This window comes from Amblyomma americanum, chromosome 4, assembly GCF_052857255.1.
Source record: "Amblyomma americanum isolate KBUSLIRL-KWMA chromosome 4, ASM5285725v1, whole genome shotgun sequence".
Classification (NCBI taxonomy): Eukaryota; Metazoa; Arthropoda; class Arachnida; order Ixodida; family Ixodidae; genus Amblyomma; species Amblyomma americanum.
In genome coordinates this window covers 156,256,316-156,544,062 of record NC_135500.1, presented here as the reverse complement: position 1 = coordinate 156,544,062, position 287,747 = coordinate 156,256,316, and the positions used below count along the sequence as shown (strand labels likewise).

The window sequence follows — 287,747 nt, the reverse complement described above, 5'->3', positions numbered from 1 at the left end:
GATGTCCAATGCCATAACCAATAAACCAGTGCTCCGGATGACAAGCTGTGTAGGAGAGAAGGTTTTAACTTGGATTAAGCAGTTTGATAGCCTTTTACGACCGAATCAGTAATAAGGAAAGAAAAGAAAAACGGTGAAACTTCATAAGCAATGCACGTGCAGAGTCCCCCTCTAACACTCCTGATTCCAGCAATTCACCGCCTGTGTCTTGGGCACTCCCGTGTAGTGGGTATGTGCCATTTTTATTTGAGGCTAACCAACCAACCAAGAACAACCACTGGCGGACACTCATGGAGGACGAGCTGATAAATTGTGCAAGTTTTCTCGTCTATTTGTGCCAGCGCAGCCCGCGGAAATAGATAGAATGTAATTTGATCGTCTTTTTGATCGGCGAATTGGCGTACTAAGTCCACCTAAAGAGAAGTTTTGAGGCGACGTTAAAAGTCAGAGCGTATACAAGCTTTGTATACTAAATGTGTGCCCTATTTTCAACCGCATGGTGTTAATTTAAAAGTGTAAATACCGCTTTTAAGCTTTAAGAAAGCAGTTTCTTCCTGGGGCGCTTCGTGTGAGAATAAATCGCCAGCCCTGGCTGAGCAGCCCTATCGATCCCCGTAAATACTTATTTTCAGAATGATGCGCTAATGGTTAACCTTCTGATGATGATGAGACCCTCTACTGAGCAGTTGCCCGAATTGCAGCTTACCATGAGCAGTTCGATTATGCAAAGCGCCCGTGGGTCAGCCCTATCGTTGGTCGTCTGGGTGATGCGATCTTTTCTGGTCACATTTACGTGTTGTGACTGCGAATTAGCCTGTGTTAAAACGACTGCAACGGAGGCAGTTTTCTAGACAGCCTTACAGTTATAATAAAATCTCACCTATCATATGCTGGGTATTCCGGGTCATCTTCGAGTAATACAAGCGGGCAAGTAGAAACAAATGAATATTTAGCACCTTGCTTTCAGATAGCATGACTTACATGCCGACCGTCTAATGATTATTTGTTCATCTCTGTCCACACATAGTTTGATAAGTGAGAGAATGTTCAGGGGCCAGAGGGAGTGCAGAAACGCCTAATTGGAAGCTAGAATATTTCCTAAGTCATTTGGCAGATTTTCGTGGTATGTGCGCAGATGCGTTGTGATATGCTGTATATACGTGTTCGTGGTTATTGGCTGGTCAGGCAGTAAATAAATGGTGAGAGTGCGCAGATTATGTGGGCAGCACTTTCAGCACAACAGGGCACACGTAGCTCATCAAGCGCTGAACTAGTAGCACCTGCGCACTATCTTCGCGACACACACTTATTGCACTAAGCGAATCGTGGCTCGAAAAAACATCATTCAATACACTCGTTTCTTTTAGTTCGTTGCTAGTATAAATGAATGAAGCGCTGCGCATAGGAAAAGAAGCGATGCTTGGGGGTTAAGCGGGATTACATTCCCAAATCACTTTACTGTCACTGCTTTGTGCTGGCTGAAAACAAATTTTCACGAGAGCGGAAGATGAAGTGAGAATAATTTGTACAAATTCAGTTACCAGAATTTTTATTTTCCAGCCGTATTCTGTAAATCTTCAACCGACCGGTAAGTCTCCGTCCTTATTACCAACGTTCGGCTGGTTGCGTGATAGTTTAGACGGCATCCTGAAAACAAATAATGAATGACTGATCCGGAGTTCCCGGGTTCGAACCCGACCGCGGCCGCTGCGTCTTTATGGAGGAAAAACGCTAAGGCGCCCGTGTGCTGTGCGGTGTCAGTGCACGTTAAAGATCCCCAGGTGGTCGAAATTATTCCGGAGCCCTCCACTACGGCACCCCTTTCTTCTTTCACTCCCTCCTTTATCCGCTCCCTTACGGCGCGGTTCAGGTGTCCAACGATATATAAGACAGATACTGCGCCATTTCCTTTCCCCCTCAAAAACCAATTATTTATTTATTTATGGCGAACGACTGAGATGGTGATTCTTGCATTACTACCTCGAAAGATAGATTATAACGCTTCTAAAACAAGTGTTCAAAACAAGAAAGCAATCTTTGTAAAGAAGATGATAATAAATCGATGTATACTAGCCTTGCTGTCTTTTGAATCGATGCTGCATTTTTTTCCCAATGAGTTCGCCTTTCATCTGATCTAGCGTAGAGAAAAAGTTTGGAACTTGATTTGCACTTGAAAGGTGCAGCGCTCTTTTTTCACGGTAATTCACGTAGAATGCAGTTGGAGTTCTAGCTGCTGCCTGTCATTATTTATGTGTGTATGTGTGTGTTTGAAGTTCCGCGCGTGGAGTCTGGAAGTTGAAGCTTGAGAAGAGCTTCAGATGCGCATAACTTAAGCAAGCGCTCAATGACAGCACAGCGTTGGTGACAGTCCGAAAAACGTGAAAGAATCATGACGCTCTTATTTATATCGCATAAAAAACTCTGCACCTCTGGTCCAGAATGTCAGAATAAGCGCAGCAGCCACCGTGTTAGCGTCACACGGTTGGAAGGACCTCCGCTTTGCAATGTAAAAGATGAGGCGGGGACCGCATTTGTCGTGTTCATAGCCCCTATCGTTGCAGCATTTGTGCGACGCCCCTTGGTCTCGATTGTCGCAAAGTTCGCTAAGAGACGAAAGCGGAAGTAACGAAGCGGAACACTACGATCTCTCAGAACAGCGTCGGTTTATTTACATCCTACCACCGAACATATAGAGGAGCTGTCATTTTGGCTGCCGAAAAAAAAATTTGTTTTTGTTCTGGCTAACGTTAAATTTTGTCATTAAGTCAAAAAGATAATTTTGTTTATTTCGAGTTTTGCTGTCTTGTTTTTCAACGTACAGTGAATGCGAGGCAGTTCTCAATGGCACCTTGAGGTTCCAACGGCTATCCGCGAACCTCCTATGAGTGACGTCCATCGAGCTCAATGGTCACTGAAAACTGCCGCGCGCCACAGGCCAATACCTGTTGAGTTCGATGTTCATTGACTCAACGGGCATTGAAAGTGCCTGCGTGGCAGGGGTATCAGACAGTGGCCACAGAAGTCTAAAGGTACTTCAGAGCACGAGAACCCCATGGCTGAGTGCTTTACTCGAGGTCACTGTGCCCTCCGGAGCGTTGCTAGAACGTTCCTCAGGCACAAAAGAGCTAACACGATGAATGGTGATGCAGACCACACAGACCACAGCGTTCGTCGTCCGCATTGCGTCCTTGCGCAAAGTTTGATTCCCAGGCGCGGCGGAGAACGGCGGGATCCCGTGGAATGTGCTGCGACATGAGCCACTCTCAGAGCCTGTTTGGTCAACTGCCTTCAGCTTTCTTTCTCATGTTCAGAGGGCCCGCGAGACAACAAAGGAAAAGTTTTTTCGTTGGATGAGGAATGTTCTCTCGTGTTCGGATAGCATCTCCGCACCGCAATTTTCGTCGCTGTTGATTGGGTAGTGCACAAGAATAGTTTCGTGTTTTGCCATATAGAGGCGCAGCAGTACTATTGCGGAGCTGCGCGAAAAGTGTCCTAATGACGCCATAAGTTTTTTTTGTGTTTTTTTTTTGAGGGGGGGGGGGGGGGAAGGGGGGAGGCTGGCAGTGGAGACGCCTAGAAATAGTCAAGTCCAACTTATTTTTCTAAAAGTAAAGCTTAATTTTCTAACAGTAAAGATAACAGTGATTTCGGTAACCCAGGAAGAATAAAAAAAGAGTGGCAGGGTTTTAACCATGTTAAATCTAGTAGACGAGCGAAAGCGTGCGTTTAGCCTGGATGGCTCATGGTTTTGCTTCTCGGGAATGTAATTCACGTTCTTGTGCTCCATCATTCGTTAGTGATGGTGCCGGTCCACCTGTGCAACATAGGTCTAGATTGAAAACTAAACATTTTGACAGATTTGCCTGTCTGGTTGGGTTTGAAGACTTATAATAAACTGTACATCTCCAAACAAAAATTTTAACTTTTGTGCGGTTGATGTTGTTCGGTGTGGTTTGGATGTGCCAGGATTCCAGAAGGAGCCTTTGGTGGCAATTTGTTTCGGTTCCGAGGATACGGGTTTCTTCGAAGTTGATTCTATAGTCGGAGTCCTCGGAATGTTAGGCTACTGGACTGCGCTCTCTTGCGAATTTGCGGACGTCGTTTTTATGTTGCCGAATTCTTTCTTTGACATTTTTGCTTTCGCAGATGTAGCTTGCGTTGCAGTCGGCGCATGGAATTTTGTAGACAATGTCTTGGGCTATTTCTCTCCGCGGCCGGTCTTTGGGAAAAGGTAGGCAAAGCGCAACCACATCCAAACCACCCCGCACATCCAAATCACCCCGAACAACATCAACCGCACAAAAGGAAACCTGCCGCCAGTATATGCCCATGGACTTCGCTCTTCATCTCAAAGAAAAAAAAGTCGCCATTCACCACCTCCCTGCAGTGCGCCAGCGTGACTAACAGCATAAAAGCATAAACCCCCCTCCCCCACGCCTTTCGCATCACAGCTGTCGTTCATTTGACCCCTCCTCCCTTCCATACTTAAAAGACGCTAGCTACTGCCCTCAATCACCCCTGATAAAGGAGCAGAGTCGGCTTCGAAACGTTGAGTTATAGTTAAATCCTTTGGTTGGAGACATACAGTTTATTATAAACATAGGGCTATGCCACGTTCATGCGAGTAAGCACTATCATGGCCGTGTTTGCTCCATGAAAAGCAATATGTGGTAATCCACGGCCTTCCTTAGAGGGAGCAGTGACCAATGATAAAGTTCAAATAATGCAAAAGTGAAATGCAATGTTACAGAAATGGCATGAATGTTTTTTTTTACTTTGTTTCATGGCTAAAAGCTTGAAAACAACTTTCACCTCACCGGTTAGCGTGTTAGCTAGTAAGAAAGTGTAGCAGGAAGAAAGAACATTCTTTGCTGCTCCACTGTTACGTTACGTGTACAGAAGGGCTGAATTTGTGGCGTGCCCTAAGTTTTGTCATGAAGGTAGTGAAGTTTACACATTTTTACCCACTGTCGTGGAGAACAACTAATTTAGGGTACAAGCACCATTGAGCTGTCATTTATTTCTAGATTGAATTGCACGCAGTAGCCATGCTAATTATATACGCAGCCTGATTCTGATGTCACGTAGGAATTCCCCGCCGCAAAAAATTCCTGCACGCGTTGCGGCTTTATCTTCCTGACCACTGTAGACGTGGCCAACAGCACCAGTGACAGTGCCGCCACTTCAGGGCTTAACGTTTCTGAAGAAATAAATCAGAAAAAAAGACAGTTGGATCCAGTTTAGTTTTAAAAGGCAGTAATGAGGCAGTAATAGTTATTAAAACAGGGCTGGAACGAAGGCCTATTTTTGGGAGGAGGCAGAGATCAGGATCATGGAGATCAAATTTCAGTGTCAATGTCTGCGTCGCGTGCAAATCCTCAGAAGGACACACCATCGGTGGTCTAGCCCCAAAACATCGTAACTCGGAGTAGTCGTTTTATGATATGGGAGTACATGTCTCTTGCGGTAACTTTTTTCTTAGTGGTAGCGAGTGCAGTCCCGCAACATGTCTTCTATGGTTGGGCAATAATACTGTTACATAGTCAGACACGCCAGCAGAGGCAGGCTGAGGAACGTAGGCACGCACGCACACACGCAGGTACACAAGCAGGCAAGCAGGAAGGCAGGCCAGGCCTTCCGGAGGTATTTATGAGTAGTGTAACTGTGCGGTTACACTACACTGCGTGTCGTCTGCTCGCTAGAAAGGACTATAAATCGACAATGTCTACGTACCATAAGCGTATGCAAGCTTCGGTACGCTAAACGCAAGCACTTTGCTGGATGTGACACCATTTGAATCGTTAGTATTTTTACTTCAGCGTATGCAAACGGAGACTCGACAATAATCTCAGCCCAGTGGCACCATCTGGTTGTTAGAACGGGAACCATGTCTGCCGACAAACCGATTCTCCTCTTAGGACAAGAAGCGGCAGAATCGTGACACTAAATAAAAAAAATAATTCTAATTTTTAACTGATATGTTTTGTTATAGACGAGATGAGACACAGCGAAAGCCCAGTGGGCCATTTACGGCCTGTGAACTTACTGCAAACGGCGGTAACAACGACGAATTCAGTCCGAGGCGAGGAGTCCTGCTTCGAAGCGGGCCGCCTTTCTGGAAACGATATTCGAACGCAGGAAAGATGCACGCTCACTCAACTCTGGAAACTACGTACGTAACGCGAAAGTACGTTAGGTGTCGATATCAAATAGGGTTTGGCGCATGCCCACTTTAAAGCCCGCTGCCCATACACCCATATGCCTATTTTATACTGGCACTACATTCTGCAGCGTCGGAACGTCGCTTGCGCACTCATCGCTGCTTTGATAGTGCTCCGAGGAACTACTAACGTGGAGTATACAATCTTTCTCCGTAAATTATCGAGATTGAGTCGATTAAAAAAATGCGTTTAACATTTAAATCGTTTGTGCAGCACCCTTTCGAAATAGTCTCCCTTCCAGTCTATACACAGCTTCCAACGCTAATCGAGGTCATGGAAACAGTTGGAAAACGCTTCTTTTGGCAGGGCTGTCAGCTCATTGGTCGTGGGGTCTTAAATGGCCTCCACGTTCCCCATCCAGTGACCTTTTGGGGCTCTCTTCACACGAGGAAACAGGAAAAAATCGCATGGAAAGAGGTCAGGCGAGTATGGCGGATGGTGAAGTAGAGTAATGCTGTACTTGGCGAGAAATTCTATCACGCTGAGAGCAGTGTGCGGCCTTGCGTTATCATGGAGAAGGCTCCACTGTCCAGATGCCCTTAAGTCAGGGCGGCGGCGTCGCAGTGCATCACGCATGTGTTGGAGCACGCGGATATGAAACTCCTGATTCACCTTCTGCCCTTGTGGGACGAACTCGTGGTGTGTGACACCTCTGGCATCGAAAAACTATCAGCATCTTCTTTGGTCTGGTCTTCTATCGCCGCACCTTTCTCGACGCCGGAGAGCTTGTGGACCGCCACTCGGCGCTCCGCCTCTTTGTTTGAGGATCGTATTGAAAACACCATGTTTCGTCTTAAGCAATGATGCTGTCGACGGATGCAGCATCCTTCTCTGCCTCGGAGAGCAAATCAGCGCTCACTGATGCCCGCGCGTCCTTCTGGTCCTGTGTGAGGGAGTGCAGCACGAGTCTGGCATTCAGCTTTCGTTTCCCCAAGTTCTCACGCAAAATTTGGTGGCATGTTGTCTTACTAATGTCGAGAGCATATGATAGCATGCGGACTGTAATGGTTCGGACTTGCTGTACGATTTCCCTGATCCGAGCCACGTTGTTTTCATTCCGTGAGGTCGAAGGGCGCCCCTGCCTTGTGTCGTCTTCCACCGACGTTCTCCCCGAAACTAACCTCTTGTGCCACTCGAAAATTCGCGCTCGCGATAATGTCTCGTTGCCGTAAGCGTCACGAAGGAGCTCATACGTTTGTGTGGCTGTCTTCCCAAACTTCACAGAAAATTTTATGTCTACACACTGTTCGAGGTGGACGTCCATCTCTCCATATTCACTCACAGTAGAATGCCCAGACGACTAGTGACAACGTTTTTTTCTACATGTAGGGCCACCTAGCAGCTGCCACAGCAATTAAAATAAATAGCTCAGATTAGCCCAAAAAGATGGCTCAACACATACGCACCAACATTTGTTTTGGGGAATTATTTGTAGAAAAGAAAATAAATCAGTCTCGAAACTTTACGGACAAAGGCTGTACATGCAACCTTGGTCGAAGTATGAGTTTTTCTCTCTAATTCTCCTCTCAACCAGGAAGATTTCTGGCGAAATGATGATATTCCAAGCAGCGTTTCAGTGCTGTAGATTGTCGAGAATAAAAATCGTAAGTTCACCCAATTTGCTTGTTTACTGGCAACATCAAGCGAAGCTCCTATTTTAGTAACTGGCTTTATCGCAATCATCTGGGTGCGAAGCACAAAAAAAAAACTTGGTCGAATTATGTCATAAATCTTCCAAACCGTAAGTCGGCACAAAGCGCAAATTTTTATAGAAATTAACTGGGAAAAAAAAGATCCATGTGCGGTCGGTGTAAGTGAACCACATAATTTAAAAAAGGCTACGTGAACGTAGGAAAGAAGTTGCAACACGTAAGCAGTTTTATTTCAACTTTCGTTACAGAGTGGACGAGCAGCACAAGGTAAGCTGTTGCGCTAGTCGGTGTTGCATCCTTTTCTTTTAGTAACGCGTAGCGAACGAGGGCGGAGCATAAAGACACGGCAATGTGTGTCGCCTTGTCTCAAGCGCTTGTGTGTTGTCATGTTTCTCCACGCTCCGTCCTCGTTTGCTACGTGAGGCTGAAAAAAATCAATAGCAAAACTATTTGCGACGAACTCGGCATGTGTATTCAGGCTAGATGCTGATGATGCTGATGATGCTGATGCTGCTGGCGTTACAGTCTCCTTCTGTGCTTGAGGTCTTTGGCAATCAAATACTGTTTTTAGTTCTCATGTTAAAACATTGGAAGAATAATCTCAGGGAAGTTACTTAATCTGAAAACTGCTTGCGTGCATTAGCGACATTTCGACGTGGGTTTTGTTCCTTTCTTCACTATTTTTTCTAGGACGCTTGAAGAATTCGGTCTGGTTTCATTCAACTCAGCAGTGTTCTCTGAGCACTTTGCTTGAGAATGGTAAAGGCGGCAATTAAGTGCTCATTAATCAACACTTAAGCAAAGACTGCAAACTTCTTCAAACTCCTGGGACAAACAAATTTTGTTTCCTTCAAGTAATCACGCCTTGCCCATTTTGGTTCAAGTTCCTTGTAAAGCGTTTTTCGAAAAAGAAATAATAAAATGGGCGATCTGCTCAGCGCCTTCATGATCATTTTTTGAATGCACCATGGTCACTTCCAGATGCTAGCAGATTCTTAATCTGCCGTAAATGAAAAAGGGCGCAGACTTGGAAACGGAGATGGAGCTAGTTCCAAACTAAAGCCATCTGCGTTTGTTTATTTTTTACTTGCTCGACCATCAGACGAAACCCCCACGTGATTTAGTCGGTGGCTCTCCTTCTCTGTGTGTGCCTTCCACACAGTCGATGCGAAGTTTTCTAACGAGCTTTGTTCGAACGAATTTTTTTGACAAACTTCCCACCACCCAACATGCCATGTGCATATGCTTCTGTGTAAGCTGTCAGCGTAAAGCTCGTTAGCGTCAAGGCAAAGCGCAGTTTTGTGCCAGAAATTTTACGAGTCGGGTTAATGCACGTTTTTTATTCCATTTTTTATGACTAGAGCGGCAGAGATATTTGAAAGTTGCACAGCACAACTATTCCGCAGGATGAATGCTATTTACCTGATGAATACTATTCACTGGGCGTCTTAGTGGCATAACATGCAGAATAAGGCAACTGATTGGGAGAGAACAAGATTGACTGGTAGTTTGCATGGTCTGAGAAATAATTTCAGAATATTGATAGAATACTCTAATAATTTATTATAAAGCGTCTAGTTGGATGAATTGTCGATTGATTAGCCAGCAGATGCAGAGCGTGAAGGGAAAGCAGCCCATGCAACAACTTCATTCCAAAGCTAATCTGAGAAACTTCTTGTGCTCGAGGTTTTCTCTTATATCGAGAACAAAGACAGTGACTTGAATACGGACACCTAAGGAAGGTCCTCAACAACCTATGACTTTTAGCTTACCGAAGTAAGGGTTAAGCGTTTCTGTGCGGTTTTATGTAGAAGCAGGATACGCCTTCTTAATTATTAAGGGATCTACAGGAAACTGTTTTTTAATCACTATTTCACTTAACATCCGCTGTCGAACTACGTGGTCTTATCTCTTGCTTCTCGCAGCTCTTTCGCTTTTGCAGCTTTCTCCTTTTCAGGGAATGTAATATTTTGTTTTATCATGTTCGCCGCATTCTGTTTAATCAATGGCAAAGGCACAATACACCACATTTTTTTTTAAATCTGCGTGTCACTGGAATCGCATTCCAAGGCATACAGTTCGGCCTGATCTCAGTGACCAGAACCGACAACGCAGTCCATCACTAGAACAGGATTTGGCCTCCCAGGTGTAGTACTTTGGCGCAACCTTATATATGAATAAATAATGCGTAGAATATAACTGGACCCTATATATAGCCTTCATAGATTACGAGAAAGCATTTGACTCTGTCGAAACATAGCAGTGATGCGAGCATTACGGAATCAGAGTGTAGAAGAGCCTTGTGTAAAAATACTGGAAGGTATCTATAACAAGCGATTGGTAAGAATAGACTAAAATTTGGCGAAAATAATTATATGCTAACGATCTTTGATTAATTACGTGCATTACAGTGCTTACGAGTAAGTTGGGAGCACATGGCTCGGCTATTTGGGACAAGAAGGCATAGCGCTCTAATAGGCGATGTCATTGTTCTGAATTAATACCGAAACATGCTGCACATGGTTACTTAAATTTATATCTAAAAAAGCTAGATGGAAGCAGAAATATCAGTGAAACTCAAGTGAGAGTATTGCAAGCATTTCTAGTTTGTTCTCCCCGCGAGCATCATAAAAGTCCCTGTAGTGCTAACTGTAATAAGTTACGCTTCAAGTTTTGTCATTTGGCCATTGTACAAGTGTTCCTTGCCGATTTCATTGATTTTGAATTCCCTCAAAGCGCGCGTCACTCGTATATTGCTCTGTTATCACGCCCATCGTTTTGGAACGCCAGATAGCCGTTTCTCTTTCATTGCTTCCAAAGTCTGTAGAAATAACACTGCTTCGCCCACGTGAGGCTGCCACAGTCCGCGAACAACAAGCGCGAGTTTACCGTGATGTACTTCACGCTGCCACGTTGGATCAATTGAGGCGCCCTGTATGAAGAACTTGCGCTGAAGTTTGTGGTGCCGATTGCAGCGCCATGACACACTGCCTAGCGAGAAGAGCAAGCAGTTTTGGGTAGTACTCTTAGTGCTTTTCCGCGCCACCTTCAGGCGCTTATTGGCGTGAGCCTCCGCGCTCTGTCGAAGGCATACGTGCTGTGCGTCAGCCAGCTGGGCTACGCCGAGAGAAGCTAGGCAATGAATGCTGTCAGCCAAACGTGGGTATCTAATCGCGCAGAATGTGATCTCGCGTTTGCAGCGGCCCAAGCGGCTGACAAAAGCAGTTTTGAGTCACCGAATGTAACAATTGCAGTGCCACCTTGGCAGCGCAACATTAGTGACACGTCCTCTGTCTGTGTTCCTACTCAATGATAGCGCTATCGAGTACGGAAGTTTCGCAGAAGCTTTTTACCACTGAACTTGTGTCAAAAACTTTGCGCGAATTGCAGAAAATCGCGCCTCGGTTAAGTCCATTTTATTTCTTCAGCCGTATATACTATAAGCATGACTTGATTAGCACGGCTATTGTCTATACGCCTTTCTTTCACATGTATTAGCATGATTAATAGTATGGGTCATTTGCTTTGCATTTCCGTGATGTTGTATTCCTATAATAACTACTTGTTTTTCTGGGCAGTAACAGTGGTATACTTTTTTTCTTAGATACATAGAATACGAACAGAGAAGCAACGATCACTAGAAAACGAAAATACTCGCACAAGCATGATTTTAAGAATGACAAATGTTTGTTTTGGTTTCAGGCACAAGCTAAATTACATTATTTAAACGGCAAATTCTCATCGCTGGTAAAGTTTTCCTTCGGGAATATTACGCGCTCCTTCAAAAATTTGCATTTTTTCAATTTCCTGCCCCAAATTATGTTTCCCAACGCTAGAGAACAGCCCATTTTCAGCCGCAAATAAACGCCTGCAGTTGCGTCTCAAAGAAGTTTCAAAAACACGATGCACTTTGCGAGCGAAGGGATCAATGTTACTTTTATAAGGACGCCAATTTTCCCGCGGCATCCTTGCGGCTTATGGCGCTCGCATTTTATATTTATGCCTCAAGCTACGCCTGCCATGTCGCGGAACTCAGGCGCTTCTGGGAAACTTGATGCGCTTTAGCGTGTCTCCCTTCTACATCCATCCATTTCTACTTCACATCTTACGAACCCGAATTCAGCCTGAACGTTATATGCCCACCTTGCAATTTCAAAGAGTACTTTCTGTTTGCCGTATCGACGCAGGTGCGCGCAATCATGGCGTGCGTTTCAAAACGAAGTCTCTGCCTGACTGTACTTTGAAGTTGTTTTCGAAAGGAGATGCCCAAGAAGTGGAATTAATGTACCATCCGTGGCATTTTTTTTTCTCCCAGCGCTCTTCAATAAGCGAGTTGCTACAACAAAGTACGTGCAGCCTTATTTCTCCACCGCCGAGAAGTCTGTCTTAGACACGGCGAGGTGCAAAAAGAGAAAAAAAACAGAACTGCTGCTGTCATGTGTACGTAATATTTTAATGCTGTGGTGACCCGCACCTTTCCGAAAGACTGCGACCCCCTTGAAATACATGGAGGCTTGTTAGGGCATTTTACAGATAGAAGGATTTCGAGCTGGAAGCCTAAACTGCACCTAACACATGTGGCTTGTTGGCAAAAAAAGAATGCTTGGGATGCTATATCGTGTTCCTGGCAGTTTTCAAGAAAGTTAGAAAGAATCGTTTGTAACTTTCCCTTGGATAAACGTCCACTAATACCTTCGTCTGCGTATTACATCGCAAAAGGCTTTCCTAGTCACGTTTAAGACTGCTTTTAGGCTATAAACCGGTTACGTTTTGGAACTTTCTCTCTTCTGATATTTTTTGAACTTCACCGATGAACTCTCAGACCAGAAGTTAGAGACTTTCATGAAAACACATGAAGATAATAGGGCACTTAAACAGTAAGAGCTTGTCTAGACTAGGGTTGCGGTGGTGATTAATATCGCGCGAAGATAAACATTCTTGCAAATTTGCCGAAGGAGAAAACAAAAAGGCTGCTGCATGGCTGGATATTATATGCGTGAAGGCTGGTCGCCAAAGAGCTTGTGATGTGACGAATAATATGTCTGCGAAGACGTGTCGTATTCGGCAAATGTATCGACAATTACTCGCCATGCCCAAAATATATTTGGGACGTTTTATTTATAATGGGGCTGCTTGGTGCCGACAACCCAATCGCAACAACTCCGTGCCTCGGTACCACTAGTGAGCCGTGCAGTGAATTCTAGTAGTGGTTGCTAGTGAGCTTGTCTCTCTTAGGAGTAACACTGAGAAATTGATGGTGGTGAACTAATATCACTGATGTCTCCAAACTACTTTCAGAAAAGGTAGCCCCTGAGAGATATTTTCTCAGGCTTTTTTTTGTTGTAATTGAGAAAATTATATTTATTTGGTCTAAAGCAATTTGCAAGTGTCGTTGTCGAGTTAGTTTGTTGCTTGTAACACAATGAAGATTTGTGAAAAAAAACTCAAAAGACAAAAAGACATTACTAAAGCATGAGCAAAGCAGCTGAGAACTGACAGTATTAGTTGTGCACGCCCAGTAATCCTTTTTTCTTTATGTCGAGGGTTTCTTCCACAAATCTTCATGGCCTTACAAAAAAAAACATTCCGTCCAGTGAAGAGTCAATTCTTTCCGTTGCCATAAAAAGTTCCAATTTAGAAAAAAATTCCTGTGCTGATGTATCAACCAGCTATCGCACTTGTATTTTGGTCGTTATATATTATTACAAATTTTAGAACGAAAACATAGACTGAATATGTGGGTACAACGGGATGCATCTAGTCAACAGATGATAACTTTTCGGACACATACCACGTACAAGCAACGGCCACGTGGTAAATCTACAGCAATCGTAAGCACAAATCTTGATTTGACGTTTAGCAGACTGATTATCAAAATTCCACTCACAGCGTCATATTCGATGTATCATCGGCGTGAAATGAAATGCTAACAGCGGAGCGCGTTGCCAAAGGGTCCAGTTTACAGCGTCTGCCTGTCGGCATCAGAGATAAGAGCACTCATCCGGTTCGCGATAGTTTCTTTGACGCTCGTTTTCTCGTTTTGCCACAGGAACGCCCCGTGCTGTCTTTCCTCCTATCGCAACTTGCGCAGTACGTTATCGCTGGCAGCCAAGGATGTAGATCGCGTGAGTGAATCGAGCGCGCTTAGCTTCCTAACCTGCAGCGCTTTGATTTTACCTCCATCTTCGGCGTGCTATCAGGTAGTTAAACAAGAGCTTTCTCACTTAATTAGGAGAGCTTGCCAAGATAGGTGGTCAGGTTTAAACGTGAGCTGTAAATCAAAAAATTGCGATGTGCTATGCTGAGCATATTCATGGTTGAAAAGCGAGAAGCCCCTGTTAAACGGTAAGTCCTTCCAATCGAATCTAGGAAAAAATCAGCATCATTACTGGATGCATGGGTATGGCAGAGAAGTAATCTTGCTGTCACAAGATGAGCGATAGTATCACCAGCGTTGCGCCGTGAACAAATAGAAGCCGACCGGTTGCGTGAATTAAAAAAAAAGAACGAATGCCTTTCCTCGCGTCGCAATATATGATTCCATTGCATTAAAGCAACCTTACCTCATATCTAGAAGGGTACACATGCACATATGGCAGGAAAGGCACACCTGGTGTTGTCGGCTCTCCACGGCGTTGACGCTGGTCCCAATGAGTTGAAAACGTTGACTTGTTAAAAAACGCCATGCAGCGCCAGTTCACCGTAGTTCATGATGCATGGTCTTGTGCAAACACCAGCGTTGCTATTTGCTACGGAGACCGCTGGCTTCTGCGACAGTACAATAGCTTCGCAGAACATCCTCGAGTAGACGGTGTCTAATGATTGACGTGCTGGCGCAATTAAAAAGTGTCCTTTACCTTACTAGCCGTAATGTTGGGTGTGTCTGCACCAGCGGCCACAATAAGTAGGTCTTCATACTTGCCGATAACCCTATTTCTGTACCGACGAGACATGTTTCCAAGCCGTCCCACACCAGGAATGTCTGTAAACTTCTGGTAATTGCAGACACTGGAAGACCTGTTTTGACGCGTTGCTGCGTGCCGTGACAGCAAAGAGAAACGATTCGCGCTCTTTTTTCGGGCCGTACGCTGCCGCGGGAATGTTCGATTGCAGTGTATTTGAGCTTTTCTGGTGGCGGTAAAACTACCGGAAACAAGCGACTCAGGAACTGTCGCGTTGGACACCAACCGCAACCCGTTCGTTTCTTTTTTTGTTTTTTTTTTTCACTGTTCACGTCGCAACCAGACTCTGATAACACGACGATGATGGAAGCAAAATCAAAGTACTGCAGGCCAGGGGGCTACGAAGGCTCGTTTCGCACACGCAGGCCACAGCCGGTACCGCCAAAGAAACCGCGGTGCGCAAGTTGCGATCGGTGTAAAGGGTTAATGTGGCGCTCCAGCGGCAAAGCGGGAAAACCAACGACTAAGAAAACACAAGGAACACTATCGCAAACCGAGTGCGCGCGGGTGAGCTCTGATGGAGACAGGCAGACGGCGTAAAATGGACCTTTGCCAGCTTGTTTCGCTGTTCGCATTTCATTTGACGCCAATAGTACCAAGACGCAAAACTAAACCTTTGTTTCCTTCAGCATGCCTTCATATGCGCAACTGTATTACCTAAGGCAAGCGACCCTCCTGGAACTTTTCTAGGGGCATCAACTTCCAGCTGCGTTTCACCGTCCAGGGCATACTCTCCCACGCGTTCACCGCATGTCGGAAACACGTATGATTAATAGGTCTGACAGGAGAGAGCATCTACGGAGACGTCAGGAACGCTGTGGGCATTGCATTGTTAAGGGTGCCATCACCCCGTAGCTCCAAAACACTCTTTCTTTTCGGGGTCATCATGTACGCATTCCTACCGCCAAAAGAACGAGTTCGCGGAGACAAGGCCCAGTATTTATACAGTGCCGATAGCATCGTCCTTTCCATTTATGAGAACTAGCTTTTGTGCGAAGCGAGTCAGCTATGGCTCCACTGCCCTGTCTACCTCCATTACCTCAGAATGTCTGCGAGTAGGTGTACTTTGCAGCTTCTGATGTCTTGAAGGCCAATGCCAGTGCAGCTGCGAAAATGATTGCACATTTTAAAATCGCCACCTTAGGAACTGCGGAGTGTGACCTCCACAAGATAGAACGCGCTGTTCGCTACCAATGTTTCACTTTCTGTTTCTGCGAAAATGTAACTAAAATGCTTTTCGCTCACACCAATCCTCGAAGCTCGTCTTATATTCTAGCCACGCGGCAGCAACATTTTGAGCCGGGACCAGTGGACCAGGACCTGGCAAAGCAGCGACCGAGGCCAACTAAGGGCCCACAACTTCTACCAGCCCCTTCTAACGGCTTAATTCATAAAGATAGTCTGCGCGGTAAATGTCCGCGTTCATTACCGAGCAGGTATTCGAAATATTGTGAACATTTGTTATTATTCTGTAAAAACTGAATCAACTGTTTCTTTTTCTTTAACAGCATCAGCAGAATGAGTGCCGTTTGGTCAAAATGACGGCGTTTGTCTCTGGGTGGCCCTCGAGTAAAGCTTCGGGCACCTGCAGCGAGCCTTGCGCGATAACCACCCTCTCAATTCCCTCCCCAGTCTGACCAAAGCCTGATGAAGCCGAGAGCGTGAACCATCCCCCGACAAGAGGAGGAGAGATAAAAATGCATCGGTGGATGCGGAAAGGCAGCGCAGCGTCACCTCCAAGAGAGCCTTGAGAGCGAAGAAAGGGAAAGTGGTGCCGAAAGCGAGCGCGTGCCATTGGCTGATCCAACGCGGCTCGCCAGGTAAAGCTGAATGTGTATGATGAAGAAATTTAAAACAAAAATATTATACATCGAACACAAAGCCAGCTGAAGTAAAGCGATGTGTAATGCAGAAAGTGCAAGGCAAAAATTCAACAAAAAGAGTGAAATTAAAAACATCAAATGGAGAAGGAGCATCGTACAAGCGCATTTTGCCAACGCACTTCATCGCATCAGACCATGTAAGCGTCTACCAATTTGTTACGTCATTACTACTTGGGAAAAGGCCACTTCGCTAAAACCATTAAAATAATAATAATAATAATTGGTTTTGGGGGAAAGGAAACGGCGCAGTATCTGTCTCATATATCTTTGGACACCTGAACCGCGCCGTAAGGAAAGGGATATAGGAGGGAGTTAAAGAAGAAAGGAAGAATAGGTGCCGTAGTGGAGGGCTCCGGAATAATTTCGACCACCTGGGGATCTTTAACGTGCACTGACATCGCACAGCACACGGGCGCCTTAGCGTTTTTCCTCCATAAAAACGCAGCCACCGCGGTCGGGTTCGAACCCGGGAACTCCGGATCAGCAGTCGAGCGCCGTAACCACTGAGCCACCGCGGCGGGGAACACGTGACAGTGGCTATTTAGAATTTGTGAGCATTCGCCGGCCCCGCCGCGGTGGCTCAGTGGTTAGGGCGCTCGACTGCTGATCCGGAGTTCCCGGATCCGGAGTTCCATTAAAAGCTAAAAATATTTTCTGGGCCTCTTTCCTCCTCTTTATGTACTTTTATTACGAGCTGACCCTATTCGTCCAATAAGTTCTGTGTAAAAACTATACTAAATTATCAAACACGTCATTTTGAACTCAAACGGCCATAGGTTCAATGCTGTTGTTGAGAAATAACGAAACTATAGCATGTACAATGCGTCGAACTCTTATACGGAGCTAGAACATTTAAGGGATGAACAGTGAGGTCAGACTCTACGTTTTAATTCATTACCCCTTCACGTTCTCAACAGAGCGTCTAGAACTCGCGCTATGCATAGCCAGCCGGCCATAGTGGTTTGATAATCCCCTAGCGGTGCCATGCGCCACTCGAAGTGCGCGCGAGGACTAGGGTGCATAACTCGAAGAAACAGCTTGCAATAATTCTTTAACAACGCGCAAAACGACTCGGACGAAGAAAGAATTGGAAATGCAGAAAACAGCAGGTCTCTCTTTCTAGTCTTAAACTGTCTCACGTTATTTTGAGCTGCCTTTAAATAAATGAAGCAAAGCCTGTGCGTAGCGAGGGCGAAAACGTTGCTTGAACGCGAATGTAAATTCCTCCAATGTCGCATCAATGCTCTGTATAAGGCCATGTATGAGTTTCTTCACTTAGGTTTGCACATATTAAGAAACCATTTAACTCGTTGATCTGCCAAGGAAATTTCTAAAACAAAAGTGGACGGAAAAAGGGCTGAAATCGAAGTTCCGGCAAATAAGATGTAGTGCAATGCAGATCATCATAAGATATATATAAAAAAGATTCCTTCAGCGCACATGAAATTAATAAGGCTCCTCTAAAGTAATTCAGTAAAGTGAAGCAATTTTTAAAAAAATAAATTCAGAAAAATAAAAATAACGCCTTAGACTATGAAGCTTCAGCTTGTGGCTAACTGTAGGTGCTTAGCTAAAATCTTTACGGAATGCGTGAATTATGGAAGGTAATTATCCCATTATGGCAGGTAATTATCCCATTATGGAAGGTAATTATCAATTTCAAGAAATTTGCTCACATGTGAGAAAATGATGAAAAATTAATAGCTCAGAGTTGAAAGAATTTGAAGTAAAGCTATAGTTTCTTTTAAGGGTGTATAATTTCCTAGAAATTTTTCATACTTCATGCTCCTTGCTCTGAAGAAAAGGCATACATAAAAATTGGTTGCAAAAATGATTGCAGCAAAAAATAACAATAGGAGGAAAGAAGAAAGCTGCTGTGGAGGCCAAATTCTGTATTTTCCACAAAATTTTCATTAATTAGTAACAATTGTCACAACATAGAAGAAAATGTGGGATGCCATGTTTCTTTCTTTGACGCGTTAGGATCATATGTGCGCAAATTATCTTAAAGAAGTTTAGTATAAATCTTGTTACCATGCTACACAGTCGTAAAATTGCCGCCTTTAATTTTGTATTCAATATGAGCATCAAAATTGTTAAGAACACTTAAACACCTCAATAAAGAAGTTTTCATTGGTCACAATAGCATTATTGCAAATCCTAAAAGGCTGCACAAAAAAAAATAGCTTTCTGTGCATCTGGGAATTTAGACTGGCGAAGACTACACTTACCGCTCTTACTTACTGTTCATCACTGTTGATCGTCATTGGCTTCAACCGTCTTCCACTGTCGTTTTCATCATCTTTCGTTAATTTGTTCTGGGCCACAAATGTGGCACAGGAATGTGGCACAGGCAAGTAAAAGTGCAATCGACCCCGACGTGTATAGTGCGTGCTGATTCCACCTCCTCTCCTTCAGAGGCTGGCACTGGATATCAAACAGGCTGGATATAACAAGTTAAAAGTGGCTGAAGACGAAGACCCCAAGACTGGAGTGCGGCTACCGCCATCTCTGAGCCTCTACTAAAATGGTCTATGCCTTTTTTTTTTTCAATGCATTTCATGCTTACATCTGCTCTCGACGAGAAGATAGAATGCGAATGTTTGTGGGCGAGATTGTTAGGAGGTGATTTTACTCTTTTTAAGGTGTTGTGGCTTCTCAAAACGGCGGTTCTGCATAACGATGGAAAACTAGAGACACTTAGCAGTAAGAAATGTCCGTAATGGTGCAAATAGTTGTAATGCACGACCAAGAGGGATATGAGTCTAGTGATGAGAATCTAACAACGGCGGACAGGTCGGTCTAGAACTTGGTCATACGTACAAAGAAATAATGTAGCAGCACGACTACATCTAACTGTTTCAGTCCTGAGAGCTGCACGTTAAAAGAGACATTGCGTAAAACTCAATGCCATAGGCTCTATAGCGCCTGTGGTGTGTGTATCTGCTCTTTGCCCGTCGTTGGCACCTTTGAAGTGAATGCCGGTGTAGCATGGCCTCTAATATCCGCGCTCAAAATTCCTTCACCCAGAAAATTTAGCTCTCTCCTTGTAAAATTCAGTGTCGACGCATGCATTTCATTTGCTTAAAAGGCCGATGATAGTGACACCTGTATTTTTCGTTCTGTGGTCTTTACTCGCTTACGAAGGCTCCATTTTCAGCGAGTGTGGTCTCTGGGATTACCACGCGGTACCCTATCCAGTCAACTCAGTTTCACTAAGCGACGTTTTAGCGGCATGTAGCTGAAGGGCAACGCTTTGTAAGCGATGCAAGTGCGCCCTCTCGCTTTCCAAGGCATCAGATGTGAAACCGAACTAATGTGAAACTGCAGCGTACAGAACAAGTTCGGACCGAAAGTGCATAAGCAATAAAGTGAGCGATGTTTTGCGGATAGTGAACAGAATTAAAATTGAAATAGAGCCTTCACACATATTACAAAAGAATGATATCAAAACATCACAGCAACGAGACCTCAAATAAATTTCTTTGGCCAAGACATGCAGCCAGTGCTTACTGGAAAATCGAAAATATCAGGTTGCCATTTTTAATCACCTTTGGGGCTCCGTTCAGTCATGTTCTGTTCTCTCTGCTCAGATTTTCATCTCTTCTAATGCCAAAACAAAGCATGCATTAGTACGGTATTCAATTTTAAACTCTCATCGAACCTGCCTGCGCTAGTTTAGGTAAAGTGCAATCTTTTCTTATTTGCGTTCACCTATCATTTGAGCTAACCTATTTTCACGGCGCCGTAACTCAAGAGGGTGAAATCAATGTAAAGCCTACGCTCAATATTTTAGGACGGAATGAAGTTCCAGCAAGTGGAGTAATGTTCGCCGGAAGGAAGAATCGATTAGTAAAAGACTGATGGCGGAAGTTTCGTGCTGTGCGATTAGACATCCTGCATGCAAATTTTTTTAAGGTTGTGGAAGTTTAAAGGCGGACAGTGGACTATACGCGTGCAATTAATGACTGCCTAAGCGTCACAAGATCGATTTGAAGCCGTGCTCCGGGTACTAACGTGCAAAAGTGCGGAACTCGGGATGAGCACAGATTAAAAGGGCGTGCATATGCACCGTGACCCTCTTTACTCGCTTCTGTGCATGCTTTGTTTAACGGAGAGATAAAACCGCTCATGAATCATGAAAGCGCAGGGTAATGAGTTGGGCAGTGGAGACTGGACAGAAATCAAAGCAGGATGTCAGCGTGGGATCTACGGGGCGATTTGATATTGTGGTGCAAAGTCAGTGACGCATTAGTCAGCCTTGAACGTCCCACCACCTTTCTTTATGTTATATTCGATTTGTGAGTAGTGTCTTTAGGGTATCACAAGACCAGCGATTAGGCTCCGCGCTCACTTGGTTAATTCTGTGAAGGCAGTAAAAGAAGAGTGACCCAATGGCAACCTGCGAGAAAAGCCAGGAGTTCCGCAGGCTACAGCTTCTGTGCAACAGTTTCCGTCGCCAGCACGCCCTCAGAGGATTGATAGTCCTGCTTATTATGAATGAATTTGGTCCAGTTTTTTTAATGAACGTTTCTCACTTTTGATGAGTTTTGGTAGCTGCTGCTTTTAAATGTCTCGACTATCCGGGTACCCAGTGTCCACAAGCTATGGTACCCTTGTCAATAAACAACTGCACAGTGCTTGCCTATTAAACCATGAAGACTGTTTTGCACTGCATCGTAATTTCAAGAGTTGACGAATACAAATGCGGAACGTTCATTCAAAGTCATTGGAGCATATCTTCGTTTATCATAACACCATTATGAGCACTGAAATGAGAAGGCTTCCGTTCAAATGTAAATCAGCAAAACAGAAACAAGCAGCGCAAACAGCAGCTTGTGCCCCATCCACAAAAAGGACTACGTCCTCAGCTTAAAACACATCTATAATCGACAATTTGAAATTAATGGAAAGATTTTCCTTCATTTAAAATCTGGATCGCCCACAAATGCACGAGAGCCGGCAGGTTGAGTTAGGCGTGAAGGATGTAAATATGTGCCTTATAAACGCTCAACAAACGAGTCCTCGGCCACTGACTTCTCATATTTTACTTGGGAGCAAATGCGGTCCAACAGTTCCTACTTTTCTCTACTCGGTAACGGTAATTACAAGCTTTAGCTGCATGCTTGGCTGCCCAAGAAGACACCTTTCAATATTCAGGCTGAGAGTTTTATTGCAGTTTTGATACTTTTGAGCCCCTTGCCAATAGGCCAGACCAAATGATTGCCCGTATCAACTTGCACGGCCTTGTGGAAAATATGCAACCCATTGAGTTCGCTTCCAGCCCAAGAAGTGCGGCTCGTTTTGCATCGTGGGTGCCCAAAATCTCTCGAGAATGAGTGGAACTCTCGCTCTCGTCGGCGGGTCGGCTTACGAACAAACCCGTTGGATTGTATACTGGGTGATTTTTTTTATCATTTACACTTTTTTACTTTGACACTTGCGAGAAATACGTCAGTACGATCTGTGCACGGGGATTGTATGTCCAGGGTGAGTTCATTTACTGATAGAGTCAAATATTTGGCCCAATAATAAATAAAAATGTATAATCAGCGTCTTTATCTTAATCTAAGGGTCGAGATTATATTGCGAAATTGCAGACTGTCGACACCGGTAGTAAGCACATTTTTAAGTTTTCATAAACCGCAAGGTGGTTCGAAATATCGAATGCCCTAAAAATGCTTTTGAAAGCTCACTGAGTTATTTTTCTGGAAAATGCATCTTTATCAAATGATGTTGTAGCGTGTAGTATTGTCACAGAAATGAACTTAACTTCTTCATTAGCAGATACACAAAAAGGACGTCAGTATTTGATGCTTAAGAAATGCGAGCGACGCGCTTCTATAAATGTGAAATCAAATCCGGAAAAATAACTCAATGTGCTTTCAAATGCGTATTTATGGCGTTCGATATTTGGGCCCACATTTTAAAAGCAAGGCTCACCTTCTATGCTGGCTGCTTTGCAGTTGCATAATCTTTCCTCAACAATTATATGTAAAATTTAATTTCATTTCATTATTCCTCTAAATATTGAGCTCTATCATGTACATGACGTCCTGCTTGCTGTAGCAGCCACCTGCACATACCACACCTACGTACGTCTCGCAGGTTTTTAAACTGAAAATCTGGAATCGTTAAGAAAATCAGCCTGTATTTTTTGCAAGGGCTGCAAGCGTAGTACAAGTTCTACGCCTTGTTTAGCTCGAAAAAAGAGCCACATTCGAAAAATGTTTTTGGCCAAGTTGCCCTTTTTTGCTGATTTTTTTTACAAGCGACATCATTCATGCGACCTTTTTTTTTCGAGGCACCTGGTAGCCTGTTGCCTAATCTACATCACAAATTCTTGAATTCAAAGTTAACATTTTAGCGTTTGCGTAAGCACTACAATATTAAACCTATTTTTTGGGGTGCTTTTACGCCAGTTGTGACGGTAGACGACAAGTTTCTCAATTCTAGGCTTCCATATAGGTGGGAACGCTACTAGCATCGGCCACCATGGAAGCAATGAAATCCTACACTGCCTTATCACCAAAGATCCGGAACAAATGCTTGCTTGTTTGTGCAAATAACCACAAAGTAGTATTTTTTTGAAGTTGTGGCAGCAAGGAAAACAGTGGCAAAATGTTCGAGCTCTTTATGCGGCTGGCCAGAACCCAACGTGGCCGACGGGACACCGAAGCAGCAAGCTCATCACAATTCTTTGCTCCAGAAATCGCACACATTGCATGGTATGAATCGCTGTGCTCTACTCACGGGATAACAGCAACGCATGCGTACTCTCCTGCATAAAACGTGAAAACTACGACAGCAGTGTCCCTCTGTTGCCATCTTTTCCTTTTGCTACAACCTGCGCTTTGCTTAAGCGAGGAACAGAGGGACAAGATCATTGGCATTCTGCCTCAGGCAAGGTCAAGAATAATATACGTTGGCGGTTAGATGTCCGACTACGTTTGAAAAAGTACGGACGCATAACTCTGCAGCTCGCCTCCTGCTGATGCTCCTGCTCTTGCGACTGTCGTGTCCGGTGGCAGCTGTGGAAGCTCAGTTTTCTGCAATCGTTCGTTTCCAGGTGTTTTTGCTTTCCATGGGTGCAGTTTGTCCACTGAAGTGCATGATGACCCGATATCCCTTTCGCCTGCCCTTAAATGATCTTCAGAGAGCTGACAAACTATTCCGCTGTATCGTTCTGGACATAATATATGTGCTTGTTTTCATCACTTAAAACACACTCTAAGCACAAATTGGCCTATATTGGAGTAAAAACAGAGTAATTTGTGCTCTAGCGCAATCTGTTTTATATGCGGTAGATTTCCATCACTAAAAATACAGAATAGTTACGTTTGGCACAGGAAACACATTCTTTTTTTATTATTGCGACAGTGTGCCTGCTGGCGTGAGGTATTTACAAGTATAGGTACACAGTGGGCCCTCGAAGGAAGTCCAGTACATTCTCTCTTCAAGATATTCGAAATTTTATCACATGCAAAGATTTTAACCGAGGGTTAGATTTCCCCTGTTTGTTAACCTCCTCCCATTGCTTATTGCAGCTAATTACTATGCTTTGCGTTAGGAGTACGCCTCCATTGCCAATAACAAGCATTCTGGCGGTTCAGTATTCGAAATCTTCCCTGGGATTTCAGCAGGCTACACTGCCCCTAAAAAGAAGTGGGCTAGAGGACACTTTACTTCATTTTTACTCCCATAGAGACTACTCTTTGTTTAGAGTGCAGGGCTTAAAACAGTGCTTCGTAAAACATGACAATTTACATGCCGCGCGGCCTAAATTCGAAGAAATTGAAGTTTCGTAATCATGCTTATTCTTTTAATGTGTACTTTTGGGTCCTGCAAGTCTCGGAATCAGTCGTGTTGCAGTGGGGGTCACCGCGATCATGGCAATCATAGGTGCAACTAGGCAAAAAGGAACAAAAATAAGTTTAGAGGAGTGTAGAAGACTTTTTTCTGCCTTTTTGGAGGGTAAATTTTAACGTGAAGTTTGTCTCCTTTTTTTATTAATCAATATTGCCAATAATATTAATAACAATAATAACGATATAATAATAATAGTAATAGTAATAATAATAATAATAATAATAATAATAATAATAATAATAATAATATTATTATTATTATTATTATTATTATTATTATTATTATTATTATTATTATTATTATTATTATTATTATTATTATTATTATTATTATTATTATTATTATTATTATTATTATTATTATTATTATTATTATTATTATTATTATTATTATTATTATTATTATTATTATTATTATTATTATTATTATTATTATTATTATTATTATTATTATTATTATTATTATTATTATTATTATTATTAATTGGTTTTTGTGAAAGGAAATGGCGCAGTATCTGTCTCATATATCGTTGGACACCTGAACCGCGCCGTAAGAAAAGGGATAAAGGAGGAAGTGAAAGAACAAAGGAAGAAAGAGGTGCCGTAGTGGAGGGCTCCGGAATAATTTCGACCACTTGGGGATCTTTAACGTGCACTGACATCACACAGCACACGGGCACCTCAGCGTTTTGTCTCCATAATTCTTCGACAGCAGAACAGGGATTCAAGGCGCGAGATTAACAACATGCTAAAGCATTATCATTATCTAAACATTATCATTTTTTCTTGCCAGCGATCCAGTTCTCAATCTTTTCTATATGCCTTTATTGCTAAGTTTATGCAATGAGCACGTGTTTTGATGTCTATTACACATTTAATATGACCGCATATTTCAATATCTGTTACTGAAAGTAATATGTACTGCGGCAATTCGCTCTCAAATTCGCAGTGTTTTGCTTTGATAAAGCGTCTAATTAATCACACACAATTGGAAGTCACACCAGCGCAGTCGTTGTCCGCCCATCCCGCTTATCAACAGCGCCACTGCGAAACTTTTTATTGATTTTGAGAGAACATCTTCGCCAAACAAACAATTTTTGTGAACTTCATCGACCGACCATTTGACTCTTGTCGTCAACTAAAAAATTCACACAGCTGAAAAGTAAAAAACTCCGAAGAGCATGTGCTGCTCCGCGTTCAACGTTGGTTGCTCTTTAACAGTGTCGTAAGTGGCCTGACTGATTTGCAGCATGAAATCAAAGAGAAAAAAATGACCCAGTTCAGTGTGAGTGTGATTCCGAGTTTAAAAACCTAGGAAAAACAAGAATAATTTATTAAAGTGCCATTCGATCTACTGCTAACAGCATTAGCCCTCTCTGCCGACTTGAGACGACTGAGAACAAAACCCCTGAGGACGCTTGCCGGAAACGCTCACAAGTTCAGGGCTGAACGGCGCTGTGATTCAGCCCAGTATACAATTGCAGGCTCTGCCTTTATCTCTGGCTAACGACAAAACACGATCCCTGCAGCGATATCCTTAAAGAATGTTGGACATTTCATTTTTCATTGAAAACTTTATTGAACCAATAAGGTTGCGTTGTCACCGCCGTGGATGCGGTGTTGGGTCCAGGCTTCAGAGACCAAAGGCAACTACATCCCAGATTCCTACGGGTACCTGCCCAATACACTTTAAGAATCATTCTAGGGAATACTGCAATCTAGAGAGCTTGTAAGCGCCCATCAGTCACGTCTGTAGAACAGCATAAATCTTCGCGCAAGCTGCAAGGGAAGCGACAGTCAGCCTCTGCGCGAGATAATCTACATTTCGCGCTAAAAACCGATAAAAAGTTTTCATGATCGTTATCACTTCAAAGAGCTTTACGTGCTACCCAGCTAGAAAAACGGAGCAGTTATTTTGAGGAGATGAAACAAGAAAAAATATATCAAACAGACATATACGAGCTCGTATTACAAAATTCCTGAAGTTCTGAACGAAATAAGCGATGACATTGACAGAACAATCAATGCGTTAAATGCGTCGAAGGTTGGTTATGGTTTGTGATACCACTGAACACCAACCTTTTATAGTAATTCCGCCAACAGCCGCAAACATGTTCTTAGGTTTAGCCTGTCCTACCGAGCCTCACTTTTATACCTAGCGGTTTGTTTTTGTGTGTGTTTTTTTCTGTCGGCTTTCGCCGAATTTGCGTTTTGCATGGTTTCACTACTTTCAACGGAGACAAAATAAATGCACCGTTCACACTGACTCGCTTTCAAGTCAATCGTGTCTACGGCCCAGTGAAGGTGGTTTGCCAGCGTCCAGAGAGGAAGCCTTTCGTGAAAACGTGTAAACAGCAGCTATGCGTGGAGGCTGACCTACCGTTTGCAGTGATTCATTGGTTGCGAAAGTTCCTTCGAAGCGTACCGCAGTTACGACAAAACCTGCAGAGTGTGCACTGCAACGATCGAGGGAATGGTCGCACAGAATACCATCCCTCAAAGCCAGCCCCGGAAAAGCGAAACACAGCCCCACCAAGCTGCTGTAAATCATCCGCTACCCAAAAAGTGAGTGCAGTGCTGCGGAACACTCGGACCGATAACAACGAGCGTGAGGCAGCAACATAACGACGTGCGCAAATTCTTGACGCCCGCTCCTGGATGGAAGCCGTGTCGCTGCAGCTAGGTCGTAACATATATCATCTCGCCTTTTTGTCGTTCCGAGTGCATTTTTATGATTTCATGACGGTGAAAAATGGCAAAGAAAATGCTACCGTTGCGATCAAGAACGTCTCACGCTCATCATTGGCAATTGTCTTACACACAGTTTTTTTTTTTTGCAAGGACTGACTGGAGAGGGCTACCTTCGCGGATATACGACGATTTAGTGCGATGTGAATGTTGATGCTATGCAATTTTGCAGTCGATAAGAGCAGAATACTGAAACAAATAATGCATAGTTCGTCAACTTCCTGCACTTCGTATGTTCGTCCTTCTTACACACTGCCGTCAAGCTTTCTTTTAACAAAACACGTTGTGGGGCTAGTTGGTGAAGCGTAGTTTCTCAAAGTTCTTTGTAGCGCTATAAAGAACTTCGAGAAACTAAGCTTTCTTTTCGCGCGTGCAAGAAAGATGTTAAAAGGTAGCACAAGGGGCGGTCAGTTAAGAATATACCAAAAAAATATTGATGTTTTTCTCTCTGTTACCCGCTGCGGTGGTGGTGGTGGTGGTGGTGGTGGTGGTGGTGGTGGTGGTGGTGGTGGTGGTGGTGGTGGTGGTAAAACTTTATTTCCCACAGTAGAGGGTCCTGAAGGACACTCGGCTAGGCGCCAGGTGTAAAGGACAGTTCCCACGCCGGCACAGAGAGCCCGAAGCAGGTAATTCAGTGGTTAGAGTGCTCGGCTACTGAACCAGAGGACATGGAGTCAAATGCGGCCTCGGCGGCCGCGTCCGGACGCGTTTCAATGGAGTCAAAACGGAAATGACGCCCGTGTGCTGTGCGATACCAGCTCACTTGAAGGAAACCCTGGTGGTCTAAATTAATCCGCCGCCGACAACTACCGCGTCCCTGATATCCCATGTTTGCCTTCGGGACTTTAAACCCCACAAATAGTACTCTTCTTTTTTCCTTTGACAACAACATTACTTGTCTCCTTCAGATGCCTCGACGATCAGGCAGCGCTCCATCTCATCGCCAGAAGGTCGGCAGAAGCCTCCGGAGCCCTGGACTGAGGGAGCACCCACATGCGCTCCACCCACCATGCTCTTCAACAAACGTTCACTCACTCACTCTTCTTCCTAACCATTCTACGGACTTGGTGTGACGTGTCGTGGAAGCCCTTTTATCGACTGTAATGAATTCCCGTCGCTGTGTTCTTAGTTCCTTCCTCGTAAACCATCATTTTCGAGATGTAGGAAAAGCGTACAAAATTTACCAGCTGAATGAAAGACGAGTATGCCCCTGGAACTGTCTCTGCATGGTAGGAATGTTCTACAGCCGCTGCGTTTGAAACCCGCTTATAAACAGACACCTGTAAATGGTCCATCCCCTGAGATCACGGTGATGTTGGCGTAGCCGCGAGGAAGCGCGGGAAGGGAACACGTGCAATTGTAAAGAGGTCGGCTAGAGACAAACGGCGACGAATTAAGGTGCCCATTGGCTGACGTGGTTCCTGGTTAAACTGAGGTTTCTAATGAGGTGAGACAGAAATAATTTAAATGAACGCACATTTCGTATTCGAATAGAGGGATAAACGAAACTGACGGAAATTCTGAGAAGCGGAGTTATTTGAAGTGAATGTAAAGAAACGAGAGCTAAAACAAGTAGCCAGAGAAAATATAAATATTGAAGCGGAACGAAGCAAAGTGTCGCTCTCGTAGCACGGACATTTCCTTCAACTTTTTCCCGTTAACCCCCCCCTCCCCCCTGAACAACCTCCAACTTGATCCAAATCGTGTGTGCTTTGTTCTGTGCCAGACGCAACGTGTTGCGACTCAAAAGCAGGCCAGTTTTCACGCTCTCAAAGAACTCGAAAGCAAAACGTCTCTTTACAATCCACACATATATTCCTTGCTTATTTTATGCCCATATATGAAACAACGTTGACTCAACGGGATTACCATGGAACCGAAATTCGCATGGTCTCGATTCGGAGATGCCGGAAGATCCACTTAGGCTCGTCGTTTTGACCTGCTGCGCCGACAGTCGTGTAATGGACCGGAGTTGTGCCGCCCAGAATGCCCTGAATGGAATTTTCGATGGGCAGGCTCTTCTAACACTGCCCATGTTTGTCATGCGCATCACGATGTCGCAAAAGAAAGAAAACAAGATGCAGTTGATAGTAAGGACGTTGTTCGGAACGTGTTTAATAGTTATGAACGTTTTTCAGTTACTGCTTCGATTCAAGAGAACAAACTGGAGACGAAAACATATTGGGCTGTACCTTTCGTGTCCGATGGCGCAATGCTGACAAACCCGCTCTGCAAAGTGATCACGCACCATTAACAGTTACTAGCGGCAGGCTCTTATTTTGTGCCACAAACTTATAAGTGTGCTACTAGAATGGTTGTTTCCTAAGAATTTGTCGGCTCTTTCGCCGCACTCGCCGGACATGTGACGTATCTACAATCGGAAATTGCCCATACAGTGAGCATTACGAGATCACTGTACTCACGAGCATTCGAAACACAGGACTTGTCACGACGCAAAGAGGCCAACTAGATTAGTTTTGCAAGAAAATAAACTTCCTCGCTTTGACATTTCCTTTTCTTTCTTTTCGCTAACTGTGCAACGCATATGCGCTGTGCTAACATCACCATTTGAAATCTTACCCGCCTTGAGTGACCCTAAGAGGTTGAATACAAAGTTTACTCTCTTCGTGTTAAAACCCTTGTACGCGCCTAGATTCTAATTCGTGAGTCTACTACTGTTGTTTAATTCAGTGAAAGCCTTCGTATTGCTACTTGTGTATTCAATCTACTGACCTTGCCAATGGTTGGTTGGCTGCATAAATTATGCTAAGTTAAGCGAATATTCGGCCTGAACTTGGCCGTACGCAGAAAAGGTAATGTTATGTAAAGCCCCTTATGTAATGCCTTCGGGCCTTTAAGGAAAAAATAAATGAAATGAAAAGCACTTCTCAGGAAATTTAAAGAATTATCAGGAGCATGGGAGAAATTGTTCCGGCTAAGGGTATGTTCGGCTAATGATAAAGATGAGGGCCGGCAAAGGCGCGAACCCGGTTACAGACTCGGAAATGAAACTAGAAAACGATGCAGTCAATTACAGCGTGGAAATCATTTCCTTATAACGACCTTGGAGCCTTCTCTTACCTTTAAGAGAGGGAAGCAAAGATTCCAATATTAAGGCGGTATGGCAATCAGCACTGAGCCCAACCGGGCCGGTAGCACCTTTGGGCTACAGTTCCCTCGTGGATCGCTACATTACTGCCGTTAGTGCGACAATATTCCAAACTACTCCTAAATTCAGGTGTCGACCTATACCGTAGATCAACAAATATGGCGATAAATACGGTAATAATATTTAGTTTGCATTACAGTGAGTTCTCAAAGTAACGCAAAGTACGAGTTGAGGCTGGCTTTTGCCAGGTTAATTCTTTTGCTTCGAAGGAGAAGAGTATTTTGAGTTGATGAATTTTGGATTCCAATTCATCGCCACTTTTCTTTTGAGGAATAAGCGGCGATGGCGGGCAACTTTTTTCACGGGTTTCCACTGCTTGAACTAAGTGGTGGAACGTGTGAAAAGAAATCACAAATGCGCAACAAGTATTACTACACTTATTCGTACACTTTTCTGTCTTCATTATTCCCGACAACCGGAAAGGGTTATTTGAAAAGATGTAAATTAACACAAGGAAAATTAATGAGATTTTACAGTTTACTTCAGGAAAGCGTGCTCAAACTAAGGTTTGCCGGCTCTAACTAAGGGCACTTTTTTTATGGCATTAAACATCCCTAAAATACATTACATGAAACCAGCCACATATGCTACACCCTTTCTTGATTTGGTTGCCGTTTCGCATTTGTGAATGCACTTCATAAGGACATGCGGCGAGGAGGTTCTCTTTCAAGTGCTGTCACTTAGACAATAAATTGCTTAGTTAAGTCGCTTTTCTATGCTGCGCTGGATATACAGTTTTGTCTAGCAGTATGTTACACTGGAAGAAAAAATTAATTTGCGAGAGTCATCGCTGTGAGAAAAACCTGCGCAATCATACAATTAAAAAGGTCGAAAAGGCTGTCGGCAGCTTCAGAAACTCCTGATTCCTTTACTGAAAGTGACGCAACTTCTGTTCTGGAGACGTCACTTCTCGCCAGCCAATGGAAATTTCCGGTCTGGTGATGCCACAACTCTCCAGCCAATGGCGGAGTTTTATGATGAGCAAGTATTTTCTTTTCCCGATGAGGCTTTTATTGCTCTCGCATTAGTACATCAAAGGAATATATATTGTAAATGGTACAAGTACAATCAAGTCATAGACAAAGCAAACGGGATATTAATTTGGTATACTGTAATGCGGCCACTTTATATTAATAGGGGCCGCATTTATTTGTTAATATGGAGAAATCTCTAAGTCGGCAATATGGAAGTGCTGTTCGCATATTTATTTACAAATAAAAGCAAAATATTCAAAATGATATTTTTTTTTTACTTCATTCGCCGAGAAAACGTGTGTCCTAGAGGTTCTTCGCTAAAAAAAAGCACTCGACCGAAATCGGAGTGTCGCCTCCGCTCCCAACTGAGCTATTGCCTCTCCTCCAAATCTCTTATGTCGTACTGACATTTCGATGCGCGTTATGTACACAAAATCTTACTGGGTCGAAAGCATCCTTCACGGCTTCAGCCGAAGCATTTTTCTCGACTTCGGCACATCAGTAAGTATTCACTTTGGCCTTTCTTTTATGCTGACAACTGTTGTGGCATTTCAAGTTGGAATTTATAACTTAGTATAAAGTTTATAGTCTTGGGTAATTGCAGAAAATGCCTAAGTTACACATACAGAGGCGTACTTCTTTAAGCCGAAGTAGCGGCGAATGAAAGGGATCCCATCCAAAGGAAACGGGTTTCTTTTTCATTGCATTACTGTTTTTTCACACTCTCTCTTACGAAAAGCTTTCGTAAGGTCACAAGAGCGGCTGAATACGGAAGTTGATAACATTAATAAGCAAAAGGTTCGAACGCAGAACAAAAAATCCTGCTATCTTTGTGCTCGGCTGCGATACTGGTTTAGGTATACTTGCAACTCCAGCAAATATCGTGTGTTCACTTAATGGTCTCATGAAAGGCTTCATGAAGCTCGAGTGCAACCTTCAATGTAGTTGGCACAGTAGATTATCTATTGACAGCCAATTTTTTGCACGCATGCATGTGCAGCAGCCTAAAGCATATAAGGGGATGCGGGGATATTGGGCAGTGCATTTCATTTAAATTACAGATGCGCTGGTAGCTAAGCTCTTAAAACTTCTAACAGCATAAAAATAGTAATCGCTTGTGCAGTTAAGACAAATATGTGAGAGGTGACGATAAAAATTACGTTAAACATTACTAACACAGCCCCTATATCGCCAATTGTTACAAAACTGAGACTTGAAGCGCGGAGATGGCACGCAATGCAACTAGAGCAGGATCATTGATCTAATTGCATCCCAATAAATTCCTGGCTTTTTTTTGCGTTTTCCTCTCTGTCATCTTTCTAACCCCTATCCCCCATCCCCAGTGTAGGGTAGCAAACCGGAGACTCACATCTGGTTAACCTCCCTGCGTTTCCTTTTCATTCTCTCTCTCTCTCTGGCTTCACAATTAAAGCCAAAATCTGTAAAAACTGAAACAACCTCGATACGATCCCGAGAATCAGACCAGAAACGCCACGTACATAATCATCTTCAAATATGAACCCTTAAAACATCGGAGAAGAGACGCCAGTGATAACATTCTAAGGCATGTGCCTTTGAGAACGAAGCTGCCCGTTGAGCTACACTGCCCATTGAGCGTTTCGGTGCCAATACAATGTTAGCCCGTTTCGTTTCCCGTCTTTCAATCGTGGCACACTGCAGTTTCGCCACTCCCCGTCACTCCGTGTCACTCCCCGTGCACGTACCACTGTTCAGCTCAGTTAAGTTCAGCCAGACGGGAGGCAGGCGAAAGACAATGGTTGCGTTCGGGCCTTTGAGTGTCACTTCAAAGCCAATCCTGTCGACTTTGCGAACACTGTCTACGAAAGGAGCACAAACACGCCTCGAATATTAGTGGTAGGTGTGCACTTAACCGGTGTAATGATCAGCAAGAGCACAGTGAGATGGCGTTAAGCAGCGAGCTAGTGCTCAAAATCTGGATGTCGTTAAATTAAATTAAACCGCTTGTAATGATACTCGCTTACACTGCCCTGTGCAATGGTAGCTTGTGTTTGTGTATGTTAACTAGTGCTGTTCTCTGTTAGAGAACTGCAGTAGCTGTAACTGACGAGAAAGTAGAAGTAAAGTTTAGCCTAGAACGCTAAGACGAGGCTAATTCTAGTGTATTTTTGTCCTACGAATCAAGGTACGTATTCGCGTGCCAGAAGCAAGCAAGAGTTGATTTGTAAACAGTTCTGTTGATAAATTAAACGAAAAACTTCGAACAAATCAAACCACTTCGAATGATTAGAGGCATCAGTCGGTGTTAGTGGCACAAAGACGACAGTGTGCGTGTTGAAAGCTTGCTTCTTGGTAGAGCCCTGCACGCTTTACTTCGCGTTTGACACCGTTGACTGGAAACAAAAATCGCACTCTGCGCATATTGCTCTGCCACAACATAAGATGAATGGCTAATCTTCTCAATTTATTTTTAAGAACTCACAGGACGGTTCGACTGTGTAACGCGAGGTGCAGCGATAGCTGTTTAGGCGTTTAGTTTTGAGAATGTTTTGCTGGCGCACTGACGTAGTGGTCCCGTGATGCACCCCGGCACTGGCAGCTGGCTGTTCCAAACAAAGCCACCCGTAGGCTTATGCGACCCAGGTTGGCCGGCGCAACCCGTTGGTGCTAGAGCACCCACCGGTTACGCCGAGGGCAACGACGGCAACGACGGCCACGACGGCAACGACAACGACGAGAAACCCGAGGATGGGCGCCTAACAGCTCTCGCTGTATAATTCATTCTATCTGCACGTAGGCCTTGCAGGAATGCAAAGGAATGGTGACATTTTGGCGCTTACCGATGCATGAAACCCTAGATCACCAACTTGCGTAAAAGCTCCAAATGAGGGCTTCTTCTCGGCCATCACTGCTATATCACTCCACGGCCACTTCTAGTTATTTAACAACATTGCTATCATTGCACTTCATAATAAAATTTTCTCAAACCTGTTGCGAAGCCATTATTGCGCTCTATGTGGAATAATGCACGCCTCCTCGCGCATCGAAGGTCGAGTGTTAGCCCAACAAAGAGTAGTTATTCTAACGGCAGCTGCTTTCCATCGCGTCAATACATGTCAAGGGTGCTGCGCAGTGGAAACCACGGGGTTGCTCAAAGTGAAGCGCTGCGTCATTAATTCCTGAGTGCAGGCCTGTGTTTTCCCTTGGCTCTTAGTGACACAAAGCAGTGAACCCGGAAGACCACTTCCAATAGCATTTAGGCCTGAAGCTGCCAGTGGAATTACGTTACGAAAAGCCCCACACAGTTACCAGCGCGGCCTCTGCGGCGCCACTATTAGATTACGGTGGCGCCGCGGAAACTCCGCGTATATGTTCGACCAATTTACATCTTTGCTGGCCTCGACTGTCAAGTCCAAGATGCGCCGAAATTAAACAGCGCGAAAAAGAACTCAAAAGAGGCGAGAACTGGCATGGTAAAAGGCCAAATTAGGCCCATGTCCTCAGCACAACACAAGCGCATTTCGGTTTTGGAAGCGGACGTTACACGAACAGACTTCCTCTCAAGTTTTCTGCGAGGCCTAACTAATGGTGCGCTATCTAATGCACCTGCTAACCACTCTCTTCGCAGGTCTTTTAGGCCGTTAATTGCACGCATGCCCAAATCCCGTATAGAAAATATACTTGTAATCACTTTCTTTCAAACCGCGCGGGTGTAACAAAATTGAGTTGCAAAATAGTGTTTGGAAAATGTAATGACATTACATTCTAATTACTTTCCAACCTTAATAGACCTACTTTTAAATTATTTTTATTCTTATGTATAAAAAGAGCCCATGGAGTCAATGTAAAAAATAACCCGAGATTCTGTCTCTAGATTTGAAGCACACATTATTTGGTCTTATTTTGGAGCTTTATTGAAGCCTTTCTCCGCCACTTGAAGCCTGCAAAACAGGTCATTTATTGCTTCGGTGGTCCCATGAGTGAACGCCGACAGCCTGCGATCGGGAATGTTCGCCAAATTTCACCCAGCCAGCTATTCCCCCATCATTCTGATTTCCTAAAGCGCGGACTATTACGAAGATGAGTCAACGCGAAACAAACAATAAAATCCGAAAGATGGCCAAACGCTCCTCGTCACTCTCAGGTGCGCTCCGGACAGAAACGAGTGGCAAACCCAACGCCTTTCTGTCAGGGCCTGTCTCCACCACTTGAAGCCTGCAAAGCAGGTCATATATTCCTTCGGCGGTCCCGGAAATTGACCCCGGCAGCCTGCGCTCCGGAATGTTCCCGCCATATGCATTACCGCCTGTACACAAGAACCCCCGGGCGACGAGCATACCTGGGCACAGCTGTGCCCTTGGCCGACGTAACTACGGGAGTGCCTCTGCACGCGAGCTGTCACTTGTTTCAAATGTTTTACAAGCACAGCCTTGATTAGGAGATGCTCGTCGCACGTGAACCCCTGACTATCTCTCTCATACACGCAGGCAGCGACCCAAAAACACAGGACACCGGCGGTGTAGGACATACTCTCTTTCTGAGCTCTTCTTTACCTTCTGCCCTCTTCAATGGTGCTGGCTTACTAAGCGTCGTTCCCGATTTCTTCGATGCACTTGTATGAGGCCGAGTTCGATTGTATCTGTAGACACGATAAGGCGGCGTGATCAATTTCGGCATCTGATTTGCACAAAGTCATGAATGTGAATGTGGCTGGCCGCTATAAATATACGCACTTCTGTGGTGTAAAACAGTTTGAAGTTGGCGCCTGTGCTTGTCGTCCTGTCTTTTTGTGTGTGTTAATGTAGCGCCTTGTCTCACAAGTTAACATGCAGAACCAACTGACCCAGCAATATACCTTACTGAGAGCGTGAGATTTCTTTTTTCTGTTTGATAGTGGACATTTACGAAAAGTTGAAAATATATGAAGATCACGTTACCATAAGTTGCAAATTTGCTTCAGCTCTTCATGCTTCAAGGGTTGAAGATTTTTAAGCACGAAATACTTTCAACTTCCACTATCGGCACCTTCAGGCTAGCAGCATCCAGAGACCTCAAGAGGAATATGCCGTGCCACCGAACAGATCGGGGAATTTAAAAAGTGTGTGTTAACAGTGTGTGTTCCGCCTATATTCTGGTAGATATGGCGGACAGTCTGCCTTGTGTATCAGTGTGCCGACAACCGTGTAGCTGAGGGGGTGCTTTGTTTTTTTTCTGTTTTATTTCGCAAGGGTATGATTTTATTATTTCGGCCCATTTATTTTCATCTGAAATGAAGGACTTTAACGAGCAAAAAATCTGCAATAAATTTTGTTCCAAATTTACAAAACTGCTGTAGACATCCATCGTAAGGTACAGAAATCTTTCAGAGCAAATTTCATGGTACTAAACAAGATTTTTTGCGGTTCAAACGCTTCTAAGATAGCCGAACGTCAGTCGGCAGCGATGAGCGTTCCGTACGGCCGCCAACGAAGAGAACACCGAAAGCAATAGCAGAAGTTTGCGGGGATATCTTTACAGATCGCAGACTACCTATCCACGATTTCTTTGGTATTGTATAGCACAGTAGTATGGCCAGTATCGAGACAATTTTCTAGACAACCGTCCAGAAAAGTGGCCGAAGAGGAACTGGCTGCTCTACCATGACTGTGCTTCCGCTTCCCACACCACTCGCTGTTAGACATGATGAGTGCTTCTTCCGCAGCTTCCCTATTCGTCTGACCTTTCCCACTGCGATGTTCTCTGGTTCCTGAAACTTAAATTGCTGCTGAAGGAGAGTCGGCTTAACACAAATGAAAAAATCCAGTCGGAATCACAGGAGCTCCTCACTACGCTCACACTTAGCAGCCTACATGGATGCGTGGAATAATAGGACAAGTGCTTTAATCAATGTTCACGGGATAGCGTTAATGGGTCCCTCCAGAGGCCTGGGATCCTCTTTACGTATCACTTCGCAGACACGGGCATTGTTCTTTCCTTCACTATCACATAACGCTTAACATACAGTTAAAAATACACGACAATAACATTGTAGGTCCCTCCCGCGCAAGTACTCCTTCTCTGTCGCCTAGGATCTACCTACATGCCCATACATGTGCAGTGTTCATTCTCAACTCAACATTCGTAGATTGCGGGCGGGGGGGGGGGGGGGGGTCAGTGTGTGTGTGTGTGGGGGGGGGGGGGGGGGGGGGCTTCAGGCCACTCCTGGCACAGTCGTGCAGCTTTTAAGCGATGCGCCACTGCCCCGGAAGGTGGATGTTTCAAACACAGTGGCAAATGGGGCTTGGGGGACCCAGGTTCCTCGTCCCGTACCAACCCTCGCGAACAATCAATGATTTAGCTGCCACCTACCACGGTGGGCAGTTCACTCAAAATCCAGTAGGCAGGTTGTGACGACGGCACAGTGTCACATGATCTACCTGACAGATGCGCCAACACTTATTCTCAAAACGTCGATGGCGGCGTTGCCTTGAACGGGACCATTAGCACATTAATAACAGGCTGATTGCGGCGACTTGACATCATCATCATCATCATCAGCTTGACTACGCCCACTGCAGGATAAACGCTTCTCCTATATCTCTCCATTTAACCCTATCCTGTGACAGCCGTGGCCACCCTATCCCAGCAAACTTCTTTATCTCTACCACACACCTAACTTTCTGCCGCCCTCTCCTACGCTTGCCTTCTCTCGGAATACAGATCATTACCCTTAACGATACTCAGTTATCCTGCCTTCGCATTACATGCCCTGGCCAAGTCCATTTCTTTTTCTTGGTTTCGACTAGGATGTCTTTAATTAACCAACATTTCTTGGTGACCCACTCAGCTCTCTTCCTGTCTCTTAACGTTACACCTATCATTTTTCTGTCCATAGCTCACTGCGTTCTCCTTAACTCAAACTGAACCCTTTTCGTTATTCCTCCACTTTTCTGCCCCGTAGGTGAGTACCGGTAAAACACATCTGTTATGGACTTTTCTACTCAGGGACATTGGTAAACTGCCATTCATGATCGAAGAGTACCTGCCAAATACACACCCCCCATTCTTATTCCTTATCTGTTTCACTCTCGTGGTCCGGATCTGTGGTCACTACCTGGTCCAAGTAGACCTACTCCATTATCACTTCCAGCGCCTCGTTACCAATCGTAAACTGCTGTTTCCTTCCGAGCCTGTTGATGACTACTTTAGTTTTCTGCACAGTAATTTTCAGATCCACCGTCCTTTCCCTGTCAAAGTCATTGATCACGATTTGCAAACTGATTCCTTAATTTGATGTTTTCAGTAAATCTTGTCCCAAAGTGTTCCCTATCCAGGCCTTTAATTTCCTCCTGCAAACAGGTGGTGAACAGTTCAGTAGAAATGGTGTCTCCTTGCCTGGCAGCCTTCCTTATTAGAACTTTATTGCTGTACTTACAGAAGTTTGAGGGGGGCGGCTTTAAGTGCTCCAAAAATGATGATAGACGGCCGCCGCGCTTCCCAGATAGAAGAAAAGCGCCTGGTGGCAGGTACATTTCAAGCATGAGGAGAAGCTAGGCAGCCCATGCGTGCTTCTCCACCCGAAGAATAGAAACGTGTGAAGGGGCGGCCCATCCTTGAGATAGAGGCGCTAGGCAGCGCTGGAGTGCGGCTACTACATTCATGAGCGGTTCGAGCATGTTCTGCGCTCTTTCTGCTATGCATTTCATGGTTAAACTGCTTAAAATGCGAGAGCATTACACGTTCTGAAGCGAGGTGGTGACGTGCGTCTGCTGAACATATGCACACGCGACGTTCTTCGCACGCTGTAGCTGAACCCATCTTGCGGACTGAGATGAGGTTTCTGCTCTGTGTAGAAACCATGGTTTGTTTTTTGCTTTGGTGAGAAGTGGACATGGTCACTGCAGAGCTCCAACGTAGAAGAATATGGCAAAATTGGCGCAATCCTCTAAATGAACCCGATGGCAAATCGCAGAGGCAGCAGAGAAGTTCGCCTGAATGGAGCCCGAATGGCTGCGCTGACTGGAGTGAGAGGAATAAAGAAACAAAAATACAGCAATTAGAGGGACCGTAGCACAAACAAAGTAGGCCCACCGGTGTGCTTTCGACAGAAGATTTGGGCTGAACTACCAATTTTTTTAGCTCCGACAATGTACCGGATGTCTCGTGTAACTTGAGCTAAGGTTTAAAAACGTGCAAACGTGCTTGTTCATGGAAAAATAATGGAACTAGAGCACGTTTCTCGTCACACTGTACATGAGGTTCGGCTATTCTTGACGTAATAAGTAACGCTCTGTCGTGTAATTAGCGCTGTCATTTCAGTTTTTCAGCAAAAGCGAGCAACGCCAATAATGAAATTTGCTTGTGAGTGCCTCTTTAGAAGAAGCTCTGACATCGTGGTGAAGAGCGAAAATTCGCCTACCTTCTTTTAAAACTCCGAACTAGCTACCTCTGCCGGCAAGACGCCTTTTGTGCAGCAGAGAGCGACGCCTTCTCCTAGAGCAGAGCTGTGGAGCCGCTGGGTAGTTTTGGCTGATTCCATGGCTTTTACTGCGTCTGAAAAACATAGCAGCCTCGCAGAACGCAGGGCAGGCGTCTGTGAATCATGAGCCCAGCCACACGCAAGACAGCTCAGTTTCGGTTCGATCACCCAGCGATGCCCAATTACGACAGTTGACGATAATATTGTTTAGATTACGGCCAGTCACAAACCATTTTTTATACTGCATTCAACTTCATGAATGCGGTTTCCATCAGCATCAGCTACCGCCCGCTCTACCTTATCAATACCGCACCGCCACCATAAGACAGACCGTGGCCATCGATTAGAAGGACAAAAATCTGGGCAAGTTGGTTGCGATCTATAATATAACAGGGCGGAATACGAGGACAAACGGAAAACCAGGTAACACGAGCGCTCGTGTTGTCTGGTTTTTCGTTTGTCCTCGTCTTCCGCGTTGTTTTGTTGTTGTTGTTGTTGTTGACCTCACACAAGCTACGGCAGTCGCTTTTTTCTTCTCCGCAGTTTTTAATTAACAATGCCTAGAGTACAGTAGCGCACAGCTATACGGTTGTCGTAAAAGCTAAAAGCTACAGGAGGTGGTGGAAGGGGGTGGGTTAAAATTAAAGGGCTTCCCAAAAATATTTAGACAACGTTTAACAATGTGTCCAGACCACAGCAAGAAGCCATTGAAACCATGGTCTTCTCCACTCTTTTTTTTATTCGAGATGTTTGCATTGGGCATAATGAGAGAGAGGGGGGGGGGGGGGATGTAGGAGAAAATTAGAAGGAGTGTAGACAAGCCTCGCTTAAAAAGTTACAAAAGCTCTCGATAAAACTGATATTCAGTGCCCACTTGCGAGTCGCCTTCAACGCCCACTCATTAGAGCAACTCAATATTTTTGTTTTATTTCGTCATTATCTAATTATCTCATGTCAATCACGCATGTTTCTAAGAGGTTGAAGATAGACTCAACTCGCACTTTGATTTCTGGAGCGTTTAATGCATTAAATCTCATCTTGTGACCTCTTATAGAAAACGTATTTCTTGTTATATAAAAAAAAAACAAGAATGCATATTATATGTTTTGAAATTTCTGCTTAAATTTAGCGGGCATGCTGTCTACAAGTCTACGTGCAACTACGAGCAAAGGAGTCAACAAGTATCCACCTCTCTCACCGCTCATCAACAAAGGAAACCCTATCTGCGGAAGCAAAGTTCCCTGTTTTGTCCTGCTGCTGGCTCACGCTTATCGGGTGGGCGCTCTTGGAGGTATTTCAGGAAATTAAGGCTCCCCGAGACAGCGTCGAGGTGTGAAGCCGAAGCTTCACTTCCTCTTCGCACGTCTTTGACAGCGTATCCGGGGTGGAGCCATTCTAGGACCTCGGACCGCACAATACTCACTGGTTGGATTTCTTTTGGCTGGGTTGTTTTGTATGTGCTAATTTCTTCTAGGTTTTCTGGCATATTTCTTTGTTTGTTTAGGTTTAAAATTCTGAAAAAGAAAGTAACTACGCACTAACAACGCTTCTGGAGATAACGCTTTTGCTATAGAATAAACTTTTTTCTTCCTTCTCGTTTTGAAAGAGAGAACTCTTGACGATTTTTGAAGATTACCACTCTCCTCTGCCGCGATTTGAGAGTTCTTTTCATAGCTACAGCAAAAAAAACCACATGATGGTTAAGTGTAAGTAAGTAACGTAAATGCTTTTCTGCGCTAGGCTGCGTGGAAGAAGGGAAGAATTTTAGGAAACGTTCTATAGATTGAAACGAGTTCTTTTTTTTAGCATGGCGATAATGGCCTCTTGATCGCTGTTGTTTTTGCTAGCATATTCAAAGTCCCTGAACAAAAACAATGGTTGTTTGCTAAATTAAACTGAGCGTCCGCTTGGTGCCTCTCTTGTTGAGTCTCTGGCCTGATAACCTCTCTCGGTATTGTTAGTAGCATTGCTTGCTGCTTGAAGCAACCATGCTAAGGGGACTTCACTGATATTTTTTTCTCTATAGTGCCAAATTTTGTTTTGTTTTTTCACAAATGCTTTCTTTCTCGGTTTGCCTTTGCGTCCAATCTTTTACTTGCCATTAAATGGGATGACCATAGTTAAGAAAGTGAAAATATCACACCGGACTTCATCGACTGGGACAGAACTTACTGCTATTCGTGTCGCCGTTGAACATATACGTGAAGAAACTCCCCAGCAATGGTCTGTTTTCACGGATTCAAAGGCAGCCCTCCAAGCCTTACAATCTGCTCTTCGTCATCGCTCTCATGAACAACTAGTCACGGAAATCCGAGAGCTCCACCACACCGCCATCAATCAAGGGCACAATATTGTTTACTAATGGCTGCCAGGACACAGCGGCATCTCAGGCAACCACCGCGCGGACGAGGCCGCGCGAACTGTCCACCATGAGGGGACTGTGTGCCCATCCCCATCTCGAGAGCCGACGCAGCGCGTAGGCTTCGATCACTGGCGCGGGACATCGCGTTTGCCGCATGGAATTCACGTCAATTTCCGAATTCGCGTTTGAAAACCTTGGACCTAGATCTTAAGCTCCGGCTTCCATCCGGCCGACCACGACATGAAGCAACTTTGCGGTGTCGCCTGTGCCTTGCTGTACCTTTCACCAAGCACTACTCCCCTTCTTAATAGGTATGGCTGACAGCCCTGCATGTGCCATATGCGTGTGTAATGAGACTAAAGCCCACATTCTGTGTGAATGTCCTGCCTACAGCACAGAAAGGCAGTCTCTCTGCCCTGCACTGGAGCGTCTAGATCCGAGCCCACTGACGGAAATGAATGTTCTCGGCCACTATCCGCGGCGGTCGTCGGCGTGAAGGCCTCCAAAGCATGCTCCGCTTCTTAAAGACTACTGGCCTCAACGATAGGCTGCGAGTGTACCGAACTCTGTGACTTCGCATAGTGACTTCAATTTTCTACTACTCTCTTTTTCCCCTTCATTTTTTTTATCCAATCGCCCCTTTCCCCCCGTGCAGGGTAGCAAACCGGTTAATCTTCTGGTTAACCTCCCTGCCTTTCCTCCTCCTCCTCCTCCTTCTCCTCCTCCTAAACGCGATGACCCTCTGATGTCAATTATTCTAAATCTTTCGCCTGCTATTTTTTGTAGTTCTTGGAGATGGGCATATAGTTGCTTGATCGTTTTTGAAGTACTGAATTTTAAATATTTTGCCTACCAGACATGAGTCGCCTCATTTTTCAACCCGTGATATAGGCACATGTAGTCAGACATCTGATCGAGGCTTTCGGGGTCGGCTATACACTGTCTTCAAACAGAGCCTCGTGACAGTGTGTCCACGAAAGGCAAAGATCAATTAATCTTTTTCTAGAGGTTTACGGGGCTGGCGAGTAGCAGTACCTTTAAGTACTGAAAACTGAGGCGAATACTGGTGTCGGTTGCGCAGCTGTTGAATTCTCCTAGGAGAAGCATGCGATCCAATTTTTAACGCCACAGCGTTAAGGGCCCCGTGTCGCAGGAAAGCCGGTGTCGTCGGCGTCGGTGGCGTTGGCCATGAGAGAAAAATCCCAGAAGCATTAATAACTAAAACCGAGTAGGAAATTGGTCGAGTTGGGGAATCGAACCTGGGCCTCCGGAGTGCGAGACGAGCACCACTCCGCAACCCGACCGCGGCGGCTGCGTTTTTATGAGGCTAAACGCTAAGGCGCCCGTGTGCTGTGCGATGTAAGTGCACGTTAAAGATCCCCAGGTAGTCGAAATTATTCCGGAGCCCTCCACTACGACACCTTCTTTCTTCATTTCTTCTTTCACTCCCTCCTTTATCCCTTCCCTTACGACGTGGTTCAGGTGTCCAACGATATATGAGACAGATGCTGCGCCATTTCCTTTCCCCAAAAACCAATTATTATTATTATTATTATTATTATTATTATTATTATTATTATTATTATTATTATTATTATTATTATTATTATTATTATTATTATTATTATTATTATTATTATTATTATTACCACTCCGCCATGCCATCTTGATGGTTTGGAATGACCAAATGCGCGTCTTAGATGGGTGCTTCTCCTTCACTTACGGCGCGGTTTCGGTGTCCCCCGAGATATGTGAGACAGGCGCCATTTCCTTTCCTTAAAAGCAATTTTATTTTCATTTCCTATGCCTTACGGCGCGGTTCTGGTGTCCACCAAGATATGTTTCCTTTCCTTAAATTGTCCGGGCAAGACGCCGCCCCGAACGGACGATGGCGTTCCGTGGATCCCTTGGCAACGCTGCAACACGCTGTCGCGCCCTGCTCTTAAAGAGGAAGCTTAAGCGTCCTCCAATTTTTTATGTTAGTAACGCATTGTTGAAGCACAGTTGACCTATGTAATGGTGGCGTTGGCTTTAAAGTAGGCTGCTGCGACGACAAGTCTGTTTAGTTACACTGAAAACACCACATCGACGTCATCGCAATCCTAAAACACGCCTAGCGGCAAGGAATATACGCCGTCACGAAGATACGAACGTCGGCTGCAATGTTTCTGGCCAGAACAAGAAGCATGCGGTTCTAAACTACGAGACTGGTTTATGTAAAGGAGCAACTTGTAGATGTTCTATCCTACCACATGTTACGCTCTAATGTTTTACTGGTTTTAAATCACAAGTAGATGTGTTAGCTGCGACGGAGGTATCCGTTCCTGAGCAGAGCCATGGCAATCGTGCAGTGAATCGTAATCTGTTACGGAAAAGTTTGACGGTGAAGCTCATTCGTGAGGACAAGCTAAACACATTGCAAGACTCAGCTGCAGTGTGTAACAGTGGCCAAAAGAATTCAGGCTCGGGTGAGACCCGCACAGAGATGAATCGTGTTCAGCGCGTCCACGGTGTGCTTCCACAAACGGACATCAAAGGACATTATCATGGCTGATCGCCAAGTCACACAGCAAGACACTGCAACCCGGCTCTTTATCTCTAAGGAACGTGTGCATGTGATTCTTCATGCGCACCTGAGCATGTGCAAGGCGGCTGCGCAACGGATTCATAGAAACATGACGAAGGATCCAAGACGCCCTAGAAAGCATAGTTCTGTGTAAGGCGAATTTGCGACGCCTTCATGCAGACCGTAAGCATTTCCTTAGCAGGCTTGCCGTCCCAAGAAGAAACATCGTCTAATAAGTTTTAACCTGAGAGAAAAGAACACTCTTAAGAGTGGAAGCGCAAGTGACCTGTCGACACTTTCCACGCCGACGGGACGCCTGTGGGGTAGCCTCCTGTCGCGCTCTCCCCTCATCGTCTACCTGGACAGCACACCCATACCTTCCGCATCCTTAGCCCATTTCTTCAGTCCAACGGCAAGCACACCACCCTCACCACTCGACTCACAAACACTGTACACCAGACCATCCGCCTCATACGCCGCATTGCCAACCGCCACCACGGCATGCGCGAGCACGACCTCCGCCGCATGGTGCAGTCCGTTCTTCTAATCCGCTTCATCTATTCTCTTCCGTATCTCTTCCTTTCTCGCACCGAGGAGGACAAAGTCAACAGCCTCATTCGCCAGGCGTATAAGTCGGCCGTATTCCTTCCCACGTCTACCTCGACGGCTCGGCTACTGTCCACAACTCCCTTACGGAGCTGACGGAGGCCCATCGCACGGTTCAGCTCCTCCGTCTCTCCCGCACCATCCCGGGTCGCGCACTTCTCTCCACCCTTAAGAATAAATGGCAGCGCTCACCGCTATGCGGTACCGCCGCTGCGCTGAGCAGCGCCTAAGCTAAACCGTGTCTAACCATGCTTAATCGAGGTTTGTGTGAAAAGGTCCTCGTGTTTCATCCGAAACCAGGCATTCTATGTACCAAGAACCGTGCTTTTTGCATACACCAGAGAAGTTGACTGAACTCAAAAATCATCATAAGTATGGGGCACCAAACGGGTTTCAATACATCACAGGTCGCTGAAAAATGGGTAAGTCAAGTGTTTTTCTAATGGTAGTATCCCTAGCTGCCAAGAAAGTTGTTCATTTATGTTCCACATATTAAAAAACAAGGCGCTCGTAAATAAGGCGTTTTTAGTGGCCTTTCCCCTATCCGTATTTTTCCAAGGGACGTCCCAGTGGAAATCAAGAGGAAGAAATGGGTTTCGGCGCGGAATGTAATGAGAAGTCAAGATAACCGCTGGTCCTTAAAGGTAACGGAGTGTATTCCGAGAGGAGGCAAGCGCAGCAAGGGGCAGCAGAAAATTAGGTGGGCGGATGAGATTAGGAAGTTTGCGGGGACAGGGTGGCCGCAGCTGATAAAGAACAGAGTTAATTGGAGAGACATAGGAGAGGCCTTTGCCCTGCATTGCGCGTAGTCAGGCTGATGATGATGACGATGATGTATTGAAAGCAGCGCATTCAAACAGCACATGCGCAGTATCCTCAGCATGCATCCGCAATTTATCCGGAGGTATGTGATTTTTTTCAGACTACTGTTTTAGCCTTGCCGCTGGTACCAATGTGTTGTCCGGCTGCACTCCCAATCGCTGTATGCATGACAGCGCTGCCTCCACTTGTCTGTATGCTCATCAGGTTATCCTGCCAGCGATTTGATGGAAATGTACAAGCAATCGCAAGAAGGGGAGAGTGCCCCTACATTTACTGGCACACCCGCACCTGCAGTGTTCGCACTGCGTCAGCCTGAATCTCTCATTTCCTCTTTGGTGTTCGCTCTGCGCACTCATATCGAAATCAACACATATTGTATAGGAGGACCAGGCAATTTCGAAACCGCCGTTTGTTTACGATCCAGCTCGTTCTTTATTCAGACCACAATACACGCGGCTGCACTCCGAATATTGGGGAACAAAACCCGAAATCCGTTCGCGCTCAAAGGCTTCGTTTCTTTATATGCTCTCAAAAACAAGGTTTTCCTTTCAATCTCAGCAACGCACTGGGCTCGCGTGCTTTGGCTTGTCGCAAACAATAAATACTGCCACCCAAAAAGGCTCGTTTCTGGATGCTGGACAGACTCTGCTTTGTTTTCGGTTTACCAAATTCCCCCTCGGAAGAAAGGGACATCGGTATTTTCTTTTTACCTTGAAAAGCGCAATATTTTAAACATTAAGCTAATGCGGTAGTTTGTAAGGCTAATGGTACTTCGCGGTGCTTCGTGGTGCTATTCTTGATACCATGTATTTTTATGAAGCAATTAGGGCACTACAGAGCAATCTTAACTAGTGTCATTGATTTCCCCTGACTCTACTGCCGGCCAAATCACTGCCTTCCAAACAGGTCTGTTTTAGCATAAAGACGCCGCTTAATAGAGACAACAACAAAGAAAACAGCAATTAAATGACGAGACTTTGCCGTGATCCGAGCGAAGATAATAAAAGAGCAGCATTTCTAGGCGCAGTAGACGTTTCCCAGCTCAGGAGTTATGCACTCTTTGTGTGTGTTACATCTGCGGCCATGTGACCAGGTGAAACTAAGGTTGTTCGCAACCTTCATTGGCGTAGAGGGCGGAGTGTTTACAATGGAGCTATGGTCACCATTTCGTTCCAAGGTAACGGAAGGTAACGGTTGAGAGTAAATGTGAGATATGTTTTTTTTTTTTTAAGTGGAGTATTATTAGGTTTACGAAGCGCGCTGTCAGCACCGACGTGCTTGTGGATGCCGTCCACGACATGCTGAAGGGCACATACGTATCTTTCGACGAAACCTACGCCTTTTGTAAACTTGTACTGATTCACTTTCAGTTTTTATCGCATTGCTACTGCCTCAGCCTTGTTTATTTTTGCTTTTTGGTTTAGTGTACACTTAATGCCACTACATTTGCATCAAGAGATTAATAACTGCCCATAAAAGTGCCCTCGAAATTTATGACAATTTCCTAAATGTATCCGTTTGTCTGCAAACTCAGAATACGTGGCGTGTAGTCATCGCACCTATGTGTCTATGCAGCAATTACTATTTGATGACTTGATCTCTCTGGCGAGCTTGGTGCAAGAAAAAGGACAGTCGTTGTCTACACAGGGTCGTCGTTTTTGAGTCCGACAAAGCAAACAATAGAACATGCCGCCGTCCTACAGTAACGGTAGGAGAGTGGAGGCAGCTCGGCTTTGGCGCTGTAGGCACTGCAACATGTCACCGAGCTGACGATGAATTTGCACTGAATTTCCTGTGCACCTGACGCGCCCGGTTTCGATTTTATACCAGGAAAAAAGCTCCAGATATCTTCGCACTGCCGGGGTTTAGATGAAAACTTTTATTTCCCTCCAAAACCTGATATGGCATCATCTTGTCTGCGGCGTTGTACTTGCACCTCCAACTAACCACCAGACTCTGCCGAATTAATGGAATTGGTATTATATATTCTTTAGTTATGTAGAGGATTAGCATTCTTTTTACATTTATTCAAATATTGTTTGTTAAAATATTTTCTTTATTTTAACCACCCTGCCTCTACGAGCTTTGTATAAAGTATATGCTGACACGCCGGGCATATCGCAAGGGTTTATGGCCGTTTTGCGCATGTCCGTCGGTTATTACTTATTTGGAATCATCCTGTAGACACAAAAACTTAACAGAACACAAAGTATACCTCGAAAGAAAATTAAAACGCTTTTGTAACGCGTGTTGTTCCTGAGCTGAAATACTTTTGGCCATCACTCGCCGAAGCAGACTTTTGGCCGAAGCAGACCGGTAGGGTTCGCGGCTGTATCGAAGCCAACTTTGTGTACTCGGGTAGGTAATCAATCAGAATGGCACCATGAGACAGAGGACACGGTCTAAACGCTGCTCCAGCGCAATTCCTCACTTTGCTGAACTGTGAATGAGAATAAAAAGAAAATAGTTATGTAGCATATGCGGTTTAATGCCCCGAAGCGACACTGCTTGAGAGGTACTCCGAACTGGTGGGCTTCGGGTTAATTTAAGCCAGTTAAGATTCCTTTGATGCCCTGACATCGCACAGCACAAGGGCATTTTTTTTTTAATTCGCCTCAAATAGAAATGCAGCCGCCGCAGCCCGGATCCCATCCGCTCCATCGGAATCAGCAGCTGAATGCCAAGTTGCACAGCCACCGTTATGGGTAATCATGTAAATACTAATCGTAAAATCCTCTTATCCACCCTTCCCCTTGTCACTAGGGTCATTTTAAAACCAATGAGAACTTCGTCATCTGCAATGAATGTACGCGGAAACACTGCAAAGGTTAGAGTTGCCACATTGTCCAGTTTCGCATCGCTGCTTCCCCACAGAACGTGCTTCCCCTAAACTCGATGTCTGCCTTTTACAGAAAGCGATGAGCTCAAGCGGAACCAAAATTTCAGTCGAGCTTCGCGGGCGGATCATTAATTTCTTGCGTGCATTGAGACTAATAGGAGTGTAAGAAACTTCCTACTTAAATAAGGGAAGTTTGACTATTATCCCGGGAGTCTGCCTTGCGGGCAGCGAAGAATATTTCTTGTGCTTTGCTGTGCAGCCATAATATGCACTGCCAACAAAACTGGTCCTGAAAGAAATGGAAACGCCTGATAATGAAACACCCGCTCCAACTTGCGTCTCACAACTACTGCTCTCATAATATTTTTACTAGCTGCAAAGACATGTTCTTCAATCAAAATTAACACCGTAGAGAGGTGCCAACTAGCATGGGAGAATGAGGACACTTGTTTGGGACAGTTGGTTCATTTCTTCAAAAGTACTTACTTGCGCAAGGAAGACAGGTACAAACAATGCAACACATGGCACATGTGCGGAGCGCAACTTTAAATTGTTTTATTTCTTTGAAATAACCTACATTTATACCATAGAGAGTGAGCACAGAAGGAGAAAAGCAAATCACATGTGCGATTCAAATCAACATGCAGACGCAAATGTGATATCAAAGCCAGGGATCCCCATATCTAAATTATGATACCTCAGTATTACATCTGATACCTCGATGATCAAAAAGGACTTGATTTCAAAGAAATAAAACAGTTGGAAGTTGCGCTCTCTATATGCATTACGTGTTACTGAGTTTGTCCCCGTGTTCCTTGCTCAAGTACGTATAGATTTGATACGTGGAAGAAGTGCAGGAACAATCTTTGCTGAACAACAAACACAACCCTAGCTTTTTAATAAGGAAGCGTTTATTCATTAGCATCGAGCCAAGCGCAGCTATACGGAACAAGTAAAAGCTATACAGCTTCCACATGAACCTCGTAGTTGAAGAAAACTTTGTCCCGGTTTGGGGTTTGAACCCTGGACCACCGCTTAACCAGAGCAGTCGCTCAACCGAGTGAGCTAACCGGGAGGCTAGCATATGGTAGGGCGAGAGCGAATTAATCTTTAACTCGAAGTGGAAAATGTTTGGTTCAATGTTTAGGGGAGTCCCTCACGGTGCAGTAAACTTGCCTCACTTTTTACTCGCATAATTTAACATAAACCACTTGCTGCCTGCATTGTTAGTCGGACGACGGAGACCGTAACGTTGGCCATTAAACAAATTAAAACACTTTCAAGCTGTCCGCAAACAGTTTCAAGGCAGATTTAACAGCTATAAGATTTTGAGAACCCCAGGGTCTGACACACGATTGATCATATGAGAGGCACTCATCAACTGTTTACTAAGGGCAATTCAACCGTTTCATCTAATTTGATGGCTGCCGACATCTTCACCACGGAAGCAGCCAATTACTAAAACTCAACGTTTCCCGCCTGAAGATAGACTGTCTCATTGGCTGCCCCCGTACGATGCCGTGGTGGATATGGTTTCGAGTGTCCACGGTTCTGAACTGCAACATTTTTGTGCAACTGATGACAGAACTCACATCGGCCACGTCCGCGGCCGTCCGAGGTCCCTCTGTATCCTTTGAATCTGCCGTCAAAGGTTGCATTTCCTGGAAGGTAACTGCAGAGCCCACATCTTTACCGCACTGCTTCTTTGACAGCAGAACAGGGATTCAAGGCGCGAGATTAACAACATGCTAAAGCATTGAAGCCGGAATTAGAAGTGATATTCGGCCAATAACGCTCAATAACACTGATTCAGTAAACAGCTACGTTCTCGGCCATTTCCACCTCCCTCACTCTCTTCTTCGCTATGGATAACACTTAGCTTTCGCTCGTAACATCCAGATAGAAAAATGCATGCACCGTAAAAATGCGTGCGTAAAAATATCGCTATCAAAACAAATTTTGGTTCCGTTAAGCACCGCCTTTAAGGGTATGACGGGACAGCGAAAAATGGGCCCCGTCAGCGGTACCTCGTGCCCACGCGGACCGGGGCACTGTTTGCTATTGACAATAACCATCACTATGTGAAATACCTCGTGACATAGATATAATGCCCCCTTTAAACAAGTCTTACGAACGTTCCTGCGGGGCCTAGGGGTACTGTGTCTCACTCGTGACCCAAGGATGTGAGGTTAGATTCCCTACTAATTACGCCAATTTTCTTTAAGTGCTATTCATTTACTTTATATATTTACATGCAAATAACGTTTGTGTCATGTTGCGACCTTTCAATCACCAGTTTTGTAATGTTTTATACAATTTTCAAATTCGCTGCTCTATGTGTGACGTAGCCACCTTTTCGTCCAATCCGGAGTTTGCGCTCATGCCGCCCCCAACGCAGGATTTTCTGCAGAACGGACCCATACGCTGTCCCGTAAAACTAATGCAGTGGAAATTTCTCAGCGACGACAGGAGCCGTCTCTGCATAGTCTCTAAAGTTTAAGTGAGGTTTCATTTTTGTTCGAAAATGACCCAATTTTTTAGACCTGTCTGCATTTGCTCGTCAAGCGCACTTTAGGTTTACACTAAAGGCTAACTGTTTTGGCAGAGTTCTTGTACCGCTCCGCAGATGCCTTAGCTCAGGTTCACCCAGATCCCCAAGTTAGTTACAGTGGATGCTTGTGGGTTCTGCCCTTCCTCGTTTACCGTTGGTTGCAACACTGCTTCCTAGTGATCTCTGAAGTCCGAACCTAATTTAGCTCTATAAATAGTCTGACCAAGGCGAGCTGCGTCAAATCTCCGTGTGTTTTCATGTCTGTGCTTCAGGGCTGGCGAAGCGCACGATACGAAAGACACAATAGGACGGTTTTGGTATTTTTGCAATCTCCTGTAGAATATGAGCTTCTTCAGATATCGCATCAACCTGGCCCCACAAGACGAGAGAAAAGAAAGGCAGTGACGCATGACAGTTTTCCTTTTATGTAGCCACCGTCATACTGAGTTACATTGAAGTTTTACTTTGGACGGAGGAAACCGCACTCTGGCGAGATTGCAAGGAAATGATGTCTTTTAGTTTATGTTTGAAGCCGCATGAGAAGACCAGATCCAGGTTCTATCCATCCGTGATATTTTACGTTGAAAACAAAAGGCTTTAGTTGATCTGTTGGATATCGCTCAGCACAAATTTTGAGGAGCAGCAAGGAATTTCCGTGAGAGAAATTTTATTGATGCAGAAAGCTCATTACAAATAGCTGTCACTTAATGCTTAGTAATTTTTCGGTGGATACACATTAGTAATAAGAATGTTCATGTGCGTGCTTGGTCTGAAAGTCGAATTTCAATCGTTTCAGCTCATGCTCAGAACTGGTGCAGTGCTCTCGTTTGGCAGTGTGTCCACACGCTACCCACGTATAGTGCGTCCTTCAAATGCCGCATAGAGGCAGTTTCTCACATCCGGATATAGCCGAAACCAACTTTTCAGTGCTAAACGAAATGATATCTCTAACTCGAGCGTGAGAGGACCTGTCTTTCGCCCAGGAGTAGTCGACGCAGATTGCAATATATGAGTGCATGTCGCAAGGCGCGTCGGCTTCGTTATTGTTGTTGCATGAACCTCCTGAAGCTCCCTAGTTGCTAGCTCTTACAGGGTGTAAGAAGAGGTCGTTAACACCGGACAGTTACTAATTTATGCGATTTCTGCCCACAGGTGCAAGTGCTTGTACTGAAATTTGCAACCCATGTTTTCCTGAACTTATAACCTGCGGTGTTTGGGATTTTCCTCGCATGAGCCCAAGAACTTGTGTCGTGACCAACGCTTCCACCGCAGTTTTACATTGCATCAAACTCTTTTATCCGCCTTTGGGAACCAGCGGCACAGGTGAGCTTGTGGTGCAGGTGTAGCAGCCACGATAATTTGAAGTATATACGGTGTACGAGAGTGGGAGTCTGACGGGAACTCACAGGAGCTGGGAGTTAATGCGCGTGAATGGACTGTATGCCTAATTTAGGGGGACCGAATTTCGTTAACCCGACTGGCGCTTGCGTAAGTGTCTTGAGCAGCTGCACTTGTCACCGGAAAAGTTTACGGACTCGCCCTAGAAACCACCGTCCACACTGACCGCGCATGAGGAACCCCAACGAGACGCGAAGCCTAGTACATTCCACGTCGTCTGTGTAGACGCGGTCAGCTTAAGAAGAGCTTCCTTTAGGGTTACTATTAAATTAGCGTCGCGCGAGAGTAGCAACTTTCGGTCGTAGTTTCCACGTTTTTCTTAACGAAAAGTACTCTAAAGCGGGCGCAGTTTTCCTCAGACCTTTTTTTTCATCATCATTATCATTTTATTTTATAAAACCAATACATCAAAGCTTGATTAAACCCATAGCCAGCTCGGCTAGTGAAAGGTCCAAATACATGATATTCACTAAAGAAATGGCAGACATTCAAAATACATGTACAAAAAGACGTGAGATGCTACAATAGCGGCATTGCAAATATGTTAAGCACATACATATTCTGAAAAACAACAAAAAATGGGTTTATAAATGTAAAAAGCCAAGCACAAACGTATTTAGTATCACTGTTCTGGACAGACAAGAGAAATGTTTTTCAATAAGGCCGAAAAATTGTGTTTCAGTTTGATGTCATCGGGGATCTCATTCCATATCTGAGCACCATTGTACTCTAATAGCCTTTGACCGTAGGTGTTATGACAAGGCGGTAGGTTCAACCTATCATTAGTGGCGGCTCTCGTTTGTCTCAGCGGCGATCTAAACAGTGTAAGAGGAATTGGATCATTAGTTCTTATTACTGTGTTTATTATTTGAGCTATCTTTAGTTTGTATGCAACTGATACCGGTAATATTCGCAGTTCTTGAAAGAGTGGTCAGCTAGGGCCGATTGTCTTCTTCACAGCCCTCAATAAAAAAAATACTAACAACATGGTTAAAGAAATGAACAATAAAAAGGAATACAGGAGCGATGACAGAAATGCAGGATTGTTAACTACTCTCATATTTGTTATCTTTGCATGCGCTAAATAATGGCGCAGAAAAAGGTGAAAAGAAAGAAAAACTTATGCAGTAATAGACGCGATTACAGACAAAAATCATACACAGGAGGTGGCACATTACGTATAAAAATCATGGGCTGACGGAGTTTGAAGCACCACGCTGCCTTCTCGTCCGCTCTTTGGACGGTAACGGTAATGTTGTCTGTGAAATATTTGTCACTGTTCAGAAATTTTTTGAAAACAGACAAGGGTTGTCTTTTTATTTATTCAGCAGCCTATGGCTAACTTAGCTCGACGCTAAAGACACGAAAAAAAAAAGAAAAAACAATCCGCGCCAGCGAATGCATTTTTCGGCTTGTGTTCTGGCGTTTTTAAATTTCAAGAAGCTTCTGTAGATGTCTATTGCAACTGGGGCGACATTTTTTTTTTAAGCGCGGGTAATCAGAAATAATTTACTATTTTGATCACAATTTATTAGTATGCTTTTATGATAAAAATCGCATGTAGCGCACTGAAAACAAATGTTTAATAAATACGATGGAGAGAAATAGCTAACACACATAAAAGATTACGAGGAAAAAAGTGCGAAAATCTTATCTTCGAATTTTCAAACGTACCATATGTCATGCTTCATCCAACCAAGCCTTAACGCGATTCTTTTTTTGGCTCAGTCCGATAGCTCAAAGAAGGAAACAAAGACTAGAGAGGGCACTTAAGCTCCACCTTAAGAGTATGGCATGATAGCATAATAAATTAATTCCCGTGTATGCAGAAGTTGGTCATTCTCAACGTAACATTCATAGATCTCTGGGAGTCCTCACATCGCTCCTGGCGCAGTGGTGCAGCGGTTAAGCCATGCGCCACTGCCCTGCGACGGCAGGTGCTGCCACCTGTTACCCCAGGTTGCTCTTTCCGAACGACCAGTCATTATCTTAACTCCCACCTGCCATGGTGGGCAGCTAGCTCACTATCCGGTGGGCAGGTTGTGGTCACATCGCAAGGTTACTTGACCTAGATGGCCCACCTACCTCCTAGGTTGCTTCTCTGGGGATTATTCATGGATTTCTCACTCACAATCAACGCCGTCGCCAACGAAGACGCCGGATTGTCTGCGGCATGAGCTCCTTAACTATATCACGTTAAAATGTCTACACTCCTAAATTTTGCTCCGATATTTTGTTCCGTTGAAAAGAATAATTGTGGGTATGTCACACTCTGCAAGCTAATCAAAAAATTTTCAGCATCAACCATTCATTTACCGTTTTCTTCTTTCAGTCTGAGCTTGCTACTCAATGCCTGTAACTGCATTTTCAAGCCTTATTAGATTTGAGAACTTTGGCGCTATGTGCATAGTCCTATTTTTATCGCAAGACACACTTTGCAAGCCAATTCCGCTAATAAATGTGCAGAAGTCAGCAACTAAGAAAAATGAGGCAAATTATACATGTAGCTTAACATAACGGAAACTTGGGCTAGTTGGTTTCGCATATATGCATAGTTGCGCAAAACATCACGGACGAAAGACTATAAGGCGGGGAGTAGTGCTACTATGTATATACTTGTAGACAGTTAGAATTGTGCGACTATCATATATGTAGAAGACTTGTTTACCAAATGTGCTAAAATTGAAGGCCGGTTTAAGCAAAAAAATTCAAACAGATTTAAAGCCACACAAGTCGAGGTTCACTAGTTTTGAGGGATAAGAAATACAACGGAAGGTATGATGGATGTGGTAAATATAGCAACAAATATAAAAATATCTATCTTCATCATGATTTCTCTCGAAACGACATTTTTACTGTGCGTTCTTCTTACGACGTGAGCTATTTAATCGCTGCCTGTCGAAAGGAGGGAAGCGTTAAACACCGGCTGAGTGTGAATGTTAAAGCTGCTGACTCTGTGTTAACCATATAAAACTGTTACACCTATTAGATGTCTCTTCTTGTGATCCTTGATTTACTCGTTAGGTATGTGAATATTTCTGACCTAGCCCTGTAAATGCCAAAACTACAAAGTAAATGCGACTCATGCCTAATATCTGCAAACGAAGAACAAATTATCCACCTCAAGACGCGTGTAGAAAATCCACAACTTGCCTGCAATTCACCCCTAAATAGCAGTGCTTCCCTGAACCCAAAATGTCCTGTGAAGGAGCATATAATCAATGAATAGAAGCCGGGGCTAGACGTACCGAAATAGACAAGACTTGTGACTGAACTGTGCCCAAACAAATTTGTTAAACTGGAAACAAATTTGTTTCACTGTGCAACCAACACGCGTATGAACTTTTAGTGGCAAGTACTGCTTTTTAAAAATCTAGTCGGCAGAAACACTTAGGGCTGCTCACGTGTGAGAAGGCGTAATCCCGACCACTCACTTTGTGAACGCGCTCTCCGCGCGCTGCGGCGTGATGTAACACGATGCATCGCAGCTGGCAATTCTACTTCGGCATGGCTGTACGTTCCCGCCGCCACGACGCCGCCGCACTCTGATCTGCGCGCCAACTTCGGGAAGGCAGTCGCCGCCCTACCGCGGCCCGCGCCACCCACCCCACCAGCTGTCACATCAGGCAGCATTCGGATGCGCCATTCTCTACGTCATTCTCAGCTTTACATTCATATATCCCTGGGAGTCCACATACTATTCCTGGTGCAGTGGTGCAGAGGTTAAGCAGTGCGTCACTGCCCTGTGATGGTAGGTGCTGCCACCGGTGGGGCTTTTGCGCGATCTAGGTTGCTCTTCCCGAGCAATCTCGGCTCTGAGCAGTGATCCCCGCAGAGGGAAGCAGAAGATAGAGCCACTCCCCACCTACACTGAAGAGCAATCTCGCACGACAAATCATCAATCGCACGACACACACACACACACACGCACACACACGCACACATGCACACGCAGACGCACGCACGCGCACGCACACGCACGAACGCATACGCACGCACGCACGCGCACACATATAGACGGGTTTTCGCTCAATGGGGTAAGTAAGGCTTACGGCTTAATAGGCGACTTCCCGAAGGATGTCTTCATTCCGGAAGCGAGTAGAGGAACTTGGAATTAGGAAGCCGGTGCATAGCCTCTATAGATGCAACGCACTTCAGACGAAACGGAACAGCCTGAGCTCGTGGTTTGCTGTGCTTCATCTTCGCAGAGCGCAGACAGGCGTCGATAACTGAGAATATATGGCGCCGACTCACGGTACGGGTTTCGGGAACTGCAAAGTTATGCCGCAACGGGATCCAAGGCCTGCCACTGCAAGATTGGTTTATTTGCGAGGATTAATGGTTTACCAGAACCTCGAGGTAAATAGGAAATCGCATCGCATGCTCAATCTACTCGTTCATTTTTCACCTAATGAGAAGCGCGCTACGCATAAATCATCCGGAGAGAAAACGCTTGCCAACCACGAGTTCGTTCACACTCTAAATGAGGCGCTTGCCAACTTTCCCTACTAAGCTGTAGTGCCCGAGAAACACTCGTGAAGCGCGTATGGGTATGCAGGCGCTACATTTTTAATCAGACATAGCTCATTATTCGAGAATTACCTGTTTTGAAACACTGCTCCAATGTTTTCAAAGACGTCCTAGCCGCAGCCTAAATGCGGCTCAGGCTGTTAAGCACCTCGTTAGGGCATACTTTTTGTAATTAGGCCTCTAACTCTAGGCGGTGTGGTTGACTGTCGATTCCAGATTGGCAAAGAATGTTTTACCTAACTTATTTGCCTGCACAAAGTTGGACATTAAACGAACAGTGATCTGTCGCTGAGTAAATATCTTGGTGTCTTCTTGCGACTTAGCCAGAAACCGCGCACGATCAAAAATCACGTTTTATTTTATTTATTTTTTTTGCAGAAACTACTCTCGTAAAACTTCACTGCGGTGATTGTACCAATAATAGTAAGTGAAATAAATTAAGTTATTCTCTTTTCGGAAAAAAAGAAGAAGAATGGACTCCGAAGTAAGCGATTTCTCGAGACGTCGCTCTCACACCTCAAAGATCTTGAACGGCTATCCAGGACGTCACCCTTTCTTAGGTCTAAGTTCATGCCCGTTGCCATTTCGTGCTTTGACTCGTAACCTGCTCCTTGAGCCCTTCAAACTATCGCCTCACCCCCCCCCCCCCTCATTTTTTCAAGACACCATCTATAATCACGCCGAATAGCCAGAGACATAAAAGAAAATCAGAAATGGGGGGGGGGGGGGGGGGGGGTAATTTGTTCCTCTTCGGGAGACAACGGCGTAACATTTCTTAGCTTCCCCGATTTCGCCGAGGTTATATACAGACGGTTGCAACACGGCAACTGAACACGACCCCAAGGAAGCGATATATGAAACCCGCCGGCACCGCTGTAATGCAGTGTTCTTGTTTCGCCATTTCGCCACTCATGCTTCTTCTGTAAGTCTCTCCGTGCGTGACTTTAGTCTTCGAATGAGCAGTTTGCACACTGGTTAGCCTATCATGTCGCAGAAATGATCTGTGTCTATGACACATGCTCACAGGACATCCCCTTCGCAACATCACCATGTCACTCATCAATCAAAAATTGGCTTTCAAACGTGCACAGGAGTGCGGCGCCGACGCCTACTGTTATTTCTTGCATTTATTCGAAAATGCTATGGTGAAAATACAAGTTCGCGTGCGCGGCAATGTTGGCAGTCATGCCGAACATTGTTGGCCAGCTTCAAGATGTCAGGTTGGGTGGTATCTTGTCTCAGATGAAATTTAAAGCGACTGCTACTTTCCTGTCCTTTAAAAGCAAAATCATTTTTGTGCGTATAGGCTCTGTATATGTGTAAAAGATGGCGGTCATTCATTCGCTGATGCCTATTGAAGCATTTGTCTTAATATAGGAGAGTTGTATCGGGGCTTATTATTCTTGAATTATACTCACGTAGGGACAGGAGCAAACTGAGCAGAGAGCAGAAATTAGAGAGAGCTGAGATTACCTTTTCTATTATTATTTTCCCCGTGATTTTATTAGTTAGCACCACTCCCTTTCTCACGGAACAGGTTCTTTGGATGTGAAAGCAGTCTGTACAATTTTTGAAAACCATCAACATCGGGCTGGTAAATGCCCAACAGTTCTGGACTAAAGTCTATCAGCGTAATTTTCTTCATATATTGTAAGATTTCGCTACAACAATCAATCTATCCGCTGATCTCCCGTCGGCAGGCTTAATTTTTTTTTTTTTTTGCTGTTGATGTTTTTTGGTGTCGTCAAAACAGTCCCCCCAATGGTTTTCTTTGGCCGTCTTAACTGCTCTACGTTAGGGATGGAAAACTTCAAGAGAAAGAATTTGCTACGCATCGAAAGAATGAATCATTACCTTCAATATTTTCATTATAATACCTTACAATATTCCAATATTTGAAATTTTTGTCCAAGAATGCTGGACATGTTCTGAGATGGAGCCCACACGGGGCCGACGACTGACGCAGGCTTCAAAACACTGTTGACCTCAAGTGAACAGTTTATTTTCAGCGAAGGTAACATTTTTTGCAGACTATCGGGATTTGATTAGGACCTTTCTCCGGCCTTGATTTCGGTTTGCAGTGAACAAATAGCATACATAGCGAGGAAATAGTTTTAAGATATATTGCAAGTAAAAAATTCCAAATTAACTACAATGTCGCAAGGTGTTGCGAGAGAATCTAGTGATGAATGTCATCTGGATCGTAGGAGCTAAGTGATGAATTAGACGCTATCTGCGCAAAACGTAACGCGTGCGTCTAATGTACACAAGTGGACGTTGGTAATAGCGGCTGCGCTTTGCTAGTAAGTGTTCTGCCATGTCTGTCACTGTTTTTTTTTTCGCAACCAAATGTAGCCTACTATCGAAATACAGCACTGCTTTAAAGCACAAAATATATAAGGCAGATAATAGGCCCATGAGAAGTGCACCTCTGCAGAGAAAATTCAGAAAAGAACTGCCCAAGTTGTTTCAATAGTTTTTTTTACATATGTATTGTGTCTATATATCGCGCCTAGTAATTTGCACGGGTTTCGTTGTGCCCTATGGTTTTGTATAATTTATCTTTCCTTCCATTTGTGGAAAGCTCAGCGCTCCCATCGTGTCTTACTTTCTTATCAAGTCATGGTCCGGCGCTTATGCAATAGCATCTCAAAGTTCTTACGTTTCGATCCTAGAAACAGGATTTCGTTTGCTTTCCCCGTCACCGTCCCCTGGGGGTCGTATACGACGATGAGTGGCCGACCGAAAAGGCAGCTCTTCGCACGTCTACTGCAGATATCTAAGAAACTGTGTGAACCAATGTCATCACTCACCCGACGTGGCGGAGAAGCGAGGGATTGCGTTCCACACATATCGCCAGGGACTGCAATCGATCCCGATGTTTCATCTAAATCTACTGCCTTTCTTTTTCTCCCATATTTGCCAATCAAAAAGTGTGAGCTTTCAAACTCATGGAGAATCTTTACAGCTTGTACGGCGGCAAAACACATATACATGAAAATGGGAGCAAAACGGCCAGAAGTAATTTCACGTTTGCGTAGAAATCCTCTCCGAGTGAAGTATGACTTTGTCGTAACTGCAGATTTTACGACATGGATGGGACGCCTCAGTCTGTTCAAAATAGCTGCGTTTAGGGGGACTGCTACCGGGGTTAGAATAGGGAGAATCGTGCCTGTTTCAAAATTTAACAATACACTCGCACTTCTCTCTCGATGGCGGCAACTTCATGTGAGCCAAAGAATTTCTATTGACGCTGTAAAAGAAAGGCAGACAGACAAGAAAAAATACTTTCTGGCATGAAAAAAATATGCCCTGTGGCTATTACTGCAGATCCAGACGCGAAATCAGAGCATGAGAAAAAAACTGGTATCTCGTTTATTTTTTTGTCGCCAAATAAAGAGGCTAATATAATGCTTTTACTTGACGAATGTTGACGGTGGGCTGTTTGGTATGGAATATTGGAGGAACCTGAAATGCACTGAACTTGCTTAGCCTCTAAAAAATTCAGTGCTCAGGGGGTCGTGGGTTTCACCTGCATCAAAGCACCACTGTCAGCGAGGTTGGCAGAGGGTCCTTGGACTTTCGGTCATAGGACATGAACCAACACCGGCGGGTTGAGAGAATAAATATTTGCTGCCTTTTGTGGAATTTCTTAGCGAGCTGACGTCCGCAACGCATTCGATGCAAGACTCGAGAGAGAACTTACAAAAAATGATGCCTCTGTGAGGTGGCAAAAAAATATATGCGTAAGGCCAAGGATTTAGGAACAGGTCCTTTATACAAGGCGTCTCTAAATGTACGAAGTGCTGACGCACAATGACGTGCAAAACAAAGGAAATAATTGAAGATCTAAGCAGGCCTGACCGTCCAAACTTTAGTCAGTAATGTTTAGCGCTTGCGCTTCCGATCTGCTGGGTCTCTCCGGCAAGAAAGAGCGCAGGTAATCTTCGTGTCTCTCTATTAGAACAAAAATCAGAACTGCCGTAGTGGAGGGCTCCGGAATAATTTCGACCACCTGGGGATCTTTAACGTGCGATGTCAGTGCACGTTAAAGATCCCCAGGTGCTCGAAATTATTCCGGAGCCCTCCCCTACTGCACCTCTTTCTTCCTTTCTTCTTTCACTCCCTCCCTATCCCTTCCCTTACGGCGCGGTTCAGGTGTCCAATGATATATGAGACAGATACTGCGCCATTTCCTTTCCCCAAAAAACCAATTATTATTATTATTATTAACTGCCGACGGAGATGGTCGGGTTGCGTGCGCTGTCACGGCCGGCTGCGCCTATGAAAAGCGATAATGACTACTCCTAGTGCCACGTTTTCCTGAAGCCCGGCGATTATCTCAGCAGTTGCGTAGAGTGCTGTTGAAGACGCGATTGTAGTTAGTCGAATCGAATCAGGCTGCGAAGATCACAGAGCTACGCAGCCGATTCGTTGCTTGGTGTAAATTTTCCCCATTCGCTGAAGTGTTGTCACCTATGCTTTACAGTACCACTGCTGCTTGGCTGCGGGAGTTTTGCTGCAAAGGAGCGCCTTAGTCGCACTGGCCAGAGGTGTGTTTTAGGTAAAGCTGTGAAAGTTTGAAGCTGTTTTTTCGCCCAAAAGGAGGATTGGTAACATAAAGCCTGCGTCGTCCGTAACACCGCGCATTTGGAAACAAATATGATCAACTGTTGCAGTTGTTGCGAAATTCATTTATGAGGGCCCTAAACGATTATGTGCTTAATTAATTATTTTCATTGATGATAAACAGCGTGCTGATAAGCCAGTAATGACAAGGAAGGCTCAAAGTACCAACGGATAACGACAGAGATTTTTGCACGACATGTTTAAAATATCACATTAACGGGTTCTAGCAAGAGCAAGGCGTTCGGCCAGTCGAGATCCAATCAAAAAGCCACGAGGCACAAAGAAAATCGCACTCACCCTAGGACACTGGAGTTTGGTCGGCCTTTTGAATTCATTAAAATAAATGAAGAAACTTGGGTTTAGTCTAGTTCATTCTGAAGGTGCGAATGTACGCGACAGTCTTGTTGGCGTCGAGCCTAATAATACTTGCCAGTGCTTGCAGATTTGTGCCACAGCTGTAGGTGTTTTGGAAATCGGTCTCTCAGGAGCTTTGACTACCAGCCACAAATTCCGAAACTAGAGAAGGCGCGAACAGGTGATGGGCTTAGTCACATTTCTTATGAGGTTGAAACAGGATAGTTCTCAAAAAATGCCGAAACTGCTTGGTGGACAAAGAAGGTGCTATATATGCGAGGGCCACTCATAAAGTTCCTATTATTATTTCAATAAATTTATAACAGGTGTTCACGGTATAAGCATCAACATGAGTGCACGTCTCTCTCATTTTCGCGAAATATAAAAATTTTGTCCTATAGTGTACCGCGAAACGCCCCTGCCGTATCAAAAGCATTCCTCGGGAAATTTGAAGCACGTGCAGTGATTTTCTTTCTGTACTGGAAGGAACATGACTACAAGAAGATGCATGCCAAGTTGGTGGCGATGTGCGGTGACAGTGCTGTAGCTTTATGCCCCTGTTGTGAAATGGCGCCAAGGATTTCATTGCGGTCAGAACAGCCTGGACGAAGAAGAACGTTGTTCCCGACCGTCGCTCGATGGTGAACCTCAAATTGCTGCTCGAGTGGAGGCTCTTGTAATAATAATTGGTTTTTTGGGGAAAGGAAATGGCGCAGTATCTGTCTCATATATCTTTGGACACCTGAACCGCGCCGTAAGGGAAGGGATAAAGGAGGGAGTGAAAGAAGAAAGGAATAATAAGTGCTGTAGTGGAGGGCTCCGGCAAAATTTCGACCACCTGGGGATCGTTAACGTGCACTGACATCGCACAGCACACGGGCGCCTTAGCGTTTTTCCTCCATAAAAACGCAGCCGCCGCGGTCGGGTTCGAACCCGGGAACTCCGGATCAGTAGTCGAGCGCCCTAACCACTGAGCCACCGCGGCGGGGCGGAGGCTCTTGTGCTCGGTGACTGTCCGAGAACTGTTGCAGAAATAGTAGAACGGGTTAACGTGAGTGCAGATTCAGTGCACACTACTACTCACAACAACCTGCACGTGACGAAGGTTGTTGTGCGCTGGGTTCCGCGGTTGCGGACGCCAGTGGAAAACACTTTCGGGAGAAACAAGTAGCCTCGCTATCGAAGCGAAACCATCGAGGAAGCTTCGACACCGAGGCTGCGTGATCGTTTTATCAGCACGCCATCCGTCGCGTTTACAAAGAAGGAACTTGACATGTTAAACTTTGATTCACGTCTATGATTACAATACTTCTTTTGTCACTTTAAGGTGCACGAGCGATATGGGTGTAACGCATGTGGTTTGGAGATGGTACAAGAAGCCGAGTTTCTTCGAAATATGCTGAGTTGCAAGCCGGCGCCTGTCTACTGTCCTGTCCCGTCGTTCTGCGCTGTTCTTTCCCAAAATGAGTAGCTCTTTCGGATTTCGCTTGCCTCGACACCTCCTTTTGTCGGTTGTGTGGCACGCACTGCGGGGTCTTGAGGCTGAAGTGGTCTCTCCTGAGTCCCGGGGCTACGTACCTCTGCGTTTTCTCACTGCGCCCTCTTTGCTGTGGTATTGGCGGCACGCAATGGTGGGTCGTGACGCCGACACTTACTGACCATGCATTCCGCTGCAGAAATCACGCGGCGCGGACAGGCATGTCGTTAGCTATGCAAGTTTTTAGCACGTCGTAATGCTTTCGTCGCAGCAGGGCCTGCTGTCGCCTGTTTTTCCGTCGCATAAGAAAGAGGAATGATGGCTATGGGCAACCGGCCTGTCGGCTGGCCATTTCTTGCCCTCTCCATGAAAGACGGGGGTGCGCAGTCTGTCTGATGTGCGTGTCTCCTCTCGTGTCTCCTCACATCTTCATCCCTCGAGCATGTCTATACCTCTGTCGTTATCGCTCTCACCCCTGCTGTTCCGATTGCCCGCTCCATATAGAAAGGTGGAGCACAACATTTTATCATGTCCGGAAGCCCTGCATTCCCTTCATTACGCTAACCCTCCTCTTCACTGGTGGACTCGGTTTACGTCAGAGGCATCTGCCGACCAGCTAGCGGTAGGACACCATAGGACTCCGTATAGACACCTACAGGCTTCAGTTTCACCTTCAATAAAACATTTCTTTCATTCTTTCTTTCTTTCCTTCCTTCTTCTATTTTTTTTCTCCTTTCTTTCTTTCCTTCATTCTTTCTTTCTTCCTCTCATTCTTTGTCTTCCTTTCATTTTTTTGCACTTCTTTTTTTATTTCTTTCCGGCTCTCTTCTTTTTTTTCTCTCCCGGAGTTTCAGGCACTAAGAGCTGTCACAGGAAAGGTAAGGTACCATAAAGCAGGAGAGAAACGCGTGCACAGCGGTGAGCCGTCTGCCGTTACACGACCTCCTAAGTTGTAAAGAAGTGCATGACTTGTTCTTTGACCTGTACGGCCCTCTTAAAGATGGAGAGAACCAATCATGGCGTAGTACTTGGCAAACACGCTCTACTTGGTATATATTCACACAATCCCTTAACTACCTCAGCGTAACACAAATTGTAGAAAGAACGCATAGGCGACTTTAGATTTGAATCCACCTCGGTAGTAAGGTAAGCATGAAGAATGCATAAAGTAGATCAACAGGCATATTTTTCGTGCACTCATGGTGTCTATAAAAGCACGCATATGCACATTCACCGTTTCTTTCCTACGCCCAGTTTCCAAATATATTGTTGTTTTTTTTCATTGCTTACTGACGCTCAAAGGCGTTATGGCATGTTTTCACCATATCGTTCCTGCCACACAGACTGAAAATTTACATTATATTGAAATCAAAGAGTCGTTACGGGCGGCAATTTCGAGGTACATCGCGTTACTTTTATTTTCCAGTAGCGCCTCATATTTTCTCATCCAACACATGAGGGGCGTCAGGCCTTGACACAAAGAAGACGAACTTACCCAGATTACAAAAGGACTGACGAAGCACATCTTCATCGTTCCTTCCACAACCACGCAGCTTGCGACTGAGCATATTATAATGGTTGAAACGGCAAATGGCCTCGCAAGCCAGCTCTGCGTCGACGAGCAATCCTTTGTGGAATGCGTTCCGACTTTCCCGTACTTCGTATGCGCTCTGTCTAAGCTGCGTTCAGTACAGGAGCAAACATGAGTCTAAAAACACTCGATGACGATCGTTAAGCTGTCTTGTTAAGTCTCAATGCGGCTCTAAACGCCATGCTGGAGATTACAGCTTTGTAGTCGGCTAAAGCCCAGATGCTGTCATTATCCTAATGGGGCTTTGCCGCTTAGTGCCAGGTTCAACGGCCTTCTTAGCACTTGACAAACAAGAAAATATTCATGCGAACCATAAAGAACACACACAATAGGCGCTGCGCGGCACATGTAAAACAAGACGCCAATAAAAACGGAATTTTTCTTCCAACCTTACGCCATCATTGTTGAGATGCAAGGAAAGCTTTTGTTGGCAGTGTCAGAATGAGCAACCATTACTATCAAACTGTGAATATCGCAATTGCAGAAGTAATTATTACAATATTATAGAGGGTAATATAGTAATATTTACGCATGCAATTGTATACCCTGTGGTAGCAATCATTGCTCCGCCTTACAATGTAATGAAAAGGTTGCACAACATCGAGGAATTCAGTATTGACGACATCGTCTTTACTATGCCTCCGAAAGGCGGGCTTCCATTCGTGTTCTCTATTTGTCTGGGTGCCTGTATGTCTAGTTTGCCTGCCTCTGCATGGATCTGAATGTGATGAACATTTGACACCTACTGAATGTGGAAGTTTGTGCAGAGCTGGGCGTGAGTGTGGACCAACTATATATATATATATATATATATATATATATATATATATATATATATATATATATATATATATATATATATATATATATATATATATATATATATATATATATATATATATGACTTGCGTTTAAGCTACTAGAAAGTAATCACAGACGGTTTTATTGCTCTTTTTAGGAGGAACGCTTTCAAATCCTTGAATCCCGAGAGAACCCTTGCTATTTGGGAAGAGCATAGCTTTCACCGGTAAATGAAAAGTAATACGGTGTATAAATTAGTACCACTACGTTGCCGCTGAACCAAATACGCATATATCGGGTCGCTTTTCATCGCTTCCAAAGCTTAGCATTAGCGTGATAACGTTAAGGTGCTCGTGGTGGGCAAAATACGGCGTCGCCGGCGGTGTCGTCGGCGTCGTTGACCGTGAACGAAAAATCTACACAAAAGCAACCTGGGAGACAGGTGGGCCACCTACAGGTCACTTAAACTTGTGGCGCCATCACAACCTGCCCATCGGATAGGTGGCAGGTAAATTAATTATTGGTAGCGAGAAGAGAGAGAAAGAGGGTTTATTGATAGGAAGGGCAGAGAGGTTGGCCTGAAAAATAAATATCTGGCCTGCTACTCTGTTCTGGGGGATGGGAAGAGGAGATAAAAGAATGTCACGATAGGAGACGATGATGATGGGAGGAGGCAGATTAAAAATAATACATAAAAAAAAACACTTTCTGACATCACAAACGCGAGACAAGGTCCGTGTCGCTCAAAAAGCGTGAGAGCGCTCGCGTTGCCTTTACAGTTCTAAAATTATCTGGCCAAGCGCCGAGGATCAAATCCTCAAAGAGGAGCGATGTGTCCATAGGCTTCAGAGCCGATGCGAGTATGAGTCTTTCACGTGCATACGCTGGACACGCCACTAAATCATGTTCTATAATCTCTAGCACGCCACATGTGGTACGTTCCGGGGAGTCCGCTTGTCCTATTAAGTGCAAGTATTTGCGCGTGAATGCCACGTTTAAACGTAGTCTAGGGATAACGCATGCAATAGGGCGAGGTATTCCGCGAGGAACTGAAAAGGTCATCGCCGGATCTAGCCGTTTAAGGCGGATGTGGCGGGTGTCTGGCAGGGCCCAGTACCTAGCCGTCGCCCTCCTCATCAATTCCGAAAGGAGACAAGTTGTGTCCACTATAGAGAACGGTACAGCTGTGCGCAGGCCACTGCTGAAGGCGCTCCTTGCTTCAACGTCGGCGGTCTCATTTCCATCGAGTCCGCAGTGTCCGGGGGTAGCGAGAAGTTGCCCAGGAGGAGCAACCTGGGCCGCACAAGCCCCGCCGGTGGCATCACCTGCCATCGCAGCTCAGTGGTGCATCGCTTTAACGACGCACCACTGTACCAGGAGGGGTATGACGACTCCCAAGGATCTATAAATTTTAAATATATTAGAATAGCCAATTCTGTATGCATGGGTATTAACCCACTAGGCTATCTCGCCATACCTTTAAGGTGGAGCTCAAGTATCCCCTCCGATATATCAGTTAAACTGCAGAGACTGAAAATACAAGGTATGAGATTTTCTCGACCACACCTTTAGTATAGAAAGTATGTCACTCACCTTGAAAATAACGTCAAGTAGGTGGAACATATTGAAATGCCTTCAGTACCCTGTGTTTTGTAGCTTTCAGTACGGCTATGACCCGTAATATTGTAATTATCTAGTGAACTTTTTTAGAGGTCTCCACGCATGTTCACCATAACTTTTTTTCCCACTGTGCCATAATCAAAAGTGCTATGTAAGGAGCGTGTAGTCCATGACAGTAAGTTTCCCGTCAGAAAGAGAACGAAGCCCACCCGCTGCCTTCATCCATCGGCTGATCCCTTTTGCCTATCACCCCATCTCTTCCTGTAACCAAGGAAATGCTAGCGATGGCTCCTACGTAATGAGTGGTCGTTGCAGGGCCTGCGATTGCTCTGTAATTGGCGTTTCTCAGTAACAAAAACCGATCACGAAGTTGAAATTGGCCAGTAAATGTGCAGAAGATGAGCAGCCGGGCAACAATTAATTATTGTTTTTGAGCGCTAGAATCCCACCCGGCCCTAATTTCCTCACACAATATAAGAAAAAATGCTTATTGCAAATGCGAAGCTTTATTCATAGCCTCGTTTTTCTTTACAGTCATCAGTTTATGCGGCAAAACTTATGGGAGACTGTTCCCCCCCAACAAAGACTATTATATCCTGCACTGTGTTGCACTGAAAACTTCGTGCCATTCTCAAGCCAGGGCCTTTTTATGAAGCCCCTTTCAGACCGCGTCCCGTTGTGAAGTTTAATATGTAAAGCTGAGCATCTTTCCTTCCCTTTTCTGCTTTGACAAAATCAGGCTGGTGCGCCACATTAGGCCTGCAGCAGAAGCCTTCATCCGAAGACTTGGTTGTGAGGGTTCTTCAGAATACTTAGCCTTGAGCCAAACTTAACCATTGTTCTCTCCGCTCGGACAGGATTGTAAAAAAAAGTTTAGTACTTCATTAGGAAGCTTGTAGGCATACTGGAGTTGACAGGGTGCTTTGTTATTGTGTTTTTGGCCCTTTTACTGACGTTAATTTACACCGAATTGTTTTCTCTTTAGGGCTTCACTCCCATTTGTGGCATTTTTCAGTCGTTTCCATCAACAGTAAAGTTCGTTTTAACCAATGATATATATTTGTGCATATGATGAGTGTTGATAACACGCGCTGTCTTATTATGAGCTCCAACAAAGCAGCTACAAACGACGAACGCGCATTTCTATTTTATATAACAATCATCGCACCATACAGTTGAAACTTCCTGCCCATGTCTTGATTCAAAGAGGTGTGTATAATTTCCCTCTGCAGTGGTTTGTCCAGGACTCAATGTTGTTATCACTCACATGCGTGGAATTGACTGGCTGTAGCCAGGGAGGGACCCATTGCAGCACTGCTGTTAGACCTTTTTTACTAGTGGTCTATGAATTTTTCTCTGATCTTTTGGGCCCAAATTAAGGCTGTCTGCCATAAAATATTGTAATGCAGAGATTTGCGGGTTCAGGAAGAGGATAAATCACAAAAAGGAGAAAACTCTGACTCCCGTCTTTACCTTATTCGTTTTTCTTTCTGGATTCTAGACGGAATCAGTGGGACCTGTGTGGTGTGAAAGGCGTAATCAGATGAGTCCAGTGAAAAAAATATATCGCCACAAAAACATTGGCACAATGCATGCCATTGCAAATATAGAGGAAGAGGGGTGGTGTGCAAAAGGCAGGGGGGCCACGTTTTTTTTTCCAATTTTAATCCCTTGAGGGGGGCCTTGGCAATTTGAGTTCGGAAACAGTATCAAAAAACAGTACCACACGACAGTCTCTGCCCCGCGGCCGAGCCTCCCTCTCCTCACCACGGGCGGGAAAGAGAGTGACGAAGACAATGGAATGGGGAAAACAACAACTGCTGAAGCCTTCACTTCGGCCACGAATAAATAAATAAATATTGCTGCCACTTGGATTTGAACCCTTCGGTAGCGCGAACACATCACCTTCGCTGGCCACTGCACGAAAGCACTAAGCTACCACCGCAGGATCACGCCTCGTGTTAAGCTGCAATACACTCTCACTGTTGTTGTTGTTGTTGTTGTTGTCGTCGTCGTCGTCGTCGTCGTCGTCGTCGTCGTCGTCGTCGTCGTCGTCGTCGTTGTTGTTGTTGTTGTTGTTGTTGTTGTTGTTGTTGTTGTTGTTGTTGTTGTTGTTGTTGTTGTTGTTGTTGTTGTTGTTGTTGTTGTTGTTGTTGTTGTTGTTGTTGTTGTTGTTGTTGTTGTTGTTGTTGTTGTTGTTGTTGTTGTTGTTGTTGTTGTTTGCCTCACAAAATGGCACAAACCCACAGAGGGGATTGGTCATTACCAGGCGGTGACTACTTGCATTGCAAACTGCATGCGGCAAACAAAGGATGACCTAAAAAATTGGGCAACTCAGTTTCCGTGACAGAGGTGGTTGCGGGTGGTTAGGGGGTCTAACAAGCTTAAATTTAGGCAAGGAAGGGAGCACAAGAAAAAAGGAGGGAGAAAAACATGTAGAAATAGCAAGAAGGAAGTACCCAAATAAGGTCTCAAATTCCATCTGCAGCGCGAGCAGATCAGATAACCGTAACCTCGATCAGAGCTTAACCTGATGCTAATATTGTCGTCGCATGCTTTCGCACGTACTCAGTTTACCTTAAAACGCTGCCATATTTGTTTCAATTAAAGCTTACATCTAAAGCACTTTTTTTATTCACGAGAGCGCAGGCTAAGTACGCAATTCCTTTAGGCTGCCATAACGTCTCGTTTTATAGCTCTCCTCGAGAGTAATCTAATAGAGGTTGGGACAACATTTTCTCAGAGCCATTCTTCGTCTTGCCCCTACGAGCACTTTGTAATGGGCGATGCGTGCAAGTGCTTACGAGACAATCCGCGAAGGCTTATACCAGACGAGGGGAGGCAGGCCCACACCAGCGCTACACGCTACGTGTATACCACTTACTCAACAGGCCGGTTGTCCGAGAACAGCTTTCTCCGTGCGTCTGGCAACACACGTCGACCTAGCGTTTGTACGAGGAGATCCCATTATTTAGCAGCCCCGATGTATAAATACACGTCCCTCTCAGACTGGACGTTGTGCGCTCTACCCGGTACTAAACGTTTTCCCAGAGGACGACAACACGTGTGACGCAGCGAGGCACGTTCTCAGGGAACGCAGCTCTTTCATGTTGTCTCGCAGCCATCACTGTTTTCCCAACGTGCGTGGCAGCCAAGGGACGAGCAATGCTTTATCATACCAGTAGGACGTATTAATTCCGGCGTGTTTACAATTTGGTCCGACAAGAGAAATAACTCCTTCCCTACGTTTGGCTCGGTACTGAACATCAGGCCTAGTTCGAGACTAACCTTCATCGCAGAGGACAGCTGTGAAGGCACTTCTCAACTTCTTGAAGGACTCAGGTCTGAGTTCAAGGTTATAAACTTTCAGTGTGTGCCCTGTGTACCCTGTTAGTATTGGCCTACGGACAAGTCAAAAAGTGATCTCTTTTTCCTCTCTCCCCTTTCTATCGCTCCCTCCGTTCCCCTTCAAACGCGTAGGGTAGCATACTGGGCGTCGCCTAGATAACCTCCCTGCCTTTTCGTTCGCCTCTGTCTCTCTCTCTCTCTCCAGTTCGAGATTTCCTTGTAATGTTCGAGTTTTTTTTTTGCTTAAGTTTTTCTTCGGGCACTATACTTCACCTAAGAGATTCACACTTCCTATTTTATTCAGTCTTCTCTAACAAACGTGCACTCTAAGATCACCTTTTACGCAAGGTATCCTTTCTTAGTAGGCTAGGTTTCATGTCGTAAATTTTTCGTTTTGTTTTCACCTTCGCTTTTACTGATTTCTGGAGCAATATTTATTCATCGCCATGTTTCTCCCATCTATTCCTAGCAACAGTTACGACACTGGCCGGCCCGGCCCTAAAATGGGAGTAAGTACATTTCAAAGTTTTAATACCAAAGTAGTTCTGGATGACGAGTGCTTAGCGGATCAATTGAAGCGCCCTATAGATCGTGGAAATCTTCGACAGTGAGCAGTATGGCGGTGGCATTTTTTATACCCTTTCACGCGCACACCTCATTACCTCGTTTCAAAACAAACATCTTTCCGCCTAAATTGTTTATCTAGCCGTCCAGAGAACCAATTGATTGGTTTTCTAGCACAAAATGCCATCGTTTTTTTTTCTCTCTCTTACTGGCAATTAGCACAAAATTTCGTACAAAGTCAGGGGTTTTGAGAATGCACACGACGCTAGAAATTCAGAAAAAAAAAATATTTTTGCTCGCAGGAAAATCTGTCTGCACTAAATCGGCGGAGGATGTGCTACCGAGCTTCCTCTTTTGTAAAATGTTGTTTACCGCCGTCTTTCGTTGGAATTAAAATCTACCCCGTTTGCGACATGAAGGACGCAAAACTGTTCTGAAACAAAGAAATAAATTATTACTACGTGTACCACACTCACAGAAAGCGCTGCGACTCTGGTTTGTGGAGAACTGTGTCCAAAGCTCTTTAAAGGCTCCAATATTGAAGGAAAAGCTCCGTCCGAGCGGCGGGAGAAGATCCCGGTTCCACTGTGGGTCGCTTTCTCTGATTAACCGAGAGCTCGGAGGATAACACGCCGAACCAGTGACGTCACACAACCTGTATTGCGTGGGACTTTAAATATAGCACGAATACGCGGTCCTTATTTATGATTTTCTCAGCAATGCATTAAGCTTCTCCTACAGAAAAAGAAAAAGAAAAGGATGTAAAATGAAACCTTGCCTCGCGCTGCATATGCTTCTTTCGGATACCACAGTACACCCGACAACAGCGACGACATCAATTCCCTGACACGAGAGCACTTACGAGGAAGAAATGGCCATAACCACGGTAGTGTTGTCGGTTTTCCCTCATGTCTCTCCCTTCTTATATTCCCTGCACTTCCTATCATTAAAAACTACGTTCTAAATATAACAATTCCATACCCGCATCAGCACCCAATTTTTTTTATCTTTCCTTTAGATGACTGTTAGTTCCCCTACTTTGCTAATTAAACGCTGTTGCGAAGCTAAACCCGCTTGCACGTTCCTCTAATTAGGAAATCATCCTTCGCTTCTTTTCGAAACTAAATGGGGCAGACAAGTCCTCGAATTATATCTTTCGTGCGCACTTTTTAGCGACGGCGGCTGAACATTTTCATTTTACAGTTTTAGTTGCGTTATCATGGCATATCTTTGGCCGACATTTGTTTGCATAGATGCGGATAATATCTTATGCAGCCGTGTATTAATATTTACGGATCTTCATTTTATTCACATCTGGCTTGACGAAGCGCAGTAATGAAGCTTAACCTGGAAAGTGCATAGGAAGAAATAGGAGGCCTTTCTGTGGTCCTGCATTGGGAAGCTCGCCGCCCCGCTTTCATTCGGCTCGACAAAGCGTAATATTGGCGCTAATTGCAATCCGACAGGCTCTTTTCTTAAATCCTACTTAATGGTTCAGTTTTTCTTTTTTGTGTAGTAAACGCTGCCTCCGTGCAATTCATTACGAGCTCACTGGAACTTGAAAAATTCCGGTATTTTTAAGTACACTAATTATTGCTGATCATGAGATCGTTTGGAGAATTTCTTCCAGTAATAAATGTCAGAGAATGACGGAGCGAAAAGTTATATAGTAATTAGTCATTACAGCAAGGCACTTATTCAGATTTCTCTACGACTGCTAAAAAGAAATGATGTCTTTCTATTGTCCTGCCTTGGCTGCTCAAGCGAAAAAAAAGTTGCCCTTTTTAAGTAAGACAAAGCCCATTGGATTGACTTGAAATATCTGTGAGAGATGTAAATCATTTTGATAATTAGCAAGAAAGAAGCAACACAGAAACCACTTTTCAATTTCTGCACAGAAAGATCACTAATCCATGTAACTGCAGTTGTGTCACAGTTTACTCAAATCCAAATTTGAACCAAGTTGTGACACAACTGAGCTGTACAAACACCAAGAACCAACTCTTCACAAGTTTTGAGTATAACAACTTCAGACCATTGAAATTAAGAGATCTTCAACACGGCGACCATTTTCAATCAATATTATTGTTCTAATATGGGAAATCATATTTTCCAGCCTGTTCACAAAAGACCATTCAAGACGCCAAACCTATACACTTAATGTCTACCTGCTGCTACAATTAAATAACGTAGAAGTATCATGAATTTGACACGTTGGTTAACGTTCATATTTGAAACAGCGCAAAGGACGGGATATACGAGGAAGAGAGAGAGAGAGAAAAAAAACTTTATCGTCCACCGAGGAAGGAGACACCAGCGCTCGTGGTGTGTCCCGTCCTTCGCGCTTTTTCCAAATATGAATAAAAAATTAAGTAAAGAGAGAAACCACTTCAGAAGCTTAATTTCATAAATTAAATTCACTGGACGATTACCGCCTCCAACGTGAATTTCAGCGACGGCAGACTGAGCAACTACAGTCGAGCCCGGATATTTCGGAGCATTGGCTATTTCCAACACACAGATCATACCCTTGAAAATCCTATGTGAAAATGTAGGAAAATCGTGCCGCATATCAAACTCCAATTTCGCCGGCTATTCGATATATGGCACACCGCGCCTGTGCAACGCACGCTTATCAGACGGAGATCGTCGATCACTTTTCGCCTGTTGGACAGCTGCTGGCAACGCTAACGCTGTGAAACCGCCTGACGAGCGGGTGTGCTTGAGGGCCGCCTTCAGTCTCCCGTACTCGTAGCATCCGCCTTGCATTCGGGAGGTGCAGTGTTCGATCCCCAGTGCACAACGGGTATCCACCGGTTTTCTGAGCATCCGCCTCACATGCGGGAGGTGCTGGGTTCGATCCCCAGTGCCACCGGGTACCCACCGGTTCTTTAATGGGTACAAGCATTCATCCGGCCTGGTGCTCGGCTATTCTAGGATGAATTCTTCGGAAAAGGGCCCTCGACCAAACTGCTGCTTTCAGTTCGATGATTCGTGCGCTGCTGGATACCTGAAATCCACCGGTTTTCTAATAGGTACCAGATTTCCCTCAGCTTGGTGCTCGGCTCTTTTGAGGTGAAATGCTTGGGAAAAGGGTCTTAGACCGAACCGTTGCGTTGACGGGTCAGTGATTCGTTCCGCCGTCAAACAACTTAGCTACTCTTCTTGCGGTGAAGCCCACTTGTTTTCTATAGCGCGCAAGGCATCACTGTCATGCGGCAAAGTCGACCTACCTGAAGCTATAGCAGCGGCCCTTCCCGGGCATGCTTTTCAGCCGTAGACATCACGGAAAACAACTGTACCTTAATTCTAATAAGCGATTATACTATTTATAGTGTACTGTTAACAAGATTACATGTCTTATAATAGGCAGCGGCTAGTTCCAAAGAACTGTACGCTGCGGCTTCGGTGTGTAGCAGGTTAGGGCCAACGCCAGCGCGCCAGCGGGTGTGACTTCACTGCAAGGACCGCGTCTCCATAGCATGTTTACAATCTATTCTCAGCCTGACTACGCCCACGCCTAGGCGAAGGCCTCTCCCATGTCTCTCCGATTAACCCTGTCCTGCGCCAGCTGCGGCCACCCTATCCCCAAACATAGTTTTATTATTATTAATTGGTTTTTGGGGAAAGGAAATGGCGCAGTATCTGTCTCATATATCGTTGGACACCTGAACAGCGCCGTAAGGGAAGGGATAAGGGAGGGAGTGAAAGAAGAAAGGAAGAATGAGGTGCCGTAGTGGAGGGCTCCGGAATAATTTCGACCACCTGGGGATCTTTAACGTGCACTGACATCGCACAGCACACGGGCGCCTTAGCGTTTTTCCTCCATAAAAACGCAGCCGCCGCGGTCGGGTTCGAACTCGGGAACTCCGGATCAGTAGTCGAGCGCCCTAACCACTGAGCCACCGCGGCGGGGCCCCAAACATAGATGTTGCAACTTTTTATACATCGAGCTACGTTGCCGTCTCCTTCGAGCTCGATAAATCCGGGTTCGACTGTACACGCAAAACAGGGGGGGAAATCCGACTGTGCGGCCTGCTCGTGGCCCCCCCCTGCCACCGGATACGGGCCGGTGTAGTTTCGGCTACTAGGCTTTGTTCCGGTGCAACGCACAGCGGTGGGGATGGGCTGGCCGGGGCCCGTCCTCTGGGGATGCAAAACCCCATGGGAGTGGCAGCGACTCCCAAGCGACTGAGTGGGCCAGTCGCGCACGTGAGGTCCGATGCCTGTGCGGAGGCAGGCCTGGTTTCACAATCAGGTTGGACTCACGGAATTGGGCTCAAAAAGCGCTCGGAAATCAAAAAGCCTCTGCACGCGGGGGCGTGCGTGGCTACCGGCTGGCGCGTCGGTTTCTGGCCACGGAGAGGCCAGGTCCGCGCGGGGGTTTCCAGCAGAAGGGCTCCTTGGGAGCGATGTCCTCGGGGAAGCAGCCAGGGATGGCTGACCGCGGGGCCGTGAGGCTAGAGCGCGGGACGCCGAGGTAAGGGGGACCTTAGTAGGACCGATGCAAAAACCGTCGATGTTGCGGAGTAGCGGTGGAGTAGGCCCGGGTTATCTCACCCTCGGCCAGGTTCTTGGTTTGTGGCCCGGTCAGCCCGGCCCTGAACACTCCCTCCTCAGTAGGTGTGGAGCAAGCCAGGGGAGGAAATAAGTGCAAGGTTGGTTGGTTGGAAGCACAGGTGGGTCCCCGGGAGTCTAATTCCATTGGCTGGATCCACCACACATACTTCCGGAGTCTGAAAAGCTGCGAAAAACACTCGACGGTTAGTAGCTGGGAGCGTAACGCAAGTCCGAACCGGACCCCTGAAAGTCGTGGAGGAGCCCGAGGCAGCTGCCCCGGGTTAGGATTCCCTGTCTCCGAGTCGGAGCTATTGCGTCGTTGGGTGGTCGGGCATCCCGTGAGTGGAGCCGCACCATTGGAGAACATCGACGCCCTCCCTGTCCTGGCCAGACAGGAGTCGAGTGATGATAAAATGAGGGTCAATATCTCGCTGTCCCCATTCCCATCACATTACCCATAACCCTTCCCTCAGTCCCATTCCCACAACCTATATCCCACCCCCTCCGCTACGTCCCAGGGGAGATCAGGGGAGTCTCCCCGGGCCCGCTCCCCCGGCTGTGGGTCGCTTAGTAGCATTACCCCATTTTTTTTATTTTCCCACCTTCGGGTGGCAAAAGCACAACCTTGCCTTCGGGCCTTTTCATTTATATTACGATTGGGTTAAGCCTGTGATACTTTAGTGGTACAGGCAGGAGCTCATTGGTTTACGTTTTTTTTTTATGGCAGCTCCACCATACTCTTTGTACACGCAAAACTGTTCTCCCAAAGATGCAAGACAAGGCCTTAGTTCCTCCTCCACCTTTTGCTCACCTTGGCCTCGGTCGCCGCGGCACATAATGTAGTATCTTAACGCTGAATCCAGGTTGACTGTCCTTCGGCAGAGCACACTGCTGGGTCTTGGTGTCCATGTGGTTTTGCCTCGATGCCGGGAACATGCATTTGGGCATTGTCCTCGAACTTCCTTCCGGCATCGCTTGCACGACTGGTTATTGTCATGGCGGACTCTGGCTGAGGAGCGCATGGTCATTTGTATGCACCTCCCACTGCTCGGGTGACGTGTCCAGCGTCTGTAAATGTCGGGGTTTAGCTTGAACCCTAACACAGCGCCACATCGTCTCATTGAATAATGCTAGGATTTAGTGGTAATGAGAAATGCGAAGAGGTAAATAGGAGCTAATTGAATTTAACTAGTTTTGATATTATGTAGAAACATTGCTTGCCTTTACGTTGCACTCTATGGTTTGTAAACGCTCTACGCGGCCATCAAAGGGGGCCTCAGTCAAGCTACTTACATGGCAGCTTTTAGTCCTTGTCCTCGCATTTTTTCTGCACTGGGAGAAATGCGAAATAAACTGAATGAGAATGTGAACTGCTTGCGCTCATACCAAGGCATTGAACAATTGTAAAACTCGTCTAAATCTATGGACATCCTAACCTCTTGTCACTGTACCCATCACACCAGTTCCTCCTGCCACCTTTTCTTCACCTGGCACTTCTTTGCCGCCACAAATTCGTAGAAAGATCCATAAACAGCGGTCGCTGCAATAATTTTCGGGTTAATATACTGCCAGCGAGAGTGCTTAAGCAGGTCTCTCTTACGGTTCAGTATGCCATTAAGTCAGGCAGAACAACAAATGAGGTGTGCCACGCTGCAGAAAATTGTATTCGCGTCAGCGACGGTTGGAGAAGAGGACAGCTCGAAGTGTGCACATTTTTCACGTACCATATGTCGCTACTGCAACACTTAGAAAACGCGCGTGAACTTACCTCATGCGCATTTGTATTTAGCGAATTGTAAGTAAATATCGATGTCCGTCTCACCATATCAAAAACGATGAGACTTTATCCAGGCCTCTTTTTATATAGCAGTAGATTCTTGCTACTAAGTTCTAATCCTGAAGCTGAAGTTCCGATTGAAAGGGTTTAAAAACACCTGAAGAAATTAGCTTTTAGGTTGCCGACGTCTTCATTCATCCAAGAGTGCGAAAAAGTGGCTATAAATCAGCGTCAAATATGAGCAGGGGGCTAAAGTTGGGCCTTAAACCTTCAATGGGGTTCTCACCCTGGTTTTGTTTTGTTTTTTTTTAGCTTCGTCTAACAAAAGGCTCCTTTCTTGAAAGGCACGTTAATAAAGAAGCGAACGGTGGCGCCAAAAGTCAGCTAAGTCTCTTTTTTTATTCGGCGTGTAACGAGGCAAATTACGAAAGCAGGCGAATTTCGGTCTGTACTGGGGCTTTAAAACATTTATGCGCTGTACATTACGTGAACATTGTTATTTGGGACAGTTTGAAGCAGGGGAGCGAAATGGCTGAGGAAGAATTTACGTTACGTCAATGAGTCTCGGGATCGCTCCTATAAAAGAAAATGTGTAATATACAAATGTACAAGAAAATAAACACCCGAGGATTGCAGCGAGGCAGTGCTGTCAACCACCACGCGGAAACAAAGAGAGAACGTCTCTAATGCACGACTCGGATTCAAGTGCAGGATTTTCTTGACGACCTGGACGAAGGGAAGCCTAGAGCGCCCCCTTCGTCCCCACAAGAATTAACCAGAGCTTGCAAAACTTCCTGGCTCTCTGTTGATAGTACAGCTGTGAGCTCCCAGGTTGTAACGCCTCCTTTCGAACGAAAGGCGAACAAGAAACTGCACTGAAGGCCACTGGATGGAAGCACTATACAGTGTTGTGCATCTTTATCCTGAAGACTTTCCCGCCTCAACAGCTGGCTCATTTACGATGAAACTGCGCACAGAGCTTGGGTATTGCGATAAGTTTTGCTCGTAGAAAGTTTGACAGTGGCACTCGCCTGGTTCGGTCGTGCATGATGCACGTTCGTAATCGTTTGCCCTGGGATAGGCGAACCAAAAGCCGCGAACGCCGTTTTCGCCGGATGGCTACTGTGGCGGCATCTCTTGCCTGCAGAGGTAAGCACAATGACGCGAAAGGCGCTACGGCGAGCGTTGCAAGGTGCGCGGCTCCTTTTATGTCGCCACCGCCGCCTTTCGGTGTCAACTCGACTATTACGCTTTTCAGATTTGGTTTGGTTTGGTTTATGGGCGTTTAACGTCCCAAAGCGACTCAGGCTATGAGGGACGCCGTAGTGAAGGTCTCCGGAAATCTCTACCACCTGGGGTTCTTAATGTGCGCTGACATCGCACAGTACACGGTCTAGAATTTCGCCTCCATCGAAATTCAACCGCTGCGACCGGGACCGAACCCGCGTCTTTCGGGTCAGCAGCCGAGCGACATAACCACTGAGCCACCACGGTGGCCTATTGCGGTTTCCAATTCGTCATCTCGGCGCAGATGATTATAAGATCATTACGAGTTTGTATCATTCGCGACTGTACCAAGTACAGTTGTCAAACTTGATACGAGATAACAGTACTGTACGCCAACAGTACAAGAGCTAAGTCAATTTATGGCCACATCCGCCGTGCGATAGTTCAGGTGTTCTCAGCTTCGAAAACCCTGAGGATTAAGTTCAGAACGCTCGCACATCGCTGACATCTTTCCACGCGACGATGCATTTCGTAGAACGAGCTGAAAACTGGCGCTGCCTCCCTAGACTATAAATATAAAAGTTCGCTGAGTACTACACACCCGGCAAATCCTCATGTTGGGTTTTCCAGGACATTTCATAAGACTGGTATTTACTGAGAAAAGTCCTACCGGGAGCATAAACCTGCACGCTGGTCGCAAGCAGCGCGCAAGTTTCGTCGTAGGGTTCAATTTTCCCCGCTGTCGTTGAAGTACAGTGTAGAATATTAAGTTGTCTATACCAAGAAATTTAAGGTGCACCTCGGTATCACTCACTCCTCACGTGCATTCTCAAAGCAAAGGGGAACTAGGCTATAGCGCATTAGAGAGGATAACTGGCCGTCCTATAGGCAGTAGTATCACACCAAGTATTCTGATAGACATTCTTCGCAGCCATTCTGACAGCCATGACCGTTATACAGATGAAGTTCCCGGCCAAAAGTGAGCTGTTCTCGTCGCGACTGCGCTGAGTATGTTGCCATACTTGCTGCCAATTTATTTGCCATGGCACAGCGAAGCTCGCAGCTAGTATCACATCTGAGTTTAATTACTGTCACTCTTTAGCTCAGACTAAGCGCAATAGTACACGGGAAATAATAGAGAGTATAAATGAGAAATCAATGCAAAATAAAAAAATATAAACACGTGCCTTCGTAATGTTCTGTCAGCGTCGCCGGATATGTGACTACTGCGCAATGTTAATTACGTGCCAGCAGAAAACATTTTCAATTGTTTCATCCGTCCGAGGACGATGACGACTGATCAAGCGATGGCGAACCGAAAGGCCACAACATCGATGCCTTTCTACGCGTTGATGTGCGGATATGGATGTTAATTTCACCATTTCGCATGACGATCACGTCGTCTTTTTCTAACTGGCTGCTGCTCAGCTCAGGTCCCGTGGTCCCTTTAAGTGCCACAGTGTTCCAGCTAACCTCTGGCACGTCCGTCATATGCAGAGATTGCACGGGTCGCGTGACAGGTTCCCTTCTGCTCTTGGCTGAGCACGAAGCTCGGGGCAACTCGTCGGCACTGTTCACGCTGCTTTGCTTCACCTCTACGACCGATCTGACTTCCCGCACTGCGCCGCGCTCAGCGCAGGGCAATTCTACATGGTCGTTCGCAACTGTCTGCGATGAGGAGGTGCTGCCCGGTGCCCTTCCTGGAACCACCACGTTCGAAAAACCTTTGTCACTATTGCCACTGAGCTCTGCGGCCGCAATACGTCCGTATCCTCTGGCGAATCCTTTCGGAAGCACGTCTGGCTCCTTACCAGAGCTCGTAGAAGAGCTTGCCACAAGTTGGCGCTTCGCTTCGCCTGAATTTCCTGAAGACCGGCGTCTCCACTTTTGAGTGCAGTCAAAGTCAACGTCCGAAACAGCAGCAGTATGCGGAAACCAAGCTCCATTGGCGTCTGTTGACTGCTGGAAGTCATCGAAATGCTCGGTGGTCAGCGTACTCTGCGACAACGCGGCCAGAGATGTGAAGTTCTCGGTCACGGCATTGATGGCTGCTAAGACAGCTGGCTCTTCAGCGGGATGAGTACTCCTGATGCAGGGCGGCCGATCCACGCAGGCGCCATGCGACGACTTCGAGAGGACGTCCTCACTCTCGTCGGTGAGCCATTGAAGGTCTTCGTAAAGACTTCGTCCCAATGGAGTCTTAGACGGGGTCTTCTCTGTGCTCAGACAGTCGAGGGGGCCGGCTGCGAGTGACTCGTCAACAACGGAAGTGTACGAAGTAGCTGGTAATTGCGCATCAACCGCCTTTTCTAGGCCATCAAGTTGGAACGTTTCACCTGGCGTCGACAAAGCGTAACAGTTTTCCTGCGAGGGGTCCCAGGAAGCCACTATTTCTCGAAGCTCGTCATCTTGGGCTGGCGTAGCACTGTCAGCGACTGATTCATCATTGGCCAAGTCACCCGTCAGCCACGAGGTCCACTGTTCGCTCGGAGTCCTGCGCTCGCACATCGTAGACGTACTTTCGACGGCTTCCAAGAGCGGAACTTGCACCATTCGCAAGTTCCCAATCCTATCGGACAAACCGGCTGACGAAGTGTGTCTGCTTGCTACAGAAAGGGCAGTCCTTGACCCTCGCTCCCGAGCCATGCCTCCGCACCTTATTCCACACGTTTCCCGGTCATGGCTGTCGCAAACTTCCTCGGTGTCTTTGCCTGCAGCATCCGAGGTTGCCTTAACCGCATCCAGACAGGCCAAATGCTCGCTCGTGTACTCACTACCGAATGTCTTCCATTTATCACTGTCGGCGTCGATCTCCTCGAGGTCGCTGAAAGAGCTGCGCTCGGCGCCTATCTTGACGCTGGCCATCCTCCTCTGGCGTGTGACGAGCTGGGAGTGAGACGGCTTTCGTGTTTTCGGAGAGCCTCTGTTTCGTGGGCTAGGTGCCCAGCTACTTCCTCCTGCCTTTCTCCAGCTTTGTCGATGCTGCAGGACTGCCGGTTTGTTGCTACTGGAAGCGGTAGTGTTCGTTGATTCTACCTGTCTGCTGTCTTCCAGCACCGTAGCTTCAGCCATGCCTTGCATTCCGGCGAAGAACGAAGAACCTTCACCGCTTCTTGCTTTCGGTGAGGGTGCGACCGCGGCCGGCAAAGCATTCCCTCGCGGACTACCGATGATGCTAGGCATGCGCAGGCGATTCTTAGCCCTTGCGAAACAAGACGGGCTACCTGCATCGTTGGCGACCGGCTCAGGTTGCTCGTCGTCATTCTCTGAACAGCTGGACTTGGTCGCCCCGTCCATGACGATTTCCTCTTCTTCTTCATTGTACTCTGCTACTTCTGCCTTGCTCCCACCCATAGTAGGTTTTCATGCCTCAGGATATGTGATGACCGCCAGTGCCACAAAAACGAAAATGAACAGATAATGAAAATGCAGACGTCGTCTTCGAGCATATAAGAACCAAAACTTAGCCCAAAAGTAGGAAAATGAAAATAAGTCAGAGTGAAGAAAGCATATTCCGCGAGCATCAAAAAAATTGACCTTCGCTCATCTCCTGATGCGGCGAATGTGAGCGATATACTAGTCGGCGAAACGATTGACCCAATTTATTGAATCGCCCTTTCAAGACCTCACCTTGGGGCCTTTACAAACCTCCCTTCCTTGCTTCCCGTCGCAAGCGCGAACTTTACTCCTTGCGAGCCTCGCGTTTCAGATCGGCACATCGTTCTAGACTTATGGCCGCCGCGATGGCTATGGCGCTCGGCTGATGACCCGGAAGACGCGGGTTCGATCCCGGCCGCGGCGGTCGAATTTCGATGGAGGCGAAATTCTAGAGGCCCGTGTACTGCGCGATGCCAGTGCACGTTAAAGAACCCCAGGTGACCTAATTTTCCGGAGCCCTTCACTACGGCGTCCCTCATAGCCTGAGTCAATTTGGGACGCTAAGCCCCCATAACAGACAGACAGAAAAACTTTGAGCAAGTGAGTTTTAGACCCAGCTGGGTCCCTGGGCCACTGCGCGGTCCCGCACTGCATCAAGTATGTCATGCCGGGACATGACGTCGGCAGCCCGAGTCACCGCAGCAAGCTGCGATGTCGGGTCTGCAGACATAAGCAGGACCTCCCAGTCCTCCCTGCTCGAGATGGCGTGCTGTCCCTGCGGGGGAGGGTCGGCAGGGCAGCCGAAAAGGATATGGGAGAGTGTGGCGTGGGGGTCACCGCATAGGGAGCATGCAGGGGATGTGCCGCAATAGTGGGATAAAAGCTGAGGGGATGACAGAGAGCGGGTCTGGAGACGTCTGAAGAGGATCTGTTGGCAGTGCGTAAGAGAGGTGTGGGGAGGAGGGTAAGTCCGACGGTCCAAACGGGGTATTTGCGTGAGCTCCGCCAAGGTGTGCGCCCGCTCCCTCGAGAATCCTGGATCGAGACTGTCCTGAGTCCGGCAAATCAGACCTCGGGCCAATTTATCGGCAGCCTCGTTTCCAGGGTTCCCAGAGTGAGCCGGCACCCACTGAAGCTCTACCCTGCGCGGTAAATTTTGGGTAGGGGTGTTCAACAATTGCCAGGCAGGGGCGTGAATCCTGCCCCTGGCAAAGTTGGACAGAGCCGTTTTGGAGTCGCTGAAGATGTATTGGGCGTCCGAATGTGCAAGGGCTAGGGCGATGGCGGTCTCCTCTGCCTCCTCAGGCGTGGAGCCTGAGGGAAGACGGTGAGTTAGGGGGTGAGGTAGGGTTGGATTGTAGGCAACTGCTACCGCTTCATGCGCTGTACATGCGGCGCCTACCCAAACGGCATCGTGGGCTTGCCCATAATACTTATGGAGGGCATTAGCGCAAGCTACGCGGCGAGGGATGTGATATTGGGGATGGACGTTTCGAGGAAGGGGTTTCACAACGAGAGTTGTATGGATGTGTCGAGGGATGGCTATAAGGGTTGACTGGTTAGCGGGTATGTTGATGCGAAGGAAGGAGAGTATATGGCGGCCAGTGGCGCTCGTAGCAAGTCTAAGGTACTGTGTCTGAAGGTGCGCGTCAACTAGTTCCTGAATGGTGTTATGCATGCCTAGTGCAAGTGTGGCTGTGCTAGTGCTGCGAGGTAGGTTTAGGGTTGCCTTAGTCGCAAGGCGGATCATTGCGTTCACGTGTTCGGTTTCCGTGCGGTTCAATTTGAGATATGGGGTTGCGTATAGAATGCGGCTAAGCGTAAATGCGTGCACTACTTTCATGTTGTCCGCTTCGTCTAAACCCTTGTTAAGGGAGGACACTCGGGGTAGAAGGTGTAACATGGATTGCGTGGAGGCCTTGAGTCTTTTAAGGGTGTGTTCATTTCGTCCAGAATCCTGCAAGTGGAGGCCAAGAATGCGGAGGGCGGGTGTGATGGGGATAGGGGGATCCTTTTAAATTGATTTGGATGGGCGAGTTAGCGACAGATTTTGGCCTAATTAGGAAGAGTGCGGACTTAGATGGGGAACATTCGAGCCCGATGGATGACGCGTGAGAGGAGATGGTGTCTGCTGCTAACTGAAGAGTTTCCTCAATTTCCCCGTCAGAGCCATGAGTGGTCCATGTGGTAATATCATCAGCGTACAGGGTATGCTTTAGGTCTGGGATTAGAGCCAGTTTGTGAGCTAGGGGGATGAGAGCAACGTTAAAGAAAAGGGGAGAAAGGACCGCCCCTTGAGGGGTTCCGAGCTCTCCGAGAGTATAAGGGGATATGGTAATCTGGTCTATGTGCAGGGAGGCAGTGCGGCCCGAGAGAAACCCGCGAGCGTAGTTGTAGGTTTTAGGGCCTACCTGTAGAGCCTGCAGTTCCCGTAAGATGGCATCGTGTCGAATTCTGTCAAATGCTTTGGTGAGGTCAACTGCCAGGATAGCTTTAGTGTGGTGGGGGATGGTATCATCAAGCACGTCATGCGTAATTTGAAGTAGGGAGTCCTGCGCAGATAGATGCGCACGAAAGCCGAGCATATGCTGGAATATGCTGCGGCAGTGTGGGATCCCTGGACCGAAAGTAACAAACTTAAAATAGAAAATGTCCAACGCAAAGCTGCTAGATTTATCTTTAATTGTTACAGTTGGAATATTTCCCCAACAGCCCTACTGCAAACCGCAGGACTTGAACACCTGGCCATGCGTCGTCATCGAGAAAAATTAAAGTTATTCTACTTGTATTATCACAATAAACTAACAATAGAGGAAGGAATTTTAGTTGAGCACACATCTCGACACCCTACACGCTCTTACCATACTAAGAAAGTTGCCCGCGTTTTCATGCAAAACTAATGTATTTAAGTATTCGTTCTTTCCCCATACTATCATTAAGTGGAATGGTTTACCTGCTGATGTTGTCAATTGCGAATCGGTGGATTTATTTTTACAAGCTCTGAAGGATGTATAGGGCTCTTATGTATCCTTGTTTTGGGCCAAGTCCGATGCCTTCGTTTGCTGCCAGGATCGATGTCATTATATGTTCTATGCCTTTGTAATCGATTTTATGTTGTATGTACTGGTTCTTGCTCTGTTCGCTATCTGCTTCTTTTGCAATGTACTTGTCATTTTTATCAATATGTTTGTACCCCACTCCTGCCTAAGGCCTGTAACTCAGGCCGGCAGTATTTGCTAAATAAATAAATAAATACTGTGGGGGAAAAGGTGGTTCTCTTCCATGTACGTTGTTAGCCGAGCAAGAATTATGTGCTCGAAGACCTTGCCTAGACAGGATGTAAGAGAAATGGGGCGGATGTTGTCTAGGGTGATAGGCTTGTGGGGTTTTAGAATAAAAATAATTTTTCCATGCTTCCACGAGGCAGGGAGAGTACGTGCCTCCCAACATTCGTTAAAGTAGTTGACTAGAGATGGAAGCATCGTCAAGATTTCTGATAGCTGCATTGGTAATTGATCATCTCCGGGAGCGGTATTCCGTAATTTCAATAGGGCCGCGCGAAATTCTGTTTCTGTAATAAGGGCGTCAAGCTCGGGCTGGGGTGGGCCTGCATAATCAGGATACTTGCAAGGGATACCGGGGGTTGTATAGGTGCATTTCACTTGGACGAGGAAGGCGTCGGTGTCCTGTCGATGGTTGTGAGCGAGGCGGCGAATGCTAAGGCGCGTCTGAGATTTGGATTGCGTGGGGTCTAGCATGTGCCGTAACAGATGCCAAGCGCGGGTTGTGGACAGATTGCCGCGGAGACCGTCACAAACCTGAGCCCAGTTAGCCTTGCAAAGAGTGGCACTACATTTTTCTATATGGGATTGAATCTGGGCAAGCTTGAGCTTTAGTCTCCTATTGTGCTTCTGAGTCTTCCACCTTTGCGTTATGTTGTCCTGTGCTTGGAGGAGGTGGGCGAGCTTGCTGTCAATAACAGGGGTGTCTGGCTTAGAGTCGAGCGTTTGAGTGTGTTGGCGAATGTCTTTTTGCAACTGAATAATCCAGGTGTCTAGGTCGAAAAGGGCCTGTGTTGGCTGCGCTTGCCTAAATTTGCGGAACGCGTCCCAATTAGTGTGCTTAACGGTAAATTTGCGCTGAGATCGGCGATAGGTTAGCGTTATTCGAATTAGATGATGATCGCTGCCTAGTGTGGAAAACATTCTTTCCCACTGCAGGTGGTCCAAGTTTCTACCAAGCGTGAGGTCTGGGCTAGTATCGGCAGTAACACTGTTACCAATCCGCGTAGGTAAGCTGAAATCATTAAAGATGGTCAGGTGGAGCGCCTGCATCTCATAGTATAAAACTGTGCCTCTGTGGTCTGTGCGCCGATAGCCCCAGTCCACGTGAGCGCAATTAAAATCTCCGGCAATAAGTAGGCGGTTTGATCCGGCCAACTGGGTTGCGGATTTGAGAAGTGAGGGGAGCAAGTTAATTGGCTGACGTGGGAGAAGCAGTTAAGAAAGAACAGGCTTGATTTTGCAGGGGTGGGCGTTAAGACTTCAATAAGGCTGTTAGCGATAGGGGAGGTAATTACGTGCTCCACGTAATGTAAGGATTTACTGACATATGTGACCACCCGAGGAAGATCAGTGGAGTCTGAGGGGATAAAAGCGTATCCTGGCAGCTGCATGCAAACATTGGCGTCCTGAATGGCGATAATGTCTGGTGGGGATGACGAACTTGCGATAATTTGCTGCAGAGGATCGCGCTTTCGCCGAAAGCCCCTGCAATTCCATTGATTAATCTGTAAAGAATTAAGGCCCGTCGGAGGAGCCATGTTGTTGGGTAGTGAGGGGAAGGAGGGGTGTGGAGAGTGGGACTGTGGGAAGATAGTCCGTTGAGAGTTCAGGAGTGAGGCGAGTTAAGCGCTCCTCTACCTTGGTCATGATGCTACATATGACACTATCCATTAGACGGGTAATGGTAGATTCAATCATAAGCTGGCACTGTGCAGTGAGCTGCGCAGTAATGCGCTCTGTGAGCCTGGCTTCCAAGTTTTGGGCGAAGGCCTGAAATTTGGCGTCTAGGTCTATTGGTTCGACTGGGCTCTCATCAGGCCTTCTTTTTTTAAGGGGAGGTCGGGCGGGTTGGGTGGGTGAAGGGTAGGGGGTTGGTGGATGGGGAGATACAGCAGAGGTGGCGGTAGAGAGGGCTGCCCTGAGCTGCTTTACCTCCTCTCGCAGAGCCTTCACGTCCGAGTCCTGGGAGGTCCTGGTGTTCGTCCCGGCAGCCTTGGAGGCCCATGTTGCAGTAGACGGGAGGGTCGTTTTCAGCGGAGGAAAGTCGTTCTTGTTAGTTTGCAGCGGAGGAAAGTTATCCTTGTTAGGGGGCATTGCCTTCTGGGGCGATGGGTTGCGTGGTTGGGTGGTGCGATTTCTAGCCATGCACGAGCCGGTGCCCGTGAAGTGCTGGCCTCCACAGAGAATGCAGGTCGGAATGCAGGAGGGCACATCTTGCGGTTCATGCTTGTCTCCGCACCGCGGGCAGAGTCCAGTCTTGGGGTGCGGGCAAACGTCATACCTATGGCCCGGCCGACGACAGTTCGTGCACGCGTCTGGACTTCCCTTGTACGGCGTGCATCTGTACACTACACTCATGTAGCGTATGGTATGCGGGACTGGTCCGCGCGCAAAGGTGATCAGTATGGAATGAGTCCTTCCCATTCTGCGGGCTGCAATGATATCAGCGTACGGGTTACGGGTCTGGAGGTCCCGTAGCATCTGCTCCGGCGTCTCCTCCCAGTAGGCTTGCGAGATGACTCCACGCACAGCAGCCGCCGGCGGTGCAATGTAGGCTGCGACAGGGTAAGCGGTCTCTTGGAGGACCACTTCCCTGAGCTGGACGAGGTGAAGGGCGGTTGCCTCGTGCGGGGTAGCGACCGTGAAGGTGTTATTCGTAGGGTGGATCATCAGGTGAATATTCCCGAGGTCACGGCCAGCAGCGCTGACTTGCAGGGCTTGCAGGAGTGGCTGCGCCATGGTGCCTTTCAAAGCGAGGCCTCCTCTTGGTCGGTAAACGACCCGTATAGTGCCGGGAGGGAGTGAAGCAAGTTGTTTGCTTCGGTGTGCGACTGCGTACGCTGCTCCCCCCATAAACCAAACCAAACAGGTGGCCATGCGTCAGTCAAAGACCTTCCGGGCCCACTGGACGCAATGCATAAACTATAGCCGACAGCGGTTGGCCAGTTTGCTGGAGACCCCTCTGGCTTCAAAACTAGACCAGACGAAATCTCCTTGCACGGCTTCATTTGCCACCACGAAGATATATTGATGCCTTTGCTGGAAGTGGCTAGTGGGGCTTGTGAGACCCACGTTGCTCTTCCCGAGCTTTTCCGGATGCACTACCCCCCACAGTGCAGAGTTAGAGACTTCACACAGACGAACCTGGTCTGGTGACGTGACTGCCCGCCAGCCAATCAGGTTTCTTTTTTTCTGGGCGGCGCCGGACGGAGCCGTGTTTTTGCTTTAGTGACGGTTCTATGTTATCACATAATAAGAGTAGCGAAGGCGAGACAGGAGGGCAAATCAAGATCAGTAAAGAGCATTACACGAACACAAGAAAGGCGAGAAAGAAGTAAAAGTATCAACTCTACACTTAGGCCTACAAAACATGCAAGGTGGCAGAAACCATTGTAGATGGACAGAGATCAAAGAATAGCTGTACAAAGAGGAAATAAGCATGTATACCCTTTTGCGGAAACGCATGTTTCGAGATATGGAAGAACTGCCAATTACAGATAATTACGCCTGGGAAGGGTGCAACAGGAACGCGCAGGATCAAGAAAAGGAAAGTAACCAGCGTACTTGTTCGACAAGGCGCAGACTGGCGACGGGTAAAACAAACATGTAAAGAACATTTACGGATCCATGGCACAGTTGAGGGAAAGAGCTCGTGGATATGTGTAGTTTATATGTGGACAGGTAGTGAGTGTAAACACAACTCTGAATAGTTCGTTAACTGTTTAAACCAGAACGTAGAAGAGTAAAAAAATAATGGAGAGATCATCCTGACAGGGTGTGAGGTGCACAAAAGGTCCTCGGAGGTTTTGTAAACGCATGGCGTCGACAGTGGTGCGCCGGACAGCGGAGCGCTGCACGTGCCAGCCTAGCGTTGCGCGTGCGCGCGTGCGAAGAGTGTGTGCGAGGCGACAGCGACAAAGAGCGTGGCTAGCACGAGGAGCGGAGAGCTGACGTGTCAGAAAACCGAGGTGTGAAGGGAGACAGCGCGGCGGATATCGTGTCATTCAAGCGTGGAGGTGGCAGCCGTCGGAAGTTGGGTCTGTGCTACCGTGACCTCCCTTGGATCGCTGAGTAAGCCTCCTGCGTCCCTTTCAAGCTTGGAGGTGGCAGCCGATGGATTGAGGGTCCGTGCTGCTTAAAGGCACCCTTGGATAGCCTGCTTAAAGCCTCTGGCGTTTCGGGCCGCCGCCGTCGATGGATCTGGCTACGATTCTCCGGCTGCTGCCAAGTTCTTCGGGCTCTTGACGGGAGACCACCGGCGTCTCCACGCGTGTTCTCCTCCGCTCATACCACCACCTAGCTCCCTTGCACCGCTTCCTTAGACGCAACGCCAGCGACGCATCGCAGCACAACCATCCGCGACCGCCTTGTCTGCAAGACATTCCCGCTTCACCTGGGACGCTGAGTACCTGGTGAACTTTTTCCTTTTATTCTGTAGTGTTGTACGCGTGTTGAGTGTGTGTTCTTGTTTGTTGTTGTGTGTTCAGGCGAATCTGAGAGGCAAAAAACTTAATGGAAAACTTAAGCTGCGCCTTAATGGTGTGACTCGATAGCGTTAATACGCCCCTTCAGTGACTTAGTCATCTTGGTGCATTATTTCGCAGACATGGACACTTTTTTTTTCACCATCACATAACGCTTAAACTACCCTTAAGAGTATAGAATGCGATAGCATCACAGATGCCTCTCGTGCAAGTACTCCTTCTCTGTCACCTAGGTTCTGCCTACATGCCCATATATGCGGAATTGGTCATTCTCCACTTTACGCTAACAAAACGCTGTGAGTACTCCCGACCCAATGGTGCAGCGATTAAGCAACGCGGCACTGCCCGGCAGGAAGCCGTTTCAAACACAGCCACCGGTGGGGCTGGTGAGACCAAGGTTGTGAGCAAACTGCCATTAGCAGGTTGTGATCGCGTCATACCGTCACGTGACCTAGGTGTCAGGTGGGCCACCGGATTTTCCGCTCGCAACTCCGACGACGACGACACTGATGGCGCCGGATTTTCAGCAGAACGTGAGCCTTAACGCTGTCCCGTTAATAACTTGGAGACGGAGAAACCGACAGGCGAGCGTTGACTACAGCATTCCAACCGATTATATTTATGAAAAGTTAAAGAATATTGAAATAAATGAAGCTGTTTTGTGCAGCTTGGGGAGTGGCCATAAACAGATTACCACATGCTGGGTCAACGCAGACATAACCATAGAGTCAGGCCAGGATGATGGCGGTACTTTTAAAGCGAAATTTTTACAGGCCGCAGGTAGAGAAGTTTCGCGTGATTCTTGGAGAGCCGTGCTGCGCATGAGCAAGGAGCAGTTACGACACACGGCGCATTTCTCTCTCTCGCTCCCTAGTCACGACTGCGCATACGCCACCAGTAGCACCGAGCCACAGTTGCTCCACCGCTGCGCAGCGCCGCGCCTTTCCTCAAAAAGCAACTTTCAATTTTCAGTTTTCTCTTTCTTCTTTTCCTCCCTCCTTCATCCCTTCCTTTACGGCCCGGTTCGTGTGTCCACCGAGATATGTGAGACGGTTACTGTGCTTTGCGCGCTCGCCGCGCCATCTGGCATGACGTCACACCGCGCGGCTCGCCGCCGTTTGGTATGACGTCACACCGCGTTTCTCATCGTTTCGCTCGCCTCCGCTCGCTTCGCCAGCTGCGTCGCATGCCTGATAACATTCCGGAGGATTGAAAAGGAGAGCTCGCGTGCTCCTTAATGCGACAGCATAGCTAGACAACCAGGCTAACCTGGACTTGCAATAAAGATTAAACAAGGCTAACCATGCTATGCCTTAGCTTTCGCTACGTATTTCCTGGCATAGCCGAGATAAGCCACTGCCAATTTTTTCTCTCGCTCCCCAGTCACTACTGCGCATGCGCCACTAGTAGCAACGAGCCATAGGTGTACCGCTGCGCAGCGACGCGCCTTTCCTCAAAATGCAACTTTCAATTTTCAGTTTTCTCCTTCCTCTTTCTCTCCCTGCTTTATCCCTTCCTTTACGGCGCGGTTCGGGTGTCCACCGAGATATGTGAAGCGGTTACTGAGCCATTTCCTTTCCTCAAGAACCAAACAAAACAAGTGAGCCGATGGCGTTCATAGAGTTCATTGGCGTTGACAACTTTGCAAGGACCGTTCATTTTCACGGAAGGAAAGGCGCACAACCGGCTCCGTGGGTAAGTGTAGACCACAATCTAGCTTTCGCTTTGTATATCCTGGGTTAGCTGGGCTAATCCACATGAACTTTTTTTGACCAGCAAACAGGTGGCGAACAGTGTGGAACGACTGGAGAAAGAAGTCGCACAATCCCCAACAAAAGACCGGCTATAACGAACTAATTGGCTTGATCAGGAAGGACATGGGAGACGTCGAACGAAAGACCTACTTGAAAAACAGAAGGAAAGCTCGAAGTTGGTGGAATGCAAAAATTAGATAGACCATTGAAATTAGGAGGCCAGCGTCGGATTAGCACATAGTGGCCATAAGGGCGGTGCTGGGACAGGAAGCGTTGAACAGGAACTGTATCATGTACCGACAATGCAAGTTACATGTCCACGAGCTCGGAGGCGCGAAATTCAACTATCTAAAGGGGAACGCGGCTTTGCATTACATTGATGCAGTAATTCGCGAGAAATGTAGAGTAAATGGAGGCATGTTTTCTAGACCAATCGATGCCGCTACGCTGAAGATGGCACATGAAAAGTTAACCTTAGGGAACTTGGACCGGAAGAGAGTGATCGAAAGGATTCCAAAGAATTCAGCAACCGAACCCAATGAAATTCCGATAATGTTGGTTACTGAGATGAGGCCATAAAGAAAGGGGGCATTATGCAAAGCTACAGATCAAGCCCACCAGAGTAAGCAGGTGCCTGAAGATTGGATGCCCAGCAGACTAAGTTTAATATGCAAAGGTAATGGAGAGAAATCTAAGCCTGACTCACACAGACGTGTTGCAATAACATCGGTTATGTAACACTTGCAATGAAGGGTACCAAAAGAGAAAGCAAGACAAAAAAATGGACTACTGGGTGAACAGAAAAATTAAATGACGCAGTGTATTGAACTAGATATGACGGAAAACAGACCGCTATGTATGTAAGATCGCGCGTCGGCGAATGTCAGGTGCCATGTATAGTGCTCTTTTCGCAGCGCCCGGGTGGTATAGCGGCGAGCGAGCAGAGAGAAACTGACAGGTGCGCCGCCGAGTGACGCGCGTTCGTAGTTCTGTCTAGTACTCTCTCCAGCCGCGTGGTTTCGGATTCGCCCGTGTGCGACCCCAGAACCCCTTGCGCTGCAGCGGCGGCGAGAATAGAATTTTCAAAAATCTAATAACGATATGCATGTTACTTTCGGTACCTTTACGCGCATAGACGTGGGACCAGCGCAACAGTCCAATGCTTCTCAAACATGCATGCTCGGCGGCAGCCAAATGGAGCTGGCCAGACAACAACCACTATACATGCAGCTAAACTCGCTACAACAATCGAAGTACGCTGCGACACCATCTGAAGTCACTCAAGCTTACACTTTATCGGACCACACAGAGACGACGAATGTATTTAAGGATGACATGTACTCTGACATAGGTACGTGGTCAATGCTCGTCCCAGACGGCGCCAGAGTCAGTCTAGTGAGTCGGTACAAAACAAGGGTGGCCCATTCCCCGCTGTTACGAGAGAAACAGGGCACAGTAAAACGTTAGGCAGGCATTTAACAAAGTCTTGGTCTATAAAACGTCCGCAGGTGGCAGGCAGCTAAGTCTAAGAACCTGGACGGTGTACTCAAAGACAACAAATTCGATTTACTGTTCCGGCTGCAATTTTTTCAGGCAGGGACAGATTTCAGCTAACTGCTTTGTCGCCGGATTGTAAGCGTGGTGGAAGTTCGACCCTAGGGTAGTGGAACACGAGTCTTGAGAGTCACACATGTCCTGCTACGAGAGATGGAGGACAATGGACGTCAACATGGAGCATGACTGAACAATGGACAGTCTTTCAGTCTTTAAAACGAGAGAAGGCGGTGAAGAGTGCATAGACATACGTACTGTACCATCTTCTGGACGTATGAGTCTTTCTAACGTCTCCTTGTTCTTTCTGTTTGACTGAAAAGTCCCAGGATTCTTATAGTTTAAACTTCCTTTACAGGTAGCCCTTCGACCGAGATGTTAAGTGGAGATGGGGGTTTATAATTTTTGGCTTGACGGCCTCTTGCTGTGTCTCTGATTACGAATAATTCGAACTTGGAGGGCGAGCAGGTTAGCCCTGCTCTACCATCCTGGTCTTCTATTATTTCTACAGCTTGTTGCAGGGTATCCTCTATCTGACCATCCCTGCCAGTTGTGGTTCATAAAGTGACATTATCTGCATAGAATGTGCGTTGAAGCACCAGCAGGGCTACTAATTTAGGAGGAATCTTGATTATTGAGCGGTTAACAAGGAAAGGCGACAGGACTGAACCATGAGGCGTTCCTTTACCTCCTATAGTGATATAGGCTGTGAATTGATCTCTCCCGCTGCTAGCTCTGCCGTTCTGTTACTCAAAAACGACTTTATGTAATTGAAAGTTCTTTCTTCTGGGTTAATATCCGAGAGATTCCCTAAGATAGCATCATGCGTGACGTTATCGATGGCCTTGTTTAAATCCAAGCCTAATATGGCTTTAGTTCCTCGGCCACGTTCCGGGTCTATTAAGTCTGCCTTGAGTTGGAGCACAACATCTTGGGTGGAAAGATTAGTCCTGAAGCCTAGCATGGAGTTCGGAAGTAAATTACTGTCCTCGGCGTATTCTTGTAGGCGGTTGAGAACTACATGCGCCATTAATTTTCCTAAGCAGGACGTCAAAGAAATTGGGCGTAGATTCTCTATAAGCAACTTCTTGCCTGGCTTTGGAATGAATGTAATACTGGCATGTTTCCATTCTTGTGGAATGGTTCCTTCTCTACAGTACTTGTTCATGAGACCAGTGAGAGCTTCCACCGACTTCGCGTAGAATTTTCTGAGAGCTTTGTTAGTAACACCGTCGGGTCCGGCTGCCGACGTGGTGCGTAGTTACACCATGGCAAACCGCACCTCCGCCTCCGTGATTTCGGCGTCTAATCCCTCGTTTAGTGTCCGCAAAACTAACCTGCAAAACCATCGCTCCGTTCAAACCACGCGCGCTGTCCGTCAGGTCACGTGAGAAGAGGAAGTTCTGCCCACGGTGGAACTTTCGTATTAACACAAAACCACCCAGCTCGTTTTGGTTCGTCGCCGCGGACGGTGTGCATTTCCGATTAATTCTGACCGAATTAGGCACTTAACTAACCTTCCCAAAATGCTACCCCTGTGCTAAATTTAAGCCTGAACAAGGCAGCGATGTAGAGGGAAGCTAAGAGGTGCATTTACCGACACCCCAGCCTGCACAGGCTGCACGGCACGTGCAGGAACGTCATGAACAGTCACGAACGAGCTCCAAACCAATGTCTAAGGACGTTGCTCCAAATGGTGCGGCTTTGCTGAGCGAATAAACCCAACTAAGCAAATGCAGTGACAGCATAAACTGCCACAAAGAGCACTGATTCAGTCACGACTTTTCCTTGGACCTTGGTTGGTACAAAAGAAACTAAAACATACAGGTGATACAGGCCTACAGCTAGGACAAATGTATTACAAATTCATACAGTTTTTAAAGCTAATTATTTATGTAGTTAAAAATAGTTCATTTCTAAAATCCTAATTTTTTTTTTACCCCTGGTTTACGTTATTTAGACAGCCGGCGCAGGAAAGCCAATTCAAGCTAAGACGAGCGAAGCCAAGCTGTTAGCTGGTGGTGTGGTGCGGCCAGAGCAGTGTGGCCGGTGCGGTTTGCGAGTTGCTGGATTTCGCCGTGCTGGATGGACTGTGGGCGGTTTGAACGCTGTGCATGAACGATTGTGAACGATTTGAAGAGTACACACATTGGCCCATTCAGAGAACAGGAGTTGATCGCAACGATAAGCAGCATGTTTAAAAAGTAAGCAATGCTATATATAAACTGGAATGTCTAGCGTTACGTCCAGAAGGAACGGCATATCTTGCTAGAGTTCTCTGCGGCCGCGCCAGTACATAGCATCGCAAATTGTGGCACGATTCGCTGCTGCACGGTTTTGTTTTTATTGCTTCATGGGAAGTGGTCAGGTTGGGTTCGTTGTCGTTAGGGGACGTAGGTGACAGTTGCTGTTCCGTCTGGACTAGCTGAGGGCGGTTTGCCTTTCGCCTGGGCGGAACTCCAGTCATAGCTAATTATAAAATTTACTTCACTAGCGTGCTAAGCCAATTGACCACGATTTAGTTACACCGTAGAAGGAATCAGTCAGTTTTTCGGTTCGGAAAGACTGCCCTAGATGTGACCTGTTTGTTAATCGCGTTTCTAGGGGCTGCCTTTTCCGGACACGTTCAGCTCTCGTCATCACCGTGCGACCATTTTTGCGGGCCTTCCCTGACCCACCGTCTGAAATCGTTGCTCTTGTTATACTTCCAGGTTCGATGAGAAGGAACATGTGTCCGGCATAACGCAACTCAAGTCGTCAGTGCAGAAGGCAATTAAGGGCAAGATTCTGGAACAGTTTCCACAATCTGAAGATTACATCAACCAGATACTTCCGAAAAAGGATCTGCTTCGAATCGTGAAGTGGTAGGTGTATGATTCTGTACGTCACCACTGCGAATTCCTCTGTGCAACGTCCCAAAAACCCCCTCAACGCCATCACTGTCTTTTCTCCTTTAGTGTTGCACTGTACTCAATGAACTAGAGCCAACCATACCTCAGTGCCAATACTATGTCATTTTTGCTTCCAGCAGTGTCGCTGCAGTGCTGAATCATTATTCTTGCTCTTTGTGGACCTTGCAACACGCTGTGCAGCAGTGCACTAGTTAATGTCACTGTTTTGTGACTGCCAATTCTGAGGAATTATTTCAGTTTCATGTTCGTGATTGAAATCTTCGACGAGCCTGCTTGTGAGGGCTACACATATTCCTGCAGTACAAAGTATGCATTTATATGACCAGAGCGATATGGCCAGAGTGCAGATAATGGTGCCCAGTAGAGGTGACCTGTTTGTGCCTCACATCAGATGTGTTTGCTTAAGGCCCGTTTCACATGCTATGACTAGAACGAAAATAGTCGGCCTAGTCGGTGGTGCCGCAGTGCGACTTTTGGTCAGTGCTTTCACATGGAATGTGTACCCTGCGAATTCATTTAAAGGACACACAAGGTTGCTTGATGTTTCGCATAGGCAACCAGCCCATGATTAAACGCGACAGAAACGCTACACAGAATGTGTTGATGATGTTATGACCAGTGTACTTTTATATGCAAGGCAATATTTCATATGTTTTGATTATAATAAACAATTTTCCTTCTGCCGCGGCAACAGCTCCCACGTGACCCCATGTCGCATGCAGTCTCGGTGCTCCCCATTGGTCAGTCGCAGAGCGAACACACCGTTGCTGCGACTGAGTACCAGCTGGACAGAACTCGTTCGCAAACTGTCTGCTACTAGACCGATGGCCCTCCCCAATCGCAGACCGACAGAATTTGCAGTGTCACAGGCGACAGTGGCGTGCATGTGAAACGGGCCTAACACGTTCACTGCGGCAAAGATTTTTGGAACCCTAATCCCTGTGCATTTTGACCCATTGGTAGGCCATCCTTATGTTTTCTTGGGTGCAGCATGACCCCCCCAGTGAAGCTCCGGCGAAGCCATCTTATTGGACTGACAACAGATTGGAATAGCAACCTGGCAATCACGTTTTTCACAGGCTATTTGAAAAACCTTATCTGTCCCACGGCTTCATCGCGCCACTTCCCGCAGAAAAAGAATACACAACGTCACCCACCGGTGACCCACGACACAGTGAATGTGTTAATGACCATCGTTTTCTTCATAGCCGTTGACATTATTGTCTTAACTATAAAAGCTAACAGGACATCTGATGCCAAGAGAGATACAGGCCATTAATTGCTGTGAGTTTTAAAAACTGTACCCCTCATTTTAACGTCGGGGCTTTGTGTGCACAGGCTAGCATTCCAAATCACAACACTCTGCTTCGTTTTGGTTCTTGTAGCTCCTGTGCTGACAGTGTCCTTCTGAAACTCGGAAGGCAAACTTTCTTCGGCTGGCTGTAAGCTGCTACAAGTACTTCCTCAAAATTAGTTTCTACTGTGTTGTTCAAATCTCCATGCTGTGGTATCATTGATAAGAAAGCTTGCATAGTTGGTTGCTTCACGCCAAATCCTCATATCTTGGAAAGGAAGAACGGGCACATAAAGAAATATGTCGCTTGGAATAGGTTGACTGGATCCCTTGCAGGAATAGAAATTTAGGCTGCTGGTGGCTATGAAATCGTGGTAAAGTTCTGTGTGACAGATCTGCAGGACCGCCACGTTGTGGTCACTCCAGAGCCGCAGACAGAGAAGTTGGAAAGCAGTCTGTTCTAGGCAAGCTTAGGCTACCTTTTCCTTTGACCTCAACAAAATGGTACAAAGATATATATACTTCATATACAAAGTATTCACCGATGTCACAGCAGCTGCCATTTTGTTGTCTGTGGAGCACTGTGAAAGGCCGCCGGCATGTCTAAAGGTGTTACTGCCTCTTTTATTATTGCCTCCTGCTTTGGCTGGCACTACTTAAGCTACACACTGGCAAAATGGCACCCGTGACGTAACATGAATACCCTGTATGCTTGCAGGAACCAAAGTGCTCTTCCAGGTTTGTGTACTTATACACATTTAATTACTTTTCTTACTATCAGGATCTGTATCAGCACTACTGCTAGCTAACCTATGGTTGGATTGAAGAGTAAAAAAAATATGCTTATTTATAGCGCAGGCCAGCTTTACTACAAATACTATTATGTGAATTGCTCAATTAGTGAACAGGTTGCTGGTCATTATTGTCTTTCCTTTTTCTTTTTTCTGCGGCCTTTGCTCAGCATTTAAATGTCAGTGTTTTTTGTCATCTTGCTGAGCAGTTTCAGTCATGTCCGTGAATGCTGGACAAGACTACTGTTGGAGTTCATGCATCTTCTCTGACCTCATAACCTCCTCTTCCTTACGCCACAAAGTGCTCCCTGCCTCTGCTCTTCTTTTCCATTGGTCATTTTCACAAAATTGACTCCATGTTGCGACAGCACTGGTACTGTAGTCGGACACAACTCAAAAAGGCAGTGGCAAATACCCCTCAAAGGAGGACCTTCAGCCTATAGTGTCAACCGGTTGTCATACTGTTGTGATTAATCCCATTTCATGGAGAATCCTGCCAGCTACCTGCAATGTCACGCTAGGTTATTAACCGCAACGTCATGGCGAATCGTCAACGTCGTTGGCTGGAGGGCCTCCTCTGAGGGGCATTCATTGCTGCATCCTTAAGGGACTTGTATCCGAATATAACCAAAGAAGGAACAGCGTGTGAAAAACCATGTCATTTGTGCCGTTGCCCGAGTGAGTGGCCGGCACATTCATATGTTGTCCGAGTTTCCTGATAAAAATATATCTTAGGAGCACTGTTGGATGGATGTTTGCACACTAACAGCATAGAAGAGCAGCTAAATGTCATTGGGCGAGTTTTCCAGCACCAACAAATACAGACGATGGTAACAAAACGTTTCAGCGCTGTAATGAAGCGCTCTAGGAAATTTTTACCGACAGTTTTTAAATCAGTGCATACACTCGTTTTTATGTATCCCAGTGCTGGAAACCATGATCAGTGAGCGCAATGGCAATGGCAAAATTGCTGTAACAAACACTAATATAGTTCTCACCGGCCAGACAGGTAATAAGATATTTTTAGTATATGGAGTAGCGTCCATTTCAATTTCTATGCCCAAAGTTGTTACGGCACAGTGATTTACGCCTCGTCGACGAAAGTTTTAGTAGGCCGTGTTTTCCGCACCAACAAAGAAATTAAAACACTGTGGTGCCATCTAGTTACAAAAGCTGAAAGTGCATGGTTGACGATGCAAAGTGAGCGTTGTTTTTCATGGAATGCCGCACTGGAGAGAGTGTAAACTATAACAGAACATGACAAACACTCCGAAAAGGAGAAAACACTGTGCGCCTAAAACAAATAAGCGATATTTTACCGAGTTGTGGTCACATGGTGGGCTGCAGTGATTATAGCGGGTTTCTCCGCAAGATGGCTTTTTATGCGATTTTCAATAGTAAACTAAAATTGTAAATCATCGCGTCTTTGATATTGCAGTGCTCAATTCTTACAGTATAAGGCACGATCTTTTCATTTCCGCCATAATCTCATAACACGTATTGGTCAGTGTTCAGTCCCTTTAATTCATTACATGCCTTCCATCCACAGCTTATGACCAAACTAAGATTACAAGGGGCGGTAATTGCTCCGTGAAAACAGTGCACGGATGAGGCGACCTCATTGTTCTTGCATTCCACCTGTAGACGATTAGAAATCTATGTTCATATTTGAAGTAGCACGTGGGTAACAAAATTTATAGGCACAAAAAATGCAAAAGGGCACAGCTTTATTCGTTGAAACTCAAGCAACAGTGACTGCCAAACTTTCATAGCTTTTCGGCGCAAGCAGCATGACAGTCGCTTGGTCTTGCTTATCTGTAGTACTAGGTGCAAAGAAATGGCCCTTCTAGCTTTATCACTCACCCGTTCTACAAGGATCTTCATTCGTCTTTGCCATTGATTTTAATTTCTCTCCAAAGCAAGCACCAACCACATAGCATTCCGCTTTCATGCAACTCATTTTTAGATGCCAGACAGTGATTTCTTCCTTGTATTTTGTTTATTCCTTTACATCCTCGAGATGAAAGACTGGCTCACACGAGGTTGCCACCATCGACAAACAAGCACAAGTAGGCTGCCCATAGACAGAGTTCTCCGTAACGGTGCCATACTGGATTACTTGAGAACACCTGCTCTAGGTCATGAAAACTGCCAATAGGAGCTCCCATTTCTAGAAGCCCACATCTTCTGTCAAGGTTTTCTTCTTTGCCTACTATTTATGTTCCCAGCCCACCTGGTTATCGTTGTCCTCTAGCTTCTTTCCGTGTGCTTGGACATCAAACTGTGGGACATGGTGGATTACCGCGCTTTTCCCGTTTATATTCTTATGGGAGCTCTGTTGAGGCTGTTCTCTTCATTCTTAGCATCGGCAACATGGCATTCCCTCTTCTTCCACCAGGCCATCTTGAGCATAGAAAATTCTTGGACAGAAAACCACAGGTGTGACAGATGCTCAAGTCCACTAGTGCAGATGTCAAATGCATTAATGGAGTCTTTACAGAGGACCTGTTAGTTGAAAGTTTTTCTGTCACTGTGTTGTCTGCCTCTTTCCCAGCCATGACCACGTGGAGATCCTTGTGAACGGGGCAGGAGAGCTGCTCTTCTTCCGTCAGCGCGAGGGGTCATACTTCCCCACGCTGCGACTGCTGCACAAGTACCCCTTCCTGTGCCCATGGTTGCAGGTTGACCGTGGAGCCATCCGGTTTGTGCTAAGTGGTGCAAACATCATGTGCCCAGGTCTCACGTCACCTGGTGCCAAGATGACCCGTGTGCCCAAGGGCACAGTCGTTGTATCCTTGCTGGTATTTCGTGCATGCAGTATCAGGCTCCCTTAGCCGTAGTAGAACCCGCTCTGGGATTGATGACTGTGACAAAGTTAACTCGGTAGAGGAGCCACAGAAGAACAGTGGCATGCATGTGCGCTCTGGAATGAAACGAGCATTCCAGCCACGTAAGAATGGCTGCCCACTAGTTAAAGGACTCTTAAAGGGGTACAGGCACAAAGTTTTTGGGTGTCAGTTTTTTTTTTTTTGCCTTGAAAGATGCCTACGGGCCTAGTAATCGCGAAAATAAGCTCAAAACCACAGTGCGCAGCATGAATAATTAATTGCAAACAATTCTTTACCAAAAGTTTTGGTCTCAGTCGGCATGAGCTCTGGAGTGCACCTTAACATCACTCAGTTCAGGTGGAAATAGCGAGTGGCTGCTCGGACAGCATTCAAAATCGTATTAAATTATGTTCCACTCAACATCTGCAATTGAAACTTGCTAGAAGTTATCGCCTTATGCCCATGAAAGAAATGAAACAGAATTTTTTTCTTGGAAAAAATCGCACGCCACTTTCTGGCCTCAGAAAACTTATTTATTGCTAGAAATGTAGATTTGCAAATGTAGCATATTTGTTGTCTTGCTTCTCAGTTAAAACTCATGACATCAAGACTTTTTAGAAAGGACTCCGTCATCACCGTTTGGAAATGAATGGCAGTGTCAATGGTAACATTTCCTGTATTTCATTGGTGACCTTTTCTAGCTTATCAATGCTCCGTTTTGAGTGAAAGTAGCCTTTTTCATTAAAATACCATAATCTATCGATTGAATACAATTTACAGTTTGTCCCAAGTGTCCCCAGACACAACCAGCATTATCTGCTAGCCATCTCAGCATGCTGTGCATCTATTACAGCAGTTCATAATGGAGACAAGTTTCGCAGCAGGAATAAAACGCACACAGAAGACAAGGAACAAACAAAACAGCTGTCTTGTTTGTTCCTTGTCTTCTGTGTGCGTGTTATTCCTGCTGTGAAACTTGTCTCCATTATGAACTGCAACCAACTAGCCCAAACCACCGTGTTACTACAGCAGTTCCTTGGAAGGCACAAAGACCCCATTTCAATGGAGGCGAAATGTGAAACCACGCAGCTGTTGGAGATTAACCTGGGGCCCTCTACTACGTCGTCTCGCATAGCCCATATGCGGCTTTCAGATGCTAATCCCTGAATATCGTACCATACTTGTTCTTTTGGAAGGACGACTTTGCTGCATGACGGAAAGGCCCCCCTGACTAGTGCACGCTGGCTTGGAAAGAACACGTGCGTAGTCCAGCATAGCACTGATACATGCTACGACATACTTGAAACCAGTCAGAGCCAGCATCATGGATATCAGCGTGTTGCAGAGATGAATGCCGACCACTCTAGAAGATTACCTTGTCTGATATAACGTACCAGCTAGTGCTTCTGCAACTTTAACTTGTCACAAGCACTTAGTTTTGCAGTCTTTGGAAGTGGCTGCGAAACTCGCATAAAACAGTGGAATTTTATGTTTCAAAAGAAGTTAATGCCGGAGTTGTCGTGTTCGAACCCAGCTGGGCGGCCAAGTTTCGATGGAGGCGAAATGCAAACGGCACCCGTGTGCTGTGCGATGTCAGTGCATGTTAAAGGGTCCCTGAAAAGGGTGTTCGAGGTTGTCTATAAAATGCTCGCATTACATAGAGTACAGGCCAGCGAGCATTCATGCCGCGTACGAACCTCAAAAGCAAGCCAATAATTTACGATACAGCTTTTAAAACCCCTGCTTCCGCGCCTAGCGGCGACCTGCAGTGCTCGGCTTTCGCTCGAATGTAGCGCTCTTTACGTCAGCAGTGGACTGCTAGCATTGGTTCGCGCGGGGATCGGCAGCCGGCGGAGGAGAGCCAACATTTCAGCGTGCAAAAAGTGACGAGAGGAGAGGGAAAGGCGCAAAGACGTGCAAATTCAAATTTTGACTACAGATTAACTCAGCTTCCACAATACGCATCTAAAAAATTCTTGCTGGGGGATAATTGTGGAGTGGCATCCTTTAGCATCCTGGGCGTATCGCAACTTCGTGGGGACCACCTTTCACAGCCCCCTACCCACAAAGATCCCCAGGTGGTCGAAATTATTCCGGAGCCCTCCACTACGGCACCTCTTTCTTCCCTTCCTCTTTCACTCCCACCTTCATCCCTTCCCTTACAGCATGGTTTGGGTATCCACCAAGATTTGAAACAGTTACTGTGCCATTTCCTTTCCTAAGAAACCAATTTTCAATTTTCTTTTTTGGGCTTCTAAAGACCATTTATACAATAGGAGAAAAAAATTATTTTTGTCAGGAGCAGTGAAGGACATCTGAGAGGTTTTAACAGATATGCGGGCCAGGTACCAAGATAAATTCTTTTTATTCAGGGAGCTCGGCACCTCAGTTTTGAACACACAGGCTTAGTGGGGTCACTTGCATCATTGCAGCAACACAGCAGAGTGGAGGAAGTCTGCGCTAAATTTCATGCACTGTGTATCTCATCAAACTGCATGTCATTTACTTTTCCAAAAAGGTGGGAAATTCCATTCAACTGTGCATGCCTAGAAAGAGAGAGCCCAGGCTTTAGGCTTTCATTGGTTTCCCAGTCTGGCAGAGCGGAGCATTGAAATAGGTACAATAAACAAAGCTCAGGATTTGTGCATTGCTTTTAGAAAATGCTCAAAACTACAGGTGACGTATTATGATTTTGTTGACAAAGATCAGTGTGTGCATATACAACAGTAAAGAGAAGTATGCAGATCATAAGAAGTAAAAACACATTATGGCATCTGGCAGGAGGAACAAGCTGGAAAGGCTGTAGGCACTGCAACTTATCGGCCACAGGCAGTGGCGTTGTGGTCCTTGATTGTCTTTATAGGCGATCATGGCTGAAGGCAAGCAGCACCCACTGGCTGTTGGCTTCACAGTGATGTCCACAGATGACATGTAAGTCTTGAACTTCTTCTTCAGCTGCTACATGAAGATCACTAGCTGTGTCTACGGAGTCAGGCAGTATCATTAACAGAGGACTGCATTTTGCCCATCTTACAAATATCTGTAGAGCTTTTAGCTAGTTGTGCTGAGTAATTTCAAGAACAGAATTAAATTTCAGAAACCATAGCAAAAACTGTTGCTATTTGGGAACACTGTTAATGTCATGAACACTAGCTGGTATTGTAAACGACGTGGAGGATGCCTGTGCCCACAGTAACATGCAACTGTGCACTTTTTTTTTTTTTTGCAGAGCCAGCATCAATAAGGGTATTGGCGTGGACAACGTGCACTACCTCAACGATGGCCTGTGGCACATGAAACCGGTCAAGTGATACAATAAAGGGATTAGATGAGTTGAAGGGGTCCGGTGTCTGCCCGCGAGAGGCCCACAGAGAGCGCGGGCGCCTCCCGCTGTAGCCGTTCAGCCAAGCGGCCCAGCGATCCGCGCTCCGAGACTGCGTGCTCGCAGAGCAGCACCGACGCTCCACGCTGCGTCGCGTCCAGCACGTCATGGTGCGACATTTCGCCGGTCACGAGCAGCTCGGCTTCGCCGAACGCTCCTCGCAGCACGGACGTGCCCGAGCCCGCGCACAGGGCAACGCGCGACACCGCGCTGCGCGTGGTATGCCGCGCGGCCAGGGCGAGTCGCAGGCGCCCCGGTGCACCGACGTGTTCCCCGAGCTGCGCGGCGAGTTCGTCCAGCGGCACGGGCGGTGCAAGGTGCAGCCGACGGCCACCATCGGCCGCCAGTGGCTCCGAGCCGCCGCCACCCAGGCCAGCAGCGAGCCAGTCGTTGGCGCCGTCGTCGGCCGCGTCCCACGCCGTGTGCGGCGAGTAGACGGCGATACCTTTCTCGAGGCAGCGGATCACGAGCCGCTCTTTCCATTCGGACTGACGAAGCGCCCGCAGCGGCGCGAATATGGGCGGGTGGTAGGAAACGATGAGCTGGGCGTTCTGCTCTTCAGCTTCGTCCATCACCTGATGGGTCAGGTCATTCGTGAGAAGCACGTTCTCTACGACGGGATTACCGCTGGGTTCCACCAGCAAGCCGACGTTATCCCACGAAGCTGCTGTCGAGGGTGGCGCAATGCGCTCGAGTATGTCGACCACCTTTTTCAGATCCATTCTGGTGCCACCGCGCTCCTGATGCGCCCACCTCACTGCACACGGGCTCGCACGCACGCGCGCAAACTTTTGATGTGTGGCAAATACCCACCGGAGAAGCCGGAGTGGCCGCATAGCCTAACATGCTCAGTAGTGTAACTCAGGTGCTTTGGCTTCGTTCGCGGTAGGATTCGCCTGGCTCGCAACGCTCGACAAACTAGCGCGTGTTGCACGGCATCAGCCATGGAGGTAAAAAAGCAGCAGCGACGTGACCCGAGCAACCCGACGGTAATTTTTCCTTTTCTGCTATGGGCATGTAGTTGATGTGGTAGGAAAGCAACCATCTCGGCATATTGATAGGAAGCTTGGCTTGGCGAGGCAGGCTGTTGGCGAGGCGTCGGAGCTATCACCATCATCGCTGGCAATTTTGTGCGTGCCTTTTCTTGCTATAAATATCTGCTTTCAAATTTTCCTTTCCCAAAGATCATTTTCATTTTTTTTTTTTCAAACTTGCAGTGTACTGTTTCCACTCTAGCGCACACAAACGCTTCACCAACTGCCTCTTTGTTTCTCGGTACGTACCATGCAGTAATTGCGTATATAAGTGAAAAAAAAAGTCATTTCTGAAACAAAATGATGGTGAAAGCCTGCTGCTAAATTCGGCAGCTGTGGGACTCTGCATAGGGTCGATGCTAAAAAAAAACGGCAGTTTGAAGTTGGGTTTGAGGCAGGCAGTATATTATTCTTACACCGTGGTACAGGTCGTGGTTTGAGGTAGCCAAAATTCGAGTGTTTATGACGGCCCCAGAAAATTTAGGGGCTTTAAGTGTTTACGGGTTGCCGCGCCGCTCGCGGCGAATAATATAAACCGTATTCTAGTTGCAAACGTCAAGATCTATGGCCAAGATTGTTGAAAGGTTGTTGATAACCGCTCAACCGCTGCCAACAAAAATCTATAGATATAGCAGTCTAAAAATGATCTAAAAGATGAAGCACAAGAGTAAATTGGCAAGGCTTTATTTGTTGCTTCCAGATGGCGCTGCCATCTGTAAGCATTCGCGGAGTGGCTGAAACCAGTCATTTTTTGAAGCAGAGTTCGGAGCTGCAGGCTAAATTTCGCATTGGTGATTAGGCTACGGTGTATATAGTTCACTGTAATTAGGCCGTTGCCAAATCTGGAGCCCTCAACAAGGGCTTTCACTGAGTCGAAACCGCCGAAATATGGAAACCGCAGAGGTTAGCAGACTCGCCGCCAGCGGCTTTCAGGCAACGAGTCGTCAATGGAGGAAAGAAAACTAGGGTGGGAGCATTCGGCGATAACCTTGAAGTGCTTGTAGCCTAGACATAAAAAATAAAATGGCGGTGGAAGAAAAAAAAAAACTCTGGAGGAAGCGTGATGTAGGCGGCCAGCACCAAGCGCGTGAAGCCGCTCCCTCTCCCATTTTCGCTCTCGATCCGAGTCAATCCCTAATGTTTTTGTGTTGGTATGTTTTATCACGCGCGTTTGCGCGGCCCATGGCGGTGGCGCCGACGGCAAAACGGTTGACCTAGTCGTAGTTTACCGCTCTAGGTTGCGCATGCGCGCGCAGTGGTAGATGTCCACCGTATCTTTCCTTTCTCAATTATCCATGCGCCGTATGCTAGCTACCACGTGGTGTGATCACAGGAAAGGAGGGGGAGAGGGGGGACGACTCGCAATGGTAGATGTCCACCGTATCTTTCCTTTCTCCATTCTCCATGCACCGTATGCTAGCTACCACGTGGTGTGATCACAGGAAAGGAGGGGGAGAGGGGGGACGACTCTGTCCTTTTTTACTTTTTACGACTAGGCTGCAAGGTTCTCGCGTTATCGCCGGACGCTCTCGCCTAATTTTTTTATGCTTTGTAATGATTTCGAGTGGTTGCATGGTTACGTAACCGGTAGGCGCAAAGCTTAACAAATTTTCAGAAACTATATACGCCAGTGGGAACACAATGCTCGAGTTTGTGTTGCTCAGGGTCGGAAGCTATAAACGGAAACTACTGCAGAAAACCCCAGCTTGTGCGGAAAATTCCCGAATAATTATTATTGCTATTCATTTTTCCCTAACCTTGTTTCTACACCATAGTGCATTTTGGTAATTTTTGTTTATAGTATTAGATCCTGCAATGCAGTTTTAATGTTATGCGTCGTTTAACACGCTGCTGACTGAAATGCTGATTTCTACAGCCGTCTGCTTGAGCAGACGACACGTGGCGTAAACGCTCTGGCAGCTAAAAGTGAAAAAGAAAAAAAAAACAAAGCGCAAATCAAAAGTCATTCGCCAGTGCATGATTTCGCACACTACAGCTCGATAACAGCTCATCATTGTGCCGTATTTTGCTTGAGCTTTGCACTGTCTTTGTTATTTCAATGCATTGCAGCTAGGATAATTAGGTCGATTACAGTAGCTAGCATACAGAAGCGCAACAGCAACGAGTACGTTTTCTGGGAATAGAAAATCGAGATGCAATAATCTCACAAGTTGGCGTTAATGTTTAATCTGCGTCCTGACGGCAGTAGACATTATAATTACCATCTGTGCGACGTATGCTTGCGCTCAGCTGCGCGCATATGGCAGCCAAGCACGATATCGTATGCATGCAGATTTTCTGCGCATGATGCTTATTAATCGGGAACACCTTAACGATATTCAGTCAGTTTAAGCTGGTTACGCATGTTTTAGCCACATTTTGTTTTTACTTGCTGGCAGTAACGCTCACAAAAGCACGGCAACACTGGCAGAAGCGGAAGTATGTCCTTGATTATATAAACTAGAAAGTATAAAAAAAATCAGGCAACACCATCGACTATGTAAATGTGATGGCCCGCTTGCGTTTATTCGACATATAAAGCATACAGCGCCGTGATGTGTGATACGCTTGACGACAGAACTGCAGAGCACATGTCTCAAATCTCCATTTGTTTTTCTTGGGCACTTCGATCCATGCATGGGAAAGTATATATTCGATCCACTCACACTCAAGAGCTCTCTTTGCTGTGGAAACGATTTTTCCAGTAGTGGTAAGGTAACGATAATGAACGCCGTTTATGTAGCTTATTCGCTGAAACTAGCAAGCTTCAAGTGCAAAAAAATATATATATCGAAGCTCAAGCGCATTACCTATCAGTGGTCGACCTGGACTGCTGCCAAACCTGCTCGACTCGAGCACGCGCATAGTTCTCCTTGTGGACGCTAGGTGCCCAATGCGCGAGTCGCATACGGAGGCCAACGGAAGATCAGAACACCGCGCGCGGTCTTCGCAGTCGGACGGTCGTCGTAGAAGAACTACTGCTACTGTCCGGCAAAAACACCGCTTCCAAGGTATTCGCTGCCCGCTTCCATAAATCGGTAATGTTATTTAGATTTTACGCAGCTTAACGGCTCTTATTGTGTTCGATCGCTGCAGTAAAAACTAAATGTGTGCCGTTATGCTTAAAGATATAAAATAAAGTGAAGGTTAGGAGGGGAGGGCAGATCGCACGAATAACGTTTACAATGAGTGCTGGTTTTTGGGGTACCTATATACATATGTAATTACAAAACGGAAGAGCGGCAGCGTGGCTCCGGAATAGCACATGTGCGGGTCTGTGTGCAATTCATTCTGTGCTAACAAAACAAAAGAAAAAGAGTGCGCCTTGCAGTTCGCTGTTCTGGTCGCTAACGGCCCCTTCACTTTCTCAAAAAAGAGCAAAAGCAAGCGCGGAGCGAAAGCGCCTCTCCCGCGTTGCCGGCCGTGGAAAATTCCGCGATGAGCGCCGCTTCTTCGTTTTCGCGTCCTCTGGCGGCGGCCGCCAAAAAGCGCGTCTGCACGCTCATGCGCGTGGCCGGTGCGTCGTCTGCTGCTGCTGTCTGCGACTTCCATGCTGACGCAAGTCCCGGCTTGTTCTCAATTTTGCTTTCATAAGGTGCGGACAACGAGCTATTCCATTCCACTGTTTACAGCGTCTTGATCGACGTGAGCCAACAGACGAGCTCACTGCGCTGCTCTCTTCGCCTCGTGCGCTTGCTGCCTCAGCGTTATACTTCGGCCATGGAAGCTATGGACTGGTTCGAGCGCGACCTCATGCAGAGGACGATAGCAGCGTCGGGCGACGCTCACAGGCAAGCATTTTTCTCCTTTCAGACTGCTTTAACATAGCCAAGCACGTCGCATGCCCGATCTAACTTTCGTATTTATCTGTCGAAATTAAAAAAAAAAAGTCATTTGCGCAATGTACTGGCCTAATCGAGGACAAACATCGTTTGCAAGGACGCATATATTATGGGCTACGTTAATTCTTTGAAATATATTTAATCATCGGTACTTGCTTGCATTTTCTATAATTAAAGAGCAATTTCTGTCGGCTGCGAGTACAGTTTTCTATGACGTGAGCCAAGCAGATGATCCTGCCGGACAAAGCAGCAACCGAAAGCCTGGGTCGGTGGGTGGGCGAGTTGCGTGTTCTTGAATTGCATGTTGTATTTTTGTGGCGTTTAACTTTCGTTAGAGGTGCGATCTCTTCATTTTGACTAATTTTAACGAACAGATGAAACAGTATCTTCAGGCAACCGCACAACTTGCTTAGATGCCATCGGCTGCTTCTCCAGCCGGCAGGGGCGCAGCCTCTTGTTTCGGCTGCTCAGCCAACCTTTCCGAAAATTGTACCCGCACGTGCGATATCAGTATTTCAGTAACTACAAAAAAAAAACAGGCAAGTACCAATGTTTAATTCCATCTTATGCTATCTTGTGAGAGATGTTTGCTATCAATTAGGCCATTAGATTGGCACACAGGTTTTTTTTAAAATCCGGACAGGTAAATACGGAAGTTTCTGTATAGTCACGTTTGTTCTCAGATATGCTCATTTATGATTGGCAGACGAGCCCTTGCTCCCAGAATTAAGATGCTACCAGGAATGAAGGCAATGGCCTTGTCGAAAATGCAGTCGTGTGGTGGTGACCGCAGGCGGGCGTATAGTCAAATTGTTTATTGGGCGAACTTGTGCCCACGAAAGCTTGCTCGGCAGCGATGATAGCACCCGTGTGGTCAGCAGTAGTTGATCCAGAGGGAAGTTTACTGGTATGTACTTAACTGTACAGAGCACTGGTTTCGTCCTTAAGGGCATTAAACATGATCGCATATGATCACATGGTGCAATATAAAAGTTCCACGAGCCGAAAGCAGCGCGAAACACGATAGAGTCAAAGAAGTGGCTCCTTCCAGTCTAATTCTACATGGATGTCCGCCTACACGGGTGGAGAAACCATGTTCTCGGTTTTTAGGAGTGACATGATGCGAGTCAGGGCATGTTTGAAGTTTCGCGACCTACCCATCAGTTTGGAAAACTATGTACGCCACCGGCGAACCTTTGCGGTCGGGGCTGAAAACTAGCAGTCAAGTTCCTGTTGTGTGCTGTTTACAGTGAAATCCAGAATAAACTCATTTTGCAGCATCTGCAACTTCGAGGCCAGAAAAACATCCCTCCCTTACAGATGCCGTTATCTGTTGAGTGACACGCATGTCGCAGAATAGAGGCGATTCACAGCATCGTCGCTGACTAGCAGAAAGTGTAAGTGGCCAGCAGCTACTACTCGGCTCAACTGGTCATATATACAGTCATACACTCGAGCCTCGCAGACGACACCTGCTATGCCGAGAAACACAGCGCGCCTGCGCGACAGCCTCGACTTGCTTCGAATGCGCCTTAGTTCGCATCACCAACACTTCCGGCACCAAACCTCCTTGTCTGGAATACACTGTACTTGAAAACATTCTTTTAACCTAACAACACAGCAGATATGCAGCGCCAAACTAGTCAAAACAAATCACGCATACCCACTGAATCAAGCAATGACCATGGGCTTCTGTTCACCCCTGAAAGGAAATAGAATTCGAAACTTAAGGCAGAAAGATGGCTAATTAGTGTTTATATGGAGAGTACATGTCGTCCACTGACCTGTCTAGAGTGCCCGAACTCCGTGTCCTCTGCGCTCTGCAGCGCGCAAAGAGACGTCTAGTGGCAGCACCTGGTTCGAAATAGCAAACAGTTTAGTAACCGTAATATCCCTTCCTCTGGATATGGAACTATACTAGCCCGGCCCGCTCTTCCACGCTAATTAATACACCCACTAATCCTCACTAAGCCACCTTCATCTATCCACCATTTTCTGGGATATGCCTACTTTCAAAATCTCGGGGGTCCTTTAGAACATTTGGGGGTGGCCAACTTCGAAACGCTATGGCATTTTCATAAAAATGTGGCTACAAAGGCCCCTAGTTTTTTCATCAAGCTTATTAAAGTGCGTTAATTGGCGGAGCAGTCCAAGTGGCGGGCACACACGTTTGCCCGTAGTTTTGCCCTGTTCGTGTGTGATATTAGTGTTCTAGTCGAGAAAAGCATTGCACTTTCAGAACTTTTTTTTAACAGTTCAGCACCGCAGAATTTCAGTACTGCTGCATGCAATACACAAGAAGAGATTTTCATATGCAGCATTAACCCCCAGCCAGCAGATGGAAGAAAGCAGATGGCGAATTAGAGACCAAACCCAAACTCATTGAAATTTGGGGTACAGTAAAGCAAACGCTGTCCTACGTTCACAATTGATAAAAATGGTGTGGAACTGAAAAACCATTTTCAATGACGACGCGGCTGCTGCTGTCCGACTGTGGCCGAAGAATGCAAGCACTACCACCGCTCTACGCAGTGTTAAACAAAACCTGAGCACAAACACACCAACAGAGACCAGTTACACTCCATTTTCACACGCAGGGTGGCATTCCGTTGTGGCCTCAAGCGAGCCATGCCGGTGGCACCCCCTTCACATAACGAAGTCAAGCGGTTTCGGCCGTCCGTCGACCAGCCCCCGCTGCAGCAGCAGAGGACGCCGCAGACCAACCTGCCGCGAGACTTCGAAAGCTGGCTCACCGAAGTGCATGGTTGCTAGTGTTACACCCCACGGATGCTTGCCAAAGAGGGGGCCGCCAGATAAACCGGACCTCCATTGTTTATGTGCACTATGCGACTGCTTGGGACAGCACTCTCGTGGAGTGCAGTCTGTGGAGGCATGCTTCCATGCTGTTCTAACGGTACGCGGACATTGCTTTCCCTTTGTGCAGGCGACACCAGTCACTGCAACCGATTTCCGGGGCATCTCCTTGCCCATGTCGCGAGGTGCGTCATTTTCAGTGGCTACAGTTTCCTTCGCCTGCACGCCAGGTCAAACTCCTAGGTTTCCTCGCTACCTGTAAATCCAGCCAGTTGTGGATGCCGAAGTGCTGTGCAAATAAACATGTTGATTTTTTGCGTTCCTGCTAGTCTCCTGTGCTTACATTTTTCAAATTCTTTAGCTAGAAAGTATTTGATACTTTTGCGTCCCGCTGTTTGCGTGCTACCAATTCTCCACACACCACCTGCCAAGGAGGGCATGTTTATGTTCCCACCACCGTGCAGGCACATAGGGTGTGGTGGTCGTGCAAATACCCACACAAGAAACCTTGTTGCCCTAGTACCCATCCATATAGTGAAGAATGACACAGGGTAGTAAGCTTGCAGAGCAACTTTTATTTCCTTATTCTTTTCTCCGACAGCAATAGCCTTCTCATCAAACAGACAAAACAAAGCAGTTAAGGCAACTAAATGCACCCACTGCAGTTCCACTCGGGTATGTGCGACCAAAACATAAAATTGTTCATTTGCAATGGTTCTGACTGTGACCACAACAATGAACTGCTTTGTAGGTGTACTACCTCAGCCTCGGCACGTGGAGTAGTCATACTACGCCACACACAGTGGTCACAGTGTTTCTGGACAAACAAGTATGTTGTACAAAGTTGTCAGTTTAAAAGCAATGAGTACGGCGTACCAGCAGTGTTTAGTTATTGATGATGTAAATGTTAACTTAAGCGCTCGTTCAATGCGTAACAGACACCAACTTCAGCTCCCATTCACGAAGGGACAGGACCGGCTATTCACAGCCACTTTCGCGCAATGCAAGCCTGGCTGCATGCCCTCTGCACGCATATACTATGCAATGCATGCACAGCACATCCCACACACTGCACTGCTAGGTCGGCGAGCTTCGCCCAATGCAAGACAAACACTGCCTGGGCAGTGCTACAAAAGCAGCAGCTGGTTCATTGCGGGAGAAGAAACACACATACACACCCTGCTGCCCCATGTGATGCATCAGCTTTGGCCCTATGTGTGTGAAAAACATTTAAAAAGACACGAAGGGAAGAAAGCATCCCGTGGGTGGAGCTTGCAGTCTGCACAGGATGTGCACTGACCCTAGCCACAATGTCCACGTTTCACAAAAGCATGCTGGTTATGACACTGCATGAGCAGCTCGGCATATAGTGCATTACGCTGGGGCACACAGTTCCTCAAGCCAAGGCTGCACTTTGTCCATTTAGCTGAAAAGCACACTGGCACTGAAGGTGCGGTGTGTCCACCAGGCCAACAAATAAAAAGGTTGCACTTGTAGTGGCTTTGCAGTGCAAGGCAGTGTTGCCACAGAGGGGAAAGAACGGAGGCCAATCCCGCTCTCGGATGCCACTGCACAGAATCAGTGGGACAGGGATATTGCTGACTGCAGAAACAAGCTAACAGTTGGCTGGTCCCAACGGCCACCAAGGTGACAAATAAATAGGGGAAGGCTCAGTGCTGTGTCTGAAATGCAGGAGGGCAGAGAACAACTGTGCCTGATATGCAACTCTGGTCTGGAGCAGCAGGGTGCCACAGCTTCAGTCAGCAGCTGGCTCCAGGCCTGGAATGCTTTTCTTCACATCACACGTACGGCAGAGCATGCGAGCTTGCGCGATGCGACCTTGATGCCCGGAAAAGCATCGAAGACTATGACAGAGAGATCACCATTATCTGTGTGAAGTCACTATTGCATTATTGGGCCACCAACTCCAACCAACATGGCTCAAAAATCCACAAGCTGCACTATCTGGCAGGGGGCCACAGTGGGCACGCCTGCTCAGGTGCAGAACCAAACCAAACAAAGCTCAACAGAAAACGGCTTCAGGAGACCTGCTGCACTACTCCCATGGCACGGTCCACGATGCTGCCCAGAACTCCTTTCAGCGACAGCACCTGCATTGGAAACCCACTACTCTCAGCACCAGACAGGCACTCTGTCACACGCAATTAGCCTGTGACAACGCTTTTGTTTCCTTTCAGTGTCGGCTTTCCATGAGAAACACTCGATAGTCTGAGGATGCCCCCGTGGAGCAGCTAAGCACACAGACAGAATACGGGGCAGTCAAATGCAGTGCCAGACAAACCAGCTGGAATTCAGCTCAAGTGTGCTGTGTAGCAAAGCACTGAGTCACTGAGGTGTGCATGCATGTGATTGCATACACCTTCTAGCAGTGCAAACTAGAATTTCACCATCGCAGCTAACCACGGCTACCTGGTGCCAGCGGTTTTAGTCACAGTGCACATGATGCCAACATTTCTATTTCTTCTGCTAAGAAATTGATTCACCTACGCACAGGGATCTGAATATTCTAGGAATAGGCTCATTATCATCTGCTTACGCCCAGTGTAAAACAAAGGCCTTTCCCGCATCCCTCCAATACACTGTCTTGTGCCAGCTGCAGCCACCTTGTCCCTACAAACATCCTTATCTAAACTGCACACGTGATTTTCTGCTGCCTCCTGCTATGCTTGCCCTTTCTTGGAATCCACTATGTTACCCTAAGGGACCACCGGACCATCTTTCCTTCACATTACATGACCTAGCCATTTCTTCTTCTTGTCAACTAGGACATCATAAACTTGAGCTCGTTCCCTGACCTACTCTGTTCTCTTCGTCTCTTAACCTTACACCCCTATTGTTTTTATTTCCATAGCTTGCTGCAACGTCAATTTAGGTAAGTTCAAGCCGTTTCATTAGCCTCCAAGGTTTCGCACCATTGGTGAGTAATGGCAAGACACAACTGTTATGTGCTTCCCTCTTGAGGTGTATGGTTTTATAGGGTTTAACATACCAAACAACTCAGGCTATAAGGGACGCCCTAGTGGAGAGTTTCGGATAATTTTGAACACCTGGGGTTTGTTAACGTGCACCAACACCGCGCAATACACGGGCCTTTAGCACTTTGCCTCCATCACAATGAGACCGTCGTGGCTGGAATCAAACCCATGTCTTTTGGGTCAACAGCTGAGCAACATAACCATTGAGCCACCGCGGCGGCTGCTTCCCGCTTGAAGGATACTGGTAAGCTGTTACTCATGACCTCACAGTAACAGCAAAATGCACTCCACTCCATTCTTATTCTCCTAGTCCCTTCATTTTTGTGGCCTGGGTCTGTAAGTCACTTACTCTAGATAGATGCAATCCCTGACTTCCGATGCTTCGCTTCCTGTTGTAAACTGTTGTGTCCTTGCGAGACTGTTGAACATTACGTTAAGATTTTTGCTTAAGTAGAATCTCGGTGATGCGAACCCAACCGGATTGATACGAATTTCGCGACGATGCAAATTCGCGAAATTCCCCGGCCAGAGTGCATTGTGTATGATGTGCGGAATTTCGGATCTTCCGAATCTTCTCCTTCGCCTCTACGGATGACATGAACGTGCGAGCCACAATCGCACCCTCGAGCACTAAGCGCTGCGCCCACATCGCTGACGTTGCGATCGCTAATCGCACGGTACGCACCACGAGCATGCGGTGCGCTGTTACACATCACCAAAGTCGTGATCGCTAATCGCGCAGTATGCACTGCGAGTAGTGAGCTGTGGCCGCACAGCAGCAAATAAATACTCTCGGCCGTAAACACATCTGTGTGAATGCATTTTTCATGCTTCTGCATACGAATTTTTGTTCGTTTGGATGATACAAAATTTCTCATGATACGAATTTTTTCGTGACCCCGTGAGATTCGTATCACCGAGATTCTACTGTATTGGTTTTCAGACCCACTGTTTCGCTTTGCCCCTCTAGGTCCTCAATCATGCTCTGCAGTTCGTTTCCCCAAATTAGTCATCAGTAATTTGAAGATTACCAAGTTATTTTCCATTAACTTTTACTCTCAACTAGCTGCAGGAACCTTCAGTTTTTTCCATGTGCTGCAGCCGCCGTTGGCACGTTCGTGGCTGAATGGTGTGGCTGTGATTCAGTGGTGATTACTGTCATTGCTCTGGATCATGTGCATCCCATGTCCAGTGCTTCCAAAGTGACATCACTTCCCAGTGCGTCTTGAATCAGGTTGAAGCTCCGAGTTTTCATCACCAATGAGAAGCTTGATGTTATACGAAATATCAAGCGTGGGTACAAATCTGTGGTAGCAATTACGCGCCCATTTGCCCAAAAATGGGGTCTAATGGAGAAGTTAGGATCAGGTTTAATATCTTCAATGCTGCACTAGCAGCTGAGAGGTCGCGTCAGCGACAAACCAAAATAACAGATTTTTCTGGTCCAACATGAATAAAAGCTCTTGCATGTGCTTTCTTTCACGGAATACCTCAGACGCCATCATTCAGCAAGTAAGTGGACATATTTAAACTAAGTACAGTTTAAAAGCTGCAGGACATGAGTAACAGCTACAGCACCTTGGTGGGCGGTGGCTGCTGCTGTGCAGGTGGGGAGCCAGTGGAGAGCTGCCGGTGCGCATCGAGGCACTTTTGGTAGCGTAGTTTGCATGCCGCCTCAATGGTCTTGCAAAGGGCACCCGCAGATGGTTCACAGTGCAGCACGTGCGCCTCAAACTGGTCCTGGGCAGTGTGCATGATGAACCCGCAGTTCCTGCACACACAGAAGACCTGGCTATTGGTGCAGCCCCAGAAAAGGCAAATATTCCTTCAACAAGTACAGTCTGCATCACTCTCGTGTAGAGCGCTCCAGCGGTGTGTGGTCCAGCAAACAAAGTGACACCTTTTCGTGGCAAAGAGAAGAAAAAAACATTTTGTGGAAATTTAGTCAGCCCACCATCGCCTTTGTGCAATTTTTGTGGGATCTTCCACTGCGCTCTTTTCTTTGTCTTTCACCTGCCTTAGAGACACAGGGGTAGCCTAGTTATTAAATACTGCCATTTATCTATGGCTTGGCCTAAAGAACCACTGGACTTGTTTCTATATTGGCTCATTCTAGTGGGATTTCAGACCCTGCTCTTTTGAGAACATGCTGCACGGCCCCATTGGGATCCATTCAGATTAGGTTTTTTTTTTCTTCGCACAATATCTCACAAAGCATAAAGAGAAAAAAAAAGGTTATAAAGGAATCAAAAGAGAATAGGAAGGAAGGGAGCTAAAACAAAATGGATGGTTTAGAGATGCACAAGAGATGCATATTGCCTCAACAGCGCAACAAGGATAGGACGAGATGGAAACAACAGAGAAGCATTGACTATCAAATGATTTATTGCGAAAGCAATGCGAAGTACATATACAGTAAAAGAATAAAACAAAACATAGCCGCAACAATCATGCCAATGATTGGCATTATTGTTCTGGATTGTTCCATGCTCTCCAAACGTGGCAATGGCGGTGACAAATTCACCCGCACTTTAGTCGCTAAATGCTGGCCCCGATTTTGCCAAGGGAAATGGTGGCAGTTCCAAGGCGCTGCACATAGCTGAACAAGAATTGACAGCCCCCCTTTTTTTTTTTTCAAGATGCTACAACAATCCGAAACAATTTAAACAATCCGAAAACTCACCTGTTTCAAATATTTCACATGGTTTAACAGACTTTTAAACGATGTTTTACTGCACTTGTCTGCTCATGCGAAGTGCAATCGAGCCTGGCTGCTTCACGCATGTGGGCTTGGTGGCATATGAAGCAATGAATGCCACTCAGTCGGTTTCAAAGCACAATGGTGAATGCAAAAGAAGCTCCACTCACGTGACCTCCTTGCCAATGCCCAGGAATGAGAGGAAGCGAACTCGACACTCAGCCAGCACCTGGCCTCGCCCACCGCCTGCTGGATCCAGCGTCACTGTCACTGTTGAAGGGGCCACTGCCACCTGCCAACAAAAGGGGATGATATATATGCCTACACCTGCCAATGTTGTTTTCAAGAGCAAGTAATTCTCCATATGTTGAAACAACACCATGCAAGCAAACCTTAGCAATGCTGCAAGAGGAATTGCAAGCTAGAAAAGATAAGATTTAGCACGGACTACAGACAAATGAACAAGGTGAACAAAGACTCCATGCTGGGAGCTAAAACGTGCTCCTTTCAACTCAGCTAGTCAGCATTCATATTTTTTTATAAGCAGCAAGACACTGACAATGACATGTGGCAACTGGTAAAGACAACAGGTTTATGGTTTCTGGGGACGTTTAACATCCCAAAGCGACTCACAGGCTATGAGGGAAGCCATAGTGAATGGCTCCGGAAATTTTGACCACCTGGGGTACTTTCACATGCAGCGACATCGCACAGTACACAGGCCTTTAGAATTTCGCCTCCATTGAAATTAGACCGCCATGGCCAGGATCGAACCCACATCCTTCGGGTCAGCAGCCGAGCGCCATAACCACTGAGCCACTGCGGCGCTGGTAAAGACAATAACAAGCTTGAATATGACATACCAACAGGACCAGCAAATCAGCTAGCCGCCACGCAACAGAAAACTGACGAGACAATCAAACATCTGATGCAACACTTTAGCGGAAGCAGTTACATTGACTCTCGGTGGTTACTTTGATGCTCTGACTCCAATGGGTGCTTTTACCATAAGCTGAGGCTCCGAGCACGCGACAGAATTTTCTTGGAGGATGAACGTGGGTGGAGGTGAGTGGTGCTTTTGGAGGGTGAAGGTGGGGTGGGGAGGTGGTTAGAGGGCGGCAGTGGTTGGTGGGTGGGCAACCCCCTGCGAAGCGGGTGGCACTTCTGGAGGGTAGCTGGCTTTCCCACCACATTTTTGAATTTTATTTCACCTTCGCTTTTGCATTCCACTGCTGTGGGAGCTTTTTATTGGGTGAAGGCTTTGTGGAGGGGGGACGCAGGTAGGTTGGTGGTGGTTGGCACCTCTGGAGGGTGGAGGTAGGAGGCGGTGAAGTGGACAGGTGCATCAGTGGTGGTGGCGCTTGGGTGGGAGGTGGCTGATGGGTGGAGGCTTCACTCTCCAAAGCTACAGACAAAATGACGCCAGCATTTTCACATCATGACATTCGTACTGCTTTCGTAGTAAAAGTGAAAGAGCTGCTTGAAACTAGAGGTTTTGGGAAGCGAGTAGCAAACTGCGATAGCCTGTGTGAAATTTGATCTTGTTCAGCGCCTGTCGCAAATTGGCCAATAACGCAACCTTTTCACTACACTGGTGTGGACCGGCATTTTAACGCAATAGCGTTAGGAAGCTGATGTTGCAGAAAATCCGGTGGCGTCAGCGCCGCCGACCATGAGCGAAAAATCCCCAGAGAAGCAACCTAGGAGGTAGATGGGCCAGCTTGGTCACGTGACCTTGTGGCACCAGCACAACCTGCCCACCAGATTGTGAGCAAACTGCCCAGAATAACAGGTGGCAGTTAAATTAATGATTGGTCACGAGAGGTTGCTGGCAAGAGCAACCTGGATCCCACAAGATCTGCCGGTGGCAGACCTGCCATCATAGGGCAGTGACACATCGCTTAACGCTGTACCACTGCGCCGGAAACGGTATGAGAACTCCTAGGGAATCTATGAATGCTAAGTAGAGAATCCTGCATAAATGGGCATTAACCCATTAGCTATCGCACCATACTCATAGTGCAGAGCATAAGTGTCCCCTCCAATTTTTGTCTCTAATGACTATGGACCATTGTTCCAGACAGAATTTGCCAGAGGAAAAGTGTCTTATATGCAACGCCACCCCAACAATTTCCGTCTTTGGAACTGCGTCTCTTGGAGCAAGTGCTATTTTTCTTAGTGCCATCTCTCCATGGAGTTCTCTTTCTGTGGTGCCAGTGCAGCTGGTTGGTGGCTGGTGGCACCAGCAGGGCAAGACACTGCATAAATGTAGCTCTCCTGCAATATATTAAAGTGTCACTTGAAAGTCTAGCTTGCGTGCTGTCCCCTTGGCTTGAGCCATGTCATTTTGCACTGGTTAATATTCCTCAAATGCTGACCAACCAAACGCTGTTGCAGTTAAACACTCTACAAGAAGGACAATTTCATTTCCCTACTTTACCTTTTGAGGGTCGAATTTTTTGGAAAAGGACTTTCCCAGATGGTCAAATTATTTTATTGCGGATTTTGAATATAAAAAAATGTGTAAAGTTGGGAAGAAAAAGTAAAAAAAAAATTCAGGAACAGTATTTTAGTGTCAGAATCACTCGTAACTGCAAAATGGTCAATAGTATTTCAAAGTAAGGTATTCCTTGAAATAAGGGTCTATGCACAGTGCCTTACCGCAGTCTGCACACATAAAGCTCGTTTTGCTCCAGATTCCAGCGATGGCAGTTTGGACACACGTCGGCCAGCCAGCTGAGCACAGTTCTGCGCAGTTACGGACACTAATTCGTGTGTCATTGGCCTTTCCATTTTCTCATCAGAAGGCATCTTGCCGTTCCGGCACTGACGCATTTGCCTCGGCTCCTTCCGCGTGATTTTTCTATTCTTTTATTCAGCAAAAGCGCGCGTCATTGATGTTTGCAGCTTGTGCTATGGCACCTCTAAACATAGAAGGACACCACTTGTAAAGAACCTTCAATGCTCTTGTGTCACACCATGAAGGAGTCTACGGAGACCTTTACTGTTCTGGAGCAGTCCTGCGTTAACAATCCCAAGAGTGTGCAAGCAGTATGCATTTGATGCTGTTCATAAAAACCGTCAATGCTGCGTAATTTTCATTTCAAAAGCAGACGACCAATGCCCTGGTTTTCGTCAATCCAATTTACCAAGTGTGAACGGCTCTTAGCAATTTTGGGAAAAGGGAAGGGGGGGAGAGGGGGGGGGGGATTTGTTAATTCGCGCCTTCGTATAATTCAAGGATTTCTCCATTTATTAAAGTCCAAATTAATGAGGTTTTACTACAAAAAGAACAACAGCGCCTTGCTAACAGGTTGCATCTGAAGCAATGAGGCAAAATTTCATCCCTCACCTGGACAGGCAACCAGTGGGCACGGGGTACGCGGTCGAGCAGGGTGTCGATAGCCCCGTTGAGCACGTCCATGCCCGTGGCTGCTGTCACGGGCATGCTGCCGAGGTACAGGGCCCGCAGCACCTTGCGCGGCTCCTCCATGGGCCGCAGCAGGCCCTCCACCCCGTCCTCTGCATAAGCAATTTATTTACAGCTCAAAAGAATCCTGGAAACTGCAATACTGGGCTGATGTGTTTTTGTTTTTCCAAACGTACTGGACATATGCGAAGCTTGCAGATATGTACTGCTACCAATGGTTACGGTGCTACCAAGTGCTCATTGTTTGCAGCTGCATACTGCATGTCTCGACTGCGGCGCTGCAAGGTACAAGCAGCACGCCACCAATCAATGGTTGTAAGTGTGTGCTGCACGACCGGGGGTGTTGACGATGCGCTTGCAGTGTGCCAGCGTTACTAGCTAACGATCATGGCTCACGTATTTGCACCATCCATGGTGGCACAAGGGAGCATTTATAACACCTAAAATTTTGTGCACTGTAAAAATTGCAATTCAGTCATGACACTTTGCAAATTCATATCATACTACACGAATCAGCCATGATTGTGTCATCAAGATTCCAATGTAGAGGCATTTCCACACTAGAGCATTCATGTGGAAACCACACTGCCGAGCAGCATTTCGGTGTTTACCTGGTGCATAGCACTGCATATTGGGCAAGGGACTAGTGGAAAGCATCTTACATTTCAGGCGGTGTGGTAGATACATGGCTGGTGCTTCGCGGTACACAGAATGATAGAGCTGGTAATGTGGAACTCATGCTCTGCATGGGACTACTTGACTGTAGTCTGACACAACTCAAGAACTAATGGCAAATCCCTCTCAAAGGAGGCCCTCCACCCAGTGGCGTCAACATATTGCCATGATGCTACGGTCAATACACTCCGCATTGCTAACGGGAAGCTGATAATGGCCTCAGCAAATGCAAGGCTACTCGCCACAACATCATGGTAAGAGGCCAATGCCGTTCCATTCACGAGTTGTATCTGACTATAGCATCTATGAACCTTAAAATTCATCCCAGAAAGGAGAACACAAACAGTTTCACAATGCTCGCCTCCTGCGCAAGAACAAGTTCAGGGTGCACCCAGGATACCGGCACACGCCCTGCACTGCTCAAGGCCCCTCAATAATCTAAAGGTAGCGCCATCTCCTCTTTCCTCCTCCTGCGCCGCCACTCATTCTCTCCTCTTTCAACCGTGGCTCGCCCTATACGGTGCTGTACTTGCAGAAGCTCTCCAGAGAGATCGCGCTACATACAGCATTGTACAGCATTGGTGCTTGCATGCACCACGGAGACGATCACAATGCGTACTGCACTGATGCTTACTTGCGCCATCTGCATTGTTTTGCACTGTGGAGAGGGCCGTGCTACATATCGCATTGTATCACATTGTATCGCACTGGTGCCTGCATGCGCCACTCGCGCTGTTTGGCACCACATGGGAGAAGGAAGAAATAAAACAAAAGCAAGAAAAAAAGCCCCAAAAGATGTGATGGCATTCGGCCAAAGGGAGGGCCAAATGCCAAGGGGAATTGAAGGAAGTGGGAGGCATTCTTCAAAGGTTTGCATTACTTTTAGTTTATTGAGGGGCTTTAGCACTGCTCCATTCCCCACTGGCACAGTAGGAAACAACAGACAGGTAATACACTGCTTGCTGGGTGGCAAGATATAGCCTGGGCACATAACATAAATTGCGTCTCTTCTGAAAGCGCCACTTTCAGTGACACCTGACCGGCCAAAGTGCCAGAAGCGGATGCGGCGGTTCGGGTGTAGAGAATAGTGCCAGAGAAACTGGATGGTAATGTCACACAGATCGCATATGCTCCTGTGGCGGATGCTTAAGAAGACAGAGCAGCCAACATGGTGGCACACTGATGCGGGAGCCTCTTGCTTTTGGGTGAACTCACCGGTTTCACTGCGCTTCTTGGCACATCAGCTGGCTATAAAGCATACACAAGGCTTTCACTTCACTTTATCTTGAATGAATGAAGAGATAAATTTGCTTTATTTTTAATTTCTTTTGCTGATTCAGCAGCTGCTAGGCCTAATGAGAAGCATCCGTTAGCTTGTGTTTAGTGTGTGCAAACAGGCATGCGCTATTTTAAAACTCTCTACAGTAACAGCTCGATAACTTGAACGACAAGGTACTGGAAAAAAATGTTCCAATAATCTGAAGCTTCAACTATGGAATGACTCCAATGAAACTTACAGAAACCACTTCTAACCTGGTAAATTTTTGCAGTGAAGGATTGCGCAATGATCACCTTGCTTTTGAGATCAGAACAGTGCGACATGACTATTTTTCCCACATCCATCACTGCTTGTCTTCCCCATCAAATGCAGGACTCCACAAATCCTTTCATGGTGAGTCATAAGATCTTATTGTGCTTGAACAAAACTACAGGAAGATAGGCAAACTCAATCTGCGCTTCGGCACGTTTGTCAACTGCGCCAGTTATCACCTGCGCTGCATGTACTGATCACCAATCCTCAGCAGGCAGATTAAATATTACAAGCTGAGAGTTTGAGCACCTACTCAGTCAAATATGCATGCTTAACTGCCTGGCCAAGAGCAGATAGGCAGTTGCGCCTGGCAAACTTCAGCACTGCATATGAGTTTGCCGTTGAGGCCCTTTCTTTTGAACTGTGTTCATGCTAAGCTTATGCCTCTGCACCTTATTTGGCTCAAAAACTGACGTAAGCTAAGACAAACTAAAAGAGTGTGGAACATTCCGGCGCGCAAAAACTGGCCACCGCCACTGCAGCCGCATGCAGCTTCAGCGTGATTTTCTGTGAAGGGCTGTCAGCAGTTAGCGCCCAGAAAAGATACTTGCGGGTACAAACTGCACATCTGGCCGATATATGTCCCATAATTAAAAGCAGGAAATGATCGCATGACGCACTTGGCCTAAAAGCATGGTGGCTATCACCCCGCTCATCGCAATGCGCAAAAACTTACCAGCTGGCTAAAACTTGGCCAGGCGATGGCTACCGACGGATACCGAATAGTCACCATGTCATGAAAGTCTGCCTTGCAGTTGTAATCTTTATTATTACCAGTCTACTTACTGCAAAAATCCAAACATAACGAACAACTGAGGCGTGACGGTAGTGTTCATTATCAGTGGGCTCGACTGTATATCCATAATTCGATACATAAAAATGGCAGCAGACAAGCTTATCTGTAGGCAAGGAATCACTGCGTGCACACTAGTGATGCTCTTCTCACAGCGACGTGCCACTTGCAGAGGGGTGCTGACAGCGTGCCACTCACAATACTCCGTTTCATACATCAGGTGCAATGCCGTGAAAGGTACGGAAGTAGTCCGGACGGGAAAATAAAGGGAACTCCGCGCTTGTCCTGTGCCGGAGTGGTCTATGGCACAATAAAGCGACAGCGTGTTGTCAGCAATAACAGTGCATTTAATCAAGATCATGACAAATGTGTCATGTGGTAAGCCTACAGGCAAAACATTTGCTATGTTTCGCTCACCACAAATAACACATTACTTTTTGTTGGTCGCGGATGCAGGCAGCGTAAACAAGAGCACTAGCTTTGACAGCGTTGCACATGATGCTTGAAACAGAGTATAGGTACTGCTATAGCTAACCTGATTCGCATCAAAGCTGAATAAGCTACTGGCTATCATAAGGTTTCTAATCCTGTTACCAGTACACTATAAGCAGAAAATCGCTCATTAAAATTAAGGCACAGTTCGCTTCTGCAATACCTTTGAAGGCGCAGCGAACAAAGCACGTGAGGCAAAGGCTGCCACTAGGCTTTAGGTTGCCTTTCCCACATGACAGCGATGAGGCATGGAGAATGAGTACAAGGGACCAAAGGCCACCCTTGAACGAAACCCCACACTGAGCTCATTACACGATTTAACAGCTTGAGTGCTTCCAGCGGGCGCACAAGGCCATGCAGCCGACCCGTTTTTGCATGTGAAAAATGAGAGCACCATTAGGAGAAGCGCCACTTGCAGAGGAGTGGCGAGCAGTTTGATACATTCAATGAACGGTAAAATTGCAGTTCAATACAGTGCGCGACTATCACAGGATTTTCAAAGGGTGGCCTGTGTGTTCAATATAGCCTGCAGCTCAAAATATCCAGGTTCAACTCTGCACCACTAACAATTAATGCTTTGCCAAAAAAAGTGCTCTCCAAATTCAAAAAACTATTTTAAAAATTGCTGACAGTCTAAGTTAAACACCCTGCATATGTGCAAATACAATACGTCAACCCACCTTCACCTCTGCCCAAATAAAAATTTTGAATGGTCATTTTAGTACTAACAAAAAAAAGAATACTTGCGTTAGCCAATATATTGTATGCACGAAAAGAACTGTAAAAGCTTGCTTCAGCAAAACTGTACAAATGCATGACTGAAGCACCTAAACCAATGATGACGTATGTCTGCTGGAGATAAGTAATGGATACACTGATGCATAGATGATGCAACAAACGTCAAGCAGCTCACCCATTGACAGGCTTGCCAGGCGGTCCAAAGCAGAGCCCTGGCGTCGTGCTGGGGCGCGCTCCTCGGCTGGCGGGGCCCGTTTGTCACCCGATGGGTCCGACAGGCTCCGCTCAAGCACCATCTTCTTGCAGACATCTCTCAGAGCATTGGCGATGATGCGCGCGGGCATGTCGCAGCGGAACACGTGGCACATGAAGCGCCGGGTGCTACTGTCACGAGCCACGTAAGCAAAGTCCCTGCGAGAGGAGGTCCCATTTTGAGAGCAGCCACTTAAGCATTTCCTTCAATTGAAAGTGCACAGTCTACATGGCCATATTCATGCAGTAGTACTACGTTATCGTGCAAGTTATCCCCGCCCTCCCCATCATCAGGAGCCCTCGCATCAGGAACCGCATCTTGGCAGTCATCCAGTTGTGCGACAAAGCAGTTCGCCAAACACACTGCAAGCTGCATCAATGCAAAGCACTGACAAGGACAGGCATGCATAGCACCATACAAGGCATACATTGGAGTACTTTGTCACACTCTGTTGGGTTCAGCCAGGATGCCAAGGGCAGCAAGCTATACTTTTCAATATCCCTAACTTTTCCACAGTTTCCCCGACTATTTCAGGTAAAATTCCCTAACCACTGAAGACATGGAAAAACGTAGTGGATGATGGTAATGGACAGCCTACATGAACCCTTCATAAGCTTTTTACTGCACGCCGTAAATGCCACACTGAAAACAACTTTGCTGCAGCTGTTTTACAAAGCTTATTTTTGTCCTGAAGGAAATGTTGTGAGTTAAGAAATGACCAATTCGAAGTTGGTCTGCACTGGTATTTTACCATGTACTAATCGTAAAGACCGTAATAAAATTTTTATGAGCAAAAAAAAAGAAAAAAAAAGAAACAGGTATCGCCGCCACCGGCCGCTTCGACAAGCAAGCTGCGATTCATGAAGACAAATTTTCAGCATGCTGAACCCCGAGGCTAGGCTACATGACCACCCACTCCTAAATGGCAATCAGGGAGCCTTTTTCAGTCTTAACAAATCAAGTTGAAGAAAATAATGTTCCATCTTTAAATTTAATTTTCTCAGCAATAAATGAGTCTTTTGCTGCCGGTAAAAACATCAACATAGCCCAGAAAAGCAGCAGAATCAATTTTTGCTTTGAACAAAAATTGAACAGGGCCTGTAAAGTAAAAAACTTTTGGCTTTTTGTCTGTGCCACTACATCATGTGTGGATGTGAAAATAAATTTGATTTGATTAAAAAGAAAGGTGGCTACATATTTTTTTCTTCTAAGGATCTAACGTTTGCAAGCAAGGATGTAAAACCGAATGTTAATACTGCTCATTACTGGTTCAGTGTTCTTCAAAGGAGAATACTTTTGGCTGCAACTCTGATTCTTTATAAGCACCAGCACAAACTTATTGAGGACTGCAGCAACCAGCACAGATCAAACCAGTACAAGCAGTGCTCGCTTCGCAGGCAACAACAAGATATATAAAATCAAGTTAGGTGGACAAGACAGCACGCCTTATACGCGTTCGAAGCAAAAGAATGTCACGCAAATGTGCACTGACCACACATACTGGGTACTCGCTGTATACCGTCGCAATCTACTGCACGCCAAAAAGTTCATTTCAGTCAGTTTTTTCTCCGACTTGGCCGGCTTTTTGATGCTATCCCTGACAATTCTGGGCTCTGCAAGTCACTAGGTACCCTGGATTATATAAGCGGTGCTGCCAGACCACATCAGGCGTCAGCGGGCACTGCCTGCTTCAAGCTCTTACTGATACCATGAAAACAACTGTGGAGGCGCCAGGAACTCACCGTTCCCTGGATTCAGTGGCAGCAGCATCGGGCAGCAAGGACAGCAAGGAAGGAAAAGGGGGGGAAAAATGGGCAAGTTTCACCACAAAGCCGCAACCATGGGCCCTATTGGCCTCAGGTGAGACAATCAACACAACGTATCACCAACATCTGTCGCATGAATGCACATCACTAGCTCTGTTCAAACGTGCTGCATCAAACTCTGTCTACAACTCTACACCCTACAGGCAAAAGCACTATAACATGTGCCAAAACTTATGGACACTCACCAGCACAACGATTTCTTATGCAAAATACAGTACAAAGTGCCCCACATTTGACACCACAAGCACTCAGACGTTCCCAAAATAGCACAGTAATAGCCAACAATTTTTGATCAGGAACTGAGATGTGCATTACCAAGCAAGAAAATGCTGAAGGAAGCTGGTGCCATTCAAAGCCTAGACAGTGACGAGTCTATTCAACAAAGGAACATCAAATAGCATTGAGTGTTTGAGGTAACTTTATGATGATAATGTCAAGGAAGTCAGCAGTCTGCACAGATTGGGGGGTCAGGAAGGATTCATATACAGCCCTTTGCTGAGGGCTGCCATGAATAAATGTTAACCACTGCAACTTGTGCTCTGTTACCGTCAACGAGGCTTGGAAAACAAACATTGGAGGGTACACTTGAGCTCCGCCTTAAGGGTCTGACAAGATAGCTTAATAGGTTAATGCCCATATATGCACAATTGGTCATTCTTGTCTTTACATTCATATATCCCTGGGGTCCTCATGCTACTGCTAGTGCAGTGGTGCAGCCGTTAACCAATGCGCCACTGCCCTGCGATGGCAGACGCTGCCACGGGTCAGGCTTGTACGACCCAGGTTGCTCTTGCCGTGCAACCTCTAGCGACCAACCATTAAATTAACTGCCACCTGCCATAATGCGCACTTTGCTTAAAATTCGGTGGGCAGGTTGGATGACGCCGAAAGGTTACGCAACCTCGCAAGACTGAATGTACATAGTATTCTTGTAAACTGTTTTGCTCTCTACCCGGCACTACTGCCTAAAGCCTGACATTCAGGCTGGCAGTATGCAATAAATAAATAAACAAATAAACCTAGGTGACCCCCCTGCCTCCTAGGTTGCTTCTATGGGAATTTTTCGTGTGTTTTTTTGCTCATGGTCAACGACACCAACACCGGATTTCCTGGAACACGAGCTCCTTAACGCTACTGCGTTAGAACTGGCAGCAAGCCATTTTCTACACTCTTGGTTTTTCTCAAGAAAGTGCTGGTGACAGTGCAGTGGTGTAGTCATTGAATGCAGATTGCATGAAAGCCACTGCCACGCTGTCGGTGATGACACGAAGCTCATCAATACCGATCATTTTCGCCGGCACACAGGAAAGCATCCAGAGCGGCTAACGAGTGGGGGGCTCTAAGAACAACACACTGGAATTTGAAACCAATTATTCTCTAGCGCTTTTAGGGCTGGTGAGTGTGTACTGCAAGAATCGCAATATTGGCAGGCAGTGCTCAGCTTTCCTACCGCTCTTTTTCTTTTGGCTCCACCATTACTACCGTAAAAACCGGAACATAGGTCGAACTTTTTTTTCAAAAAACCATGGTGAAAAGTCGACCCTCGTCTTTATATACCGGTCATTGGCGGAAAAAGATTAATATGGATTAGCCCAGCTAATCCAGGATATATAAAGCGAAAAGCGAGATTGAGGTCTCCGCTGAATCACGGAGCCGGTTTTGCGCCTTTCATTTCGGGGAAATGGACGGAGTTTGCAAAGTTGTCAACGCCAATTAACTCTATGAACGCCGTCGGCTCACTTGTTTTGTTTGGTTTTTGATCCTTTTGGCACCGTTTAGCAAGGCGTGCATCTCGTGATTCTGGCATTTCTGCCACTTGTCTAGCCTTGCACTTTTCATATCTTCGCTGCTTTTGAGCCAATTCCCACGCTACCACTTCTGGGTCTTCTTCTCTTCGTTCCATGGCGAAAGGTCAGACGACGAGGGCAGCACGCGGCGGCGACGACAACTGCGGCAGCAGCGACCACCTGCGCTATGCGTGAAGTCACTTGGTTTCACGCATGCGCAGCTGTGGCAAATCTGTAGTGTGGCTCACGCGAAGCCCGGTGTTGACGAGCCTAGTGAAGCTTTTCGCTTAAAAACTATGGAAAACTTGCAACAATGGACGGTTGAACTCAACAGTGCCCCTCTATCACCATCGCCATCAGCAGCAGTGCTGCCATTTTGCGTTTCCGTAGGTGCAAAGCTATTTTGGTTAAAGGCTGCTTTTCCACATTTTGTTTCAAAATGAGTGGAAGCCAACAGCAATTCACCGACACCTTCAAGAAAAACACGACTGAGTACACGGAAGCTCACGGCAACCTGGCGGCACAGCGCGAATTTCGTGTATCCAAAAAGAGCATTCAGTACTGGCGGAGGGAGAAGCTGCGTATTAGAACTTGCAGCAACCAGAAGAAAACATCACTTCGTGGGCGGACCGCAGCGTATCCAGAATTGAAAGGAAACGTTGCGCTGCGTGCAAGATTGCTACCTGTGACTGCCGAATCTTCACGCGGTAGAGATGCGGACCGCAGCGTATCCAGAATTGGAAGGAAAGGTCGCGCTGCGTGCATGATCGCTGCCTGTGACTGCCGAATGCATCCGCGTGAAAGCGGTAGAAATCGTGCGTGCCTCTAGACTCACGAGGGCACAATTCAAGGGCTCGCCATCCTGGGTGCGGCGATTCATGAAGAGGAAGGGCCTTGCTCTACGGCGCTGTACTTCTGTGTGCCAGAAACAAACACGCGGGTCTATGGGTGCGCGATACTGTTAAAAATTGGCCGGGTGTACATACGAGCAGCATTTAAATGAAAATAAATACTGTCACCATTGTGCAACCTGTCAAGTCGCATTTGTTTCAAGGTAAGGGTGTCTTTCAGTACTTCTTCCATTTAAAAAGATTTTTTTCATCTTTAGAATTGGTTAGCTGAGGGGTTGACCTATATTCCGGTCCGACCTATAGTCCGGTTTTTACGGTAGATTGCCACACTGCTGCCATCGTAATCTCTAGCCTGTCATGGAGTTGGCCTCCTCAAAATGTTAATGACAATGGTCATGCTTCCAGTGGCCTCCTCAAAATGTTAATGACGGTGGTCATGCTTCCAGTGTTCGTGTTACCTGTAGTGGCACGAGAGAGGGTTTCGAACAGGCAAAATTCTCCAAAATCTACATACTTTAATTAGAAAATTTTTCAAATTCGTACCATACCAATATCTTTAAAAGGTTTGATAATATTGTTACGTCCGGGGGTTTATTCAGACCACAACGGGCAAGTGAAACCAGCTGGGGTCGACTTGCCAGGCACGAGACGTAACCAACCAATTCGTTCTCTTCCTCGTCTACGTACTCAGCAATGCCGACCAAATAGACTAGGCATCGCCTTTTCATGGGTATCACACTTCCCCCTACACAGCCGAAGCCCGCAGGGCGAGTCAAAAAGCACTGCGCGAAGGTAGGGCTTCAGCCGGGCAACATGAGTCACGTCAGATCGTGCAGAACAACGGCCGCTTGCGCTGAGACGCGCTATGCGGTAGTTGAGCTCACTATTTTTCTCAGTAACAACATAGTGTCCATCGTAGTGGCACAGCAGCTTCTGGGACAGTCCCCGCTTTCGGACAGACCTCCACAACAAGACCAAATCACCAGGGCTGTAAGTGACGTGACAGCGGTGGGCATCGTAGCACGCTTTGGACCGATCTTGGGAGGCGAGGATACGAAGGCGGGCGAGACGCCGGGCCTCTTCGGCGAGACCAAGTGTCTCGGCGACTGAGGGGTCTTCATGAGGCTCGGCAGAAAATGGTAGTATGGTGTCCAGGGTGTAGCGTGGGCGGCAAGCATATAGTAAAAAGAAGGGGCTGAAGCCAGTGGTCTCATGGTGCGCGGTATTGAAACCGTAGGTGATGAACGGCAGGACGCTGTCCCAGTTTCTGTGTTTTGAATCAACGTACATTGACAGCATGTTGGTGATCATTCGGTTCGTGCGCTCAGTTAGCCCATTTGTCTGGGGATGGTAAGGCGAGGAATGACGAAAATGCAACGCGCAAGAACGGAGAAGCTGCTCTACAACGTCAGCGGTGAACTGCCGACCACAGTCACTGATGATAACTTTTGGGGGTCCATGGCGGAGAACTATGGAGCGCAGCATAAACGAGGACACATGATACGCCGTAGACGAGGGTAGGGCGGCCGTTTCACAATACCGAGCGAGGTAATCAACACAAACCACTATCCATTGGTTCCCATGATTGGATTTGGGAAATGGGCCAAGGAGGTCTATGCCCACTTGCTCGAACGGTGCGGCAGGTGGCGTCAAAGGGTGAAGCTGACCAGCAGCAACGCTAGTAGGGCACTTATATCGTTGACACTGAGTGTAGCTGGCGACGTACCGCTCAGTCGTGGCCCGCATTTTCGACCAGTAGAAGCGGGCCTGGGCACGGTGAAGCGTTCGTGCCGACCCAAGATGTCCAGATGTAGGGTCGTGCATGGCCTGCAAGACGGAGGTGTACAGGCTCTTCGGTACTACTAGAAGGAAGCGCTGGCCCGTGGAAGAATAATTTTTGTTCCAGAGCACACCATCTCGCAAGCAGAAGTGGCTTGCATTGGAGGGGTCTTCAGCCTTCGCAAGAAGAGACCGCAGGGTCGAATTTCGCTGCTGTTCGGCTTGGAATGTAGTGATGTCGGGAAAACACGGTAAAACTGACGCGATGCAGTGGTCGAAATCATCAAGTTAGACTCCGTCTCAGGAAGGGGCAGCCGCGAAAGACAGTCCGCATCAGCGTGCCAGCAACCGATCTTGTAGGCGATTGTGTAGTCAAACTCATGTAGCCAAAGAGCCCACCGTGCAAGGCGCCCACATGGGTCACAAAGGTTAACGAGCCAGCTGAGGTACTGGAATCGTTACCCAGCATCTCCACCAAGATGTTACGTCCGGGGGTTTATTCAGACCACAACGGGCGACTGAAACCAAATGGGGTCGACTTGCCAGGCACGAGATGCAACTAACTACCTCTTTCTCCACTTCCACGTACTCAGCGATGCCTACCAAATAGACTAGGCATCGCCTCTTCATGGGCATCACAATATTGTTACGTGACGGCAAGCCGGAGAACCAGACGTGATGATAGATGGCAATGATATGACTTTAATGGCTGCGGGCCTAGCACAAGCGCTCCTGCCCGCGCCACTGCCTGCTTAATCGTCTTCTAGTCCATCACAACATCATCGAAATGCTAGCATCTGTTATTAGGAAGGTAATACATACGCCAGGAAGCAGTGAAAGCGACAGAGGCTCTACCAGTTACGTTTCACCTTCTCAATAACAAATGACACAGTTTCCACGGTGACATTGCTCACAGTGCACAAAGCAAGCAAGCGAGTGCTACATACCGGCCGTTGTCTCTGCCCACGCCCCACACGCGGATGGCGTGCAGCGGCTGGCAGTGCAGCACGGTGTTATCCTGGGGCCGCAAAAGGCGCAGCTGCAGGCCATCCAGCTCCAGGAGCAGGGCGCGCCCCTCGCCCCAGCGGCCCACCCCATCCATGCCTCGGCCCAAGGACAGGTCCACGATGCAGCGATTCAGCGCCCGGCTCGACCGCTCAGGTGTCAACTCGCTTTCAGGTATCTCTGACCAGCCAAGGGAGCGCACGGCAAAGCGCAGAGCTCTCCCATTGGCAGGGGCCATTTCCTCCTGCGTGCATTGCAAAGAATGAGCGCTCACTCTCAGTGGCCACTTTATTTATGCTCACCTACTGCTGATCCCATGAGGAAGTGTTTCAGGGCATGGTCAAGAAGACAAAAGTTGAAAAGTTAAAGGAACATGTCACTGGCAAGCTAGAGACCCTATTCACACGATGTCAATTGCACAGTGTGCCTATGCAGGCAACCACGGTGTGCAACAATAAGCTGGTCACATCACAGTCACGTGAGCAGGTAGTGTGGTTCACCAAAAAGTATGATATTTACCCTCCCCTCCCCGTTAACATGCATTTCTATGAACTGGGGATCTGTCTGCCACCACTATGCTGATTTATCCTATTTTGAAAATACATAAACTTTAAAATTACCTCCCATACCTCCACACGCTGTCATAAGCCATGTGGTCAGCAGTTCTTAATAAAGGGCCGACTTAATTGGTGCACCATGAAATAAATTTACCTCAGAGACAGCAGTGCCACCACATATCTTGTTTCCTAAATGCTGCCTAGCCCTATCCACCACCAGACTTGAGCCCACAGCAGACATTACCTGTGACTCTGCAGCTGGCTGCTCGGCTGATGGCTGTGGCTGTGGCCTGCTCTCGGGAGTGGGCGCCGTTGAACGCACCACCCCCTCTCGTGGCCGCTCCCGCTGTATGGTACCCGTGCGGATATGCCAGTAGTAGGGCCCATCGTCATCCAGGTGCCGCTCCCAGCCCTCGGGCAGGGCCTGCTGTTCAGCCTCGTCGACCTCTTTCTCCGATGGCCTGTGTGGGCATGCACCACCCCCGTAACTTTGCCTTACAAAGCGAAATCTAAATTATACAGCATGCTACAAGTTGATGAACACAGCGGCTTAGCAGCTTAAATGTTCTACTGCCAAGCATAAGCAGACCCGTGCAACAACTAGACATGGACGCCTAACACCGACACAAGCTAAATGCGAAACTGGCCATGTGCCGAGACGATGGCAAATATTTCTTGAAAGAACCCAGGTGGCCATAATAATTTAGCCCTTCTCAACAGTGTGCCTTATAGCCTAGGTGAAGCTTTGACATGTAAAAATATGTTTGTACATTACTTCCTTATCCATTCTATTAGTGTCCCAAGTAAGGGGCACAAGTGAAATATATGAATGAGATCTTTTGGTTAGACTCATGTTCTCGGCACAAACAGATAATGAAGTGCACGTGGTTAGGTGCAGGCACTGAACGACTGGGTCGGCCACATACGTTTATTTGGAACACTAGAAAAATACCCCTTGCTGGGTCAGTAGGTAGTCATTACATGTGACATCCCTCTCGTTCTTACAGAGGAAAAGCACAAAAATTATGACTAAGCAATTCAGGAGGAAAAAAAAAAAGATTAACCTTTTTTTCTTTGACAAGTATCACAGCACAGGCTTCCAGCTCTGAATGCTACAGTGAATGGGAAGTTGCTGCTGCCTGACTTTTCATACACTTACCTAGAAGGCAAAAAGCGTTGCAGCACTTCATCCTCTCAAAGAATGTCAGGAAGCGGACACTTTGCACTTGGCTTGGCTAATGCCTGGCAAATAACATGGATTCAATCGTAAAAATGCAACTTTTCTTGCGGCAACCCTCAAAGGAATTCTCTGCTAACTTCCATAACAGCCTAATATTAGGCATTCACTTTCGTTAAATTCACTGAAGTGGAAAATGCTCTATTAAATGAATTTAATCTGCATACAGTGCAGCTATGATTGCATGGCAGAATCCACTTTTCTGTCCAACACTAGCCAGGTCAATTACAAAGCGTCCCCTTCCCTGCACTCCTGCAGTGGATGAAACTCTCTTAAAGCCACTTTTTCCTCAAGGTAATTCTGAGAAATTTTACGGACCCAGGAGGCAAGTTTCTACTGTACTCTTTATTGATGTCTGGTTCCTGCGAATATTCTCCTGGGGCTGCTTTGCCATGACTGCCGTTTAGAGATCCGGCCTAAGTAAGCCAAAGGCTGTCTTCCAACCCAACTTCCAACCCAACAGCAGCTCAGCAGGACAGTAGCTGGTTACCTCATGTGGTGCAGACCTACATGTCACAAGAATTCTCACAAGCTGAGTGTGGATGTGCCTTCTTCAACTTCTGTTTACTGGTCTGCACTCCTACTCCATTGCACCAACTAATGGCAAGACAGCACCAGTATCTGCCAGATGACATTCTTCAGCAAGAAGGCCCTTAGCTTTTCAAATGCAAATGTCAGACTGTTGTCCAATACGACGATGTCTGGTAGGCTTTGACCTACAAAGATCCTTCCCATGCACTGGATAGTAACCGTTGCGGATGCAGTTGTTACTGGACAGACCTCTTTCGATTTAAAAGATGCAGAGGTGGTGGTGCAGTTTATTGGTCGCCATCATCATTCAGAAAATGTGTGGCAGTCCTCGAAATCAGCCAGAACCTCAGCCTGCGTCCAGTGGCAGGCCTAGTGGTGGAGGTTGGTGCAAGCCAAGTCGGGAGCAAGGACTGGGCAGTTAGAAGTAGCCACTTGAGGAGAAAGCTCAACAGTGCCTCCTTGCAAAAAGTCTAAGTATTGTCTTTGCACAAATATCCCCTTTAGGCACCAATTACTATTATTAGAATGCATCTTGAAACCGTGCAAAAAAGACAAGGAACAAGGAAGAAACCAACAAGATAGAGCGCAGATTACATTACATCTGCACCTATTAGAGCTGCTAAGAGGAAAAATTATTTTTTGCACACATCATGACCAGAAGACCTGCTCGAAGCAGACTGTAAAAAATTACTCAAAATTCTTCACATTTAAACACATTCTCATTGCATTCACATTCGTGGACATAGCACCTCAAAGCCGATGGATGTGTAAAACCACTCCAATATGTTCTCCTTCCTAACTTGTCAGACAGATAAATGTTTGACAGGATGCCCTACAGAGAATTTTCCTCTAGCGTACTATGTGAAAGAGACAAAAACCGCTTGTTTCGTGAGGACAGACAGGAAAAATCTTTGTCCATGTCTTTACTGTGCTCCCTTTACGTTAAAAGTCTGCATTTCCTTCGCCAAACACTGCTCTTTGATATGCAGCCTTCATGTCTACACCACTGATGGTTCGGCAGGCTCACAATCTGGGGTATAATGATAGCAAGCAGCACAGCACGTTGTGTTTGTCAGCAGCAGCTCATTACTGTAAGCCTTCTTTGGGACAATGTGTGGGCTTTCGTCACATGGTCGGCCGTGCTCCTTGGGAGCTGCTTTCTTGCAGGCGACTAACCAATATGCAATATCAGTTTCAAAGGCAAGCAAATGTAATTAATTTTTTTGGCAACTGCTCTTGGCATCCCTAAGGTATTCCAACCAGCTGCTGTAAAGAGCAACAGCAATAAAATGAGAAATCACCCGATCTGGCTTTTTTTTTTTTTGTTCCCGTTCACCATGGCTGGAGGGAGGTTAAAAAACCTAGCTTGTCGATGCCCCCGCTCCCCAAGAACTTATTTTCTACTGCTCATTAGCATTTACCCAAGTAAAGCCATGCGGCTACAAGGAAAAGTTATACAGCTCCCATGAAAACTTCATAGTTGGAAGAAAAATTCGTCCTAGCCTGTGGGTTGAACCCGGGACCACTGACTATCCGGGGCAGTCTTTCTACCAACTAAGCTAACCAGGACAGCTAGCAGATGGCAGCGTAAAGATGAACTCGTCGACAGGTAAGAGTGGGGACGGTGTTAGTTCGGCATATTACTGGAAACCCCAAAGGTGTAGTACATTTTAGATTTTAGAAATAAACTACACCTTGGGGGTTTCCCCTCAATGCACTGAACAAATTGAGTTACTGACAGTCAGATGCAGTTCAATAATGCTGTGAGAAATAACCCTCAAAGGAGGACCTCCAGCAAATGGTGTTGACCGACATTGCAGTTCATCCCTGTGTTGTCACGCTGGGGGAGTAACTGTGATATTATGGCAACCGGTCAACACCATTTGCTGGAAGGTCTCCTCTGAAGGGCATTTGCCTATGCATTTTTTTTTATTTGATACCTCAAAGGCCCCTGGTATGGGGCATTACATGAGGTATGGGCATGGCAGTTAAACAACAATGGTCTTCATAGTGTACATCTTGATTTGTATTCAATTATATGTGAGAAAGGAAGCACCTGGCACACTGCTCAGTCCAAAATTTAGCCACTGCAGTAACACCTGTGGCAGATACAGAAACCCCTCGGCCCACTTGAGAATATCAGGGCACTGCTGTAACAGAAGGCACATCCCCCTTCCCTCATATTCCAGACTGGCACTTCATAGCTGGCAGAAATCCAATGCAGACCGAACCCCTGCATTAGAGCCATTTGAGGCCTCCAACTCAAAACAGTAGCCACCATTAAAAGGCCCACGGTCACAGCAGTTTATAAACTTAAGAAATGGGCCTCACAAGTTGTTGTCACCATCTGGCTGGTCCAGCATCGGCGCACTGTTCAAGTCAATGCCCATGGACTGAACGTGCAGCTGCGCATAGCTCCAGCGACTTTTGACTCCTATGGGCCCATTGAGATTCACATCCAAGTCACCAGGGTCCTCGGCATGCTCTGCAGCACCCAAAGAATACAATCAAACAAGCAAGAACCAAATCCATTTGACTGTACTACATTACTTCTATCTGGACCAAGCTCTGATGGCTTAGAGAGCATATGTAAGATAAGAAAAATCAACTGGAATACTTGGGCTGAGGTGCTCTTCTTGCCAGCTGCTTCTGAGACAGCGGCACAGATCATCACACAAGAAGGATAACCTTTGAAGTGTTCCAAGCAGAAACATTGCATCTTGTTGCCTTGTTGGGAAAGGTCAACTAAAAGCTCCAAATGAGAGATTCAGCTCCACTGCAGTCACGGCACACACCGGCCAAGTGACTCCACAACACAGCTGAAACCCTCACACACCCACTCTCATATTGCGCCACTTTCACTCAGTCATGCCCCGAGGTACTTACAGAGATACCTACAGGGCATTAGGACTGCTCAGTGCTCACAGACAATGCAGTGGGACTCCTGTGGCTCAGATTGCCAAGCTGTTGGGCAGCCAACATATGCATGCCTTGCAATTGACATCATATGAATGATTATTGAGAGCAATGGTGCGAAGAAGTATCATCGTTGAAATGCCACCTTCAAACAAAGAAGCAGACTTTTTGTTGAAGTCTTTGCCACCACTCATCAAATGCTAGGCAGGATAGAACCTTGTGGAATGGTTGTACTACGTTATGAAGTGGGAGCTGAATGTTTCCGCATTGCAGTGGTTGTTTCTGCGCTGTAGTGCTGAAACAGGAAGTTTAACTGAGCATGCCACGATGTCTCATGAGATCGCAGCATGGAACAGCTACTGTTGAAAGTGAACATTGCCTTCCCTCACGTGTCTTTAAGAGACACCAAATATCCTCGTTTGCAGCGGTAAGAAATGTGTTCTCGAAGACAAACACTGGAAAACACCATCCTTGAACAGGACCCCCACGTGAAAATATGAAGTGGAATTCCAAATGGCCCGACTTGTTTTCAAATGGTGCCACTTCAAAGCAGGTGGCTTAGCAAGTCGTCTCACTTGTTTTCAAGCGGCACTATTTGAAAGCAAGTGGTTTTTACAAATGGCACCACTAGATTGCATGTGACCACAGCTGGGTATTAAGTAAAACCACGATACATGTGAACATCTGCATATTCGACAAACAAGGCTGAACTATTTCTTATAATAAGAGCTGTCAGCTGCCAAAGCAACTAAATTGTATTCATCATTTGCACAATCACTACGGTCGAAATTATATGAAATAACTGCGCTCAATGGGAAAACACCACTGACCCTAGTACGAGAATCTCATAAGTAGGATATATATGGGTGCAGAAGTGTGTTCTGTGGATGTATACATTGAGCTAATGTTGTTGTAGTCAGATGCAACTCAAGAACGAAGCGGCAAATGCCCCTCAAAGAAGCCCCTCCAGCCAATGGCATCAATCGATTCTCCTCCTCTCACCGAACACCAATCGCCTTGATCCTGCTAACAAGAAATCGCAGGGAGTGGCAGATGAATGTAGAATAACCACGGCTTGATCTGATTAACTGCAGCATCACAACTCTGTCGATGCTATTGGCTGGAGGGCTTCCTTTGAGGGACATCTTCCACTTCGTTCTTGAGTTGTATCCGACTATAGTGTCTGACTATAGTGTGTATGTGTCATGTATGCTTGTGTACGTGTATTGATTTCCATGACAGCATATTCAATTCTCACAGTTTCAACTCTCCTGTGAAAATGTCGGCATCAGGCTGAGCGTAGCCCTGCAGCGTCGCCCTACAAATCAGTTTTCTTTTTGCACCTTAATACTATGCAAGTTGAATAAAAGCACGATTGGAACCAATTTCAAAAACCACTCGGAACCAACTGATATATCCAACTGGTTGCAGTTAAAATTTCAAATGTTTTTTTTTTTTTTTTTTCAAGGGGCTCTGCAAGGGGCTCTTAATAAAGGTGCAGTATTCCTGGGATGTTAAAGGATACCGCTTTATGAATATCCTCCAGCAAGAATTTTTTTTAATGCATTCTGAAGCTGAGTTATCTGCAGTCAAAATTTGAATTTCAGCGTCTTCGCACCTTCCTCTCTCCTCTCGTAACTTTTTGTACGATAAAAGGTCAGCGCTCCTCCACCAGCCACACTACCGATGCGCGCGAGAATTCCTGGGGAGGGGGAAGCTTTCTAACCCGCCAACGATGCCGCTGGCTAGCCGCAGCCATGGTAGCTGTGTGACGCCTGAAAGAATCTAACCAATAGCCATCTCAGAACAGAATTACGCAGGCACGTGCAACAAAGGAGGGCGCAAGCATGAAAAAGTCGCCGGAAAGGACTCTCCAACTTTCGCGGGCAATTGTGGGTTCTCTGCTGCGTTTAGAAGTGTATTTTTTGGCTGAGGTGTTCATGACAAGAGAATGTGGTGGTGAGCGAGTTGATGTGCCCTCCCCGGATGATGTTTCATAGTCTATTTAAACCAGGAAGTTCCAAATGGTCTCTCTTGTGAAGTGGCCTCTCTTGCAGAAAGTCCCTGTCCAATGACCCACTTCAAGTGGTCCACTTGCAAAATTTCCACCTGGGCTAACGATATACATTTGGGTGCAGACATGGTTGGCATGTCAAATTATTTTCTTTTAGCAATCGCGCCAAATTCATCTGCTGTGCCTACACGGCCACATTTATCCACAACTGAAAGCAGCCCCAAAGCAAAGTTTGAATGGCCCTGCTCATGGCATCAGCTCGAAGGCCATTTCATTAATAAGAGCTCAGGGCATAGGACAAAAGCATGTAGCAAAGTCACAAGCTAGACACAGACAAGGCAGAAATCAAGTGGCCTCTGATGCTGATGCACTCCAAACCACCCGAAACAGAATGGTGCATTAGTTGAACCAGCAGCACCTGTAATTCACACAGTCATAAGTGCAATGATTATTATTATTATTCTGATGGTGTGTATGCTGTAAGGAGAGTACCAAACTTTGACATGATAGAGCTAGCCCTTCCAAGGTAAAAATAAAAACTACTGCTATTAACCCATGCCCTGCAAGAGCAAGCGCAGTACTTTAGGACTTGCAACAGGAACTTGCGAGTTGGACCACATCAAGGACTAAGCGCCTTGAATGTGCTGTTTGATGGCGAAAAATGAAAAATCTAACTCGCAGCAGGCCCCATCACAACTATCAATGGAACAAGCTATTTCAAGAGCATTAGAGCTACGCCCAAGCCAGCCAAATAGTTACATATCCACATTCAGCTGGTCACAAGCAAGAAATAAGGAAGCACCAGAGCAATAGAATTTTTTTTTCAGCCTGATCCAAGCTTAATTTGTTGAACGGCCGCTACAAATATCACCAGAAGTATAAGGTATTAGAAGAGTTTTGAAAAACGCCACTGTGGCTGACAGAACCAGTTGCACCTAACAGCCGGGCCGTACATCTTTGTCAGCAAAAGGAATCAAACTCTCAGAAGAACGCAAGTTCAGAAATGTGCAAAGCATATAGGCAATGCTGGCCTGTCACATGTCATCCCCTCGCACCTCGTTTATATTCCATTTCCCTTGGGCTCCCTTTACTCCACCAGCGCTTTCTCGGCCGTGCACGCACCACACATGCACCTCACCAGAATGCCTCGCCGCCAGTCAAGTTTCCACAAACGCGGTGACCACGAAGTATTTCACGTCAACCTGCACGCAGCCGTTTTTCTCACACCATCGTACCCTGTCCCACAAGTGGTGCAGCGGCGGCTTCCACATGTGTGCTATCATTTTGCGTTCCAAGCTTCGAAACGGAGCATTGCACAGCCACATCAAAGGAGCACTTACCCAAGCAGAAAGCGTGGTTGGCGCTTAGGGAGTTCATTCCGGTCAGCATTCGGCCATCTGCACCAGATTAGAGTTCTCGTGAACGTTACATGTTGCTAGTTGACTACTAAACTACGAGACAACGGAAAACCTTGCTGGAAAGCAGTCTCCTGCAACTGTTATGAAGGTGGCGAGGGGTACATCAGATGACAATTAACGCATGGAACCACTAGTTGCAACGATAAAGATCGGCACCGCTAGTTATTGTTTTTATTACCAAGCCCTGAAGAGTGGCGCGATGGGCGTAAGCAACTTGAAGCCATCTAACCGGTTGCAGGCATCCGCGCCCGCTCGTAACGCGTGGGTTGTGTGTATGTAGTGTCCAGTGTAAGGGACTAGTGCATGGTTCGTCTGTGGAGCCAAGATTAAAAAGGCTTAAACCAGCGGTTCAGCAGGTAATCTGGCTCCCGAGCTAACCTACCTTAGCAAAGCAAAGCGCAAAAATACGCGCTTAAAATTTACCGCTCACTAAAGCCCGTTTCCGGTGCCAAATGTCAGGCATGCTTGAAATGACAGGGAAACATTATCTGAATTTGCACCACGCTTTACAGCACTCTACGAAAATACGAGACGATCTTGACGAGTTTCGTGCACCCGAGCAGCACACAACCGAGCATATCGATTTAGGGTTAGCAAAGCTTCGGCAGTAACCAACAGTCATTGCTTTAGTTGCGCAGGGCAGCCTCGTTGGGGCTTACCCTTCTTACATGAAGCACGCAGGAGTCACATCGCAGCACGACGAGAGAGATCGCTGCGTTATCAGCTGCGAGCTGGTGCAACGCAACGGCACACCGCTGCACCAGCAGCCGGCTGCGCCTGACACACACTGCAACGTCTGCGCACGCGCGCGGGCGCAGGCGCGCGCCGTACGGTCGGCCGCCGACACAGGGGGAAACACACCCACCTCACCATGGCAACCGTCGATGCGGATGAGACGGGTGAGACAGGCAATGGTGAGACGAGACGCGTGATCAGGCACAGAGATGCATTTGTAGCATGTCAGTGAAAGCTACAAATACTAAATTAATCCAGAGCTAGCCCTACGGCACCTCTTTCTAGCTTCTTTCACTCATTTCTCTTACGGCGCGGTTCAGGGGTTGAGGTGCTCACCGATACTGTGCAGTTTCCTTACCTCAGAAACGAATTTTCGTTTTCATTTTCAGCATCATGTGTGCGAATGCCACTAAAGACAAACATGGTTTCACGCATGCAAAGCTGCATGAAAGTTATCATGAAAGGGATCATATAATGAACGTTATACTAGGTAAGGTTCGTAATACCGGACATTCCCGGTATAACGAACATTATTTTATAGCGAAATGCGTGTGGCGCGCCGCGTTCGCCGCCAGACTCTTCTCAGCGGCTCTCGGACATTGTGTGCCTGTAGGGTTATAAGAATTAGTTATAAAGAAATTCATAATAACAACTAACCTTGCAGTGTGTAGACACGTACACCATGAAGGCATGAATAATAGAATGAAGTGATGAAATTGGGAAGAGACTTAGAAGTGTTTATGCACAAGTACTCTTGCAGTTTCACGACTTGCACAAGATGTCTTAAATAAACAACTGTATAGTCGTGCAGTTTTAGTTGCGTGTTTTCTTCACTGGTATTCATCTACAACCGCTAAATAATGTATAATTGAATTGCTTCCCTCACATGCTGTTTTAATTTCAATAACCAAACGATGGATATCAATTAAGTTCACGCGAGGCATGAAAAAACTGCAATATAATCACCAATATGTTCTTTGTTATCATTCTGGCTCTTGAGGCAGCTAGATTAAGCAATGTAGTGAATTAAAATAAGGTATAATTCATTATATTGCTTTTTATGCCTCACATGACCCAATCCCACCTTTGATTTCACAAATATCATAAATTGGTTGTTTAAACCGAAACAGCTTGACAGATGAAAATTAATTCACTTATAAACTATTTATTGGTCATAGGAGAATACCACTGCATGGGCGATCCATGTCTAGTTACTATCATATCTATAACGCATCATTACTGAAAAGAAAACATGCAACCAGAAATTTAATGTCTATAGTTAATTGTGCAGCCAATTTTTTGTTTGTCACATGTTAATGCATTGCTAAATTTTTCAAATGCTACTGAAAATTTGCTTTTTTGAACATTATTGAAACATATATGCAGCAATTAAGCATTATAATAACATTGTTGCCACCCAGACTGGCTGCTACACTTGGAAGCATGCACATGCACTAGTAGCTTCAATCAGCTAGCAGCATTATTTTGTTTGGAGTGATCACTATCATTTTTTTTTTATTTCAAGCCTCTTCTGAAATGCTAAGCATTATTTAATTTTAATGCTATGTTTTCCCAACAGTATTAAACATCTAGGAAATGATAAAAATAATGTTATCATTATTACGGGACCATACCAGCTAAATGCAAGTGCTAGTGTGCATTGAGAGAGTTAGCCGAAGGTGACTGTGCACCAGCTTCTTAACTCAACTCTTCATAAAAAAATTTTAGGAGGGTGACAATACAGAGCACTGTCACCTTGTTTGAATTCATATCTCAAGCTCGCACAGATATATGTCATATGCATAGAAGTTGGATTTTTCGGTTTAGACCGAAAAAGGCCAGTACTATCCGACATACACAGCACAGCTAGCTGGCTATTCAGTAGGAGTTAGATGCAATCAAAGGAGAATATTAACATAGCATACAAAACACAGATGTAGTGGGATGATGGTACCGTTGGATTAAATGGCGCAGTCAGGCATTTTGCGCTATTGTTCCGCTACGTTAACTACATGCCTCTGAAGACCAGGAACCTCGACTTCCTTGCCAAACGTTGTCTGCTAGCATACTACCGTTCACAGTCATTAATTGCCCGGGGCAGTTACATGGTTAAGTAGGTTTCTCTACAGCATGCGAGGGCACCGACGCAAAACCATGCACAAGTGTAGCAAAAAATGTTGTTCTGGCAGTTCCATTGCTGCAGTCAACATGCAGACCTAGGGATGCCCTGCCCTATAGCTCATCCCAGTGCAACAACCTAATGATCACATGACAATTACAACCCAAGTTTAGGAAGTTAACTTCCACCCAAGCTTTTGTTTGATGGCTCCATCATTTTCCTCCCATTACTTTTTAAATGGCGCTGGTATTTTATACAACAAGCAATCCTCTAAGCATGGCCATTTGTAAATTTTTGCCGCACAGAAATACCACGTACATCAGCGAAAAAAAAAAATGCAATTCATCTGTAGAAAACTATATTTGCCAATTGAAATAAAAAACTGAATTCTGAAATAGACACTGAAAAAAGTCTGCTGAATCATAAAAAAATAGAAATAGGAAAGTCCAACCCCTTCATGTGAATACATATGAAGTGACCCATAACAGACAATTTCATGAAAGACTGAGACAGAATTTCAATATTCCTACTGGCCATGAGAGCCTGAGAGTGAGAAAGGTAGGTTTAGATGCCTTGTAACATACACCTCAAAGGCCATCAGGTCTAGGCATTTTTTAAAGCAGCAGTTGATCTATGGCATCTTCTAATTCTGCTGCGGTACTTAATACAACTTGGTGCCATGCAATCATCGTCTAAAAGGGACGCACAGCATGCTACATGCAGCATCAACAGTGTCAGAAGTGGTGGCAAAAAGAGACATGTAGTATGTTTAAAATTCTGAAATTATTTCACTTCTACCACTAACTCTACTTACATCCTCACATGCCTCACACTCAGACACAACCCTATGCTGCAAACAGAATAGGCAGCCATTATGCTTGTTATTGCTCAAACCACAGCCACTATCATCACCTAAGACTCACAATCGGCCTGTGTAATGTACACCAATGGAAAAGTCTCTGAAATCACCCTCCAACTTCTGCAACAACCAACCCCCCTAAAAGATTTGTTGCTATCATTTGGACACTTGCTCATTCCACTCTCCATGGAAACATCATCGCTTATGTGAGTGCCCAAGATTTAGCCAGCCGAGCTCCACGAGAGGACCAGCAGCAGGTCAACCAACCACTGGTCATGTTCAGTTCATTACACAACACTATAAACTTTCCCTGCAAATCTATCTGCCGTACCACAAATCAATTATGAAATAACAGGAAACAGTATTCAGACAAATACAGACTAACAGTTTCCCTCACCCTACAAAACGCCATGCAATCTTCCCGATGTTACATGCACCAAGCTGCGCCCATTGTGGAAAACCGTCTACACTCTACCACACAATTCGGGCTTGTAAATGTAATGAGAATGTTACAACTAAATCCACCATTCAACTATTGAGCAGTGGCAGAGCTGTCCAGCTCCGACCTTGACCAGCAGCTATGGCTGATCGAACGGGTGAAGACTGCAACGAAATCTTCTGGGGTCCTGGACCAAGACTCCACTCCCAGCGGTTGCCGTCATTTTCATTGCAAAAAATGTTTCCTTCCCCTCGTCTGCTGGTGACCATGCAAATGAATACCACTGCAATAGAGTTCCGGGATTCGCTTGGGTGCCGCATGACAGCACTAGGATGACTAGCACAGCTCTTCCCAGTGCAAGGCATGATTGGTGCAACGCCGAATACAGGGAGCACTTGGCATCAAGCTTTTAAACGTAGCGCTTCACAGTCGCAATCTCGTCTATGCATGAGGCAAGAGCCTTGCGTTCAAGCCTATGAAGGTCACAAAAACCCTTAAAGCTTTTATGGCAAGACCTATCGAACTGATGGCTGTATGCATGTTTTCTGCTTAAACAATGGTTGCTCAAAATTACAGAGCAGGCCTCCCTTACGCTTTAGAATCCTCACTGCTTAACAGCCATACCATGACATTCAAGTGGCAAATACGCAACTAGAATCAAAATTTCGCATTCCTCCAGCACCTCCATGCAAGTGGGCAACGCTCACTGCTAAAAGGCGCATTTAGTTACACACCATGGTGCAAAAGTTTACTTCAGTCCCGAGCACAAGAGCCCCAGGCGGTAGAAATTAATCCGAAGTCCTCCACTACATCGCCCCTTTCAACTCTCCAGCTCTATCATGTGGCTGTCAGTGTGATGCAAACTTTAACATCCGTCCTGATTAGGGAGTCCTCCTCCTGGCTCTCCCCTTGCCCCTTACAAGCAGAGTCTTTGCCGAGACTCTCCTCAAGGAATGAATCCTTTAAGCACGGTGCCACCACTGGCACTGCTTTTAAGCAAGCCAGCAATTACAGGAGTCAGGTAAGCTGGTCTCTTGTGCCATCGACTTTCATGTCCCCGTTCACTCTACTCTTTGTGGGCTTTCATGCATTTTCTGTACAAGTGTTTTCAGTTTTGTTTTCTCTTCTCCACCACGTAAGCTCTTTAGTTTTTGTTGCAGAGCAAACGTCCAGCTCTTAGCAAGTGCTTCGCATCTGTCACCTCTTCCCTGTCCTGTTTTTCATGATTTTTTTTTTAAATCATGCTTTTGCATACTACCATCTACAGGCTGTTGGCTATACTAGTTGTGCCAAGCATTGAGAAATATTCCTGTGAGGACAGAGGTAAATCTTAGAAGCTGTGCATGACTATGCAACAGGCAGAAGTTATCTGAAACTTGGAGACAATTCAAATGGTTGGTATTACAAGTTCCGGCCAAAATGTTGATGTGCTTGTTATTCCGCATGGTTGTGTGAACCTCACCCCACAGCAGCGTGCCAACCTACCTTTGTCTATAAACATCTGATCTGTAAAGAAAAAGAAATATCAATGCACTGCATTCGCATCCAGATCTTGTACCCGTAGCTGCATGTGGGCACAAAAAATAAACCAGGCACCGGTATAGCCACATTGCACTCCTTGTGGGTTCTACCACCATCATACATTTCATATCACCCCAAACCGCAGTCAAAAGGTCAACATTCCACACTCAAACACGGTTGCCTATTCTAACTCGTTTTTTCCCCGGACCTGTTGATTAGAATGACCTCTCTGCATCACTAACAAGTATAACTGGAGAAAAAACTTTAAATCTGCATTACAAAGCTCCCTTTTTGCCTAGTGCTAAGCCCTTTGCTCAGCGTCGTGTCGTTCGCTTTCTTGTCTTTTGTGCTCGTCTTTGTTCGCGCTGTTTGTTCAAGATGTTTATCTCCATTGTGTAGTGTGTTCCTTGTTACATTTTATATTTTGTTATATTTTTGACACCAAAGCCGCCTTCTAGAAATTACATTTTGTAACTCGTTCTTTTTTCCTTTTATTTTAGTTTGTTTTCTTCATGTGCTAACTTCCGCAGCGAACTTGTTTTTTAAAACTTTGTATACATTTATTATCTAAACCTTCTGTCTTGACATTGTAAAACCTGTATCCGCCCTCCCCTCTATAATGTAAATCTGTACCCTGAGGGTATTTTAAATAAATAAATAAATAAATAAAAGGTGACACAGTGACGGCAGAACAAGAACACCATGAAAGTTGTGTTCGGAGTGGTGGTACGAGTGTGTGCCTCCCTGTAGGCTTAGTACAACACAGTGCAGCCGTGCCGGATGGCAGGGGACAGGTTTATTGTCGAGGCACACAAACACACATACACATGGCGCACAAGAAGAGGGGGCTGCACTCAACGGGCTCCAGGCTCGTCCTCCAGTACACTCTCCTGGCTGCCGGCCGCATACTGCACATGCATGTGCAAAGGTGGCATGTTGAGATAGTTGGCATCAATACATCTCAGGAAACAATAAAAAACATAAGGACACAAAGGAAGAAAGGACACTTGCCAGCTTATTAAATAACTAAATAAACACGAGCCTTGACTCCTGTAGCTTTGCCCACATTTGTGATCTTCATTGTGACATTTATAGGATTACTGTGTACTCGACCCATCCTGGTAACTCCACACACCCCTCCAAGTACAGCGGGATCCCGTTAATTTGACCCCTGTTAATTAAAAAATCTGGATAATTCAGACTGCTGACATGGTCTCAGTCAATGCTCATGTAAGTCTATGGTGTCGGACGCTCATTAATTCGGATGCTGCTAGACCCATACCAATGAATTCAGATGTGTTCCTGACTGCGAGGCAGAGTCAGTGTATGAACAACATAGCCAGCAATCATGCTAGTATCCCACGTCATGTCAAATGTCACGTCAGTGAGGTGCATGCGCATGTCTTATGTCAGGCAATGGCAGGCATGACGACGTACGGAGGGCCCCAGCACAGGAAAAAAAATGTGCGGCCACACAGTTTCGGTTCCCCATTTCTGAGTTTCGCTCCAGACTGCACCAATGGCAGCTCGGCAGCGCATCGACCTGCCAGCAGAATACAGTTCTGCACAGCTTCGGATAGTGATTGGTGCGGTGCTTGTCTTTTCATTTTCTAACCAGTAGGCGTCCCACCGTTCCGATGCCGCCACGTTTCCCTCGGTTCCATCCGCGCAAATCTTCCGTTCTTTTATTGGGGCAAAAATGCATGCTCGTCAGGTGCTATTCGCAGTTTGTGCGGTGGTGCACCTCTTCACATGCAAGGGCGCTGCGGAGGCCTTCACTATTCTGGAGCAGTCCTGCATTAACAATCCCGAAAGTGTGCATGCGGTAGACATTCCACGTTATTCAGAAAAATCGTCACTGCCGCACAGTTTTCACTTTAAAAGTAGACGACTGTAGCCGTGATTTGAAAACTAAATAAATTTACAATAATGCAAACGGTTTCCGGCAATTTTGGACGGGCCATTTGTTTATTAGAACCTTCAGATAATTCGGACGTTTTTCCCGGTCCCTTGAAAAACGAATTAATGAGGTTTTACTGTATTTTTATCTCAGCCAATTCCATCCTCGTGACATTCTTTTCCTTCAGAACTGCAATTTCCACTGTATATATCATGGACAGTCTGGCCCCAATCCTGTAAACTTACCTTGACTAATCTTTCTAGTATTTCCGTCCTACCTGTATCTTGTGTCCAACCTCTCCTTCAAGTTCTCCATCCTCTCGTACTCTGTCCTCAACCTACCTGAAGCTGCTTACTTCTATGATTATACACTATCCTCCTGTTCCACATACCCATTGACACCAATGCCAATACTGCAAAATGCCACCAAAAAACTAGAAAAGAACAGAATTGTGAAAACACTCCAACTATAAAAAAGACATTAAAAAAGTTAAAGAAATCATGCCATGCTGTTTCCTATTGAATCTTATTATGTCACTTCTGTAGCGAGGAAATATCTGGCCACCTTAAAATGCTTCACAACCACATACAGTAAGCTTATCAATTGTCACGACAACACTAAATCATACTGTCATATATTTTTTTTTTTTTTTTCACTCAACACATTTGCTATTTTATGCAATATAATATACAAGTCATGTAATTCCCCTCTTTCTTCCTTCATCTTATTTCATGCTAGATACGCCTTATGGGTGTAAGAAATGATGACAAGTAGAGTAAAATTTGTGTGCGTATATCAGTTTCTTTTTATAGCTTTGCTGTGTGAAAAAAGCTTTTTATTTTTTTTATAAACTATGCGTGTACATATTTGCAGCTATTCGAAAATGTTCGATTCAATTAATGACTATTTTTAATATTCATTTCACAAACAAAAATTTGATATTCACAAACTCTTAAGAGACCTAAATTTGTATTGTTAACACGTCACTGAATTGTGAACTTATGGTTTAATAATCAGTGGTTGTATTGCAATATGGTGTTTATCACCAGAAAGGATGTGAACTTCGTTACTATTGTGTCATTGTAGTGAATGATGTGCGAACAACAGTGCTGGTGCCTTAGTGCAGTGCACCAGCCTGAGGAACCATTATACTTGCTCAACTATAGTTCCAGTCGGGATCTACTGCCTCCCTTTCGCTTTGCCTGGATGGCCATTACATTACATTACATGAGCATGTGCTCTTTCGAGTAAGTAAAGCGCTATAAGAGAAAAACAGAAAAAACCAAGGTATTGCACTACTTAAAAATAAGTGCAAGAGGAGAAAAGGAGAAAATACAAGAGGAGAAAAAAATCTAAAAACAAAAGCCACTCGTGCCTAGACCCCTGCCAGGAAGTTTTGATGGCTTTGATGAGTGTGCGCCAAAAAGTGCTACTGAGTTGCCCCTTAGACTGAGCTCTGACATGCATTGTGGCCAAATCCAGTATGCTCTAAGACCTGGGACACCTTGATAGTGAGGGATCTCCAACTCGAAAGCCATGTCACACAAAATTTGCAACGTGCTTGCTGGTGAAGCTTATTATTAGCAACGTTTTCTTATTAACAAGCATGTCGTGGTGGCCCTAGCAGCCTTATTATGACGTCGGACAAAAGTCTGAATGAGGTGCTTGTTAACAAATTCAGGTGTATTGGGCAACCCGAAGTTGTTGAGGTCAAGTGCAACCTTTGCCCTGTTTCACGATGTTAACTTGATTAGTAGAGAGCTCAGGTAGCACGCACCACCAGGCCGTAGTGCTTGAGGATGTCCATCTTGCACATGGGGCACGAGCGCTGCTCGAGCAGCCAGGGGTCGACGCAAGGCTTGTGGAACGAGTGGCGGCATGGAAGCAGGCGCACCAGCTCCCCTGGCCGCAGTGGCTCGATGCAGACTGCGCAGCACTCGGCCTCGTGCTCGCCACCCGGCCGTAGCGTCTGCACGGGGATGCGGTCCAGGGCCTTCTGGGCCGCGCTGCACAGCCGCCTCTGCACAACAACAATGGGTCCTCTCCTGATCCTCCGCAATCTTTACTTCCTAGTTTCAACCACTGCAACCAAGTTGCCACTCCTACTGTCAAAGGCAACATGGCACTTTTGCTTATTGATTCTGTGAATCCTGATGCTTTCGCCTGCATTTGCGCTGGTGTCACATTCTGCTACGAGAGCCAACAGCTTCCTTACCTTGTCTTGAGTGGCTGGGATTGAAACCCTTCACATTGTCCTTGGTGTGGCAGTAAAGTTATTCAGAGCTTACTTTCTACTTGCCTCTGTCAGACAGTGCCTCTGCCACGTGGCAATCTTAGTGTCATTTACACTGAATGAGCTTTGCCTACATTATTAAAATTTTTTCTGTGAGCTTTCACGTGATGGAAAACATTGTCATTTGTGACTGGTGGTGTGACGATGGAAACAGCACCACCTGAGAAAACTGCTGGCAGGATAAGAACTGTTTTATAGTGAATGCTTTTACGTCCAATAAAACATTAAAAACCCATATTAAGAAGTTAATACTTCAGACAGAAGACATTAAGAAAAATTATCAAGAATTAGGAGCAGTAAAGTCTATACCTGTTGCTTGTCGTCACAGTTGAACACTGGAAGTGTATTACTGTAGCTTTTATGTGAAAATAAAACTGCAATTTGGTACAGGACAACCCCAATCTTTATGCTGAAGAAACAATAATGCCTGAGCAAGTGCAGTCGTAATAACTGTTTTTTTTTTTCGCTTCCCAGTTCACCTTATCATTCCTCCCATTTGGCTCCCGACTGGGACCTGATTTTTCCCAGCTGGTGGTCAACTGGGACCAGCTGATTTCCAGCTGAAACCAGTTATACCCAGCTGAGTTCAACTCCCAGTCAAAAGATTTTCACCTGGGGCAACGTGCGGAATGGATGCAAAACGTTGGGCACAAGCCCGAAATTGAGATTAATTGCTGGTTATCCTGCAAAGTCATACATTTTTAGGACAATGAAATCAGGCGTTGGCTAAATGAATTGGCTAAAGGTGCGAAGTTGCCTTTCCTCCGACTTTAATTCTGATTTCACATTTTTGAGTCATGCAAGAGCTCCACCACTAAGTGCCCCAACTCAATGAATGACAAACGTTGTTTTCAGTAAATGTCATTAAACTGCATCATGGCACGGGAAACAAATGACACCACCATTGAATAAAGTCTTTTGTTGAAAAATGCAGTAAATCTGTCTGGCAAAAGAGCTTCGAAATTCCTTGCCATAAAGTTCTCATAGAGTATGTGCTGAACTCTCTTAATCTTGCTACGGTCATATTGCATGCATAGTTTTGTCACGAGATGGTTTTTTTGCCACAAATGCTTCCTCATCACATTCTGGCACTTCCAAGAGTCACAGCCTATGCAGTGCCGACGACACTTTTCCTAGCCGTCTATGATACTCTTGCGATATGTCAAGATAAAAATGAACGAATTAGATGTTTTCGGAGCGCTCTACAATTTGCCAGCAGAATGTTCGGCCTAACTGCAATACTGCAATACTCATACCCGTCACATGAGTACTTTCAAAGCTATTAAGTCAAGAAACACCTTTGAGATTCTCAATCGCTATTGAAGTAGAAGGAGCTATGCCACTGCTGCACGGCAAACTAGACCGCCGTCGAGAGATTTCATCATCTCATACCAAGAAGTTGTGCCGCCACAGTTGTAGCCAATAATAAGGCTAAGAAAAAAATTTTCATTCTTTAAAGTCATATTATTCACTCTTGAAATTAATTTTGTTGTCTTGCACAAGCTATATAGCATTCATGCACATTTTAGGAAGCTGGTGCTGGTTATTTTCAACTAGCAACAACAGTATTATGCTTGCTGCAGTATTTTGTAGGTTGGCCTGAGTTTTTTATGCACAACAAATTGGATGTTTTAAAGTTTCATATTTTTCTCAAAAACACTGAGACTTGCTATACGTTGGGTATTTCACCTACGATGCTCTGCAAGTTTCAAATTGAAAAAAATTTTTTTTTAATTGGCTTTTTGAATTACAAGAGAGCTTTTTTTTTTGGTCTACCATTGTCAGTGGTGCAGCACACCGGAATACAGCTAAAATTGGAATACAGCTAAAATGTGGTAACTAGTAGGCTGGTTATCTAATATTAAAGAATCAACTTTTTATCTATTATTGTTAGTATCGTTATTTACTGACAGGCTTGTAGCCCACCGTAAGTAATGTCCATATCGGGCCACAGCACCAAGGGTAACCACATTTTCGAAATTCTGAAAGGTGGGCTACATGCCCCTTAATAAATAAGAAGACTAACAGTAATAGTTACAAAGTTAACCAGCCTACTACAACATCATTACATTATTAAAGCCAGATACACTTTTTTGCAGCTCCCCCACCCCACCCTTGTAGTGCTCGGCCCAGGGCCCCCTTAGGGGATAATATATGATTGTGAGTACTTAGCCACCTCCCCCATATGAATCTCGCATATATACACATATATACAGACACAATTAGGAACTACTTCAACAGAAAATATTCCAATATTTGCCTTAAGTCGAAGATGAGAGGCCAAGATGCCTCTGTTGTGCTTTTCATCTATGCTTTTTAAAAGGTAGCAGCCAGTGCAGCTGCTCTGCTGCACAGCAGGTGCAAGAAGACACTGACCGCCAGCAGGTCCTTGGCGTGGATGTAGCGGAAGCGCTGCACGTAGTAGAAGACAAGCCAGGCGAGGGAGATGATCATGAGAATGATGAAGGAGACAGAGACAAACAGCACCGAGGTTCTGTTGATACTCGGGTAGGGGAAGGGCCGGTGACTGCCCACCGACATCTGCATCACCACCCGTGTGCCATTGTCCACCAGGCCAGCTATCTGCTGCCCCTTCTCCCGGCCAATCAGCACCGAGATCAGCTGGGACACTGCGCAGACACAAGCATGCCCCATATTAGCCCACACCTTGTTTTCAGCTGAGAGAAAAGCTCCTGAAGCTGCTCAGCAGCTTACACCGACCGTAGCAAATGTGGGAAAGGCCAGTGTTAACATTAGTTGGCGCACACAGGCTGACGCACAAAGCCACACATCGTTGCGTGACTGCCGTTATAGAAGCAACAAAACCAGGAAGAAAAAAAAACAGCAAAGACATGTGTTCCCCTTTTTGTCCTCTTTGTTTTCTTCCACTGGCTCTAATACTTCACGGGCCTCTTTTTAACTTTTTCCTTCCTGTGAGAAAAATAGGCATTTTTTGCAGGTTAATTTTATTACCACTGGGTGATAAGGCATATTTGCCTTACATATGCTAACATGCAGCAATCATTGGTCTGCAGTATGGTTAAATAAATTAAAATAAAACTACATAATCTTACTATTTTAAAGTATGCATTTCATAGAGGAATACTATTAGAAAATAAGATTAAATCTTGTAATAAGGGTGTAATTAGTTACTACCCTCCACCCAAATGCAACCATAAGCTTTGTAGTCTTATGACTGTGCAGGGGTGAATGCTTAAGAAAAATCATTCCCTTATTACACATTTACTACCCCTTGAAGGACTGCCCTAAAACTTAAATAATATAAAAACTTATCAGTCTAACACAAACTTTCATGCAAATTATGGCAAATAGTTTAATGTCATGCTTGTAGTAAGAAAAGAAAAAAACATTTTCGAAATTCTGAAATACGCAAAAATTTGCTTAATTTGATTGCACAAAGAACCTGAAAGTTTCAATGCCTGACTCATCAATACAATGGGTAGCAATAAATATTTGCTGCTTAATAGAAAGAATCTATTTTTTGGAGGTGTTTTAAAAGTTATTCTTCCTCCTAATATTTTTATTCCAAAATGCTAAAAGGTATAGATGTACTGACTGACACAAATGTAACTCTCAAAGATACACATGTAAAGAGTAAATGTGAAATTGTAATAAATAAGAAAAATTGAAAGATGAAAAAATTTAGTGAATGGTGAAGATGATGGCAGAACTTCAAAAGATGTGTGACTATCATGAGGAAGAAATCGCTTATATGTATCAGGTGCACAAAATGGTTAAGCTGAAGTGACTAAAGGCTAGGCATAAAAGCAGTTTTAGGTCAAAAATTTTTCAGCCACAAAAGAGAAATTTCCACTTGCCAAGACTCACGTGTGACTGGGCCAGAGATATCTTTATTGTTCAAAGCAACATGCCCAGAAGAGCACTAAAGTGCCTTCTAGACATTAACCTGGGGAAAAAAAATATAAAGCTGACATCATTCAAGAAGAGACGCAATTGTAGGAACTGGATATGCTCTTGTAAATGGTAAAGGTATTGAATGACATGCATGTGCACCTGAGACCCTATTTATAAGTCATTGTCCTTAATTCGAGCTAGTCTATTCAGGACGAGCCTCCAGATATACTTATTTGTGTTCACTGAAATCACAATGCCTCTGTTGAGAAAAACAACTGAAAGCATTGCTGTATCTTATTGACTGTTTGCTTTCAGTATTCAGTTCCATTGGATTCATTGCACAGTCAGTGCCACCAGTAGGGGGACAACAGGATCTTTTTACGAGCAAAAAGGTACCCCTGAGCAGATGGCAGAATCAGATCTTGGCCACATAATGTGACCACGCAGAAAATAACAGCTATAATACTGTGAATGTCCCCATTAGATCATAGGAAGCAAAAAAATCTGCTAACCAGCAGCAGGCAGAAAACAAATGTTTCCCAGTGGACAGCATTTAGTGCTCTGGGCTCATTTTTTTAGGTATTCATCATTCCAACTAAAACTAAACTATCTGGCATCATCTGGCAGATGACTGCTACTACTAAAAAAGAAAACGGTTTATGGGGCGTTTAACATCCCCGAAGCAACTCCGGCTATGAGGGATGCTGTAGTGAATGGCTCCAGAAATTTCGACCACCTGGGGGTTCTTTAACGTGCACAGACATTGCACAGTTCAAGGGCCTCTAGCATTTCGCCTCCATTGAAAATGACAGTCACAGCTAGGATTGAACCCACGTCATTTGGGTCAGCAGCCAAGCACCATAACCACTGAGCCATCCCAGTGTCTCTCTAACTGAAGGCACAAGTCAGAAAGTGCATTGTAAGCATTGAAATAGCACAATACATACTGCACTCATTTCTTTTGTAACAATCATGATTTTATATGCAGTGTAAAAGACAAAGACAAACATTCGGTTCAGCGAAACTGCAATTGCCGAACGTGGCTGTGTGCTCGACCTGGCTTATCTCGAACTATTTTTTCCAATGCTCTTGTCGTGCTGATCCCTTTCAATAAACCCTCGTCCAACATTTCACCTGTAAAGACGCAAATCAGACGCACAAGAAATGTGGACAGGCAAAATCTTTGTCGACACAGCGTAGCTCCAAGCCAAGAGTTCGAGAGCGTCAGCTTCGTCTTCTTCGCAAACTGAACTGCGTCAGCTTCGTCTTCTTCAGCTTTCTCTCCTTCGGCGGCACTGGCCGCTGGGGCAGCAAACACCAATTGTATGTCTTACACACCAAAGTTATTTTGCGCAACCCAAGATCACTGGACACCGGAACCATGTAAAGTGTTCTTTTATGAGAGGGGTGACTATGCCTCACTGTCACGTGAACTAGACCAATTTCTTCCTCAGTTCCGGTTCAATGCATTATGCCTAAGCATCAGTGGGTTGTGAAATTTGTTCAAAACAACAATATTATCAGCTACCACAAATGTTTTTTCCTTCGGGTATCAATTCCATCAAGTGCCGTGATGATAAGGCACGGATAACAAGACAACTTCATACCATGACAGATAGAAGAAACAGGTTGTTTCCAAGAAATTACCAATTTCTTGATCTCAAGCTGTCATTGCAAGTGAAAAGAGTTTAGTAGGGTCATTACAAAACAGATGTGCAGAACTCATAATCAATACCTTTAAAGTTTAGGCAGTTAAGTTAAATCCAACTTGAATGAAATGTGGTAAGTGTCAAACAGAAGAAAAATTCCAAGGAAACTATTCTGGATGTTATCGATGGGCTCAACTACAGAACAGACAAAAACTAAAGCTGGAAGTTTCAATGCATATCTTCAGTCGGTCTTCTCACATGTAAGTACAGCTACTTACTGCAGTTCATTCCAGTGTGCACAAAAATGACTGAACTGGAGAATCTAAAATGGACTGAAATGGAGATCAATGCATTATCCACCTCTAATCCAGAGTGTACATCCACCTTTGTCCTCAAGAACTGCACTATATCTACTGCCTTCACTTTGGTGCTCCTGTTTGAAATGTCTCCTGAACAGGGTGTCTTGTCTTACCCATCGACTGCAAGAATGCAAATTTAATTCCTAATGACAAAAGCACTGACAAAAAGAAAGTGACCACAGGCCTATTTTATTATTAAGCGCATCGTGCAAAACACTAGAGCCCGCAATTTAGGCTAACTTAATTAATCACATACAGAGCGATAACTTCTTTTCTCCAATGCAGCATGGTTTTAGGGCTGCATTTTATTGTGATGCATAATTCATTCAGCATACTCATGGCATCACAAGCTTGATTAGTACAGGCAAACAGATAAGTTTTATATTTTTAGATTTAAGGAAGGCCTTTAATACTGTGCCCCATGCACTCCTGTTAAAAAAGCTATCCCTCCTTAAAGGAGTATATACATCAAATTTCAGTTGCATGTTTTCTTCTTTGTTTTCCAGCTCTTGATACAGGCTGGCTTTAGCACTGTTGTAAATTAAAAGGATGAAGCAGCGATTCTAATGCAGCATTTTTCATGCCTCATGTGACCGGTACCGACCTTTGACGTCAGAGCCATCGCTTTTTAAATAGAAACCGAACAGGTGAGAGAAGAAATTCGATTATAAATTATTTAGCAGTCATAGGTGAATACCACATGGTGGTCCATGTATAATACGAACGCATTACGCATCATTACAAAGAAGAAAACATACAACTAAAATTTGGTGTCTATACTCCAACATATCGAAAAATCTTTTTACATGGCTTAAAACATACACTTTGTCAAAAGTTTAGAGCCCAAGGGTTTGACTTCTAAGCCATGTAGTGAGGTTCCTGCAGCATTCGTGAAGTCCTACTCATTGGAGTTGGCAGCACCAAAAATCTTACCTTCAGGAGATTTTCATCACTAAGGATGCATTACAAGCCACACGGTGCAGTTCTGAAACAAACCCCCTGGACTCTAAACTTTCGACAAAGGGGGTACCTGTATGAAAGAAAACGGCGTGGTTCTTGACAGTGAACTTTCATCAAATGTGTTTGTGCAATCAGGCATCCCACAGGGATCTGCTTTGGACCCTCTGTCTTTTTTTTTTTATTAATACCAATGATCTTGCTGGCCATACTGCCAGTCAAGTTAGACTGTACACTAATGACTGTTGAATTAATGCAAGGTCACTTGTGCAGTGGTTTTCCAACAACTGCAGAATGATCTAAACTCAGTTTAGTTGTGCTGCCACTCATAAAAGATGGCTCTTAACCTGACCAAACCTAGCCTCACGAGATTTTCGACCAAACAACTTATGCTTACAAATTACACCACGGATAGAACTTGCTTATGAGTAGTAATAAAGTATAAATATTTAAGAGTTGTTTTCTCTGGCAGTTTGTCCTGAAATGCTCATGTCCGTCCCCTCATGGTGAAGACTAGTTGTGTGCTAAACTAGCAAAGACAAAATTTTAAGCAGGCACTAGTTAATCTAAACATCATGTAAGTTTTGCATTTAATCCTTGAGTACCCTGAAGTGCCAAGGGGCCCTTGAACTAAAAACTAAACCAAACATAGCAAAACTTGAACATTACATACTACCTGCTTTGGAAAGGTGAGGAGACTGACTTTTCAAAAAGATCTCAAAAATAATGGGTGGCCTCGGCTGGAAGTGCAAAGACAAAACCTGTGCTTATCACTACTTCACAATATTTTGAATTCTAGAACATGCACCAATAAAGGCAGATGTTTAAAAAGCTCTACTTATGTATATGCATCTACATAAGCTATGTATTTTCACAAGGGCGACACATGAGTGAAACAGGTCGCCAGAGGGCTAACTTTTTTCCAAATTTTTCAACATTTGCACTCCAAATTTTGGTGCTCTGCACTTATATTTTATTATGTGTTGTACCAGTTAATGAGTTATTGACGGGTGCAAATACATAGTTTGCATCAATGTCACAGCGGCCGTTATCTTTGGGTCCAGAAAGCACGGCAAAAGCCTGGCTGTTTTCCTAAACCGCTGATCACTAACCGGTTACATTTTATAGCAATGCAGCAGAGACTAGGCAGGAAGGGGGAGACCGTCTTTTGTCCCAGTGTGGGGAGTGTGGTTGTTCGGGCTAGGAGTGCAGAGGGGTGAAGGGTAGCAAATGGGGGAAGTCGGAAAGAGGGAGCGGGGCCACTAGTGAGGCTACTGCCGATGGCACAGGCACTAAGGACCATTTCCTGCCTAGTCTGAGGTATTCACATGACGTCATCTGCAAGGGGCGCTAGAGGCTGGCGCGGCATGCGCCACGTTGGTGGTCGCGCACGCGGCAGCCGCAGCCAGCCGCAGCATTTACGTCGCTTGTGATGTGCGAAATGTGGGTGTATTTAGCGTCTCGCCACAGATCATTTCTGTCCGACCCGTAACACCGTATGACTGAGTGGATACGCCGTGAACTGCGAGAAACAGAAAAGAGCAAGCATGCTGAAAAGATTACACTTTGTGAAAACGTTGACCCATAGGAATGCGCAAGCGCCGGCGCGGTGTGCAACGTACAAGACCGCTGCCGTGTGTTGAATTCACCGATGCTGAGGCCCGCCTTGTGCACGGCATAAGTTTGCCAACAGGCCAAGGAATTAAAGCATGCAAATCTATGAGAGTGTGCAATTGCTTGACAAGCGGGCGGGCCCAAGATCCGCGCTAAGGGCGCCGACGGCCGAACTGCCGTTTTTGAAGAGGCAAGTAGTTAAACGTGTCAGTTCGTTTAGCTAGCTTAACTTGTCATCTCTGCTGAAAGTGACATGTTGCTACTGAATGTAGCCGAGTCGCTGCAGATCACGTTGCTGCGAACCGGCCTATAGATTCCAGGTCTTGTGTACTCGAAGCAACGCTACATTGCTACAATCAAAACTGCAAAACATTCTCACTAGGTCCCCCGTTCATGTTGCTCGAGCATTTTGTTGCTTAAATAAAGCAGCTATGATGCAATTTGCCTTTCTGCTGAAACAATGAGGCTTCAGCAGTTTGCAGACTACAACCACTTGAAATATGAGTTTCTGCGGCGTCAGTTCTGGAATATGGGTAATTAATCATGTGCTGCGTTAGGACACGATGTGTCCTGCATGAGTAGCTGACAGTTATGAAGTGATATTAAAACCTGCAAGTCGTGTACATTCTTGCATGGAATGCAGCCGGCCAGTTTTGCTGCCGAGTTGCGGCAGGCAGCTCGCTTAAATCACGGCACAGAATTCTGCTGCAAACTAAATGCACAATAAGCGTTCCACAAAGAAAAGTGGATGTTGACACATTCAATAACGTGCAAAGATGTTACGGATCGCTAACAATTCAGGTCGGGTACCTCACGGCGTACCGTGACAAATTCGTGAGCTGGCGTGAAACGACCGCAAACATGGCGTGTTTGCTGCGGCGACGCTCGCGCCGTCTGGCAGCGCTGCCTCAGTGAATACCTCCTATACGCAAAGAAGGCACCTGTGACGTCAAACGTGAAACCTACCTATATCCTGGGTAAACAACTGTACTCATTACTTTTTGTCGTCAATGTGAAACTGACCCAGAGATGTCATCTGCGCCCTAATATTTATATTATCTCTGAATACTTTCCTCCAGTAAAATAAACATTTCGATGTAGAAGCCGTGCAGAATAAGCAACGGAACCTTTCTTGCAACTCACTAGCTCGAAGTGGTCGTGCACACGTGTTGTTAGACGACAAACTGCCCAAATCACAAACAATACAATGAATGTCCACAAACAGATGTTACTGACTCAAGACTGTTTTCATGGCCACTGCACACAGTTTTTACTGAATAACCAAAACAAGAATATTGATTTAAACTCTTGGCTCTGCTGACTGCTTGCAACCTACCACACTGAGACTGGCCACGTTCATAGCTGCTGACGAATGGTACTACCTCTACAGTGATTTACCACCCAAGTCAAGGACTACAGTGCAACGCCAGACAGTTTAAGCATGCTGCACAATGGTAATCAGTGTCTTCAGTCATCGCTTCACTACACGCACTTGCGGGCGTGATAAACATGACAGAACTAACGCACTCATTTTGTTTTCGCGACTCGCGCCCGTAACACCACGGCAACTGCATGCACAGGCCATGGCTCAAGCTGACCAGCTGATCCTAGCATTTCCGGTGGGAGTTCCTTCTTGCAGCCAGACTCGATCCGCGTTCGAGCGAGAAAGAAGCCCAAGGAAGCGCTTCCTTCACCCTGCCTGCGAAACGCCTTGCGTTTTTCGTGCCTTGCCCCCATACGAAACACGAGAAGCTGCAAACCAAAGAGGCAAGGAGCAGCAGCCGCACGCGCGCATCGATCGATGGCGCCCACCTTTGTGGCGCATCTTGAGCAGTCGGCCGCCCGGACCCGCCGCGGCGGCGTAAAGCACTGCCCCAGACGCATTGGTGCTGGCTGCATGGCGCATCTTGACGGACTCGACGCAGTTCCCGTGCTGGATGAGCGCGATCCAGGGCTCTTGCGGAATGGCAGCAGCGTCGAGCGGCGAGCAGGCGTCGTGCGCAGTGTAGTTCGCACTCGTCACGTGCACCACCACCCCGCTCACGGAGCCCAGCTTGCCCGCGCTGTAGTAGCGGCCCAGTTCTTCGCGCTCAGACACGAGCTGGCCTGTGGCCGGGTGCACGTATGTCAGGTTTATCACCGCCGTATAGTACTCGTCCGCATCCTGCGCTAAGTCCGCGCGAACCCACGGCAGCAGCAGTACCACCAGCACTCCGCACGGCCGAGCAGCGCCCATGCCTGCGACGACGCCGCCTGCCGACCGCTTGACTTTGTTTTTTCGTCGCTGCGTTGGGCAAGATGCCCCGGCAGAGGATCAGTTCGGCTGGTGAACGCAGGAACGGCGCTAAACGGATTTCATGCCAAGATTCATGCGTAGGCTTCGAGCGAGGGCTTTGGCTGCGCCACCCCCACTGCGCTGTGCGCATAGCGCAGCAGTTTTACGTGAAAGAGGCGGCGCTCTGACACTCATCGTCGCGTCCTTTCGGGATTTCGGTATGTGGTACTTGGCGCACCGCAGCTACTGCCCTCGGTACGGACGCACGTTCATACCTCCTCACATGGCGCTAAAAGCACTCCTTCCTAGAAAGCAGCACAAGATCCAATAAACTTGTTCAAGAAAAACGAAAAACACCGGACAGCGTTTTGTGCGCAGATGACTGCAGTTCGCCCGAAGGGGAATACACACGAACCATCACGCAGACGGATGATCCATGGAACACGCTCGCGAGCACCGTGCGCTCGGCAAAACGCTCGACGTCTCGACCTCAGCCAGCGGTCGTCATCGGAAGCTCGAAAGCTTCAGAGGGCATGGAGGAAGTGACAGAAGGAGCTGCTGGCGCAAAACCACGCAAAACTACTAGTGTGGGCGTTCGTTCCTTCGATTTCGAAGTGTTTTCGAGCGCCTCTCCCGGCGACCGTGAACTTTGCGGCAGCCTTTTTGAGTGCGCGGCGCGTTTCTTCGTGACCCTATCGTGGCTATCTGAACTTCTGAAGAGCCGCCATTCTGACCATCCTATAATTATGGCATAGTATGACATAGTATATGTCAGGTATATATCGTGTGGCCGTGACTGAAGCAACTGAAGCATGGCTTAAACTATCTCTCTGTAGGGAGTTTTGCTTCCATGTCGTAAGGTCACGTGAGAGAAGAGAGAGCGCTTGTGTTGTTGGTGCGAGATATCACCTCGGTCAGCTGATAGGACTCTGGCTGTCAGCAGCATACGAATACCTGTGCACTGGGACAGAACAGTGGAAGCGTTGGCTTGACTCACTAAGGTGACGGCGATCAGTCTGATGCGACGTACTCCTTCCGAGTCATCTGCTCCTTGAGCTGCACAAAGATACTTGGAAATTTTCCATCACCGCTGCGGTTTCAGGATCATCTCTCATCATGCTGGAGCAACAACAAAGTAAGTGCAACATCCTTTTCGCAGCGTTTGCTTGAATGACCTCGAAAAGCACAAGTTTTTTGTGTTTTTTTTCGCACGCTTCTTTTACGTCACATGTGGACTGGTTTACTAGCTGTTGCTGAGGGCGCAGCTGATCGCGCAACGCTAGCTCCTCAATTGCATGATTGAAGGTGCTGTTTATAAGGAATTTATATGTTGGTTGGACGATTGCGAAACGTAACGCTTCTTTTTTCTTAGGAAGTGCTACCATGTAAGAGCCTGTGAGTAATAAAAAAAATGGTCGAAATTGCGGATTTGTTGCCACCAGAAGGAAATGCAAGAAGATTTGACACAAGCATGCATTCGAATTAGAACGAAGAGCTCATCCCGATGTTATCAAGAATTGTCTAGCAGGCATTGTCGCCGTTGCACGTAATCTCTGAGATATGGCGGCCGTCAGGCTGTTGCTATCGTGGACACTTTCACGTCCGATACTGTCACTTTCATGCAGCTTGGCGAAATCTGGTCGAAAGCTCTATTTTCTACACGGGCGGTGCGATTTTCTCTCGGCTTTGCTTACAACGTGGCGAGCTGCTCAGGTTTATGAGGCAGATAAGGTTAGCTGACTTTCATCGGGTAGGGTTATAGCCTGGCCACTTCTGTCTTCATTGAGTTATAGATGACTTATTCCTGGTGAATGGTAAAGTGTGAAACAGTAGTATCTGCTCTCACTTCAAAAGAGTTATGAATGCAATGCAGAAGGCCCAGGTTGCTGAAGACATTCCTGTGGTACAATGATGTTCACTAGAAGGTGCACACACGTGCTCTGTCCCACACAGAAAACATTTTATGTGGCTTCCCTTGTGCTCCTTTTGATCAGCTTGCACTGCAGAATGCCTGTAAAAGAACGTCAAGCCTGGTTTTGTTGTGGGCTGTGTTTACCTCATAAACATTCGCTTTTTTTTTAATGGTGATTATTGCCTCAAGGGATTAATTATATGAATGGAATGAAGGCCGGGAAGGACTGATGTAAGAGTGGTTCCTGTGCACAATTGGGATAAAAAGTTATGCTGCTCAGTAAGGGACCCATTGCTGCTTGGTGCAAGGTTGCATCTGGTTGAAGTCAGTGCAGGGCAGACCCATAACTAGGTGTGAATATCCGCTTTGATGCCTTGGCACAGGCCATCTGGGGTGGGTAACTGAGCCTGGAAGTGAGGCCAATTTCAACTGGCTGCTGGATCCACTTCAGTTCAGATCCTCCGAAGTGCGACCACCTCTGCATTGGTAAAACGAATTTTCATTTTTCTTCCTCGCAAAAGCTGTCAAAGGTGTGCTGCATAGTCAGCAGCACAAAAAAACTTGAAGCTATACAGCACACCATGCGGTTTGTCGATTGCAACGTCGCTGTGGTTTATTCCACTGTGTTGTGGCAGGTGCTACACCAACAAGACAAGCTAGCACCTCAGTGAAAGGTTTGTTTGTGCACTGAAAAGCATTCAGGAGCAGAGCCTGCAGAGAGAATAATGGAAAGGCATGTGGGGAGTGGGAAGAAGGGAGCAAAAGAAAGAGATAAGAGAGGTACGAGATAAGATCAAAGTATGGCAGGTGGTCATGTGGTTGACCATTGCCTCAAGTGCAAAGGGTAAAAAGAAGAGAAAAAAGTCCATCCCACTTTTTGATAGCACTCAAGGGATGATAAGGCTTAGTAGGCAGGTTAACAGGGACTTAATTGAGGCATGTTGTATCATTAACTCTGACAAAGAAGATCACAGATCACAGATCCTCAGAAGCAGGACCACCTCTGCATTGGTAAAATGACATTAATTTTTCTGCCCCGCAAAAGCTGTCAGAGATGTGCTGCACAGTCAGCAGCACAAGGAAAATTGAAGCCTACGGCACACCATATGGTTTGTCGATTGCAAAGTTGCTGTGGTTTATGTAATTCTACTGTGTTGTTTTTTTTTTTTCTCACAAAGTCGGACAGACGGAAAAACCGGACTTGCCCAGGACTGCAGTGGTACTTTGAATCACTTCTGACGAAGAACCTTAGTGTTGAACTTGACGCTGGTTAGAGCGTACGAGCCTTGAGTCGAACTCTTCACTTGGGAGTGAAACACGAACCACCTTTGCAGGCTGAGTTGTTCGAAACTGGATTTGCCCCCGAAGGGGCGCAGTGGGGTTTGCGGAGCCTCCTCCAAGCACACACCCCTGAAGAAACCGGGCGCTGGGCCGGGGGTGGCTTGTACCCATTTTTACCGGTGGGTGTCCGGCGGTGGGTTTCGAACCAACCAGACAGGCTAGAATCTCATTGAAAGGTTTGGTTTAAGTTCAGTTTCAGTTTCAGTTTAGTTTCAGTTTATTTCCCACAACAAGTACAGGGCATGTACGATGTGTGGCGAGGGTGATGGGATAAAAGCTGCGTCAAGGGCAGCTTGACTAGCCCCGTCTCCCCGAACCACATTGCAGCAAGCACGACAGTTTAGAAGGACATAAAATATATATGATGGGAAGAATAACAAGGAACAAATGGAAAAAAATATACGAACAAGATAAGTGCAAAAACAGTGAATGAGTGCATAAGTTAAAAAATACATTCAAATCTAACAGTACAGGTTAGTTAATAATATCGAATAATTTTTTCTTGGTTAGAACCCGCAGCTGCTCTTCCGTTAGCTTATATTTGTTAAGTGTACTAGGCAGCCTGTTTCGAAGCATCTGGAGACCGTAGTTAGTACGTGATCGCGGAACGTGCCAATGTTCATGGTGGCGGGTGGAGCGAGATGATATGTTAATCTGCAAGTTTGCAACGGCTTAAGGGTTTAACATCCTAAAGTGACTTGCGCTGTGAGGGACGCCGTAGTGAAGGGTTCCGGAAATTTCGACTGCCTGGGTCTTTAACATGCACGCATATCGCATAGTGCACGGGCCTCTAGAATTTCGCCTCCATCGAAATTCGACCGCCATGGCCAGGTCATTGAAAGGTTGTTTGTGGACTGAAAAGCACTCAGGAGCAGAGCCAGAGAGAATAATGGAAAGGCATGTGGGGTGTGGGATGAAAGGAGCAAAAGAAAGAGATAAGAGGGATAGGAGTTAAGATCAAAGTACGGCAGGTGGTCATGTGGCTGACCATTGCCTCAAGTGCAAAGGGTAAAAAGAAGAGAAAGAAGTCCATCCCACTCTTTGATAGCACTCATGTGCTGTGAGGCTCAGTAGCCACCTTGTGTTGTCATGGGAGAAAACTGCCTTCGTGGCCCATCAGTAACCCTGACACAGGAGATTGCATATCTGCACTGGTCAAAAAGCACATGCATCAATGTTTGGTGATTGCTTGCAGCACTTGATAAGGGAAGATAAGAAGAGGAAAAGATTAGGTTTCAGGACATATGCTGCTACTATTTATGTCCTTTTTTCTTTATGTATGCAATACACTTCTGTTGATATCTAGCACTGTGTCCCCTGTGTTCCTTCCTGCTCTCCCTTGTGTTTTTTGCACTAGTAACCATGTTGAAGGTATTTACCGAGCATCAGCTAGCCTAACCTTGTTTGCTGGCTCATCTCTTTCATTGTCTCAACCCTGTTTCCTACCTGTGGAAATGCACAACAGAATGATGTCTGTACCACTGTGTTGCTTAAACCTTGATGGCTTGGACGAAGCATTGTTCTGTATTGTTGCTATGCATTGGGATTGAAAAGTAAATAGATGGCGTAAACTTGGGAGCAGGCAGGGTGCAAAAAGTGATGGACAAATAGGAATAGGGGCACGACCTTCCACTTAAAGCTAAGTTTACTTCAGAAAGCACTGCCATCTTCAAGGATTTATTAATGTCTTGGCTGGTGAAGACTGGTGCCTAGTTAAACTGTTCTTAAAACCTTTCTTTTTTGTTTGTTTAGCATGCATTAGTTTATAATTTATGTGCACATATGCCTGCATGTTCATAGTCTCGTACAGTTGTACTTGTGTGTGGGTATTTTAATGCAATGACATAATAAGAAAGTGCTTGTGCAAAGTGCTGACAGAGAACCCCCAAAAAATAAAATAAAGTAAGCATGTTGTTTACAAAAGGTAATTTATTTTGCAAGCATTATAACAAATAGCCAACCTGTTCAATTATTTGTGTATTTTTGCTGTGAAAGAGCCCTGTACATTTTAAGTCTCTCATGGCAAGTGTATCAGCTCTGTGGCTGCTGCTTTTTAGCAGAGAGGCAGGAGTTGCTGTAGGGACCACTTGTTGCTGTTTCACCAACTTTGGCATGTGGCCTTGCTGTTGTTTTTGTGTCAACAGGTCGGGTTGCAGAGGAGCCCCGAGGACAGCTCCTGTCTTCTCTCAAGAGCTCAGTGTTCATTCTTGGCACAGCATTCGTGGTGCTGGTGGCTGGAAGCAACACACTCACTTGGCAAGTGCAAAGCTGTTCCTATTTAATTTCTGAGCTGTGATACAATGCTCATCTAGGTGCTTCAAGATTTGCACAAAATAGGTCAGCTAATTGTAGATTTTAAATATGTTGCAGAAAACAGAACAGGGAAAGTTGTTGTTCTCATCATACCTTTTTTTTTCCCCCATAATTTACCTCAAAGGTCACGCATTGTGCCCTCTGGTGTGGCTAGCCTTGGAGTGGGCACACTGACTGCATTTTGACATTAGGATTTTGACTTTAAGTTGAGGCGGGGGTTCTCTCCAAGCTGAGAATGTGACGAGAGTGGAAGCTGTGAGTGCATGCTGTTGGAGCGGGGTGCGGGAATCATATGCACAGATTGATCCAGATGCTTTGAGCTCAGAGTGGGCTGTGCTTGTTGTCTTGCAAAAGTGTCCAGTTTTTGCCCCCTACATGTGGGTAGTGTAACGTAGGCAGCACATAACACGACAGTAGGTGACAGCTTCAGGGATATAGCATAACTAGTGCTCTTTATTTCCTCTGTATCAGCATAAGATTTTCTCAAGCAATTGGATTGTTCTGTATGACCAAGGTCTTCATCATCCGTATGCCCCTGGTCACTTTACTGACACATATGGGTTTGAGTGCATGTCAGTATCCAACTGCTGCTGGTGACAGATGGAGACATCTATGTATGCTGTCATGCCTTGTTATTGCCATAACAAACATATTGAATAGCTATTGGACAGGGAAAATAGTGCATGCGGACAGTGCACACCTCAAGTGCACAGCACGTACAGTGCTGTCGATGTGCACAGTTGACACTGTCGCCAAGGAAAAAAGAAACTTCTCTGGAAGTACTGCCTGCCAACAGGTCTACTGGTAGGTGCCAGTATACTGACAGACTGTGACTGCCCGCTGTCATTTTGAGCAAATTTTGAAAAGATCCTCGTGGACGGGCAAAGGCCTCGACAGTGTGATAGACCACTGATGTGACCAACATGCTGGCTTGGAAGTTCAATCCCAGAGCTGCCAGCCTTGCCAAAGTAGGTCATTGCAGCTCTGCTTGGGTTGGTCAATGCTGATATCATATAGGCTGCTGTATTGGTCCCTCAGGGCTCCCCATACCGTACGCAGCTACATGTCGCTCCAATTTGAAATGGAACTGTCAATTTGCACACCAGGACAAACTCTGTTTCAGAATTACAAAACATCACAAGGGCTACTTGGAAAACAGGAAACAGCACACTTGTTATGCTTACATACAGAATAATCATAGGTTGAATGCTTATGCTGTCTTCCCTTTTGTATTGGAGCTACTTGACTTTTCTGCATGGTCTACAGGTGAGTGAGTTTGGTCATGGAAATGTGTACCGCTGTATGAGGATACACAAAATTTACTCTGATCTCAGTGTCAACTTCACTCTTGATGCAAGTGAATTGTCAGAATAAGACAAGTGCATGGTGGCTTTCTCAAATGAATGACCATTGGGTTGCCCAAAGCTTCAAGTCTGCACCAGAGGCCATGCTCTCTGTGGAGCCAGGTATATCGTCACTCTCTTGCCAGCTACTAATGTGCATTCCCTTACATGTGTAAGGAGCACATCCTGAAGAATGTTTTGGGAAAGCTCAAGGTGGCTGGCATTGTTTCATGAAAGTGTGCCTTCAAGATGTGCAACTGTCTTTAACACAGTGAGTTACAGAATGCAAATGCAGAATGAGTGACTTGAATTGCGTTGAAATGTGGTATGCCAAATGTCTTTATCTTTATGAAAAGGATTTACAGACTTGTATGACAAGGATAACAGTGCAATCGACGCGATACAACAAAGAGCACATGTTTCAAAGTTGGGTACAAATGTCAGCGTAAATCAAATAGTAAGTTACGGATTACGGCTAGGAAAATATGGTACAAACAGTGGGCAGATGAATTAATGTTTGTTTTTGTTTGTTGGGGTGTTTCAAACACACACCTATGTGAAAAGTTTGCACATTCTGCTGCTAAGTTTTCTCAAAGCTCAAGTAAAAGGTTGTAGACCATCAAAAGAAATCAAAGTTGACATGATTTCTGGAAATGGAGCCTTGTTATGAATGTTTTTCATATGCTTTAATGAAAACACGTGCTTATATTTACTGTGCCTGCATGAACTTGGGTCTTCTGTTGAGTCATCAGAATGGGAGTGCTGCCGACTTAAAGCTGCTAGGAGCATGAGCTTCTACCATGAACATTTGGATTTTGTGGGCTTTTTTTTTTACAGGGCAACGCTCTTTTGCAATAAAGCTACTGCTATGAAATAGTCAAACCTTGTTATAACTGACATGTAAAAAATTGTAAAATAGTTCGATATAGCCTGAAATTCATAATATAAAGCTTCACCAAAAATTTGTGCAGAAGTGCAGTTTAAACACCAAGAGGAAATATGGGGGTCAGATTGAAGATTCCGGTGATTTGCAGAGATTTAGTTTCTCGTGCTAAATGACAGTTGCTGGCAAACAACATTGCGTGTAAAAAAAGTCTTGTCCGGTAAATTGTCAGTGTAAATAAGGAAAACTAGAGGTCGTAAGACATTCTTGAAGGACGCTGGAAGGCTCAGGGCATGGAGAACTGCAGTTGTTAATGCTTACAACTTACAAGCCTGGTACAATTAGATGTAGAGCATTCAATACATTTAATGATGATAAGGTCAAATTTAAGTGCACTTGGCTTGAGCATCAGAAATCTGTTGTGCACGATTGTGGACGGATGCCTCAAAAAAATTAATGAGTATGCAACCAATAATCATCAGTAGCAATGATGAATAACAAAGAAAAAGTTATTACCAAAATAGAACAGCTTAGTTTCACAGGAGTTGTTCTCCCTGACGGCGTGTTGAAAATTATTAAAAAATGAATTACTGAAGAAGGTTGCCCTGTGGCAGTAAATGATGTGCTCTAAAATTTGGCATGTACATTGATTAATGAAACGGGTCTGTAATTTTTTGCGCAATGAGGATTATTTGTGCTAGGAAACCACCTTCCATTTGTTTGAGAGAACACGCATTCCAAAAGACTGCACAAAAGTAATATTGAAGAGTATATATGTTTTTTGGGAACTTAATTCCATCTTCACTTGGCAAGAAAAGTTTAAAGTTTGCAGTAGCTTGTTTTTTTCAACATAGTCAATAACAGCCAGATCCATAACTGGAAAATTGCAAGCAGGAAATTGCAGAAAAGAATGTGGTACAAAATGACCACGAAAATTATCTAACATCTTTGCAGGCCTCCAGCAGCCTAAAAGTTGCATTGAGCTCAAATTGGAAACCTTTCTATTTGCTTTAGGTGACCGCTAATAATGCTGTTAGTTTCATTGTTGCAAAACTGTTCTCATTTCTTTTAAACCTGTGACTAGTATTGTCTCTAATGCTTTGTATGAGAAGAATTCCACAACACAGTCACATGACAAGCAGAATCTTTCAGCTTACTATTTTCACATGAGTATTTTTTCCCTTTCTATTGTAACTACTGTTTCATTATCACCTGCAGTTCAGTGTATCTGGAGCTGAAGTCAGTTCTTAACGTTTGTGCAGAAAACAAAAAACAAAGAAAAACGCTGCTTGCTGTTTTTAAACATATGGGCAAATTTAAGCTCCTTTGGTTCTTTGTTCTAGACAGGTCATCAGTTACTTTGATGCCTTCAGATGCCTCTGTGATTGATTGGACAATGTGCTGTGCAGATCCAACTCAAAATAGGACACATCTCATGGCATTGGGCTTGTTTATTTTCTCTTCATATGGTCTGTATGTTTTGACACAGAAATAAAATTTGGCTGGCAGTCAGTACTTTGCCACGTTGCTGTTCTCCTCTTTGGTATTGTTTTGCACTCTGGCCCTGGCCCAGAAGAACACTGAAAAGGGTTGTTCCCACCCTCTGACCTCGGTAGTGAAAAAAATGGATGCCAGAGAAGGGATTTGGATAAGGGGCCCTGCTGCGGACACTACCTGGTTGGTGATGCTGTGACTTTTTACTGCCTCTCAACCACACTCATCAGCACTTTTGTGTGTTTCTTGAACCTCAATGGCCTGCTCAATGCCATTTTGCCGAGGGCAATGCCAGCTTTCTTACACGAGGAAACAAACTTGTTCAGGAGTGTTTCTCAAACCGAAAGGTGATTCTATGTGACTGGCCAGTCATCTCAAATACTGTACATGCTGAATTAGGCTTGTGCTATAGCTTCCAACATGGTAGCAGTGCAGCAGTCAGAGCCTTAAAGACACACAACTGATGAGAGATGCTTTAGGGTATCCTAAAATACACTTTTGACATTGTATTCAGGGCTTCTGCTTTCTCACCTTAATCCTATGTTTCATTTAACCTCCTGTATGGTAGGTCACTAACAGCATAAGATCACATTCTTGGTTTGCTGTTATTGGCTAGGAATGGCTGTGCCTCTGTGTGTGCCATACCTTTGTATGTACTGACTTGTATGATGAAAGTAACTGACTCCCCCCCCCATTTCGAAGTTCTGAACCATACCGCACTGCATGTGGATGCCACATGACGATGCACTCCTGGTGATGAGAACGGAGCACTACACCATTCTTGACACCAGGTGCGAATTATCAGGTGGCGACAACATGCAGTGCGGCACGGTTCAGTAGTTTGAGGGGGTATCGATTACTTTTGTCTCGAATAGTACATGGCATGAACACTGACCTTCTGGCTGGAGGTATTGTGTGTGAGGTTTAGAGAGTTTTAGCCTAACCCTTATCTCCTTTGACAGGCACCTGCAGCGTTTCTGGGGAGCCTCGGGCAATTTCTGGCAGGGCCAGTGGGATGCTGTCGAGGACTTCTTTGGCGGTGATGAGTTCTCCAAGGGTGTCTGGGGTCAGTCACCCTTTGTGCATGGCACTGCTCTGTGTCTTTCTTTTCCTTCCCTTTTTTCTGTACTCAATGCTCACAAAGAGCATTCGGTTAATAATAGAGCATGACTGCTTTTTGTATAATGGCCACAGAGTAGCTTCAGCTGTTCAGAGAGTCATTATGTGCTGGTGATCAAGCATACCACATTTGCCAACGCATTCCTAATCCACTTTGATGGTGTAAACATTTTCTTGGCAGGCCAGTGCAGTGATTACCATATTAAATGGCGGCATATTGTGCTGCAGTACCTTCTAGTTGATGGGGTTCGCAAGCTTTGGACTCACCCACCAAGTAACACCAAGGGGCTAGGTTATTCCAGGCCATAATAAAAGGACTGAAACATGTAACACGACAGTGGCAATACTAACGACACAATGCTCCGCTAACATCAGCTCAGTGTAATACAAGCTCAACCGCCGATGAATGACGTGCATCTGACCTCGAAGGTTACTGAGCTGGTGGATTACCACTGTGCAGCTGGGAGGGATGCTGCTGCCTGAAGAGCACCAAACCTCAGTGGCACCCAGGCCACTGGAACACAGTTAGGCATGAGCGCCACAATTGCATGCATGCTTGCGCAGCTCCTTGCAAGGAACGTGTTGGCCAGTTCTATTGGGACGTGATGTAGCATTTCCTGTGCACACCGTTTTAAAAGCCATCACTTCACTGTTCATGTAAAACTAGACAGAAGAGAGTGCAACACTCCAACCAAAGTCTCGTGAGGAGAAGCCTAATGTTTTGGGGCCACCATATGTCTGCTTCAGAGGTGACCAAATGGATATAAGAGACAAGCCTTTAAACCCCAGTTTTGTCTACCAAAGTTTTCGGAAAGGAATGTTCCCTTTCGAGCCACCTCAGTGAGGGCAAGTGGAAGTTATATTCGCACAGTGGGAGTCACGAATTTTTTCCCTCTCTCTGTTGTTGTATCCAGATGTTGACGTGAAGTGGGAGAGGGCGGGTCTCGTGAGTGACCCGGGGGATGCAGTTTGCGACTGGTGAGTCTCAGACAGGTGTGCAGGTCTTCTGACGTTGACACTTGGAAGGCTTTCCTCATAAAGTTATTTATTGCAATATTTACAGAACTGGTTTACATATGCCGAAAGATTTCGGCCTCTCCGCTTTAACTAAAAACAAAACTTAAAACTCCCGCGACTCTGGACCACCGTCGGCCACCACACGAACGATCTGTCCGGCTGCCACACGCCAACCTCCCGCGCTCTCCTTTGCGCGCACTCATCTCCTTGTATTCCCACCAAAATTACATCCTCAGCCAATAGGTAATCCTCCTGCCAAAAACTTACACTTTGGCAGCCAATAGGTGACTTTCCCACCACCTTTCAGACATAAGATATCGCAACGCAAAAGAGAAGCACACAATATAAAACACACGCCTTGCTGCAAGCTGCCGTGGCTAACTAGAAAATCCTACAACGAGAGGAGAGAAACACAATTTACAACACACACATCTCTGTTAGCCACTCTGGCCAGCCAGCAAGAAGTTTAAGAGAAAAAAAAACGCACAGCGCCGGTCCACCCAAGCTGTCCTGTCGTCGTCTCGTGTTTCAGACCGACCGACTTCCAAAAACAAGCCATTCCTCACTTGCTTAGGCCTAGACCGAGGAACCCGAAACTCGCACGCGACGCCGATTTGTGAGCCTTTCCCTTATGTCGGTGTGTTCCCCTGCTCCCCTTCAGCAGCACTCCTCATGCTTTACCACGACGTACGTTAGCTGCGTCGTGACAGTGGGTATCGAGACATTGGGCTTCTCCTCGTGAGACTTTTGGTTAGAGTGTTACATTCTTATCTGTCTAGTTTACCTCCCAAACAGACAGATTTGTGTTGAAATGTTCTCATTCAGTGGACCTGTGATTTGGCCATGTTGTTTTGTTTTTTCTGTTATCCTGTGTCTACTTCTTGCAAGTTCTTGTTGGTGAGGCGTGAATGACCTTGCAGGCACGTTTATGGTGACCTTTGCCGTCTACTGGCTGGTGGGTGGCCTGTACACACTGATGGACCTCACAGGACGTCCCGCGTTCCTGCTGCGGTACAAGATCCAGGACACAGCTCCATACCCAGTGAGTCCTCCAGCTCAGCTGTGAGTTCTGTCTTGGGTATGTGTGCAGTCCACTGCAGAACACAGATAACCAAATTCCAGAGGCCTACAATGTACAATGTGTGAGAGTGCATGACTGATGGTGCCTTCACGTGTGGTGCAGGTGAGTGCGTGGCAAGTGTTTCGTGTAGTGCGCCAGGTGCTGTTCAACCAGCTGGTCGTGGGCCTCCCGTTTGGCCTGGTGGCCCACCAGCTGCTGGTGTGGCGTGGCTATGACCGCAGCCACCAGCTGCCCACCTTTCACTGGGTCCTCTTTGAGCTGGCCGTCTGCGTGCTGGTGGAGGAGGCAGGCTTCTATTACTCGCACAGGTGATTGGAAGGAAAAAATAAGAATGGCCTGGTGTGTTGGTTTTCGTTGTGTTCATACATATGTGGGAGTGGGGTTTTGCTACTGTTGCATGTTTGTGAAGTTGTGCCTGAACAGCATCCTTTCTGCTTGGGGCCTTCACGGCTTGTACTCCTGTTCTTTACTTGGGTGCGCACATGGGCACTTGCCATGTGTCGTTGGGGCATCTTGTGACTACCACTGTGTCCAGGCTGCTGCTGCTGCTACACAATTGGCTGATGCTTGTCTCATCTGAGGCACACTCGTATTTCTAGGGATGAGCTTTGCAATCTAGAAATGCCTCACTGACTCCCATAGGAGTGTTAAGGCCCTGCAGCTCTCTATTGAAGTCTTTCTTGCCAGGAGCAAGAGTTTTTGATTTTCTTGTAGGGAGAAATGGCACAGGACTCTAATCCACTGCATCAAACAAATTGGCCTTTTCAAGGTGCATAAACTGTCCAGCTTGATTTTCTCAGTTAAAAAAAAAAAAATTCATTCATACCTTCCACTTCACACTTGCAGTAGAACAATTATTTTATGAACTCCAAGGACCTTGCAAAACCACTGAGTAAGCACCTAGTCAAAACAATTGCTAATGGCCTTGCTATGTTAGGCCAGGATATACGTAGCGAAAGCACGGCACGACTTCTGGATCGGAAGAGTGCATTCACTAGATGTGCCTTTAGTCATGATTAAACCTTGAGCCGTCGTGGCGGAGTGGTAGCGTCTCCGCCACAAAGGCTAAAGGCCCTGGTTCAATTCCCAGCCTCAACAGTTTTTTTTTTATACTGTAAGTGTGTGGGGGTTTCAGTGGCTCCCATAGATGCCGCCACCGAATATGTTGGTTAGCAGTTAAGCGCGTAAGGGTGGGCAAGGGTAAGGGCAGCTCCCCGGTGAGGCACGCGGCGTGATATCATGGCTGGTGTCCCAGCGAGTGCGCGGCGTCCGCCCAGCTGCTGCGGTTGCTAGGCAAAGGCACAAGGTCCGTCTCTTTGCCTCTTCAAAGCACAGCCACAGTGAAATCGCAGGTTTGTGGCCAGTAAAGCTTTCGCTTTAAAACATAAAGGTCCGATTGGGCATTCAAACTGCTACCAGTCAACTTCGATTCAAATTTTGAATTTCTTGTTCATTTCAAGGATTACATTTGGACTCCCAGTTGGGCTGTTTTAGTTTAAAAATGTTTTCCAAATTGGTTTCATCAGTGAAACTAGGCCCCAGCTGGACTGCCTGATTCAAATTGGACACTTCAGTTCTAGTGTGTGTGTATCCAACTAACCGGCTTTTAAGATGCCAGTTGGATTTGCTCTGCCGGTCAGGCACTTCACAAGATCTGTCACCATGGGTAATCCATGGACCGTTGAGCTGCCAGTCATCTCTGTACTTTGTCAAAAGCAACAAAAAAGGGCAATCATAACAAAGAACAAATTGCGATAAGTGTTACATAGTACATAAACCTCAAGCACAAATACAAAGGTAAGTGCGTAACTAAATTAAATTAGGTTTTTGGGCTTTGCACTTTTTTTACATCTTATTTTATACTTCTGGTGTTTGATGAGCTTCGAAGTGATGTACATAATTTTTAATGAGTGCTGGAAACCAGAAGCAAAAGAACATCGCAACCATGTCTGCCACCCCTGTATCGAGGCAGCAGACATGGTTGCGATGTTTTATTTCTGCCGGTTTTGGTACCAGGTGTGACCAGAAAATGATGGTGGGTGGCATGAATGCATTCTCAGGCTGCTGCACCACCCGCGCCTGTACCGGCATGTGCACAAGCAGCACCACGAGTGGACGGCCCCCATAGCCATCACAGCCATCTATTGTCACCCACTGGAGCACCTCTGCTCCAACCTGCTTCCGCCCCTCCTCGGGGTGCTGCTGCTTGGCAGCCACCCTGCCACGGCCTGGCTCTGGTTCAGCGTGGCCCTGCTGTCCACGCTGAATGCCCACTCGGGCTTCCACCTGCCTTTCTTCCCATCTCCCGAGGCACACGACTACCACCACCTCAAGTGAGCCTGCTTACAACATACACCAACATAACAATTTCAACATAATGGCCGCTTAAACAACAACATGACGCAGTTGAACGGAACGCGGAAGAAAATCAAGAGGCAAATATTATGCAAGGTTGTGGACCGGTTGACACAAAGGCAAGAGAAACCGCAGCAACAGCCGAGTGGTTTTAGCAGCCGCCTCATATGAGGGAAGTGCGTGGTTTCGATCACCATTGCCGCTGGGTACCGACCGGTGACACAATGGGTGCGAGCTTTCTCCCTGGCCTGTTGCTCAGCTTCACTGGGGTGAAATGCTTGGGGAATGGGTCTTTGACTTCACCTTGAGTAGATGAAGAACACCTTGTGCCTAGGCACTCTTTGGCCAAAAGCTGCCCTCGCGCCATTAAAATTCAACGTCATCATCACAAACAAGAGAACACGTGTGAAAAATTGCACACCTTGACCAAATTACTAATAAAATATAACATTTACAAATGCAAGTACAAAAGATTACCATGTCGCACTTGTAACATTCTGCACTGGTTTCAGTGCACAAAATTGTAGAACTATTACACAATTGTTGGGGAGTGGATTGTGTTTGTTAAAGAATATAACTTAATTGGGAGGGTCTTAAAATGCATATCAATGACATCATTATGGAGGATTTTAAGTTACCTCAACAGTGCATTTCTTAACATTCAAGAACCATATTTATGTTCCAATCTAGACACGTTCCAAAATTCTGATTTTCAAGTGTGGCATATGTCAAAGCTTTGCTCCTCGTTAGCTAAATTTGTTTCATTAGCATTGTTTTCCTTAGTACTTGGGCTGTGTTTATGTAAATGCTTGCAGATATTTACGCCCTATACCTTAGCAGGATTATATCTCGCAAATGAATTAGCAGTGTGCCCATCTATGGCAGTTATGTTTTATTTGGGGAATTTTTCTTGGTGAGGGGGAATTTAAGGAATACAGCTTGATGAAAACAAAATTTCTACAAAGTTCAGGGAATTTTAAAAACCAAAATTCTGTTTTTTCCCGATTTCTGGGGTTTTCAAGCTTCTGCAGGGAAATAAGGATGTAAATAGGGATTTTTTGGTCTAATTGAGGAAATTGTGGTTTGGCATGAAACATCAATGGTATATGAGACAGTTGCCATAATGCATGCTTTTTATGCATTAGAAATTACTTAATCAAGTTTGATTCCACTGTCTACAACCTATGACCACTAAAGAATTTATCATCAGATTCTTCTCTCCCTTGTTTCGGTTTCATTTTCAGCAACCGAGTGATAACATGACATCAATCAGTAAAGATCACACGAGGCTTGAAAAAAAAAAAGCCTTATGATCACTGCTTTATCATTCTAATTCATTGCCACTCTAAAGCCAACCCTCTTCATGAACTGGAATCGCAAGTCAAGAAGCAATGATTTATATCAGTTTTTTCATGCCTCATGTGACATATACTGACCTTTGACGTCATAGCCATTGCTCAGATGTTGAAACCGAAGCAGATGAGGGAAGAAATTCAATTTATAAATTATTTATAGGCCATATGCAAATACCGCATAGTCGTTTATGTTTAGTAATGTCAGAATTTTCACAGTACTACTAGTGCGAACAATATGAAACTATGCAGGACTGCCTTAGTAGTTGCCAGGGTGAGTTTAGGATAGTACAGGCACCTGGGCTGCCCGTATTTGGGTCATGAGCCAGCAGAGCTATCCTGGACTGTGCGGAAAGCAGTGTTCTCATGCTCGGGGGAGTTTTCTCTGCCTGCAGAGCAAGCACCAGTACATGAGATGCTCCTTGGCTTTGTACTTTTCACAAGATCATCCAAAATTGGGGCGCTGGACTGTGGACTCTACTAATGACTCCACAAAGCTGGAAGAAAGAGAGTAAATCTGTTTGGTGACAGACTGGCCTGTGGGTGCCTGCTTTTGAGATAAGAATGGTGTGGCAATGAGTATTTTTTACTTTTTAATCGCTCCTTTATTGCGTGCGTACTATCAGGGGCATCTAGACAGAACTGCTGCAAAATCTTAAGGACATCTCTAGCTTCCTTTAACGTGCGACGCGGTGGAGCTCTACCGCTACCATGTCACACCTCTCACAAGCAGCACCGTTGCGTGTGAGAAGGCTTCACTGCACAAAGAACAAACAGCACATGATGAGCATACAGTTTTGGCGCATTGGGAAGAACAAAACGATGTGTATGGAGGGACGGAAGTGAAGGAAATGTTCAGCAGGGCCGATGTGGGCAGAAGAAAAAAGGTATGTGAAGGAGAGTTGCATGAGGGAGGTAGGGCAGGAAGAAAACTCTAGCAACGCATGAGTCAGCTTCCGAAATGTCAGTTAGCTGGCTGATGCTGGCTGGTCGTGGCTGTACTAGTTTTGTGTGGTGCTGAAATGTCCTTGTGCCATTCACATGAGCGTGATATGGACCCCTTGCCACCGTGCAGGTTCAACCAGAACTATGGAGTGCTGGGAGTGCTTGACCGCTTGCACGGCACGGACCAGCAGTTTCGCCGGACAGCTGCCTATCGCCGTCATGTCATGCTGCTCAGCCTGGCACCTTTGAAGGACCTCTGGCCTGATGAGGGAAAAAAGAGCTCCCAGTAGCATCGCCTATTGGGTACACTTTGCACATGTCATTTTTGCAGTCTGTGAGATATTTGTGCATGTTGTGTTGCATCAAGCTGATTCCAGGAACTTGTAGTGCAACCTTGATAATTCAAAATTAATTATGCAGATTCCCAGTTAATTCGTAGGTTTTCTGTGGCCCCAAAATTTGCAGCGCTTATTACTCAAGACAAATCCAGTATCCTGTGTGCTCGATTAGTATGCCAACTTTGGTTGCAGCCTCTGGTACTTATGTTGAAAATGAATGCTGCGCTGGTCCTGCTGTCAATCTTGGAGCATGCCGAGTTGCTGGCCTGTGTGCCTACTCGCACTTAGCTCTATTCGTCGCCTCTGCAGCAAACTACTCGAGAGGCACACTGACCTGCAGATTGCTTGCTTGTTTTTTTTTTCTCATATTACAAGTGGCACGCATGCGCTTCCATAGTGGCAGATGCACAATTTGTGCTTAGTCAAGATCTGCAATGTCAAACTCATCAATGCAGTGAGGCTGCATGAGCCTTGCCGCCACTTCAGCATCTGGTGTCTTATTAGCTGATCATTACCATTCCCACCAACTACTGCCACCACATGCATCCCGTACATGTGTGCAGTTCCCAGTGGGTCCGATAACGCATGGAACATTGGCCAGTGCTTTGTGAAGTGCAACAGCAGAAACTCCAAAATTTCCTATTGTCAGCTCACTTGAATATTGTAGGGGCCACAAACTACAATACTGGGGAGTCCCACAGGGATGGTCACTTGTGATAGCTGTGCTGTGCATAAATAAAGTTGGAGTACTTACATGAGTTAAGTTTTGCAGCTGCTTTTTTCACTTTTCTTTCTTTTCTGATAATTAAAATAATTCACTTAGTTTGAAGATGTCGCATGTACATGTGGATTTTAAATTAATGAGTTTTACTGTAGTATCTTGTCATCCGTGTGGTGCAAAATTTATTGCATGAATTACTTTTTCAGCAAGTCGCGTGTTCTTAAGCTTTGCCAAGCAGCCGGAAATAGCTCTTCTTCAATGAAACTCTTTGTAAATGACTGCAAGATCAGTGACACATGCTGTCAGTTTTTGATCTTTCCACTTTCTTACAAATCATTTAATGGCTTGAACTGCTCATGTATGCCAGCTATGAAAGTTTTGTGCTTCAGTTTTACTGTTATTGCCATGTCTTTTGCTGCAGGCCCAGCTAGGATCTGTGGCGACCTGCTGCTTCACCTGTCGTCTCGCACGTGCTGCTGTTCATGGCCGACCCCTGTGTTATAGCGTCATGACAGGCTTTAGAGACCACTGTAATGCTGCATCTGAGCTGACTTACGGCTTAAGAAAACTGTGATAACCTAGATCGCAGCACCTTTATATACCTAGAAAGTGCTCGTTGCGAAGTCAGAGCCAGCAGGTGTCTAAGTTTAGTTGTTTTGCATGCAAGCTGCACCATGTATGATGCTTTTTCCGCCGCGCATTTTTACAAAGGGCTCACATGCATAACCCCACTGTGACGGAACAAAGCAGAGATACAGCTTACCTCTTGACAATAACATCCAAGTTTCATCAAAAGAAAGGCTATCAGGTGGCAGTGTTGCTGTTTGAGGAAAGTGAAATTAAACACAGTACGTCGCTGTGCTTCAGTCAAGAAAATGGTCCTTGCTCAAACAGATCACTTATAGCCTGTAGACAAAAACCGATAGTGGCCTGTAGAAACCATGGAGTGCAGTTTGAAGAAAGGCTGGCACAGGTTTCTGAGTGTCAGTGCTGTCATTCCAGCTCCGGAAAAGGCACTCAGTCGGGCTTTATCACATTAGGGTCTATAAACAGTAGTAGGAATGTCTGCAGCCGCCTTTATGGTGAATGTTTAACATTGATACAAGAAAAAAAATGCGAGACAAGCTGCTCCACTGCTACTGTGCATTGTAGCATCTTCTCCATAACCTGCATAGCTATGAAACCTACATGCTGCGGTGGTGTCAGAACATTGTCATTTGGGAAGGTTAAGATTTAAGACGCAGAATGGTGTAATGGGTTTTTGCCAGATTGGCAATAGAATCAAAAGACCACAGATTTCGCTCCATAACTTTTTTTCGTTGAAGCTTGGCCAGATGAGCAAGCTCAAGTGCCATCAGGCATCAATTTTTTTCGCAGTGCTGGAACAAACCAAAATCCTTTAGCTGCCGCAAACTCTGTTTTTACTCTGCTTGAATGGAATGATAGGTACCCAGACTCTCCAGCTGGCGAAAGGTACCTCAGTTTTCGATGCAGTTTAGGCGCAATTCCAAGAATGAAAATTGGAAACCAGCACATGAAATGCTGGAGTGCACTTAGGGGATGTTGTGTGCCGTCACGCTCAGAGCCAAGATTTAAATGCAAAAGCTATTACGTTCATTTTAAATACAGTCTAGGATTCAAGGAATGTCTTCAGCGAAGTTATCCAATGCACTGTGCGCCAAAGTCGTAACGAGTCAATGTGCTTTCATGTGGAGTGTCGCCTTTTAATGAGATAAACTTCTGTTTTTCTGTAGACGTCGGGGAGGTTGGACAGCTTCCCTTATGTGCTAAGTCATGATGAAATGAGCTTTACGAGATGAACTCTGTTTACTAGTTGAGCTCATACGGAGTGCTACACCTCACCTCTGTGGGCATGCACCCTAAGCAGTGCTTGAGTCTTTGTGTAAAGGCCCATGTCTGTACTGTCATTGTGAAGAGTGTGGGGTGCATGCAGTTTGTGCGCGCATGGTTTTATTGCAGAGTAACAGATGAATCAAGGATGGTTTTCTTGTAAATGTAAACACAAAGGCTGGTGCAAACAAATCTACTAAACCTGTGTGAAGTTGCACAAGCACAGCCCCCACTGTTTGGTGCATTAACCTTGGGGGCCTTGCATGGCTGAGGTAATTTTCTTTCTTTTCACAAAGATGCTTGACTGTGTGTAAACATAAAATTGCTGTTTTTGTGAAAGATGTTATAATGGTAATTTTTGGCTTTGTTGTAGATGTAGAACGCCCGCTGACACAAAGCGCAACCAAGAAAACTTGGAATTCCTAATAATTTACTACAATAGTGTTTGTTCTTACAGAACTTGGCTGAACCATTCAACACAAGCGGTGTTTTGTCACGAGTGGAGGCTTGCTTTTTGCAGATCATAAGATTGTGCTTCTGCATACATCCTCACTACCATGTGTGTTTGAGTCAAGAGCACTGGCAATCCTGGAAGTTTGATATTGCGATATAGAATTGCTTTCATGGCCAAAGCAGTCGCCTTTGCATTGTGCTTTTTCCGCTCTGTTAGTTTCTGCTGGCAGTTTATTTTGATGATTTTAGTATTTACGTGGATCTTGTTTACCTTACATATTTAGTGCACATTGAAGCAGAAGTGTTCCTATTCATGGTGCTTTCTTCATTCAAAGGAAGTTTTCATGACCATGGGTATTGAATGATCTGGTTGGCATGCAGTGAGCTAGTTATGCGAGAGATGTTGCCAAACTGAGATTATTTCACATTTTTTTATGGAATTAATGAGGTGCTCTGAGTCATGCGGAGCTGTGTGTAGCACTGGGTAAGAGGCCTAGAAACGCGAGATCCCTCACTCTGGACATACTTTCAGCAGGAAAAGTTTATGGGATGCAAGTGCACGGGAAAAAATTATTTCAGCACACTCGCGTTAGCTCATCTCCTAAAATACCTAAAGGTATGATGGAATGTGCGGGCTCCCCCCGTTCGTTGCAACACCCGGTGAATATGGCATGAGACATGCTGCAGTAATTTTATTTCCCAGGACATGCATCCTGTAAACTCCTGCTGCCATTAGTACTCTGCCTATCTAGGCAGCTTGCATTGTTTCTGGACATGACGGATGGCAAAGGCTGCAACTTGTGGAAAGAACTGGAAGTTATCAATATTTCAACTTATGTGCAATTGATTTAAACAAATTATTTGTGATAAGTGCTAAAGCATTCTAAACCTGCTTCAACGTGGTCATTATTTCCTTCGGTTAGCTATTTACTTGGAGATGTAAGGAATTTTTACCTCTGCGGACGGTGACTAAAGTTTTTGTGCAAGAACAGTGCCACAAACAACATTGAGCGCTGTGTTTGTTACTTGTTCCCTTGTTGCTGTCTGAGACGTGGAGCTTGTGAAAGCAGTGCTATGAATTGAAACATTAATTTCCAACTCCAAGGAAGTGGATGCATGTGGACGACCTTCTGCATGGTTGCTTGGTTTGAACTGGCGTGCTTTTGGTAGGTAGATTTGTGCTTTGCTGCAGCCATGGTGCACATAGAGGCACATTCCTTGGTAGTGGTAGTGTCTGATTTTATGGCACTCTGAATGCTTCCTTCCAAAGTACCTTAGCTCGAAAATTCAGCAGGACCTGGCATTGCATGCTTACCCCTATATTTTTAAATGGAAAATTTTGCCATTCTGTAGCAATGAAAGGTCAACATTTTTTATCAATTTATGAGTTAAAAGAAACAATCACAAATTTCTCAGCTCTACTGATTGAATTGTAAGTTACTTGTGACATTGGTTCAGATTTTGGTGCCCTATGCTGCTAGGCATTTCCCTCTTTATACAAGGGGTAATGTATGTGGGTGGTAATTTTTCAAATGTGCCCATCCTTTTCATCTAAACTAATGTGGCTTTCCGAGTCACTTGACAGTTAATCATGGTCACAATGTATTACAATTTTCTACATTCCACCAAATGACATGCGTAGCAGGCAAGGAGTTTTGGCGCTCAACTCTAGCTTGCCCGACGCTTTGCTGCATGGAAAAGCTCGGTCTCTTGTGGGAATGTGTTGCAGCGCATATTTGCAGTTGATGACCACACTGGTGCATCAAGAAGCTAGTTTACCTAAAATGTTGTGTTGTTGACACCGCATTAAATTTCACTGTGGTCTCGCAAGATTCCCAGTACTGCCTTTGGTTGCTAAGTCTGCTGCAAGGATTGCTAAACAATTTCCCACTCATTGTGTGGCTTGCATGACTTGCTTCAAGGAGAAAGGCTGCCTTTGGCTGGCAATGGGGAAAGAAGTTCTCCTTGCTCAGTGGTGAGAAGAAAACCGGCTCATTCGATCTGCAGTTATTTCTGTGACTGAGAGAGGAGCCACTTCGACTGTATGTCTGCACTGATCTGAGCTGCTGCGAGTTGTGCAGTTCCTGTGATAATCGGTAGCAAGTGGTGTGTAATGGTGTGCAGTGTCCTACTTTTTGCGTGGAGGCTCTATATATGTAGAATGCTGGTCATGGGGCCAGTTGTGGTGAGAACTGTGAAGGTGGCCATACACACAGTGGTGAACACTGGGATGAGAATTGAAATTTTGAAATTTCTATCCCAAGAGAAATGAAATTGAAATTTCTACCCCAAGAGAAATAATGGTTGCACATGCGACACAGTAGGCAGGCATCCTTCAAGCACATGCTGATTTGTAAGCTGTGAAATATAGCGTTGTTTGGAATGCCTGCCGTCCACCTTGCCTCATGTATTCCTTGCTGCTCAGGATTTTCAGTTGGTCTTCAAGATACTTTGTGACTGGTATCAACAGAGAATGTTGAGTGTTTGCATTATTGAGTGATTGATTGCAAGAAGGTGCTCCCAGGCTCCAATGTGTGGATGTATGTAGTCTCGGCATTTCTTGCTGTACTCTTAAGTCATGCAAGGCTGTTGGTGATAGGCTTGTGCTGTGAGCAGCCCTTCATTGCTCCACAGCGCATTGTTTAGGAACAACTGCTATGATACTGGGCATTAAACAGGTGTTTTGTTCGGAGTCTTCATGCTTGCACCAAACTTAATTTGAGGCTTCAAATTATGGCCATTGAAGTCGTGCAGAGATTATGAATGAATGAAGTGTTTTCACTGAAGCAAGAGTTTTCTCGTTTTCACCGGTGATTTACTTTGCATGAAATGAGTGCAGTGGAGATAATAGAGAAGGGCCATCTCAACTGCACCAAGTTGGTTTTTTATACTTGTTATATCGCCTTTACATTATCACAAATGTTGTTTGTGTATCAGTTTGAAATAAACACAATATGCACAATCCTGTTTTTGTTGTATACAGACTGCTGCTGCCATGTTGTTACATACAGGGCATGCAGCATACTTTGAATGTACCTTACCAGAGTAGAGTGCATTGGAATCGAAAGCTTTTCAGACCACTTCGTCATCACAACTACTATGCACATTTATGCTGCTAGGTGGTATCTTTTACGTGCGTGACTTGTGTGCAGGGTATGAAGTACGGCCAGTATGAAGCAGCATAAACCTTTTGTGACATTCGCAATGCTGTGAGGCTTCAAAGGCATCTGCAAATCAGATTAGCTTTCATGGAGTTTATCAAAATGCTCCTCAGTGTTTAGATGGACCTGCAGTACCTCTCCTAACATTGCAGTGGTTGCAGTGCAAGGCAGAACTGAAACCCGACTCATTCTATGGTTTTTTTTATTATTGTGTATTGGTATTAGAGGGGGTCTTGCAAGAGAGGACAGATGTCTGAGGCACCTATGAAATCATTAGGGACACCTGTACAGTATTTACACAAAACCTTTTAAACAAAGGGTAGTAACAAAAAACAAAAAAATCCTGGCAAACGTCATTCAATGCTGATTGCATGCACTGGATTTCGAAAATTTGTTTGTTTTAGCATGATAGCTGCATGCAATGTAAATGCAAAATATCTTATGATTAGCAGAAACAACCAAATTTGGAAAAAGGGTGACGATAGGACAAGATTGGTATAAAATATGAGAACAATTTACTAAGAGCAAGTGGAAATCTAAACAGAAAAAAAAAAAATTTACAGAATACAAGCTTTGTGTCGGTGAAAACAGCAGGTGCTATTTTAGTATTGAATAGTAAAGACATTTCAGTGATTTCATTTGACTGGTTATCTTGTTCTGGGATGTTATGTGCATAAACTTAGCTATAATTTTTGCCACAATTAGCTTGAATCTAAACATTAAGGTAGTATGCAAATAGGCTGGTAGTTTGAGACTTAACAAAAAGCTTCTCACCTTTTCAAATTGAGTAAGCTTGCCATTTTTGGGTCACTGGGGAAGATATCAAACTAGATATTCAGTTAATGCAAGGGCTACATAGGAGTTAAGGCATTTGTATCGGAAATAAGGTTAATGCAAGGGCTACATAGGAGTTAAGGCATTTGTATCGGAAATAAGGTGTGTACCATCTAATTCTGACCCAATTAAGATTCAGCAGTGACATCTGTTATCTTAGTAGGATCTTTACTGTAAAGGTTAAACAATGAAGGTGTCTGTGGAAGTGAATAGGGAGTACAAGTAATTAATGTATCATCACCAGGTTAAAAAAGGTTTATTTTTGCGTACCCTGGATGCTTGAAGGCATCATGTAAGGGAATAAGAGACACAAATACAATACGAGCAGTGAATAAGTCAAAATACGCAGCCACTCATTCAGTGAGAAACAGAAGTAATAACTGCTAAATGATGCATTGTCAGGGATATCGATAATGTGGGGGGGGGATGTAATTCCAACTGACACGGTGTGAAAGAATTGTGAAAGCGTTTTGTTTGACGAATACTGGATTCCAACTTTGTGGCGCTAATCAATGTGTGCTGAAATATGCAATTTGTTAAATTGTTATCAAATTCATTACCAGAAATATTAAAGGTATTAAATTTATTAGCTATGTCATCCATACCTATTAGAAGTTGGGATATTGCATTGCTTTTATTAATTGTTGTGTTAACAAGATGAATATTTTTTACAAGTATCCCAAGTTGTTCGAGTGCTGGAATTTCATTAACTCTTTTTTTAAGTAATGTTCTGTCTTTCTAAAAATTGAATTTAGTCTGTTAGAGTAAGCAGTTTGCTATGTCTTTGGGCTTGTTTTAAAAGGCTGTAATTTTAGTTACAAAGATTGTTTCCTCAGATAACTGCAGCACACTTCAAGTTATCCAAGGTTTTTTGGATGATGTAAATTAGTGAGTAGCACTGTACTTTAGTGAAACATCCAAAGCATTTTTAAAATTTTGAACTCAATTCTTGAAAAACAAGGGTTGGATCAGTATACCAAGTATAGGCAGCCAGTTAATATTAGCAATTAAATTCATTAGTGCATTTGTGTTAGTACAGTGGTTATTATTCTTGTGTGATTGCAATTGGTGTGCTAATTCAATTCAGAAAACGGATTTATGGGTGGCTCTTGAAGGGGGTGGTTGGGGGTTGGTTTTGGCAGGGAGGGAGGGGTCCTACTTGTGCATTGTGCTTTTTCGACTTTCTTTGCGGAAAATTATTTTATGGTTTTTTGCATTCAGAATATCTTACAAAGAGAGGCGAGGGTGGCGGTAGGGGGAGCTGGTTCCACCTGCTCTTTCCTTAAACCTTCCACTGGAGACTCCACAGTTAGATTGGATAATGTTGGATAATGCATTGTCTATCAGTGATTTGGAGCCATTTAAAGGGCACCTTGACGGCACAGTTATTAATGCCTTGAATCCATGTACAACAATGACAGCAGTATATTTCGAGCATAAAGTACCTTAGTGTTAGTTATGGCAGCATTTATGTCACCAGTGACACTGTTCTTGTTTTCGGCTGTGAGTTGATTGAAGATGCTCCAGCTGGGAGAAGAAACAATTGTAAGTGGATGATTGTGATTAATAAATGCATCTGATAGCGGTATTTTGGTTAATAGCTGACAAGAGTTGGCTGTTGGACACTAGCCGTAGAGATTCAGTGGCAGGGCAAAAAGATATCGAAATGTCATGGCAGTGATGTGTTTCGCCAGCTAGAATTTGTATGCCTCATTCCCCTGTACGTATTAAAAGTTATGATAATGACAATGCAGAATATTGTACAAGTTCAAATCATTAGTAGCCAAGCTTCTGAGATACATTTGAGAGCAGCAATAATCTAAAGAAGAAAAAGCATTAATCATGTCATTGTAGTGTTTGCTAATTCACATATCAAAATAGATAAAGTACTTTTTATTAGAATGCCTATCTTTAAAGAGAGTTGCAATAGCATAGAATAGTCAATATATGAACTATATAGTATCAATCTGATAAACTAGTATACAGTGATGTAGCTAGCAATGACATGAACATGACGTTCTTCTGTTTTTCTTGCTTGATGCGACAGTTTTTGTCCCTAGATATTTCTGTATGTGTTTCTTTTTCAGTGCCAAGCCTTCCTAAACATGCATTTGTTTTCTGGTGTGAGGTGTTTGTTGATGAATGCATAGTCACCTTGCGTCTGGTAAAAGCTGAGCAAGACAGTTGTTAGATGGGATTCCTTGGTCTGCTGAGAGAAGTCAGCCTTATATTGTTTGAAAATAAAATCTGGCTATAATATTGTTTTCGTCTCTTAGCGAGCAGTAACTATACAGTGTCAAGCTGTGGTCTCAGACTCTCCCTGGTTCTTTTCCCTCTCCACAAAACTAACATACTACACGTAGTAAGGCTCCTACACTTCAGCTATTTCATTGAAAAGTGTTTTGATGTTATGCGCAAGTTCCATGTTAGTTGGCATGGCAAAAGTAATTGGGCTTGGCAGCAGAAGGTGTGGTATGTGGTCAAGCTCAGGCTAAAATAAAAGTATGCAATGACATTTAAGAACTTGCAAACTGCAGAAATGGTGCCAGCAGTGCAAGTCGGTTGCCACAGCTGCTACTGCCAAGCTGAACAGATTTGGAGGGTTGTCATCGATTCACTAGAAAAGAAACCTGGTAAACGCCTTGACTGGTATTGCACTGCACCAAGTAACCACTTTGTTACATGACTTTGCTCCATTGTGCAAAGAAGGGCTGGACAGTGGAAGAAGCAAAGGCATAAATGCTGAGATCTAACCAAACAGATTAGAATGTGAAGACATCCTTCTAACCAAGGAAAAGAGATAGTAACTGCATGTATGAGGCACTTTGTATGATCGTGGCATATGTAATTATGCGCTCCATATTATGCTTATTAAACTGAACAGTATTTTTTACAAATATGGGGGTCATAAGGAGCCTTTAGCAAGCATTGACCAGACTGCATTTTTCACAAAGAGCAGCTGCCACAGAAGAGCTTAAACTTACCGGGCGCTGGCTAGTTAACCTCCCTGCCTTTCTGTTTATCTTTCTCTCTCTGAAAATGTTCATGGGCAATGGCAACTTTTTCTCATTTCTTGTTTCACTCCTTCTTGATGCCTGTGTGTTCTTGTACAGCTTGGTATTATGAACACTTTTGTTAAACTGAACAAATATATGTTCCTTCGTTCTTGTTCTGAAGAGTGTCCATTGCAGTCCGTTTTATTGACATTATAATGCCTAAAAAGGTTTATTTATTAACTTTTTCTTTTTATAATGCAAATGTGCAGGGTAACAAAGTGAATTCTAAGGGAAGAAAAATGTAGCAAAGGGCGACCGAAACACTGACAGATGGCAAAATTAGTAAGTTTTGCTGGAACAGGGAGGCCGTGCTTGGCGCAGAACAGGAGTAATAATTGGAGAGCATTAGGAAAGGGCTTCGTCTTGCAGTGGACATAATAACATTATATAGTTATGTTAAAGTTGTAGCAATTTCTTCCCGAGGATATATCTACATATCTAATAGATTGGTTAAACCAAACCTGAAATATTCGTGTGTGGTCTAGTCCTAGCTAGGCTCCCAATGTGCTAAATGTTGGCACAGTCGGATACAACTTAAGAACCCAGAGGCTTTTTTCTGTCGAAGCACCCCGTTCCAGCCAATGGCATCGGCCGATTCTCATGACCCTGCTAGTGTGACAAAGCAGGGAGTGGTAAATGAAAGGGTATAATCCCTTTCCTCTATGGTAGGGGTAGACAGTTCTCTCCATTGTGGCGCCACTCCCTGAATTGTCACGCTTGCAGGGTCATGAGAATCACCCGACGCCACTGGCTGGAAGGGGGTCCTTTGACGGGTAAAAGCAGCTGTGTTCTTTAGTTGTATCCGACTATAGTGTTACTTGTGCTCATGATCTCAGACTTATTTATGAAATCCACAATAGATATATGATAATGTTTTTGTGCTGTTTACATGGATTGAAATTTCAAGAACACTTGCAAATTGTGACAAAAACAGTAACAGTGCAAGAAATGAGGGACAAGATAAGGAGACAGAGAGCGCTGTATTGCTCCTCAATTTTTTGCACTGTTACCATTTTTTCACTGTGTATTACCAGGTTGCCTACTGAGCTGTGCTGCTACGTTCCAATTGCTCTTTCATTTTTGAGGCTGGAAATGTGCCTTTGAATTACACAGCCATGTGCTGAGGTCACAATGATTGGTCAACCTTGTACAGATCTACTATCTTTTGCTATAGACCTTTGGAAAAGGAGCTCCCTGGCCGCGTCACCATAATGTCCTCTGGACTGCCGTGTGCATTTGACACTAGCACGGTGGAAGTGGGAGCGAAACCTTTTCCGACAGTTCACAGAGGAGGCGTTTTGACAACTTCCTTGTCTGATGCAAAGGTCTACATGAACTCTACTATTTTTATATTGCTGCGTCGTGTTAAATGCTTAGCCCACTGCGCAGGATACAAAAAGAAAAAGCACAATTTTTTGCCTCTTACGTGCAACCAACCATGACAGCAATAGTTTGCCGGCATTTCTATGTGCAGCAGTAATAGTGACTACTTGTGCAGTGAATAGTGCCTGCCAAAAATTCATTTCTCATTGTTAACGTATAGCGTACAGAAAAAGATAAAACTGGACAAGTTAATTTTGCGTGTAGAACATAGTGAAAGAAAATGACGATACAAATGCAAGACAAGCGCCTGTTCTATCTTGCCTTAGTTTCGTTTTCGTATTTTTTTTTTCTACGCTACGTTCTAAGAGTACACAGCCTTTGTCAAAAGTATACAGGCCGCCTTGGTTTGCATCTGGGACGAGTAGTGTAGTTCGTTTTGCATCGCCAGCGCTCCAGATCTTCTCGTGGGTGCGAAAATTATCGTCCTAGTCCCCCGGAGTTCGATCCAGAGGTGCTACAAGAGCTGCAATTCGTGGCCAAGTTGGCCCAGTCGCTAAACCCGGTGGTCCGCATTTTTTGACAACGGTGAAACTAACAGGTGTCGATCGATGTGCGCACGAGTCTGCGCGCGCGATTCCAAGCAACAATATAAGAGAAGCGAGGTTAACTACAGGCATGTAAAATTTCGGGGGCCAGCGCACCGGCGAAGGACAACGCGCGCGCGCAGGGCACGCCGCTGACGTGCAGGCCCTGAATGCGGCCGAGCGACGATCGATCGGCCGAGTGCCGTCCTCCACCGCTGAGCAGCGCGCGAGATCAACATTTCCCAGCAAGCACTGGGGCTCATGGGGAGAGAAACGCCATTTTCCGAGGGTCTACTGGAAGTGGCTTGCTCGTCAACTTTGCCGCCGTGTGATGTGCCCGCGGAGCTCCCTGTAAATTCTCATGCTCGCTTTTATCCGCGAGCGACGTGAGCGTCGCGAAAATCCAATCACTGCAGTTATGCTCGTTACGTGATCTCTGCCGTGGTCGTCGTCAGGCATAGCCAGCCGTCCACCATTAGGCACCGTCCTGCGGAAACGTCTCGGCTGCGGATCCCAGCCCCGTGCTCAGCCGCCGCAGACATGAGCAGTCGGATTCCTGCAGACAAGGTGAGTCAAGCTGCAGCTGATGGTGGCATGGCTGGCTAACTGGTGCCCGTTGTCATCGATCCGCGCATGTCGCGCCTGGCGGCAGTGAGCGGACTGGGTGCGCGTCCGCCAATGCGTTTCGTCCCGAACAGCGCTCAAAACTGCCCCGCCCGCCGTGAAACGACCCAGTTGGTCCCCGCTGGCATTGACTTTCCTTGCTTCTAGCCCGATTGGTGCTTATGCGCATTTCGTGCAACTCAAGGTTTCCATTGTTACAGGGTAGTGGTCACAGTAGGCCACGCAACTAATTACTCGATGTTTCGGATACCGTGTACTGCCAAAGCAGTGGGCCCCTTATTTTTTTCATTTAGCTGCCCTGCTAGCTTTTCTCTGTACTCGTGGGACATCTGCTGAACTCCTTGACGTTAAAGGAGGCGTGGTGATGTTAATCGCCTTGCCGGAGGCTTTTGTGGTGTTACGTTCGGTACTGCAGACACGTCTGAACTTGCCGAAGCTAGGTGTAACGCTTCACATTGACGGGAAGAGTACTTGGCGTAGATGGGGTGTTAATGGGTACGTGCAATTTCAACAGACACCTATTACTGTCTCGAAAACTGCATGTTTCTTTTGGTCGTGTACGGGGACCATTGAACACCTTGCATTACAATGTTAATGCAAGCTATCGGGACTGCATTCTTTATAGACACTCCTCATTTTTGTTCTCACGATTGTCTCGGAGGACACGCAAGCGTGCATGTCCAAAACGAAACTGACCAACGCGAACGGGCTAACGTTGGACCAGCATGCGGAATCTGCACGGGAACGTGCAGAAAGGTAGTGGCGCCACCGCGTGGTCCTTAGCCTAGGACCAGTGGGAACAGCTGGGCAAAAAAGCTGGAAAGCTGGCAGAAAGCCCCAAGCAAACATCGCCCAGTTAGAGCCACTCCACCGCAGCAACACTGAAATCGGACTGCTACTGGCTGCCCTACAATGCCAACTGTGCGACTACAGCTGATCACGGCCAGCTGGAGCTGACGCCGCCAATGCCGCCGACGCGCTGACTTGACGCCCAGTGTGTGTCTTGCGGATCGGCCTTGTTTAGTGAAATTTACAGTGAGCTAATTAGTGTCTCATAGACATTGACAATGCTGATTTTTTTTTCTCTTTACCTTCTAAGTTTCCTGTGGTGCACAAACACCTGCCCCTGAGTCAGAACAGATCAGGGCCTCTCCTCTCTTGCTTGCTTGCCTATTTAGGTACCGGTGTGTAGCAGCTTTGAGTGAGAGTCCGTAATCTCTCTAGCTTGAAGTGTTCTGTGATTTGCAGTGTGCAGTCCATTGATGGAAAGTTGCCGACCATGAATGAACCAGCAATCCTTCCGTCGTGCTGCCACATTTAGCAATCCAGTCCCATAACCTATTGTCCATACTGCAGCTGCAAAATACATTACAGAATGGGAGCGCTAAAAATGTACAAGCATAAGAAATTGCACTATTCATGTTGTCAGATATCAATTGTAGCCAGTGAATTGCATCAGGCTAGTGCTTCCTAAATTGGGTTGGATCTCAAGAATAGCCCCTTTGAACCAGAGAACTTTAGGGGGACACGGTGTTCAAGTCACAAAAATCTCTATTCCGGAGCCCTCCACTATGACACCTCTTTCTTCCTAACAAAGAATTGAATTTTAAAAAAGCGTCAGATTTGGTATTTATAAGGTCTTTTAAATCACATTCCAAAAAATATTCTCTGAAAAGAGCATAGAAATGACTTAAAACAATTTTTTTGTATCTGTAGGTAGAAAAAAGTGGTTGCTTGTGCTACTTCAGTGCCAGTTTTCTCAAAAGTTTTTTGGCTAGACTTCCCTGCTTGCAGAAAGCATGGCGTGACAATGGCTTCATGGGTATTATGTAGTTTGTTGCATTGTGCTTCTTGATAAATTCCTTGTGCAGTGAGGTTTCTAATTAAAAAATAATTTTTTAACTCTACAACTAATTTGACGTAACAATAATCAGCGCATTATGCAAGCATGAATACAATGTTTTATGTAGAAAAAAATCAGGCTAAGAAAAATATTTGGAGATGTCACTGCATGAACCATTCCTTTGGCTGAAATTTTGAGTGACTGCAGGCTCCTACCAAGTTTTGTTGTCACATCAGGCTTTCTGCAAGTTTCGTTCAGCAATGAAGCTCATGAAAATTAACAGTGTCAAAAGTACTGAAGATATATCAGTGAAATTTTGTATTTAATCATTTAATACTTTTCAAAAGGGCTGTCAAAATTACTGACGATATACCAGCGAAATTTTGTATTTAATTATTTAATATACTTTTTAAAAAGGCTGCCAAATTTCATCACTCTATGTTAAAAAATACCTGCACTTCAGAAATTACTGCTTCTATTTTATTGTCAGGCGACAGAAGAGTGCTTATTAAATATCGCAAATGGCTACAGTTGCAGAAACTGTTTATTCATAGCAACGATCACTGTGCTTGCAGGAACATATCCTGCATACTGTTTTCCGGCAGCTTTTCGTTAGGTTTGCTTTTAGCAGTATGACACTTTTATTTCCGTGGCTGTGCATATTACATTCTTCCTGGATGGTTAGGGCCGCCGCGGTGGCTGAGTGGTTATGGCGCTCGGCTGCTGGCCCGAAAGACGCGGGTTCGATCCCGGCCGCGGTGGTCGAATTTCGATGAAGGTGAAATTCTAGAGGCCCTTGTACTGTACGATGTCAGTGCATGTTAAAGAACCCCAGGTGGTCGAAATTCCTGGAGCCCTTCACCACGGCGTCTCTCATAGCCTGAGTCGCTTTGGGACGTTAAACCCCCATAAACTAGACTAAACTATCTTCGTGAGTAGTTAAGCTTCACAATAATATCCACAGTTTACATCACGTGTCAGTACTGCTACCTGCATCGACACGCCTAACTCCGAATGAAAAAAAACTGCTTAGTAACCTGAACATGGAAGAGTAAGCTTCTTTGTTCAGATTTGTCTGGTGCAGGCACCATCCCTTTTGCATGCTGCAGGGCAAGTTAGTGCTCTCATATGACGTGTCAAAAACAAGCTTACTTTTTTAGCTTGGCCCCTTGTCATCGTTAACACTGCAGGAAAAATCTAGTGCTGTGAACGCTTCTGAAGTTGACATACCGGTTTACACACAGACAGGAGCAGTCTGTATGCTACAACCAAACCACTCACAGATGCTGCCACTGTTAGCATTTGTACTATGGTACACTGTGCCCCCCTTAAGCTATTCACACTTCCTATGCTTGGCCTGCTTTGGTAATTTGATACCCTATTTAGGGGCTTCTATCTATAGTATACAAATTGATGAAAGCTCGTAACTTGGTAATTCTAGTAGGGATCAGAAGTCACTACTTGGGCATCCTGCTTTTACATGATGGCAGGAAATTTAAGCAGAGTGTACGAGCCTTCTTGCAAGTTACATAAGTGCACCTGCACGGGTTTAATTGGCAGTTGGGCAATGCTCCTGACTTCCACGTGCTGGCTAGGTTGCATTTGATTGCACATAAATGTAGCCCAACATTGAAGGCCTTGGTGTTCAGAAATTTTATAAGCACATTGCAGTTTGCTTCCTTTTGACTTATTGCATTTGTGTGTCACAACACAGGCTGCTTGGGGAGAAGCCAGCTGTCATTCTATTTGGGTGCCATTGATTGCACTGTGCAAGACAGTGACATACCTGTGAGGGCAATTTTCGTGGTGAATAAGCTGAGCAGCTACCGCCAAATATGTAAACTTGCACATCTAATAATACCATGAGGAATACCATAACTGCACCCTGTTTAATATTGTACATGCTGTTTTCAAATGTTTGGCCAATGTTTGAATTTAAGCTACCAATGCAGGGAACATGATTGTGACCACAAAAATTCGCAACGTTGTTGAGAATCTGCCTTCGGGTGAACACTCAGCACCCAGAGGGTTTGCATTGAACAAACTCAAACTCCCGAGTGGCACCGTCATGGTTCGTCTTATCACTTGCATCCTGTGGCTTCGGTTTCGATGCCTTTGGTAGCATCTTTGAAACTACCTTTAACATTTGTGCCTTCCTAGTGTGTGCACTCATTTATTCTGTATGGTTGCTTTGTCAGGTTTTGTCATGACAGCCTGCACTTGTCCTTGGAAAAGCAAAGCAGTGTGCTAACAGTACCAGTATTTACTGTGTGAAATCATTGTGCTTAAAGCATAGCCCTGCTGCTTGAAGAGCCTCTGCGGTTCTCTGTGTTCGATTTCTGTCATTGTCACTCACTTTAATTTCCTTAAAGACTCTTTTCCAGAGATATTATGCAAGGGGTGGGGTTGCATGACAAATAAAACAGTACAGGTAATTGCATTTGGATGTGAGTGGTGACTGCGTCAAGAAATGCAGATGGGCATGGGATGGCAGTGACTTGATAGGGAAGGGCATTCCAGTCCACAATTGTTCAGGGGGAAAGAAAGGTCCTAAAGATGTAGCAGTGCAGGTAAGAGGCAGGGTAATCTGAAATGGGTGTGCAGTGTTGCGAGATGTGGGTACAATGCACAATGTAAGGCGTCTGACAAGCAAACAAAGGCTAGCGATTCGGTGACAAAGTTTGAGGCTTTCGAGGCAGGAATATCTTCAAAGATGAAACATTGAGGGAGCTGGACAGAGTAGCAGTCCTTGGATAACCTTGTCACTGTCTTGTCTGTGTGTAATGTTATTGATGCTGGTGTAAACTGATAAAGAACTAAGTTCACAATGCTTTTTGTAAGTGAAAGTAATGTTATTGATGCTGGTGTAAACTGATAAAGAACTAAGTTCACAATGCTTTTTGTAAGTGAAAGTTGCCTGCGCACTGCAGCCGGTCAGGTTGTTCAATACTCTCTTGTACTTCATGGTGCCCCAGCATAGCATGTTTCTGAAATTAGTTGACTTTCAGCTCAAGCTGAAAACATTTGACGGGGTGGGGTCATAGAAAGGCTCAAGAACTCTCGGGGATGGACTGCTAATGATGACCTTCAAGAGCGGTGAGGCTCGAGGTCATTGCATATGCAGGGGCACGTTGCAGTTTCGAAACAGAGCAGATGCTCAGCATAAATGCCCTTGGCGCACTTCTGTTGCACGTTAATTTTTGTTGTGAATTCATCTCCGATGCACTTGTGTTCCTGTACTGAAATAGTGGATTTGGTGGGTAAGAGAGTTTCAGAAGCATTAGCATTGCATACTTGGAATGCATTTGACATTACAAGATAGATGCTGGAGACTGCACTCGCACTGGGAGCATTTTGGCTGTGTGACTTGAGCCCTGAGCATTGTCTCGCAGGTGAACCTACGGCTGATCTTGGTCAGTGGCAAGACCAAGGAATTCGCTTTCAGCCCGAATGACTCGGCTGCAGAGATTGCCCAACATGTCTTCGACAACTGGCCTCAAGGTACGCAAAAATAAAAAAAGTATTAGTTTGTTGTTTTATTCTAGTTTTCTTCATATTGACTTAGTACCCAGTATGCAGGCGCAAAATGATTTATGCAGCTCGTGAATGCTGAGCTTCGTTACCTTAAAAGCTTGAACAGTTACGAATGGTGTAAAAGTTGTGTGTTAGCTCTGGAAGCTGTCTGTGAAGGCCTCAGTCTGCATAGCCGATGTATATTGGTATGAATGACTGACTGGCACAGCTAGAAATTAGTGTGGGGAGGGCTTTGTCCAGGCCTTTTGTGGAGTATGTGTGTAGCGGGCTGACCATGCATCTGGGCATGTTGGCTTGGTGAATTCCCATTTCTGTCTAGATTTCTTGCGCAGTGGCCAAGCGCAGGCGTCCGCGTGCTGTGTGATGTCAGTGCACATTAAAAACCCCCCGGTGCCCGAAAATAATCTGAAGGCCTTCACTATGGCATCCCTCATAGCTCATGTCGCTTTGGGGATGTTAAACCCTGTATACCGCACTATACAATGAAGAAAACACGCAGTTAAAACTTGGTGTCTCTGCTTTAACATGAGCACTAGTGAAGGTAAAGGCAGTGAGTGATAATACGCATGAAAAGCTTTGAAGGAGTTTCTTTCCATTCCATAAGGTGAGGCCTGTACGTTATTTCTTCCATTTGATCCAGAGTTCAGTGGTACAGCAAGTTTGAAAACTCAGTCGTAAACGTATTCATTCGATCATCACACAGTAAAGCTTGTGCTTTACTGTGGGCACTGCGGGGAACATGGTGGCCTTCCGAGCTTTCTGTTTCAGCAGATAATGCCAATAAGTTGTTACCAGTGTGTTCTCTGCTCTCAAAGTCAGTGTGAGAAAGCGCAGCTTTTGACTGCAGCGGTGGCCTAGTGGCTTGGTCATCCACCTTGTATATGTGGCAGGGGCTGGGTTCGATCCCCAGTGCTGCCAGTAACTTGCCGGCTTTTCCAGTGGGTGCAAGTCTTCCCCTGGCCTGGTGCTCAGCCATTTGGGCGCCATGCTTGGGGAAAGGGTCCTTGGTCCTTATTTTATATCTTTATCAGGACCTTTTCTGAGGGAAAAAAAATAGTCCAGAGATGTAGTTTCACTGCCTGAAAAAAAAAAAGCTGAAATACTGAACCCCTTCCTAGCTTCACTTGCATTACATACTAACCACTAAGCCCTGACATCTTCAAATGTGGACGGGTAGACAGTAGGGAACTATATTTATCATTGATGTCAGAGGGAAGATGCTGCAGTGAGGTTATTGTCTCCAGTAGAATTCAGTGGAAATGCAAAATTGTCAGCATGGTCTAGCTAGTAGTTAGGGAATAAATGACACCAGTACATGTACACTGCATTGGGTCTTTGATTTGTCATGCGCAATCATCATGGTTCTTGACTTCAAAACAGGACAGCGCGAAAAATGGAGTCCGTTTGATCAAGGGAGACTCCTTAAGCAATATCAGTTTCACTCTCGGTGAGTTTCGCGAAAATGCGACTTAAAAAAAATCGTTTGAGAATGCCAGAGCCAAAGGTTTATTTGTTGGTTCAGTTTAGGCTGACTATTTTCGTTGTGATAATTTGAACGTAGATTGGTTTTCCTTTTTCAGTTGATATGTTTGTTGGCCTGGAAATGGCATTTATGATCATTATGTAGCAGCTTCAAAGGTATTTCATGAACCTTATCTTGTGAGAATTTCAGCTTCTTTCTGGTGCCAAGCACTGTGACAGTGCTAACAAGTTAAATAGTAGTAGTCTTTCTTAACGACACAACCCATGTTCCTGTCTTGTCATTAGTGCATATCTGGTGTTGCTTGATAAAAACTGCAATGGTGCATACTGCTGCCTGAATAGAACATGTGTATGGACACTTGCCGCTTAGCACATTTATGATTTGCTGCTTAAGTATGCATAAGGGTATACCTTGAATTATTTGTTTGGTGCAGAGCCAGTGACGTGCAGCTCATTAATCTGCAGTCTTTTACTTGTGGGATAGACCTCTTGTTGGCTTTGTGCCCTTTTGTCAGGTGACTGCTGTTCTTTGGGATATCCAGCTTTACACGACTTTCATGTCGTCTTCATTTGCACTTTCGTGAACTTTATGGCACAAAGTTTATTTGGGGCTGCACTCTTTGCTCTCCTGGGAGCATTCATAGTCATGCAATAAAAAACTGTCGACTCATATGAAGTGACAGTATGCATCTTTTGGACTGCCTGCACTATACTCCATCTCAATAGTTCCTTGCAGCACTACCAAAGCTGCAATGAGTGTAGAGGCAACATTCTGACACTGGGGAATGTAGTTCTAGTGTAAAATGAGCATATGGGCATGTTGGATAGCATCTTTTAGGTGCTCATGCGCCAAACACTATTTCATATGGCAGGTGGTTGCTTATATCACAGCCACCAGTAGGGACTGTGCAGCCCATGTTTTGCTTTCCGAGCAACCTCTCGCGTCCAATCATTAAATCTGAAGCAGTACATTTTGGATGCAAAAAATTAAATTGCTTTGACAAAGTTACCTTCGATAAACTTTTGGCAGTGGGTGTACATTCAAGGGAATCTCGTCATGTCTGTCATTTGACGACAGAAATACGCGGAATAAAGCACTGGGTGCTTATGCGGAGTCTTTTACTCATCATAAACTTTGCCCGACAAAAATGCATTAGTGATGTGCGCTGTATGGTTGCATTTTCCAGGTTTATTTCATGCAGATGAAGCCAGTGCTGGAACAGAGTGCAAGTGTTTGTGTATTTCATTGTGTATCATTGGCGGAGGTGGGGCTTCTGTCGGTGTCTTTTCTGGGGCTTTTCAGAGCACATGTTGTGCTGCAGCTAAAAAAAACAAATTGGTTAAAGAAGTTCAATGTCGTCCTGTGCTCGTTCATAATATAGTTGTGGTACAGTTGTGGTTCGTCATACAGCTCTGAAAGCAGTTGGCAGCCTGTTCGTTACCATTTTGCCAACATGGCCTTTGTGATCCTGCCTATGCAGAATGGTCAGAGGAAGCAGTGTCCAAGGCGGAAATCCTGCGCCTCATCTACCAGGGGCGCTTCTTGCACGGCAACGTGACACTGGGCGGTAAGCTAGACTTTATGGAACATGCAGGCCATTAGTGCGGATCATAAGTTGGGTAGCCGTCTAAGCGTGCAGCCTTCGTCGTCTGCAGTATTAGTGCTGGTCTTGTGTGATGCTGCGGGTGGTGTGGTTTGGTCGGCGAAGCTTAGTGGTCAGTTTGCACAGTTGCTATCAAAGCCGTTGCTCTGCCTTCCACGATGTCTGAAATGCCTAGTCAGCAGTTTGTGGCGGTGTGTTGAGTTTTTTTTTCCTTGGGGTGGCACAATTCCTGTATTAAATAAATGTGTTAAAGCTATCAGGTATTCATGTTTGGCAGCTGGCTATGCAAACGAAAGACTTGTCAAGTCATGCCAGCTGTTGCAACATTGTTAATTAGCTGAACTAAAAAACTTAGGTTCATAATGTATATGAGTACCTCGTTGCAATTTTTAGATTCATAGCCCGTGGTAAGTAGGAGCTAGCCATACTGTAGTCGGATAGAACTCAAGGATGCAGCGGCTTTTCCCCCGTCAAAGGAACCCCTTCCAGCCAATGGCATCTGCCTATTCTCACGGCCCTGCTAGTGTGACAATGCAGGGAGCGGAGCCACAGTGAAGATAGGGCTCTATTCCCGACCATAGGGGGAAAGGATTATTCCCTTTCATCTGCATCATACTAGTGGGGTCATGGGAATCAGCCAACGCCCTTGGCTTGGCTGAAAGGAGGTCCTTTGACAGGGAAAATCCACTGCATTCTTGAGTTGTATCAGACTGTAGTGTCTAGATTTTGAAACATGCGATTTGTCTCTGCGTTGAGGCATGAGTAATTCTGGTATGCTGAAGTAGCACAGTGGCTTGCTTGCTGAGACACCTGGTCTGGAGCATCAAGAAGCCCAGTATCTTGCCCTGCCATGCAACTGTGCTCAGTTTCAAACTTAGCGTGGAATGTTCTGGAAGCTAAATCAGTAGTGCGCCCACAAAAGCATATCGCTGCGCTGAATTTCACTCATACTTCTTGAACCCTCGGTGAGGGTTTGGGTGAAAACGTGGGGTGGTGTAAAATGACACGCTATGTGTCGCAAATCACGGCCAATGCAGTCAGGTGTGAATTTATTGAACCCTCCGATGAGAATTTTCGCTGATGCCAAACTACTTTTTCGGGCGTGGATGGAGTCTGACTGCCTAGGTGTGCCAACCGCATATCGCTCCACTGCTTTGCACCTTTGCTTCTCCAGGTCCCTGTGGGCGGCAGGATGAAAATCTAAGGGTAAAACGAAGTACAGGTCATTGCCAGTCCCTGTACTTAAGCTTTGTCTCAACAAAAGATGCTTGTCTATATTTTGGACATATTGCAAACTACTTTTTGGGCGTGAACGTGGCCAGCGCGAATAGGTGCGCCAGCTTTGGCAGCATTGCAAGCAATGAATGAACAGTGTAGGCCAGGATTTTTTTTTCCACCATCTCCCTGGTTTTAGTGTGCCACAAGGCACCAAGCTGTTTCTTGAAGCTGTGGCCCACATACCACCCAAAAAGGTTAGCGACATGTGCTGGATGTGACTGTGCGTATTCATTGTGGTTCCTGTTTAGGTGCTAAGGAGAATCACGTTAGAAATCTGGAGACTAATATACGTAGCTGTGACTAGCAGCCAGGTGCAGATCTGTAATTAGCATAGGGTGCCATACTGTTCTCGCTGTATAGTTAACTGTTGATATGAGTGTTGTGAAGAAGTCAGTGCAAAACCGGATGAGGGACAGAAGAAAAGACACGAGACATTCGTCAGCGCTACTACGAAACTGTTTGTTTGAGTGGTATTCAAGTAGTCAAGTTGATAAGGGCCTCTCCTGTTTCCTCCTGGCTGGCACTGCTGACAGTATTGTCGAAGGAATAGTCTTTTTAAGAACTCTGAAAAGCCTATATTTAAGTATTACTTAGGCTCTGAAACACCTTCTGGGAAGAGTACATAAACTCTCTCAGTCACTACATCCTCTCGTCATGAAGACCTAAGCCAAATAATGCACTTTTGCATTCAGCAGAGGACCCACATTCAGGTGCGAAAGTTGGCAAGCCCTTTCTGGCCACTTTTTTTATGCTCGCGCCCTCCTTCGTTGCACGCTGCTGTGTAATTCTGTTCAGAGATGGATACTAGTTAAGATTCTTTCAGGCGTCATGCAGCTACCATGGCCACGGCCAGTCGGCAGCATGGGTGGTGGGGCTGGCGGAGGAACACCGACCTTTGAGTATGCACAAGGTTGAAAGAGGAGAGGGAAAGGCGCAAAGACACTGAAATTCAAATTTTGACGTGGGATAACTTAAGCTTCTACAAAATGCATTAAGAAAATGCTTGCTAGTGAATATTTTTGGAGCGGCATCCTTTAACATCCCAGGAATACCGTACCTTTATGGAAAGCCCCTTTAAAATCTTTGCTTAAGCATCTTGTACCATCATGTTAGCATTCTAGAAAGAAAACCAGCGCAAGAGACAGAGACACAGAACAGGAACACGACGCTGGAACACAGGACCAGCGTCGTCCTGTGTTCCAACGTTGTCCTGTGTTCATGTTCTGTGTCTCCGTCCTTTGCGCTTGTTTTCTTTCTACAATCGTGTACAGACTCGCCTAGCTCTCCACTCTACTGAATCATGTTAGCATTCAGGATCCTTCTGCTGCTTGGGGACTTGCCATGGTGACTTAGTTGCTGTGGCATCCGGCTGCTGAGCCCAAGGACGTGGGATTGAGCCCTGGCTGTGGCGACCATGTTTTGAGGGAGGCAAAATGCTGGTACACGCGTGTGCTGTGCATTGCCAGCTTACATTAAAGAATCCAGGTGGTCTAAATTAATCCGGAAGCCTGCAGTATGCAGTCTCTTGTAGGCCATATCCATAGCTTTGGGACGTTGAACATCATGTACCTAGCATACTTCCTGCCACTTTGCAAGAACACATTTTTTCATGATTATTTCATTCCTATAGCAGTATGCAATTCAAACTTGTGTACTTGCAGCATTCCATACAAACTGATCTTTCTTCTGTGTTTTGCTGCGCATTCTCTTTGTTGGCCTTCACTCCATGAATGGCATGGTGGTGTGCTTCCATGTCCCAGCCAGCTGTTAATGTGCTTGCTGAAAAACAGTTCATTTGTGCGCTCTTAGTTGTAACCGGAATGTGGCTTAAAACCAATTATCAATAATGCTGCAGTTAGTTGGAGCCCCTGAAAATTTTGTGGAGTGTTCCGATAGCTGTTGGAAGCAGAGCTCAGTTTGCACACTATGGCAGCACAGTCACTTCACAATCTGCAGCGAGAGTGCGGAGGTGGGCACTGTCATGTACTGAGCACAGCAAAAATGCAGGGAAGCTTTCCAAGAAATGTTTTGCATTTAAAATTCAGTGGAAAAGTTTGTTCCTAGTTATCCTGCTGCTTTAGCTTTGTAGAGTCAAACCTCGATATAATGAACACGGATATTATGAATTATTGGCTATGTCAAACTCTTCGTAAGCATTGTTGCCAAACACATGCAATTTATACTTTATATATTGAACACGCTTGGCCGTGAAACGGATATGTTAACTTCCCAGTGCCATATGGGGCCCATTCTGATGGCAGGCCTGACTTCACTGCACTACAAAGCATTCGCACCAAGGTTTGCGCTTTTATCTCGCACTTGCGAACAGCGGTGTATAGGGTTGGAGTATAGTATGCGGCATGCGTCCATGCCTTTGGCATCAGTCGACAGTGCCCTAGAAGCAGCAGCACAGGTGGTTGTAAGCTTGCAGTAACAATCCTGCGCTCACGTCGGCTGCTGCGGACGTGGAAAAAACGGCGATAGCTATGGCTCTGATGTACCGCTTTCCATGCGACATGGCTTCAAAACGCTGCTGAAACCTGGTAGTACAGTAGAATCTCGTTACAACGAACTTCACGGGACTGCCGAATTTAACACTTTCCTGCCCATGGGAAAAGTAGTGGTTTTTGGGTGGTATAGGAAATATTTTTGTTCCTTCAACAAAACATGCTTGATACTCAAGGAAATAGTATCATTGTTGAGAAGAGGAAATTGTCTTTTTAATGGTGTTAGTCTCAATGAACATGCTAATTGTAGAAAATTTTGAAAAACAAAATTGCACAAAAATTTCAAACACTGGACAAAATATACAAAAACATCAACATTTTTTTACACACACAAAATATAAAAAAATTTCAGTATATACATTTTGTTGAGGATACATCTGTACAATGTTTCACAAAATTTCAGCTTTCTATGTCTAGAACTTATTGAGGCGGAAAAAAAAACGTTAGGCATGGTGCGTGTCATGCCAACGGGCAAAACAGTTTCTCGACGTAGTGAAACACAAATTGATAGCACAGGTCTCACAGAAGACATTTGTTTTCTGTTCAACTTTTCTGTCTTCATAGCACAAATTACAGTTCCTATAACGCTCCATTTTTTTTTGCTTGTGCTGAAGACCTTGGGGTGCACCACCTGGTGGAACAACTGGAGGAACGGCGGGGTTTACAGAAGGTCGCTCATCAAATCCCAGCAGCTGCTCAGTCAGTTCTAGTCTGAAGGCGAACTGGTCGAAGCGCGAGATTCTTGACAATTCTGCCACCTCTGGATGCTGTCGGCGGTGCTCATCAAACAGTATAAAACTGTTGACTACAGCAATGTCTATACAATGGAAGAACAGGGTCTTCCACCAGCGCACGCACTTCATGAGGACGTTGTAGGATCCGATAAGCTGGTCAGATTTGTCGACTCCCAGCATGCCCACATTGTAGTCGTCTATGAGTTGCGGCTTTCTGATTGAGACTTCGGTCCATTTGTTCTCGACTTTTTTTCTTCGCTTCGCAATAACATAGTCGTTAGCGGTGTGGGCTGTCGACATCATGTGGACAACCCGTTTATCCTTCCATTGCAGATACAATACGTCCTTGTCCCGCAGCCATCGAACATCTCCTCTTCCTGCTTTTTTTTCCCATTTTGTGTCCTTTAGTTCGCTGGGAAAACCGCAGCGGTCTTTTCGGGTCATTCCGCAAGCTAGTGTCTTGAATTCCAGTAGATGGATGAACAAAGATGTTGATGTGTAAAAGTTGTCCAAAAAAATTAAGTATCCCTGATCAAGGTAGTTCTCACACAGCCGCGTCACAACATCAAATGCCAAACCACGTGCACTGGGCGCTTCTCGCTTTCCGGTATACACATTGAATTGAACCGTGTAGCCAGTTTTTGAATCAGCCAGAACCCACAATTTATACCCCCATTTTATTACTTTATCCCTCATATACTGCCGAATTCCAGAACGACCTTTCGACTTCACCATCCTCTCGTCAATGGACAGGTACCGATGCGGCTGAAAGAACTGCAGAGACGAAATGTTCATGTGTTTTAGCAGAGAAGATACGCGGTGAAGCTTCCCGTGGGTTGCGGCAGTGGTCTTCTCTGGGTCCGTCACACTCAAGAATGCCAGTAATGCCTTGAATCGCCTTCTCGGCATCACTTTCGGTGGTACAAGGCCTGCGAACAATCTCCCCGTGTTCCAATATGAGTGCAGACGTGGGACTTGCACGATACCCATGTAGATTAGCAGTCCGATGAACTTCTGCATTTCATCCGGTGTTACTTCTCTCCAGGACCCATCTCTCTCACCGTAAGTTGGTTTTTCAAGAATATGCATCCAGGCACATTTATTTGTATTGTCGCATATCTCTCGGATGATTTCACCAGTGAAAAAAAGAAAAAAGAAATCAACGGCTCTGGAGAACCGCCTAGCGCCACTCCGGAGCGCGATGCCAAGGTCGAGGCCTGGCCGTCGTGCAGGAGAAAACACGACACCCTGCGCAGCCGCCGGCAAATGGTCCCTCCCGAAAGACGTTGCCACCCTGCAGATAAGAAATCTGACCTTCAGCACACGGAGGATATCTACAGATCAGCGTGGGAGCGCAGCGAAACGATTCAGAGAAACCGAAACTTACCGACGGATGCCTGCGGCCGTTCCGGGCTGGATCGACGCACTTTCGCTTTCAGTACTAAAATCCGATGAACTGAAGTTGTCCTCCGAGTCGCTGCTGCTTTCATCTTCAAAAACATCGCTCGCAGATGCATCGGGATCGATGGAAGCGCGACGTTTGCGCAGAGCAGAAGCGCGCGATGTCGACGCCATCACGGACACAACGAGGGAGCGTCACCCAACTTCGAAGTGTCGTTTAAAACCCCCGCGCAGCGAAAACGTGAAACAAAAAACTGAAACTGAAAAAATAGTTCCTTTATTCCTCACTAGATGGCGCAGCATGCCCGTAAACGCTTCGAAAGCGCGTAAATACGAACTTGCAACCATCGATAGCGGGCTATCGATGGGCATAGGCGTGGGCAGGAAAGAGTTAAATCGTTATTTTGAAATATCGTAGTACTGAAAAACCATTATTTTCATGTCAGTAATGCATCACAAGAACTAAAATTACGTACCTTTGCAGCAGATTTACCTGTTGGTAAGTAAATAATAAACGATAACGCTGGGCACAGTTTAACTACAATTTATTGCTTGAAGAAGTCTGTTATCTTCTTCTGGTGAGTAGACGACAAGCACTGCAGGACGAACGCCTCCACATCCTCGACCTTCCTGTGCACGTCATCGGGGACATCTTTGCAGCGCCCGAGGAATGATCGGGTCTTCTCTAGAAAGACTAGGACATCCGAGCCGGAAACAATCTCTTCCTCTTCGTGCGCTGATCCAGTGTCGGCATCGTCTTCGTCGCTACTACATTCTTCTTGCTCACGCACTTGATTCACGATGTCTTCGGTGGTGAGCTCCGCGGATGTAGCCGCCGCGCTGTCGCTATCCACATAATTCGAAAGTCGCTGTCCACATAAGTCTCTGTCCACGGTAGTTGCCCAGCCGCAGACGTTTTCTTGAGGGAGCCAGCTGCGACTCTCGATGCAGTTTTATGATCTTGTCCCGATCTTTGAGCATCGTTGCCATTGTTGATGGTGTAATGTCAAGCTCCCTGCACAAGTCCGCTTGCTTTTTTCCAGCAGCTGCGACAGAATGTCCGCTTTTTCTCTAAGCGAAAACTGGCGTCGCTTCTTTTTAACGCGGGGGCCAGGAGAACTCATTGTCAGCAAAGCTAATGCACAACACAAACACAGCGCCGATACCTTTGCAGATCCTAACGTTCGCTGTCGACGTGGTGACACTGCGCTGAATAGGCTTAAGGGGGGGACACGGGTCTTTCGGGCCGAAAAATCTCGAAAAAATCAGTTTTTAGAAAATGTTATTTTCGAAATCAGCAGCCATTTATCTACCTCTCTGTTAAATTTCTCGCCTCTAAGGTCAGTATTTCACTCACAATACCAATTTATATAATCCATGTCGCCCGAATTTGAGCTGAAATCGGCGCCGAAACAGCAGTATTTCGCAAAGCGTAGCTCCCGTTTCATGCACGGCACCGCAGCCATCTTGGTCTCATTTGAAAAAGCCGCCTTTCGCCTTCAATTTCCCGCCACTACGGCTTCCGTTCGACCATTGGTTGCCGAGAAAATAGCAAAAAAGAAAAGGTAGTATTCAAAATCCTATTGGCTGCCGCGGATCACGTGACAGCAGGTCGTCATCCGATTGGTGGAGCTGGCTGGCAGCGTCTGCTTGATGCGCCCGAGCCGCGGGGAGACGCGACTCTTTGTGCCGGACCGTGCAGTGCAAGAAACGCGCAGCGATGCCTGGTTCAGCGCGCAAGGTGCACTCAAGGCATAAATTCGGCAAGAAAAGGAAGAAGTCGCTGGTCGATAACCTCGAGACGCCCTTCTGTGCGCCCCGACAATGATGAAACTCCTGCGCTGAACGATCGTGTCGGCGAGGCCGCGCAGGTAGGCCTAACGCGCTCCGCAGCACGGGAAGCTGTAAGCGGCAGCGCCCGCATCCGCCGTGATACAGTGATGCTGGAGCCCTCAGATGTGCTCCAAAATAAGACGAATACTGAACAAAAACTGCGAGAACTCGCCTCAACTCCAGCAACGGAGCGGAAGCCTCGTTGTTTACGTGACGGCAGCGCGTCGGACTGTCTGCTCGACGAGGCAAGCTTCACGATCGTTTGTTTGGAATCGCTCAACAGTTTGTTGAAACTTGCGAAGTGTAAAACGTGTGGCGGCAATGACTTGAGCTTCGTAAAAGATGAGCGAGAATACGGCCTTGCCGTTAAACTTTCTCTTCAATGTGCGAGCTGTGGAGACGCATCGTCTGCATGGAGTTCGCCGCGGGTACGTGGCGATCAGAAGATCAACCCTTTTGTGGTGAATGTGCTCGCTGCTCGTGCAATGCAGAGCACTGGCAACCAGCAGACAGCTCTAAATGACATTTTTTCATCGCTGAACGTTTCGCACCGCGGTCTCCACAATAAAACGTGGCAAGACTATGTGAAAAAAAAGTTGACACCTGCAGCAGCTCGTGCAGCCGAAGAAGTTACACAAGAGTGTGCGCGGTCGGTTCGAGAAATTTATAATGAATTGGACCTTGGGAACCCCGGCAATATTGCAGTATCATACGACGGCACTTGGATGACACGCGGCCACACATCCCACATTGGTGTGGGAACCGTCATCGAACTGTTTACCGGGCTTGTGCTGGACTATGTTGTATTGTGCAACTTCTGTGCCGGCTGCGAGCGAGGCCCAAAAGAAGGTGACCCATCATACCAGTCCTGGAGGGCTGGGCACCTATGCCAAAAAAACTCAGAAAAAAAGGCTGGAGAGATGGAATTTGAGGCAGCCCTTATTCTTTTTGAAAGGTCGTTGAAGAAGTGTGGCCTTCGCTATACCACAATGCTTTCGGACGGTGATAGTCGGGCTTTTCTAGCTGTGCAAGAGGCAGATGTGTATGGATACATCAAAGTAAAAAAAGAAGACTGCATAAACAACGTGCAGAAACGTATGGGAACAGCGTTGCGGACTTTGTTGTCCAAACACAAACACCTGATAGACCTCATTGCTTGGTGTCCAAAATTATATTTTACCAGGCCCACTCAGCTAGGCGTAAACCAGACTGAGCAGACTAGGCGTAAACCAGACTGTGAGCAGACTGCCAGAATCTCTTCAGCTCACGCACTGTGCGTAAGCTGGTGCGAGTCGCCTTTGTCTGGACCATCGTAGCACATGGTAGGCCGCTACAGGTCTGACCACCCCAGGGAAAAGGGAATGGATTACCACTCCTCACCCAGAACGTTGCGAACCTACTGTGCCAGCAGTGGCAGTAGACAGTCTGGTCCCCAGTGGTGGAGCAAACCAGCTCTCAGTCCTCGGGGGTGTGCCTTGGTATAGATTTTAGAGGGTGTCTTGTTTCGCGTTTTTGGTGGATTGGTGCAAGTTGACCTTCCAGATCTACCTTTAATATAGCATTTGTAGTCTTGAGTCATTAGTGTGCTTTTTCGTTTCATTGGGCTGAATAATTCGCGCTCAATTTACCAAAAGTAATACTGTTGCCGTACGGCCACTTCCGGTCTCAATCTAGTCCAATTCCGGTTGAAGTTCTGAGCACCCGCTGCAGTGGCGCAGTGCTTTGGTGTTCAGCAGCAGATCTCAAGGTCACAGGATCGAATGCCAGCCTCAGCCGCTGGATTTTGATGAAGGCAAAATGCAGAAATGCCCGTGTGCTCGGCTGTGTCGGCACACATTCAAGAACCCCAGGTGGTCAAATTTATCCGGAGCCATCCACTAATACGTCCCTCATAGCCCATGTGTCGGTGTGGGATGTTAGAACTCTCCACATGCAGTGCTGCTCGCTGTATTTGACGAGTTGGCCTTCTTAATAGACGGATGGAGCTGCATGCACACATAGTTGTATGGATTCTGGCAGAAAATGGGTTTCTCATCAGCGAAAAATAAACTAAAACACTTGTGATAAAAAATTGAGGCTTTGACGCAGCTTCAGCAGATTCCGGCAGAAATTCTCACAGAACACCATTCTACCCTTCTGCGCATGTGGGTGCTGCGATTATTCACTGCTGCCCAGACAGGCACGTGGCGTCTATACAACTTTGAAAATCAAGCCGTGCTGAATAAATTTATAGCTTCTATTGAATATTTGGCACATCATAGCCTTAGCTGCTTTTTCGCCATTGAACTCAATATAACTTAACTATTCTGTTGAATATCTTTCTGTATGCCTCATTTTTAGTTTGCTTTATTGTTTCCTGGGTACAAGGGTAGCAGCTGTATTGGAGTCGAAAAGCACGCTCACGCTCAGGAATAGTCTTGGGATCGAGCTCAATCACAATCGAATTGGTCATGTGGCCATGTTAGATTTGCATTGAGTTTGATCTCCATCGAAAGTGCTCGTTTGACAGTGGTATAAGGTAGCCGCTGTAGTTAACTGAAATTCCAGGGCCTAGGTAGACACAGAAGGTGCGGCTATGTAAAAGGTACGCCGTTCCATTTGCAGCTGGTAGTTTCTTACTGAAATGCACGCCACTTGCATGCGATTGTGTGTTCAACAGAGAACCGAATGCTGAAAGTAACATTTGCTGCCTGTTTTCCAAACCAGAGTGGTGGACAAAAAATCATGCCATAGCCCTCTGCATTTTGTATGGCAAGTTCCTCACTTGGCAGGCACATCTATGCCCATTTGTTATACTCAGCTTCGCAGAGGAAATCATTTGGGGCAGCAATGTTGCCAGAGCGCAGAGTGTTCCTTTAAGAAGAGTCTGAGGACAAATTGAAATTGGCCTGTATCAATAGATTATTGCACTCTAATGACAAAGATGTTATTTCACGGAGAGCTTGTAAGCAAGTGATGGTCTCGAAACGAGATACAGGTGTCGCCACCACCTGCCATTTTTGGTGCGTACAGTGCAGTGCGTCGACATTTTTTTTGCTCAGATTCCCGAGTCTGTGCAACAGGGCTATTCATTCAGGTGATCGTGAGGTTCTTTTCAGTCTTGCCGTCACGACTATGAATCAGTATGAATAAGGGAAACGAACTTTTGTTTTGAAATCCTGTTTTCTCGGCTATCAAACTTGGCTGCCGGGCAAACATCAACAGAACGAGAAAGAGCCGCACAATCCATTGGATGGGGTAGTGCCGAGTGACCTTTTTGAAGTAGGCAGTGGTTTGGGACCTGAGAGCAGTGTTGCCAGAGCAGAAAAATAAAAGTTTGGCAAAAACCGTCTATAAGATGCAGTACTTTGGCGGAGAGCTTTGTGAGGAAGTGAGAAAATTTATTCAGCGGGATTAAAAGTCGTGTTCCTTCCATAGTTAAACATACTTAGACTAACATATGCTATAGATTAATTTGCTATGAGAAAAGGGTTTGCAGTGTGGCATGTCTCGAGCAACTTGCCGTATCCAACAGGCCTCATCTGTCCAGTTGTTGTGGATGCATCGTCAAGAGCCCACAATAAGTTGGTCGATTGCTGAGAAGTGGCGGCACGTTTTGTTTCACTGCAGCGCTGCAGCTGCCCCTGGGCAAGACTACCGTGATGCACCTGGTGCCCAGGGAGAACCTGCCAGAGCCCAACTCTCAAGGTGAGCAGTGGTGCGGCCGCCTGCGGCGGTGGCCGCCCTAATGGCGATCGCCATTCCCTCGCAGATCAGCGCCAGAAGAGCAAAGAGCGGAGCAGCGGCTGCTGTAGTGCCAGCTGCTCCATACTGTGAGAGCCTCGCTGGATCGGCCCTGTACATAGCCTGAACAAAGAATAAAAAGCGGACGCTGTTTGCGGCGACCATGTGTGTGCGCGTCGAGCAAGGCGCGCAAGTGGAACCATCCCGCCCTCCACCACCACCACCACTACCCCCCTCCAAGACGACAGCGGTGCGGCGGCGGCGGGGGCCACAGACTGCTTTCCCGGTGCCGCCCTGAAGTAGTCGTCGACATTGGAACCACCTCCAGCGCGACGGAGAGCACGACGCAGCGTTGCATCGCATTGGCGTCCAAGGCTCGTCCGTAAATTACGCCGTGTTGCGTCGCAACCACGGTGGTGCTCTGAAAGTAAAGTGTGGACGCACCGTGAAGTTTCTGCGTTGGTTTGTTTCTCGTGAGGAGCTACTTCACGACTGCATGATATCATCGGCCGTGGCTGTGTCAGGCGGACAGTTCTTGTGTGGATTCGTTTTTGAGAGACTGCCACTAAAGCGCCCACAGTTAGCCTACTAGAACTGTGCCTCTGCTTTAGGTGTAGCTTGGAGCGTGACCCGCTCGCTCGTTCCCTTATCTCGCCTCTGCAAACCAATAAAGACGCGGTAGTATCGTAAACACTGCTGTTGCTCGGCACTCCCTCCTCACTGCCCCACTCCCCTCCTCATAACACGATACGCGTTGTTCTGGTGTAGTCACCCGTAGGAGCCGAAATGCAAGACGCCCGTTTGCTGTGCGGTTTAAGTGCAACCCCATGTGGTTCAAAATTTCAAGCTTTACTGCAGAGCCTTTTTCTCCTTTCATCCCCTCCACCCGCTCGTAGGGTTGTTCGTTATGACGGAGCCCTGCGGCCGTTTGTTTTATCAGACTCTCTTACTCAGCCGTCATATAAATTGTGACTGCAGAGTCTTACTTATCTGTACTAGGCGAGTTCTCGTTACAATAGAGTGAGCTTGACAGGGGTTGCGCAGTTTGCCCTTCGCCATTCATTTTAGTGGTCCAACATAGCACCCTGGCGTTCGACCATTTGCTTAAATGTGCACACACTGCGAGTCTTTCAAGATGAGTGCAGATGTGCGCACTTTTGGAACAGTCGTCAAAGATGAACTTCAGCCAGTGCAAGGACTGATCAAGACCAGCCTGGTTCAAAAGGTTTGAGGCAATGGTGTCTGGTTGGGTACCATTACAAGAGTAAATTGTAAATATGGGGGGGGGGGGGGGGGGGACCAAAGTCTTATGACAACACTTCTGACGTTTGAGCTAATGTGCTCGCGCAAACGAAGTACAGCACGGGCGTACATTAAATGCTCGAGTCTACTTCAGTTAAACAGCATAAAATCTTAAAATTGATCTTGACAGCCATCAAGAGTTGAACAAATTGTGTAACACACCACATCGGGCTTGGAACTTATTGTGCACACTCTAGATTTGCAAATAGTGCCCCATATTTTCCTGGGAACTTGAGGGCACTGAAAGCTAAATGCTTCAGAAGTGCTACGATCTAAATTCTAAACTTTGGTGCATTTAAAATTGTCCCTAAGGCTATGTTTCAGTGCTCGAAAATTGCTCTAGATCGAAATTTATTGGTAGCATCACTGCTCGTAACTCTTCCGCAGGCGGGTGGTTCGAGGATACACTTCTAGAAGGTAAAAGTCCGATTCCTTCCGTGTGGTAGCGAAATCGTGTGTTCATTGGGAGATACGGCACCCATGTGCCTAGATCGCCGGTAGTGTGCCGCGGGGCTTTTGACCTCGGTATAAGTTTCATTGCATGATGGAGCGAAGCAAATGCTTTATCTCCGCACATCGTTCTCAGTGATCATGAGGGTGATATGAAAAAGCCGCTTGTGTAAAACCTTGATGAATGACTCTTCAGGCGGTATGGAGATGCCGGACCATCTTGGCGCACAAGTGCCGCGAAGTGTGCGAGATCGCGAACTTCAGCGCCAAGACCCAGCTTTTTGTGCAGCCGAGGCCGCAAGCAAGGGAGCTAGAAGGCAGTTCGCTAACGCGTGCGCGCCGTCTGAGCTTTGGCAAGGTGGATCCAGCGGCAAGACCCCACGGTGCGTGCCGCGGCAACCCAGGCGCAGCGCGTAGGCGTGGAGGTTGCAAGTACGCGCTAAAGCTGTTGTAAGGGTGGTTCAGCTGCAGGACCTCGTTCTTGCGTTCGGCAGTACTTGCTGCTAGGCGGATTAAGCGGAAATACCCCTGCGGCAAAACAAAACTGGGCCCGCTTACGCATTCCAGTCGGTTTCCCTAATTACAGTCGGTTCTGACATTCCAGTAGGATCACCCATTTAGGAGGTAGTAAGGAATCCAGTGCTTACTTTGACTGGTCCCATATTAGGTTCTTGTAACAAAATGCTTGCTGCCTTATCTGCTCAATTGTTTTCATTGTTTCCACCATCACAACAGTCGGTGAAAACGTTTGAGGTCACTGCGGTAACTCGCATTGGAGGAATGTGAAAGCATTGATTGACGCCTCCCCGTTACACTTTGCCCATCTTTGCTTCTTTTTGCTTCACTCGTCGCCTTTCTTTGCTTCATTTGTTTCTTCTCACATTTACTCGATTAAGCACGGATGTAATTTCATCCAATTTCCCAGTTACCACAATTAATTGTCAAGATCCACCAATTGCCCAGTCGAGTTTTAAAAACTTGGCGCCACACGTTGCCCTGGCACCGCCCACTTTTTGGACATTTTTGGCTCTAATTAACTAATCAACTTATCGGCATAATTCTTTTTTCGACATCAGCCTCGCTTCAACCTCTTTAGATTACAGGCTGCCGCGGTGGCTCAGTGGTTATGGCGCTCGGCTGCTGACCCGAAAGACGCGGGTTCGATCCCGGTCGTGGCGGTCGAATTGTGATGGAGTCCTGGCCCGAAAGACGGGTTCGATGCCGGCCACAGCGGTCGCATTTCGTTGGAGGCGAAATTGTAGAGGCCCGTGTAATGTGCGATGTCAGTGCACGTTAACGAACCCCAGGTAGTCGAAATTTCCGAAACCCTCCACTACGGCGTCCCTCATAGTCTGAGTTGCTTTGGGACGTTAAACCCCTTAAAACCAAAACTAAACCATCTTTCGATTACAACCATTCGTTTGATGCTACCTCTGCCTGCCGTGGACGAGCCGAAAAAGCTTTCCCATGCGCCTCTGATGACGCTTTTTCGGCTCGTCCACGGCAGGGAGGCAACCACCACGCTCGACGCCATATGCTCCCGAACGTTACCGAAGAAGGCAGCCTCGCCGTCGCCGCCTGCCTTCGGCGCCCAGATGTCATACAACTTGTCCGGAAACAGATCAAAGATCAGCGGTGCACCGACGCTACGACCTACGACGACGCGACGCAGAGTACAGTCCAGTCGACAGAGCCTGGGTGTGGACACCAATCCACCGTCGAGAGCATTTCTTTTTGGTTCAGTTCAGGATCTACACGCTGCCCTCAACCATCGCTTAACCGCTGCACCACTGCGTCAGGAGTGGTATGAGGACTACCCAGGATCTACGAATGTAAAGTTGAGATTGAGCTCATCCAGACGGTCGGCGCTTACGAATGCAACCTGATGCGCCAGCTGGTGGAGGAGTGGGGCGCGTGCCGCGGTAGGGCGGCGGCTACTTAAACCAAGTGAAGGCGGCACACTGGCGAGTCGCGGAGCTCCCGCGACAGGTTTAAACTTTTTCTCCTTCAGCCTGGCTAAACAAGCGTTAAATAGGGGCTCGCTCGGAACTGCTCGAGGGAATCCCAAAGACATCCAAGCAGCTGCCATCTCTGGCGACGCCAGACGAAGACAGCAGAGTTCTTCAACAGCAGCTGCGGTTGTTCCTGCAAGAAACCCGGAACATCAATTTTATTTTACCTTTCTTTAAGGTGTTCAGCAGCCATTCTCTGTATGCTGTGATCATACCAGGAGTCTAGTCCCATGTCAGATCCCCAGGTTACCGCAGCGGTGGCCTAGAGGTTTGAGCATCCGCCTCGCATGCGGGAGGTGCGGGGTTCGATACGTAGTGCCGCCGAGTACCCATCGGTGACACGACTGGTATAAGCTTCCCCCTGTCCTGGTGCTCGACTTCACTGGGGTGAAATGTTTAGCAAATGCTTGGGGGCCTTTGACCTCACCTTGAGAAGACGGGAACACCTTGTGCGATAACGCTTTTTGGCCACAGATGCCCCTACGCCGTATAAACCCACATATCATTGTCATCATCATGATCAAATGCCAGGGTTTCCCAAGAGCTTGCGGTAACGAAAAAGTTTTATTACGGAAAATATATACATTTTGTTGCAGTTTCCAGACAACCTTCAACTTGTACACACAAAGACACTGTACACTAATTGCAGTATCAGTTGCAGACACTTTGTTATCCAGCCAGCATCTGACTTGAAACTCGGTACGCGATCGCTGCTTCTGCACAGCCACACTTCGTGCGCATGGCTCCTGTAAGCCAGTACTGTATACGCGTAAATATTGAATGCTTTGTTTAACGCACTCATCGAGACGAAGTAGTGCGCAGTTAGAGAAAAATCTTGTTCGTCGAAGCTTTGCTTATAAAGCAGCTGGAGAGACACTACAACGTAGAACGCATCACACGTGGTCGATTCCATTCTGTCCGGAGAGAAAGAGGACTGTGCCGCGTCAGCGCACGCTAAGCAAAAGCGAAAGGAATTCACTTTCTCGCTCTTGGCCGCCATTCCAGTGCCAGGAGAAGTCAATTTGCATACTGCTCAGAGCACCCGCTTCAGTGCAGCCATCCCACGCCGTATGTATTGCTTGGGTTTTGCACGCAGTTGCTCTTGCAACACCCGAGAGAAAGCGCTCCGGTGTAACATCGTGTCAACAGAGGACTCGCGGGTGTCTTCGGCGCTGGTACGTGGCTTTCTTTTCAAGCCTGCAGTCGTCGTCGTCTTCAAGCTACACAACTGCCAGCCGAGTTTTCACAAAACTGGCCAATCACTTCTTGAGCTTCTGCGGTGCGAGGATGGATTTAATTTTGTTTGTCAATCTCTCCAGCACCGACGGCTTCATCACCAGCTTTCCGTCTGGCCCGAGCGAGTGGTAGTGCAGGAAGGTGTAGTCGAGGAGGTCCTGGAACACCAGGGGAAAGCACAGGAACACCACCACTAGGAGCCAACGGACGAAGCCGTCACAGCGGTACATCTGCCGCGGGTGACGCGAGCACACCGCCTTCTCCATCGTGTCCACGACCTCGTCGACGTTGTCGCGGGCAAACAACGCCATCGTGTCGACAGAGATCTGAGCCATCTCGGTGACGTAATCATCGCCGTACGCGTCTTTCACCTCCTGGGGAAGGTTGCTTTCGTGGTACTTCTTGATGATTGCCTCTGGCTTCGGCAGAATTGCGGTTCTAGTTGGGGAAGAAAGAGAAACAGAGTTAAGGCCGATTGCACAGCATATAGTAGGGCTGGAGGCTACTTTGTCCGACACCTCTGCTGAAACCCTGCATAAATTTGCACGAGAAGGAAACAAGCGCGTGCAACTAGGCTGTTTGTTTATGTCACAGTCTACTTTGGTGGGCCGAATAAAAAAAAAGGGGGGGGGGGGGTAACATGCTGCAAGAACACGAGGTTCGCTTGAGAATCTATGTATGTAGGGCATGACCATGAGAACTGAGTGGAGGTTATCAGCTTTCTTCCCCTCTTCGTAATGCGCATTCCCATATGTGTACGTCTTATTTATTTCATGTTCAGGAAGATATACGGAAGCTTACGGAGGCGCTGCGATAGCATCAACACGCTGAAGAGGCTTCTATGATTTTCCAATTCTCTTCTCACAATAGTGTGTACACTAACGCCCTAGATGAAAAGCGGTTTGCATCGAGCTCACTGCCGTGCCTTTCACGTAGCGACATAAGAATGCCATCCGGCAGGCATCAGCAAATGACCTCGCATATATTATTTTTATTACTGATAATAATGCACAAACTCGTTTTGTATTTAAGAATGCAGCTAAATGCGCACAAAGACGTGGTGGCTGCAGTGCCAAGTAAATAAAGCAGCGCTGCCGTACCAGCCAGTTTAAAATGGCCAAACAGCTCTTGGAGGGACACTAATATCAGTTGCGACCGCACTGTTTGCTGAAAAATGAGCATATAAAATGAAATATTAGGCGTGTCAGTCATGTACCAAGTTTTTAATTAATTTCTTCATATGCCGTAGAAATGAAAAAATGCCTGGCCATGCTATCAGTTCGAAGGTAAAAAAAACAAACACAGGTGGCAGCTAGCGAAAAGAGAGTTGGGCGAGTTGCTACTAAATAAATAGCTCTGCAATGCTAACTGGCGCGAAAGATGCCCATGTGGTCGAAATTATTCCGGAGACCTCCACTACGGCATCTCTTTCTTCGTTTCTTCTTTCACCCCCTCCTTTATCCCTTCCCTTACGGCGCGATCAAGGTGTCCGCTGAGATGAGAAACAGATACTGCGTCATTCATTTCCTTTGCCCAAAAACCAATTTTCATTTCCAACAAACCCGGGTTCGAACCCGACCGCGGCGGCTGCGTTTTTATGGAGGAAAAACGCTAAGGCGCCCGTGTGCTGTGCGATGTCAGTGCACGTTAAAGATCCCCAGGTGGTCGAAATTATTCCGGAGCCCTCCACTACGGCAGCTCTCTCTTCCTTTCTTCTTTCACTCCCTCCTTTATCCCTTCCCTTACGGCGCGGTTCAGGTGTCCAACGATATATGAGACAGATACTGCGCCATTTACTTTCCCTAAGAACCAATTATTATTCATTTCCAACAAACCCTTTGCTTGTCCTGCAATTTTCGCGCTAGTCAGCATGCCGGTGCCAATAAAAAGGTCATATATATAATTTACATCACGTTGACTTGAGTGTTTATATCTAATGCCATGTTGTTATTCAGGCCAACGCGGTTAAGTCGAACCAAACAGGTTCTCTTTATTACAGTGCACAGCACCCAAACATATCCGATCAGGAATTTTATGCTAATCCCATTGGTGACATCCCCAGTCCCGTTGAGAGCGTGAGAATTAAATACAAGAGAACATCAAAACGCGCCAGAAATGTCATCTGCATGGGCACCTCGAAATACTCTTTTCGATAACAAATGAACGATGTCCCTTCGAAAAAGAAACTCTCAGCGCCATTTGATCGGCACTTGGTTGTTGACATTTCGGAAGCAGACACTGGGCAGTGATTTTTTCAGCCGTACACGTAGCCTCGAAGACGGCCGATAGAACTCAGCTTCGCGCCTTCTAAGCGACACTTGGTCGTGAAGTATGCCTGCTTACTTGTAGTACGTGGGCTCCACGAGGCAGACCGAAATGCCCCACTTCATCATTTCTCGGCGCAGTCCGTCGCCCAAGGCAATCACAGCGTGCTTCGTCATGCTGTACACGTTGTTCCATGTGGCCGTCGCAAGACCTACAACAACACGGAGGAATTCCTGCAAAGTTAGTTCCTGCACACAACACTGCTCTGCGTGAAGCTAAGCTGAGAAATGCCGCCCGCTTCCCACTCGCTAACATCGGGCATCCTTCAAAACAACTTGCTGCTGGGCTGGTTGGCGCACACGGGCGCAGAGGAAACAAATTCAGAACAAAGGACCAGCCCTTGTCGTAAGGCAGGAAGCAGAGGCACTCCTCCCACCTTCCGAATGCATTCGCTTTGCGGCCGCCCAATTTTACAAGTTGAAGCTCTCCACCACCAAAGACGCATGCTTCGTATAAGAAAATATATCACAGTCTTTTGCAGTGATGGCCGTAGGTTCTCGGAAGCGAACAACGCCGCAGTATGCTGTGACGGCAAAACCTCTCATCTGCCTGCTGGCGATCGAAAGAATAGACGCTTTTAGCCTACCGGGGACGTCTTAGCATAAGACGTTTGTACCGGACGCCAGCTGCACACGCGCAGTGGCCCCGCCTGGCCCCACGCACTTCACTGCGCGTGCGCAGAAGGTGTCCGGTACACCGGCATACGACCGCGGCGCCTGCTAGTCGCGCCCGCACCTGATCGTACGCTACGCTTAATTGCTCCCGGTCAAGCGCGAGCGTCCGGACCCGTCTCGTACGGCGGTGATGACCGTTCAAAACATTTATAAAGACGAGGGGGGGGGGGGGGGGGGGGAGCTATGGCGCCTTCGCCAGGGTTACTGTCCGTCTGCCTCGCCTTGCCCGTTTCTTGCCGACGCACAGACGGGGATTAGCGAAGAGAAACCGGCGTCGAGCCATCAACAAAAAGACGGATGGCTCCAACAAAGGCGCGGGCACCCACAGATCCCTGGATTGATGGATGGATGGATGGATGGATGGATGGATGGATGGATACGGCTGAAACCTTTAAATCGGGCGGTGGCTCAAGCCACCTAGCCATGTCTTGTGAAATTTTACTCCTGTCTTGCTTTTAGCCACCAATCGTATAACCTTCGCTTGGTTACTTCTAACCTCTTAAAATCCACTTTCCCTTCACTATCCGTAAACCCCAATGCCTTGGGTAAGTCAGCCCCGCTGCTTTCCACTGTAGGGTGAAGCCCTTTACAGAAAAGTATCAAGTGTTCAGCCGTTTCCTCATCCTCTCCGCACGCAACGCACAACGTGTCTATCTCATGATACCTGACTCTATACGTCTTAGTCCGCGAAACTCCAGTCCTGGCCTCAAACAACAAAGAGCTTCCCCTACAATTATCATAGATATTTTCTTTGACAACTTCCTGTTTAAAGGTCCGGTATGTTCCCAGTGCCGATTTCGTCAGCATCCCTGTTTTCCACAGAGCTCTCTCTGTCTCTTTAACCTTTTTCTTTAACCGATAATTGCTGATTTGCCCCCTTACTGCTGTCCAGATATTTGCTTGCAAGGCCGCTTACAAGGCCAAAATGCGCCACCAAGCGGATAATTCCCATTGACTGTAGAGAAGCGAGGTCACCAAGCAGAAGCATTCCAAATGGCTGGATAGAAGTGACGTCACCTACGGTAAAGGCACCAACCGCGCTTCTAATATAAGCTAACGCATTGCCAACACACAATTAAATTAGGTGTCGCCGTGAATTTTTCTGCTTACTTCCCGCTCTAAAGAAATCGCCAGATCTGCATGCAGACAGTCGTGCAGCAGAACCGCTGCAGATACAGACACACTTCCGACATTGTGCAGTTCTAGAGGGAGTAATGCATGGAGCAGTGCTAGATGCGACACCCGTGCTTAGCCCTCCTGCGGGTGGTTTTTATACGCTAAGTACACCGCCAATATTTCCAGCGTGGCATATCAAGAGAATATTTGCAGAGCCGCGGCGACGCACCTGCGTAGCTGGCCATGAGCACGATGCGCCCTTTGGAGAGCCGCAGCAGCGGTAAGAAGGCCTGGACAGTGCGCACGCAGCCGTACACGTTGATGTCGAAGTGCTGATGGATTTCGGCGATGTTCCACCACTCCAGCTCCATGGAGCCGAACACGCCGGCGTTGGCGACCACCGCCCACAGACCTGCACGGGAGATCGCGCGTGACTGAATGGTCGACCGTCGATGGCCACGAACATGCCCAGCTTTCGTGCACATTAGTGGACGTTAAGTGGACGCCGCCGCGGTGGCTCAGTGGTTATGGCGCTCGGCTGCTGACCCTAAGGACGCAGGTTCGATCCCGGCCGCGGCGATCGAATTTCGATAGAGGCGAGATTTTAGAGGCCCGTGTACTGTGCGATGTCAGTGCACGTTAAAGAACCCCAAGTGGTCGAAATTCCGGAGCCCTTCACTACGGCGTCCCTCATAGCCTGAATCGCTTTGGGACGTTAAAGCACCATAAACCAAACCAAACCAAACGTTAGTGGACGTCAGCGACTGGCGTCATCTGCCGGCCGCCGGCAGCCAACACTGTGCAACTCAATGGGGATATTTTAAACCTGTAATTTTGAGGAAATTATAGAGAACCCCGAGAAGTTCTGCGCGAACACGGTGATTATCATGGCCTATAAAATGCTGGCATGTATCATGTATGATGGCATGTATGATGGCATATATCATGACCTATATATAAAATGCTTGCTGCGTTCGCACCAACTGCTTCCGACGGCCTTAAAAAATCAGTGGTGTACCAAAGATTAGAAATTTCCGCAGTAATTTCGAGTGTTCAACGCCATGCAGCAGTTGGTGCCTGTGCATTTTAAGAAAGAGCACCTGTGGCGTAACCAGAAAAGATGTCACCTGGTAGCGTCGCGCGCGCGAGTGCGTCACGAATATAGAGCGGGAGCCTTGTTGGTTTTCAAGTCCTTGAAGGCTCATAGAGAGGTTTAGTTTGTTTTAGTAAGCTATTTGGCGTAACCCACCGGTTAGTTCCCACGTATTACAGCTAGATATCTGTGCAAAGAAGCCTGGGTATGCGACGTTGTTGCCGTACTTGAAACAGCGCGACGGGAGGGTCAGCGAGGGACAAGCGCTATTAACCGGTGCTGTATCTCAGGAAGCGCGATTATGCAGGTTTGGAACTGCGCGAAAACATTACAAAGAAAGGGAACATGCATAACGAAGCGTGATGGAGTGAAAAGCCCTGCCCGGCTGCTGGATGATGCCGCATTTCACTATAGGTCAGAGAATGGGAGCAGTCTTCTGTGAGCGAGGCGCCAGCCGATGTCATTTTGGGCCAACATGAGCATCAAGGCCCAAAATCGTTGAGCTGTTCACCCATGGGCAGATCCATTATTATGAGGCTTTCAAAGCAGGAAAACAGCTTTGTTTTGAGTCGTTGTTGGTGAGGTTGCCATCGAATTAACTGAATATTACGCATACTGCCGAAGTCTACGAACTGGCCTCTAGGCAGCCAATAATAGCAGGGTAAAAATGCTTTTTGAGGAACGGAAATAGCGCGCGCAGTAACTGTCTCACATCTCGATGGACACCTCTACCGTGCTGTATAAGGGAAGGGATAAATAATAATAATTGGTTTTTTGGGGAAAGGAAATGGCGCAGTATCTGTCACATATCGTTGGACACCTTAACAGCGCCGTAAGGGAAGGGGTAAAGGAGGGAGTGAAAGAGAAAAGGAAGAAAGGGATGCCGTAGTGGAGGGCTACGGAATAATTTCGACCACCTGGGGATCTTTAACGTGCACTGACATCGCACAGCACACGGGCGCCTTAGCGTTTTTATGGATAAAGATATAGATTTTATGGGCTTAAAGGTTGCAAAGTGTAAAGGGTAAAGGAGGCAGTGAAAGAAGGAATAGAGAAAGAGGGCTCCGTATAGTGGAGAGCTCCGGAAAAACTTCTACCACCTGGGGATCCTTAACTTGCAATGAAATCGTACAGCACACGGGCGCAGCTTTTGCGTTTCGCTTCCATCGAAACGCAGCGGCATGACGCCTCTTTCTCCATTTCTTATTTCACTCCGACCCTCACGACGCGATTGAGGTATCCACCGATATGTGAGACAATTACTGCGCCATTTCCTTCCTTCAATTTAAAATTTTCAATCACGCCGCGAGGGAAAGGAAGAAGGAAAAATTGAAAGAAGGAAGATAGAGAAGCGCCGTATAGTATAGACCGTTTACAGCGCGCAGTTCTTCCCTTTGATGCCAGATGGCGCCACAGACGCGCTTGGAACACGGCGCCATTACGGGCCTCGTAAGTTGCCAGCGTGCGCGCCTCGACGCAATAACACAAATATCGCGGGTGGCTGCCGAAGTTTTCTTTCTGAGATGATGGGGAAAGGCCGACAAAATACACGCTGTGTTGTGGAATGCAAGAATTGCGACAGAGAGTTAAAGGGGCGGGATGCGATCGTTTGAGAGCTTAACGGAACCGAGCTGCACAAGGACATGCTTCCCCTGCGCGCGCGTTCGCCATGCGCCCTTTCCAAACGGGCGAACGCAACAAACACGTTCGACAGCGCTAGATAGCCAATACAGAAAGGCTTCGATCTTAGAAACTCTGCGAGGGTAAGTGCAAAACATTACCGCACGAACAGGCTGTTCCGCCACCGAAACCCCCACTTCGTGCTTTCAGTTGCTGTGCAGTTGCGTCTGCGTGTGTAGCGAGACCCCCGTGACCGTAAGTTAAGGCGTGCGGCCATTATAACAAGAGCGCCCGAGGCCGAAATAGGAACGGAAAAAAAGGAAGACTTACGCTATACCGCTACTGCGTACCGATTGTGCAGAGTACAGCCGTGCGCTTACCGTGTATTGCATGCCTTCTTGTGTGCTACTGATGAACTTCGCGCCGAGTAGCGCGGTTCTCGTGGACCATATTCGGAATAAAGCGTTTGCGTTACGGCTGCTGTGCAGGGTGGTTGTCACTTCCTCGTGGTCCATGCAACACAGTCACTAAAAGTAACTCCGCAGGCAAGAGCTCAGAGTGAAGCTGATTACTTATCACCAACGAGACCTGGAGCATCACGTCCGCATATCGAGCGTGGAGCATACCACAATTTTATATATGAGGCTGACATAATTGTGAACTTCGTGAAGTGTGAACGCGTTGCCATGCACGCGTTATAACAATTATAGCGCTGAATACCTAGAAACGATTGCACGACAGGTCGTGCAGGCCGCTTGATGCATGGTACTGCTACCATGGTAGTTAACATTTTGTGCCCATCTTTTTTGTCGCCTTTCTGTGTTTAACAAACCTGCAGAAAGTATTCTAGGTTTCCTACGCGCCGTTAACAGGTTGTAAACAAATGCGTACGACGTGCATATGCGAGCATTTTAGAGCGGTGTCTGCATGCAAGTACGAAATAGGACAACGACCTGCGCTGCCGCTGTGGCATTAAACCTTAGCGTTTTAGATAATAACAAAAAAAACATTAAGCAAAGCTTCCCGCGGATGCAATACAAGCATTCAGACGATCCATTCGTTGGCTCGAAGAAACGGAGAGCCGAGCGGCTGTCCGCGACATGAAGCCCGATCATGATTTCACGCCTGTGATCAAATTAGGGTTCTCACATTTCCTTCGAATCTCTGGACAAACGATAGTGTCCTCTTCCCAGTCGTTTACAACCGTATTAGCCGAAACACAGCCGGCCAGAACCGAACCATCAAGCGCAGAAGCCGTCGCGGCGAGGCGCGCCGAGCAGTCAGGAGGCGTGTAATGGCGGCAGGATCACGTGATCAAAGATGGCAGCCCCCGTGATACGCCGCTGTAAAGCGTCCATAGGGCCGGAATAATTTCGACCACTATAGGTACTGATGGGAAGATTGCGTGTGCTAAAAAATTGCGATTTGACGTCTCCTTTTGTTGTGTTTCTTACGACCCCCCCCCTTTCTCCCCTCCTACTCAGCCGTTGGCACAACCTTCTCCTCAGCCTCCGTAGAGCCTCCCAGCAGCCGCGGTGCCAAACAGAAAAATAATTAGGAGTGGCGACCAGAAGAAAAAGAATAATTGCCCGAGTGTGAAGCGGAAGCCGAAATAGCCACGAAGGACGACCCGTCTGCATTGGTTAAAGTTGCTCTGTGTGTGACCGTCTGTGCATCTCCAACGACCTGACGCCATTATACCATGGGCTATTGATACACTGTATACTCTGCTAGAGGCGTTTCCGAATGCCGACCTCCCTGCATTCGAGGTGAGCTGTTGCTGAATTTCGCGTTGCACTGCTTTATCCTTGGGGTCAATTTTTCGCATCGGGATGAACCATTGTGACTTGTACCATTAAGCGATCTGGTTTGCAGGAGCAAAACTCACTCGACTGCATAAATTACAAATGCTACGAGCAAAATTTTTTCAAGGAAAAGAAAGAACGCCTGTCTCACATATTTCGGTGGACACCCGAACCGGGCTGTAAGGAAAGGAAATTGAAATTAAAATTGTTTTTAAGGAAAGAAAACGACGCCTGTATGGGAAAAAAAATCCTTTCCCTGACGGCGCGGTTCAGGTGTCCACCGAGATGCGCCATTTTTCGCTCACGGCCAAAGACGCCGACGACACAGGCTTTTCTGCGACACGAGTTCCTTAACGCTGTCGCGTTAAAATACAGCACACCCGTAGTAGAATAGCAATATCCTATAACAGACTATAGTAACTCATTTTCAAGCACATTGTGCGGAAAAGCCCCGGCTTCTTCTGCGCCCGCCCAGCGCTAAATGTGACGTCATTACAAACTGAAAAGCACGTGTACGAATATGGCGACAGTTTCGTGTTTCTCTCATGGTCGCAAAAAATGGCGACGTCTCTTATCAGTTCCCCTTCAAACCGCAAAAACGTTTTCGTCACCTGTTGAAAGGGGAGCTCATAAGGGACTTCGCCATTTTTTGCGACCATGAGACAAACACCAAAGCGCCGCCATATTCGTACACGTGCTTTTCAGTTTGTAATGACGTCCTATTTAGCGCTGGGGCGGTCGCAGAAGAAGCCGGGGCCTCTTTGCACAATGTGCTTGAAAATTAGTGCTACTAGTGTGCTATAGGATATTGCTAACCATACTACGGTTCGCTGTATTTTGTTCGCAGTATTTGGAATTTATGCAGTCGAGAGAGCCGCAGAAACGTTTTCGTCACCTGTTGAAAAAGGAGGCGAAACGCTAAGGCGCCCTGTGCTATGCGATGTCAGCGCACGTTAAAGATCCCCAGGTGGTCGAAATTATTCCCGAGCCCTCCACTACGGCACCTCTTTCTTCCTTTCTTCTCTCAGTCCTTCCTTTATCCCTTCCCTTATGGCGCGGTTCAGCTGTCCGCCGATATGAGACAGATACTGCGTCATTTCCTTTCTCCAAAAAAAAAACAATTTTCATTTCATTTTCCTGTTAAAATTATTCCGCAGCCCTCCACTACGGCACCTCTTCCTTTCTCCTAGTCCCTACTTTATCCCTTCCCTTACGGCGCGGTTCAGGTGTCCGCCGATATGTGAGACAGATACTGTGCCATTTCCTTTTCCCAAAAATCAATTTTCATTTCATTTTCCTGTTGAAGATATTCCAAAGCCTTTCACTGCGGCACCTTTTTCTTCCTCTCTTCTCTTAGTTTTTCCTTTATCCCTTCCCTTACGGCGCAGTTCAGGTGTCCGCCGATATGAGACATACTGAATCATTTCCTTCCTCCAAAAAACGAATTTTCATTTCATTTTCCTGTACCCGCAGCGGTGGCTCAGTGGTTAGAGCGCTCAGCTACTGATATGGAGCTCCCGGGTTCGTACCCGACACCGGCGGCTGCGTTTTTATGGAGGCAAACCGCTAAAGCGCCCGTGTGCTCTGCAATGTCAGTGCACGTTAAAGATCCCCAGGTGGTCGAAATTATATTGGAGTCTACCACTACGGGCACCTCTTTCTTCCTTTGTTCTTTCACTCTCTCCTGTATCCCTTCCCTTTCGGCGCAATTCAGGTGTCCAACGATATAGGAGAAAGATACTGCGCCATTTCCTTTCTCCCAAAACCAATTATTATTATTATTATTATTATTATTATTATTATTATTATTATTATTATTATTATTATTATTATTATTATTATTCCTGTCAAAATTATTCCGCAGCCATCCACTACGGCACCTCTTTTTTCCTTTCTCCCAGTCCCTCCTTCATCCTTTCTCTAAAAAATTTATGTGGATTAGCACAGCTAACCCAGGATATACAAAGCGAAAGATATCGGCGTTCACTGTGTTCATTGGCGTTGGCGTTGACAATGTTCTAGATGGCGATGGCTTTGAGCAAAGGAAGGGCGCATAACTGGCTCCCTGGATATGTGGACGCCTCATTCGTGCTTTGATTCGTGGTGAGAGAGAGATGCGGAATGAATGAATGAATGAATGAATGAATGAATGAATGAATGAATGAATTAGCGGTGACAGCATTGTGGCCGACATGCGGCACTGCTGCAATACCTAGGCCGCAGTGTTCATTAGGTGATCAATCTCTTGCGATCAACCATTAACTACATGCGACATCCCAGGGTGGCAGGGAGGGCGCGCTGCCTATCCAGCGTGCGGAACACAAAGTAGGCTTTTGACACCAACGCCATGTACATGAAAGCGAGATTGAGGTCTCCACTGGCCTACGGAGCCGATTGTGCACCTTTCCTTTTGTGAAAATGAACAGCCTTTGCAAAGTTGTCAACCCAAATGAATTCTATGAACGCCGTCGGCTCGCTTGTTTTGTTTGGTTTTTGAGGAAAGGAAATGGCACAGTAACCATCTCACATATCTCGGTGGACACCCGAACCCTGCCGTAAAGGAAGGGATAAAGGCGGGAAGGGAAAGAAGTAAGAGAAAACTGAAAACTGAAAGTTGCATTTTGAGAAAAGGCGCGGCGCTGCGCAGTGGCGGAACACCTGTGGCTCGGTGTGACTAGGGAGCGAGAGAGAAAAAAGGCGATGGAGTCGGCGGCGGCCACCTGCCACCTGCGCCGTGCGTGACGTCACTAGTGCTCCGAAATACGCCGGCTCGCGCGAAGCGCGGTGTTTACTAGCGTAGTGAAGCTTTTCGCTTCAAAATAATAATAATAATAATTGGTTTTGGGGGAAAGGAAATAGCGCAGTATCTGTCTCATATATCGAAACCAACATTTCATTTTCCTGTTAAAATTATTCCGGAGCCCTCCACTGCGGCACCTCTTTCTTCCTCTCTTCTCTTCGTCCCTCCTTTATCCCTTCCCTTACGGCACAGTTCAGGTGTCAGCCGAGATGCGAGACAGACACGTCGCCATTTCCTTTCCCCAAAAACCAATTTTCATTTCATTTTCACCCCCCGCGGTGGCTCAGTGGTTAGAGCGCTCGGCAACTGATCCGGAGTACCCGGGTTCGAATCCGACCACGGCGGCAGCGCTTCGATGGAGGCAAAACGCATAGGCACCCGTGTGCTGCGCGATGTCAGTGCAAGTTAAAGATCCCCAGGTGGTCGAAATTATTCCGGAGCCCTCCACTACGGTACTTCTTTCTTCATTTCTTCTTTCATTCCTTCCTTTATCCCTTCCCTTACTGCGTGGTTCAGGTGTCCGCCGATATGTGAGACAGATACTCTGCCATTTCCTTTCCCCAAAAACCAATTTCAATTTCATTCATTTCATTTTCCTGTTGAAATTATTCCGGAGCCCTGCACTACGGCACCTCTTTCTTCCTTTCTTCACTTTGTCCCTCCTCTATCCCTTCCCTTACGGCACAGTTCAGGTGTCAGCCGAGTTGGGAGACAGATACTGCGCCATTTCCTTTCCCCAAAAACCAATTTTCAATTTTTGGCCTGTTGCAGATGGCTGGTGGTGGTGGTGAACAGCATTTATCTTTATATACAGAAAGGTGCTCGGGGAGAGGCCCCTAGTAAGTCTCGCCCGTTACAATACAAGGCGGAGTCCCTCATTCCGGGACCCCGTTGGTCCTGACCGCTGCGCAGGTCCGGTGAACCAGGGCCTGTTGGGCCGGTATTCCTGGCAGCCGAGCAGAGCCGCCCGCCAGTCCTCTCGGGTAAGGAAAGGGGTGATGGGGGAGAGAAGGATTTTGCCTGCATGCCCAAACAATGTGAAAGGTGTCGGCCACCTCCCCACAGAATGAGCAGCGGCAGTCAAAAGAAGAATCAAAATGCTTGAGAAACGCCGGGCATAGCAGGGTGTTTTTACAGTCTAAGGAGAGTTCGTTCGCCAGCTTTACCCAGTCCCTTCACATGAACCGGGTAGCGGCGGTGTTCGGAACGATAGTGCTCAGTAATATCATTACAAGAAGAGGGCTGTTATCTGGGTTAAGGTCCTCCCAAGGAACGCCTGGTGCCCAAAAAGTGAGTGCGCGGGCTGCCTCATGGGCGGCTTCGTTACCTGGCATGCCTTGGTGGCCGGGGACCCATATGATTGAGCGATGAGTTGGATCGCATTTGCGAGTACTCTGGTGAAGAATTTGGTGAGCAAGTGCTGTGATCCAACCGAAGTCGAAGTTACGACAGGTTTCGCGAGAGTCTGTGAGGATGAATTTAGAGTCGGGATGGGAGGCTGCGAGAGCGATCGCTACCTCCTCCGCGTGAGTTGAGCTGGGCGCACTGAACGAGAGGCTGTCCACCTGTTTTACCTCGTGTATGACTGCAGTCGTGTACAATTTCCCCCTGGAGTGGTAGGGGGCCTGCAATGTTGACGAAGAAGACGAGTTTCTTTGAGCCATAGTGGCGGTGCAGGGCATCCGCCTGCGCCTGGCTTCGGCCATTATGGTCCTCCTTGTTCTCCTTAGTCGGAAGGGGTCGAATGTAGAGCACGCATCTCCACAGTTGCCCCGCCGCGGTGGCTCAGTGGTTAGGGCGCTCGACTACTGATCCGGAGTTCCCGGGTTCGAACCCGACCGCGGCGGCTGCGTTTTTATGGAGGAAAAACGCTAAGGTGCCCGTGGGCTGTGCGATGTCAGTGCACGTTAAAGATCCCCAGGTGGTCGAAATTATTCGGGAGCCCTCCACTACGGCACCTCTCTCTTCCTTTCTCCTTTCACTCCCTCCTTTATCCCTTCCCTTACGGCGCGGTTCAGGTGTCCAAAGATATATGAGACAAATACTGCGCCATTTCCTTTCCCCCAAAAACCAATTATTATTATTATCTCCACAGCTCGGGAACTCGAACCCGTTCCATCGTATGGTGGTCATGTTTGATATGTAACCGGCCCAAGAGGCGGCGACCGGACACGGTCTGGGCGAGACGCGTGTATTGGTTAACAAGATGCGCCTCGCGAAGTTCCCGATAGGTGTTCACCACCCCCAACGCTAGTAGTCGCGAGTTGGAAGTGGAGATCGGGAGGTCGAGGGCTCTCTTGAAAATTTTGCGGAGTACAGCCGCCAAGAAATCTTCGTCATGTTTCCATAAGTGGAGGTAGAGTACAGTACTCGACTAGTTACCAAGGCAAGAGCGAGCCGAACCACATATCCTTACTTCGCAAACCTCCTCGCTTTTTGAAAACGCGGCGAACCAATCGCCCCACCTGGTCGTCAACTTTGCGGAGTTTGGCAAGGGTTGCGTCTGCCTTGCGATGCTGAATAATGAAGACACCGAGTATTCGAAGCTCCTGCGCTTCACGGATGGGGCGGCTGGCGAAAGAAAGCTGAACGGAGATTTTACATTTCGGAGAATGTCGAATATGCAGAAATTCAGGCTTGGACGGGGAGCACTGGAGGCCGCAGTACGTAGCATAGTGGTCTACTATGCTCGCCGCTGCTTGCAGGCATTCCTCCATCTCTCCTGTTTCCCGTAGTAGCCCAGATGGTGATGTCATCGACGATGCTGAACACCGCCGACACCCGCCAGCTGTGCCGGAAGGTGCATCGTGGCAATATTAGACAAGGGAGGGCAACGCAGCGCCTTGTGGTGTGCCCCGCGTTTCCATCTCAAACGGGCCGTACTCGGTCTCTTGTATGCGTATAATGGCCAAGTGGTCTGTTAAGAAATGTTTGATGCAGTTGAATGTACGACGACCGCAGTTGGTCTCGCTAAGATGTTTTAATATGACGCCGTGTTTAACACAGTCAAACGCACCCTTCAGATCGAGTGCTAGGACTATATCTTTTTATTGTGTGGGTGTTCTATGGGTTCGAGAACCTCGCGATGAAGCTGTAAAAGTATGTCTTGTGCGGACATATGAGGTCGGAAGCCGAACATGGTGTCGGCGAAGGTGTTCTTGCTCTCGGGATATTCCGAGAGGCGGTCACGGACCATCGTTTCCATCAGTTTCCCTACGCATGAAGTGAGGGAGATGCGTCGTCACGCGGCCGGCCTACAATTTCAAGCAGCGCGGATAGCTCTGAGAAGCCGCTCTGAGGGCTTCCTCGAGACGAGGGCCAGTCACCATACGCGGCCACTGCACCCAAACGAGACCTGCCTCTGTGCACTCACCGGTGAGGCGGCCTCCTTGATTTTCAGCTTGCGTGGCCGAGTGCTTACCATTGCCGTCGAGGTGGCGGCGCACGTAGTCCACGGCCCGGCGGAAGTCCTCATCCTTTGTCACGTTCAGCGGCACCACGTGCAGCTTGGTGGACGCCTTTAGCTGCAGGCTCTGGGCGCCTTCGCCTTGCGGGAACAGGCAGCCGGCGAACACCTGGGCAGAGGTCACGGGGATGCTCCACTCGGCATTTCGCACCAGGATCCGGAGGGGCTATGAGTGCCCGCGAATCGGCTGCACAAGCGGCCGCGAAGCGTTGCCAAACAGGGTGCGGATAAAAGGTTCAAACTAGGGTTTTACTTCAGCCTTGTCGGTCTGTTTGTATAGCGAGGGTGTATACACGAAAGGTAGAAAGGACTGGCGCTGAAGCGGCAGTCCTGTCCACGCAAGGAAGTTACCGTGTCGTAAGGCGTTAAAGGGACACTGAGCACCGATTTCAGTTGGCCTGTTTTGATAGACTACATCATTTTAACGATAAAGATATCACTCTCACTGAAAACTAATCATTTTTAAGCTAGAAAACAACAAGAAATGGCAGCCGATTTGCGCAGTTAGGCCAAATGCGAATGTGTGCGCTAGCAGGGTGTGTTTGGCAGTTTTTCTATCATTAAACATTGGTACGCTATAAGGCGTTTGCCGTGGTGTGTCTTCTTTGTAAAAGCTAAACTACCTCCTTTAGAAAGCAGGCGGCTCAAGTGCCACCTATGTCACGTGACGTTGCGACGTCATCACAACCTGCCGTGTTTGGCGTGCTAAATGTGGGGAATGGCTGCTACACGTGCTGCTATACGGCTGCTATACGTGCTCCCAGGTGGTGCGAATAAAGGAGTATAAAATGTTATCACTAAGCCTAATTAAGAGCTTCAGGATTGTTCCTAAATATGCTTTTACTCCAACTAAACTAAGAAACATTCAGTACCGGACATGAAATAGTGTTTCAAATGGCTGGTCAATAAATGTGGCCTGGCCACTTGATTGCTCATTATCAAAGCTACTCTTTAAACAGAAATATACAACGCAGGAACAAGTGCGATACTGGAAAAGATGCAGAAAAGAATTTAGTATTAGAAATTAATCAAAAGTAAAAATCGATTTTTTTATCTTTTGCTTACCCCGTCCCCTTAGAGCCGAAATACAGGTGTCACCACCGCTAGCTTATTTCGCACGTAAAATGTTATTATTATTATTAAGATTGAAAATTGATTTTTGGGTAAAGAAAATTATTATTATTAAAGGAAATGGCGAAGTGACTGTTTCACATATCTCGATGGACACCTGAACCGCGCCGTAAGGGAAGGGATAAGGGAGGGACTGAGAGAAGAAAGAGATGCCGTAATAATAATTGGTTTTTGGGGAAAGGAAATGCCGCAGTTTGTCTCATATATCGTTGGACACCCGAACAGCGCCGTAATAATAATAATAATAATAACTGGTTATTGGGGAAATGAAATGGCGCAGTATCTGTCTCATATATCGTTGGACACCTGAACCGCGCCGTAAGGGAAGGGATAAAGGAGGGAGTGAAAGAAAGGGGATAAAGGAGGGAGTGAAGGAAGAAAGGGGTGCCGTAGTGGAGGGCTCCGGAACAATTTCGACCACCTGGGGATCTTTAAAGTTCACTGACATCGCACAGCACACTGGCGCCTTTTACCTTCATCAAGACGCTGCCGCCGCGATCGGGTTCGGAGCCCGGGTACTCCGGATCAGTAGGCGAGCTCCTTAACCACTGAGCCACCGCGGAGAGTAAACTGCGTACAGAAGAAGTCATTTTAACTCGCCAGCGTTAAGGGCCCCGTGTCGCAGAAAAGCTGGTGTTGTCGGCGTTGGCCGTGAGCGAAAAATCCCAGAAGCATTAATAAATAAAACCGAGTAGTAAATTGTTCGAGATGGGGAATCGAACCAGGGTCTCCGCAGTGCGAGACGAGCACGCTAACCACTCCGCCACGCCAGCTGGATGGTTTGGAGTGTTCAAAGGCGCGTCTTAGAAGGCGCGTCTTCCTTCACTTTTCCGACCACTGAAGCTCCAAATATATCTCTCCCCTCCATTTATGTCCCAACTCTGCTCTTCCGAAATAAATGTTTGTACCCCTACTACTTGGCCGAATATATTTGGGGAGGGGAAAGGTTATGCAATACGTGTGACTAACATAATAACAAAAGCAAAAATAAGATGACAGGGGAGTGGGGGGGGGGGGGTCCTGCAGTGCAAGTTGCATTCATGTCGTATACCGTTAGCGTGGAGGTGCATTTATGCAATCCATAGCCTCTGCACTTGATTTTCTTCACGCGCTGCGATGGCCTTACAGGGCCGCATACCTGGAAGCCGAGCCTGTCGAGGCGCAGCGCGAGTCGGTAGCCGAAGCCGGAGTCGCAGCCGGTAATGAGCACAGCCTTTCCGGCGGGCGAGACTCCGGCGTCTGGCAGCAGGCTGTTGAGGAAGTAGCCCAGCGTGAAGAAGCAGACCACGCACAACCCGATGGCGCTCGAAATGGCCATCACGGGAGTCCAGAGCGAAGGCACCAGGCTCAGCGTCACGTAGGCCACCGTCGGAGTCAGCAGGTACACGGTCAGCTCGCGGTACATGCCCCGCTGCGACCGCCGGACCAGTTGTCATTTGATGGCACAGGCTTCGCAAGTGTTGGTACATGATTATGGAAAGATGTAATCAGAACAATTGAAGCCAACAAGCAATCAACCGCGCTGGGATAGACAGTTTCGCTGTGAGAGTGAACTGACGCAGCTGCAGGGTTGACGGTACAGACGGCCATTCACAATGACGGTATTCTTTACCGATTTCCTACATCTCTGTTGAGAAAGAAAGAGTGATCGCTATAGTCAGCCCTATAGCGTGCAGTATACCGTCTGTGCGGTGGGTGACATTCATCTAGTGCAAGTGTTAATTATTAACGCGGCAGCATTAAGGCTCCCGTTCTGCAGAAAATCCCGACGTCGTCGTTGTTAGCGAAAAATCCCAGGGCAAGCAAACTAGGTTGTGGTGTCATCACAACATGCCCACCGGACCGTGAGCAAACTGACCACCGCTGCGGGTGGCAGTTAAATTAATGATTGGTCGCGAGAGGGTGCTCAGGAAGAGCAACCTGGGTCACACAAGCCCCACCTGCCATCGCAGTGGCACATCCCATAACCGCAGCACCACTGCGCCAGGAGTGGTATGAGGTCTCCCAGGAACCTGTGAATACAAAGTCGCGAATGACCGATTCCTCACATATGGGCATCACCCCATTAACGCTGTCGCGTCGCATCCTTCAGGAGGAGCGTAAGTGCCCCCTCAAATTTTTTACTTGCGGAGGACGCGGAACGATGCAGCGAAATAAATGATGCTGTGGTGTACAAAACAGAGTGGCTGATGCCGAGTAGCTGATGTAGAAAATGTGTAGATTAATTTTGGTGCTGTGATTATACACAGGTTATTCGAATCTCCCTTGATCGGTCTGCAGTCCTCGTTTTTCCTTCCATAAAACATAAAGCAAAACGAGCACAAAATCTGAAACTGAGTATGAGATTCGGAGTGTATCGCTCAGCGAAGCAAAATAAAGATAATTACCAGTAACAGCGCAGCGTTAACGGACCCTTAGAAATAAGATGCCCTTTTTGTTTAATTCCCATAAGAAGACACGAAAAATATGCGTTGCAAAAAATCACCCGGAAACCACTCGCGCAGCAGGAGGTCAGCAGAAACTAGCGCACGACGATTGGGAAGTCCGCCTTTCATTTACTGCTTCCGAAGTCACGTCGTATAGATTGCACAGCCACTAGTCACGAAGGAGGCTCCGCGGGCGCGTAAAGCAAGCCACGACCATTGCACGGCTCGCCCCCTCCGCTGGTTGACCCGGCCCCGCTTCACACAATGGCGGTGACCCCCGGCTTGCCGACTTCCTCGAGCGCCGCCAGCAAGCGGAGCGCGCGAGGGCACGCATTTCCGCCTGCACACTTGGGAAAAAAACTCTACGCCCACGGCTCTCAGGCACACGGTTGGGCGTTTTAATTGCGAGGATGACGTGCTGCGGAGAGATGGGCGGCTTCGCGCGATACACGCAGTCGAACGGGCATTTCTTTTAAAGCACAGCACGCTCAGCTCCGTCAGTTGGTTGAACTTACGCGCGCAATATTAGGGAAAAAGTTCGACAGACGCCTTCAGGCAGATCCGGAGTTCCCGGGCACGAACCCGACCGCGGCGGCTGCGTTTTTATGGAGGAAAAACGCTAAGGCGCCCGTGTGCTGTGCGATGTCAGTGCACGTTAAAGATCCCCAGGTGGTCGAAATTATTCCGGAGCCCTCCACTACGTCACCTCCTTCTTCCCTTCTTCTTTCACTCCCTCTCTTGTCCCTTCCCTTACGGCGCGGTTCAGGTGTCCAACGATATATGAGACAGATACTGCGTCATTTCCTTTCCCCAAAAACCAATTATTATTATTACTCAGGCAGTGTCGCCGCGGGACGCGAATTTGCCAACCGTATCAGGTACAACTGCTAGCCTCGCGACTTGTTTACTTCGAAAACACTGGAGTCCTTCTTACAATGACCCCAAGCAGGAGCGCGCCTTGCAAGAATACAAAAACACGACTCTGAAAGCACAGGCAGTCCGGATTCAATTATTTCAGAAGAATTAGCGCTGATTATCTCTGTTTAGCATGTTCCGTAACAACTCGAGTTCAAATGCGTCAATTCTAGCCCTGTAAGGTGTTCGCGGTGCGGATGAACATTCCTTGCTTGACGCGTTGCAAGAAGTTTAAGGAATGAGTTTGGTTTCGACGACTGCTTATTATTCTTAAAGAGGCATTGAGGATAACTACACGCACTTCATGTTTTTAGTAAATATCGATTATGTACATTTTTCTGGGTAAGCGTTTATGTTTGTTCAGCGCCAAACGACGTGTCTGTCGCTGAGAAAATTGCATTTAGAAAGTTTGCCACCACTCGTTTTAAACTTGTGACGTCTGGACCGAAACGACCCCGTGATCACTATTTTGAAGTGAATGGCTGTGTAGCCTAGTCTCTGCGATTCGCGCCCCAATAAACGGTGCCGACGCACACAGTTCACTTGCGAAATAAGCGTGTGATGGCGACACTTGCACTTCAGTTTTGGCCCTTTCTAGAGAAGGAGGCCCTAAGATTAGTTCAGGCTTTCATTCTCTCTAAACTAACATACGCCACCCCGTACTTACGGCTTAGCAAAAAGGAAAAAGACCAACTAGATGTTATTATTCGAAAGGCAGTTAAGACGGCGCTGGGACTCCCTTTATGCACATCCACTAAGCGCTTACTACAGCTGGGGATCCATAACACCATAGACGAACTAATAGAGGCCCACCGTGTAAATCAAATTGTCAGGCTCTCAACATCTAAGCCTGGCAGGAAAATATTACAGAAGCTGAGAATCAGTCCACCCCGGGAAGTCGCTGACAAGATCGACATGCCCATGCAGATGAGATCACACATTACGACTCACCCCATACCAAAACGCATGGATGAGGAATACAACAGAGGACGGCGACTAGCCAGAGCTAGACGCCTCTCTAAGCGCTGGGATGGAAACAAGGACACGATCTACGTCGATGCGGCTGGACCCGCTAACGGAGTCGCGGCAATTGCAGCAGTTTCACCCCGGGGAGATATCATTGCAAGCAGCCTTATCCAAGCGGTGGATACCACATCGGCTGAAGAAGCAGCTATCGCACTAGCGATATCAAAGAACAGCGAGGCAACGGTTATGTCCGACTCACAAGCAGCGGTACGCAATTACCTCAGAGGCCGCGTTGGCGCTCCGTGTTGGGAAATTTTGGAAAGGTCTAATCCTTCCAACATCCAGATCTTCTGGACGCCAGGGCACCTCTCAACGACGGGCAATGAGGCGGCCAACACAGCTGCTCGAGCTCTCCTCCTCCGAGCATCTGGCACGCAGCCTCTCTCTGACATAGTTGACAACCCCTCACCCTTACTAAGCTACGCAGAAATTACGGAGTACTATAAGATCACAAGAAGGGAATATCCTCTTCCTCACAAAACCCTAAGTAAATATGAAGAACACATAATCAGGCGACTACAAACTAATACTCTGCCCAATCCTTACCTAATGAGTAAATGGTACCCAGAAACCTACAATTCGTCCTGCCCCTTCTGTGGAGCAGTTGGCACACTCTTTCACGCGGTTTGGGAATGTCAAGAAAACCCAGACTTGGACAGCAATCCCGATCCGACTCATGAGCGCTGGGAGGCAACCCTTCACAGCCACAGCCCACTCGACCAGAAATTGCTGGTTGAGAGGGGCCGGATTATGATGGCGACCAATGGGTTCTCGTACTGAACCCACCCAGTTTTTGTGCTCTGAATAAATGTTTTTCCTCCTCCTCCTGGCCCTTTCTGGCTTATATGGTTCTAATTTCAGTGAAGACAGCGCTTTTTGTCGTTTGGATGCGGTAATGCATCGACAAAGGACAACTTACTTAAATTTGCCTTCAGTGCTCCTTAAAGCAAGGAGAGTAGTTTTAATCTCAGAAAGTTTCTACACAGCAGCGAGGCTTGGATATCGGGTATGTATTTTTACTAGTTGGTGAGGTGGTGCAGAGACCCGTATCACCCAACCTACGGCGGCAAAGTAATCATAAGTGCCTGTTTCCGATGCGTCGCCAATTGAATGTGTGCTGTTTACTGCGCATGCCATTGGTATAGCACCATGAAAATTTGTTGTGAGGGCTGTAGCTGAGAAATCTTGGACCTCATAGTTAGGAAATTAGTCGACTAAAACTCGATTTATGAATAGTTTAATTTATATTCAAGCGGTACAAATGGCATTCATAAAGTCGGTGGTGATCAAATTCACCTTCATCTTTAACAGTGAGGCAACTTTGCAATATCGTAAGATATTGTTAAGACCATATTGATAGAAAGGGTCTAAACTTCCGGAGCGTAGCTGAAGCGTTGAATGGTCTCAGCAGACGACCCGCTTTGCTTGTTTGCAGCCGCGACTCGGGCGCCTGTCTTGAGCCAGTTTCGACACGCGTTGCTCAATCGTAGTGTTCTTTCAAGGCGGGCATTTTCTTCCTGCAGCTAAGTGCTTGAGCACAACCCTCGCACGTCTGCGAACTGAATGCGTAAAGCTCAGAGACAATGGCCTCTGAGAGACAATTCCTCACGAACGCTCTAAGACTTATTTCATACAGCCCTGGGATGCCGAAGAAAAGAGTAATCTTACTAATCTGATGCACCGGGAGTGACCCGCACATGTACGCTTCCTTCACGAACCGGTGGTCACGCCCCTGGAAACGGCAGAGACCGTTGTCTCCCCCATGGCTCCAGGACATAAGTTGCCCATTGTTCTTTCTCTGAAGCCGGACCACGAGGAAGAAACGAAATGGCAGCTGCGTCAGGAATACCGCTTTCTGTTTTTTTTTTTCTTCTCAACGGGCACTTATACGAGAAAGGCCCTTGAGGCTTTCGAACTGGCGCTCCCCGACTACGCTGACATTCCTCTTTTCAAACATATAAGCAACGTTAGTCTGCTCTTCACTGCGCTTTCCTTCTGACCCTTAATGTTGCACCTAACCGGTTTCCATCCCCCGCTGTCTAGTGTCCATTTTAATTTCAAGGCTTTCCTTTGTCGCTCGCCTCTTGACAGGTAACGCCTCTTGACAGGTAAGCCACCTGGTGACAGGTTAGAATGTCGACGTCTGAAGATTAAAAAGGAAGGCGTTTTCGACCGATTGAATACACAACCTCTGCACTCGCTTTAATAGATTGTTGTCGAGAAAGCCTATGGTGGGATACAACTCAAGAACGTAGCGGCAGATGCCGATCAAAGGAGCCCCTCCAGCCAATGGCGTCGACCGTTAATTATGACGTCGCGGTTAATCCCCTAACGTAACATAAGGCGTGACTTGCAGGTGGCTGCGTGAAACAGGATTAGCCGCGACGTTGTGAAAATCGGTCGACGCCATTGCCTGGAGGGCTTTTTTTGTATTTGCCACTGCGTTCCTTAGTTCAGCCTCGTAGACTTTACAGAGAACAAGTAACCGATTGCAATTACGATTACTTGATTACTTTACTTACGATTACTTTAACACACGGAGATTTCGCACACCACCTCGAAGTTGCGCAACCCACAGCGTTTCGCTATTGTTCGCGGCCTGAAGGGGTAAAGCCCAAGCCCACTAAACATTGCATTACGTTGTGCCGTCGTAGTGAAATACGAAGCACGGAACACGCGGCTAATCAAATGCAGTCAGCTCGGGCTCGCATGTGTGGACAATATCCTCGCTCATTGCAGCTTCTCCGCAGCTCGACCGTCGCCGCTATAACGCGCGGGAATTCCGTGCTACGCCAGTGTTTGCCATCGGATTCAGGGTCTTAGTTATACCACTGCTTCCAACTTGTTTTTTTGGGGAAAAAATTTGACAGATTACTAGTAATCGATTACTGAAAAGACATAATTGTACTGCTGAGAACGGTGCACGTTGCGAAAGGTATAATCATTGGATTGAAAAATTCGAAAAAATGCAATTTTTGTTAGTAATCAATTACTTGTAAAGCGTTACATACAAGTCCTCTTGAGTTTTATCCGCCTATAGGTAAGGTTGCCGGTAGATCAGTACAGAGAGTAAAGGCTCAATCAGACCCTTTGCGATCTGACATGTGGAGAGGCCACACAAGCGAACTGTGAGGAAACGGGACTGTGAGGAAATGGACTCATTCACGAGAACCCCACGAAGGTTGTCCCTCACGTTCATGCATCTCCAGTCGGTGCAAACAGGAAAGACGGATGAGCACCTAGACGTCTGTTAAGCACAGCTACCAGGAAGGGGCGGTTCGCCGTTTTGAAAAAGAAAAAAAAAAACCGTGGAACAAGTTGATGGAAAAACGAAGAGGTTCGAGGACATAGTCGTGAACGAGCACGTGAGTGCGTTCATCGACGGCGGGAGGAGTCAGCGGTACGTGCCGTTGAAGCAGGTCGGAAGCGTCGGGGACGAAATGACCCTGAAACGTGAGCCCGTGCAACCGCCAAGAAGTGACAGAAACGACGACACCTCGATGCACGCGCCCGTGAGAACAGAGCTGCAATGCGGCTCAGATGGCAAATTAATACATACGGCGCTACTGGGAAGTTCCGGTATCAGCAGTGTACACCAATCCTACGCTCGATTAATTACGATGATAAGTACCCCACGATGGCCAAATTAATCCGGAGCCCTCCACTGCGGCGTCCCTCATAGCCCATATGTGTCGCTTCGGACTTTAAATATCACATATCATATAACATGCAGGAACTATTCATAACCTGTTCACTTTTCCCACATTTGGTGCAAAGCGGCAAACATTCTTTTAGACAGCAGGAGAGGTTTCATTACTATTTCTTGCAAAATATATCTTGATTTCTTGATTGGCAGCACTAGCTCTAATCTTAGACAGCACTAGTTCTTCTCCATTCGCCGTCGACCGTCGTCACCGCCACGCATTCGCGAACACCGGGGGGGGGGGGGGGGGGGAGGGGGGGGGTTAGGGCACAACGGGTGGCCTCAATATCAAAGAAACGCGTCCCAGCAAGACCTTGGTGGGAGCTAGTTGGTCGTTACGACACGCAGCTGAATAAAAGCGCACAATACGAGAAAGCAGCTAAACGGTATACCATTAATGTTGTTTTTACTGTCTGTCATCGTTAACCTTTAACCGTTAACAACACCCGTTAGCAAAGAAAAGGCTACGAAGAAATGTAGCGAGGAACACGAAATTTTCTTTACAGAGTGCAACGCTGATGTCGCTTACCTATTGCCCCTAAGCTGCGGCCTCGAATATACGCGACAATCAGGCCAGTACTACAGCGACAGGGCGAGGCAGCATTAAGCGCAAGTGAAAAATGGGTACGGTATAGACACATGGCCACACATTGCAAAAGTTGCAAATGCCCTCCTCTTTTCAAAAAAAGGTAGGGGTGTAACTGTATATATATATATATATATATATATATATATATATATATATATATATATATATATATATATATATATATATATATATATATATATATATATATATATATATATATATATGGTGTATGACTGCTGTATGACCTCATATGGTGTATGACTGCTGCTGCAGGTGATGAAGGTTCGAGCCACGTTGGCCGTGACACCACCTTTAGAAGGCACCGAGGTTGTCCGACACTGGGGCTTCGCCCGCGAGGGGCGCAGCGGGGTTTACGGAGCTTCTCCCAAGCGAACACCCCTAATGAAAGCCGGGCGCCAGGCCGGGGGGACGCTTGTACCCATTTTTACCGGTGGGTGTCCGGCGATGGGTTTCGAACCGACCACCTCCCGCAGCCGAGACGGGTGTGTGTATATATATATATATATATATATATATATATATATATATATATATATATATATATATATATATATATATATATATATATATATATATATATATATATATATATATAGTATATATATATATATATATATATATATATATATATATATATATATATATATTTATGAAGGGAGCGAACAGTCACCGAAACCAAGGTGCATAGGGGAACGTTATTTTTTTTTTTAATGTGTTATGCTTATCAGTAGGATAATAATTCTTAGATTAATAAATTGCTTAAAGAAAATTACTTATAAAGCAGCAGAAAAACAACCATGCCGCCGGTGGGATGGTTGTTTTTTCTGCTGCTTTATAAGTAATTTTCTTTAAGCAATTTATTAATCTAAGAATTATTGTCCTACTGATAAGCATAACACATTAAAAAAAATAAAAAAAAAATTAACGTTCCCCTATGCACCTTGGTTTCGGTGACTGTTCGCTCCCTTCATAAATTTGTCAAACGGGCCCCTCATTTCCTTTATATATATATATATATATATATATATATATATATATATATATATATATATATATATATATATATATATATATATATATATATATATAGCTGCAAGGGAGCTGCAGAGGCAGCCGTGAAGAAAAGCGGTGCATCACTATAGCTTCACTATAGCTTGTTCAAAGAAGAAAATACCAGCCCTGCATCACTATAGCTGCCCCGCAGAATTCTGCTCTTTTGGGTCAGCCACAGATGTCAGACGAGACCGAGAATCTTGAGCAAGGAGGTCCACAGCCGCGTTATCAGAGGCTCCGACGTAAGAGGAGAACCACTAGAAGTGCTTCGTAAGTCATTTATGCTGGAATATTTGCTCAGCCAGATCAGTGATCTGAGGCGAAATTCATTCACGACAGTCCCGCGTCGGAGGCTTTAGCCGGAATCACGACACTCTGCATGCGTTTCGCAGAGAGAAAACCGTTTAAGCGGCGTTGCAATGGCAAAATACACAGCCACAGTATATGAGACACTACTATTCTAAGCCAGGGAGCCCAAGATTTGGTGCCAGGCGCCACGAATACAGCATTGCATGACTGCTTGTGTTTACTCACAGAGCCATCAGTACCAGGCCACGAAGATTTTAAGTGACAGAAAAAATGCAGTGAGGAACTTCGGGAAAGGAAGAATCGTGGAAATAATAATAATAATAATTATAATAATAATAATAATAATAATAATAATAATAATAATAATAATAATAATAATAATAATAATAATAATAATAATAATAATAATAATAATAATTGGTTTTGGGGGGAAAGGAAATGGCGCAGTATCTGTCTCATATATCGTTGGACACCTGAACCGCGCCGTAAGGGAAGGGATAAATGAGGGGTGCAAGAAGAAAGGAAGAAAGAGGGGCCGTAGTGGAGGGCTCCGGAATAATTTCGACCACCTGGGGATCTTTAACGTGCACTGACATCGCACAGCACACGGGCGCCTTAGCGTTTTTCCTCCATAAAAACGCAGCCGCCGCGGTCGGGTTCGAACCCAAATGTGATTATGTGTGACCGCAGACTGGTTTAAGAAAAAAATCTCTGATTTCGTGGAACACCAATAGTGTCCCTTACTAGAAAGAGAGTATGTGCACTAAGTGCACCAGGGTGTGGCTTCTTTCCGTGATCAGTAATAATTAGTGCAATTGTTTTAGATTGACTGTCTCTCTGCCACTGTTTGTCTAGACCAAGTTTTTCCGCACTAAGAAATGACAGCTTTAATCTTTTGCAGAGGAAGTTTAGCAGTTCGTGTCACCGAACCCTCGAACCCGACCGCGGCGGCTGCGTTTTTATGGAGGAAAAACGCAAAGGCGCCGTGTGCTGTGCGATGTCAGTGCACGTTAAAGCCAAACGCGTTTTTGAGCCGAGGCCGATAGAACGTAATATGGATTCCAGCGCACGAGTCTGTTGCAGGAAATGAGGCTGAACACGAGCTGGCCCGAGCTCTCTACCACCGGGCGGCCGTAGAGCAGCCCTCTCGCATAGTCATGAAAGATAGCTTGATTTCATACCACGAGACCACGGAACATTATAAGCTGAGCAGGAGTTTCTATCCGCTGCCCGACCGTTCCCTCGGAGAAGATTACAAGGGGGGAATCATACAAGCCCCTTCTGGGTATGCATAGCAATCTCGAAAGAGGAGAAAGACCAATATTTGCATAACGTGCGGGGAGAGGGCACTCTCGACCATGCAGTATGGGAATGTGCTGGCAGCCCAAGCGCCGAGCAAAAGATAGACGATAAAGAAGCCTGGGAGACCTTGCTGCGGAGCAAGGACACCGCTCAACAGCAACAAGCAATCTGCCTGGCGGCTGAGGCCGTGAAGCGACAATGTATCTTCACCAGACCTTAGTTTGCGAGGCTCCTGAGTAGGGCTCCCTTAGGCCAGCGTGCCGGGGGGGGGGGGGGGGGGGGGGGGGGGGGGGGGGGGCAAAAAGGAGTTTCATTTTGGTGGACATAAAAGTTTTGATGATGATGATGATGAAGGGGAGAATTTTAAACGGCGCAGAAAATACAACTTTTTGCAGAAAATGCAAGCCAACTTTTTGGAGGGAAGACCTATGTAAGTTCTGCTATACGCAGAGCAGGGATATAGCTCAAACAGTCGTCGGTACTTTGAGGGGGTGGGAAGGATTGCTTGGCACGTTCAAAACGTGCTTCACGACAAGGCTAACAAGAATTTACAATTGCATACCTAAGCTACTGGATCATTAATGTGCTTTACGAAAAGAGCACCCGATTATAAGAGCGAATTTCGAACCTGCCAATCTTGAACGAGAAGCCAGACATCCGTAATTTAACTTCACCGTTCTAAGTAGTAGAGCCCACTTGTAACGGTAGCAGTTATAAAGAATGCTCGCCTATTACGAATGAAGGCGGGCAACCGTCAAAATGCGTATTAAGGAAATGGCGATGAGTCTCAGAACTCAATTAGTATTAATGGCGCTGCGTCTCACAACTTGGTTATAGTGAGAGAGGAGTCGCGTCTCGCACTTTCCGCGAGCGTGGAGACTGTAAAGCCCCCCCCCCCCCCCCCCCCCCCACTCACGATTGGACCCCTCTCCCCTTCCGATTAACGTGACTGCTCCATAAAAGCAATAAAAATGCGACAATGACGGTTGGGCAAAATGTCCCAAGTGGGAAGGGAAGCTTGGTGGAAGCAAGACTGGGCCAGCGTCGAAAGAGAAACTGTTACACAGGGTGGGCGAGGAGACTGAAAACCGGTGACCTGCTAGGCCTTGCTGGCCCAGCCGGTCACGTGGCATGCGTTGCGTGTCGTATCCGCTCCCCATCTCCTGCGCTGCTATACTACCGGCTGCGGGCTACAGTGCGCATACAGTGCATATGACAGTGCACAAGCTTCATCGTTGCATCCGTGTAATTCTGTTGAAGACCGGACGTTCCAAGGCTGCTTTTGGCATTTTTTTAAGGGCGCAGTCCCACCATGTACCGGATAGCAGGCTGTGAGGAAAGAAAAGTTGTCAACTTCGCAACGAAGGCAACCATTTTAATCAACTTGCTCAAGATGAGAAATATTGCAAGTTGTTGAAGAAATACGAGTTGTTATAATCGACCATTTTGACAATCGCCAAGGGGATAAGGACAAGATTTCGAATGCAAGAATAATGGGCGACCCAGCGACAAGAAAGTGCATTCGTAAAGCGACTCACGCATAGGTTGAATATGCACTGCTGAAGTGGTTCGTTGAGCACAGTCTCTCAACATCACTGGACACAAGAACGACGGAAGACATTGTCGAAGACTGCTATATGATCAGACACATATGAGCTTGTGGCAGGCACGTATCTAAGAGGGGGTGCGGGGGCAAGGTTCTCCCGCCGAAATTGAGCTCATTTGAGCTCAGTTAGGCGTCCATCTTAAAAACGATTTTCTGCGTTGATTCGCGTGCCCGGCTTAAGGCCGTTTCACATGATGCGATTGTTGCCGCAGCGCAGTGCGATTTCTGCCGCTGTGCGACAGAAATGCGCGTCGTTCTCGTCGCAGGGCCACTGCGACAGACTTTCAACAAGTTGGTCGCACTGTCGCAGCGTCGGTGCGGTCGCAGCGATGGCCACAGTAGTCAGCCAATAGGAGTTCAGCGACATGACAGGAAAATCTCGAAAACGTCTTATTGAACTTAATAATACATCACAGCTCAATATTATTGCCCATTATTACGAAATCAACGCCTGCCACGATGTTTGACATTTACTGCAGCCGAAGAATTTTCGTCCACTGAAAGGCCGCACCGACGCTAGGGTGCCGACGGCACCGACAGAAATCGTTGGCATGTGAAACGGGGGCTGCGATTACCGTTGCAACGACAGTGCGACCGGACCGTAATTTTTCGTTCCGTCGCACCATGTGAAACAGGCTTTAGAGTGGTTCTGCGTGGCTTATCCCAAAGGCTTTAAAATATAAGCATTATATAATCCAGCCATTCGCAGAACATTATATCCGCAGAAGTAACCGAAGCTGATACAACTCCTTCTGTGCCAAACTGTTGCCCTGGAGTATTCGGCCACAACACAGGCTCGATTCCGGCCGCGGCCTGTCGAATTCGATGGAGGCGAAATTCTACAGGACCGTGTACTGTGCACATTACTGTGCAAGCCAGTGCACATTAAAGAACCCAGGTGGTCGAAATTTCCGGAGCCCTTCACTACGGCGTCCCTCATAGCCTGAGTCGCTCTGGGACTTTAAGCCCCCATAAACCAAAAGCCAGTATTCCACAACAAATAAATAAAGTAAATACGTTATTAGAGCCTTCCACGTTTAGCTTCGCGTGCAGCGCTTTTCACAAGCCAGCTTGAACGACTGAACGCGCACTATGCAGAATTAAACAGGGCATGGTGTTGCTATCCTGTGCACGCCGTGAAAAGCAGCGAGGTTAATTTTTTTTTTAAATACAGAAGCAGACTCCCCGAGCCCATCCGATGCGGTTTAAAATGTTCAAGCCTTGGAAGCCCGCAGAAAGATTACCCGTTTAATTTTTCTATACAACGCTATACTCATACGTGGAGAGCTCGCCGCGCTCATAATAATAATCTTGCTGCTGTTTTCGCCAAAACGAAGAGACTGAGTACACATTTTCTCCGAACCTTAGATGATCGGAATTGTTTTCCATCTTGCATGTTTCATGGGACCAAAATGCGTCGTCGATCATAAAATTCGCCCATTGGCAGGATGGAGAGAAATCTCCACCCTGGATGCCATGATCCGAACAGCATTCAAGACAGCACCACACCTACCCCTAAATACCTCAACGAAAAAACTCCTCCAGCTAGGCCTACACAACACGATAGGTGAGCTTATCGAGGCCCACCGACCGACACAATACATACGTATCGCGAGCACCACCGGCAGACACATCTACACACCCTCGGCATCAGGATACCAGCCACGGATCCCACACAGCTCCCGGTCCCCACCACATTCACCGCGAACTGCTTATTAAATCTCTCCCCAAAAGCATGCACCCCACCTACCACGAACCCCGCCGCCGAGCTCGCGCACGGGCGCTCCGCAAACACTACGGCACGGGTGGATGCCGCATGCACAGGCGAGGACGCGGTTGTAGTCATCCCGATTGCCACCCTTCACATATCCCCCACCCGTGTGCTGTGCGATGTCAGTGCACGTTAAAGATCCCCGGGTGGTCGAAATTATCCGGAGCCCTCCACTACGGCACCTCTTCTTCCTTTCTTCTTTCACTCCCTCCTTTATCCCTTCTCTTACGGCGCGGTTCAGGTGTCCAACGATATATGAGACAGATACTGCGCCATTTCCTTTCCCCCAAAAAACCAATTATTATTATTTATTATTATTATCCCCCACTGCCACTTCGGAGGAGGCTGAAGAGGCCGCCATTGCCCTAGCCATCACGAGCACGGAGGCCCGGTATATACTGTCAGAATCTAAAAAAATAAAATAACAATAATAATAATTGGTTTTGGGGAAAGAAAATGGCACAGTATCTGTCTCAGATATCGGCGGACACCTGAACCGCGCTGTAAGGGAAGGGTTAAAGGAGGGAGTGAAAGAAGAAAGGAAGAAAGATGTGCCGTAATGGAGGGCTCCGGAATAATTTCGACCACCTGGGGATCTTTAACGTGCACTGACATCGCACAGCATACGGGAGCCTTAGCGTTCTGCCTCCATAAAAATGCAGCCGCCGCGGTCGGGTTCGAACCCGGGAACTCCGGATCAGTAGCCGAGCACTCTAACCACTGAGCCACCGACTCTAAAACTTCCATACTAAATTTTGCTCGCGGGAGAGTTCACGTCCCTGCATTTCGCTCACTGAACTCCCTCGCCGCACACCCGCCCCGCCACATGGAGCTCATATGGGTTCCTTCCCACTCCGGGAATCCCGGAAACGAGGCTGCCAACGCTTTAGCCCGAGTTTCTCCCAACCGGGCACCGGCGGCCTCCGATCTAGGGTTCTCACGGGGCGCATGCATTCCTTCAGTGAACTGACGCAGGCCTGCAAAGCCGAGCATCGGCTGTACCCCCCACCCCATCCCTCCCTCGACAATTATCACCAGACACTTTGGAGGCGGCTCCAAGCGCACACCTTACCCTCCCCTTATATACGCTCGCGCTATCACCAAGTCCACACAAACCCTTCCTGTACCCTCGTCCACCACCCCAAGGCCACTCTCGATCGTATCCTTTTCCTCTGTCCGGCGGATCCTCACCCGCGGGGCCTGGAAAACCTTAACCTTATCACTTGGGAGGCTTGGGAGACCCTATAGACTACGCTCCGAGTACCCGGCAAAGCAAGCCATCGCCACAGGCCGGGCTGCCAGCGTCACGAGCCTCCGGGACATGTACGCTTGAGTGCAGTGGGGCCGTGCGGGGGCCCAAGGACCGGCGTGTTCTAAACTCCCCTGCGTCCATTAAAGTTTTCACCACCATCACCAGACCTGAGAATTTCCATTGGCTGGAGCTAGGGAAGTGACGTAACTTCCGTTAAAAGGCATCAACAGTTGCTAATGCTATCGCACTGTCATCGCATATTCAAATAAGGTGCCGCTGTGAAACTTTTGTCAAGTGACTTTGTGGCATAACTGGGACGCTGTTCTTGCTGTTAAACATTCGCCTATAGCCCTAAGCGTTCTGTGCTCCGTGTCACTCTCTTCGTCCATTTACTCCCTTTTTGTAACGAATCCTGCTTGTGAAAAACCGTTGTCTTGGAGTATTCGACAACAAATAAATGAAGTAAATATACGTTATTAAAACCTTCCTCGTTGAACGACTGAACTCGCACTGTGCAGAATGAAACATCACACGTTGTTGCTGTCCTGGGCTTCGTCATGCACTGTCCGTGTTCAAGCTGGCCCGAACGTATGCATGGAAACCAACTAGCTCAGACCCAAAGCATTCTACCAAATGATGGCAAGCGGACGTCTCATAACTTGGGCGGTGCAGAAGAATCACTGCAAGTGATGGCTTTCTGAACGTAGAACGAGTTGTAGCCATTTGTTTATGGTGAAATCTAATAGCTAAAGAATACCTGCTGATGCAAGGTCGGGTTCGAACGCGACCGCGGCGAAATGCAAAGGCGCCCATGTGCTGTGCGATGTCAGTGCATATTAAAGATCCCCAGGTGGTCGAAATTATTCCGAAGCCCTCCACTACGGCACCTCTTTCTTCCTTTCTTCTCTCAATCCCTCCTTTATCGCTTCCCTTACGGCGCGGTTCAGGTGTCCGCCGAGATGTGAGACACATACTGCGCCATTTCCTTTCCCCAAAAAACCAATTATTATTATTATTAGTGTTCAAGGTATTGTTCTGGAACGCACTGTCTGTCAACGCTGTCCTATAACCAAAAATAAAACCCCGGCAACACGCACCCGACAAACGCGTATACAATGCCACTTGAAGAAACTGAGCTGGGGTCAGCTTTTCTAGCTTTAACGAATTTGCGCAGCAGCTCGAGAGCGACGGTGTGCGAGCAGCCGACACTGAATTTTTTTCGCGTGCCCCGATCTCGAGGGCAATAACGAAGTTTATAGCGGTGAGGCGAGACTGGATTCAACTGTCTCACATTGCATTCGCATTAAGCGCCAAACCGCGGCTAGCAACGCAACCCTTCACGACGCGCGCTCGAGTGCAGTTAACTCACTACAGATTCACTTCCGCACTTAGCAGAAAGCGCGCCGTCGGCACCGTCAACATCGCGCAGACGTGCAGCGCACCGTCGATGGATTCGTGCACGTGATCGCCGCTGTCTTCTCATTGCGCTCGCCAATCAGAAACTGCTTGCTCGTCACTTACCCATCCGCTTCTCTTGGACACCCGCATCCTTCAGCTGCAACGGATCGCGCACCAAGGAAGGAAAGCAGGGGTGATTGTCGCAGCGGCACAAGCCTCGCTTTCACGGAGACGCTCTCTCCGCACGACTGCGGCGACCGAGCACGGCTACTCTTTGCCGGCCGTCGGTCGTGCGCTTGTTGCTCAGTTGTTGCTTGCTTCCCTCTCCGCGTGAGCGGACGGCCTTGGTGACGACCGACCGAACTTGGGATCTCCTCGCAGATAGTCGCCGATGCATATCGCCGCTGTTTTTCTTCGCTAGCCTGCTCGTTTTATGCGCCAACTGTCGCGCGACAACGCTGCAGCTACAGCGTATGATATCGCAGTGGCATCGCCCCGAATGCGCCGCCAAGAGGTATTTCTGACGCGCAGTGATGAAGGCGCTCTCAGCTCGGCGGCGAGAATGCGCGCACGCGTGCGCTTATTGTGAAGCTCGCGCCGCTGTCCAGGTCGGCGCCTGCTTTCACGCAGTGGGCCGCTAAACACTTACAGCGAGTCGCTGCAAGCTCGCCTGCTGCAGCCCATTCGTTAAGTCACGGGCAACGTATGCCCGTCATGCTACTTGCCGCGCGCTCTTGCCCGCAAATCATGAGCAAGTTAAACGCTATACATGTGCGGCTTTCGAGGAGCTGCAAAGAGAAGTTCGCCCATTATTACGTCTGCGCACACTCCCACAAACAGTACAGATCGGCGTCTTCGCATCCGGTTGTGTTCATCGAGCACCGCTGTCACTCGTACCGAGTTGCATATGCAAGCGACGGCGACGCGACGTACACCAGTAGCGCTACGCGTTATGTCAACGCCTTCGCTTCGCACTTTGTAATCAGTCCCGCAATCTGCCCCCTCCATCTGCTGCTCGTATATTTAAGCAAGCTATCACCAGCGTTCGTGTCGCCTGCGATTCTGCTCCGACCTCTTCAGTGAATCAGCGCCCGTACCCGGCACGACACATATCCCCTTTTGCACTCGCAGCGAGCACTCCGGACTCATGCGCCATACTGTCGCCGCCACCTCCTCCTCTCACATCATGGGACTTTGTCCATCTGAGCGACAACAAACGTACCGATCCTCGTCGACCAACCTCATCTTATGCGGCATCGTCCCTTCGCGAGCTAAGCGCGGAACAAGATATCCACTTACCCCGCGGCTCATTCATTATATATGCCAGCATCCAGAGCTGTGAAACAACAACTGCAGTTTACTGTCCCTGCAAGCCTGCACTTAATAAGACGGTCAGGTTTCAATTCGCGGAACCTCCTTCTTCTGTGCTGAGCTGGTTGCTATCCAAGCCGCCGTTAGCTTGCTTCCTACACTATGCATTGTCATCCGCACTGACGCCCTTCAAGCCCCACGTCTACTCTGGCGCGTCTTTCGCAGTCCAGAAATCTGCCGCCATAATGTGCCTCGGTTCCTCAACATGGATGATGCTACCCTCCTCACAAGGAAGGAACGCCTCCGGTGCCGCACACGTGTTCTCGTCCCTCCGTGTGGGATAATCCTCCCCCGCGGTCTTACGTACCCGTGCAGAGGATCGAGGCAGTGCTTCGGAGGATCCGGTTCGGGGTTGCCCTCACTCCTGCCGTAACTCGGATATAGCCTCGCTTTAGCCACTGATATCCCCGTCCAGGGTGTCCTGTCTGCAAGTCGCAAAACACTGAGGCTGATATTTACCACTGTTACGTCTCGCCTACGACGCGCGGTATAGCCGGCGCGGATGCAACGGACGCCGCGGCTTCGTTCAAAGTGGCGGTCATTTTGGGCCCGTTCATCGCTGCCGCAACGCCTCCCGCCAAGCGCGTCCAGGCAGGTTTCAGTGCCACGTGTCGTCGTGCGTGCGTGTGTGTGTGTGTGTGTGCATGTTGGTGCCCACGCTTGTCAAAGCGCGGCAGCCGGGGAGAGGAGCTCCCCAACTGGGAGGCGAGGAGGTCTGACCGGCGCCGGCCCGGCGGACGCGCACGTCACGTCTGAACATGTCTGAGCGTCGCCGTATCGGGCGCCTCGTCCCAAGCCGTTCCTTCTTGCCCTCGACTCCGTGGGTATAAAGGGAGCTGCCCCGGACGCCAAGGAGGGACTTCGATTTCTTCCTTCGAGTAACGTGGTCGCCCTGACCGGCTGCTCTTTTGCGATGCCAGAATAAACAAGTTGTTCTGTTGCCAGTCGACTCATCCTTTGCCGGGACCTTCGGATGTTTCCAGCTTTGCCCCAGGCCGCCAGGCCAACGCTACCCTTGGGGCTTGCAACCCTTTTGCAACACCACCTGTTGTGGATTTGCCCGGCGCTGAAGCCAACGAGAATTAGGCAACTGGCAGCAGTGGACCTCCCGTCGAACAGCCCGTCCTCGTATATTGCTTGGATGTAGGGGCCGCGGCACCGCTCCCTCCTCGCCTTCATTAGATCGGCCCGCATTTTCTCATTAACACGCACTCTTTTTGTTTTCTTTCTACCTTCCCAACTCCCTTTATGCCCTGAGGCAATAAGTGACGTCATCAACACGCACACGCACGCACGCACGCACGCACGCACGCACGCACGCACGCACGCACACACACACACACACACACACACACACACACACACACACACACACACACACACACACACACACACACACACACACACACACACACATCTCGCCGTGCAATGCACCCGTTTGCAATATAAATACCTCGTAATACGAAGAAATGTTATGGTAGCTCTTGTTTACCGAGACGTATACCGATGCTAATTATTAAGATTTGTACTTCCTGCCTCCCAGTCATGGCAAAAAAAAAACATACATGTAGAATTTATTTGAGGTCTACGGTGGTACAGTGGTGATGGCGTGGCCAGCAAGCCTGCCGACGCGAAGACGCGTTCCGAGCAATGCACGAAGCAACCGTAAAGCTAGCCGGAAGCGTAAACGATCCACTTCCGGGCAAACAGCGACTTTGATCGGGGGGAAGGGAAGCGCTCAGCCACCAGTTTGTTCTTCCGAGCAGAAGTTCCCGTAAATGGAGTTTACCCTCCCGGACTCGAGCTTAGTGCGAGCCGAAGAAAGGCCCCTGCTCAGCCGTCTACACACGCCACACTTATATCGGGAGCACGGATCAAAGTTTGAAGGAAGATCAGCAGCTCGCCGCAAGGGAACCTCCACGTTCATGAAGCGGGCTTCGGCTCACGGCAGAAAAGCACATGTACCATCGGGGTCAAAAATAACTTATATTGGGAGCACGGATCAAAGTTTGAAGGAAGATCAGCAGCTCGCCGCAAGGGAACCTCCACGTTCATGAAGCGGGCTTCGGCTCACGGCAGAAAAGCACATGTACCATCGGGGTCAAAAATAACTGACCCCCGCTCTAAGTTCCCAGCCCTGCCACACTGCACCTAGGCGTCACCTGACGACGCACTGTCGACACCGACGCGGCACGATTCGGAACTGAGGTGAGGTCAGTTAATACTTATGACCCCGATAGTACCGCATGTTTGAACGGAAATAGACAGGAGCAGTTTTTGCAGTTCCCACGGTGGAATCAGACGAGGTAATACAAACGGTATACACTCGAAAGGCATGGCGTATCTAATGCGCATAGAAGCGCAAGTAGTTCGATCATCGCTGGCGGTCTTGAAATTGCGCCGCGAAGGCCAATAGTTCCACTCCGAGATGCGGGTAGACATTTTTGAAGCAATGATATGACTGTCTTCGTAAATGTTAATCCAAGGCTCTCATCAGCGAGAACAAAATCGAGCCGGCCGCCGAGCAAGATGAATATCGCCGCGAGTAAGAATGAAATGATTCAAGTGCCCTAAGCCACGCCACCGCACGACGCGCAGCGGGCACGCAACGCATATGCCACAAGTTTTTTTTTTTTATTGCCTGGTACGGCAAGTACAGAAACACCTTAACCGTATCGGTTGATGTGACATCAAAATCCGTGTCCTTTCATTTTAAAGAGAACATCCATCACTTCACCGACTTCATCACAGAAACCCCAGTTCCTGAGGATGTCACACATCTCACACACATTCACCAGACTGTCTCGGCGCTGTTTAGACGGAGCGCCAAGTCTTGCATCTCCACCTGGAGTGTAGATGCTTGTGCCCAGCGCACAAGTCGATGGGCGACCTTGCTTATACGCAACGTCCCTGTTTGCGCAAACGCTGTCTAGCGTTGTCCAAGTTCCTTGGTTCGCATGCAAGATTCTCTTCGGAGCGATCAATGAGGCGCGCAAAAGGCGAACAGGTAGGAAAATATAGAAAAGGCAAGGGGCAATTTCATGCACTCTTCAGAATGAGAACCGTGAGGAAAGATAAGGGTTTGATTGAGAGCGTCACCGGTTCGAAGTAGCGCGCAGCACTGCCCTGGAGGAATCTATACAAGACTGACCTTAAGAATTCTGTGTTCCAAGTATCGATTGACAAAAAAAAATGCCATACCCTAGCGAAAATTCTGGTAGAAGTATGTATTGGTCTAATACATTTTGTATTTGTAGTAAGGCCCCTATTAGTCTGATATAAGTTTGAAACAAGAACAGCAATGACTAATTATTGTGGTAGTCAGTTAATACAACACCGCTGGAAAACCTACTCTGTTTTGCAGGAAACAAAAATAATATTCAGTCGTAATACATACATACATACATACATACATACATACATACATACATACATACATACATACGTGTGTGTGTGTGTGTGTGTGTGTGTGTGTGTGTGTGTGTGTGTGTGTGTGTGTGTGTGGTGTGTGTGTGTGTGTGTGTGTGTGTGTGTGTGTGTGTGTGTGTGTGTGTGTGTGACTGCGCTCTTCCTAGGGGCCATAAAAGCCCACGTGAAAGCTGCTATTTATACTCAGTAAGTGTCCAGGTTTCAAGCTCTGCGCGCCCTTATGATGTTGCTGTGCTCCCAAAGTACGCTAATGTGCGTACGCGTGCTTAAAATGGAGTCCTCTGTCACGGTGATGGCCCTGCAAATAATAGTACCTCGCAGCGTCAGGAAATCTATTAGATTTTCTATTTTATGCATTTCTTATTAGTCTAAGTGCCTGTTAGTTGTCGACAAGGAAATAAGCTCTTAATTCTGCTGTTAGAATTTGCGCCAGGGGACACATTCCTGCAGTTAAGGGCATCGCGCAAGCTATATTTAAACGGTTTATACTCCTTCGTCGACAGGGCGAAATCTTTCAGTAGTTTACGCACTATATGCGCATTGTTTTTATTCGCATGCCCGGCTACTCATGGAGAGGAACGCATGCTGCAGTGTTCGTATACGGTAGAGTGCCATCTCCACGCATGACAGCTCGATGGTTATTGCAATCTATCTCGAATAAGAAGGCAGCCGCGCATCCACGGCTTGTCATTACGAAGTCATAATGCCAGATCATGTCCTTCCTGCTTTTTCCGGCATCTCCTTCATTAAACGCACCACGCGGTCGGAGCATCTGTTATCGCCCCCCATCTCAGCCGTCTTCAACTCGAGACGCTATAGCGTGGCCCTGCACTTCGATACCGCGACTACGTGCGGCCTTGCCGCCGAATGACGCGCCGGCACAGCGCTGCGTACAAGCGTTACCCAGCAACACCTTGACGCATCGATCCATGAGCACCGCCCCCAGGCCGGGCTCCAGCGTACTGCGTCCCTGGCGCCGCTGCTTGTCGCCAGACACCCCAGGGGGCGCTGCCAGCCACTCCAGCGACTGGATTCTTGGAGCTTGGAAAGCGATACGCCCAACCCGCGCCACTTCCCAGCAAAGTGTGCCCGCGTCCCACATATTTAGGGGGCAGTTTTCCCCACGCCGAAAAAGAAGGGCGTCCTCTGGCGGCGGCAAGACAAAGTTTTAACTAATTTATTTTTGCCTCGGAGAGATCGTTCTGGGTGCCAAATTTCGATTCCTGAAGTCGCCTCAGATATTTGGCCACTGAGTGGCGGCGTTACGGAACCCATTCTCCCTGACGCTGACGCCGAGGAGCCGTCCTTTCCCGCTTTGTCCGTTCGTTCGACGGGGAGTGAGCCCGCGCGCTCAGGTGTGCGACGACGACTGCTCCGTCGGTTTATACGGGCGACGTCAACTCGAGGCTTTCGCACAACTGGACCGGACCTGGGCTGAAGCTCGGATGTGCTCGCCGGTGCCGTGCAACAAAGGTGCGCAGTGCCCCTCCTCTCTCCACACCTGCCCGCTCACTGCGTTCGGCGGCCATCCTCCCGGTCACGGTATGCGGCTGCCGAAACGCGCTCGTCCAATTCCGCGCCCACCGCTTGGGCCTGTCTCATATTTGCACAGTCGTCAGAGAATGAGGCGTGCGGCCTGAGGTATATTAACACTGTGCGCTGCCTGTCCGGAGTGTTCTTGCCGAAAGCCAGCTTTCAGGCAGCAGCTGCGAGAGTGTTTGCGCTACTGACATCGTGTATACCTACGCCAGGGCGGAATTCGACGGGGTTCATTTGCTCTAGTCGCATTTAATTGTGCGAGGACATCGGTAACTAGGCTGCACTTGATAATAATAATAATTTGGTTTCTTGGGGAAATGAAATGGCGCAGTATCTGTCTCATATATCGTTGGACACCTGAACCGCGCTGTAACGGAAGGGATAAAGGACGGAGTGAAAGAAGAAAGGAAGAAAGAGGTGCCGTAGTGGTGGGCTCCGGAATAATTTCGACCACCTGGAGATCTTTAACGTGCACTGACATCGCACAGCACAGGGGCGCCTTGGCGTTTTGCCTCCATAAAAACGCAGCCGTCGCGGTCGGGTTCGAACACGGGAACTTGCTGTGGCGTAGACACCGTGATCTCACCCACGATGTGCTCACCTTTGAAAAGGCCTTACGGTATCATTCGTTAAAGCTTCTTCCATCCTCTCGACACTGCTGTCACACCGGAAGGTACGGCTGAAGACTGGGAGCAGCACGCAGTCATTAGCCGCAAATATTGTGCCATACTGTTGTCTTTATCGTGTTCGACAATGTCTTTAGGTGCGCGCAGTCGTGTCCTTTTGTAGAAAAGAAAATTCTGTCAATCGTGGCATTTTATTTTCAGCGATATGCACATAGGGTGCCTTCACGCGTATTTATGACATGAATGATGCCGAGAGATTCAATGAAATGTGGAGGACATACGTTTTAATGTTGCGAGGGCAAACCCGGTTGACACGCATACGTTCAGCCACGGCCGGACTGGAGAGGCAAGGAAAGACAAGGGCGCGAAGAACTAGCGACTGTCGGCGTGCGGCGTGAAGAAAACGGACGAGGAGGAACACTCACTGGATGGTTACCTCCTGTAACGGAGGTTTCAGCGATAGCTTCAGAAGGCACGCAGTGCCGAACGTTCGCAATACACGTTGTTCTGCCTCGATGTCGGCGGCACGTATTACACACCGTGAGACTCAGAGAAGACAATCATTATTTTTTTTAAAACAGGGTTTTAAGGCGATACTAGTCCCATTACAAGAAAAGCCGGCGGCGAGTGTTAGTCTGTGTACTCGCAGATGGTACAGGAAATGCCAGCAATTGCAATAAAAATAGGGCGACGTCATCAAGCGGTACGACGCACGTATCACGCCGAGCACCGCCACGGGGGGTGTCCGGCATCACAATTCACATTTACTCTATAAAATATCTCTGCTTCGAAATGATGTTGCATACCTTTTCATGCTATTCCTAAAAGTACTTACCAGCTTTTAACTGTCGCCTTCATAGATGCTCTGTGAAATGGAAAAATTATTTTAGAAGGTTTTGTTTACATCTCTTTTCATGGGCCACGATCCCGTCCAGTCCTCCACGTCGTGACTGACCCCGACACGTACATATTGTTTTACAAATAAATCGGCTTTGAAATGACCTTACATTCACATTCTATTCTAGAATGTACTTGGATTTTGTTAACGAAGGGACGACCTCATAGGTGCGTTTTGAAATAAAAAAAAAACTGCTTAGAAAACTTTCGTTTACATGCATTCATATGTGCTACACCCCCCCCCCCCCCCCCCGACGACCGCATTGCAACCACATCTTGCTTACGTCACAGATCGGTGTTGGTCTGTAGATCAAATTCATTCTATAGTATTTGGTATCTACCACCCGCCCCCAGCCATTGCTCCATACAGCAGCCTCCCCAACCGAGATTTTTATGCCCCCATCACCTATGAGGAGGTATATGCCACTGTGCGGTCGGCCACCACAGGTCTAGCGCCCCGGGAGCGGACAAAATTACAAATGCTATCATGCGTAACATCTCCTGCGAAAACATTCAAGCCCTCACGACAAGCCTAAATGAGCAACTATGCATCTTTGGCAACCTCCCTCCAGAGTGGAAACATGCGGAGGTCATCCTCATTCCCAAGCCCCACAAACCTCCCTCTATTAAGGCACTCACTCCGCCCCATCTCCCTCGCGTCTTGCCTCGGCAAGATCCATGAACAGGTCGTTAAAACCTGTCTCTTAAACCATATTGAGGCTATGAACCTCTTTCTCCCGTACATACTTGGTTTCCGCCACTGACTTTCCGCCCAAGACGCCTTTCCCCTGCTCCGAAACGATGTACTCACGGGCATCCCATCTGGAGGCGAAGACTCTCTCCCCACCCTGGACATCAAGGGGGCACTTGAAAACATCGCCCACACAGCCATCCTGAACGGCCTCAATCATATCATTTGCGGCACCCGCATCTATCAGTACATCACCGCCTGCCTCTGCAACCGCACCACCACAATCGGCATGGGGCAAAACGCGATCCCAACCCTTCGACACTCCTATACGCCCGCAAGGAGCTGTCCTCTCCCCCTCCTTTTTAATATTGCTATGGCACCCTTGTCCCACCAACTAACTGCTCAAGAGGCCATCGGCTGCATCATGTATAGACGATATTACCTTACGGTCTACACGGGGCTCCCTCGCGGCCAAGGAAGAGGCTCTTCAAAAAGCCATCCTTGCCGTCGAGGATTTCACCACCACAAGCGGCATGAAATGTGCCCCGGAAAAGACTGGAGTCCTTCGAATACACGGACCCCACTACAAGTCACCTGGCACTATCTGCCTCCGAATCCGTGACCGCCTCATGAGGAACGCCTGCTAATCTGAGTCATCGGCCTCTGGGCTCAACACGACGGCAAACCCATCCACATCCTTCAGACCCTCCGCACCTCGGTTTTCGACATCCACCGCATGATCCGCCGCATAGCGGGGTACAGAAAAGGCATGCGCGAAGAGGACACTCTCCGACTCGTCAAGGCCCTTGCTATCAGCTGCATTGCCAGTAAAGCCTTCCCTACCTCCGCCTCACCAACACCAACGAATACAAGGCTGAGGTCCTAATCCGCACACTTTTCAAAACCTCTCTCGGACTCCCCATGTGCACGTCAGCATCTCGACTGGTGACTCTGGGCATCCACAACACTTCGATGAAATCCAAGATGCGGTTCTCTCCTGCCAATGCACACGCTTACTCCTACCTCCGCGGGACGGGCCACCCTCCAACACATCGGGGATCCCCAAACAACCCAAACACTCGCCCTCAACAGGAATACTACCCCCACCATCCGCACTCAACTTTACCCAAGCCCTATCCCTAGACACATGCACCATGAACTCCAAAAGACCGGGAAACAAGTCAGACTCCGGCGTCTGCGAAAACAGTACGCGCACGTTTCCACCTCTGTCTACGTTACCGTCGCCTCCTATGCGCACCCAAAGATATTCGCCTGTGTTGCCGTAGACAGCACCAACGCTCCACTTCTGGCAGCCCGAGCCCCACACCCAACCAACGCTGAAACAATCGCCATCGCCCTCGCCGTAAAAATCAGTGACACCCACTCCAACAGCGCTTACATAACAAGACTCTCAAGCCGCTTGTCGAGCGTATACAAGCGGTCGTGTCCCACGACAGAAGCTACGCATCCTGGGACACACTCTTCATCAAGACCACGCCATCACCTGGGTCCCCGGCCATGAGGGTCTTGATGGCAACGTCAGGGCGGAGACCTTAGCTCGACAATATACTCACCGAGCGGGGCTATCCCCTCCTGCCCTATACCCCCTGTCCTCCCACTTAGCCACACGGCTCGAAACCCAACGCCTTAATAGACGCCTCTACCCTCTCCCTCATCCCTCCGTCTCCTCTGAAGACTCCAACCTCCTACGGCGTCTTCAAACAAACACCTATGCCAACCTACACTATTTACGTCCTACACCCAACACTTTACGAAGACAAATGTCTATGGTGCGGCGACACCCCAACCCTAACGCATATCACGTGGAAATATGTCCCCAAAAACCCCACCATCTAAAGCCGCGTAATGCGGCCCTGGAGCTGTGGAAGGTGAAGCGGACCAGCGCACGCCTCGATGACCAAGCAGCGCTCCTTCTCATCGCCAGAACATAACCCAGCAATTCTGGACAAAAACATTTTTGAGCGGAAAACCGTTTTTTAACGCAATTTTTTTCATATAATGGAGACTTCACTATAACAATCAATATATCCTCAGATCACCCCACGGCAGTCGTGTTTTTTTGTTCTTCTATTCATGTTTTTGCTATCGTCAAAAGCGTTCCTATTGGTTTTCTATGGCAGTCTAAACTGTTCGGTGCGATCGCTAAAAAACACTTTAAAGAGAAAGATTTTGCTACATATCAGAATAATGTACCATTACCTCCAATATTTCCATAATAGTGTCATAAAATTTTCGAACTTTCAATTTTCTTTTGTATGAGAAACTTGAGCTTGGGTTTGCAGAAGCCTCGGGAGCCCTTGACTGAGAGTTCACCCACACGCTCTGCAGCCAGCATCTTGATGATGATGATTATGGATTTTTATGGCGCAAGGGCAGCTATGGCCAAAGAGCGCCATGTCACAAGGTATTTTTTCTTCTTCTCAAGGTGGGGTCAGAGACCCATTTCCCAAGCATTTCACCCTAAATAAGCCGAGCACCAGACCAGGGGAAAGCTTGTACCCATTGTATCACCGGTGGGTACCCGGCGGCACTGGGGATCGAACCCCGCACCTCCCGCATACGAGGCGGATGCTCAACCACTTGGCCACCGCTGCGGTGCAGCCACCATCTTCTTGAATAAACGTTTACTCTCTCACTCATTCCACTGCGTCGCGAGCTCTCTGTAAATTGCTTGTGTGATATGTCTGTTTCTAATGCTTCAACAACGGTTCCTTAATTACTGCTTGGTCCAAGTTCATTAAGTAGCCTTAGTGGGACTACGTCGATTCGTGCTGTTGTGCATTTAGGAGTATCTGTCTCCGCCCTTTTTCAGTTAATATCGTTCATATCTATACTTTCCTTTATGTTGTCATCTACTGGTTCTCTATTCAGGTGGACGGCCCTACTGCCGCTCATAAATGATAAGCTGTAATTTATTTAACGTATTTCAAAACGCCGTCCCGCTCTAAACTGTTTCTTTTAGCGTCCCTAATCTATTCCTGCTTTCTTTGTTTTTGTTTTTCTGTGTGAAAAACTTCTGTGGTTCCAGAATTTTTTTGCCATACTTAGTTGCTTCGAGAATTTCAGCCATCCAGCAATCACTGGCCTGCTTTATTTTTGCCCCAAACGAGGATTCCAGTTTGTTTTGTCGATATGATTCCCATATTTTGTCTATTTCACCTTGCGGAGGCTGCGTCTCTCTGTGGTGTCTCAAAGCCATGCGTCGTTGGTCGACAGCCTCCCTTATTTCTCTATTCCGCTAGCTTCATGGCTTTGTTTTCCCTTCCCAGGGGTTTGCTCCACTTGTGTTATTTTCGTTCGCAAGGAATATGCCCCTCTCATTCATCATGCTCCCACATCTCCAAGGGAGACTTACTTTTGCGTGCTCAGTGCTTGTTGCCATTTGCGCCATTTTTTTCTTTGTTTAAATTTAAGTTGCCATGTTGCTTGCCCCTCACTCCTCTTTTGACCCTCTGCAGACAAACGCATTCAGGATTGTTTCCCGAACAGTGCGCCTCTTCTTCGTCTATTCCTATTTTTACGAGCTTAATTGATATAGAAACGGAAACAATTTTAACAAGGAGCAAGGGGTCATCATAAGGTAGTCGCAATCAAATACTTATATAAACCCGGTCAAATTCGGCTATGTGTTCCAAATTCGTAAGATCTGTATTACGCCTTCTGCGGTGAAGCGGGCAATTTATACCACATTATAGTAAAAAAAATGACAGAACCTTGTTAAAATACGGCAAAATATTTTGTAGCTTCGTTGTAACAACAGATTTTTCCGTTGTTTTGTTGTAATTTTCTGCAGCACTTTTATGTAGTCTGTAGTTCTGTAGTGCTTTCCTGTATACATGGTTTGCATGTGACGTCACGTCCGGCGGCGCGCGCTGCGGCGGACATGTTGGTGCAGTCTGTGCGGAGTCGGTGGAGTGCGTATCGCACGCGTTTCCTCGCTAGTGGTAACACGTGCGATTTTGTTGCCTTTTTTGTGGCATGCCGCCGCTTCTCAGTAAGCAGCCTTTAGACGCTACCTACCGCTTAGATCTTACGGGGTCGGAGCGCGTTCGGTATGCGGAAAAAGTGCGTCTCTGCGATATCGACCCGTTCATGCTGCGGCCGGGAACGGACACAAGCGATGTCGACATATTTCCAGAGATTTGTTACGGTGACATCGTCAATTACCTTGTTTTTTCTGCAAGCTTTCTGACCCTTGAAGAAATGAAGGCGTTTTAAGTCCACCGAGGCGCATAATTATTTCACTAGCGGCTGGGTGAAGGGACTGTCGGCAAACAGCTGCAAGGGGACAAGGTGCTTCTACTTGGAGAGGTAAGCCGCAGGGCATTGATCTTTGTAAGGATTAGAGTAAAGAACTAACGGTTATTAAATCCACAAGTGACTGAGTGTAAGCAATCACTCAGTAAAGTTTTAAAAAGAACTGTTTACAAACTGTCAGGCTAGTGATTCATTTCTTCATATGTACTGAACCTGGACGACTTCAGATTAAATCACGAGTTATTCTATTTTTATGGGCATATGAAAGGAACCGTTGCTGGTTTATCTTAGTTTGGAAACCCAACAAGTTATTGCGCAAAAAGAAACGGCCATGCGTGGAGAGATTGTTATCGCTCGCTACAGATTTGTCGACCAACAATTTAGGTCTCGCCTGTCGCGTCGCGCACTATGGCCCGCATTAAGTGATCAAGCTCATCGCTGTTGCCGTTTTCGACGGTCCGGTAGCGCGACAAGATCGACAGTGACGTGTGCCTTCGCAGAGATGTGCCCAATGTTAATTTGAATTCGTAGCCTCCATTGTTCCCGACTCCTCAGCCTGACACTCCGCTTGAGCCGCGCGTTTCTGGGTCCGTCGTCTTGCCGCGCGAGCGTGGCGACCGGGATCACCATGTTTTGCGCTGTAGCCGAGCAAAAGCGTAGGGGCCCAGTCCGGGTCCGTCTCCTCCCACAGTTTTGATGGTCTGCCTACAAAATGCAAGAAAAATTTGTTAAAATGAGATTTTCCGCTATGCTTGTACGTCATGCACCTAAATAAACACTGTGCATATGCAACGGACTTACCTTTTACGAAGTGGGCGCCGCAAACACGTATGCCCGTCCTTTCGGTGTTGAGATCGGCACGTTTTATACGAGCCAGCCACACCTCCCGTCGCTTCGCGCATAAAGCTTTCGTACGGTCACCTTGATGCTCGATGACCTTTGGAAGACGAAAAAAGTTTGTGTTTGTTGATTTCGCCCAACAAGTGCGGTTGGAGCATCCAACAACAGCGCAGATAACCATCGCAACGCCGTCGAAGTACACCGTACGCGCGAATTGCATCAAGTGCACCACGGCCGCTGCGACTGCACCAACATGGCGGAACAGTATCCCAGGGTTCCCAGCTATGACGTCAGTGCAAGCCATGTATAGTAAATACACAAAATTCTGTTGTTAGTACAAAAATATCTGTTGTTATTGCGCGTTTTTAGTAAAAACATTACAAAAATCTGTAGTGACGACAGAAACTTTTTTTGTTGTGTTTTTCGACTGGGATCGTATGGGTCTGCCAGAACAATTGCGAGAATCAATAATCCAACAACTGAGGACAGGGAGCCGGCGCTGTACAGCTCACACCCGAAAGACCATCTTTGGCTGGTGAACCGGGGCAGTTGAGAGCGGCGGCAAAAACCTATGGGATCCTGGAGTGAGGCCCACCCAGCTAACCTCGGTTTATTCTGTGCATTAAATGTTTTTTTCACACACATACACCTAATACAGATTCCGTGTGACGTTGTGCAGTAAGTAGTCAGTGGTTGACGGCCTGTTTCAAAATTACCGCTGGAATTGGCTTTCATGTTTAGGTTCTCTATTCGCGATAACTAGGTTGTGCTGCTCACGGAGCTCTAGGCGATAGCTTCCTGTCATTGTCTGACCACGGCCGCCTGGATCGAACGCGTCGATAGAGGCGGCCATGCTATGCGTATCCATCTAGGTCCTCGATGTGGTCCATCCGTATCACGGAAAAAAAAAATCACTTCAGCACTGTCGCAAAGCTGTTTTACATAAACCTATAGGCTACTACTAGTAATTTACTTTTGCTACCAATTATGCCCGATACCCAAACATGTTATTTACACGTTAGTCTTATTATCTGCCAAGTAATCTCTGAATCAGTCAGTATGCCAACCTCCTTTTCCGTTGCTTTTCTGTTGCACATAAATAACGCTTGATAGTACACTACACTTACTTCCCCTTTCTTTCGGTGTTGTTCTCCTAACAATCACAGCTGTCTTTGCGTCTCCCTGCACGCTTATCTAGGTCCTACTCTTCTCAAACTTCCTTTTTGTATTTTTTTTCCTGATCTTCTCACTGACCATGTTTGCTGGTCTCGGCATCTGTAATTATACTTTCTTCTGCGCTGCCGCCTAATCAGATGAACGGAGTGCTCGCTACTGCGTGGGCCGCAAGTCGCCAGCTGTCTCTCCTTCCACTGCAATGAATGTCAATAGATCTCCCGACGCCTGCTCCTTGCACTGCCCTGTTTTGTTTAATGAAATCTAAAGTCTGACGAAAACTCGTCTGGTCGGGTAGAAGATTCATGTATGAAGAAAAAGGAACGCCGACCAAAAGGTTGTTGTTTAAAAACGAAGACGTTTCGGCTTCCATACGGAAGCCGAACGGAAGCCGAAACGGAAGCCATACGGAAGCCGAATACAGGCTTCCGTATGGAAGCCGAAACGTCTTCGTTTTTAAACACAACCTTTTGGTCGGCGTTCCTTTTTCTTCATACATGAACCCTGTTTTGTTTCAGCCACTTCGAAGCGCTTCTCGTGAACTAACTTCCGGATGTCCCGGTTCACTGCCTGACACATCCCTCTGATATATGTTCCGTCCTCGTGCATTCAGTACCTTGCACACTACGACCTGCATTCGCGAATGGTCTAGCGAAACATCTCCTGTTCCATGTCCGTTTAACATATATTTTAGTCCTGCTGCTACCACCGCAAGACAACGCCCTGCAACATTATCGGACAATTTAATTTTCACTTTTTGCATCACTGCGCTCACCGTCGTCTCTGGAAACATCCCGATTTCTACGCGTTCCTCTCATTTTAATTTTGCATTATATAGCTTCGATCCTCACACCTTTTCAAGCCGCCATAGTGGCTCAGTGGGTATACGACTGATGACCCGAAAGGCGCAGGTTCGATCCCAGCCGCGGCGGCGGTCGCGTTAGAGGCCCGTGTACTGTGTAATGTCAGTGCACGTTAAAGAACCCCGGGTGGTCGAAATTATCCGGAGCCCTCCACTATACGGCGTCCCTCATAGCCTGAGTCGCTTTGCGACCTTAAATTCCATAAACCAATCACACCGTTCCCTTCTGTGAGCTGAAAGCCTACGTTAACGGTCGCCATCAGTATACTCGCATGTGCATTTAAAATTTAAGGCCACTCTTTGGATTGCGCGAGTGCGTTATCTGGGGAGCCGAATGTGCAGGTTTAGCTGCTGTCCAGTTTATTCAGTATATACAAGTGTCTTATAGAATGACACTGACGCAGCAGTGAAAGTGTCTGCCGATGACTCAATTATTTGCAAGCAAATAACTTGCCCTGAAGATTGCACAGCATTAAATCGTGCGCTAAAAATCTAAAGAAATGGCGCGAAACGCAGCAAATATCGGTGAACGCGAAGAAAAAAAATGTTTTAATGATCATCTTTAACAAGCGAACGTCCAGAAACTTCCCTCACCATGTACGAGGCCAGATGTTAAAGAGGGTGCAGGACTACAATTATTTTGGCGCAATCTTCTCTTCAGACCTAAAAAATGTAACAAACGCATAGCATTTAGGACCGGTCCTTCGTTTTCGGGTTTTATTTTTGCTGGAATTCCGGGGTTAAAAGCTGGTTTCTAGCTCGAATCCGGGGTAGTCAGCAACAAGTTCGGTAATCCTGGCTTTTTCGGATCATTTTGTAGCAATAGCTACATTACGGCAGCATTTCGAGCCTTCAGCGTGGCGGCGCCGCCACCCTGTGGCTGCGCTGCCACGCTGTCACGTGGTTGGTCACGTGGTGCGAAGCTGCTGCCGGTGGCGCGGCGCCGTGGCTGATGACGTGGTTCGTCGCGTGTTTGGTCACGTGACCAAGTTCCACTCGGCCAGCTGTAGCTATCGCGTCACTCCAGGTTTAACCAGAGCTAAACTACCGCCAATTTTTTTGACTCAGCATTTTGAAATAGATAAATTTACCGCGGGGCGTAAGATACTGTCTTATTTATTCATTACTTCATAAACAGTATGAAAAAGGCAAGTGAAAAGAAAGACGTATGAGCCACGACAAGCTCTTACAAGCTAAAATTTAGAAACAGAAATAACCTGCCCTGAAATCCCAGGCCGCCGGTTGGAATAACCTGCGCTCTGCAGCAATAAGCTGTTTTCTAAATTCTGCAGCCTCTGTTCGCTTCCGTGTCGAATCCGTGTGCAGAGAGAGCCTGCACGCACTCTGGTCATTTGCAACTTTTCCGCCAAGGCACCGCAGGATAGGAACACGGAAAGCACACATCTCGCTGCAGACGCCTCTGGCCAGAGACAGTCTCGGGACTCCGGAACTTTTTTTTTTTGGGGGGGGGGGGGGGGGAGAAGACTTCCAGTTTGTTGTGTTATTTATTTATTTATTCCAAAGTTTTCACGCGATAGCCTTAATGAGTTCGTGCCGCAGAAAATTCGACGTCGTTGACCGTAAGCGAAAAATTGACGAAAGATCCCCAGATAAGCAACCTATATAGGAGGCAGGCGGGCCGCCTATAGGTCATGTGACCTTGCGGGGTCATCGCAGCCTGCCCACTGGATTGTGAGCCAACTGCTCACCGTGGCAGGTGGCAGTTAATGATTGGTTGCTCGGGAAGAGCATCCTGGGTCGCGCAAGGCCCACCGCTGGGAGCACCTGCCATCTGAACACAAGTAGCGCATCACTTAACCGCTGCTCCAGGAGTGGTATATGAGGAATCCCAGGGATCTAGGCATGTTGAATGGAGAATGGCCAATTCTGCACATATGCGCTATCGGGATACGGGGTATACCCTTAAGGCGGGGCTTGTGTGTCCCCTCTAACGTTTTGTTTTAAAATATTTATTAAATTCTATTTGTAATATATTTTTCTTATATTGCAGTGTTCAAAGGTACATTTGTTAAAGGGGTGCAGACACAAAATTTCGAACTCAAGCGAACATGATTTGCTTCATGGGCGAAAGGAGAAGACCTCTAACTAGGGGTGTGCGAATAGTACTTTTTTTCCAAAACGAATCGAATACGAATATCGCAGCTTCGCGTCCGAAGCGAATACGAATATTGTAGCTAAAAACTGAATCGAACACGAAGCGAATATTAGTACTAATATCGCTACCTGTGCGAATGTTCGTACAGAACGAGCAATCATTCGAAACATTAAATCGACACTTGTGGCACTGGTTTTGCACTGTGCCATAAGTTTAAAAGCTAGGAAGTTAGAGCTATAGCTGCTAAAAGACGCAACACTCATCTCAACTAGTGGGTCACACTACTATATTAACTCTAAGGCCATCAAGTTATACATAGGAAAACTGCCGTTCGCTTGGTTTGGTCAAAGACACTTTTCCTAAGCATTTCACCCCAGAAAATCCGAACACCAGGCCGAAGGAAGCCCTGCATTCATTAGAAAACTGGTCGGTATACCCGACGGTGCTAGAACCGCACCCGAGGAAATGAAACTGCTAGCAGCTACGTATGAGCCGTGGCCTCCGAGATCGAGACACGGTTTTCCTGATTTTTCCCGAGTCTTAGAGGCCATGTGCAAGTATTGTGAACGCCACCACACAAATGGACTGCGTCGCGGCGCTCCGTCATATAGTTTTTTCGGAAGGATGGTCCGCGGCGTCGGTGCAGGCCGTATCGTCGATCAAAAATACGGCGGGCCTTATTCCAACCTCCTGCCATTATTAGAAAACTGTTCGAAGAGTTGAGAACATATTAGATTTGTTTCGAATAATTCTGAAAATGCGCTATTTGATTCGTTAGAAAAATCTAACTGAATTAAGGATATTCGATTCGGTATTCGAAATTTCCGAATATTCGCACACCCCTATTTCTAACAAGTTTCAGTCGCGAGCGTCCAGGTGAACATATAATTTACTATGTTCTTCAGTGTTGTCCAAGGAGGCGCTCGGCACTTCCACTCGCATCAAGTGCCGTCGAGGTGCCCTTGCCACAATTATCGGGACGTCACCGAACCCAGCGGTTGTCCACAGGAACATCCAGTGCTTGAGGACGACGCCGACGTTATCTGGAAAGTGGTAGTCCAGGTTGGCCGGTCTACCGTGACGTCAAGTTGCACATGAGCGCAGGCACCGACCGAGACCGAAACTGCGGCTACAAAATCGTTTCGAATTTAATATTAACGCTTGGCACTGGTGTTTTCAGCTCATTTCTACGATCACTGGGCCCGTAGGCCTCTTTCAAGGCGAAAAAAAGTAGGCACTGTGAAACTTTTTGTCCGTAAAAACGAAATGGGCAGCTTTATAAACATGTACACGCGATCACCTTTTATGAAGATGTTGCTGACTACATCAAAAAGTTTGCGCATAGTCTGTATCAAGTCTGTCGACCATTCTCGCGAACAGGGTCAGTCAATCAACGACCCCTGTTGGGACATGGTCGGTTTCTGTTACTTAAATGAAATGCTTTATGGCTGGCGACGAAGCCAGCTAGGTCATTCACGCCGCACTTTACACTAGTAGCGTCCAAGAATTGAAGCGCTTGTCAGAAATATGATCCGAGTATAAGCAGCTAGAGACTGGGAAGGAAGGGGGGGGGGGGGGGGGTCCTAAGAGAGCGAAAGCTCCCCTTGCCCCCCCTCCTGTTTTGGAGTGCCTGTCCCGAGAGCTCAAGGCTGCGTCCTCATTCAAGGTCGGTGTATCGTTGGTTGCTGATCCGGCGTGGTATCCCTATTGTTTAAGTGATATGCTTGGTGCGATCTCATGCTTTCTTTTACTGCATGCGCGCACAACACAAGCTATACGCAACAGTCAGCCAGAACATGCACCCAGAACTGCCAGTGGTCGACATCACTAACGCACTGCGAAGCACACCGCTCGAGTGTTCTCGCTGGCGTCTGCACTAGGAAGAGAAAATCAAATCAAATCAAATTTCATTCCGCAACAAAAAAGTTACGAGGAGGGCAGGTAAAAGCTGTGAGAAACAGCTTGAGGAGCCCTGAGCCCCTAGCACACGGACAGCATAGAAGCGTGCGGCTAAGGAAGTACACGTGGACAGAACACATACATGAGTTAAGCAAAACCATTCGAAGAGGAAAGAAACAGGAAAAAAGAAAAAAAATGGTTAGTGTATGGCATCTATACAAACACTTCACGCAGTTCTTTTGGTGATATATCAGATATTTCAATGATAGTTTCTTTTAATACGCGACTTAGAAGTGTGTGAAGTAGAAATTTCAGCATTTGATGTCCATAATTTGTTCTGCATTTGGCGACGTACCACACTTCGGGATGGTGAACAGTTGTTCCGTGTACGAAACGTGGATAATGGGAGCAAGGACCGGCGTGTCATAAACGAGGCCAAGGCGGCCGACCTGTGAGCCGCCCACCAGGTTGCATTCGTAGTCATCTACGAGGATATCGACGTCGGCACTGCTTATCCTCACGATTTCCTGGCCACGCCGGTGCCAAAACGCGACTCGGGCATCCTTACGGTTGCCGGGACACTTGGCCAGCAAACGACGCCGCGGCGCGGCGATCGATAGCACTGACGTATCAGTCCGGGTCATCGCCTCCTCCTTCGCCGTTATGCAACAGCCTTGCAGAGCGCGAAGGACAAGCGACACGCAATTATCTCTTTCATACGCCGCTTTTCCGCGGGCAGCAGCCGATTGCAATCACACGCCGCAGCGTGATGACGTCACGAAAGCCTTGTTTATATAAGCCATTTTTAGTGCGCTGAAGAGCGGTTCAGATGGGGAGGCCGTTTTTTTTTTCTTTTTTCAGGGAGCACATGGTCATCGTCCCGGCGTACACGGCAGCCGTGGCAGTTGTCCAGATTGGCTGGCGGCGCTGCGAGTGCGAAGCGTTCGTTAGTAATGGGCCAAGGGCTTTACAAAAAGTTGGAGAGGACACTTAAGCTCCGCCTTCAGGGTATGACGCGATAGCGTACTGTTTTAGGCTTTCTATTCTGAGCAGTTTGACACCTTTGAACGTATTGTTTGACTTCAATTGTTTCTATTAATTACACTCTAAATTTTCTTAATTACCATCATCGAGCATTGACTTTTCATTCTGAGCGTTTTGACACCTTTTAATCCCCCTTTTCCCATTTATTTAATTAATCAGTTAATTTCAATGATTTTTACTTTAGGCCGCCGCGGTGGCTCAGTGGTGATGGCACTCGGCTGCTGACCCGAAAGATGCGGGTTCGATCCCGGCTGCGGCGGTCGCATTTCGATGGAGGCGAAATTCTAGAGGCCCGTCTATTGTGCGATGTCAGTGCACTTTAAAAAGCCTCAGGTGGTCGAAATTTCCGGAGCCCTTCACTACGGCGTCTCTCATAGCCTGAGCAGATTTGGGACGTTAAACCCCCTTAAACCAAACAATGAGTTCATTAACTCGTCATCGTCTATCCCGCACCAATCAGTCATCAATCACTACAACCACAAATTACCATGATACAATTTTTTACGCACCCCCCCCCCCCCCCCGATTATAGGTCGCCGGTTCGAATCCCTGCAACGAACTAGGCTCTAACTTAACTAGTAAGTTTATGCTGCACGAAACTGAATCGTATACACCATCCGAAACATTCTGCGGCAAACGGTGTGCATGATACGATTTTTTAAACGCAGTCCCCGATTATTTCCGACAAGCGGTGCCGACTACGCCGACAGCTTTTCGACCGAACAAGCTGTGTACGCTGATGCGTAAAAAAAAAAAAGGCCTCGTTTGACGCGTAACTGAAGAGCACGGATTCTATGGGGATTCCTGCCGAATCGCGGCTCTTTTCCCTACTTCGACAGGGGCTCACAATCAGGGTATGATGATGAATCAACATTTATTAAGCCCGAAATAAATCGGTGGTGCAGGCAGGCACCAGACGGGGTGGTTCCCTATTTACGGGACCCATATGTTTCCAGCAGCTCCTGGACCCTGTCCGTCAGTGTGAGCTGAATCGGTAGGGTGGGGCTGGATAACAAGGTCTCCCATCGCTCAATCTGAATCAGAGCTGCTCATGATCAACCGGGAAAATCCAAGAAGGAGCTGCCGCCGAACGTGATCATCACCATCGATGGAACGGTCATCAAGCCAACACAGCAGATTAGGATTCTCGGCCTACTACTACGGGAAGGCACATGCCGCCGTCACAAGGATCAAGACTACAACCGAACAGATACTTAGTATGGTTCGGAGGGTACCTAACAGAAACCGAGGCCTTAAAGAGGACGATGCCATGCGCCTGGTACGCGCGTTCGTCGTGTCGTGGGTTACCTACTCCGCTCCGTATCTCCAGCTGACGAAGGCGAATAGGGACACTCTAAACACGATGCTTCTTCGTAAGGCAACGAAGCAAGCACTGGGCATGCCCATATATTCGTCCACGCAAAGACTGCTAGGCATGGGCGCCCACAACACGGTGGAGGAGCTCATCGAAGCCACCTCTCTAATCAGAGAATCCGGCTCCGTCACACGGAACACGGACGAGCCGTCCTACGCAGTCAGGGTAGACGTGCCATACCTGTCAGGGTATACGATACATATGCTGGACAACGTTAAGGACCGTCTGCCGTGACGACTTTCCCGGAGTTGTTTGCCAGATCCCTTGCGCTGACTGCAGCCGCGTCGGTGAGACGGGAGACTGGGACGGTTCATAGAACATCATCGCAAGAAACAACAATCCTAGAAGAACTGCGCTTGCCGAGCACAACTGGAGGAACGCTGCAGTTTTAGGCAAACAGCGAAACCCGACGACGCGCATTTTGCTCCTCCTCCTCCTCCTCCTGGTTGGACCACTCGGACGGCCGCCAAGTACTGGCTTTGTGTTGGGCCGTTTGAGTGACAACCGTTTCTCGGGCTTTATAAGCCCCAACGCTGCCGCCTGGAGAGATACCGATCCACCGAGAGACTGACCCACCGCGAGTCGAGTGCCGCTCACGAGTGGAGTGAGATGTGTGACGCGTTGGAGTCTCGCCGGACGTCGCTGTGCGAGAACAGTCGCGTTTGCTGTTAGCTCTCGGTCCCCGTGCCAATCTTGTCCCGTATAATGCCCTGTACATAGTGTGTAAATTCCCTTTTGTTACTCACCAACGCCTAACTCGGAGTCTTCGCTACCGCCAAGAGAGCTGGCAGTGCTCTGTCACAAAACGGGTGGCGAGAGCTACGGGACCACCTCTAAGTCACAACATTGGTGGCAGCGGTGGGATGCCAAGTCACAACACTGGTGGCAGCGGTGGGATGCCAAATCACATTGGATGGCAGCTACGGGATTGACCGGTATCAGCTACCTCGGCGCGCCGAGTGTCTGAAGTTTTTATATTATAAACAAAAACGTAGCATATGGACGAGACGAAGAAGGGCGAAGACAGGACGGTTGCAACCGTCCTGAAGACGCAATATACACGCAACCATCGTGTCTTCACCCTCCCCCCCCCCCCCATTATAAACTTTTTCTCTCCTACTCCCCCCCCCCCCCCACCGGGGCAGCGGCAGGCTTTTTGCTTTCTCCACGCGCCAGCCTGACTGCATTTGTCGTTACTCGTAACAGAAAAGTTTTAAAAAATATCGAAAAATCGATCGCTGTTGAAAGCGACTCAGCCTTCTGCCACACATGCTATTCAAGCGGCGAGGTTCGCAGTGTTTTATTCGCCTTTATGGCGTCCAACAGCTAGATGAATAATAATAATAATTGGTTTTTTGGGGAAAGGAAATGGGCAGTATCTGTCTCATATATGGTTGGACACCTGAACCGCACCGTAAGGGAAGGGATAAAGAGGGAATGGTCCGCCACGAAATCTGTGTACGTCCCTTCGTGTCGCAGGCCGACTGACAATGACAGCAGCGGCCGGCACGTGACGATGTGGGCTGCCGAGAACTACGCACCGGGCCTGATCGCCATCAGCGAGAGCGCCGGCGAGAACCCGCTCCAGAGCCAGCGGCCAAAATGGCGTCGCCTGTGCCGCTACCTGGGCGTGCTCGGATTCCTGTCCCTTCTGGGCGTCGGGCTGTGCTTCGCCATCGCGCTCGCCGTCGCCGAGCCACCGGGACACGCCTCATGGGAGTACCTGCTCATCTCGAGCCCCGTGGTGATCCCGGGCCTTCTCGCCCTGTACCTGTGCACCCGGCGCTGCTGCGGCCTCATCCTCAACCTGGTGTTCGCCTTCCTCGCCCTGCTCAGTGGGGCGGTGCTGGTAGCCACCGAGACGCTGTCCTCCATAGGAATCATGCTCACCATCGTGGGAGCACTCATCCTGGCGGTGATCCTGGTGACGCTCGTCCACGATCGGGTCACCGGCAGGACGTACGACGAGGACGGCGAGTTGGGGGCGCGGAGCCTGCGCCACCGGGACCTGCTGTTCGGCGACGACGCGTCTCAGAGGGCGTACCCAAACTGCGCGCCGCTCCGGAGAAGCTTCCGCCTGGCCTCGCAGAAGAAAAAGCACCACGCTCAGGTGGGCTTCTGATGTATTCCGGTAGCGAAGCGCTTTATGTGCCCTCCGAGGCTAGGAAAAGAAACCGAAGCAAGGTTAGCCACATGAGAACTCGGTTTTCTACACCAAGGGCGAGGACGGGTTCAAAAAGAACATCGAGTTATTGCGCCTTCCCCCCCCCCCCCCCCAAAACAAATTAATTTTTCTAGGTGGCCAAAGAACCGTGACGAGTAAGAGGTGCCTGAACAGACCAGTCGTTGCAGTGCCTACGAGGCCTGCGGAGAGAGACGAGGGGGAACAGCATTGTATATATAGATTCTCATGTGTAAATGTCTTTGTGTGTAGAAAACGTGGGTGCAAAACACAGTGCGAAATAGAGCAGTACAACTTTGTTGATGACTATTTCACGATTGGGGTACTGAAATACTAGCGCATCAAGTGGCTTTTGCCGTGCCGAGAATCTGCATGATTTGCTTACTGCAATGCACTTTTACCCAACAGATAGCGAGGGTGTAGTGAACTATAGCGAGGGCCTCTCGTGGGCTCTCCTTCTTCCATGCCTATACCCCTAACCGATATAGGGTCCCCCTATTCTACAGCTCGCTAATAGAAGACAGTCTCCCCCCTACACGAGAAGGAAATCTTATGGCTGCTCATATTTCTAGTTCATGAAGATCAAACACATGATACAAGGGTGCATGTGAACAGCAAAAATAAAACGCTCTTTCGGCGGCATGGGCCGCCAGAAACGCGCGGCTCGGGCTCCCGCATAAACAGATCTCTGAATTTGTGACTCGCTGCAGGTGCAGTTCATCGTCCCCGAGCTGCCCCCGCCCTCATCGGGTCTGCATTCCCGCAACAGCCCCGAGCACGGAGCGCACCCTCAGCAGGTCTCACCCGAGGCCCCCTCGACACCTGAAGGCATGACGGTCGACGGCCCTCAAGAAGTCGCCAGTACCAGCGGGGAGCTAGACGAAGAAGGCTGCGAGACTACGCACGCCTGTCCGCACACCCCGCAGCCACAAGCCATGGCTTCCGAGCAGGCATCGTGAGAAGATATGCGCTAGCCACGGCCGCAGCGTTCGACTCAGGGTTGTGCAGAGCGTCGCTTGCATTTTTACGGTTTGAAACCCAAGCCTTTAGCTAGGAGTCAAGTTTCCTCTCGCTGTACATAACTGCAGGCACCGTTACTGTTTCACGCTTTTTCAAGTGTGCGCAGCACGCCGTACTCTACAACATTCATTAATGTCCATATAATGACGTCCATTATCGGATTAATCCCGGAAGAGACGTCCATAACAGGATTGTTGGATGAAGGCGCGCAGCTAAAGGGACATTGAGGACATCTCCATCCAGTCTTACATCGAGAGCTGTTTATGGGACGCCTTCAGCTGCCGATCATGCGTAACTCCGCCTTGCGCCGCAGTAGAGTTGTTGTTGTTGTTGTTATCCTCATACTATGGCACATGCGCACATAGGGGGATTGGCCAAGAATTGGGGGGGGGGGCACAGAGTTTTTCAGGTAAATATTTCCTGAATGAAAATAAAATGAATGGTAAGGAAGGAAGAAATAAACAAAAAGGAACATCAAAATGAAACGGGAAATGCATAACGCACGCAGGAGATCGAGACTGATGTTTATAGCCGAGTAGTTAAATGATAATGATAATTGTAATAATAAAAATAATATTGAATTTTTTTTAAAAATTAACAATGTAGCCGTCTTGATTCCATTAAAAAAATTTTGACGGCGGTATTGACGGTGGTAAAAACAGACTTGTGGCTGTACCCAAGTATGGTGGCTCCAAACGACAATATGACTGGGCTGCTCAAACTAAGCCCAAGCTGTTGTAGTGGTTTCTCTAAAAGCCGTCTTCTTATCATGGTTTATCGGCGACAAAACCACAAAAAATGGTCTATGGTTTCGTGCTCACCACAGAATAGACAGTTGGGATTAAGCTCCAACTCAGACCTGCGCAAATAAAAATTTAAGGGTGGGATCCGGCAGCGGAGCCTTGATAGAGATACCTCTACCTGCCGTGAATGGCATTACTGCCTGCTCCACGAATACCTCAGGTGCTGGTAATAATCAGATCTTAAAAGAGATCCAGTTGTCATCCTTCACAAATTCTGTCTCCGAAACCTTGCTGCTGTAATGTACGCTGTAGCCGGAACGATAGGCATCACGGGGCCATTGAGGGACGCCTTTTCCATGCAGTCTGCAACTTCATTGGCTGTCACACCGCTACGACCTGGCACCCATATAATGTGAACAAGGCTCAAATGTGGAGGAGTAATGAATTGAAGGTGTTTAGAATTGGCGAATCTACAGCCGAAGCAAGGGACGAACACAAAGAAAGAGAGTCTGTAATGACAGCCACAGAAGAGAAAGCTAGCTCTAGTCTGCGAAGAGCAAGCACCACCGCCAGCAACTCCGCTTGGAAAATTGGGGTGTTGTCGGGAAGCCGCACCGAAAAAGACCTATCTAGAAGCGGGCAATCTATTCCCGCCCCTGACTTTTCATCACATTGGGAGGCGTCAGTATCTATCATCAAGCTAATAGGTAGGCTTTGTAAATGGTCTTCTAATAATCCATTTAAATTGCGGGGTGGTAAATGCTTAGCGTTTTTTGGGAAAATGTCATCACAATTTCTGCAGAGTACCCGCTGTTTTTTTGTCGGAAGGATGTTATACAAAAGAACATTGAAAGGTTCAAGCAAATTTTGTACCATAACTACCTGTGGGGTATGAAATCTAGGCCAGTGGACTCCAAAAAAGGAAGTCGGCTGGCAACAAAGAACAGACAAGGAGCGGTGTAACTCTGATTCATATATCCTTAGGTACGTCTGCACATTTAGGAATTGAAATCTAGATGATAAAGGAGGAATACGGACTTCAAGATAAAGAACGTTATTGGCCACAAATTTGGGGAGGCCAAGGCACAACCGAAGCGCTTCCCGCTCCAAAAGAACTATCGGGCAAATTTTGTAAGCAGCCGTACCAAAAAACAGCACAGATCCAAATTCTAAAATTGGTCGGACATACCAAACATAAATAAGCAAAAGTGCATCTCTTCGCATTCCACACCGGGATTACTTAATCTACGCAGCATGCCCACAGCACGAGCCCCTTTCGCTGCGACATGGTCAATGTGAGAGCACCATGTGAGGCTGCCATCATAAATGACACCAAGATATTTTAGTGACTTAACTTGAGGAATATTTTGTAGCTGGTAACTGAGAGACAGATGAACATGATCTTTCATTTGAAAAACAAGTACAGCGCACTTGTTTACATTTAAGGTGAGACGTAAGTCACACAACCAACTTTCAAACAAATTCAGGTACTATTGCAGGCGAACATAGAGAGATTGAATGTCAGCTGCAGCAGTGAAAAATGCAATGTCGTCCGCATAAACGTGCGTGCGAATGTTTTGATGGCTGGGAATAGAGCTCATTAGAATATTGAAGAGCACAGGCGACAAGACTGTTCCTTGTGGAACACCTCTGGATTGTTTACATCTTCCAGAATTCACACCATTAAGTATACAAAAAAAACTGTCTGTTTTCAAGGAACGCAGATATCCACGCAAGTAAGTAATTCGGAAACTGCAGAGTATATAATCTTTGCAATACTATGTAGTGTTCTACGCTGTCATAAGCTTTGGCTACATCTAATGTCACCAACGCAGCATGCATTTTTTGGTGCCGCGCAAGACGAATGCGACTCTCAAGATCGGTGTGAGCATTCTATATGGAACATTTTTGACGGGAACCAATTTGACAGGGACTGAGGATATTATTGCGGTCCACAAACTCCGAAACACGTAGGAGTATGACCCCTTCAATTAACTTAACCACATTTCATGTCAATGAAATGGGTCTAATATTATCCCGAGAATAGCCACCACCATTGTTTTAGGCAAAGGGATCACTTTTGCGATTTTCCACTCAGGAGGAATCCATGCATGTTTGATTGAAAAATTAACCAGCTGCAATAAGGATGTAGGGGAGTCCTCAAAGAGGATCCTTAACGTTTTTGATATTACCCTATCAGGGCTAAGAGCAGCAGTTGGTAACCTCAACACTATCGGGGGAAGCTCGGGAAGGGTAATAGGGGGGACATGCTGAAACTGGCCCACTGACGCCACAAACGCGGAGCGCAAAGGAAGTACAGAGGCGAAACGCTGCTCTAATCCTTTGGCAATTGTCTCAACTGTTTATGTTGTTCCTCGCGGGTTCAAAACACATGAGGGTGAATTTTCTGAAACCGGAATCTTTTTCCGCGATCTTAAAAATCCGAAAAGTGCGCGACGATTTCCTGATTTTGATAGGACATCAAAACGCTCGGATTCATGTTTTTTCACTTGTGAGATTGTGCGTTTAAAAGTAACCGCAGTGAACTTATAATCGGGCCAATTTTTTGGGCACTGATTGTGTAGGAGCTTCTTCCATGCAGCCTTTCTGCGTCTGTAATCCCGCGAGCAATCTGCATTCCACCATCTAGCTGGTGTTCCCTCTTGATGTACGTACCAAAAATTCGGACTTCTTTCGGCATTCCTCAGTAGCCAAGCATATGCCTTTTGCTGTATGCTCTTCAGCAGAATTAACCGCTGAAGCAAGAATGGAGCGCAAAGAGGACTGAAACTGGTCAGTGTATATACAACCTCAACTGAGAGCACGCCGGAGTTAAAGGGGCTGTGAAGGGGGCTCTAATAAAGTGGCGGCATGCCTGGGTTATTGAAGCACGCCGCTTCACGAATAGTGTCCAGCAAGAATTTTTAAATGCGTTTTGTAGAATCTGAGTTATCTGCAGTTAAAATTTGAATTTCAGCGCCTTCACGCCTTTCCCTCTCCTCTCGTCACTTTTTGCACGCTGGAAGGCAGGCGCTCCTTCGCCGACCCCCCTCTGGGAGCGGAGCTTCCCGCACCGCCTGAGATAAGGAGCTTATTGGCCGCGGCCACGGTAGCTGGCTGACGTCTGAAAGAATCTAACCAATGGCCGCCTCAAACGTTGTCTACGCAGATGCGGGGGACGGAGGAGGGTACGAGCATGAAAAAGTCGCCGGGAAGGGCTCGCCAACTTTGACGCGCGATTGTGGGTCGTCTGCTGCGTGTAGAAGAGTATTATTTGGCTCAGGTTTTCATGGCAACACAGTGCAGTGATTAAATGAGTTAATGTGCCCTCCTCGGAGGACGTTTCAGAGCCCCTTTAAGCGGCAATTAACATCATAAACGATGGGTATGTGATCGCTAGATTTTCCACAATCCACAGTCGACCAATTGAGTACAGGAACACTAGGACTGGAGAAAGTTAAATCTAACACAGATCGAATTTGTGCGCGGAGAAATGTGGCCGAACCTGAATTCATACACGAAAGGTTATCAGTAGCCCAATCCCAAAGGCACTTACCACAGATATCTATCCTAAAGCCCCACGAAACATGATGAGAATTAAAGTCACCGGCCAATAGAACTGACTTCTTACAATTAAGGAGCAGGAGATCTAGCAGCCTGGTATCCTACACACCGCAAAGAAAATAAACATTTACTAATGAAAACGGATAGCACCCTGGAACTTCAATGTCTAAAGCCAATAACTCACAGTCTATAGTAGAGGACTGAAAAGTAATCAGCCCTGCGACAAAATTTATAAGAAACTAGTATGAGTAAGCCTCCTCCTCTTGACTGACGATCTTGTCGAAATGAAGAATAATTTTGCAAATAGAAGTGTTTTTCAGATGAAAGCCAAGTTTCTTGTAAAATAATCATGTCTGGATTATGTTGACATATAAAGTACAGTAAGTCTGTTGAAGCTGAAAGAAGTGACCGACAGTTCCACTCGAGAACTCTTAACACCCCTATGGTTGAGAAATCCGGGCAGCAGCTACTACCTGCCCTAAAATAGTTTCTTATGGCTTAGAGCCAATATGTTGCTTCTTTTATTTCGACTGAGAATGTGGAGAAGAAGGGTTAGACATGGGGGATCCACTGCATTTGAGGATTCGCGTATCCGAATCCACCATCTCTGCATCATGAATAATTTGAGCATTATCTGAATTAGTGGACCGAGGAAGTGGAGAAACAGCAGTAACTTAATTGTTCTTGGGGCTGAGACTGCTCAGGCAAGGAATGCGCAGTAGAGGGAAAACACGGAGCAGGAGTCATCCTTTGTCGTCTTCGGGTAGGGAGCGTACTCAACCGTCATGTGAACACTCCCTGTACGCACTCCGAGACTTTTGTTTCGGGCAGCCTTTTGATCGAAAAATACCGCCAGACGCCTCGAGACGCCTCTCGGACGCTGGACGTAGCCAGGACGTAGCCCACAAACATGCAGCGGATTACATACGAGGAGCACGCGCTTGGGACGCTGGCGCACGTACGCACCGTGAAGAAAGAAGATAGACTTTTAGCATACGCTTGGTGCTAAAATTTTGTCGTAATCTCCTATGAAAATTTTATTGTTTATGCCACTACACCTTGGCCAATCCCCCCATGTGGGTATGTGCCATGTTTTAAAAGGAAGAAGAATCATAGCGGAGACATACAACAGTCGGATACAAGTAAAGAAAAAAGTGGCTTTTCCCCGTCAAAGGACCCCCTCCCAGCCAATGGCGTCGTCCAATTCTCATGAAGCCGCTAGCGTGACAATGCAGGGCAGGGACTATAACTTTCATCTGCCACTCTCTGCATTGTCACAACCAGCAGCTTCATAAGAATCGCCCGACTCCATTGGCTGGAAGCGGATGCTTTGACGGGGGAAAGCCGCTGTTTTGTTTACTTCTATCCGACTATAGCGTAGGCGTACGCACTGTTACTGCGCGTGTGCAGCCTGCTTCCGGTATTCTAGCAAGTCTCCGCTCTGCCAAGTTTCTGTTAACAATGTTTACGCTAGTTCTCGCTGAATTTCGCGATTTGTGCGCAAAGCCGATTGTACGGCTCTTTGTGGCTCGGTCAAATTTTTTTCGGCAGCAAAATGCGCATTTATTATTGACATAACTGGATATAAAAATGGTATTTTTTTCCCGCCACTAGATTCGAATTTGTGACGTCAAGACGAAAGAGAACTCCACGGTCAGTGTTTGGAAGTCAATAGCGTTACATCCAAGCCTCAGGAGTCTACGACCCCCCAAAAAAACTGTCTTGAAATCACCGCAGCTTCCTTCCGAAAAAGGCCGGTGGTAGCGATGCATTTATGTCAGTTTGTGACCTTTTCAATCTTATAAATGCTCAGTCTTTAGTGAAAGTAGCCTCTTTCTCATTATGACGCGGCAATCTAACGATACTATAGGCCTACTATCGATACCACAGGCCTACTGTCTTCAATGTCCCTTTAATGGTTATGAAGGTGACCACCTGCACCCAGACTTGATACTCGAAGAAAACACAACATAGTATTTGTAAGCATAACCATAAACATATTATGCCTAACAACGTTCATTGATGAAGAGAGACATCTCCCATATCACTCCAGTTAACCCTGACCTGTGCTAGCTGCGGCCACCTTGTCCTCGCAAACTTCCTGATCTCATCCGTCCACATGACTCTCGACAGCCCCCTGCAACGCTTGCCTTCGCTTGGAATTCACTCCATTATCCTCAAGGACGAGCAGTTATCTTGCCTTCGCACTACATTGACAGTCTATCCAAAAGCGAATTTATCGGTCACTCTTGGAGAAGGCAGTTGTGGGTGCGCGGTCCCATTTGAACTACGTATTTCTTTGACAAATGGGGTTCAGCATGGTTTTCCTATGTAAAATGTTTCGCTTGGGGGGGGAGGAGATGGTCTCTAAATTAGTCTCTGTGACCACCGCTATTTTTTGTTTTCATGATTTCAGCGAGGCCCGATACCATCTCTGCTCTCTTCATAGGGTCACACACATAACAGTTTCCTTTCCATAGCCGGCTGCACTGTCTTCACTTTGTGTTTAATCTTTTTCGTTAGCATCCCATTTTTTGCCCCAAAGCCGAGTACTGGCATTGACGGATGCTACTGTCGGATAAAACTCAAGAACAAAGCGGCAAATGCCTCTTAGGTTCATGATCATGCTTTATATTTCGCTCCCTCAGTTACTTAGCAAGGCAATGCCATAAGAAAATTGAAGATTATCAAGGTATTCTCAGCTAACTTTTACCCTCTTCCCAATCTAATTCTCTGAATACCTGCTATAAACGTACGGTGAATAACAGTGTAATCTTATCTCACTGCCTGACACCCTTCCTGGTTGATATTTTATCACTTTCTATATGGAGGGTTACGGCGGTCACTGTGCAGTCAATATATATATATTGTCCAGTACCTTCACATATGCCTCTTCTACACCATGATTACATAAAGCCTGCATGACCGCTCATGTTTCGACTGGATCAAATACTTTCTCATAATCTATGAAATACATGAGTTCTTCACATTTCCCACATTTTTCTATCACCTGATTGATGGCATGAATCTGATCGGTTGTCGTATACCCTTCCGAAAGACAGCATGGTAGTTCGGTTGCTCTAACTCTAACAGCAGACTGCCTTAGTTTTTTAAAAACCTTATAAGCAGCGGAAAGTAAACAGATCGGCCTGTAATTTTTCAAGTCCTTGGCGTCCTTCTTTTTATGGATAACGGTAATGTTAGCGTTCTCCTAAGGTTCCCGTAGATTCGAAGTCATGGGGCTCTGCATATCAGGGTGGCAAAGTTTTTTTTTGGACAGCGCCCCGATCGCCCTTCAACAGACCGGGAGTTGCAACTGCTTTTCCCCTTTGCGTTGCTTATGAGGCATTTCTTCAGTTTGTCACTTCTTGCCAACGGGATACCAAATTCCTCGGCACCACTGCCTACGTCACTAGTGTCGCAATTATTTTTACTACTCTAAACAGAAAGGTGTAACAAGGGAGTAACGTATCCTCTTGCACACTCCCTTTTATAAAAGGGAGTGCTCTGGAGGACAGCTTACTCCCTTTTTACTCCTATATAAGGGTATTAATGTTTAGAGTGCACTGTACAAATTTGTAGAATATTCATCAGCTACTTTAAATATCTTCCATATTACTAATGACACTGCCCTCCTTATTTCTTAATTCGTAAATGCATCTGACTTTGACAGCCTAATTTTCTCTTCACCGCTACCTCCGTCCCTTAAAACGTGCTTGCTCTTCTCCATATTGTGCTTTCTGATGTCGCTTTATTACCTTGCACTTACCACACTCTAAACGCGAAAACGGCTATATGGGAGTAAAAAGGGACTAGGCTGTTTTCTAGCGCACTTTCTTTTATAAAAGGAGTGCGTTAATCTAGGAGTGTACGATTTGCTCTGCAGTTCTGTCAGTTCCCTTCCATCGAGGTGGGTTGTCGGAGCTAACGCGTTCACCGCTTGCGTCACCTTGAACACACGACACAAAAAAGGCGCAGAAAATACTCTGCCGCGAACGAAGCTCGTGCACCTTCCGTGGCGAGTCCGCGCGAAGGCTCACATTGTTCTTTTGGAGAGCTGCATCGGTGCTTCAGGTATGTACCGAGTAAACACTTTTCCCTGCGTTCCGGAATCGCGTCTATACACGCGAAAATGAAGGGATCGCCGCTTGTCTAGATTATCTTCTCTGCACTTGGCCATGTACTCACCGTTACCATCTTTTTTTTGTAATATTGTGCAGACAAAGCTGTTATTCTTATATCGACTGAAGCGGTGTTCAATGCAGTCTCCTTTTGTGCACGCTGTCTTGAATGGAGCTTGTATATACACCGCATGAATATAACTGCATGTTCCTGTTCACATTACTAGTCAATACCGAGTCTGGCAACGTCCACGGGTCTCGATGCTGTGTTCACATATTTAAATGCGAAGCGCGCAGTTCCGTCGCAACCTCACCATCGTCGGGGACATCGCCTTCCGTCGGTTATCTCAGGAACGCCCTTCCGATGTGCTTATTCGCGTGTGTTCACACTTGTTCCAAGGCGCCAATGGAACCGCCACATAGCGACGCTGGGGCTCCTGCATGCGCTGCGGTCGCGTTTCAGGTAACATTATGTATGGAGGCACATTTTCACCTGAACGTATGTGCAAGAGGAAATTCAGTTTCCATGAGATGACTGCGGATCGAGCAGCAGGAGTGTTGACGGCATCCACCACAGACTGGGGCTACCGGTGGTGATGTGCGCATTGTCTGTGGTGTGTTCATGACGCCTTCGTATTGCACAGCGCTGTGGAACAATTATTCCTTTGCATCCTCTCCAAGGTACGGTTAAATTCTTGTTTCTGCAGAGTTGTATGATGTCGCTATCTGCAGTTGTAACGTGCACTTGTTGCTCGAGGGGTTTGTTTTGTGGCGTGCCGTGACCTCATGGAAGATGGCCACAGTGAAAAGCGGTATAATCTCATAAGTGTTTACTAATGAAGTTCATCACATACTTTGACGTTTATATTATTTTGTGTTCCATTTTCGAAAACCCTAGTAAAAAGAACCAAGACTTGAACGTTGACTCAGTTCGTGTACGGCGTCTACAACACAAACCGCTTTTACGAATATCAGCCAGAACTTTCATTTATGACGAAATGAACCGCCGGTCTGGCGCTGTGCTGGATTACGACAAAACGCTTTAATATTTTGCGCGGTAAACTGAGGGTATTCACAAAGTGTGCGCTGAATTAGCCACCGGCGATAACGAGAGAAGACTGGGTTCGTGAGCCATACCAAGACGCTGCAGAGACTTCTCGCAATTTTCGTGTGCTGCTACGCTGCGGTCAGTGCCCCCGTTAATCTTTCTCAGCAGTTAGTCCATTGAGCTTGCTCACGGCGCCAAGAGGAGTGCCGTGTGCAAACTTAGGGACTAACGGGAAGGCTTTGAGGACTAAAGTTGTGTTTGCTCCCCCCGGGCCGTTTTTCTTTCTTAGAGCGCACAAAATCTCCAGGCAGAGAATTCGCAGTGAATCGAGCGCCACAGCACGCACGGCTGAAAAGCTTGCGTATAAATCCAAAATAAAAGCTTTATACATGCGTACACCTTCAGAGTCTAAAACCCCAATGCACCAATCAAAGCTTGCGGTGTAGTACGGCTGCAGTACCCGGAATAACGCACCATGAGTGCTATTCACTGCTATACGACACTGAACGCCACTGGTGCTTAGCATATGCCCTGGCGCTCGGCTACATCAAGATGCTGCAGCACGACGCCGCATTGTGCTTACAGTGCGCCAAGCAAATAGCGAAGGAGAGGAACAGGCCTAGCTGTGCATTTGGTCTTTCTGAACATCATTAATGCATACTACAACGTAAATATGAATGCTTTAGAGCATACTCAAGGATGAAGGCATCAGTCGTGAGAAAATAGAATTGCTAAAGGGAGCTTATACCGTGATAATAAAGTTCAGGGTACATGGGAAGGGATAAGGAACCCGGCAACAGTTAATGTCCACAGAAGACTTCAGGCAGAGTTGTCAGTCACCGCTGCTGCTATAAGCACCAACTCGCCCAACAAAAGGTATTGATCATTGCTGCTATTCATAATATACCTATATAAATATAAAAAGAAGGCAAAGGACACAAATTCTCGTATAAACTAGGCGGAACAAGTTTGACGATATTCAAAGATACCATTCAACAGGTCCTTACAATACAAGACCATTTAGCTACCCATGGTAGCAGAATATAGGTAAACGAAGCCAAGATATACATGTAAAAGCAGGAACAGATATACTAGGGTGAAAGAGCAGAGAGGCCACGATAACGATAACATATAGAGCGCTGTGGGAATAGGACAGATATGAAGTACCGATAGGTATCCGGATAATCATGGTGCCAAGGCTTCCTCTTGGGAATGGGGTTTTGTGCCGATGGGCAAAAGTTAAATCGGGGCTAAAAATAAACTTGAGAGCAGTTGCGCGATTAGGAGACGACCAGACCTGCACTCGATCATTCGTTTTGGAAGCAGCCAGGGCCACACTACACTTGGAAGTGATGCAGCACGCTGGCGGCACCGCCTCGGAACTATAGTGCAGCCAAATCGAAGAGACCTATAGTGTGCTGC

At 46.7% G+C, this 287,747-nt stretch overlaps 9 protein-coding genes across 10 annotated transcripts; 5 read left to right on the top strand and 4 right to left on the bottom strand.

Annotated features, from left to right (window-relative positions):
* The first annotated feature begins 95,964 nt into the window (after positions 1 to 95,964).
* Positions 95,965 to 105,150, top strand: MCTS1 (malignant T-cell-amplified sequence 1 homolog). The gene is made up of 5 exons (XM_077662126.1): positions 95,965 to 96,191; positions 96,699 to 96,851; positions 101,539 to 101,773; positions 104,676 to 104,743; positions 105,042 to 105,150. The coding sequence occupies exons 1-5, from the start codon at positions 96,181 to 96,183 to the stop codon at positions 105,121 to 105,123; spliced, it is 549 nt and encodes a 182-aa protein (XP_077518252.1). The 5' UTR covers positions 95,965 to 96,180; the 3' UTR covers positions 105,124 to 105,150.
* On the bottom strand, positions 105,137 to 106,183 carry LOC144128596 (NIF3-like protein 1). Its single transcript, XM_077662125.1, has one exon. The coding sequence runs from the start codon at positions 106,028 to 106,030 to the stop codon at positions 105,137 to 105,139; it is 894 nt and encodes a 297-aa protein (XP_077518251.1). The 5' UTR covers positions 106,031 to 106,183.
* Positions 106,184 to 109,099: 2,916 nt separating this feature from the next.
* LOC144128598 (uncharacterized) lies at positions 109,100 to 114,547 on the top strand. The gene is made up of 3 exons (XM_077662127.1): positions 109,100 to 109,239; positions 109,824 to 110,019; positions 112,668 to 114,547. The coding sequence occupies exons 1-3, from the start codon at positions 109,122 to 109,124 to the stop codon at positions 112,840 to 112,842; spliced, it is 489 nt and encodes a 162-aa protein (XP_077518253.1). The 5' UTR covers positions 109,100 to 109,121; the 3' UTR covers positions 112,843 to 114,547.
* LOC144128594 (protein Fe65 homolog) lies at positions 113,440 to 143,297 on the bottom strand. Of its 2 annotated transcripts, none has more exons than XM_077662123.1 (10): positions 143,140 to 143,297; positions 142,394 to 142,450; positions 138,455 to 138,608; positions 134,600 to 134,816; positions 133,741 to 134,042; positions 126,473 to 126,708; positions 121,931 to 122,100; positions 118,749 to 118,870; positions 117,459 to 117,651; positions 113,440 to 114,995 (listed from the first exon to the last, which is right to left on the bottom strand). In XM_077662123.1, the coding sequence occupies exons 2-10, from the start codon at positions 142,440 to 142,442 to the stop codon at positions 114,924 to 114,926; spliced, it is 1,515 nt and encodes a 504-aa protein (XP_077518249.1). In that variant the 5' UTR covers positions 142,443 to 142,450; positions 143,140 to 143,297; the 3' UTR covers positions 113,440 to 114,923. The 2 variants fall into 2 exon arrangements, with proteins under 2 accessions (XP_077518249.1, XP_077518250.1); XM_077662124.1 differs by having other exon boundaries at positions 143,131 to 143,287.
* A 5,625-nt stretch (positions 143,298 to 148,922) lies between these two features.
* gol (ring finger protein goliath) lies at positions 148,923 to 163,651 on the bottom strand. The gene is made up of 4 exons (XM_077662122.1): positions 162,605 to 163,651; positions 154,714 to 154,967; positions 151,822 to 152,064; positions 148,923 to 149,052 (listed from the first exon to the last, which is right to left on the bottom strand). Exons 1-4 carry the CDS (start codon positions 163,026 to 163,028, stop codon positions 148,999 to 149,001), a joined length of 975 nt encoding a protein of 324 aa, XP_077518248.1. The 5' UTR covers positions 163,029 to 163,651; the 3' UTR covers positions 148,923 to 148,998.
* A 104-nt stretch (positions 163,652 to 163,755) lies between these two features.
* Positions 163,756 to 186,552, top strand: LOC144128592 (fatty acid hydroxylase domain-containing protein 2). The gene is made up of 8 exons (XM_077662121.1): positions 163,756 to 164,202; positions 168,465 to 168,576; positions 173,316 to 173,419; positions 175,410 to 175,531; positions 175,673 to 175,878; positions 177,631 to 177,903; positions 180,353 to 180,525; positions 181,703 to 186,552. Exons 1-7 carry the CDS (start codon positions 164,184 to 164,186, stop codon positions 180,510 to 180,512), a joined length of 996 nt encoding a protein of 331 aa, XP_077518247.1. The 5' UTR covers positions 163,756 to 164,183; the 3' UTR covers positions 180,513 to 180,525; positions 181,703 to 186,552.
* A 6,235-nt stretch (positions 186,553 to 192,787) lies between these two features.
* Positions 192,788 to 213,556, top strand: LOC144128591 (ubiquitin-like protein 3). Its single transcript, XM_077662120.1, has 5 exons — positions 192,788 to 193,110; positions 198,403 to 198,511; positions 201,508 to 201,594; positions 212,993 to 213,070; positions 213,135 to 213,556. The coding sequence occupies exons 1-5, from the start codon at positions 193,084 to 193,086 to the stop codon at positions 213,197 to 213,199; spliced, it is 366 nt and encodes a 121-aa protein (XP_077518246.1). The 5' UTR covers positions 192,788 to 193,083; the 3' UTR covers positions 213,200 to 213,556.
* A 3,861-nt stretch (positions 213,557 to 217,417) lies between these two features.
* LOC144128590 (short-chain dehydrogenase/reductase family 9C member 7-like) lies at positions 217,418 to 251,789 on the bottom strand. Its single transcript, XM_077662119.1, has 6 exons — positions 251,631 to 251,789; positions 235,275 to 235,547; positions 232,961 to 233,114; positions 222,451 to 222,633; positions 220,450 to 220,582; positions 217,418 to 218,544 (listed from the first exon to the last, which is right to left on the bottom strand). Exons 1-6 carry the CDS (start codon positions 251,655 to 251,657, stop codon positions 218,130 to 218,132), a joined length of 1,185 nt encoding a protein of 394 aa, XP_077518245.1. The 5' UTR covers positions 251,658 to 251,789; the 3' UTR covers positions 217,418 to 218,129.
* Positions 251,790 to 257,580: 5,791 nt separating this feature from the next.
* LOC144128589 (uncharacterized) lies at positions 257,581 to 286,194 on the top strand. Its single transcript, XM_077662118.1, has 3 exons — positions 257,581 to 257,780; positions 275,127 to 275,757; positions 276,540 to 286,194. The coding sequence occupies exons 2-3, from the start codon at positions 275,164 to 275,166 to the stop codon at positions 276,786 to 276,788; spliced, it is 843 nt and encodes a 280-aa protein (XP_077518244.1). The 5' UTR covers positions 257,581 to 257,780; positions 275,127 to 275,163; the 3' UTR covers positions 276,789 to 286,194.
* Positions 286,195 to 287,747: the final 1,553 nt, after the last annotated feature.

Excerpts from the sequence above, each read along its gene's own strand:
- MCTS1 (XM_077662126.1), top strand. Across the intron at positions 96,852-101,538 it reads CTGCTTCGAATCGTGAAGTG|CCATGACCACGTGGAGATCC; the intron begins GTAGGTGTATGA and ends CCTCTTTCCCAG. Across the intron at positions 104,744-105,041 it reads GTGATGTCCACAGATGACAT|AGCCAGCATCAATAAGGGTA; the intron begins GTAAGTCTTGAA and ends TTTTTTTTGCAG.
- LOC144128596 (XM_077662125.1), bottom strand. The coding sequence starts at position 106,030 with ATGCGGCCACTCCGGCTTCTCCGGTGGGTATTTGCCACACATCAAAAG.
- LOC144128598 (XM_077662127.1), top strand. The coding sequence starts at position 109,122 with ATGCGCGAGTCGCATACGGAGGCCAACGGAAGATCAGAACACCGCGCG. Across the intron at positions 109,240-109,823 it reads GCAAAAACACCGCTTCCAAG|GTGCGGACAACGAGCTATTC; the intron begins GTATTCGCTGCC and ends TGCTTTCATAAG. Across the intron at positions 110,020-112,667 it reads GCGTCGGGCGACGCTCACAG|GGTGGCATTCCGTTGTGGCC; the intron begins GCAAGCATTTTT and ends TTTCACACGCAG.
- LOC144128594 (XM_077662123.1), bottom strand. The coding sequence starts at position 142,442 with ATGCTGACCGGAATGAACTCCCTAAGCGCCAACCACGCTTTCTGCTTG. Across the intron at positions 138,609-142,393 it reads CAACCACGCTTTCTGCTTGG|AGCATGCCGAGGACCCTGGT; the intron begins GTAAGTGCTCCT and ends TGGGTGCTGCAG. Across the intron at positions 126,709-133,740 it reads GTGGGCAGAGACAACGGCCG|GGACTTTGCTTACGTGGCTC; the intron begins GTATGTAGCACT and ends CTCCTCTCGCAG.
- gol (XM_077662122.1), bottom strand. The coding sequence starts at position 163,028 with ATGGGCGCTGCTCGGCCGTGCGGAGTGCTGGTGGTACTGCTGCTGCCG. Across the intron at positions 152,065-154,713 it reads ACGCCAAGGACCTGCTGGCG|AGGCGGCTGTGCAGCGCGGC; the intron begins GTCAGTGTCTTC and ends GTTGTTGTGCAG. Across the intron at positions 149,053-151,821 it reads TCAAGCACTACGGCCTGGTG|TATGCGGCCGGCAGCCAGGA; the intron begins GTGCGTGCTACC and ends ATGCATGTGCAG.
- LOC144128592 (XM_077662121.1), top strand. Across the intron at positions 168,577-173,315 it reads GGAAGCAACACACTCACTTG|GCACCTGCAGCGTTTCTGGG; the intron begins GCAAGTGCAAAG and ends CTCCTTTGACAG. Across the intron at positions 173,420-175,409 it reads GTTCTCCAAGGGTGTCTGGG|GCACGTTTATGGTGACCTTT; the intron begins GTCAGTCACCCT and ends ATGACCTTGCAG.
- LOC144128591 (XM_077662120.1), top strand. The coding sequence starts at position 193,084 with ATGAGCAGTCGGATTCCTGCAGACAAG. Across the intron at positions 193,111-198,402 it reads GTCGGATTCCTGCAGACAAG|GTGAACCTACGGCTGATCTT; the intron begins GTGAGTCAAGCT and ends ATTGTCTCGCAG. Across the intron at positions 198,512-201,507 it reads CTTCGACAACTGGCCTCAAG|AATGGTCAGAGGAAGCAGTG; the intron begins GTACGCAAAAAT and ends CTGCCTATGCAG.
- LOC144128590 (XM_077662119.1), bottom strand. The coding sequence starts at position 251,657 with ATGCGGGTGTCCAAGAGAAGCGGATGG. Across the intron at positions 235,548-251,630 it reads TGTCCAAGAGAAGCGGATGG|CGGGGCATGTACCGCGAGCT; the intron begins GTAAGTGACGAG and ends CGGCGGTCGCAG. Across the intron at positions 220,583-222,450 it reads GCTCATGGCCAGCTACGCAG|GTCTTGCGACGGCCACATGG; the intron begins GTGCGTCGCCGC and ends GTGTTGTTGTAG.
- LOC144128589 (XM_077662118.1), top strand. The coding sequence starts at position 275,164 with ATGTGGGCTGCCGAGAACTACGCACCGGGCCTGATCGCCATCAGCGAG. Across the intron at positions 275,758-276,539 it reads AGAAAAAGCACCACGCTCAG|GTGCAGTTCATCGTCCCCGA; the intron begins GTGGGCTTCTGA and ends GACTCGCTGCAG.